Source organism: Salvelinus fontinalis, chromosome 35 (genome assembly GCF_029448725.1).
Source record: "Salvelinus fontinalis isolate EN_2023a chromosome 35, ASM2944872v1, whole genome shotgun sequence".
NCBI lineage: Eukaryota > Metazoa > Chordata > Actinopteri > Salmoniformes > Salmonidae > Salvelinus > Salvelinus fontinalis.
Genome location: NC_074699.1, coordinates 21,141,067 through 21,429,424, shown reverse-complemented (window position 1 = coordinate 21,429,424; position 288,358 = coordinate 21,141,067). Strand labels below are relative to the sequence as shown.

At 43.3% G+C, this 288,358-nt stretch overlaps 6 protein-coding genes, 1 non-coding gene and 1 pseudogene across 19 annotated transcripts; 3 read left to right on the top strand and 5 right to left on the bottom strand.

Moving 5' to 3' along the window:
• Positions 1–3,073: 3,073 nt before the first annotated feature.
• On the bottom strand, positions 3,074–39,004 carry LOC129834131 (early endosome antigen 1-like). The gene is given in 19 exon segments (XM_055898875.1): positions 3,074–3,723; positions 4,064–4,295; positions 4,416–5,027; positions 5,385–5,518; positions 7,921–7,927; positions 8,777–9,214; positions 9,313–9,419; positions 9,705–9,788; positions 9,900–10,005; positions 10,097–10,191; positions 10,314–10,442; positions 10,947–11,072; positions 14,867–15,019; positions 15,555–15,668; positions 15,800–15,892; positions 16,102–16,269; positions 17,244–17,330; positions 37,353–37,433; positions 38,489–39,004. Coding segments are annotated over 19 exon segments (2,976 nt in total). The 5' UTR covers positions 38,555–39,004; the 3' UTR covers positions 3,074–3,579.
• A 13,798-nt stretch (positions 39,005–52,802) lies between these two features.
• Positions 52,803–96,201, bottom strand: LOC129834540 (cingulin-like protein 1). Its single transcript, XM_055899634.1, has 19 exons — positions 96,049–96,201; positions 91,051–92,764; positions 90,824–90,918; positions 88,772–88,868; positions 88,112–88,210; positions 87,306–87,454; positions 86,194–86,332; positions 85,677–85,889; positions 74,650–74,856; positions 71,277–71,381; positions 70,344–70,496; positions 70,044–70,214; positions 68,394–68,555; positions 58,447–58,536; positions 56,064–56,147; positions 55,682–55,806; positions 55,239–55,347; positions 54,943–55,106; positions 52,803–54,546 (listed from the first exon to the last, which is right to left on the bottom strand). The coding sequence occupies exons 2-19, from the start codon at positions 92,713–92,715 to the stop codon at positions 54,405–54,407; spliced, it is 3,969 nt and encodes a 1,322-aa protein (XP_055755609.1). The 5' UTR covers positions 92,716–92,764; positions 96,049–96,201; the 3' UTR covers positions 52,803–54,404.
• A 2,627-nt stretch (positions 96,202–98,828) lies between these two features.
• Positions 98,829–197,392, bottom strand: LOC129834538 (transcription factor 12-like). Of its 6 annotated transcripts, none has more exons than XM_055899630.1 (21): positions 197,081–197,392; positions 196,295–196,383; positions 196,015–196,087; positions 171,220–171,302; positions 166,736–166,838; positions 139,774–139,838; positions 134,757–134,892; positions 134,178–134,230; positions 119,413–119,512; positions 118,541–118,680; positions 117,811–117,955; positions 117,619–117,689; positions 113,230–113,335; positions 108,025–108,101; positions 106,733–106,804; positions 106,004–106,189; positions 102,924–103,044; positions 102,610–102,763; positions 102,207–102,442; positions 101,933–102,089; positions 98,829–101,790 (listed from the first exon to the last, which is right to left on the bottom strand). In XM_055899630.1, exons 2-20 carry the CDS (start codon positions 196,364–196,366, stop codon positions 101,944–101,946), a joined length of 2,139 nt encoding a protein of 712 aa, XP_055755605.1. In that variant the 5' UTR covers positions 196,367–196,383; positions 197,081–197,392; the 3' UTR covers positions 98,829–101,790; positions 101,933–101,943. The 6 variants fall into 6 exon arrangements, with proteins under 6 accessions (XP_055755605.1, XP_055755602.1, XP_055755604.1 ...); XM_055899627.1 differs by having other exon boundaries at positions 102,610–102,775; positions 197,081–197,391; XM_055899629.1 differs by having other exon boundaries at positions 102,610–102,775; positions 197,095–197,391.
• Positions 112,916–113,000, bottom strand: LOC129834996 (small nucleolar RNA SNORD35). The gene has a single exon (XR_008756349.1). It is a non-coding gene; the product is annotated as a small nucleolar RNA SNORD35 (small nucleolar RNA).
• Positions 197,393–206,039: 8,647 nt separating the features above from the next.
• Positions 206,040–220,695, top strand: znf280d (zinc finger protein 280D). Of its 4 annotated transcripts, none has more exons than XM_055899624.1 (20): positions 206,040–206,322; positions 206,938–207,113; positions 207,320–207,534; positions 207,895–207,994; positions 208,145–208,354; positions 208,509–208,574; positions 208,671–208,780; positions 212,120–212,319; positions 213,654–213,811; positions 213,992–214,092; positions 214,287–214,433; positions 214,947–215,081; positions 215,279–215,505; positions 216,195–216,335; positions 217,213–217,275; positions 217,473–217,591; positions 217,692–217,725; positions 218,774–218,816; positions 218,908–218,954; positions 219,066–220,695. In XM_055899624.1, exons 2-20 carry the CDS (start codon positions 206,945–206,947, stop codon positions 219,706–219,708), a joined length of 2,928 nt encoding a protein of 975 aa, XP_055755599.1. In that variant the 5' UTR covers positions 206,040–206,322; positions 206,938–206,944; the 3' UTR covers positions 219,709–220,695. The 4 variants fall into 4 exon arrangements, with proteins under 4 accessions (XP_055755599.1, XP_055755600.1, XP_055755597.1 ...); XM_055899625.1 differs by having other exon boundaries at positions 206,040–206,377; positions 208,148–208,354; XM_055899622.1 differs by having other exon boundaries at positions 206,040–206,377.
• Positions 220,696–226,232: 5,537 nt separating this feature from the next.
• On the top strand, positions 226,233–230,194 carry LOC129834537 (meiosis-specific nuclear structural protein 1-like; annotated as a pseudogene).
• On the bottom strand, positions 230,080–234,779 carry tex9 (testis expressed 9). Its single transcript, XM_055899626.1, has 12 exons — positions 234,668–234,779; positions 234,221–234,345; positions 234,028–234,091; positions 233,849–233,922; positions 233,701–233,746; positions 233,438–233,508; positions 233,096–233,262; positions 232,765–232,847; positions 232,501–232,674; positions 230,846–230,980; positions 230,525–230,659; positions 230,080–230,425 (listed from the first exon to the last, which is right to left on the bottom strand). Exons 1-12 carry the CDS (start codon positions 234,689–234,691, stop codon positions 230,348–230,350), a joined length of 1,176 nt encoding a protein of 391 aa, XP_055755601.1. The 5' UTR covers positions 234,692–234,779; the 3' UTR covers positions 230,080–230,347.
• A 1,559-nt stretch (positions 234,780–236,338) lies between these two features.
• LOC129834534 (DNA-binding protein RFX7-like) lies at positions 236,339–280,759 on the top strand. 5 transcript variants are annotated; one of them, XM_055899617.1, is made up of 10 exons: positions 236,339–236,787; positions 251,632–251,665; positions 264,628–264,710; positions 265,682–265,720; positions 265,873–265,995; positions 266,797–266,913; positions 268,184–268,268; positions 268,505–268,712; positions 269,757–270,055; positions 273,218–280,759. In XM_055899617.1, the coding sequence occupies exons 1-10, from the start codon at positions 236,654–236,656 to the stop codon at positions 276,482–276,484; spliced, it is 4,389 nt and encodes a 1,462-aa protein (XP_055755592.1). In that variant the 5' UTR covers positions 236,339–236,653; the 3' UTR covers positions 276,485–280,759. The 5 variants fall into 5 exon arrangements, with proteins under 5 accessions (XP_055755592.1, XP_055755591.1, XP_055755594.1 ...); XM_055899616.1 differs by having other exon boundaries at positions 265,870–265,995; XM_055899619.1 differs by lacking the exon at positions 265,682–265,720.
• Positions 280,760–288,358: the final 7,599 nt, after the last annotated feature.

The following is a 288,358-nucleotide window of genomic DNA, read 5'->3' as shown; positions in this document are numbered from 1 at the left end:
TGCAGGAGAGGAAGGAAACCGCTCAGGGATGTCACCATGAGGCTAATGGTCAATTTAAAACAGTTATAGAGATATGAGAAAACTGAGGATGGTTCATCAACATTTTAGTTACTCCACAATACTAACCTAATTGACAAAGTGAAAAGAAAGAAGACTGTACAGAATACAAATATAAAAGAATAGAGCTACGCACAAGCAAAATCCTAGAGGAAAGCCTGGTTCAGTCTCCTTTCCAACAGACACTGGGAGACAAATTCACCTTTCAGCAGGACAATAACCTAAAATACAAGACCAAATAAACACTGAAATTGCTTACCATGACAACATTGAATGTTCCTGAATGGCCTAGTTACAGTTTTGACTTAAATCGGCTTGAAATTCTATGGCAAGATTTGAAAATGGCTGTCTAGCAATGATCAACAACCAACTTGACAGATGTTAAAGAATTTAAAAAAGAATAATTTGCAAATATAGTACAATCCAGGTGTGCAAAAGTCTTAAGAGACTTACCCAGAAAGACTGCCAAAGGTGATTATAACATATACTTAGTCAGGGGTGTGAATACTTATGTAATTTAGATATTTCTGTATTTAATTTTCAATCAATTTGCAAACATTTCTAAAAACAAGTTTTCACTTTGGCATTATGGAGTATTGTGCGGAGATGGGAGAGCGAAAAATCTATTTAATAAATTTTCAATTCTGGCTGTAACAACAAAATGTGGTCAAGGGGTATGAATACTTCATAGTCAAGGGGTATGAATACTTCATAGTCAAGGGGTATGAATACTTTCTGAAGGCACTGAATCACAATATGACAAAGAAAACATACACAACCAAGCCTTTCATTGTCTTCATACAAACCAGACATTAAAATCAACTTCAACTCATGGAAAAGTAAAGGATGGTGTTCATCTAAAAATAGCAGCATTTTGAAGGGGATGTTTACTTCATGCATGATGAGACCCAGTTCCAGACAGCTGTAGTGCATCTCTAATGCAGTGTTTTAATAGGAGTAACACTAGCCAGGGAATTCAGTGATCTTATCTGCATATGGTGTTGATGATGGGGCAGCTGCACACACTTTCAGGACTGTTGAGGCCACGTGCAATGTCTCTTCTGGAAGACATCAGCCATGACATAAACAACCGTTTCTTTACTGCCGTCTGTCTCACACAACTTTCTCACAAAAAAACCTGAGACAGAGGCTTGAGAAACCCACTGTTGTCTTGTTAAAGTTATGAGTAACCTGTTCTCATTGGACAGAGCAGACTAGACTAATGAATAGCAGTGGAATAGGGTAAAATAATACTGAATATCTGCACTTACATGTAAAACCATGAGGAAACGCAGCAGGATACCAGTTCAATAGCACCCACTCCCTGAAAAGTATATTCTGTGTTATCAAAACACTGCCATTTTCTGACCTGCTTTGACGTATGTCTTCCATGCATCAGGATTTATTATGAAAACAGATTTCTGGTGAATACCATTGGTTGAAAAAAGCTCTACATCATAAATAGAAAAATAGACTTTAATGTACAATTGATCAACAAAACACATATCAAAATACCAATGAATGAAACAAATAAACCTGGAACACATAATTCAATCTGGTCCCAGTAAGAGGAGGCAGAGCTGGTTGTAATTGGGAAGGGGAAGATAAACTCCCATTACAAAGCTGCTGACTGCTGCATTATTTCATATCCTTTTGTGCTCTGAGAAAGAAAAAAAAACATAAGAGGGGAGAGAATGGAAAAAAATTGTATGACCTCAGACTTTGTAAGATGGCAAACGTAGGATAATGCAATCATTTAGCTAAGAATCCAAATTGAGCTTAATGCCAGTCTATACATCACTGTTCACTGTACGGGCGAGCTGGCTGCTCTTTGAACAGGCAGTTTTAAAATCATATGCCATTTTCCCTTCCCAAGTCCAAATTATTCCAGCTCCCCAGAGATGTGTGATTTCGGACACACAGTTGGAGCAAATTACTTGCAGACTAGCTGAGCAGTTTATTAATCTGAGGTAAGAAGTGTGGGATTCACCAGAACTATAAGCAACCTCCCAAACGAACAACTTAAAGGCTCTGGCCATAGAACGAATGCTTGGTTCCAGCTCAGACATATCAATGTACTTGTGAGTGATAGCGCAGGCCAGAAACCATGGAGCAAAGCTGTAGGAAAAATGCAACCCCGTAATTGGTAACAGTCTCCACATTTATGTAAGCAAGGTAGACCTAATTAATACCAGTACGAGGAAGATCCTCTCCTGAGCTCGCTGACATATTTATTATTGGACGTCGGAACAGAGCTTTCTGGAGTCTATCAGACCTGTGTCTAAACACACAGCAGCCAGATGGTGTTTTTTCTATAGCCGCTCCCACCAATGGCTCAGCAGCAATTACCAGGGGTTATCAAGGGGCATCAACCATGGAGCTCAGACAGACCAACATGAATTCTCCCTCATTTCCCTCGAGCTCGCCTCAATCACTTCTCTCTTTCTCCTCATTAAAATTCCTGAATCGTACTAAAGTTAAAATGGGTCTGTATAAATATTAGGGAGAATTGGACTGGAGGTGATGGGAATGGATGTTTGGGAAGAGTTTTTAATGTTGTTGGCACTCCTTATCAGCATTAGTAAAAAAAGCTGAAAAATGGCATGTCAGTCTGCTGCCATCCCATCATACCCTGCCACTCCGTGAAGTAACATGAGCCAAATGCAAGCCAGATGTATTTCAGCCATTGGGCCCGATTCCATCAAGCTGCAATATTTCACTAGACCGTATATTAATCTTCTAAAGCGTGTCACAGATTTCTCCACTGATAACATCACAGGGTTTAAATGACGACTGAGTCATAGCTCTCATCAAACCGTGGCAGGGTTAAGAAAACATTCTGCTGGAAAATGTCAGCAGACTGCTCCGTCTTAGACCGCAATTAACCGCTTCCACCTTTATTTTCAGAGCACACAGAACTTAGGGGTATGATGATTTGTTCCCATTTCAAGAATATGATCAACCAAAATATGGTAAGAACAGATTTTTATTTTCAATAAGAAACTGTAGAAAAAGATCATACAAAAAATATTTTCTTTATATTTCTCACATGCATACGGTCAATACTTTGCAGTCTTTTGGAAATACAACCACCAAGTGAGTCAACAATACCAGACAATACTGTAGCAGCCTCATCACACAACTGATTTTTTACTCTCTGACAACATGGTGAGATAGCATACCTAATGCTCCCTGCAAGAGGCTAACACATCACCCAACGGGAGGCCTAAGGTTCTGTGGCAGCTCTTATAAACTGGACAGGATGCTGACTGGGTGACAACTCAGTGAATCACTGATGGTGAACCAAGACCCACACAATTCACCTCCCTGGATAGACAAGACAGGGACACCCACTGTGCCTTCACAACCACCCGATGCCCATGACCCTTTCCATCTCCTCAGGCAGGCCTCTCGTCTTTGAATTGCCAATCCACTTCCTTCCATAGGCCCTGATGCAGGGCACAGAGACTGTTGTCTCAGAGGTCAGGGGTCACCTGAGTTTCTTTGCTGCGGCCCCCCGGATTAGTCTTCCTCTGAGGAAAGCTGGGCTACGTCGTCATGAACCTCCCTGTAGGCGCCCAGCGGGCCCCCTTCCACAACATAGCTCCCAGTGATGAACCTCAGCCCATCAGACAGCTTCTGGGCTGCCAGCTTGGCCTGCAACTCCTGAGGGAAACACACAATACAGGAAAGATGCTGACATTGATAGGGTAATTAACCTGAAAAATGAGCAAGTGTTTAGCAGTAAGCATGAGGCTGCTATACTATACCATGAATGGAAGTAGCATAGGGAGTGTTCATCATCAGATGAGCAGTGTTTTTGTGGTGATAATGGAATAGGTAGGTAGACGTTGCCTCAACACCTATAACACATTTAATTCCCTCATGTAATCTGATTGTACATCTGATCAGGCGTAACTGTTACCTTGAGCAGTGAGCATTTTGGTGTTGTTGGACAGACTTTAATGTTCCTCTGTTGTGTCAGACAGACCCAGGGGCCACTCACCTGGTGTTTCCTGGTCTGCTCGAGTAGCAGGTCAGCTGACTGCTCCAGGGTCAGCAGCTGGGCAGGGCTGTAGTGGAGCAGTGGGAGCCTGGCCGCAGTGATGTCGTCAATGTGCTTCCTGTCTCACTCCCTCCTGGCCTCAACGGAGAGCACTGGTGATGGTAATAAGCCTCCAGGGGATTGGCTGGGTGACAGAGACCCTGACGGGGAGCCATCTGTGTTGTGGGCAAACCTGCAAACATTACAGGAAGAGTTAATATAAGAGTTAGTAGGTGAGAATACTAGTGCATCACCATAACTAAAGGCAGCATCACTGAACTATACAGTATTCTTATATACAACGTGGACTTACTGATTAGGCTTATACTTCTGTCTCCTCATAGCCGGATCCTTCTCAGTCCTCGCCAGGACTTCTATGTAGTGTGGTTTCTTCTGTGGCTGCCTTCCAAGGAAGGGGTTGCCAGTAGCAGATCTGTTGAATGTGTCTTTAGGGGATCCACTCGAGCCAGTTGAATGGTCAGACAGAGTGACCCTCTGCAAGGCCTCTGCTAGGTCGCTCTCTTTTGTCCTGTCAGAGTCTAGAGAGGCCCCTGCATCACCACCAGCCTGGGCCATCTCTATGGTTTCAGCAGCAGATACTTTGGACACACTGTCTTCTTGGCGCGTGTCAACTGTTTTGCTCTTCTGAACATTAGGTGACAGAGGTGAGACGTCCAATTCTTGGACATTTCCAGGAGCTGTGTCCCCAGCTTGTCTCCTATGTTGGGAAGTTTCTAGTTTATTCTGGCTACCATGTTGTCTTTGTGTCAAAGTCTGCTGGTATTTAGACTGCAGCTCTGTCCTGACAGATGACAGCATATCTTGCTTCATCTCCTCTTCTTCATTTTGGGCAAGAGCAAGGCATAATCTCTCTGCAAAGTCTGAGATCTTCTTCCCTTTGTCTGGAAGGGTCTGTATGAACCTCCTGTTGATAACAACATATCAAATGAGTCTGTCAACAAGAAATAACTAATAATTAACAACTACTTTCAGCTCAACTTTAAGAAAATGTAGTTGGCAGTGATAGTAAAACAAAGGAATGTCAGGTTCAGTGTAAAACGCATTTCCCTAGTTGAAGTAACATCAGCTAGCCTAGATTGAGGTGGATAGCATATACACACATGCACCAAAACTGTCACCACTGTCTAGCCAACAGCTGGAAGTTTCTAGAAGAATGTAATGTTGTTGTAGCAGCGAATTAATAATTTGAGTTAGCTTCTGTCAGATGAATGATATGAAGTGACTTACTTGTTAGATAATTTACATTGACGAAGTTACTTACTTGTTAGATAATAATGTATCTTGGCGTGACAGTAATTCATCAAGTTCTTCTTTGCTCTTGGTTTTGAGATCCCCCACTTGCCCCTGGCGTTCTGATGGAGCTGCCCACGATGACGAGAACATTGTTAACGTTAGCTAGGTCGTAGCTTACTAGTAAACTAGTAAAAAAAAACGCCCAAATAAATTGACCGAATAGCTCAAATTACCTTATAAAAACATGACTTTGTTAGTCCATTAGCGTTACACTTAACGGGATTATGTTGTGCAATAAAATATACTTCCATCTTCAGCTGTCTTAGATTGAACTTGCATTTTGGTAGCTACGTAGCCGGCGCGCTTTCATTGTAAACGGAAGTAGTACGGAAGTACGTTCTCTTCAATATTCTTCTTCTTTTACTTTAGGATTTGGTTGGCGGATCGCATCCAACTTTTAGGTGCATACACCGCCACCTACTGTACTGGTGTGTGAGGCCATTCACGGCCTACCTACATTTAGCCAGGTAGGAAAGTTGAGAACAAGTTCTCATTTACAACTGCGACCTGGCCAAGAATAAAGCAAAGCAGTTCGACACATACAACAACACAGAGTTACACATGGAATAAACAAAGCATACAGTCAACAATACAGCTGAAGAAAATGTATATACAGTGTGTGCAAATGAGGTAAGAAAAGGGAGGTAAGGCAATAAACAGGCCATGGTGGCGAAGTAATTACAATATACCAATTAGACTCTAGAGTGATTGATGTGCAAAAGATGAATGTGCAAGTAGAGATACAGGGGTGCAAAGCAGCAAGATAAATAAATACATGCAGTATGGGGTAGTTGGATGGGCTATGTACAGGTGCAGTGATGTGTGAGCTGCTCACAGTTGGTGCTTAAAGCTAGTGAGGGAGGTAAGAGTCTCCAGCTTCAGTGATTTTTGCAATTCGTTCCAGTCATTGGCAGCAGAGAACTGGAAGGAAAGGCGGCCAAAGGGGGAATTGGCTTTGGGGGTGAACAGTGAAATATACCTTCTGGGGCGCATGCTACGGGTGGGTGCTGCTATGGTGACCAGTGAGCTGAGATAAGGCGAGGCCTTACCTATCAGAGACTTGTAGATGACCTGGAGCCAGTGGGTTTGGCGACGAGTGTGAAGCGAGGGCCAGCCAACGAGAGCGTACAGGTCGCAGTGGTGGGTAGTATATGGGGCTTTGGTGACAAAACGGATGGCACTGTGATAGACTGCATCCAATTTGTTGAGTAGAGTGTTAGCGGCTATTTTGTAAATGACATCGCCGAAGTCAAGGATCGGAAGGATTGTCAGTTTTACGAGGGTATGTTTGGCAGCATGAGTGAAGGATGCTTTGTTGCAAAATAGGAAGCCGATTCTAGATGTAATTTTGGACTGGAGATGCTTAATGTGAGTCTGGAAGGAGAGTTTACAGTCTAACCAGACACCTAGGTATTTGTAGTTGTCCACATATTCTAAGTCAGAACCGTTCAGAGTAGTGATGCTGGGCGGGCGGGCAGGTATGGGCAGTGATCGGTTGAAGAGCATGCATTTGGTTTTACTTGCATTTAAGAGGAGTTGGAGGCCACGGACGGAGAGTTGTATGGCATTGAAGCTCGTCTGGAGGTTAGTTAACAGCGTCCAATGATCATACCATAGAAGTTTGTTACATTTTAGGAATCTATAGTAAGTTACTCCTCCACACAAGCCTTCGTTTGAGTGTTTGAATATTCTATTGGAGCTAGTAGTATGGCATAAACTACATGTTATTTACCTACATTCATGTATTTGCTTACCTTGCAGTAAAATACTTTGAAAGCTGCTTCATATCATATGGCATGTACATAGAGATGAAACGCAGATAATTGATCAGATGGCGCCACCCAGCGTTGAGAAGTAAAGATTACACTGATGCGACCAATGACTTTATAAAACTTGGATTGCTGATGCTTGGCACTCCCCAATAGGAGCATTCCTCCATTTATTTTACCAGGTAAATTGACTGAGAACACATTCACAGCAACAACCTGGGGAATAGTTACAGGGGGATGAATGAGCCAATTGTAAACTGGGGATGATTAGGTGACCAGATTGGGAATTTAGCCAGGGGTAACACCCCTACTCTTACAATAAGGGCCATGGGATCTTTAGTGACCACAGAGTCAGGACACCCATTTAACATCCCAGCCAAAAGATTGCACTCTACACAGGGAAATGTCCCCAATCATTGGGATATTTATAAAGGGTGCCTCCTACTGGCCCTCCAACACCACTTCCAGCAGCATCTGGTCTTTCATCATGAGACCAAGCAGGATCAACCCTGCTAAATTTCAGAAGCAAGCCAGCAGTGGGATGGAGGGTGGTATACAGCTGCTGCATAGGAATGCTTGGAATTCTAGGACAAAATGACATGTTTTTAAGAATTTAATTGTAGTGGGTAATCTAAAAATATGAGTAATCTAAAAATATATATACTTTAAGGAAATGTTTTATATTTTAACGTTTTATGTTTAGCTCACATAATATAATTTAAAAGTATGCATTACGGTGTCGCTAATAGAATAATTATGGCAAAAACAAATGTAGACATTAATAATTGCATTTCTATAGGTTACAAAACGATTATTTTAAATGGTGGGGGAGTGCCAAGATTGAGTCATGGTGGCTTCAACACAGTGCCCCCTATAGTCATCTAGTGTATATATAAACCATTGTATGCTACATATAACCTCATTGAATGCTTCACAAAATGAACAATCAGCCACTGGACAGTGAAAATTTTCATGAGTGATTATAAAAACACCACAATGGTACAATGGCACATTTTCAAAACATACACTGATTTCATTAGTATACACTGGATGTGTATCCTTCAAGAAAGGCACATCATGCTTATCATAACTTCTCATATACACAGTCCTGGCAGTGTAGACAAATTACTTATACCAGTGGCTCAGGGATGGCAATCAGTAGAAATACAGTTCTTCATTTTGTCAGATATAGTTAAATATTATCCAATAGATAAAAAACAACCGATTATCATCACCGTTGTGGAGTATCAGTGATTAAGCTGTTAATAAAGGCACAAAGTATATATATTTTACATATTTTGTACATAATTTGACTAATATTAAAATAATATTGCATCTCATTTATACAGTGCAAACTAAAAATGTCAGAAAAAGATACAGTATAAATATAAACCTTCATACATGATAGTCAATTCAGACTTCCATAAACCATACAAGAACATTCACTGTAAACAAAACCAAACATAATTCTTCAAAAGGATACTTTCAAGTATTATTTATAGAACAGTAGACTATTTACACAATATGCAACATTGTCCCTTATACAGTATACTGAATAGCCTTCATAAAAAGTATTTCTTCATGTGATTACTCAATGTTAATCTTTGCTGTTATCTCTATAAGTTTCATGAAAGGTGTGTTGATTTTGGATGGGCTTGATCTTGCTCGAGAACAGGATGGGGCTGAAATGTCCGCCTCTGGACTTGAGGCTTTATCTGTGATTGGAACTGAGGCAGACTCTTCTGTACTGGACTGATCAGGGCTTAGAGGGCCAGATGAAGACAGCGTTGGACTGGTTAGTGTTCCAAAGGATCTTGAGGAGTTGGTTGACAGATACCTACTGTACTCAGGAGGAGAGTACCTCAGTAAACTAGACTCCAGTCTGCTGGGTGGCGGCGGACCTGATCTGAATGTCCTAGACTGTCCTAGGTATTCTGTAGAAGAGGGATGGATTGGGGTTTGTCTGGGTTGGTAATGTGCTGCTGGAGGTTGGACATTAGTTTCAACCTCATACCCCTGTATTTCAGGTCTGTGGAAGTAAAATGAGAAAACAGAATGAGAAACTTAAAAGAGGAACCCAACTAGAGGAAATGAAGCCACATGTATAGTAGAACCAGTGGTTCATACCTGGGGAGGAGATCACAGCCCACTCCTATCTCTCTGGTTTGCACAACTTCCCTTGGCACACTCTGTACAGACATAAAATACTTCAGCTTGTCTTCTAACTCATTATTCTAGGAAGAAGAAAAGAGGAAGGAACAAAGTCAGATCCATGCAAATGAGGTGGATGTGATGTAATCCAAGTGGACCAGACAGAGACAGATGACGTCACAAAAGGTGCAACACTGAATTTAGAGGTAGAGTAATGTCAAAGCACAACACACAGATTGACAATCTGAAACGTAGGAGAACGCTGGACATGAATGCACCCATAAAGTTAAAGTTTTGAAAACCACACCATACATTCATAATGGTTCAAGAAGTGGACAGTACATAGTGTGGTGGCAGTCCAGTCTCACCTCACACTCCACAATAGCAATTCTGTCCAGAAGCTCTGAGATGAACATGTCCTTCTGTGCCAATTTAGCTCGTAATGATTCAACCTTTACATTTTCCAGATGAAAAAAAGAAACAAATGTTGCATATCAGTATAACATTTATATGTCAGTGTACTCATGTTTCCATTGAGAGAGAGAATTTTCTTAGTCATTCACCTCCTCTATCATGCCTTTGACCTTCCTCTGCTGACAGAACACCATGTCATTCAGGTGTTTGATTCTCTCACGGAGCTCCCCTGCCTCCTCTTCCAACTTTTGAGAACTGTAATAATGAATTATAGTGTTATCACTTCAGTATATAATTACAATGGGATGGAACATATAAAATGCCATTTTTGTTTTGGCATTTGTACCTCTTTGCTACAGTTGCATCTGTTTTGTATGTCACCTCCATCGAGCGTAGACGCTGTTCACATTCCTGCAGTTTTTTCTGAAGATGGCCCCTTTCCTGCAAAAAAGACTATTATAGTATTCTTGCCCAAAGGACTTGACATATTACACCTACAGTAAATACTATAGATATAAAGATAATGTTGCATGCATTATTGCATGCGTTATTCTGGGTCTTACCTGTCCCATACAGTCCAGCAGGCGCTCCACCTCACTGATCCTCTGGTCCCTTTCAGCAATCTTGGCCTCCACAATCTTAGCATTCTTCTCTGCCTCCTCTAATCGCCTAATATACTCGTCAATTTGGGTCTAGTTGAAATATATTGATGATAAACAAAATATATTAAAAGCTTTAAGGCAGAGAACATACAATTGAATCTAGGCTCATTATCATATCAACACTTGGAAGTTAGACTACTCTACATTTAACAGTACCATAGTGAGTTACTTCTACCACTAGAGGGAGACTCATACCACTTGTATGAGCAGAGTGAAACTGGAACCTTTTATAACCTTTTGTTTACATCACAGGAAGTTGGTGGCACTTCATTGGAGAGAACATGGTAATGGTGGGAGCCGAATCAATGGAATGGTATCAAACACATGGTTTCCCTTCCATTTGCTCCATTCCGGACATTATTATGAGCTGTTCTTCCCTCAGCAGCCTCCTGTGGTCTACATATACACTTTTCATTAACATGTAGGATGGTGAAAACATCACCAGCCTTGCTTTTCACATGATTAATCAATCACCGCCCTTTCTCTTCAGGCAGGGGCTTGGTGAAGTGATATCAGAAGGAGACTCAGCAGTACCTGTAGCTTCTCTATCTCCTCTCTGTGTTTCCTCTGCTCCTCCTGAAGTCTCTCCTCATACTGTCTCTGTAGCCTCGCTGTCACCTCCTGCACTGCATGGCTGTTGGCCTCCTGAGACGATTCCACCTGGACAACACAAGCACACATCAGTCAATTTCATACAACAATGTGACGATTCAAAGACTTGCTAAAGATAATGTAGAAATGTCTATTGATTCTGTATTTTTCTAGTGAGTCCGGCATGAATGTTAATAGTTAAAATCTGGAGGACTGGTTCTTTGAGCTTGAACTGTCTGTCAATAACCTGTTATTCATCATCACATAGAATTGAAGTTGAGTGTTCAGCGGTCAGAGGAGACAAACCAGGTCAGAGAAGGCAATCAGTCAAAGGATCAGGGGAGTCACATCGAATGTTGAATGAAATAACCAGAGCATGAAGTGTGTGAAATCAAGCAGAGCATTCTGAGACTGAAGTAGAGGGAAATGAATTGAACAGAGTAAGCCAGAGAGAGATATCAATCATATTGCAAGCAAAACATTTTAGCAGCCTCCCTCTTGACAATGGAGAGAACATTTTTATGTTTTAGAGTTAATTTCATGCAATTCTACGCATTTTGCAATTCTTCACATTTTGTCAGGATGGGGATTTTGTAATTTTACAACTAATTTCATGCAATTCTACTATTTTTTTCACAGAGTAGAGAGAAATATTTGCAGGTTTTAATGATACTTGAGTGAGACTGACTAATGAAATCAATGGGGCCCCCGGCCAGTAATTCAAACATGATTACAATATGCCATATGCCATTTGTTCTTAACTGACTTGCCTAGTTAAATAACATCTAGTACACGGTCGTCACGCGACTCTTGGCGGCAGTAAGAACGCCATCAGCATTCAACATAGCCTAGATATAGGTGTTTATTAATTCTAAACAAAATAACTTTTGGGAGTTTTCATACGCTTACAATTATGTTTTGATTCTTACTTGAACAGACGCTAAGATTATATTTGGTTTTGATCTTTGCAGAATAACTATTTTGGATGCAGCAGTTGTTAGCTGGAATGATATATGCTGTAGCAAAAGCTAGCCAAAGATATAGCCAAAAAGTGTTTTAAGTATAATGCAGTTGATATGCGATGATGACACAAACATTACATGAAGCAGTGCATTCATACGACCCTTACAATCCAATTATAATCCAAAAGTAGTGTGAAATGCACTCATTAGCAACATGTAAATATAGGCTTTTTTTGTTGGCTCCCTCTTGTTCTGCCACCAATTTGCACCCATCGTCCTCGTGCAGCAATGTTTGCCAACACAGAACAGGGTCTATAGCTCCGCATTGACATGATTGGTTGGCGGAAGGTCCTGTATAAACACAAACTCACTTCCATGACAACTTCCTTCACAACAGCGCTGTTCTGAGAAGCATGAAGTGTGAATGCACTGACTGCTGCAGATGCCTAATCACCCAAAATTCTGCATGTTCAATGCAGACGGCCATGCAACTTTGTCATGGATTTAACACATCCTCTGGACTTTACATCAAAAGAAAGAGAAGAACGATAACTTTAAAATTATGAATTTAATAGTTAGATGCGCTGAAATGAAAGCAACTTTTGAAAATTAACACTCGGATTATGGTGATATGTCTGATATCGCAAATTGATAAATCTGATATCGCAAATTGTTGATTTTTAATCCGAGGCTATTGACACACTTGTTGAATTATGCAACAGAACGTGACAACAACAGTCATTAATTAGGCAGTCTAGACAGCACAGGTAACTGCAGGTAGGCCTAGACAGAGCAAGTGTTTGGTGGTTGCAGCCCCGTTCCATCAATTTATGCAAGGGAATAATCAACAAGGGGCGATGTGTTCTATGGAAAATAATCAAAGAAGTGGAAGGTGTGTTCCACCACTCTAGGATATTCCAGAGTTGCATTATTTTCCAGAGAATGCATAGAGACCCAAATTGATTATCCCTTTTATACCATGGCTATTGCCGCTAGAAATGTGTTCAACATCAACTGTAGCTAGCACGTTTACTAGATAGCTACAGTAGTTGCCTTGGTAATCAAACAAAACAGAGTTGTTAGTTTAGCCACAGATATAACAATGAGATAAGTTATTCAAATCTTTGGTTTAGCTAACCAAACCATCACAACCAGCTCAAACATAGAACATGTAAGAATGAACTATAGCCATTGAATTTTACCACGCTGATATACCATGCTTTATAGGAAAATAATACACGATCTAGAATGCCGTTCAAGTCAATCAGAAACGATTATTCAACAATGCCACTTCTCAAGTGTTTTCAATTGTATTGTAGATAAACATGCTCCCTTTAAAAACGGATAATTAAAAATAGGTTTTGCCCTTGGTTCAGTCCAGAACTATCTGAAGTCATACACAACATAGATGCTGCCTGGGCCAAAGCTAGATTCACAGACTCGGGCACAGACTGCCAGTCTTTCAGGGGGATTGAGAAATCTGTGTGTAAAATGTATGGGCAGGTGGGACGCTCCCACCTGGCCAACATCCGGTGGAATTGCAGAGCGCCAAATTCAAAATACAGAAATAGTCAAATTAAACATTCATAAAAATACAAGTGTTATACATCGGCTTAAATATGAACTTCTTGTTAATCCAGCTGCTGTGTCAGATTTCAAAAAGGCTTCACGGTGAAAGTATACCATGCGATTATCTGAGGACAGCGCCCCGCTTACAAAAGCATACAAACATTTTCAAGCCAAGTAGAGGAGTCACGAAAGTCAGAAATAGCGATAAAATTAATTACATCCCTTTGATGATCTTCATATGGTTGCAGTCAAAAGAGTCCCTGTTACACAATAAATGTTAGTTTTGTTCGATAAAGTCCCTCTTTATGTCCCAAAAACTCAGTTTTGTTGGCGCGTTTTGTTCAGTAATCCACTGGCTCAAAGGCGGTCACGACATGCAGACGAATACATCCTAATAGTACCGGTAAAGTTCGTCGAAACATGTCAAACGATGTTTATAATTATTCCTCAGGTTGTCTATTGTCTAAATAATCGATCATATTTCAACCGAACAATAGCATATTCAATAAAAAGGAAAAACAAGAAATGGCGCACAAACCAGCTCTGGTAAGTGGCATTCTGCATGCCACTTACAATATGGCCTCATTCTTCCTCATTTTTCAGAATACAAGACTCAAACAATGTCTAAAGACTGTTGACATCTAGTGGAAGCCATAGGAACTGCAATCTGGGTCCTCACCATTTAGATACTGTATAGGAATTCAACAGAAAAGTACCCACATCAAAAATATCCCACTTCCTGGATGGATTTTACTCAGGTTTTTGCCTGCCATATCAGTTCTGTTATACTCACAGACATTATTTTAACAGTCATCAAAAAGAAAGGAGGACCAAGGCACTCTTCATATAATTGATAAAAATGCCTTTATTAGTATGGCATGTTCAATAGAAACAAAGTTTTAAAACTACAGTCAAACCAGGGACTGTAGTGACACCTCTTGCACTGAGATGCAGTGCCTTAGACCGCTGCGCCACTCGGGAGCCAAATAGTGTGTTCCCTGACTGGGAATCGAACAACGCCGCGGCGGTGAGAGCATCGAATCCTAACCACTAGACTAGACCATCCATCTAATTGATTTTTAAAAATTCAGAAAGTTTTGAGTATCTTCATCCATTGTCCAACTTTTGCATTTCTTGGAATTGTTTTTTTAACCTTTTAACAATTGTGATGACCGTTGCTACTTCATGGAACTCGTTCAGGGTGAGATTATAAATCCTGTGATCACTAATGAGTAGAGTAAACTGTGCCCCATAAACAAAAAGCAAATACTTACCAGGCCTGTGCCATCCACTGTGTGGTGCTGGTGTGCTGTGTTTACAGTAGTACTCTACCTTCAGTTTGAGTGTGCAGTTCTCAGCCTGGGCAAGTTCCAGCTGCCTCTCCCTCTCCTTCAGCCTCTCCTCGGCCTGCTGAAAGGAGCTTCTCAGACTCTTCATCTCATCCCGGGAGTCCACACGATTGTGACAGCTCTCTAGTAGAGATTTCTACAAAAGAAGCTAGTTCTTTAATTCCTCAAACCAACCCTGGACATTATTGCATGCAGCAATCATGAGCAGAAAGATTGACTCATACACTGAAACTAGGATTAACAGCTTAGAGCTACTTTATAAAACAAACATGTATAATGAACCAGACAGGATATCCTTCACTCTCCACAGATCAGTAGAAGAAAGAAGTATAGTGCTGCACATCTCTGTTTGAGAGGATTAAGGCTTTCCATGGGGGGGTTATGAACTGGTTCAATCAATGTTGTTTCCACATAATTTCAACCCCAAAATTCTATGTGATGACGTTGAATCAAAGTGGAAAACTGATTGGATTTGCAAAAAGCCATCAACTTAAGGTAATTTCATTCTTTTTTTTGCCAACTTTTAACTTAAATCCAATGACATTTTTGGTTGATTTCACATTGAATTCACAAATGTAAATCAAAACTAGACATTGAACTGACGTCTGTGCCCAGTGGGATGGCCGTGACGAGACAGAGACAGGCCTGTTTGACCATCGTTGATCCTGTACCTGGAGGTCAATGTTGTCAGATATAAGGGAGCTGTTCATCTGGTCGAAGCTGTCCATGGCTGCAGTCCGAACCATCACCTCTTTCTCCAGAGTCTTTCTCTGGGAGTTGGCAGTCTGGAGAGACACATAGCACACCCAATTCTCAGATTTTGTATCCCTTTTGTGTTTATAAGAAATTGAAAGAGAAAGGATTTCCAGCTGTTAGCTGTCTTATTAGTCATGTGTGCCTTCGTGTATTGTCTTACCCTGATGTCTTGTGATAGTTTCTGCATCGACTGTTGCATTCCTCCAACCTGGCCGTACATCCGCTCTCTGACCTTCTCCAGGGAATCTCTCACCTGTGCAGCACAGAGATAACACACGATTGAAGTAATCCATCCTTATTGCTTAATTAGCAAATCCATAATGTTGTCCATGTTACATAATCCTGGTGTTAGCTCTTGGATACCCTGCAGGCCTGTCAGGTGTACTGTACTGTAGGCCTCTGCACTGTTTACACTCCTAAACTTGGATCAGCCTCATCGTTATCTTCTCCATCTCCACTCACCTCCCTGATGTACCTCATCTCATCCCTCAGGTGATTGACAGACCACTCGCACGCCATCACTTCCTGCTGTCTGTCCGAGCCTGTCCTCTGCAACACACCGTACACCTTGGGCCCGTGCTGCCGCTGCAGCGACGTCTCTAGCTCCCCATTGGTCGCTGCTCTGAGCTGCTGAGGGAGACAGGATCAACCCGGTCAGGTTTCTATCTAGGCACATTTTCTACCAGCCTGTAGATGTGTGTGTGTATGTGTCCGCCTCTATGTGAGTGTTTGTGCGTTTGCATACTTGCGCATGCCCAGGTATTTCGAGCATTGCTGCTGAGCACTTGAATCTGGAGGTTGGGAAGCAGGGATGGAAATAGGGTGCAGTGAGGGTGTCATGTTTCTGCAACCCAGTACATGAGCTCCCGCTGTCTCCCTACTATTGTTCCTCTCCAACAGGGATCTCAAGGAGCACAGGTGCACACTGACACAGGTCCTTTGTAGCTCAGCAGTATCAGGAAGTGGCTCTAGTACCTTTATGTTATCTTACAGTAACATACAGTATGAGAGGAATCCACTGAGTGACACAGATACAGAATCTTATCAAAGTCTCACAATTAATAAGTCTTACTGTGTGAAGAAGCAATATGTTTCCATTGTTATGATCAGACAGGCAGCCAGCCTGCATTTAAGTCTGTTATCTACCCTACATTATTCAACGATAGAGGAGCCAAAACAATGGCCTGTCCTACTATGCCACAGACTCCAGTATAAACCATAGAAGGTGAATCTGTTTGCCTTTGACGATAAATCCAGGACACTCAAATTAGTATGATAGACCAGGTTGTGCACACAGGTCCATGTGACCTCTGTTTCAACCAGAGGCAGAGGGTTGTACCCAATACTACATATCGACATAATCAATGCTTGGAATGATCTGAGGATAGGTTATATCAAGGATAGTACAAAAGGTTCTAAATGTTCTTGTTTATATACAGTGCATAGCTTGCATATTTGTGTTTCACACGCCAATAGCAGAGTTGACCACAAATTCAGGAAGTTACTTCTCATTTTCTCACCATAACATTCTGTAATTTTCCCTTTCAAAAGCCTCTATGTGGAAAACCATGGTAGCTTTTTATGTTGTGTTTGTGGTAGTTTACCTGTACAGGTGACTCACTGCCAGCTGGCCTCTCTCTCTGGATGAGTCTGTTCTTCTTCCATGTTCCATTGACAACCTTCTCCTCTTGCTGAGAAGACAAACAGAAACAAATGAACTGTGTGCTCACAATATCTGGAGATATTTCACAACCCTGTAACCTGATTATTACTGAATGCTTGGAATTCCTGTTTTTTTAAAGCCACATATTTAGTTTGCAAATTATGTGCTTCAATGTACACAACGCATTCCCCTCTTTCAGATAATGATATGGGCCAAGGGTACAGTTTAAATGCATGGATCATGTACCTGTTCTCATCAAACTGTTGATGACAGATTACCATCTTTGTTGAACATAGTCTACTGTAGTTTTGATCACTGGGAATAGTCATTATACTCTTTTCTAGACCACATCTTAGTCATAACCCATACATTTCTTAAAATACGGGTTTGGACTACTGCAATGCTTTGTGGGGAAAGAGCTAGGAGAAGCCTAGTTTCTGAACCTGTGAAAAAAGGGGCCTAGCCCTAAGAAGAAGCACTTCATGACAGACTTCATGTAATGACTTTCGTTGGTGGAAGGAGAGGAGGACCAATGCACAGCGTGGTACGTATCCATATTTATTTGAATACTTTTTCAAATTTGAACAAAACAATAAACAGACGAAAACCAACGAAGCTACAGTCCCGAACTCGTGAACACAGACAAACCAGGAACACACGAACAGGAACAATCACCCACAAAACCCAACACAAAACAGGCTACCTAAATATGGTTCCCAATCAGAGACAATGACTAACACCTGCCTCTGATTGAGAACCATATCAGGCCAAACACAGAAATAGAAAAACATAGATAAACAAACATAGACTGCCCACCCCAACTCACGCCCTGACCATACTAAATAAAGACAAAAACAAAGGAAATAAAGGTCAGAACGTGACAGTACCCCCCCCCCCCCCTCCCTCCCCAAGGTGCGGACTCCGGCCGCAAAACCTGAACCTATAGGGGAGGGTCTGGGTGGGCATCTGTCCGCGGTGGCGGCTCTGGCGCAGGACGTGGACCCCACTCCACCATAGTCTTTGTCCGCTTTAGTGTCCTCCTAGGAACGGCGACCCTCGCCGCCGACCTAGGATTGGCAACCCTACTAAATGACCCCACTGGACTGAGGGGCGCCTCTGGACTGAGGGGCAGCTCCGGACTGAGGGGCAGCTCCGGACTGAGGGGCAGCCCCGGACTGAGGGGCAGCTCCGGACTGAGGGGCAGCTCCGAACTGAGGGGAAACTCCGGACTGAGGGGCAACTCCGGACTGATGGGTAGCTCCTGACTGGCGGCGGCTCTGGCAGCTCTTGACTGGTGGGCGGCTCTGGCAGCTCCTGACTGGCGGGCGGCTCTGGCAGCTCCTGACTGGCGGGCGGCTCTGGCAGCTCCTGACTGGCGGGTGGCTCTGGCAGCTCCTGACTGGCGTGCGGCTCTGGCAGCTCCTGACTGGCGGGCGGCTCTGGCAGCTCCTGACTGGCGGGCGGCTCTGGCAGCTCCTGACTGGCGGGCGGCTCTGGCAGCTCCTGACTGGCGGGCGGCTCTGGCAGCTCCTGACTGGCGGGCGGCTCTGGCAGCTCCTGACTGACGGGCGGCTCTAGCGGCTCAGGACAGGTGGGCAGCTCAGACGGCGCTGGACAGACGGCAGCTCAGACGGCGCTGGGCATACGGGCAGCTCAGATGGCGCTGGGCAGACTGGCAGCTCAGATGGCGCTGGGCAGACGGGCAGCTCAGATGGCGCTGGGCAGACGGGCAGCTCAGATGGCGCTGGGCAGACGGGCAGCTCAGATGGCGCTGGGCAGACGGGCAGCTCAGGCGGCGCTGGGCAGACGGGAGACCCTAGCGGCGCTGGACAGATGGAAGACTCAGGTGGCGCTGGACAGACGGGAGCACCTGTAGTGAGGAGACAGAGAGACAGCCTGTTGCGGGGAGTTGCCACCGGAGGGCTGGTGCGTGGAGGTGGCACCGGATAGACCGGACCATGGAGGCACACTGTAGGTCCTGAGCACCGAACCTGCCCAACCCTACCTGGCTGAATGCTCCCCGTAGCCAAGCCAGTGCGGCAAGGTGGAATAGGCCGCACTGGGCTGTGCTGGCGAACCGGGGACACCATGCGTAGGGCCGGTGCCATGTACCCCGGCCCGAGGAGATGCACTGGAGACCAGATGCGTTGAGCCGGCTTCATGGCACCTGGCTCGATGCCCACTCTAGCCCGGCCGATACGAGGTGCTGCTACGTCCCACACCCGAGCCGCCGCCATGAATGAGGCTCACCCGGACCCTCCCCTTTAGATTAGGTTTTTGCGGCCGGAGTCCGCACCTTTGTGGGGGGGTACTGTCACGCCCTGACCTGAGTATTCTTTGTTTTCTTTAAATATTTTGGTTAGGTCAGGGTGTGACGAGGGTGGTTTGCGTGTTTTTGTCTCGTCTAGGGTGTTTGTACTGTCTAGGTTTTTTTTGTAGATTTATGGGGTTGTGTTCATTCTAGGTGTTTATGTAAGTCTATGGTTGCCTAGATTGGTTCTCAATTAGAGGCAGGTGTTTATCGTTGTCTCTGATTGGGAACCATATTTAGGCAGCCATGTTCTTTGGGTATTTTGTGGGTGATTGTTTCCTGTGTCAGTGTTTGTGCTACACGGGACTGTTTCGGTTTGTTCACGTTTATTGTTTTTGTATTTGTGTTCATGTTCAGTTTTTCCCTATTAAAACATGGACACCTACTACGCTGCATATTGGTCCGATCCTTGCTACACCTCTTCAGAGGAAGAAGAGGAAGACAGCCGTTACACTTCAACAACACAGGGGATGGTCATTTATATACAGTACCAATCAAAAGTTTGGACAAGCCTACTCTTTCAAAGCTTTTTCTTTATTTTACTTTCTTCTACGTTGTAAAATAATAGTGAAGACACCAAACTATGAAATAATACATATGGAATCATGTAGTAACCAAAAAAGTGTTTTAATAAATATAATATATTTGAGATTTGAGATTTTTCAAAGTAGCCACCCTTTGCCTTGATGACAGCTTTGCACACTCTTGGCATTTTCTCAACCAGCTTCATGAGGATTGCTTTTCCAACAGTCTTGAAGGAGTTGCCACATATACTGAGCACTTGTTGGCTGCTTTTCCTTCACTCTGTGGCCCAACTCATCCCAAACCATCTCAATTGGATTGAGGTTGGGTAATTGTGGAGGCCAGGTCATCTGATGCAGCACTCCTTCACTCTCCTTCTTGGTCAAATACCCCTTACACAGCCTGGAGGTATGTTTTGGGCCATTGTCCTCTTGAAAAACAAATGATAGTCCAACTAAGCTCAAACCAGATGGGATGGTGTATCACTGCAGAATGCTGTGGTAGCCATGCTGGTTAAGTGTGCCTTGAATTCTAAATAAATCACAGACAGTGTTACCAACAAAGCACCCCCACACCATCACACCTCCTCCTCCATGCTTCATGGTGGGAACCACACATGCGAAGATCATCCAACCACCTACTCTGCGTCTCACAAAGAAACAGTGGTTGGAACCAAAAATTTCAAATTTGGACTCAGACCAAAGAACAGATTTACACCGGTCTAATGTCCATTGCTCATGTTTCTTGGCCCAAGGAAGTCACTTCTTCTTGTTGGTGTCCTTTAGTAGTGGTTTCTATGCAGCAATTTGACCATGAAGGCCTGATTCACACAGTCTCACCTGAACAGTTGATGTTGAGATGTGTCTGTTACTTAAACTCTGTGAAGCATTTATTTGGGCTGCAATCTGAGGTTCAGTTAACTCTAATGAACTTATCCTCTGCAGCAGAGGTAACTCTGGGTCTTCCATTCCTTTGGCAGTCCTCATGAGAGCCAGTTTCATCATAGCGCTTGATTGTTTTTGCGACTGCACTTAAAGAAACCTTCAAAGTTCTTGAAATGTTCCGGATTGACTGACCTTCATGTCTTAAAGTAATGATGAACTTTCGTTTCTCTTTGCTTATTTGATCTGTTTTTGCCATAATATGGACTTGGTCTTTTTTTCAAATAGGGCTATCTTCTGTATACCACCCCTACCTTGTCACAACACAACTTATTGGCTCAAACGCATTAAGAAGGAAAGAAATTCCACAAATGACCTTTTAAGAAGGCACACCCGTTATTTGAAATGCAGGTGACTACCTCATGAAGCTGGTTGAGAGAATGTTAAGAGTGTGCAAAGCTGTCACCAAGGCAAAGGGTGGCTACTTGGAAGAATCTCAAATCTCAAATATATTTTGATATGTTTAACACTTTTTTGGTTACTACATGATTCCATATGTGTTATTTCATAGTTTGGATGTCTTCACTGTTATTCTACAATGTAGAAAATAGTACAAATAAAGAAAAACCCTGGAATAAGTAGGTGTGTCCAAACTTTTTACTGGTACTGTATATTTTGGACAACAACTAAAAAGCTCTTGTTTCTTAGAAGAGAAAAGAGAAGCTTCCCTACTAAACAAATATTAGCTCAGAGGAATTTCAGCCAAGACCTCTGCTCTGCAGCCCATCCAGCCAGAGAGAGAAGGCGTCCTTCGCCCATCCAGCAGAGATAAGAGATGGGGAATAATGACGCCACTGTTGTTTCATGGCCTCCTGAGCTGGACGTTGCTTCACATTTCCACACCAGATAATCCACAGAGAGAGAGCAGGCTGTCATTATGAGGGGCTCCAAATAGGCAATGTGAATTCCAACAGATGGGAGAGAAGAATGGCCGTCATTGTGCTTTATGGCCGGTACTGTACACACCCTCTGAAAGAACTTCATATGTCAGCCTCTATTGCGTTTGAAATATTACAATATAGGTGTTTCAGCATGTTTGCGGAGGGGGTGTTTATTCCAGTTTTGTTCCAGTTTTTTCCTGGATTCTTTGAAGCTGAATTGTAACAGAAACTGATTTTTCTTCTATCCAGTCAGATAAGGGGCTGTGAAAACAGTTTTAATGTCCTGCCAAAGGAATGTGACCCTCACTGAACTGACAGTGTTATTTATTCATGGAAAAACCAGATGAGAGAGGCCTAGTCTGAAGAACTCAAAATCAAAAGCAATGGGCAGAATTCTACACTCTTCGGCTGTCCCCATAGGAATAACCCTTTTTGGTTCCAGGTAGAACTCTTGGGTTCCATGTCGAACCCTCTGTGGAAAGGGTTTTACATGGAACCCAAAAGGGTTCTACCTGGAACCAAAAGGTTTCTACCTGGAACCAAAAAGGGTTCTTTAAAGGGTTCTCCTATTGAGACAGGAGGGGTGTTAAGAATATTCCAGTTTAGGTCACCTAACAGTACAAACTCTGAAGATAAATGGGGGGCAATTCATTCACATATGGTGTCCAGGGCACAGCTGGGGGCTGAGGGGGGTCTATAACAAGTGGCAACAGTGAGAGACTTATTTCTGGAAGGGTGGATTTTTAAAAGTAGAAGCTCAAACTGTTTGGGCACAGACCTGGATACCATGACAGGACTCTGCAGGCTATCTCTGCAGTAGATTGCAACTCCACCCCCTTTGGCAGTTCTATCTTGGCAGAAAATGTTGTAGTTGGTGTCACGGTTTTCTTCCATAGGTGAAGGAGAGGACCTAAATGCAGCGCGGCTAGTGTTCAACATGTTTAATAGATGAATAAACGGTAACACTACTACAAGTAACAAAATAACAAATGTGAAAACCGAGACAGCCCTATCTGGTGCAGACAAAACACAGAGACAGGAAACAATCACCCACAAAATCCCAACACAAAACAAGCCTCCTATATATGATTCTCAATCAGGGACAACGATTGATAGCTGCCTCTGATTGAGAACCATATTAGGCTGGACACAGAAACAGACAAACTAGACACACAACATAGAATTCCCACCCAGCTCACGTCCTGACCAACACTAAACAAGCAAAACACATAAGAACTCTGGTCAAGACGTTACAGTACCCCCCTCCTGAGGTGCGGACTCCGAACGCACCCCTAAAACTCAAGAGGAGGGTCTGGGTGGGCATCTGTCCGCGGTGGCGGCTCCGGCGTAGGACGAGGACACCACTCCACCATTGTCTTTGTCTCCCTCCTTAGCGTCCTTTGAGTGGCGACCCTCGCCCCCGACCCTGGTCTAGGAACCTTCACAAAGGTCCCCCCTAGATAGAGGAGACAGCTCAGGACAGAGAGGTAGCTCAGGACAGAGAGGTAGCTCAGGACAGAGGGGCAGCTCCGGACTAGTGGCAGCTCCGGACTGAGTGGCAGCTCCGGACTGAGTGGCAGCTCCGGACTGAGTGGCAGCTCCGGACTGAGTGGCAGCTCATGACTGAAGGGCAGCTCATGACTGAAGGGCAGCTCATGACTGAAGGGCAGCTCATGACTGAAGGGCAGCTCATGACTGAGTGGCAGCTCATGACTGAGGTTTTGTTTTGTGACACACTTCTATTCGGAGCTCTGTTTTTCGTAAGCTAAAGCTTCCCGAGTATGATTTCCTGTTGAATCTGCAGAATCTGCAGACGTGTTGCTGTGCGTTTTGTTGCTGTGCGTTTTGCTGCCAACTTTACTTTACTTTGCTAGCTGACAACTTTACGTTTTTTGTTTTGTTTTTGTTTTTAATTACCGTTTATATTTTTTGTTTTTCCATCGCAACTTTTTTCCCTCATTCAACTTTTTTACTCCGGACGCTTTATCTGGACATGGTTCGTCAACACCTTCAACAGTAGTAACATTAACATGATGTCTTCTAATTGCAGTCGCTGTACTCATAATATACAGGAGAACGATCGCCTTACGGCGAGAATAGCTGTGCTACAAGCCCAGCTTCAGACGCAATCGTTAGGCAAGGGTAATTTCAGTGTAGGAAAGGAAGAAACAGCGTCTGTGCCACCAGTAAGTACAGATAGTAACGTTAGTATAAATCCCCCCGCACAGGCCCCGCAGCCGGACAACTTTCTCATGGCTTCTGGAGGGAAATGCTGTTGGAATGCTCAACCGGTGTTGCTCATTCAGCCGACAGAAACTTTCAACCGGTTTTCCCCATTATGTAGCGAGTCGGAGTCTGAGTCTGAGTCTTCTCTTGTCTCTACTCCTCCCGTTACGGGGTCTGAGACGCCGAAGGCTCCCACCATTAGATCTGACAAATTGAAAACCCTAGTCATTGGCGACTCCATTACCCGCAGTATTAGACTTAAAACGAATCACCCAGCGATCATACACTGTTTACCAGGGGGCAGGGCTACCGACGTTAAGGCTAATCTAAAGATGGTGCTGGCTAAAGCTAAATCTGGCGAGTGTAGAGAGTATAGAGATATTGTTATCCACGTCGGCACAAACGATGTTAGGATGAAACAGTCAGAGGTCACCAAGTGCAACATAGCTTCAGCGTGTAAATCAGCTAGAAAGATGTGTCGGCATCGAGTAATTGTCTCTGGCCCCCTCCCAGTTAGGGGGAGTGACGAGCTCTACAGCAGAGTCTCAGCACTCAATCGCTGGTTGAAAACTGTTTTCTGCCCCTCCCAAAAGATAGAATTTGTAGATAATTGGCCCTCTTTCTGGGACTCACCCACAAACAGGACCAAGCCTGACCTGCTGAGGAGTGACGGACTCCATCCTAGCTGGATGGGTGCTCTCATCTTATCTACCAACATAGATAGGGCTCTAACTCCTTTAGCCCCACAATGAAATAGGGTGCAGGCCAGGCAGCAGGCTGTTAGCCAACCTGCCAGCTTAGTGGAGTCTGCCAATAGCACAGTCAGTGTAGTCAGCTCAGCCATACCCATTGAGACTGTGTCTGTGCCTCGACCTAGGTTGGGCAAAACTAAACATGGCGGTGTTCGCCTTAGCAATCTTATTAGGATAAAGACCTCCTCCATTCCTGCCATTATTGAAAGAGATCGTGATACCTCACATCTCAAAATAGGGTTACTTAATGTTAGATCCCTCACTTCAAAGGCAGTCATAGTCAATGAACTAATCACTGATCATAATCTTGATGTGATTGGCCTGACTGAAACATGGCTTAAGCCTGATGAATTTACTGTGTTAAATGAGGCCTCACCTCCTGGTTACACTAGTGACCATATCCCCCGTGCATCCCGCAAAGGCGGAGGTGTTGCTAACATTTACGATAGCAAATTTCAATTTTCAAAAAAAAAAATGGAAAAATGGCGTTTTCGTCTTTTGAGCTTCTAGTCATGAAATCTATGCAACCTACTCAATCACTTTTTATAGCTACTATTTACAGGCCTCCTGGGCCATATACAGCGTTCCTCTCTGAGTTTCCTGAATTCCTATCAGACCTTGTAGTCATAGCAGATCATATTCTAATTTTTGGTGATTTTAATATTCACATGGAGAAGTCCACAGACCCACTCCAAAAGTCTTTCGGAGCCATCATCGACTCAGTGGGTTTTGTCCAACATGTCTCTGGACCTACTCACTGCCACAGTCATACTCTGGACCTAGTTTTGTCCCATTGAATAAATGTTGTAGATCTTAATGTTTTTCCACATAATCCTGGACTATCGGACCACCATTTTATTACGTTTGCAATCGCAACAAATAATCTGCTCAGACCCCAACCAAGGAGCATCAAAAGTCGTGCTATAAATTCTCAGACAACACAAAAATTCCTTGATGCCCTTCCAGACTCCTTCTGCCTACCCAAGGACGTCAGAGGACAAAAATCAGTTAACCACTTAACTGAGGAACTCAATTTAACCTTGCGCAATACCCTAGATGCAGTTGCACCCCTAAAAACGAAAAACATTTTATCATAAGAAACTAGCTCCCTGGTATACAGAAAATACCCGAGCTTTGAAGCAAGCTTCCAGGAAATTGGAACGGAAATGGCGCCACACCAAACTGGAAGTCTTCCGACTAGCTTGGAAAGACAGTACCGTGCAGTACCGAAGAGCCCTCACTGCTGCTCGATCATCCTACTTTTCCAACTTAATCGAGGAAAATAAGAACAATCCAAAATTTCTTTTTGATACTGTTGCAAAGCTAACTAAAAAGCAGCATTCCCCAAGAGAGGATGGCTTTCACTTCAGCAGTAATAAATTCATGAACTTCTTTGAGGAAAAGATCATGACCATTAGAAAGCAAATTACGGTCTCCTCTTTGAATCTGCGTATTCCTCCAGGGCTTAGCTGTCCTGGATCTGCACAGCTCTGCGAGGGCCTGGGATCGGGAGAGACACTTAAGTGTTTTAGTACTATATCTCTTGACACAATAATGAAAATAATCATGGCCTCTAAACCTTCAAGCTGCATACTGGATCCTATTCCTACTAAACTGCTGAAGGAACTGCTTCCTGTGCTTGGCCCTCCTATGTTGAACATAATAAACAGCTCTCTATCCACCGGATGTGTACCAAACTCACTAAAAGTGGCAGTGATAAAGCCTCTCTTGAAAAAGCCAAACCTTGACCCGGAAAATATAAAAAACTATCGGCCTATATCGAATCTTCCATTCCTCTCAAAAAATTTTGAAAAAGCTGTTGCGCAGCAACTCACTGCCTTTCTGAAGACAAACAATGTATACGAAATGCTTCAGTCTGGTTTTAGACCCCATCATAGCACTAAGACTGCACTTGTGAAGGTTGTAAATGACCTTTTAATGGCGTCAGACCGTGGCTCTGCATCTGTCCTCGTGCTACTAGACCTTAGTGCTGCCTTTGACACCATCGATCACCACATTCTTTTGGAGAGACTGGAAACCCAAATTGGTCTACACGGACAAGTTCTGGCCTGGTTTAGATCTTACCTGTCGGAAAGATATCAGTTTGTCTCTGTGAATGGTCTGTCCTCTGACAAATCAACTGTACATTTCGGTGTTCCTCAAGGTTCCGTTTTAGGACCACTATTGTTTTCACTATATATTTTACCTCTTGGGGATGTTATTCGAAAACATAATGTTAACTTTTCATAATGTTAACTTTCTGCGGATGCGGATGACACACAGCTGTACATTTCAATGAAACATGGTGAAGCCCCAAAATTGCCCTCGCTAGAAGCCTGTGTTTCAGACATAAGGAAGTGGGTGGCTGAAAACTTTCTACTTTTAAACTCGGACAAAACAGAGATGCTTGTTCTAGGTCCCAAGAAACAAAGAGATCTTCTGTTAAATCTGACAATTCATCTTGATGGTTGTAAAGTCGTCTCAAATAAAACTGTGAAGGACCTCGGCGTTACTCTTGACCCTGATCTCTCTTTTGACGAACATATCAAGACTGTTTCAAGGACAGCTTTTTTCCATCTACGTAACATTGCAAAAATCAGAAATTTTCTGTCCAAAAATGATGCAGAAAAATTAATCCATGCATTTGTTACTTCTAGGTTAGACTACTGCAATGCTCTACTTTCCGGCTACCCTGATAAAGCACTAAATAAACTTCAGTTAGTGCTAAATACGGCTGCTAGAATCCTGACTAGAACCAAGAAATTTGATCATATTACTCCAGTGCTAGCTTCCCTACACTGGCTTCCTGTTAAGGCAAGGGCTGATTTCAAGGTTTTACTGTTAACCTATAAAGCGTTACATGGGCTTGCTCCTAACTATCTTTCCGAGTTGGTCCTGCCGTACATACCAATACGTACGCTACGGTCACAAGACGCAGGCCTCCTAATTGTCCCTAGAATTTCTAAGCAAACAGCGGGAGGCAGGGCTTTCTCCTATAGATCTCCATTTTTATGGAACAGTCTGCCTACCCATGTGAGAGACGCAGACTCGGTCTCAACCTTTAAGTCTTTACTGAAGACTTATCTCTTCAGTAGGTCATATGATTGAGTGTAGTCTGACCCAGGAGTGTGAAGGTGAACGGAAAGGCTCTGGAGAAACGAACCGCCCTTGCTGTCTCTGCCAGGCCGGTTCCCCTCTCTCCACTGGGATTCTCTGCCTCTAACCCTGTTACAGGGGCTGAGTCACTGGCTTGCTGGTGCTCTTTCATGCCGTCCCTAGGAGGGGTGTGTCACTTGAGTGGGTTGAGTTACTGATGTGATCTTCCTGTCTGGGTTGGCGCCCCCCCTTGGTTTGTGCTGTGGTGGAGACCTTTGTGGGCTATACTCGGCCTTGTCTCAGGATTGTAAGTTGGTGGTTGAGGATATCCCTCTAGTGGTGCGGGGGCTGTGCTTTGGCAAAGTGGGTGGGGTTATATCCTTCCTGTTTGGCCCTGTCCGGGGGTTTCTTCGGATGGGGCCACCGTGTCTCCTGACCGCTCCTGTCTCAGCCTCCAGTATTTATGCTGCAGTAGTTTATGTGTCGGGGGGCTAGGGTCAGTTGGTTATACCTGGAGTACTTCTCCTGATTTATCCAGTGTCCTGTGTGAATTTAAGTATGCTCTCTCTAATTCTCTCGTTCTCTCTTTCTCTCTGAGAACCTGAGCCCTAGGACCATACGTCAGGACTACCGGGCATGCTGACACCTTGCTGTCCCCAGTCCGCCTGGCCTTGCTGCTATTCCAGTTTCAACTGTTCTGCCTGCGGTTACGAAACCCCTACCTGTTCCAGACCTGCTGTTTTCAACTCTTAATGATCGGCTATGAAAAGCCAACTGAGATTTATTCCTGATTATTATTTGACCATGCTTGTCATTTATGAACATTTTGAAAATCTTGGCTCTCTAATTTTCTCCTTCTCTCTTTCTTTCTCTCGGAGGACCTGAGCCCTAGGACCATACGTCGGGACTACCGGCCGTGGTGACTCCTTGCTGTCCCCAGTCCGCCTGGCCTTGCTGCTATTCCAGTTTCAGCTGTTCTGCCTGCGGTTATGGAACCGCCACCTGTCCCAGACCTGTTGTTTTTCAACTCTTAATGATCAGCTATGAAAAGCCAAATGAAAATTATTCATGATTATTATTTGACCATGCTTGTCACTTATGAACATTTTTGAACATCTTGGCATAGTTCTGTTGTAATCTCCACCCGGCACAGCCAGAAGAGGACTGGCCACCCCTCATAGCCTGGTTCCTCTCTAGGTTTCTTCCTAGGTTTTGGCCTTTCTAGGGAGTTTTTCCTAGACACCGTGCTTCTACACCTGCATTACTAGCTGTTTGGGGTTTTAGGCTGGGTTTCTGTACAGCACTTCGAGATATTAGCTGATGTACGAAGGGCTATATAAAATAAAATTGATTGATTGATGACTGAGTGGCAGCTCATGACTGAAGGGCAGCTCATGACTGAAGGGCAGCTCATGACTGAAGGGAAGCTCATGACTGGAAGGCAGCTCATGACTGGAGGGCAGCTCATGACTGGAAGACAGATCATGACTGGAGGGCAGCTCATGACTGGAGGGCAGCTCATGACTGGAGGGCAGCTCATGACTGAAGGGCAGCTCATGACTGAAGGGCAGCTCATGACTGGAAGGCAGCTCATGACTGGAGGGCAGCTCATGACTGGAGGGCAGCTCATGACTGGAGGGCAGCTCATGACTGGAAGGCAGCTCATGACTGGAAGGCAGCTCATGACTGGCGGGCAGCTCATGACTGGCGGGCAGCTCATGACTGGAAGGCAGCTCATGACTGGAAGGCAGCTCATGACTGGAGGGCAGCTCATGACTGGAAGGCAGCTCATGACTGGAAGGCAGCTCATGACTGGAGGGCAGCTCATGACTGGCTGGCGGCTCTGGCAGCTCCTGACTGACGGACGGCTCTAGCGGCTCCTGACTGACGGACGGCTCTAACGGCTCGGGACAGACGGGCGGCTCTAATGGCTCGGGACAGACGGATGGCTCAGACGGCGCTGGGCAGACGGATGGCTCAGACGGCACTGGGCAGACGGATGGCTCAGACGGCACTGGGCAGACGGATGGTTCAGACGGCACTGGGCAGACGAATAGCTCAGACAGCGCTGGGCAGGCAGCTCAAACGGCGCTGGGCAGACGAGCCGTGCAGGCGCGTTGAGCAGACGGCCGACTCTGACCTGCTGAGGCGCACAGTAGGCCTGGTGCGTGGTACCGGAACTGGAGGTACTGGGTTGGAGACACGCACGATAGGGAGAGTGCGTGGAGAAGGAACAGTGCGTACAGGGCTCTGGAGACGCACAGGAGGCTTGGTGCGTGGTGCCGGAACTGGAGGTACTGGGCTGGAGACACGCACCACAGGGAGAGTGCGTGGAGGAGGAACAGGGCTCTGGAGACGCACTGGAAGCCTGGTGCGTGGTGTAGGCACTGTTGGTACTGAGCTGGGGCGGGAAGGTGGCGCCGGATATACCGGACCGTGCAGGCGTACTGGCTCCCTTGAGCACCAAGCCTGCCCAACCTTACCTGGTTGAATGCTCCCCGTAGCCCGTCCAGTGCGGGGAGGTGGAATAACCCGCACTGGGCCGTGTTGGCGAACCGGGGACACCATTCGTAAGGCTGGTGCCATGTACACCGGCCCGAGGAGACGTACTGGAGGCCAGATATGTTGAGCCGGCTTCATGGCACTTGGCTCAATGCTCACTCTAGCTCGGCTAGTGCGGGGAGGTGGAATAACCCACACCGGGCTAAGCACACGTACAGGAGACTCCGTGCGCTCTTCCGCACAACACGGTGTCTGCCCGTACTCTCGCTCTCCACGGTAAGCCCGGGAAGTTGGCGCAGGTCTCCTACCTGACTTCGCCACACTCCCCTTTAGCCCCCCCCCCCCCCCACTCTCGGGTGAGTCTCTCGGGCTTCCAGCCGCTCTGCCTTGCTAGCGCCTCATAATGCCGCCTCTCCGCTTTTGCTGCCTCCAGCTCCGCTTTGGGGCGGCGACACTCCTCTGGCTCTGCCCAGGGTCCTTTTCCGTCCAGAATTTCCTCCCATGTCCATTCCTCCTGGTACCGCTGCTGCTGTCGCTGCTGCCCGTTTCCACGCTGCTTGGTCCGAGTTTGGTGGGTGATTCTGTCACGGTTTTCTTCCATAAGTGAAGGAGAGGACCTAAATGCAGCGCGGCTAGTGTTCAACATGTTTAATAGACAAATAAACGGTGACACTACTACAAGTAACAAAATAACAAATGTGAAAACCGAGACAGCCCTATCTGGTGCAGACAAAACACAGAGACAGGAAACAATCACCCACAAAATCCCAACACAAAACAAGCCTCCTATATATGATTCTCAATCAGGGACAACGATTGACAGCTGCCTCTGATTGAGAACCATATTAGGCTGGACACAGAAACAGACAAACTAGACACACAACATAGAATTCCCACCCAGCTCACGTCCTGACCAACACTAAACAAGCAAAACACATAAGAACTCTGGTCAGGACGTTACAGTTGGGATGGAAATGTCAGAATTTTTGGTGGCCTTCCTAAGCCAGGATTCAGACACGGCTAGGACATCAGGGTTGCCGGAGTGTGCTAAAGCAGTGAATAAAACAAACTTAGGGAGGAGGCTTCTGATGTTAAAACTTCTTAGGGATAGCCCCCTTTTTTTACATTTTCACCTAAAATGACATACCCAAATCTAACTGCCTGTAGCTCAGGCCCTAAAGCAAGGATATGCATATTCTTGGTACCATTTGAAAGGAAACACTTTGAAGTTTGTGGAAATGTGAATTGAATGTAGGAGAATATAACACAATAGATCTGGTAGATGAAAATAAAAAGAAAAAAACAACATTTTTTTTGTTTTTTTCTACCGCTATCTTTGAAATGCTACAGAAAGGTCCCACATCTAGCCACCACTCTGGTTGTAATTCCTCGGGTGTCCACAAGATGGCAGCAGTGTATGTGCAAAGTTGTAGAGGGATAACTTGAAGTATGAGCAAATTACATGATATTTAGTGTGAAGTCACCCAGGTACATTTGGGCAAATCGTGAAGGAGACATTTACATTCACATTACATTTTACTGCAAGAATATCGTCAAATCTGTATACTTGGAGTTAGCTTTTCCAGTATTAGTAGCCATATTATAAGTTCAACATTTGCAAAACACCCAGTGTTCATAACTTCATAACTCTCCATATTCTTATAATTTTTGTCCAAAATGAAAAGGCTGCTGTCGCACAAGGTTAGCAGCTACATTTTGCGGCATATACGGGGCTCATTGGCCAGCTCATTGGCTATCTAGCAAGCTTTGTTTGACCCCGATTGGTGCTTATTTAACAAAGTTACAGTCGATCAAGTGAAGACCGCCCGCGTCATCGGTGTACCATGAAGGCGTCGCTCTCTGACCAAATTTGGTGTCCTATAGGATATACTACACCCCTAATGATATAGTGAAGTCTGGTTACGTTCTAGGATCCCTGAGGAATAAATACGAACGGGATTTGACTGGTTGAAACAATGTTAGGGTTAGATTTTCACAGATTCCTTTGTAAATTGAACGAGTGGAAATACAAAATCGATCGTGCATGCTATATGGACCTTTTTAGGATATGAAAAAGGATTATCTAACAAAAATAAACTTCATGTTATCTCTGGGACCCTTTGGATGATAAATCAGAGCAAGATTTCAGAATGTAAGTACACATTTCACCTTCAGAGGTGAATGTATCAAACCTATCGCGGTGAAAAACATGTTTTGTTGTTAGGAGCTCTCCTCAAACAATAGCATGGTATTTTTTTCTCAGTAATAGCTACTGTAAATTGGACAGTGCAGTTATATGAACAAGAATTTAAGCTCTCAGCCAATATAAGACACTTATATGTACCGACATTTGTTGTTTCTCTAAAATATTTGATCGTGACACAAGGCGCTGCATGATTTACAACTGTCCTCGTTGACGGGACGCCTATCCCTAAATAACATGCATGAAACCAAGGCTTTTACGGTTACAGAAGTCAACAAATGATAGTGCCTGGGGGAATAGAAGTCACCAGAGGAACAGAGTAGGATAAGGGTATGGCTAAAGGCTATAAGAACTGGTCGTCTAGTGCGTTGGGGACAGAGAATAAAAAGGAGCAGATTTCTGGACGTGACATTAGTTAATGTTGTAAATGACTACTGAAGCTGGAAACGGCTGATTTTTAATGGAATATCTGCATAGGCGTACAGAGGCCCATTATCAGCAACCATCACTCCTGTGTTCCAATGGCACGTTGTGTTAGCTAATCCAAGTTTATCATTTTAAAAGGCAAATTGATCATTAGAAAACCCTTTTGCAATTATGTTAGCACAGCTGAAAACTGTTGTGCTAATTAAGCAATTAAACTGTCCTTTAGACCAGTTGAGGATCTGGAGCATCAGCATTTGTGGGTTCAATTACAGGCTCAAAATGGCCAGTCTCAATGTCAACAGTGAAGAGGCGACTCCGGGATGCTGGCCTTCTAGACAGAGTTCCTCTGTCCAGTGTTCTTTTGCACGTTTTTAATCTTTTCTTTTTATTGGCCAGTCTGAGATATGGCTTTTTCTTTGCAACTCTGCCTAGAAGGCCAGCATCCCGGAGTTGCCTCTTCACTGTTGACGTTGAGACTGGTGTTTTGCGGGTACTAGTTAATGAAGCTGCCAGTTGAGGACTTGTGAGGCATCTGTTTCTCAAACTAGACACTATAATGTACTTGTCTTGTTGCTCAGTTGTGCACCGGGGCCTCCCACTCCTCTTTCCATTCTGGTTAGAGCCAGTTTGCGCTGTTCTGTGAAGGGGGTAGTATACAGCATTGTACCGGATCTTCAGTTTCTTGGCAATTTCACGGATGGAATATCCTTAATTTCTCAGAACAAGAATAGACTGACAAGTTTCAGAACAAAGTGCTTTGTTTCTGGCCATTTTGAGCCTGTAATCTAACCCACAAATGCTGATGCTCCAGATACTCAACTAGTCTAAAGAAGGACAGTTGAATTGCTTCTTCAGCTATGCTAACATAATTGCAAAAGGGTTTTCTGATCAATTTGCCTTTTAAAATTATAAACTTGGATTAGCTAACACAACGTGCCATTGGAACACAAGAGTGATGGTTGCTGATAATGGGCCTATGTACGACTATGTAGATATTCCATTAAATATCAGCCTTTTCCAGCTGCAATAGTCATTTACAACATTAACTATTGTCACGCCCTGGCCTTAGTATTCTTTGTTTCATTTATTATTTTAGTTAGGTCAGGGTGTGACATGGGGAAGGTATGTGTTTTTTGTATTGTCTAGGGTGGTTGTATGGTTTAGGGGGTTAAGTAGAGTAGATGGGTTAGTGTTCAGTGTTGGTGTCTAGGAAAGTCTATGGTTGCCTGAATTGGTTCTCAATCAGAGACAGCTGGTTATTGTTGTCTCTGATTGGGAGCCATATTTAAGGCAGCCATAGGCTTTAGCTGTTTGTGGGTAATTGTCTATGTTGAACGTTTGTTGCTTGTTTGTGCACTTCCGTTACTTAGCTTCACGGTTGTTTTGTTAGTTTGTGTATTAGTGTTCATTTTGTGTTTCTCTCTTCTCAATAAAATATGTATTTTCCACACGCTGCGCCTTGGTACACTGTCTATCCAGAAGACGATCGTGACAACTATGTCTACACTGTATTGCTGATCAATTTTATGTTATTTTAATGGACCAAAAATGTGAAGTTCTTTCAAAAACAAGGACATTTCTAAATGACCCCAAACTTTTGAACGGTAGTGTAGGTCGTAGTGACGTCATCTGCTTACTGCTTCATTCACTCAAAGTACTGTACTGATGAATACTGAATTGGCATTATTGACTGAACCCCTGACAACAAGGGAAGAGTTATGTCAATTTCAGCTGCTTTCAACATGGCTGCTAAGTCAATAGATAAAGCGAAGCTAGAGAGGGGGGGGGGGGGGGGGGCACTTTGAACATCCTTCTCTCCTCCTTTCCCACTGTGCGTCCTTACAGGCTAATCATCTGTTTATGTTCTATCTGTAAAGGCCTCTGAAGTTAATGGGCTGGGATAATTATTAATGTAATGTGCAATATGTCCTGGCCGCTCCGGAGCGCTACTCTCCTTAGCGCTGGTTGGCTCGTTAAGTCGGCCTAGCTTTAGCACAGACTGATACCACATTGCAGACTGGAGTGCACAGCTGGCCGTGGCAGAGTGGCACGGCCCCCATACGACTGGCACAGATGTGTTGTGTCATCAGCAGGGCCCTGAGTATTTCCAGAACACATAACTAGACCAGGAAAAACTCTGGGCCCTAATTAACTAGGGCCCAACGTTGTTCTCCTCTGTGCTGCTCTCTGTTCAACCCTGACCTAGCTGTCGTCTTTCATCAGTAGTAATGCTGTAAACATGCACAGCCTCTTGAAGGGAAACACCATCAGATTACACCATTAGTCACGCTGCTATCAGCTGAACTGTGATGGCAAAGGGGTGGGGCAGGTTACAGAAAACAGTGTACAGGGTACAAAGAACAGCATGGACCTATCTCTCTGCTTTCTGTCACTATCTCAGTCTCTGTGGAGGAGCGACCGAAACCATACTCCCCTAACCTCAATGTGATTCCAAACAGCACACTGAGTGCTGTCAAACACTTAGATTACAAACTAGCTGATGTAACTTTGCCAGACCACAGCTTCTCAACACAAACAGAGCAAAATGGCAAACCACCTCTGGCAAACAACATGTCTGCCTTTATTATGGCGTAGGCTACCCATGTGTACTAAGTAGGTACCGTGTAATTAAAAAGAGTTCCGTGATTGTTTAGTGATTGTTTATTGGCTAAACATTTGTATAGGACGACCAATACAATTTTACAGTAAGATGTCATCATGTGTCGTGTACATTATATATGAAATATGGCATCTGAAAACAGACAACAGCATGCGGTTCTGTGTAATTCTGTCGTCAGCTAGGCTTGTGCATGCTGAAGAGAGTTCTACTGTAGATGAAAAGGGACACGCACCTCCTAACTTTGTGCAGAGTACTGTGAAAATCAGACACAGCTGTGTATGTGTGTGTGGTGTACACACCCCTGTGTGAATCAATTGCATAACCAACAGCCCAGACAACATAGCAGCAGTAAATCTCAGTGGTTCCACCTTTCTCCATCTCTGTATTGTTTAGACAGTCCATGGAATGTTTCTTAAACTGGATTAAAGCTGGTTCCTAGTTCACAAACATTCCCACCTGACTTGTGTGTTTTTGAGGGATAGAGAGGGCTGTGAATAAGAAAGAGAGTGAGGCAGAGCGCACTGACTACAGGTTGAGGAAGCAATGGTTAAGGGAGGGGAGAGAGGGAAAAGATAAGATCCAGGATCCATAGGGTGGTGAAGATGAAGACGTGTGAGGCTGACTGGGTGTGTGAGGCTGACTGGCTGTGTGAGGCTGACTGGCTGTGTGAGGCTGACTGGGTGTGTGAGGCTGACTGGGTGTGTGAGGCTGACTGGCTGTGTGGCTGACTGGGTGTGTGAGGCTGACTGGGTGTGTGAGGCTGACTGGGTGTGTGGCTGACTGGGTGTGTGAGGCTGACTGGCTGTGTGGCTGACTGGGTGTGTGAGGCTGCCTGGGTGTGTGAGGCTGACTGGGTGTGTGAGGCTGACTGGGTGTGTGAGGCTGACTGGGTGTGTGAGGCTGACTGGGTGTGTGAGGCTGACTGGCTGTGTGGCTGACTGGGTGTGTGAGGCTGACTGGGTGTGTGAGGCTTACTGGGTGTGTGAGGCTGACTGGGTGTGTGAGGCTGACTGGCTGTGTGGCTGACTGGGTGTGTGAGGCTGACTGGGTGTGTGAGGCTGACTGGGTGTGTGAGGCTGACTGGTTGTGTGAGGCTGACTGGCTGTGTGGCTGACTGGGTGTGTGAGGCTGACTGGCTGTGTGGCTGACTGGGTGTGTGAGGCTGACTGGGTGTGTGAGGCTGACTGGCTGTGTGGCTGACTGGGTGTGTGAGGCTGACTGGGTGTGTGAGGCTGACTGGGTGTGTGAGGCTGACTGGTTGTGTGAGGCTGACTGGCTGTGTGGCTGACTGGGTGTGTGAGGCTGACTGGGTGTTTGAGGCTGACTGGGTGTGTGAGGCTGACTGGGTGTGTGAGGCTGACTGGGTGTGTGAGGCTGACTGGCTGTGTGGCTGACTGGGTGTGTGAGGCTGCCTGGGTGTGTGAGGCTGACTGGGTGTGTGAGGCTGACTGGCTTTGTGGCTGACTGGGTGTGTGAGGCTGACTGGGTGTGTGAGGCTGACTGGGTGTGTGGGGGTGACTGGGTGTGTGAGGGTGACTGGCTGTGTGGCTGACTGGGTTTTGAGACTCACTGTGTCTGAGGTTGGTTTCTTGATCTCATTCTGTCCATTGTCTCCTGTATGAAGAGTTAGTCTGAGTCGCTGGATCCTCCTCTGGGAGAATCAAAAACAGACAGAAACACACACGGACATAAAAAGAAAATGTCAATGTCACTCAGTTCAAGCTCATGCACCAGTAATCAATGTCATAGTTGGATGAAAACTAAAATGTGTTGGTTCCCCAGTGTCACTCTTTATGACATAAAAATGGATTGGTTCATATGTAATGTGATCTATCATGTGAGACACAACATTTGTGTTGTAATGAGCCTGACTGTTGTGTTACAATAAGCAGTGGAATGTTTCTGATGGGGTCCAAATACAACAGGTCACCATCACTATTTCTAATTATAGACTGTGACACCACAAACAAAAATTATGCAAATGTAACTGCAATGAGGTAACAGCATCAAAATGCCTTATACCACTTCAAGCTAGCACAGTCTTGTTTACAAGTACAACACATCCCTTTAGAACCAAGGTGCCCTAGGAGCTGATTAACATACTGTAAGTCATACATACTGTAAGTCAATGGGAACAATTAACTTTCTTAAAAGGTGTTAATTGCTAAAGCAATCTCTTGGTTGAGAGTGAAACATGACGCTGTAATCATCATAAGGATTAATCCAACTCCATGTTGGCTTTTATGTTACCTATAAATCCTTTGGTGTCACTTCATTAGCTGTGAGAATGGCTTTTATTGGCAGTTTAAAGACTCGGTCTGCTAGGCGCTCTTGGCGGATCAAATAAACATGACAGCCCTGCCTCCCAGATACTCGGTACTCATTACAAGCTCAAACAGATACACATATCCCTGAGTCACATGCAAAATTCCAACATACCGGCAACACTCAAAAAGTGAGAATGATTAGTTGTGATGTAGACATGCTACGAAAACTAGCCTTGAGCAGCCAGACGTGAGGAAAACAGATTGAGAGAGAGAAAAATGAACGGGGAGTGGGGGGAGTGGAGACAAAAGCTAACAAACTCCAGATAGTCTACAAACACACTGACTTACACAAACAAACCCGCCATGCTACTCATCTGACAGGCGAATGAGTGATGATGGGTTCTATCCTGCGACAGAGTGGCCCCCTGGGGCTCCTTACCTCACTGGGCTGCTCTGGATTGTCCTCGGTGGTGGTGACCGATCCTGGTGAGCTGTAGCGTAGCATGTCTCCCCTGGCCTCTGTCCAATCCCCTGCTCTCTCTTTTCCTCTCTCCCTCCCTCTCTTCCTCTCACTCTCTTTCCAGACTACTGTACAAACTCACACAGCCCCCAGCTCCAGCCACTGGGAGAGAGACTAGAGAGTGAATGAACAAGACGGGAGGGGAAAGAAAGTTCCAATCTGACAAGCTTCTCTCTTCAGTGTTATGTAGAATTCATTTTCCAGTTGATAAACAAGGCCTGGTATTCCTGTTGAGTGCCAGTCAGTCAGTTAGGGGCTAGACTACAGCCCTGCTCCACACAGTCCCTACTGCTCTACTACTGTATAGAACTATGACACTGTCCCAGCCAAGACTGTAGACAGCACCTGACTCCACCTGGCTGACTGCCTCTCTCTCTCTTTCCCCGAGCCTCCCATCAGACCTGTCGGGCCACATTTCACCCACTCTCTTGCTTTGCGCCTCCCACCTGGGTTGGGCTGTCACAGGGTGGGCCCTCACAATCATGGACAGGAAGAGCTCTATGGCACATTGGGGACGGGCCATCCATCAACAGAAGCCTCGTTTACACCTTGCCCCAACCTGTGGGTTTCGTGATCTGATCAATATGATCAAATCACTTTCTGATCAAGGTTTTTCGGGTCTACACATGGTTTTAAAATGTGGCTCTTATCCGTCCACTGTGTCCACATTGTGACCAGATTTCCTGGGGTCTCCCTGTATGCAAATCACTCACAGTACTGTCATATATTTAATTTCAGAATATGCCATTCTGTCCTTCTGAAGAAAAAAAATGGCGTTTCAAAATGTTGTTGAAGACCTGCCCTTAACAAATGAATAATTAATGATCTTTATGATGGTGTTTTTTTAATGGATTTTACCACTTGAATTGTGGTGTTTTAGTGGTTTTTCGTTTGTACTTATTGTATGCAGTTACATGAAATTGTTTTATTTGAAATACATTTTCTTTCATATTCTATTGTTACCTAAGACCTTCATAAACACAACCAACGATTATTTTTGCAATAGCATATACGAAATGTATTTATTAGACTGTTAGAATGTTCATGTCCAAAAGACTCATCACTTGCTCGAAGGGGGTCCCTCAAGGCCAGGCTTTTCTAGTGGTAAATGGTTTGACCATCCAGATCTGTTTACACTTGATTGATATCCAGATACAATGGGTCCCTCACTACCTCCAAAGGTGGCCAGAAAGATCAGATCGCAATCAGATCACAATGCGTCCTTTAATCGTCTATACCTATCTTTAAAAATGTGTGCACAATCAGAATGTGGACAAGATCAGGACAAAGGATGCATGTTAGCACCAGGTGTAAACTGGGCTAGAGTGACACATTATATCCTCTCATGGCAGGTCATTATTTTAGCCAGGCTAGGCAGGACTGCTTCTGGTACTGTAGCAGTATTGAGTGTGTGCAGTGTAGACATTGAATGGTTTGTGGGAAATCATGTGTGAGTTGAATTACAGTAAGGTTGTATGGACAGGTATATGTTTGCTTATATTCAGGTTTCGATAGTGTTTTAAGGCTTGGGGTGAAATGTGTTGATGATATGGTAGGCTGCTCATTTAAAATGTAATAGTTGATATTTGATCATTATAGGAGGGGGTTTTGACAAAGAGGGGTTGCTGATCCTTCCAGAGTTTGCATTGAATGTGAAAATATAGATAAATATACTACTGTACCTTCCTTGAGAAAAATGCATAAAGTAGTTGACACATTTCTCCATGTCAAAATGGGGGATGACATTCCTGGCATTAGTATGGTCACAACTCTATGTCCTCCCTCAGCAGAAACAGACACATAGAAACTAAACTAATGTTCAGGGTATTTTCTTTGGTCTCATAGTAAAACCAATTGCGTAACAGGCCATGTTGTCTATAGGCAATTAGTGGAGGCATAGAAAGTTCAACTGAAATATATCATATGTTTCGACAAAGATGCGCCAATATGTAAAGTAAGTACATTCTCTGAATAATATGAGTGTTATTTCCACGCTTTTAGGTTAACCATTAACCACCATGGTTTTGTTTACTTCTGAATCAGTCAGCCAGCCCCCTAGTATGGCCACCCTTTCATGCTATACCGATCACTTCTTAAAGTAACACGGTCATGTATCAAACTCAGATGCCATATTTCACTATCCCATGAGTACTATATGTTAGGTAAAGTGTGTTGATTGTGATCTTGTGTCTTGCTTCTGGGAGGCACTTGATTCAACAGTGTTACTCTTGTTTCCACCTGGCTGGTCTTTCAAGAATGACCAGATTCATACTGGAGCCGATCTGATAGTCGAGCTCAGACCTCAGAAAGCCTCCAGGGAGAAACATTTCAAGCCCAGAATATTTAATTCACTCATGACCTGGCATCCTCAGCATATCAAACTACATACAATGACAACCACACGGCCCTAAAGCTCCCAGACAACTCAGACACGGATGACAAGTTCATGTCCTTTCAATAACAAAGCAACATACAAAACATGTATTTATTCTACTGACTTGTTAATTCATTGTTTGATGTCGGAAGGCTGGCTGTAGGTTGCCTGTTCCTTTCTGATGCTTTCTGTTTGTTTTGTAAGAGAGAGGCTCAGTGAATTGGGATCTCCAATCAATCATTGGCTGCATTAGACCCTCAGACGACCGTCACTACACTTCTATGAGGATACTGACTGACGTGGTGAAGTGGCTGTTGTTGTTGTAACCAACAACAAAAGCTGTTGTCTGTCCTGCCTCACTACAGCCGTGGAATTTCATAGACTTTTGTTTTGGCAACTACCTCACGGAAGAGCCAATCTTCACCCACTGACAGACAGTCTTATATCACAGATTGTCTGTCCCAATTTTACAATGATTCTGTCTGTTGTTGGAGTTCTCTGGAGTGAGTGCACAGCAAACAGGTTGTTTGACATTCGTAATGTTATCTGATCCCACTGGGCACACACTGGTTGAATCAATGCTGTTTCCACCTCATTTCAATTAAATGATGTTGAACCAACTTGGAATATATGTTGAATTGATGTCTGAGCCCAGTGGGATGTTACTGTAAACCTTGAGGCATGATCTTGTGTTGGAAGCATTTTTATTTTTTTGAAGGGCTTAAAGTGTCCTTCATATTGTTGAAAATATGTCTGAAACAAACAGTCATTGTAGGGTTCAGAGTGACTCAGTGATGATGAGGTGTAAATTAAAAGGACTGAAGACGAGGAAGTTTTTACTATATTTCAGGTTCATCATATAGGGTAACACTGACTAACACAGCTAAAGAGAGATAGGGGAATCTGACTCCTGAAGAACTGAGGCATCTTTAAGATTTAGTCATCTTTGTAGTGAATGGTGGTTTTGGGGTGTGAATGGGGGCCAGTGGTGGTGGAAGGCAGCCACCCTCTCTCTCCCTCTGGGTCTATTAAGGCTCCTGACAGTCAGGCTGGGTGATTAAAGCCATCTGCCAGGGGCCACAGCCACGTATTGAGATTCATTAGCTACCTCATCATTAACGCTCTCAGCCATAGAGATCATACATCAATCAGCATGCCTGCCCATTAACACTGTCTACAATTCATCTTCCAGCCGTGTCAGCCTCTCAATATGTATTCTGTAAAATGTTCTTTCTCTCCCATCATGAAGAAGTAGTTGAGGTTTGTTATGAAACTTCATCAGAGGTGTCATGCCCATAGGGTCACTTGCCCCCTCAGATTTGACATCTTAAATAAATAAAAAAATGTTTTTGTTTTGTTGAATTAATTGTTAAACTTAAGAGGGGGCACACTGACTGGACCAGGCAGGGAGTACCCCACCCCCCCTAGTAAGTGGTTCCTTCCAAGGTGCACCACAGAGAAAAGATATGCAAGGCAGGATGCTAGATACTCTACCAGGATTTTCCAAACTCGGTCCTGCTTTTAGCTGCCGGTGATGGGCAGGACTCACAGGAGGTACAGTCAAAAGTTTGGACACACCTACTCATTCAAGGGTTTTTCTTTATTTTGACTATTTCCTACATTGTATAATAATAGTGAAGACATCAAAACTATGAAATAACACATATGGAATCATGTAGTGACCAAAAAAGTGTTTTTGTATATATATAGAGATTTTAGATTCTTCAAAGTAGCCACCCTTTGCCTTGATGACAGCTTTGCACACACTTGGCATTCTCTCAACCATCTTCCTGATGAATGCTTTTCCAACAGTCTTGAAGGAGTTCCCACATATGCTGAGCACTTGTTGGTTGCTTTTCCTTCACTCTGTGGCCCAACTCATCCCAAACCATCTCAATTGGGTTGAGGTCAGGTGATTGTGGAGGCCAGGTCATCTGATACAGCACTCCAGCACTCTCCTTGGTCAAATAGCCCATACACAGCCTGGAGGTGTGTTTTCGGTTATTGTCCTCTTGAAAAACAAATGATAGTCCCACAAAGTGCAAACCAGATGGGATGGCGTATCGCTGCAGAATGCTGTGGTAGCCATGCTGGTTAAGTGTGCCTTGAATTTTAAATCACAGACAGTGTCACCAGCAAAGCGCCATCACACCTTCTCCTCCATGCCTCAGAAATTGCAGCCCACATAAATGCTTCACAGAGTTCAAGTAACAGACACATCTCAACATCAACTGTTCAGAGGATACTGTGTGAATCAGGCCTTCATGGTTGTGTCGTGTCTTTGGCGTCATTAAACTGAAGACTTATTTTTATCAAATAAAATCTCTGTAATTATTATTACGTGATTAAACTAACTTAATCATGTAAATGTAATTAACTAGGAAGTCGGGGCACCAAGGAAAATATTCAGATTACAAAGTTATCATTTTCCTAATATAACTTTCAGATATTTTAATATCTGATCAATTAGTCTTCTAATTAATGAATTATTCTTTACCTCATGTTAGTCTCATTCCAAATGTCGTAAATTGTTGGATGAACCTGCACGAACCCAGTCTTCACTAGGAATCATCCATACATCAATTGTCTTAAATAATTTATTTACTAACTATATAATCACAGAAATGCATAAACAAACAGTAGATATAGTTACAAGGAAATGATAGCAGAGTTTCCCTAGTGGGATAAACCGGTATCGCGGCTTGGTGGACAAAAGGGAAGTGGGGGTCGACTGAGAAAGGCGGGAATTACGCAAATAAGTCACTACGCACTTGGTAATTATATTCATTGAAATGCTAATCCTTTGCACATGAACGCTCACTCATTCGGGAATAACTGCAATCAACATATATTTACGGTCAGTGTGTCATCGTGATCTCTGTTGGAATCGTCCGTCTTTCTGTTGGAGAGTTCGTCTGATCATCTCTCGTGGTTAGAATGGATACTTCAGAGTCCCATTTCAGAAATGTTCTTCTAGAATAGATGTTTTGGCGGTTGTCGGTCTTCGCGTTCAATGGTACAGAATTCCTAGCTGCAGACTAGTAATTAGTATCAAAGATTTGTTCTTATTCTGTCGGTATTGATAAGAATTCAGCAATCTACTCAAACCTTAGCCCTCTCGGTTATTGAGGTAAGCTGGTCTGAAGATAAATTCCCAAGGTGGGGGTTATATTCGGAAGAGCAGAAAAAGGCTGTCCCACGACGCCAGATCAATGTCTGTGCTCATGGGGCGGGCCAATGACTTAGTTAACTTTAAAGGGAATTGGGTTCCCTTTCATTAAACAGTTTAAAATCATATTACATAAGTTCACAAATAGTTTCATCTTTACTCATTCATTTTATACAACAATTAGATGCAAGCCACATAACTGAGACTCTTGTATAAACAGAGTTATGGTAATGTGGCTGTATTGTCTCTCATGAGTTTCACAAACATTAAACGAAATGGCCCGGTCGTAGCTGGATTCTTCCCTGACCGTGTATACCTTCTCCAAAACATGTACATTGTTCAGTTCTCAAGTTCTATCCTGGAGAAGAGGTTCCTTTCTCCTGTGAAACCTTCTCTCTCTATATATACTGTCTGGCCATGAGGAAGTCAGTCTCCTACAGGAATTTACAACCTGAGATAACAGCAGCCTGGGTATAGGCGAGAGAGAGAGAGGGGGAAGGCACGCTATACCCAAAGAGGGCCACGTCATGACAGTTGAATTGCTGCAAAGAAACCACTGCTAAAGGACACCAATAATAAGAAGAGACTTGCTTGGGCCAAGAAACACGAGCAATGGACATTAGACCGGTGGAAATCTGTCCTTTGGTCTGATGAGTCCAAATTTGCGATTTTTGCATTCCAGGTGAAGCTGGTTGAGAGAATGCCAAGAGTATGCAAGGTAGATTCCAAGAACACAGGATGAGATGTTACTATCCTTTGTGCAAGCACTTCCAAGAGTTCATGAACAGTGAGACTGGTGAAATTTGGGGAGCGCATCGTCAGTAGTGTACTTTTGGTTCCTAGGGTGTTTCGGCCTTTCACACTATACACCCTCCCCAAAGGCGGCCAGCGACAGGGTGATCAATCCTACGCTTGCGTCCCATTCCCAATTAGTCATAGGAGTTGCGTTGTTGTTGATAGCCAACATCCCATGGGACTATGCATGGCAGTGGCGTCTTCCTCCCTGAGTCAAGCATTGTTGACCGCATACCTCCTGGCCCTCTCACTTCGGGGCCCAGCTGGGGTCTTTCCTCTTCATCCAGAGCCATTGACTGCTGCCTTCTGCCGCCTCTGATACAGCTTTGATTGCCGAACGCTGGCTCTGGCCCTTAATTCCCAGGTCTCTAAGCAGTCTGGTTGTAGATGTCGCCACAAAACCTCTGCAGCCCACCTCCACTGGTCGGACTTCTGTGTTCCAGCCATGATGCCGTGCTTCGGCAGCTAGATTGGCATAGCGCAGATGTTTCCGCTCATAAGCCTCATCTACTGAGTCCTCCCAGGGTACTGTGAGCTCAATGATGAAGACCTTCTTGAGCGAATGGGACCAGAGCACCATGTCAGGTCTTAGGGTGGTGGTTGCGATCTCCGGAGGAAACACAAGTTGCCGGCCAATGTCAGCTAGCATTTTCCAGTCGCGGGCCAAGCGCAGCTGGTCTCGCTCTAATGGTGTAGAGCCGCTCTTCGGTGGTTTAGCCCCTTCGCGGACAAAGGTCGTCCGTAAGGGGTGTGATGCTGCTGGGGGTGGTAGGGAGTTGGTGGCAGCTCGCTTGTCCTCCAGGGCGGACGCAAGGTTTTTAAGGACTTGGTTGTGACGCCAAGTGTAGCGTCCTTGGGTGAGGCTTGTTTTACACCCTGTGAGAATGTGCCTGAGGTTGGCTGGCATGGAACAGAGGGCACAGTCCGGATCTTCACCATACCATTGGTGAAGATTAACTGGTGTTGGAAGGACGTCATATGTTGCTCTGATGGAAAAGCTCAACCGCCTCGCTTCCATGGCCCACAGATCCTTCCAGCTGATCTTCCTCTTCTCCACACTGTCCCATCGAGTCCACTGTCCCTGTTTGGCAAGAGAGACTGCCTTGGCCCACCTTGCAGCCTCCTCCTGATGGCGTACTTCCTGCACTACCATCTTCCGCCGCTCTGGTGCAGTGGCCTTACTCCAAGCAGCACGGCTAGTTAGCCCAAGGCCTCCTCTCCCTTGCTGAACATGACCCACAATGTCAGCATGTCTGAGGGCTGCTGTTGCCTCCTGGACTGCTTTTCCTGGCCTCCATTTGCGCCCAGTTGCCAAGGTCGGCGCGTTGTTGCTCACCACTGGGTCTCGAGATTCATTCAGTGTCATCTGGAGCCTGGTTTTTGCACACTTGAATTCCTCTGTTAGACTGGTGAGGGGCAGCTTGAGGACACCATCTCCATAGAGGCCTATGGTGGTAAGGCATCGTGGAACTCCGAGCCACTTCTTTAAGTAGCCTGTGACTCCTCTTTCCATCTTCTCCACTGTTGAGATTGGAACCTCATACACTGCTAGGGGCCACAACACCCGGGGTAGGAGACCAAACTGCAGACACCAGGCCTTTAACTTTCCAGGTAGCTGGGTGTTGTCGATGGACTGTAGGCTACTACTGATGTCTTTGCGCAGCTGTTGCACCTGGTCTTTGTCCTTCAGGCTTGCATCATACCACCTTCCAAGGCTTTTTACCGGCTGCTCAGACACTGTTGGGATTTGGTCATCTCCGATGAAGAATTTCAGGTCAGAGAGTACTCCCTTCACAATCGAGATGCTGCGTGACTTGGATGGTTTAATCTTCATACGGGCCCAGCTGATGTTCTCCTCGAGTTTTCTGAGCAGTCTCCTGGTGCATGGGACAGTGGTGGTCAATGTTGTAATGTCGTCCATGTAGGCTCTGAGTGGAGGGAGGCGGAAACCAGAGTCGACTCGCTGTCCACCAGCAACCCATTTTGAGGATCTGATGATAACCTCCATTGCCATTATGAATGCCAACGGAGAAATGGTACATCCCGCCATTATACCTACATTCAGGCACTGCCATGAGGTGGTGAACTCTGAGGTGGTGAAGCAGAACTGCAGATCCTTGAAGTACGACTTCACCAGCGTTGTGATGGTGTCCGGTATGTGGAAAAATCTGAAGGCAGACCACAGGAGTTCATGGGGCACAGAGCCAAATGCATTGGCGAGGTCGAGGAAGACTACGTGGAGGTCCCTTTTCTCCACCTTGGCCATTTGGATCTGGTGCCAGATCATGCTGGAGTGTTCCAAGCAGCCAGAGAACCCTGATATTCCTGCCTTCTGTACAGATGTATCGACGTACGCATTCCTTTGCAGGTACTCGGACATCCTCTGGGCAATGACCCTAAAGAAGATTTTACCCTCGACATTCAGTAAGGAGATTGGGCGGAATTGGCTGATGTTCACTGCATCCTTCTCCTTAGGGATCAGGACCCCGCCTGCCCTACGCCACACTTTGGGTATTATCTTCTTCTGCCAAGCTGTTCTCATAAGCCTCCAGAGGACCCTCAGGACGTCTGGTGCGTTCTTATACACTTTGTACGGGACTCCATTTGGCCCCGGGGCTGATGCTGTTCTTGCCCGTCGAACTGTGTTTTCCACCTCTTTCCATGTCGGAGGGCTGGTCTCAATATGATGTTCCGGGGGTTCAATGGGTGGGATATCTGATGGGATGGCCAGATGTTCATGTCGCTTTGAGTCAAAGTTTGTTGTTATCAGGTGCTCCTCTAGGTCTTTCTTTGTTGTTTTTAGAGCTCCACTTTTTTCCTTCGTGAAGAGACTTTTAAGGAACTTGAAGGGATCTTTATAGAATCGAGTTCTAGTTTGTTCTTTCTTCCTTCTGCGTTTCCGTAGGTTCTCTGCTCTACGGAGGGATGCCAACCGGGTTTTAATGTCAGCCTGAAGTGCCTCTATGCCCTCCTTTTCCACTTCCGAGGCCTTCTTCCACTGTTTCTTAAGCTGTCTCCTTTCTTGAACGAGGCGCTTGATTTCTTGTTGCCTCCTGGAAACTGGTGGGGTTGGAACCTTTCTCCCGCCTTTTGCCTCTTGCACTCCAAAGCTTTCTGCCCCGTACTCATAGATGATGTCCCCCATCCTCTCCAACTTCTTCTCCACTGTGCCTCGAAGTTTCTCGAGGGTCAAGGTAAGGTCAGTATTCACTGCTTCCCACAACTTCTTGTCACTGGCGCCAGGCCACTTCACATACGGTCTGTGCCCTGGTAGTCTCCTCTCGACTGCAGGTCTGGGAGGCTGGGTGAGTTCCACTCCTGTTGTTGGTTCCACCTCAGTTGTTACTTCGGTGCTTGAGTTTACGTCCTCCATGACAGTGGTACTGATGCACTGCAAACTATGGTTTGCGTCCAGTTGCTGTGCTTCATTCGACTGATTTGATCGCTTTCGCAGAAAGTGATCAATGCGAGGCCTCTGTCTCTCTTTACCCAGACACCCCTTCTTCCCCTGGTGGATCCTCAACCCATGGTGTGATGTAACTTTCCTCCAACCACAGACACATACCTGCATCTGTTTGTGGCCTGCTGTTGCAGCGGAACTTGTGACAGTTGCTGTGGTGATCTCTTGTGCTGTGCTCTCATTACTCGTAGTCGTTTCCGGTCCAGTCGTTACCATGTTGTCAGCCGATGAGTCATCTTCCGCCCCCGCTCTCGCAGACTCTAGGGGTATTCTCGTATGTTGACTTTCTGTAGCTAAAAGCGGGTGTTTCCAACATACTGCGAAGTATGGGAAACTACAGAAATGGGAAGCTACCCCATGACTGTCCCAGTGGGGTCTATTCCCTCCTGTCAGCCGTCTCTCCGTGCCGCCACAAGGACTTTCCCCTGTTGTCAGCTGATCTTTCTCAGCAGTCACTGGACTAGTCCAGATATTCAGATTCCAAGAACACAGGATGAGATGTTACTATCCTTTGTGCAAGCACTTCCAAGAGTTCATGAACAGTGAGATTGGTGAAATTTGGGGAGCGCATCGTCAGTAGTGTACTTTTGGTTCCTAGGGTGTTTCGGCCTTTCACACCATACACCCTCCCCAAAGGCGGCCAGCGACATGGTGATCAATCCTACGCTTGCGTCCCATTCCCAATTAGTCATAGGAGTTGCGTTGTTGTTGATAGCCAACATCCCATGGGACTATGCATGGCAGGGGCGTCTTCCTCCCTGAGTCAAGCATTGTTGACCGCATACCTCCTGGCCCTCTCACTTCGGGGCCCAGCTGGGGTCTTTCCTCTTCATCCAGAGCCATTGACTGCTGCCTTCTGCCGCCTCTGATACAGCTTTGATTGCCGAACGCTGGCTCTGGCCCTTAATTCCCAGGTCTCTAAGCAGTCTGGTTGTAGATGTCGCCACAAAACCTCTGCAGCCCACCTCCACTGGTCGGACTTCTGTGTTCCAGCCATGATGCCGTGCTTCGGCAGCTAGATTGGCATAGCGCAGATGTTTCCGCTCATAAGCCTCATCTACTGAGTCCTCCCAGGGTACTGTGAGCTCAATGATGAAGACCTTCTTGAGCGAATGGGACCAGAGCACCATGTCAGGTCTTAGGGTGGTGGTTGCGATCTCCGGAGGAAACACAAGTTGCCGGCCAATGTCAGCTAGCATTTTCCAGTCGCGGGCCAAGCGCAGCTGGTCTCGCTCTAATGGTGTAGAGCCGCTCTTCGGTGGTTTAGCCCCTTCGCGGACAAAGGTCGTCCGTAAGGGGTGTGATGCTGCTGGGGGTGGTAGGGAGTTGGTGGCAGCTCGCTTGTCCTCCAGGGCGGACGCAAGGTTTTTAAGGACTTGGTTGTGACGCCAAGTGTAGCGTCCTTGGGTGAGGCTTGTTTTACACCCTGTGAGAATGTGCCTGAGGTTGGCTGGCATGGAACAGAGGGCACAGTCCGGATCTTCACCATACCATTGGTGAAGATTAACTGGTGTTGGAAGGACGTCATATGTTGCTCTGATGGAAAAGCTCAACCGCCTCGCTTCCATGGCCCACAGATCCTTCCAGCTGATCTTCCTCTTCTCCACACTGTCCCATCGAGTCCACTGTCCCTGTTTGGCAAGAGAGACTGCCTTGGCCCACCTTGCAGCCTCCTCCTGATGGCGTACTTCCTGCACTACCATCTTCCGCCGCTCTGGTGCAGTGGCCTTACTCCAAGCAGCACGGCTAGTTAGCCCAAGGCCTCCTCTCCCTTGCTGAACATGACCCACAATGTCAGCATGTCTGAGGGCTGCTGTTGCCTCCTGGACTGCTTTTCCTGGCCTCCATTTGCGCCCAGTTGCCAAGGTCGGCGCGTTGTTGCTCACCACTGGGTCTCGAGATTCATTCAGTGTCATCTGGAGCCTGGTTTTTGCACACTTGAATTCCTCTGTTAGACTGGTGAGGGGCAGCTTGAGGACACCATCTCCATAGAGGCCTATGGTGGTAAGGCATCGTGGAACTCCGAGCCACTTCTTTAAGTAGCCTGTGACTCCTCTTTCCATCTTCTCCACTGTTGAGATTGGAACCTCATACACTGCTAGGGGCCACAACACCCGGGGTAGGAGACCAAACTGCAGACACCAGGCCTTTAACTTTCCAGGTAGCTGGGTGTTGTCGATGGACTGTAGGCTACTACTGATGTCTTTGCGCAGCTGTTGCACCTGGTCTTTGTCCTTCAGGCTTGCATCATACCACCTTCCAAGGCTTTTTACCGGCTGCTCAGACACTGTTGGGATTTGGTCATCTCCGATGAAGAATTTCAGGTCAGAGAGTACTCCCTTCACAATCGAGATGCTGCGTGACTTGGATGGTTTAATCTTCATACGGGCCCAGCTGATGTTCTCCTCGAGTTTTCTGAGCAGTCTCCTGGTGCATGGGACAGTGGTGGTCAATGTTGTAATGTCGTCCATGTAGGCTCTGAGTGGAGGGAGGCGGAAACCAAAAGCTATTATCAAGGAAAAGGGTGGCTACTTTGAAGAATCTCAAATATAAAATATATTTTGATTTGTTTAACACTTTTTTGGTCACTACATGATTCCATATGTGTTATTTCGTAGTTTTGACGTCTTCACTGTTATTCTACTATGTAGAGAATAGTAAAACTAAAGAAAAACCCTGGAATGAGTAGGTGTGTCCAAACTTTTGACTGGTACTGTATGTCTGTAAATGAGTTTGAAGCCTATTGATTATTTTGGGATGAATAAATAAACACAATTTTTTTGTTTGTTTCTCTAATACTAGCCACCTGGCAATTTTATAAAGTTGGCTTTAGCTAGCCAGTTAGATAGGTTCCTAATCTCCCATCCTCATAACTTCTTACCAAGCCATTTCAGGCTATCAGTCAAGTTAGAGTAGCTTGTCTAACTATCCTAGCTGGCATGCCTGCTGGCAAGGTTGCTTGACTTTAGAAGACACAAAAATGTATTTAATTATTGGGTTATGATACTACATCCCAGTGGCAGTTGTACTAAACTCCTAAGGCATAAAAGTTCTTAAAGAATCAATGTGGATTATTGGTTAAAATGTCAAGATTGCAGGGAAACACTGTTTCAGATGTTTGAAAAATGCAACATTTCCTGAAATTTGGACCTCCCTCCCTCCATCCTCATGTATTTCTTGCCCCTTCTAAAATAATGGATGGATGACGCCCCTGTTCATCATCACCATCCCATCTCACCAATAGGCAAGCATGCATTTTACCAGCTTAGAGAAGAATATCAAGAGGACTTGTGAACACAATTTACAGCAGACAAAATAAAGCCAACATTCCGGATGTCTTTGAAATTCTTTCTCGTACCTTCTAACGTGTGCCTTTAGCATTTCTACAGCTAGAGGGGAGCAGAGTACCATGTACAGTTTTGAGAAAGTTCTAAATAGTTGGCCGGACTACTTATTTTCATTGTTCAATGTTATCTGAAAGAACAAGATATTCTTCAATCTCAACTAAAACATTCTAAAAGTTATACAATTGAGACCTGAGGTTTAAAAAAAAATAGTGTCTGAGGCCATGGTCCACTACTTCTAACTTTACAGAAAATCACTACAGCCACCAACCATGACAGCTTAATATTTTGCAATTGTAAAGTTACTACCTCATGACCGTTTCCCGCTCCCCGCTCCCCACTCCCATCTTTCACCAGTTACTGCATGAGTTCACCCAAGCACAGAACAAGAATTTCAAGAATGGTCATTCTTTAAAGCCCTCACAAAAGCCCCACCCCGAGCAGTGCACTCCCAGTGTGTGTGTATGCTGCTTGGGCTGACAGAGGGGCCAGAGATGATCCCCACGCATTTAAAAGGTTGATTTGTTTGTTCTCCACAGAATGGTGACAAATTCAGGTCACGACCTGGGAACAATGACCTGCCAGTCTTGCTGAGAGGATAAGAAAGCCTTGTCTCAACTCCCTTTCTTCCTCTGTAGTCAACTGTAAAATACCTTTAAAAATAATGTAGTCATATCTCCTAATGCAGCCTGGATTGCACCTTCCCACATATGGTGTCATCTCTTTAACACAAGGGATCAATCATGTCCTTTCCCCCTGAGACCTCGGAGGACCTGCCCTGCGGTGCTTTGGTGTCAGGTGCTGGACACAGGATCAATAGGCTTCAGCAGGAAAATACTGGCCCACTGAGCTCCATATTAAATATGGGGGGCTGATATTGACACAGCTGCCTTGGCCAGACAATAAAATAATAAGTAGGATGAATGAGGTCACACTGAGAGGATCATAAAGCATTCACACACCACTGAGGTCAATCCTTTCAACTTCCTCATACAACTAAACACTCTACAAAGTTGCTTATTTTGTGTACCTAAATAGATTAGAAGAGACAGATGTGATCAGCAGTATAATTTACAGAGACAATAAACATGTGAGATTAACTACGGGTAAATTTATTTCCTTTTAGCAGGGTTTTTAAGCAAAGTACAGGTGTACACACAGAGAGGTAGCGGCAGTATTTCATCTCAACCCCCCCACTCCAAAACGACTGGAGGAGGCACACAGCCAAAGGCCTCTTCTTCATTCCATATGGCAACAGCCTTGGACGCCTTCAGAAATAATCCAACGGACAGTGCAAATCATCACAGTGTAGCAAAACATATCGATTGTCAATACAGCTCATCTGTATAAACTCCCGTATCATATAAACTTGCATAACAGAGGACAGTCCCCTCCAACAGATAATAGATAGGCACAACAGATGCTTATAACAGGTACTGACTGTATGGTCATATAGCATAATAATATGCTCCCACAGGTGCACATAGCAAATACAAAAGGTAGTCAACAAAAAAAGAAATGTTAATTTTACATTAGATTGACTCATATGTCCAATATTAACACTGTTTAGTTCTTGGAGGATATACCATAAACATAAATAGCTTCTTCTCACATTGTAACATGTTTCTGGTAAAAGTCATATTTCTATGAAATACAGAGATGAATCACTTTTAAACAAAAGTAAGGAATGTGTTTGTTACTATAATGCAAAAAATGGACTATTGACGATTTAAACAATAATCTCAGGAGTAACAGAGCAGTCCCGGTAGTTAGTAGAAAAGCCCAACTAAAAATACACAGTAGAACCTTGATTTGAGAACGGTGATCTAACCCGTCTTTATAAAAGTTCTCCTGTATCTTATTTTAATAAAGGCAGGGCTGGATACTGCAATAAGTCAGGAGTCATAAACCTGAAAACAGAAGTGATAAAACAGAGATGTATTCTATAGACCACGCTAACATTATGGATGGATTACTATTCCTTATTCAGGTTTAAAAAAAGATACAAAAAAGCATCTGTATAAAGAAGAATCCCTCTTACAAATTTCCCTAAAAACATATTGCCCTTCATTCAGTCATTTCTTTATATATTCAACAGTAAATAAATAGCTAATATTTCACTCAAATCAATTTAAGGCCTTACACTCTGCCTGACTTCATTACAAAATTGAATTGATATTCTAATGCACAATACAAAAATGAATGTTTCAAATTACATTTGTTGCTATCAGACTTGATAAGCGGCTTAACATATTTGATTAAAGATATAAAATCTAGTGTGGGATTAATACATTGATGCATTTCAATAAGGTATAAGAGGTTACAGAATGCTGTCCTTTAGATTGCATTACAAGGTGAATAATTTGATTCCCTTTACATCTCTTTGCTGGATCATTCATAAGATGTAAGAAGACACATGCAATGATTAACTACGAACTTAGAAATTGTGCTGATAATTAAACTATTGCTAAATTATAATCAATAATTTACAAGACATTGCAATTAATCAATAACTATTATCTAACCATTCCCTGTCAATCTATGTACTGTAAAAGGAAAAGCAAACACACATCACTATGCTATTTGACCAGTTTTCCAAAAGCACATAGTGACCTGAAAGTGGTCTCTCTGAATAGGAGTCAGTCCACTTGGTCCTTCTGTAGTTTTAATAACATTCTCTTCATTGTGTTGCTTCACAAAGAGAATGTTGATAGGATGTTGTCTTGGCTAGAGGAGCGTTTATAGCCAGATGACGAGCGGAAGTAGGTCTCTCCGTCCGTGCTGATGTCATCCTCATCATCATCGTCGTCCAGAGGAGCAGAGTTGGTCTTACGCCTTCAGGGAGGGGAAACTAGTGTTATTCTGGGTGGAGGGCTGGGTAAGGTAGTTTACACAGTATGAAAGTGTTACAGTTTGAGAGAAAGTGGGCTAAAGCCTCCACACATTGCATTTTAATATGTTCGTGTTAGACTACATTGCTCAGGAAGGTGTGAGTAATACCGTAGGACAGTGGTAGGGAATGTGTTCAGATCAATTATAGTGGGTTCACATAATGTGTGTGCAACTGTGAAACTTTATAAACATGTGCTTTACACTGTGGAATCTCTTGGTGCATGCTGTTAGCTTCAGCTGGCTAGAGCTGCATTACAATTAACTAGGTGAACAAATACCAAAGCAGAATGAGCATGTTCTTAGCGTCTTCTGTTAGCCGTGTATATTTAGCCTTTTTACCTCATCTCGCTGCGCAGGGATTTGAGCTGGCTCTGGAGCTGCTCGTTGGCCTCCTGCTGTTCATCCAAGTCTCTCTGCAGCTTCTTCTTGCCGTGTTCCAGCCGGTCAATCTCCTCCTCCGCCTCGTCCATCTGCCTCTTCAGGGCTTTCAGGCGCAGGTTCAGCTGCAAGAGGAACACCGAGGGTTAAAACAGCTTTGTGTGTGTGTTAGTTAAACACAGCTGTGTGTGTGTGTGTGTGTGTGTGTGTGTGTGTGTGTGTGTGTATATATATATATGTGTATGTTGCATCCTGACCTGGTCCTTCTGATCCTGCAGTGAGTGGTGCTCTTCATCAACTTGCATCATCATCTCCTTCACCTTCCTCTCCAGCCTCCGGTTCACCAGCTGCAGGTTGGCACGGTCCCTAGAAAACACAGCATCATGCGTAAGACTACCTATCTGCTACGTGTCACATACTGTAGCAGTACATAAACACTCTGGAAACCACAAGGTAATTGGCCATATGCCACATACTGCATGCATCTACACATAGTATGCAGTATGACCTAAAGAATGTAAAACTAAACTAACCAACCTAAAGAACCAAGGTTAAGTGCAATGTGACTTAATTAGAGCCAGACAGCTTCTGTAATGAGTCTGTAGGCAGCACTGGTCCCTATAGCAGGACCTCTCTTCTCCCTCCAACCCCTACCCCAATCCCACCTCTCCCTAGGAACCCATCCCAACCCCAACCGTACCGCTCCTCTCCCTCCAGCCTCTCCTCCAGCTCCTGGATCCGGCTGTCCAGCTGGCTCACCAGGCCCTCCTTGTTAGACTTCTGGGAGCCCTCCAGATGGGCTATTCTACTCTTCAGGTCCTTGTTCTGTTAGAAACAGTGTGAGAAACAACTTTGATACACAGTCTTAGTTCTACTTTATTTAGCTAATGTTTTGGTCAACAAGACCATTTTCAGAGCAGGAGTATAGAGATGGAGACAGAGAAGGACAGATAGAAGACAGAGATGGATTAGATGAGTGCATGTTTTGGTATGAGCCTAATGGACTTTTCACTGATAGACTGCTGTTGTTTCCCCCCAGACAGGAAGAGAAGAAGGAGTGGGAAGAACAGGGCAGTGTGTACCTGTCTCTCCAGAGTCATCTTGTCACACTCCAGGTCCTGTCTGCCAGCCCTCTCCTGCAGAAGTTCACTCCTCATCTGCTCCACCTGTCAATCAGAGCGGAGAGAACCTTCATCTCAATGGTTACACAACCTGAGAACACAATTATTATGAGAGGCTGCTCATGTGTCGGTAGGAAGAACCCTTCCTGTATGTGTAGGTGTGCAGTTGTTGTAGTGTCTTACTCAAGGTGGAAGGAGCCTTCCTGTAGCTAATTGGTGGTTTGGATATTCTTATTTCGGTTGCATTCCCCTGAACTGATCTCACGTCAGCTCTCAGTAATCTACATTCAGATAGACTCAGAGTAATAAATCAGTCATATTTAGATGAACCTATCATAGCTAGTGCTGGGAATGCACTTAAGCCCCACAATTCCTCGGGGAGTTGAACTTCTCTCCAAAAGCCAGACAGAAAAATGTAAATGTTAGCTTTTAAGCTTGACTATTTCTGTGAAAGATTAGAAACCGAGAATAATAAACAACCTTTGACTACTGGTTGGTTTGCTTTAATTAGTTAGGATTACAAACTCAAACTGTCAAACTACTTCATTGTCTCAGAGATAAAGAGAGAATGAGAGAGAGTGAGAGAGAGAGAGCGGGAGAGACAGACAGACTAGTTCAAGGGAATACAGATGTGGATGGAAAAAAGACAACTAAATCGACAATTGTTTTTGCGAGGGGAGCTTAGTATGGGTGATATTTTATGCCAATTAGTGTGTGAAGGTGGGCTGCTCTGATGAACGATGGGCCACATAACTGGTGTGCCCGGTGCAGTGCTTGAGGGAGCTGATTCAGCAGACTGGAACAGACAGCAGAAACTAATCTGCTTTGTGAGAGACGGCGGGAGGAGAGAGGAGAGATTACTCTCATTTAGACAGGAGAAGAGCACCTGGTGCCAGGAGAGGCTCAGGTGTTCTTCCTGCCGCCCCCGCCCCCCCACTCACTTCCAGCCATCATGACCATGCAGACCCCACTCTCTCCGTCCCCCTCTCCCCCCGACCACCACCACCACATCCTCCTATCCTAACCTCATCCACTTCACTATGACTGTACACCACTCCACTGTTGCCTTGGCAACTCACCTTGGCCCAGTGTTGCGGTAATGCCACTTTGTCTAGTGCTACTCTTTTCTCTGTGCCAGGAGTTTCTTGCCTTTAAGGAAATGTAAGTACTTGTTCACTTCTTTTAGGCCTCTCATACTTTTGTTCAGGTCTTTACGTTTTCATCCATTTCAATGTTGGAGGACTGTGCAGACTTAGCCCTTTAATCTTACCATTGCGGGACAATGAACCTGACCGTAAAATAACTAGTCCTATCTTTGTTAGACACGAAGAATGCATCATGATTGAATTGGCAGTATGTAAATCAATGAGAGCACAGTGAATTGCAGAGGTATTGCAACAGGGTAGATCCTTGGAGGTAAATGCACTTAGCACGTGTTGAATAATACAGAACACATCCTAGAAGAAAAAGCTTGTCCTGTACATTAATTGTATCTGGAATAACGTCCCTTCCTCATGAAAAAGCACCGAACCAACAGTCTCCTGATTTGAGTTAGCAACCCTTTCTGACAACAACTCTTTCTTCAGGAAGCATGTACTCTTATCTCAATCTGAGTTTATAATGGCTACATCAGCAGGTTTATCAGAGGGGAAGGAAAGCTGCAGTGTTGAGGTCTGACTCCCTCAGGATGTGAGAACTATGATCAGTCACAAGAAATGGATTTGTAACTGAGACGCAGTCACAGCTAAGTGAACTCCATTGCCGTAAACTTGATACATTTGGCAGTGTGCATATTTTGGCTGAGGTGGTGCATTAAAAGGGGTATTTTGTGACTGATGCATGAAAATTGGATTGGCGCTTTTACACCGAGCAGGCAGCCTGCCAAACTGAACGATTATGCAAGATCCTCTTACATGGCAATAACCCCTCTGCTCTCTCCAGAACACAAATTAACTGGGATAGTGGGATTTTTGGGTGGCTGTTCCATACAGGGGGGCCCACACACACACGCAATGAAGAATGGCTCGGTGTGTAGGTCTGTGTGTGTGTGTGGGTATTTGAGCTGTCAATGGCGGGAGGGGATGGCAGACAAGCACAAAGAACTGATAAGCTTAGATGTCACATTATGCCAAGCTGCTCTGGAATGACTGTACTTGAAATGCTTTCTGTCTTTTGCAGATGATAATGAACTTAATGGAGTTTAGGAGTGTGACTCCCGGTCACAATAGAGTCAGAGACAAATTGGTGAATGACCTTGGTGAACCATGGTTAATGAATGTTAGAATGCCCCACTGACTAGAGGTTAGTTAGAGTAGTCAGTCAGGGATAGTGGTAAGGGACTCACCTGTTCTCTGCCTCGGTCTATCCTGACAATCAGCAGGTCTCCACTTTGCTTTTCCTCATCCAGATCCAGCTCCAGCTGATTGATCCTGTCCTGCAGTACACAGCATCAACATTGACATGGTAATAACAATGACATTATTATTTGACCTTGCTATAAACATGGGGTTGCTTTTCTGAATGGCGGCTTTAGATTTCCTTCTGCAGTGTTTGCCATCACACCACCGTCAACAGCAGAGGCCTGCAGTACACATGACTTGTGTCTATAACAAACTCAAGAAAGAACCCAGCTAGCACATTTGGTTCCTTGGAAAATGTGGGATTGTATGTTTTTGATTTCACATTGGCTATGGGAAGCTATACATGCTATCTATAGCTGACCGGTAAAACTGAAAGTTTTTTTAAAAACGTTCTGAGAACAGAAGTAAAAATGTTGCCTTTTCTGGGAACGTGCATTTTTTGGTTGCAGGGAGGTTCTGAGAATGTTTTACTCTGGTTCCTTGAATGTTTTCCTAGGAGGTTTTATTAACGGTCTGAGAACAGAATTTATAGGTTATTTGGAGGTTTTTAAATAATCTCATAAATTTTTTCGCTGAATCATTTAATAAGACTTGTAATAACACTGACATCTTACTCTTTAGCACAGATAGGACACATAGAAATGAATTTCCTTAGACATTAATCTTGCAAACACATTTCTTTTTTATTGTGACACGGCATCAGTGAGATTCGAACCTATAAATTGTTGCATCCCCAGTTAAAGGAAGGAGGTTCTTTTTAGTTATTGCAAAGAGAAACTCGACAGTATAAAGCATTAACATCATGGAAAAGGGTTTATTTCCAACATGACAACGGATACAACATAGCCAGTTCAATGAGGGCCTGCCAATTAAGCTATGCGCATCCAATCAGATACATACTTCTAATATCACGCCCTGAACACGAGCATACCATTTTAACCAGAAGCAGCATAAATCATTTACATCCAGTGATTTATAAAGTTCTCAATGAATATGTACAGTTTTCATATATAAATAGGACATATGGAATGTCATTAACACAAACACAAGGCAGGTAAAGGTAGAGCACATCTTCCGATAATTCTTATTTAGATATTGTTCAATAATTATTTACTTAATCAACATTAAGACTCACTCCTCTTTACATACATTTTTTTTCAATTGAAAAATCTGCACATCTCTCAAACCCTACAGATCCTCCCTTGTAACTTCAACTAGTTGAGAACCTTACTCTCTTATTTGAACTTTAACTATGTTTATTTTAACAACTCCTGAGTACATGACCAATGTACTGCGTTTTTAACATTTCAGGATTCTTCAAAACAAGTTGTTACACATTTCTTTGTTAAAAATAAAAAATAAATGATTCCCAGAAGTCCTTTTACAAGTCCAGCTTCTGTGGTGGGCGTTTTTTACGGACAGGACGGGGTCTCAGAACAACATTCTGAGGCTGTGGTATAGGCATCTCAACTGTTTCAGCAGCTGTACTCTGAGGCATATTGATCACATTGTCCATCTCATTGTCCATATCAATGTCATCAACATCATAGTTCCAAGATCCTCCTACATAAAGAGAACCATCTCCCTCTGCAAGAGCATCACCTTGTCTTCTTGGATTGATGTTCAACATCTGATTAATGTCTTTTCACACAGTTACCCTCAACATTACCCATGTATGTAGCAAGAACCAGAACCTCAGTTATCACGCCATTCAACCATATTTCTCCTCTCCTGTAATTATTTACCAAGACCTCTTGAACAACAGAGAAGGATCTGACCTTTTGTGGTTTGTCACTGACCCCTCAGTCTGTTCACTCGGCGAGAACTGTGGTTTAACCAGGGACAGTCGTGTACGAACCTGTCTCTTTAAGAATAGCTCTGCTGGTGTTTTGCGTGTACTAGTATGTGGTGTGTTGCGGTAGCCATATAGGAAGTTAGCGACACAATGCTGTAACGTCATACCACCTACTGCTCTGTTCTTAGCTAGCGACTTCTTAAGATTTTGCAGTAGCCTTTCAGCTAACCCATTTGAAGCTGGGTGATATGCAGGTGGTGTGGTATGCTTAATACCGCTCAATTTTAGGTACGTTTTCATTTCACAGGAAGTGAATTGTGGGCCATTATCTGTGACTACTTCCTAGGGCACACCATAGGAAGCAAACAGATTTCTGAGTACCTCAACAGTTTTAGCTGAAGTAGTACACTGCATGTGTACAATTTCTGGCCATCTAGTGTAAACATCCATAACAATCAAAAACAATTGCTTGTGGTCTTCTGCAAAGTCTAAGTGAATTCTCTCCCATTGACCTGATGCCCATTGCCATGAACTAGCAATTTTGCAGGCATGCTACACTTCTGCTTGCATATGTCACAGAGACTTACTTCAGTTTCAATATTTTCATCAAGAGTAGGCCACCAGAGAAGACTTCTAGCTAAGGACTTCATCTTAACTACACCCCAATCACTCATGTAGTTCTGCCAATAGTCTGCTTTGCAGGCTTTGTGGAATCACCACCCTGAAACCCCAAAGAATACAATCATCCTCAATGGTAAGTGTAACAGTATAACTTTAAACCGTCCCCTCGCCACGACCTCGGGCGCGAACCAGGGACCTTCTGCACACATCAACAACGGTCGCCCACGAAGCATCGTTACCCATCGCTCCACAAAGGCCACGGCCCTTGCAGAGCAAGGGGCAACACTACATCTAGGTTTCAGAGCAAGTGACCTAACTGATTGAAACGCTACTAGCGCGTACCCGCTAACTAGCTAGCCATTTCACATCCGTTACATAAGTTCAAACTTTCTTTTGACATAAGGTTTAAAGACTTCGTCTGGTCATGGTTTGGCCAACCTGACATTACATACTGCTTAACCATTTTCACTCTATACACTGGATTTGGTGTTGGACCCCTACAATCACCCAGTGGGAGTCTGGACAACGCATCTGCATTGCCATGCTGTCATGTTTCTAAAATCAAAGACCATCGCTGCATTCTAGCTGCTGCAAGTGTTGAGACACCTGTCTTAGGACCAAGAATCATAAGAAGAGGCTTATGGTCTGTCAGCATGGTACATTTCCTACCATACAGATACTCATGAAATTTCATAACTCCAAACACCAGTCCTAGTGCTACTTTCTCTATTTGAGAATAGTTCCTTTCTGTTTGGTAAGCATCCTAGAGGCAATTGCTATAGGTTTCTCAGAACCATCCTTCATTTAGTGAGAAATCACTGCACCTACACCTACCGCTGAAGCATTACAGGCTAGTATGAGCAGTAGCTCCGGGTTGTAGTGAACTAACACCTGGCTATTAAGTAAACTCAGCAAAAAAAGAAACATCCTCACTGTCAACTGCGTTTATTTTCAGCAAACTTAACATGTGTGAATATTTGTATGAACATAACAAGACTCAACAACTGAGGCATAAACTGAACAAGTTCCACAGACATGTAACTAACATAAATTGAATAATGTGTCCCTGAACAATGGGGGGGTCAAAATCAAAAGTAACAGTCAGTATCTGGTGTGGCCGCATTAAGTACTGCAGTGCATCTCCTCATGGACTGCACCAGATATGCCAGTTCTTGCTGTGAGATGTTACCCCACTCTTCCACAAAGGCACATACAAGTTCTCTGACATTTCTGGGGGGAATGGCCCTAGCCCTCACCCTCCGATCCAACAGGTCCCAGACGTGCTCAAAGGGATTGAGATCCGGGCTCTTCGCTGGCCATGGCAGAAGACTGAATTCCTGACTTGCAGGAAATCACGCACAGAACGAGCAGTATGGCTGGTGGCATTGTCATGCTGGAGGGTCATGTCAGGATGAGCCTGCAGGAAGGGTACCACACGAGGGAGGAGGATATCTTCCCTGTAATGCACAGCGTTGAGATTGCCTGCAATGACAAGCTCAGTCCGATGATGCTGTGACACACCGCCCCAGACCATGACAGACCCTCCACCTCCAAATCGATCCCACTCCAGAGTACAGGCCTTGGTGTAACGCTCGTTCCTTCGATGATAAACGCGAATCCAACCATCACCCCTGGTGAGACAAAACCGCGACTCGTCAGTGAAGAGCACTTTTTGACAGTCCTGTCTGGTCCAGTGACGGTGGGTTTGTGCCCATAGGCGACGTTGTTGCCGGTGATGTCTGGTGAGGACCTGCCTTACAACAGGCCTACAGACCCTCAGTCCAGCCTCTCTCAGCCTATTGCAAACAGTCTGAGCACTGATGGAGGGATTGTGCATTCCTGGTGTAACTCGGGCAGTTGTTGTTGCCATCCTGTACCTGTCCCACAGGTGTGATGTTCGGATGTACCGATCCTGTGCAGGTGTTGTTACACGTGGTTTGCCACTGCGAGGACAATCAGCTGTCCGTCCTGTCTCCCATTAGCACTGTCTTAGGCGTGTCACAGTACAGACATTGCAATTTATTGCCCTGGCCACATCTGCAGTCCTCATGCCTCCTTGCAGCATGCCTAAGGCACATTCACGCAGATGAGCAGGGACCCTGGGCATCTTTCTTTTGGTGTTTTTAGAAAAGCCTCTTCAGTGTCCAAAGTTTTCATAACTGTGACTTTAATTGCCTACTGTCTGTAAGCTGTTAGTGTCTTAACGACCGTTCCACAGGTGCATGTTCATTAATTGTTTATGGTTCATTGAACATGCATGGGAAACAGTGTTTAAACCCTTTACAATGAAGATCTGTGACGTTTTTGGGATTTTTACGAGTTATCTTTGAAAGACAGGGTCCTGAGTTTAGATGTCTCTTAGCTTCCTCAAAAGTACTTTGGCTTTTCTGTGACCATTCCCATTTTACACCTTTCTGCAGTAGAGGGGTCACAGCCTTAACTATGGTAGACAGAGTTTGAATTCATTTTCCATAATAGTTAAGTAACAAAAGAAAATACCTGAGCTCAGTGGTGTTTGTAGGAATGAGAGCCTTCTCAATAGCTTCAGTTTTCTGTTTCATGGGGTGCATCCCCCCTACATCTATCACATGACCTAGATAGGCTACGCTTTCTGGAAGAAATAACATCTCTCTTTTAACATTCAGACTGCAGACTTGCAGTCTTTTTAGCACTTCCTCAAGATTTCTCATGTGCTCTTCTGTGTCACACCCTGTGATAAGTATATCATCAAGATAGCAGACTACCCGATCTTTACCTTGTAGGATCTGATCCGTTATTTTCTGAAAAATAGCTGGAGCACAGGCAACACCATTGGGAAGCCTGTTGACCCTAAACAACCCCTTACGTGTATTAATGGTGAGATAGTGCTTAGAGCTCTCCTCTAGTTGTACTGGCTGGTATGCCTGTCACAAACCCAGCTTTGTGAACTTCTCACCCTGTCAGCTTGGTGAACGAGTTCTGCGTTTTTGGTAACGGATACTGATCTTCTTCCAGCCACGGATTGATAGTTACCTGTATCGTCTGTTTTCGGTATACACACACAATTGGAGCAGCCCATTCACTGTAGTTAACTGGAGTAAGGACCCTTTCTGACTCCAACTTGACAAGCTGTTTTTCAACAGCTTCTCTAAGTGCAGAGATTTTCCCCTCTTAGAACTAGTGACTCTTTACTGTACATTTTTAAACACACAGTTTGCAGGTGTTATGTTCCCCAGTTTCTGTGTTGTTGTGTGTTTGTACAGTTGAAGTCGGAAGTTTACATACACTTAGGTTGGAGTAATTAAAACTCGTTTTTCAACAACTCCACAAATGTCTTGTTAACAAACTATAGTTTTGGCAAGTCGGTTAGGACATCTACTTGTGCATGACACAAGTAATTTTTCCAATAATTGTTTACATAATTCACTGTTTCACAATTCCAGTGGGTCAGAAGTTTACATACACTAAGTTGACTGTGCCTTTAAACAGCTTGGAAAATTCGATAAAATTATGTCATGGCTTTAGAAGCTTCTGATAGGCTAATTGACATAATTTGAGTCAATTGGAGGTGTACCTGTGGATGTATTTCAAGGCCTACCTTCAAACTCAGTGCATCTTTGCTTGACATCATGGGAAAATGATCAAAAGAAATCAGCCAAGACCTCCACAAGTCTGGTTCATCCTTGGGAGCAATTTCCAAACTCCTGAAGGTACCACGTTCATCTGTACAAACAATAGTACGCAAGTATAAACACCATGGGACCACACAGCCGTCATACTCAGGAAGGAGACGCGTTCGGTCTCCTAGAGATTAACGTACTTTGGTGCGAAAAGTGCAAATCAATCCCAGAACAGCAGCAAAGAACCTTGTGAAGATGCTGGAGGAAACAGGTTCAAAAGGATCTATATCCACAGTAAAACGAGTCCTATATCGATATAACCTGAAAGGCCGCTCAGCAAGGAAGAAGCCACTGCTCCAAAACCGCCATAAAAAAGCCAGACTACAGTTTGCAACTGCACATGGGAACAAAGATCATACATTTTGGAGAAATGTCCTCTGGTCTGATGAAACAAAAATAGAACTGTTTGGCCATAATGACCATCGTTATGTAAGGAGTAAAAAGAGGGAGGCTTGCAAGCCGAAGAACACCCTCCCAACCGCGAAGCACGGGGGTGGCAGCATCATGTTGTGGGGGTGCTTTGCTGCAGGAGGGACTGGTGCACTTCACAAAATAGATGGCTTCATGAGAAAGGAAAATTATGTGGATATATTGAAGCAACATCTCAAGACATGAGTCAGGAAGTTAGAGCTTAGTCGCAAATGGGTCTTCCAAATGGACAATGACCCCAAGCATACTTCCAAAGTTGTGGCAAAATGGCTTAAGGACAACAAAGTCAAGCTATTGGAGTGGCCATCACAAAGCCCTGACCTCAATCCTTTAGAACATTTGTGGGCAAAACTGAAAAAGCGTGTGCGAGCACGTTCGCCTAGAAACCTGACTCAGTTACACCAGCTCTGTCAGGAGGAATGGGCCAAAATTCACCCAACTTATTGTGGGAAGCTTGTGGAAGGCTACCTGAAACGTTTGACAAAAGGTAAACAATTTAAAGGCAATGCTACCAAATACTAACTGAGGGTATGTAAACTTCTGACCCACTGGGAATGTGATGAAAGAAATAAAAGCTGAAATAAATAATTCTCTCTACTATTATTCTGACATTTCACATTCTTAAATAAAGTGGTGATCCTAACTGACCTAAAACAGGGAATTTTTACTAGGATTAAATGTCAGGAATGGTGAAAAACTGTGTTTAAATGTATTTGGCTAAGGTGTATGTAAACTTCCGACTTCAACTGTATGTGTGTGTATTTCAGGATGGCTTCCTGGATTCCAAAGCAGCTGATTGGTCGGCCCATCACTAATTGGAGCTTTGACCCCGCCCTCTCGTCAGGGGATACAGCTGACTGCAATTATTGACTCCTTCTGCAGCTTTAAAAGCCAGTGTTTCTTTGTTAGCAGAGAGAGCTTCTTTGTATGTCCTGTGTTGGTCTAGTAAATTTGTTGAAAATGGTTTTGTAGCTGTTCCTGTAGAGGTATGTGTATACCGTAGTACCTAGTGTTTTTGGTTTATTTAAATTGTCCACTAAGTTTGAATTATTCTGTTTCATTTGTTCCCAGGGGGGGAAGGGGAAGGCACCTTGGGAGTTTTTAGGCAAGGGGCCTGCGGGCATACATATACCTGTAGTATTTACTCTGTCTCTGCACACTAGGTAAGACCTGGGCGGACCACCCGCTGTATTTTGGTTATCGCGCCAGGTGATGTAAAGAATGGGTAGGCAGGTAAGGTAGGAGAGGGGGAGCTTTAACTTTTCTTTGCTTTGGTTCCGTCCAGCCCCTTTTCCCCACTTTACCGTGTGAGGGAAGAATAAATTCTCTGTAAACGTAATATTCTCTGCCTCAGTCATCCTTACCCGCACCTACAATCACATACCTTTTTTTTCACTCCATGGAGAGTTGAGTTGTAGCCGGGTGTTGCGTTCCCTCAAAGGCTTATGTAACAGCAGGGCTCAATTTCACCTTTTTGAACCTGCGGTTATACAACCTCTCTATCACAGAAACTGCTGCACCTGTATCAACTTCCATTTTGAGTCTCACATCTACCCTTACATACACAGTACGGTTTAGTAATGTCTTTACCTGTATTTAATACAAACAGTTCAATTCCTTTTACTTTACCCAACTCAGTCAGTGGCTAAAACAGCCGATGTCCCTTTATCAGATGTCTGGCTCTCATGTGAGATGTAATGCTCATCACTCTGGCGCTGGAGTGTGACGTAATGCTCATCTCTGTTGCAATGACGTTCTTGCCTCTCTCTCGCTGGTGTTCGTTGCCCTGGTGCTGATCATCGTTGCACCTCTCATCTTCCTGCAGTTGAAGTAAGGAGGCCTCTCCCTCCGTAGCCTCCAGGTGCTTGTTCCATTTCGTTTGCTTCGTCATTTTTTTCCTCACTTGACACTCCCGACATGCCCTGGCTATGTGTCCTTTCTTCTTGCACTCCCGACACTCAAATCTTGTAGCGGCACTCATCTGGCTTGTGCCCTTTTCCCGCGCAATGGTAACATGGTTTACCTGTTGTCTCTTTTCTTGGCAACGCTTTTCTTCTTGCCTGCATTTGCTTAAAGTATTTTGTGAACTGCTGTGCACTTTCTTTGTTAATTCAAAAGTATTGTCATGTATTGACTCAAGAAACTGAACAAATTTACATGTGGCTAATGCTTTTCTTAAACTAGCCAAGTACTCACTAATAGACTCTCCCTCGAGTTGAGTCCTTGACTGAAACTTTCATCTTTCAGTAATAAAATTTGTACGTAGTGACTTTTCAACAGCGCGACCAACTATCAAAATTTTTTCACTTGGTTTCTGTGGAGCACATGTACATTAACAAATTGTGTGACTCTGCCAACAATAAGAAAAATGGCTTTTGACTTATCCTCGTACTTGAGTCCATTAACTTCAAAATACTGTTTGAAATTGTCCTCAGTGAAAATCCTCAGCCTTGCCGTCGGCACTAGCTTTTCTACAGACTGTCTCGACGGAGCTTGCACTTTCTTACTCGCTCTGTTCCCCTTCAGACAAACTCTGGTATCTTGTCGCCAATCTGTTGCAACCCCGGTTAAAGGAAGCAGATTATTTTTTGTTATTGCGAAGAGAAACTTGACAGTATAAAACATTAACATCATGAAGATGGTATTTTTCTAATGTGACAAGGGATACAACATAGCTGGTTCCAAGCTGAGTCCATCTGCACCCGCTCAAAGGAAGCACACTTGAATACCCTGGCCAACAACCAATGAGGGCCTGCCAATTAAGCTAAGCGCATCCAATCAGATCCATATTTCCAATATCACACACTGAACACGTGCACACCATTTTAACCAGATGTGCATAATAACATGCTGCTTATCTCTCAAACTACAATCTTCTGTTCTCTATCCATGGAATTAGTCCACTCAGCAAGTACTGAAATTCCCACAGAATTTGTCTCTTAACGTTCTTTGAACAATTTCAGAACATGCCCAATGTCAAACCAGTTGGAGAATGTTCCTAGAACATTACAAACATTTTTATTAAATGTAACCATGTTTGAACTTTTAGGAAACTTTCTGTTAAAGTAATGAAATACCAAGAAAATGTTATTTTGTCAAATTCCTTAAATGTGCCAAGAATGTTCTAGAACCAAGTAACTATCCTGCACTATTCCCAGAAAGTTGTGGGAAGGTTGTATGCAAAATAACCATAGGACAACGCTGCTCTCACCAAGCTCTAAGAAACATATGTTTCTCAGAACGTTATGTGCTAGCTGGGAACTGTTCCTTCCTCAGGACTGGAGTACAAACAAACAGACAAAATGGAAGGACTAGCATACACTGACTGTAGACAATTAATACAGCACAAAAAGTCTCCATGAACACATGTGTAAAGTGTATAATTTAGAGACAATATGAAATTAATAATTAAGATATTCCTCCATACCTCCATGAGTTTGACCTGTCGGAATTTGTCATCCTTGGAGTGGGCTTTGGTCTCTGCCTCCACCTCCAGGTCATAGACTTTCTGCTCCAGGGCCTTCTCCTTGAGCACCGAATCATCCCTCTCCCTCTTACACTGCCTCAGGTCTTCCTCCACATGGCTCAGCTGCAGGACACACACCACACATACTTTTTAAACAGAATGGGAATGAACAACAGGTTTTGTGATTGCCTCCTACTCATTTACCAGTACGGCACAACGAACAAATAAACCACACATGTGTCATACTGTTACAGTAACATCCATACCTGTCATGCATGCTTTAGCAATGCAATTTCAGCAGTGGCCACAAGATGCCATCTGTTCCTTTAACAATAGTGACTTAAGAGAAACTTTCAAAAACACTAGCCTGGTGAGTGAAGAAGATGAAAGAAGAAAATACATTTGTCTTTAGCAGGTCTCAATGTGCATGCTTATAAGATGGATGTTGGGGATTAGGACAGACTGGAGATCTGAAGCAGATGAAACAGTGACCTCATCACCAGGGTTTAGAGTGTGTCAGTTGGGAGGAGAGGAGGATGTGGGGTCAGTCATTCCAGCTCTCACAACAATGACACTACATCCCCATCTTCCTGTAGACCAACTGGACAAAGATACATCAACATATCCCATCTGTGCATATACATTACACTGGGTAGACTACATTACACTGGGTAGACTACAACACAAAGATGAACCCTTAGCAGCAAGGCCTCTCTCTTCTGTGAAACGGACACATTTCCATGGAAAAAGTGAGCATGTTATGGCTCACAATTCCAATGGTGTTTGGACTGAGTCTGGCCACCTGTCTTTAACCTACTGTAGGAAATAGGTTTTCTTTAATGACATTCTGCAGGGGTTAGTAACTCAGACACACAATGAGGGAGGACATTATTAGATCAAATAAACAATGCTTATCCCATATTCAACAAAAACATTCCAAACATTCCAAAGTGTTTAGTAGATCAAACCATACCCAGTGGCCCTGGGTTATAACAACATTATGTGGTGCAAACCACAGCTACTAAGGAGTTATAGCTAGATTGTGAAAATGAACCATAGTACTGGAAAAACATTAGCTGGAGAATTCCTAAATTGAGGCAAAATGCCATGAAAAACTTTACAGAGGCTCACTCCAAATTCCATAAGCCTACCTAGCTACAACTCCCTTAATGTATGAGAACAATGGATGTAATGTAAGATAGTCACAGCTAATACTTTGATATATTGTTCAATTAAAAGAGGTTCATAAATTCATCCTAGTGTCTGAAGTTCTAGATTGCTAAAACATTCTGATCCTTCACCAATATTAAAACAATGACTCAGATTTATTTTACCACCCTCCACAGCTCCAACTCTTCATACTAAACCACAGATATCTATGAAAATATAAATTATCTAACCTCTTTAACCTTGTAATACCACCAGGCCACCAGGCATCTACAGCTGTGAGCTTCTGGTCCAGTTCAGGGCAAAGGGGAAGTATAAGAGGGGAGAGGACACACATTCCAAAGCCATGACCTCACTGTACAAACCCTGAGTGGGGGTTTACAACACACTGAGTCAGGACAATGGCTCATCCTCCATTGTCATGGGGACCACTGGCCAACCCACCTCCTCCTGCAGGGACTTAGCAGCCAGACAGGACTTGTCCAGCTCCACACCCCGTTCCCTCAGCTGTCTCTGAAGCTCAGCCAGCTCCCGACGGTTCTTCTCCTTGTACACGTCTATCTGCTCCTGCAGCTCCTGGGTGGACGACTGAGAGGCCTCCACGATCTCACTCATCTACAGGGAGAAGGTAGAGTTAGCCTTGCTAACAAACAGACATGCATGCACACACTGACACATGCATGTGGTGTGATATTTAATTGACTAAAACAAGGATGTCCGAAGGCTTTTAGTTGGTCCACTCACCTCCCTCTGTAGTTTCTCCACTGTGCGGTCCAGCAGACTCCTCTCGTCCTCTATCTCATTCTTAGTGTTCTTGAACTGTTCTTTCTGACTCCTCTCCTCCTTCAGCCTCTCCTCCAGCTCTCTGTGGTCATGGTTCAGCTTGGTCAAGTTCCTCTGGAACAGAAAGAGTTTAGAAAAATAGGTCAGAATGGTAAGGAGGACCAGCACTTATGCTTTATTATTCTCACCAGTAAATTCTCCCGAGCTTGTGGTCAAAGCCTGGTCAATCTTACCTGTACATCCTCTAACCGGGTGGTCAAAGCCTGGTCAATCTTACCTGTACATCCTCTAACTATGTGGTCAAAGCCTGGTCAATCTTACCTGTACATCCTCTAACCGTGTGGTCAAAGCCTGGTCAATCTTACCTGTGCATCCTCTAACCGTGTGGTCAAAGCCTGGTCAATCTTACCTGTACATCCTCTAACCGTGTGGTCAAAGCCTGGTCAATCTTACCTGTGCATCCTCTAACCGTGTGGTCAAAGCCTGGTCAATCTTACCTGTACATCCTCTAACCGGGTGGTCAAAGCCTGGTCAATCTTACCTGTACATCCTCTAACCGTGTGGTCAAAAGCCTGGTCAATCTTACCTGTACATCCTTTAACCGGGTGGTCAAAGCCTGGTCAATCTTACCTGTACATCCTCTAACCGTGTGGTCAAAGCCTGGTCAATCTTACCTGTACATCCTCTAACCGTGTGGTCAAAGCCTGGTCAATCTTACCTGTACATCCTCTAACTGGGTGGTCAAAGCCTGGTCAATCTTACCTGTACATCCTCTAACCGGGTGGTCAAAGCCTGGTCAATCTTACCGGTACATCCTCTAACCTTGTGGTCAGAGCCTGGTCAATCTTACCGGTACATCCTCTAACCTTGTGGTCAGAGCCTGGTCAATCTTACCTGTACATCCTCTAACCTTGTGGTCAGAGCACGGTTGGCACGTGACATCTCCTCCTCCTGCTCCTTGATTTCTTCTAAAGACTCTTCCAGCTGCCTCTTCTCTATCTGTGAGTTTACACATACACATTAACATACACCAGCATAAGACAATAGGTAACAGATCTGATCTTCAATGTGAAAAGTTTTATTACTGTCAATCTGATTGACACTCCTGTGCAGTTTACAGTGGCTCTCCTTTATATAACTAGCAGCTCATGTTACACCCGAGGATCTGTCTTTTTCAGCCATCTATTTCCTGTGTTTGAGGGACGCAAAATCCACTTGTAACTTTAATCTTGCTGAATTGATTGCTTTCATTTTACTCCTGCGACTGTTTCATACTTTGCTTGTGCCTGTATTTTTTATTCGTTAACATTACGACTGCGGAAATGATTGTAATGACCTGTCAAACACACCCCGGTAACGGCTGAAATGGGGTCAATGGAATACAATGTCTTTCAGTTGAATTTATAATAACGCTAAAGCTTCGTCAGGGATTTAACGCAATGCCTCGACAATTACATCACAAGAAAGAGAAGAAAGAATTGAATACAGTTGAAATGTTTACAAATTACATGCGCTGAAATGATTATTGTGATATTATGTCTGATCTCATAAACAATGTAAAGTATCTTTAGATATGTTTAATTTAGAGCAAAGTGTGTTGATTTTTAATCCAAGGATATCCTGCTATTGACACACTTGTTTAATTAATGAGGCAGTCTAGACAGCGCATGTGAGTGCGGGTAGGGTAGACAGAGAAAGTATTTGGTAGTTGCAGCCCTGTTATGCAAGAGAACTTGACAACAGTAATTAATGAGGCAGTCTAGACAGCGCATGTGAGTGCGGGTAGGGTAGACAGAGAAAGTATTTGGTAGTTGCAGCCCTGTTATGTTAATGTTTCCATATATGCAAATACACCCTGTGTATTTATGCAAATGAGGCACATAAAATATATATATACAGTTGAAGTGGGAAGTTTACATACACCTTAGCCAAATATATTTGAACTCTGTTTTTCACAATTCCTGACATTTAATCCTAGTAAAAATTCCCTGTTTTAGGTCAGTTAGGATCACCACTTTTTTTTAAGAATGTGAAATGTCAGAATAATTTATTTCAGCTTTTATTTATTTCATCTCATTCCCAGTGGGTCAGAAGTTACATACACTCAATTAGTATTTGGTAGCATTGCCTTTAAATTATTTACCTTTTGTCAAATGTTTCGGGTAGCCTTCCACAAGCTTCCCACAATAAGTTGGGTGAATTGTGGCCCATTCCTCCTGACAGAGCTGGTGTAACTGAGTCAGGTTTCTAGGCCTCCTTGCTCGCACACGCTTTTTCAGTGCTGACCACAAATTTTCTATAGGATTGAGGTCAGGGCTTTGTGATGGCCACTCCAATAGCTTGACTTTGTTGTCCTTAAGCCATTTTGCCACAACATTGGAAGTATGCTTGGGGTCATTGTCTATTTGGAAGACCCATTCGCGACCAAACTTTAACATCCTGACTGATGTCTTGAGATGCTTCTTCAATATATCCACATAATTTTCCTTTCTCATGAAGCCATCTATTTTGTGAAGTGCACCAGTCCCTCCTGCAGCAAAGCATCCCCACAACATGACGCTGCCACCTCCGTGCTTCACGGTTGGGATGGTGTCCTTCGGCTTGCCTCCCCCTTTTTCCTCCAAACATAACGATGGTCATTATGGCCAAACAGTTCTATTTTTGTTTCATCAGACCAGAGGACATTTCTCCAAAAAGTACGATCTTTGTCCCCATGTGCAGTTGCAAACTGTAGTCTGGCTTTTTTATGGCGGTTTTGGAGCAGTGGCTTCTTCTTTGCTGAGCGGCCTTTCAGGTTATGTCGATATAGGACTCGTTTTACTGTGGATATAGATACTTTTGCACCTGTTTCCTCCAGCATCTTCACAAGGTCCTTTGCTGCTGTTCTGGGATTGATTTGCACTTTTCGCACCAAAGTACGTTCATCTCTAGGAGACAGAACGCGTCTCCTTCCTGAGCGGTATGACGGCAGCGTGGTCCCATGGTGTTCATACTTGTGTAATATTGTTTGTACAGATGAGCGTGGTACCTTCAGGCATTTGAAAATTGCTCCCAAGGATGAACCAGAATTGCAGAGGTCTACAAAAAAATTCTGAGGTCTTGGCTGATTTCTTTTGATTTTCCCATGATGTCAAGCAAAGAGGCACTGAGTTTGAAGGTAGGCCTTGAAATACATCCACAGGTACACCTCCAATTGACTCAAATGATGCCAATTAGCCTATCAGACGCTTCTAAAGCCATGAAATAATTTTCTGAAAATTTCCAAGCTGTTTAAAGGCACAGTCAACTTAGTGCATGTAAACTTCTGACCCACTGGAATTGTGATACAGTGAATTATAAGTGAAATAATCTGTCTGTAAACAATTGTTGGAAAGATTACTTGTGTCATGCACAAAGTAGATGTCCTTACCGACTTGCCAAAACGATAGTTTTTTAACAAGAAATTTGTGGAGTGGTTGAAAAATGAGTTTTAATGACTAAAACCTAAATGTATGTAAACTTCCGACTTCAAGGGCCTCCCGGGTGGCGCAGTGGTCTAGGGCACTGCATGGCAGCGCTAGCTGCGCCACCAGAGTCTCTGGGTTCGCGCCCAGGCTCTGTCGCAGCCGGCCTAGGGAGGGTTTGGCCGGTAGGGATATCCTTGTCTCATCACGCTCCAGCAACTCCTGTGGCGGGCCGGGCGCAGTGCGCGCTAACCAAGGGGGCCAGGTGCACGGTGTTTCCTCCGACACATTGGTGCGGCTGGCTTCCGGGTTGGAGGCGCACTGTGTTAAGAAGCAGTGCAGCTTGGTTGGGTTGTGCTTCGGAGGACGCATGGCTTTCGACCTTCGTCTCTCTCGAGCCCGTACGGGAGTTGTAGCGATGAGACAAGATAGTAATTACTAGCGATTGGATACCACGAAAATTGGGGGGAAAAGGGGGTAAAAATGTAAATAAAAATAAATAAATAAAAGAAAATAAACTTCCGACTTCAACTGTATATATCTACAAAAACTGATACAATAAGATAATGTATATATGGGTGGATTTACGTTTTTCTTTATTTATTTGACAATAAATTGAATACCTGAATTCCCACCAAAATCCCTTTGTCCATGCCAGTAAATGTTTTATGCACTATAATTCATGTGATGGATTATACATATTCTAAAAGTTTGGAGTATCTTCATCCACTGTCCAACAGTTGCATTTATGCAAATTGTTTAAAAAACATTTAAACAATTTCTATGACCGTTGCTACAGTACATTAGGTTTCTCTGTTCTTCACCTCAAGCCGGCTGACTCTGTCCCCCAGCTTGCTCTCCTGTAGCTTGGCATCATCAATGATGCGGTTGAGTTTGGCCACTTCGTTCTCCAGCTCCTGTGCCCGCTTTCTCAGCTTCTCGGCCTCTTGGCTAAGACGTCCCGCCTGGCCCTCCACTGCCCCCTTGGCTGCCTCCACTTCAGCCTTCTCCTTGCCCACTGCAGCACTGCTCTGGAGAACAAACAGAAGGGTCAGTACAAAGTAAATACAGCGTAGAAAGATGCAACGTTGTACAGAAAAGGACACAATACTGGCTTGACAACTGGTTAAAAACAAAAGTCTACGGTCTTATTTACAAGGCAACTCAAATTCCTTCACAACTCCTCCTCAAAGAGACTCCCAAAACAACTCCTTCATGACAAGCTCAAGGGGATTTAAGAGGTGGATGCATGACAATAACTCTAAGCCTCCATTCACCTCCCATTGAACTGCCTCTACTGCTGTAGCTTGGCCCACACAAAGACAGCATGTCACCTGCAAAAGGCTGGGGAGATTGAGGTGAATGGTCCAGTCCAGTAAATCTGTCCACTTCATTCTGAGTCCCCTGAGCATGACCAACAACAATGTCTCAATAGCTTTACCTGCCAGAGTTGTACAGTTGTGGGGCTGCTGCTTAAGCCTTATGGCTCTCGCTTGTTCACCGCTTGTCACTAAACATGATCAAATTCCATAATTAGATGACCCACTGTTGGTGGCAGCCTGTCTTTGTATGAACTTGGCTGCTGTGGCAGGGTAGTGTGAAAGGAGGTCCCTGTGTGCTTTGCCTCTGCCCAGTTTTATCAATGGAGAGCCTGCCCTGGCTAGCCTGTCCTAAGGGACAGCAGTCAATGCACTCGGGGAAACCTGAATTCTGTCTTCATGTAACCTCTTAGCTGACAACAACACACAGCACTATCTAGCCCCGCATTAAGTTTTGCATAGAAAAACAGATAGCAGGTTTTGCTGTGATGATGCTGTCAGAGAGGGATTTACTTTATATCCTGAATGTGACAGTTTAAGAAGATATTGTAGCAGCCAGGCTCCCGACATATTTGTTCAAAAGCAAGAATATCTGGAAATGAGGCTATGCTTGACAGAATGCCAGACAACAGGTTTGACAGTTTCTTGTTCTGTTTACTACAGTGAGGAATACCCGTGCTGCACGCCTCCACAGAAACAACCAGGAACTTACGTTCATATGGGGTTGACTACTGATACAAAGGCTATGAGTTTTCCCTAACCAGGAGAAACTAAAAGCCCTAGATCAAAGTTATACCCAAGGCCTAGAGTTTTTCCTGGTTGGATCACATGGCTCCTGGCCATTCTCATTACAGTACTAGGCCTATATTTAATTGACTAAATATGATTATGTAAACACAGGTTATATTTAAGCAATAAGGCACGAGGGAGTGTGGTATATGGCCGATATAACATGGCTAAGGGCTGTTCTTATGCACAAGGCAATGCAGAGTGCCTGGATACAGCCCCTAGCTGTGGTTTATTGGTCATATTTTTTTATTTTTTTTTATTTTACCTTTATTGAACTAGGCAAGTCAGTTAACAAATTCTTATTTTTATATATATATATATATATATATATATATATATATATATATATATATATATATATATATATATATATATATATATATATATATATATATATATATATATATATATATATATATATATATATATATATATATATATATATATATATATATCACAAACCCCTGAGGTTCCTTATTGCTATTGTAACATTGTGCGCTGAGAGTCGGGAAGCAAGTTCAGGGACTGAATAATTTAATAAATAAATGAAAATATAATACAAAACAAGAAACACGAACAACTCACAGACATGAAACAGAAACAATAACGCCTGGGGAAGGAACCAAAGGGAGTGACATATATAGGGAAGGTAATCAGGGAGGTGATGGGGTCTGGTTACCAACGTAATTAGAACAGTAAAAACACATGTTTTGTCATACCCGTGGTTTACGATCTGATATACCACGGCTTTCAGCCAATCAGCATTCAGGGCTCAAACCACCCAATTTATAATGTAGGCTATCAGTTTTCTCCCCATTCATGTTATACAGTATGCAGGCAGGGAGGGACTGTTCATTATGAGGAGGAATGTCTGCTCCCAGGGGGATTAGAGGCAAACGGTGCAGATTAACACACTGTGGTTCAATTCCCCTTAGCCTCGCCTGGACAAGCAGACAGGCACCTCTCACTGGACAAGTCCAAGAAAAGCCTATGCATACACACACTGCACACACCTGACGCACGTCCCTGTCACATACTCCGCTCACACCTGACGCACGCACACAGACACATCTGTTTCACACACACACACACAAAGACACACAAACCCTGTGCTCCAGGTGAGCACCAATGCTGACTCACTCAGTGGAGAGTGAAAAACCATTCACTAACGAAACAGCATGATAAATAGCAGACAGCTAATGACATGAAACTACTTCAATTACAAGACCTGTGATTATCAGTCATAGGTTTAGTTAGATACAGATGTCTTACTAAATGGGTGTCCTAAAAGGAAGCTGACTGACTTAGCGCTTGGGAATGTGTTTAAATCCCCTCATCTGTCATTAGAAACACTGTACTATGGTCCCTTAGTGACTCATTATCTGTCCACAGAGCTGAAAGAGTCCAAAGTCCGACCACCTCGCCCCCTCACTCATCCCCTCACCACTGGGTGAGTTGGAGGACCCTCATTGGTCACTGAGGCTTGGTGTTCCAGTGTTTGAGCGGAGGGTGGGAGGCGAGGGGTTAAAGTCACCCAGTGGAGGGGGGAGCAGAGAAGACAGATCATTAACCACCCCACCTCCAGGGCCCACTGAGGCCTGTTGGGCCTGTTCCCCTCCCCGACACCCTTATCCCTGCATGGGTCAGCTGGGGCACAAGTACACAGACAGACTGACTGATATGCAGGTGTCACTGGAATTACCTACATCCCAGACCAGGATATTTTCACACAAAAAACGTGCTTAAAATGTGTAAATGAAGGCGGTGTTCTCTTTCAAAACATTGGGCATTTCCAAACATCTTTCACCTGTCTAGGACTGTACAGAATCTAAGGACAGCAGGGGGTAGAAGCGTGTGAAAAACCTCACTGTTTTACAGGTCACTTCGCCTACTTAGCTAGAATATGTGAAGATTGTGGTATCATCTCTGTATTCAAACTAATCAACTGGGCCTGTGGTCAGGTTGAGGGGGAGGGGAACATACAGAAAATGTAGACTCATTGAGTTTTCAGTTTTTTTCTCATACAAACATCCCCTCACCCCCTCTTTCACTGTCCCATTTCCCATCCTGGGTTCTTTGAGAGTCCAGTCTGGGCACTACCACCCAGAGGGCGTAGGGGAGAAAGAGCCACGGGTGGTGAAATTCACAGGGTGCCCTGGTGATCATTGTTCCTTGTGTTTGGCATTTTTTACTCACTCAGACTTTTACAAAGCCTCAAAATTAACAATTGGAGAGTTTAATTTCAAGGGCTCTCTTGTGTACTCTTAAACTGTGTGTCTATAGTCAGGCATTAACTACCATTGTGCGGCCAGTAAAAAGAGTGGCACTAACAATGCAGTGAAGTATGCATGGCCCAGTGTGTGAGCTCGGAGCTTTTACAGGGTGTTCTCAGGTTGCTGGGAACACACACAAACCCCTGCTGAATCTGCTTTGGAGCCCAGGGAACAAACAATGGAGTTTGCTGATATTCCTGCACCAATTACAGTCCACAAGAAACCTGCCAGGGTAATCCCACATCCAGCAGAGCCCCACTCTATTCACATGTATAGGCACACACATATCCCTTTTTAAAATGACAAGAGAGTTAATCCATTCTAAATCCACTGTCAAGAGTCAGTGTGCAGCAGGTAGGACGGAGTCAGGCGCAGGACACAGAACTGAGTAACAACGTACTTTACTCGGGAAATCACAAAAAAATACCATACAGGGAAAAATATTCCAGCTCGACACAACAGAGCTACTACTTAACAAAGAACAAACACGCAGAAAACCATGTGGGAACCAGAGGGTTAAATAGGGAATAAATTATAACGTAATGGAAACCAGGTGTGTACAATCAAGACAAAACAAATGGAAAAGGAAACGTAGATCGTGGCGGCTAGAAAGCCGGTGACGTCGACGGCCGAACGCCGCCCGAACAAGGAGAGGCACCAACTTCGGCGGAAGTCGTGACATCCACAACGCATCAAAAAAGTATAATCTGACTTTTAACTGAATCAAAATGTTAATCTTTCAACAAATCCTGAAAATAAAGATTGTGGTGTACTCATGCCCTTGTAAGTGAGTAGCATACCCTCTGATTGGTTGTCACAGACAAACTGGTGCCATCTATACTACAGAGATTAATGTAAAAGTCCTGACACACCCCTAAACACATTTTATGTGTTTACTATCACATGCATTCACAACAGTGAACACAACCTTTTATATGAGTGCACTGTTGTGGGCATGAAGCATTCACAAGGTTTTAGAAATAATACCTATTTCAGACAGTAACACTCACAGTGTAAGATTACAGTATATCAAAAATATGTAACTATAGTGGACCACAGTGTTCTGCTCCCTCTGCTCTACCATGGCCTTGGGAAAGGTACAAAGCAACACTTCTTTGATTGAGCTGACACATTGTCAAGTTGCTATAATGTCCCAGCAGCATCCCTGACAGAAAAGCTTTAGTTAGGAGCTGAAGGGCAGAGTGTTCCCCCTACCTAAGCCAGGACCTAGGTCAGGATGCAGAGAAACACAGGATATCTCTCTACCCCAGCTGCAACAACACACTGGTGGTGACATCGTTCAAACAGACACATACTGGCCACAACCACAAGTGAATAAAATCAATGCTCAACACCACAACCTTTATAATTGTTTACTTCAGTCTACCTTAGAGGGTACTGTGAGCCAACGTTGATGCGGCCTCAGTTTTATGGTCCTGTTTTCAAATGACTTCCATTCATGTGCTCTCCCTGAGGGAAAAGTAAATATGGGATAAGAGGGGAAGTCGAGAGGCAATCGGGACTAAATAGAAGCACAAAGATGACCAAGGTCCTTCCAGGAACGGGTCATATCCTGTGTGATATCAAGTTAACGGTATTCAACACCATGTATTCTGTCTTCAAGGAAAATGAATAGCATCACAGGTCACTCAAGCTTTTCTCCGGCAATGAATAAGCCTTAGTTTGTTTCACCAGCAAGAAGGTATGCATTACAATAGAGATGCTCTCCAACAAAAGGTACATAGACTAGTGTCTGCCTAGTAAAGACAGGTTTGTGATGGCTTGGGAGAAAAGCTTGCAGTGGAAATTAAAACTTGCTGCTTGAGGAGCACTGGCATCTCTCCAGTCACCATAAGATGCCAGCAATCAAATCTTGTCTTGTCCTTCGGGACATGGAAACAGAAACCTTTTTAAATGGAGTCTCTATTGCCGGGCCAAATGATAGGATTTCAGGGGGGTTTGGCTTTAATAGAGAATTAAATAGGCCAGTGCAGTGAGAAGGCAGTCACAGTAGAGCTTTGAGGGACACTGGCCCTTTGTGTCAAAAAAATGGAACCAGAGAATTAACATTTACTGTCACAAAACGCCAAGCCTCCCCAGAATGTGGCATTATTACTGTTTAGCACTTCGCCAGAAGGCCAGTGGCTTCAAAAGAAGGGAGTGGGATGACACAATGTCAAAATTCCACACACAGTACTCTATTCTGATTTTAAATGGTTGATATGAGGCCAACCCGGAGTGATTATAATATCAAAAGACCCTTCAGAAAGTCATTATATTGGGACAAAACACTGACATTGAGCATAGTACTTCTTTTAACTCTTGGACGAAAGCCAGACCTTGGGGAATCATGCTGCCTGGTCGGGCTGGAGGAAAATCACAGGCAAATGACTGGGCTTTGAATGTCAGAGCGGAGGTCAGATCCTGCTGGAGGGAGAGTGACCAGTGCCACTTGCAACCTGAGCAGACTACGCCACAGGAGAGTAAGTCCATGCTAAATACTTTGCCTGTACTTGCCAGTACTCCCTACTCTGTTGGATGTTGAAAAGCAATGTACCAACACAAAACAACCTATTGAGTGGAGAAACCACATATTTCCTAAGTCTTGGTGTGAGCGAGTTAGCTTTCTACCTCTGGTCTTAAAGCTGCGGTACATCACAGTCTTGAGCACACTGACCCTCTACTCCACACTCCTGGGGGTATTAGTTGGAATCCCCAAAGCCTTGCATGCATTTTGGCAAAGTAGGCTCCCTCCCCACCAGCTCAGCTCTGCAAGGCAGTGACGCAGCAGAGGAACAATAGGCCCATGAATTCAGGCTACAGCCTCCTTTCACACAGGCACGACCCTCACATGACAGAGGAACCACTTCTCTCACTACAAACACAAACAACCAGCTCTGTGCAAGGAGATGCAACCGAAATGGGTGTGCATCCAATGAGCCAGTGAAAAACTATTTATGGGCAGAACATTACAGGTAGCAGGATATCACAGTTCATCTAAACAATTCTGAGAAGCCGTCCTAACTCCCAAGTCTTTTTGAAGGCAAATTCTTCAAACAGGGAAGAACATGAGAGCAAACAGATGGACACAAAAAGTGCTGAACTTTGGCTGTGACACCCATTCCTCTCTTTTGCTGGTAGATTTCAAGAGAAATCCCTTCCCTCTATCAATCCCTATATTTCTCCCTCCCTTGATCCCTCCCTCCCTTCCCAGTAAATCCTCACCTTCCAGCAGTGCCGGGAAGGGAACACAGCAGATCGCTATCATCAACTGAGGAAACACACTGCCTCCTGTGGGACTCTTTACCTTCAAACAGCCCTGAGGAGGTGCTTACCAGGCCATATGGCTTCAATGATTACACACAAAAAGAAGTCAGTCACAGAGAAAATAGAGACAGGCAGGAATCACTCAAGTGGAGGGGTAGAAGCTGGGGGATGGAGCTGCCAGTGTGTCAGGGGATGTATGAGATAGGGCTATAAGGGCTGAGGCTTGGGACTGTGGATAATTCATTTAGGAATGACTGTATGGGTAGGGTGGAGGGAGGTAGAGGATCAAGGCTGAGGGATGAGAGTGGGCTGGAGCTGGGAATGGGGTTTGAGCCTGGAAATGGGACTGTGGCTAGTACTAGAGGCTGGGGTTGGGACTACGGGTTGGGGCTGTCTGGGGTCTGGGGTTGTGGCCCTCAGAGAGCGTTGAGAAACAGGAATGTCCCTGAGAGGGGGTATAACAGCAGCCATCTGAAGAGCCATGGTCACGTCCCACCCCTCCCGACCCCACCCACTGGTCAGAGCTGGAGCACTGTAACAGAATCTGCAGGAGGGAAGGGGTCTGCTGGGTGCACATTCTCTAACCAGCCAGAAACATTTTCTGACACACCCTTCTCGCTGCTCACTGTACCTTATCAGTTCACATTTTTCACATTCCCTCAAGTCTCACTGTTGTGAAAAACCTGACTTCCACAGAACTGATCTACAATAAGTAACTTACAGTAAGGCTACAGTCTGATTATAAATTCTCTATGAATACTGTTGTTTGACCTCTATAGGTTCTACCTCTATAGATTAACATCTAAAGAATGGACCATGCTTCAACTCAATAAAAATACAATTGAACCTAAAATGTAATGACACAAAACAAACATATACATATTTTCAGGAGATGTCCACTCCATAACACATCTGACCCACTTCATTCAGCATATCCCAACCATATCTCAAACCCCTGCTGCTATTATTGTGTGAAAAAAACTCATCATTCATCTGCTGAGGTCCACAATTACCCCTGCCCTTTCAATGGATGAACAGAGAGAGAGAGGAGGAACAATGAGGAAAAATGCACAACTCATGAACTACAGCTCATTAGATTAGTGACGGCTTGCCACTGCAATTAACGGGCAACGGGAACAATTTAGTGCCCCAGTTTCCAGCATTATTCTCTGCATGGGGCAGCCCTATCAATGCACATTTCATGGCCAAAGGAGAGAGGAGCAGCGTTTCGATGGGAGACAGGACAGATGAATGCCAGACCGTGCACACTTTATACTAAGCAATTCAGCAGGCTGTGCGGTCGCTCACTCACATGCAGAAATGTTTATTACTTTCAATCCTGCCAATGCCTGGTGGATAAAAGTACAGTAGACTGAAACTGCCATAAATAGTTTTTGTGTGTGACAACCTAACAATGGATTGGTATTTGAAGGGAAAGGCCCAAATTACTGAAGATAAACCCAAACTGATAGCAGCCAAACTGTCTGAATACTGAGTAACAATAAGGTCAGACATCTTGTCACTTGTTTATAAAGCACTGGTGGTGAATTCTTGATGACAAACTCTTCCCCTCAAGCAAGAACAACAAGGGGCTGGCTGCTGTGTCGACCCCCACCACAGCAGGAGGAAGCTGGGGACAAGGAGAGGACTTCCAGGCCCTGACACAAACAGGAAGCATGTGAGCCAGGCAACACCTAGTCAACACAATGCTCCTCTAGCCTTGTCAGTGTGGTTCTCTTATGCCTCTCTCCTCCATTAGCCCTATTTATGCTCTTACCTCACTGTTCTCTCTACCACTTCCTTACCCTGTCTTCTCTTTACTAGTCCATTTCCCTCTCCCCATCCCCTCTCCCAAGTCTTTAAAAGGCTTTGTTTGGTCATATTTTTCTTCCTGTTGAGCCACCCAGTAAAATCTGTTTACAGCAAAACCACACCTCAACATCATGAAATACATCCTAAAGCTTCTTAATGACACTATATGTCATCTAGGGTAAACAGAGTCCAATAAGTTCCCATGAAAAGTGATGACAAGTTAGTTTAACTGTCAGATAGCTGAGTCTTTTTTTTATCTTGGTTGGTTCAGCTGAACTACAGAGAAGGGAGTGTTTTGCCCAGCACAGTTTAACCGTTTTCAGACTTGTTTTTCAGCCTTCAGCTGGGGTTGTTATTACAGTGTGTGCGGTGAAATGCAGTTAGGCAAGTGCAAGAAGAGAGAGGAGCAGAGCAGTTCATGTATAGAACTATGACATTCTCTAACACTGGCACCATGCAGTCAATGATTCACTAACCCCTAGAGGACTTTCCAGACATTCATTCAAGTATGCATACTGTATGTAACATTTTAATCTCAATAAACACAAAGGCCTGATTTCCTTATAATAACACATAATGCGGGTTTCATTTCCTCAATAAATAAACAATGGAACACTAAAGTTATACAAATTCAATGGCCTTTGGATAGCATTCATTATTTACTTGTTCCAAACAAATGAAATATCTTAACAGCTGGTAGACAATGATGGGGGCGTAATCTTATTTTTCCAATTCCAATACACAGCAGTCATAACAAAAACAACTTAAAGCATTTTTTTGTTTGAGGTAAGACGGTCCTATTGTGTTAGTTACTAAAATTAAGCTTAATTTTGAGGCACAACTTTGAAGCTGGTCGAAATTTCCTGGTCATTTCACTTCAAAGCTATCGAGTATCTACTGATGCTGGCAACATATGGCAACAAAAACCTTCCCAAACAAACCTTCTAAACAAACACTTTACTACCCAAAGTACACATGATGCCATACTCAAGGCTTTGCCCAAATCTCCCATTAACATCAATACACCCAGAAAACAGGTGACGTCCTGGGGACATTTGGCGACGTGCCCATTAAATCCCGAAAGGGTTTCGACACAACGTTATCCCACTGACGTTCTAAGAACTTTCTAAAAACGTTGCGTGATGTACTCAAGGGAACGTTCTCTGGGGGACCTTTTCCGGGGATGTTTTTAGGATGTTCTTGGGATGTTATGTCATGGTCCTCTTGAGGTTTTGTCTAGTTCCTGGTTAGTAACGGGGCCTTCCCGTTTTCGGGCATTCTTGTGATATTGTGTCATGGTCCCATGAAGGTTCTTGGGACATTGTGTCATGGTCTCCTGGAGAGTTTTGTCACGTGTCCCACGTGTCCCAAACCATTATAAGTAAAGTAATGAAATGATATGGGGGTTTTAAGGTAAGTGGTACGCTGTTCAGCTAATATGGTACAAATCTTTAATGAATGAAAATATGATCACATTTGACACGATCACTTTTGAAAATGACCCCAAATGGAAATTGAACTCTAAATTTGGGTATGCTGATCTTTCTGCTGCGCCACAAAGTCTGTAGAATTTAAAAGTCCCTGACACCTTCATTACCTATAATACATCTCTGCACTTAGCGAAAGAGTGCCATCTACACTGCTCTTTTAGTTATCAGTTCCTCTGACTATTCTCTCATTGATTTAATTTACTTATTTCAGCAATTTGGGTTTTCATTATAGTTTGGGTTTTCATTATATTTGTCTAATATTGGTGGGGCATATTATTCTGTTTTAATGTTACTCCTGAATCACTATGTATTTTTAATGGAGCTGAGATTTACTTTGAAGTGCAAGGTGTAGGAATAGGCCTGCTACAGGTGAAATCAGTTACTGATACAAACATGGTGGCGTAGCAGGAAGATTGGAATTCCATGAACTAAGATGTTCCAGGTGAGGACATGTTAAGCAATAATCACTGATTGAATAAACCTACACAAAGTAATCATGCATGTTAAATATGTAACACTGTTTGTGGTGTGGGTATCCCTAGCATTGCCAAAAGACAAAGACCCCCCCCCCAAAAAAAAAAAAAAGACAAAGAGCTGTGACTAGAACAGTGGTCCACCTATCAGGGCCTTGATGGGCTTGGCAACAGGGGTGATGTATAATGAAAGTAGGGTGTATAATGAAAGTAGGGTATTTTTTTTTTGGTGGGGGAGAACGTTTCTTTGCAACCATCAGGTGGCGTCCCGGGACAAACCGGGAACTAGACAAAACCTCCATGGGACCATGACACAACGTCCAAAGAACGACCTAAAAACGTCCTCAGGGACGTCCCCGTATCAACCAGGAACTAGACAAAGCCTCCAAGGGACCATGACACAAGGTACCAAGAATGTCCTAGGTTACCTGTTTGGCCTTCTCCACAGACGTCTGCAGCTTGCGGATCTCCTTCTCATACTGCTCCCTCAGTTTATCCACCTCCTGGTCGTGTGTGGCAACCTCCTCCTTCAGTGCTCCCTTCAGGGCAGTCAACTCCCTCTCCCTCCTCCTCAGCACCTCCTCCTGCTCCTCCTTGGCCAGCAGCACCTCCTGTAAGTCCAGCTTCATTTGCATCAGCTCCTATATAGGAAGAGAGGAGGAAGTGGTGACAGTATCTCGCTAAAATCTCACCCTGAGATTAACTGCTACCTCAACAGGTGACGTGCACAGAAATCTCCAGCACTGCCATTATTGCCTGAGTAATTATGCTTCAGCAAATGTGCCAGAAAGAATAACATGTTTACACATTACCAACACTGGCACTACAATGGTATTGACATGGTGGTTATTATGGGACTGCAAAGCCCTTTCCATGCAGGCCGCTAAGCTCCTCTATGTCAACGCTCTCTCCTCTGAGAGTTGTGGGACCTGGCCTGTGTTTTACCTCCATCATGGCATCCTTCTCTCCGTCTGTCACCACCGTCTTGGCGCCATCCAGCTCGTCGTGCATCTCTGACAGCTGGTCCTGCAGGTCCCTGATCTCCGTCTGGTACTGCTCCCTCTCCATCTTCACCTGGAACAGCCTGCCAGACCGCACAGAGCAGCATACAGTCAGAACACACACACCATCACCTGAACACCTGCACCCTGCTTCACACAATGGAACGATACCACCTGCGCTCTGTCAGAAACGCCTGTTCTCCAGGCTAACAGGAGCTATGATGAGCACCTGGGCACTGATCTACCAATCACATCACAGTCACACCACCTGCCTACTTCAACACAGAGAGGGTTTGTTTAGTGACAGGGGGTCATGCACGCAGATGTAGAGTAAGTAGACTGAACACTACTTATTCGCCAGCTCAGTGTACTTATTCCCACATACTGACATGAACCTTTTTCAAAATAGAGAATCCATTCTTGAAAAATTGAATCAATTATACAATGAATGAGAGTAGTTGAGTGATTCTTTCTAAATAAGGCGGGCCCCTCTCTGTCTCTGTCTCTTATTTCTATGGAGTCCATGACATACAGTAGACGTCTCTATGTCATTAGATTACAGGGGAGTCTGGCTCCACAGGGCCTCCACTGTCAGCTGCCATCCGCCAGGACGGCCAGTCTCTATTGTGATTGTCCATGATCAGGATCAACAAATCCATCCCCAGGTTTAACAGACTAGTCCAACATCAACAGACATTTAACAACAGACATCTACTTTGTAGGGCTTTGGTGGGACTCTGCAGTGTACATTAACACAAAATGCCAGAGGGGAAGGAGAACTATAGGGGGCCAGTATTTTCAGACAAAGACAGAAACTCAATGGCCGAAAAGAGATTGCAAGCCCAAGGAACACATTATAATCATCCTGTGACTACAGAAAACAACCTACAACTTTCTCCTCCACAAAAAAAAGAGACATAGATAAACAACTTTCCCCCGATAAGAGTCTTAAATCTGAGGATTATCCCCATTGTGCTGGTTTCTTAAGCCGGGCTTTGTCGACCTGTCACTCCTTGCCTCACAGTGTATGCCCTGGTCTGGTGGTCAGTCACTTACTCCTCCAGTGTGGTGCGGAGCTCAGCCTCTGTTTTGGCCAGTTTGTCCCTCAGTCGGGAGCATTCCTCCTGGCTCCTTTCCAGCTCCGTCTGCAGGTCCTTCACCTCCGCTCCGGCTTTTTCATGTGCCTCAGTCAGACCCATCTGCTTCTTTAACACGCAAGGACACACGCACACACACACTTTAATAAAACACCATTCCTCTCACCACACCAAATAAATATGAAATGCATGACATTCATAGTATAGTATCTGAATTACAGTTTTGACAGTATCTAACCAACAAACTCAGTGGCTGTGATGTCTACTGGTCCGCTTAAGTTAGGTATTAGCACCAATAGGATTATTGTGTCTTAAGAGGCGGGAGCCAGGGATTCTCATGTCCTGCACAGACATCCAAGATAGCAGCTAGGTTCAACATGTCTGACATGGTGTCACGGCTGTCGAAAGAACTGGAGCAAAGCGCAGCGTGGTTAGCGTACATATTCCTTTTATTTAGAATGACGCCGACAAAACAATAAACAATACAAAAACGACCGTGAAGCTTAAGGGCAATAGTGCCAGAAACAAAGACAACTTCCCACACCGAAAGGAGGGAAAAGGGCTACCTAAATATGCTTCCCAATCAGAGACAACGATAGACAGCTGTCCCTGATTGAGAACCATACCTGGCCAAAACAAAGAAATACAAAAACATAGAAAATAGAACATAGAATGCCCACCCAAATCACACTCTGACCAAACCCAAAATAGAGACATAAAAATCTCTCTAAGGTCAGGGCGTGACACATGGCATCATAGTATTACCTTGGTTTGCTCCTCCAGCTGCTTTTTCAGTTCAACAACTTCCTTCTCCAGTGCTACCCTCTGTTCCTGGGCTTTGGCTTGGGTAGCCATGTCAGGAGACTGGGAGGGGGAACAGAGACAGGAGTTATATTTGAATCCATTTACCTTTTCAAAACCACTCACAATATATTTGCATGATAGCATTACTCTAAGATGTCTTATTTTCGTAAAATACAAAAACATGTGTTTTGCTTTGGGTCATGGCAGATCTCAGTGAACAAAAGGAAGGGTGGTGACTAGTTTCTCCCCATAACGCACAGGTTTATACATGGCGGTAAGTGGAGGCTGGGGGGAGGAGCTACTGGCTCATTGTATTGGCTGGAATGGAATATATGGAACGGAGTCAAACCTGTGGTTTCCATATGTATGATGTGTTTGATACTGTTCCATTTATTCCATTCCAGCCATTACAATGAGCGCGTCCTCCTATAGCTCCTCCCACCAGCCTCCACTGATGGAGGTGGTAACGACAGTGGCTGTTGTCAATGCTAGGTAAACACAGCCTGGTGCGTTGTATGCTGCTTACCAAGTGAAAGCTTCTGGCCTAAGGCTAAGATAAGAGGCTCACAGATTTAGCTGTTTGTTGAGTTAAATTACAACAACTCCACAACAATGCCTCACTTTGTTGTCGCTCCCCGCTGCCCGCGACTTTAATGTCTGGATCTTCTCAAACACCAGGTTGACCTTCCTCTTGGTGGTGTCCTCGTTATCAGTGCTCCTGCGGACACACACACACGTACACACACAGTCAGAACACAGGTGCACTCCCACACTCGGCTGATCTGAGGGTAAAGAGGGGTCTCTGTGTGTGGTAGGTGGATCAGATTAGGGTCTAATCCCAGACTGTTCTGGTTCCTGCTCTGCCGGGGGCCAACTGCTTTGATGTGTCACCTCGCGACCCGATCAACCTCATTATGGTCATCCATTAGGAGGCACATGCAGGGGAATCCCTGGCCCTGCTATAGAACCTGGCTGTATGCAGGGTGCACCCTCTCTCTTCCTAGATCGGCCACAACCCGGGGAAAGATTCTAAGGTTCCATTCCATTCCACTACATGACAGGGGAGTTCTAGCCCCCCTCCTTCATGTTTTATACCTTCAGCTGGTGAATGTTTGTCCTTTCTTTGATGACTCAGTGTCAGAACACCACTTCCATCTGTGTTCCTTTCCATTGACTTCTGACCCTTGACCTGTGACCTGACACACCCAAAGCAGTTTCCTGAACTCACTGGGCATCGAAAAAGCCTGGAGCACACATGGAATGTAGACACTGAGGAACTGAGGCACTTTAGAAGTTTAGGATTTAAAATGCAAAACTTCTAAAACCATGGACACACATGTACAGTCCAACCATGATACAATGCTCTGTGAGAGACACAAAACTTGACCTGGGATTGGATAGGAACTCTAAGATCCAACTTTACTGGTGCTGTGATTGAAATGTTATCCTATTGGATATATGCACAGGACTTTCAGACTTGGCTTCTTGATGAACACACTTGGTTTAAGCTTCGTAACCCCCCCCCCCCCCCAAAAGCCTCTTAACCTAGTCTAGCTATAAAACTTTCAGAGAGTGAAAACAAACTTTAGCTGGTGTACCTTGGTACTGAACAACAACGAAACTGTCTAGCACCTCATATTACTATTTAATAATATAAATCATCATGTATCGCCCTTACCAGTTCATCTATCTTAAACTATGAAGTACACCATAGAGATACTAATCTGATAGGGTATCTATGTGAGATGCTTCCCACTGATAACTCCTCCATTTCCCCCTACTGTAAGTGATGGGATTTACAGTGTCGGGTGAAAGGAGAACATCAAGAATCAGGTGATAAGCAGAGCAGGGTTGATCCCCTACATTCCTCAGTAGAGAGGGAGAGAGAGACAGGGAGAAATAGAACTGGGAAGAGGAACGAACACCACTAAGCAGCTGCATCGACCACAGCTTAGATATGGAGGTGGAGACTGAATGGAAGTATAAATTCCTTCACTTTTATCACAAACAGTCAGACTCAGATAAAAAATGTTTAAGTGCTCCCATGGGGCTTTTTTCTTCAAATGGTGCATTTCTTAAAAATGCACTATGTAGAAATTGTTCCTCTATTTCCTGTTTGCAAAATGTTTAATAGTTTGCTTAATTTCAGTTTATGTGGCAAAAGAAGCAAGTATACTGTATATAATCAATGTACTATCTATCTTGTTCATAACCAAAAATATTGTACTTTCAGATGTTTGAAGCTGGTGTACAAAACCGAAAGTAAAAAAGGCAAAAACAAAACTTAAGAATGGGAAGCATAGAAATAGCTCACATAGAACAGATCTACCACTGCTTAGACTTGCTTTTAATGAGAATGACAGCGCTATAACACATATTTCTATGTGAATTTCTATGTAAATTTGGGTTGCCCAAAAAGTTACATATTGCAGCTTTAAGAGTGTAACTTGGCACATGTTATGTTTAAACTGTGCAGTTTACTGCCCACTGCATAGTGAAAGTGATACTCATGGCATCATCATGTTGCCTACTAGTGTATTAATATATTACCAATTCATACAAAATATCTAACATGAATACCCTTTAGATTTAATGGACATTGCTGTAAAACTGGAAATTGTTGTGCAATAAAAAGCGAACCAGGAACATTACATCAGTGAAGTAAAAACTCACCCATCCTTGAGGTAATTAAACAAAATCTGTTTTGCCGTCTCTTCATGTGTTTGTTGTGAAAGCTCCTGCTGACCTTTCAAAAGATCAGGTGTCACCTGGATGCAAGAGGAAATAAGCAGAGAGCCATCAGAGTTCTGACAGATAATTTCACATGCAGTTATGTAGTAATAGAGAATGATTTGTTAAACAACTAACCTAACTGTAATCATAAATAATGTATTGTTTACCTGCACATCCAACTCTGCACTAGGCTTCTTGCCAAAGTTAGATGAAGGCTTGGATAGGGAGGTTGTAGCCACACTTGTTAAAATCTTTGTGCTTGGTGAAGATTGACCATCCTCAGCATCTGTACTGTCCAGGGGTAACGTAGAGGAGCGATTTAGCACCACCTTATACCCCTGGATGGAGCCTGCTGCTTTAGAGGTCATGCTCTGAGGGGAGCCTGGAGCACTGCTACCACAGGCCGAAGCTTTGGCACTTGGCTTCCCCTCCACCGCTGTCACCCAGGAGTCTTTACACCCAGACATCTTCTGCAGATACAGCTGTGAGGGGCGGAGGACGTGCTCCGTGGACCTCCCCTGGTTCTTGCTAAACTCATCCATGTATTCCGACTCTCCCCGGAGGCTAAAGGGAAGGGCACTGTCCACACTCCTAGAGCGCTTCCTGTCCTCCGGATTGATCCTGTTCCTGCGGCCCGCCCTGCCCCGTCGCTGGTGACCACCATCCTTACCGTCAAACTTGTCGATGAGCTCGTCCACACCGGGGATGGAGCCTGTGTCGATGTCTCGGCCCGTGCCGGGTTGGAAGGGAATGTAGCGTCGGTTCTGGTGGCGGTTGATGGTATCTGCGTACAGCGCCTCCAGCTGGTCGGTAGAGGAGGTAGAGGAGTGGCGGGAGCGGGACGAGGACTGCAGCACGGGGCCGCTGGAGTCAACTCTGCGCAGGGGGAGGATGTCTGGCTCATGGCGGCTGCGCTCCAGGCTAGAGTTGGCACTGTTAATGGAGCTGGCGGACTGGCAGGAAGCCTTGGTCTGCTCACTGGGAGGGCTGGACACAGCATAGGGCTGGGGTATGGGGACGCGTTGGGGCAGCTGGGACTGGGGTGGAGACTGAGACTGGGGAGGAGACTGGGGTTTGGATTGTGGCAGAGACTGGGGTTGGGGTTTGGACAGGTGCTGAGACTTGAGTTTGGACTGGGGCTGGGCCACCTGGATCTGAGGCTTAGACTGTGGCTGAGCCAGCTGGGCTTGAGGCTTGGATTGAGACTGGACTAGTTTGGTTTGAGGCTTAGAGGGGGCTGTCTGGGGCTGGGGCTTGGGCTGAGGCTGTGTTCTCTCCTGCAGGGCAGGACTCCTCCTATGACCCAGGCTGGATGACCTGGCATGGGCGACTACTGGGGAGGTGGATCTGGGAGAAGAGCCCTGGTAGGTGCTCCCAGTCTCCGCCAGGGACATCGGCCGGGAAGGCAGGCTGTGGTTACCGTCCAGGTTCAAGGTGTTGTTCTCTGGGTCATAAGGCTTGAGGATCTCTGGGTGCCTCTGGAAGTTCAGCAGGGTGGACGCTGGCTTCTTCCCCTGCTCTGTGACTCCATTGTGAGAGCCCCCAAACTGCATCTGTTTCTGGGACCTGTACTCAACAAAGGGGCTGTCAGAAACAGCCTCCCTGCTTCCTTTGAAGTCATACTCATGGTAGTTGTCAATAAAGGATCCCTGTGTGTCATTGTAGCCGTTACTATTAGGATCTGTATAGGAGTTGGACCCACGGTCCTGGTTGTTCAGCACAACATAGGGGTGTCCATCAATCCCCTGGACCCTAATGCTGAGGCCATAGGAGCCAGCTCCATTGTGAGGCCTGGAAGAGCGGGCCGGCTGGCTGACTCTGTACGACTCCATCAGGAATGCAGCAAGAGAACAAATCCCTCTCCCTGGATCAGGCCCACCTCTGCAAAAAATGGGCATAATCAGCAAATGTTTCACTGCTCCATGGCCTGCTAATGAGAGTTTAAAGCCTCACAATATTTGATTATGTCATCTGGTCTAATTTTCCCTTTTTCTGTACTTAATGGTCTCTGTGTCTAGAGAGTGGTTCCACAGAGAGCACCCTAACTGTTCAGCTCCACCACAGGTTGCCTAGCAGTTAAGAGCATTGGGCCAGTAACCGAAAGGTTGATGGTTTGAATCCTAAGCCGGCAAGGTGGAAAAATCTTCCATTCTGCCCTTGAGCAAGGCAGTTAACCCTCAAAAACAACAACAACTGCTCCCCGGGTGCCGATGATGCCGATTAAGGCAGCCCCCTGCACCTCTCTGATTCAGAGAGGTTGGGTTAAATGCGGTGCAATGCATTCAGTTATGCAACTGACTTGGTACTCCCTTTTCCTGCCAATGAAGGAGTGAGGCACTGCACTGCCCTAAAATAACATAAGAGAGCCCAGTCTTTATCAACACACTGAACTTGAAAAACAGTGAGTCAACAATTCCTACACTCTTTTGAAGGGCAAATATGACCAGGTACTGTATACAAAAACATAACAAGCAGGTTACTAACTAGCATCTTAATCCGCTGTAATAGGCTGTTACTAACAGGCATAAGTGAATAATTATATACATGGTGTGAATGAATATTTACTGCACATAAAGGTGTATTCAGGTCTAATGGCCTAACATTAAAAACTGGTATTACAGCATAGCGACAGACACCAACGATATGTCACACTACACCTGGAAATCCTATAACTATGCGTAGCCGTAGCCTAAATCAAATCAAATCAAATTTTGAGGTATGGGGACGGTATACAGTAACCTTCTTGAATGTCTTTGCTAGTGAATGTGTGTGTGTGTGTGTGTGTGTGTGTGTGTGTGTGTCTGTCTGTCTGTCTGTCTGTCTGTCTGTCTGTCTGTCTGTCTGTCTGTCTGTCTGTCTGTCTGTCTGTCTGTCTGTCTGTCTGTCTGTCTGTCTGTCTGTCAATCTATTGAACCAACCTCTGCCAATCCTTGTAAAATACACTGTGATTTGCAGTCCCTGTAGAGGGCCCTGGTTGGTGTAACAGTGTACCATGGGAGGAGCAGGGTAATAGACCTACAGCAGGGCCATTGTCATCAACCCCACTTAACACCACAGCATTAAGAGAGGCACTACACCACTGAAGACAGGAACCTGTGCTGATAGGTTCAACTGTTTCTACTATACTTGCCCAAAATATACACAAGTAACTGAATATTTAGACCACCTTGATACTATTGAGTATTCACATTATAACAGACAGATAAAGTAGAGATCAAGTTCTTTGACTCAAGTATCTGAGTGTCTTCTGAGTAAAGATATATGTTTGTGAATTATCAGACAGATTACAAGTAGTGTGTAGTCTGAAGCTGAGGTCAGAGCATAGGGCCATTTGACCCTAAGAAACAGGTCTGTATCAGCTAACAGGAAGGCCAGCAGAGACACACAGCATCACAGACATCAGTGGGCACCATGTGTTTGTATAGACAATGGGCTCTTATCAGAGACCTGTAGGCTCAGCTGATAATGTCCTATTCCACCCCCAAACAAACAAATGCGTAGATGAATGTCATGAATGGCCTGGTGTTACAATAGCAGGACAAATTGTGATAGGGATGGGAGGGCTATGATTAGGAAACAAAGGTGACAGCAGATAATGTCACTTTGCACAGATGCACAGACATGCCCGCAAGGCCTTTGAGGAAATCTCAAGAAATCACTCTTTCAAACTGAAAACGAGTGTTGTCTACTGCTCTACAGAACTGAACCAGCATGTTAATATCAGATGTGACAAGGAGAATAGAAGCAACGCAGCAGGCTCTTCCTGATTCTATTAATACTCAGAGGACAGAACCTCATACTTTCCAGCCATTGATTGGAAGGAAGAACAATGAGGCCAAGTTAGCCCCTTATCCAAAAGGAAAGGCACTGTGAAGGACAGAAAACAGCAGAAGACGACACAATAGCCTCTTTCACTCCAAGTATCACATGTATCCAACAACACAAGGGCTGTGAGGTGTGAGTGCAGCTCTTTTCCTCTCATTGTGTTACTCTCTGCAAGGGAGGAAACACTTGCTGAGCCAACTTCTCCCCCCTGCTCCACTGCGATCCATAACTAGAGCGCTACCCTCGCCACGGTCCCCATACACCTCAGACCAAAGGTCAGTGCTGAGAGTGGGTTAGGATGTCAAGGCCCTGTCTTTGATCTTTCCAGGGAAACATTGAGAACAGAAAAAAAGGAGAATAATCTACATGTGCAGTGCACTGACTGGTTCTCTACATCCTGGGGGTGTGTTGTTATCACAATACACCATTCAGGCCTGTAAAAGACAACTATAGGAGAGCACATTAGGACACTGCCTTGATTCCAGATTAAAAACTGAATACAAAAGAGTTACATTCATGGCAGATTTGATATTATTAATGTACTCATGACAGATTGAGTGTATTCATATTCCAGGGAGAGCTATTAAGTCTTAGAAATATTATGCAATTCATAATTCAAAATCCCTTAAACAGATTATTTATGGAAGAATATCAGTTACTTATAGCATGTTATGACATGTATATCCCATGCATTCATACCAAGTAAATAACAGAAAGTAATGGAATACCAGGAGAAAAGAGGCAGACATTTTATTCCAAGGAATTTGCTCTTGGGTAAATATAGCCATGCATGACTTTAATCATTTTTGCATACTGAATACATGAATGAATCTATTCATATTACAGAATGTGGTATATGATATTAAAGAATGTGTAACATGTTTGATTAAAAATCATTTTTGAATGCTGAATAGATTCATTTAGTTTACAACAATTCTTCAAATTCTAAATACATACTGAAAATAATTTATACAAATAAATTGTATACAAACTTATTCCTCTTTAATATCTATTGACTTAATAGAATTATTGTGTAAAAAATTGCTTTGCACTGATAATTTAATTGGAACAGGGCAAGATGAGCAAAATTTTCAAACGTTTATACTAATGCTTTAGTTTAGGGTATAACAGGTGGTTTAACTTCTTATTTACATTAACATGAAATAACACGATTTTTTAATGTAGTTTTCTCTATGATTATTATTTTAAACAAGTAAACAATTTATCTGCATTTGTGCTTAAAGCGGCAACTGCCCAGTCAGTAACCTAAAGTTCCCACGCTATGACGCATTCAATGACTACTGTAACAGAAAGTGCAAGAAGGGAAACTTGTCACTTACCAGCTGCGCTTTACGAAAAATAATCGCGTATTAGTTGTTGCCAAACGTTTAAGTGGCATACTCCACGGAATTGTTCAAAATCTATTTGTTGCAGGTCATGTTTACTGAGTCAGTTCAGTTTAGAGACGCCTGAAGCTCTGCAATACCCCGCCCCCTGCTAAGACCTCTGTAAATCCGCCCATGTCAAGCCCTACTGCCAACCACTAAACCTCAAAACACTGACCTAGGAACAGATTGACAATGCCAACCTGAACACTCTCAAATTTTTGTCAATCAACCTGTTTGACAAAGTATCCCTTTATCAGTTTCGAAGATACTCTGTTGTGAGCCACAGTTGCAACAGTTTAGTAGGCCGTCATTGTAAATAATAATTTGTTCTTAACTGACTTGCCTAGTTAAATAAAATTTAAAAAATAAAAATAGTTAGGCCCTGCTAAAGTCCATCATGCTGATTTCAGTATGAATAGCCCATATTGATGTTGATTGCAATTTGTGAATTAAAATGTAAATGTATACTTTATGGAACACGTCATATGGCAGGGTCCATCACGTACTATATCATTAACATTAATCATAAATGAAAATGTTGGTGAGCTATTTTACAAAATTCTTCAGGCCCAGTTATTGGATTTCCATTAGCCCAACTAGGGATTTGTGGTTATAATAAAGCTACCAAAGAAAATATAACTGAAAAGTCCGCAATTAATAGTTGAACTTGTTAAAAAAAAAAAAAGTTTTTATTATTATTATTTGTACGCAGATCATTTATGTTTACTGAAGCATATGGATTCACTGTACTGCGTGGACCACTCCCAATTTTCTCATCTATTTTTAAGACCAATAGCGTCATCTAGTGGATAATCACTTACCTCTATGCAATTTGCCTAGTGATTACTCTGGGTATAAGGCTGCTGTTATACACTGTTATACAGCACTTTTAAGGTATGAAGGCCGACCTACAAGAAACCTCCCAAATTAGCAGTGTTGACTTTGTGATTTTTGTGAACATTCCAGTGCTATAAAAGAACACATTACAGAGTTATTACAGTATAATAACAGATATTTGAATATTTCTATAACAATACTTCCTATAATTTTTTACACCTAGTTCCCAAGCATGATGATAACATTTTTTATAATTCTCATTCTTTAGTTGCTCTGAACCTTGAGAAAGAAAACCCCCCAACAATTGCCCTCAGTCCTTGTTGTAGCACAGAGTAGGCATTTCAATGGCTCACACAAGGACTTTAATAAACGTTAAAATCACAGTTCTTTTGTTTAGAGGATAGCAAAGGGCATCAGACACATTTTATTTGTTCCTTAGCTTCCCCCTCCCTTTGTTGTGGCCCACTGTGTTTTCATTTCTGTGTCTGTGAGAGGACTGAGAGAGTGGGCTGTAAATGTGTCTTTAATCTCAACTCTCTGGCGCTATGTTGTGTTACAGTGCTGCACAATAGGGGCTCTGTTCTTCTCTGAGGTGCTGCAGCTGGGACCTCCAAGCATGCTCAGTAGAGTGCGCTGTCTGACCCTGGCTGAGGGAAACTGGAGGCGTTCTAAAATGGCAATGGAACACAATGGCTATACAGTCAGGTCGTGGTCAAGTTTGACTCTTGTGATGGAGTGGCTGATGTTTTTATGTAACATGTTTTTTACGTAAGAGGGGAAATTGTCAATTGCGAAAGCAATCTGGGTTTAGAAAAGAAAATGTACTGAGCTAGAGATACTTAATAATAAAAGAGGAGTGATGACAGATCATTCTGTGGGAAGGAACAATCAACAAACACAGACCGACAGAAATACAGACAGACCTACAGACAGATAGGCTTGGGATCCACTGCGTGGCAGTAGGCCCTTTGGTTTGGCTCCAGAGACATGAGCCAAGACTCATCTGTCAGCAGGCCCACCATGGCTCACTCACAGGCAGCCAGAGCCACAGGAAGTCAGCCTTCAAACAAGGTGGTCCCACTCTTATATAAAACATGCCCATGACTCTAGGTGACCGCAAATAAACACCCCCAGACATGATAAAAGCAGGAAGGAATAAATACACCCACGCACACAGGCAGACACACACAATCACGAGCACACACACACACACACACACAACAGGGGAAGTGGGGATATACGTAACTTTTGATTCCAGATTAAATGCTGTGTTTTAAAAGATGACAGTCATAATTCACAGTGCATAACTTAAGCTATCCACAGACTTTACAGCAGTCAGCCTCTTCTCTTGTCTGTCACCTCTGTCAGTGCTCTGAACTTGGATCTGGCCTGTCAGGATACCGTGAGGAATTGTCTCACAATCTCACATACAAAAGGATAATGCTCTGCAGATGTGGTGGGTCACTGAGACAACTTCTGGGATTTAAATCTGTCTTATAATTGGACAAGGAGGGCTGACTGATGTCACAACACAAATATGTGCAGATGAGTTATTAGGTAGGAGTGGACAGCCAACACTATGCTTCTGCAAATGTCCATGCAAATATCCTCATGTTTGCATGTCTACCACTGACCTGCATGCCTGTTGACATTCTGTTTAAATGCAATGGGCACCTTTTAAGTTCTTATTTGTGAATGACAAATGTGGCGTTTTTATTTTATTTCATACTTGTAAACAACGCACACAGCAGCTGAATTTAACAAAATGTGTTGTCTATTATTTTGTGATGCCTTAATACTTAATACAAAAGTAATACCCTCTCAAAGTTATTTTGTAAGTGAGCATAAAATTAAATTCAAAAAGTTAACAGCCTTTTGAAAAATGAGACTAAATGTATGCTGCTATCACACTTTATTAAAAATAGAAACATATATTCCATACAGACTACAATGGTCCACTGATATTGTTTTAAAAATTAGTAACATACTATAAAACACACTCTTGCACAGAGTTCCTCATTTGGCCTAGATCCACTGTAGAAAAGTCTTATGAGGGGGAAAACCAGGGAAGGGTTGTTGCGTCAGTAGCTCACTTGAGTGAACACATCATGGTACTGTACTTGTATTGAGCTCAACCAAATGCACCACCAGCACGTCATTTCATAAAACAATCACACAATTCTAAATTGAATGGAAATAACTGAAAAATTAAAGGTGGAGAAACAGTGAAATAAAGATGACGTCCAAAGGAAATAAATCCACATACAATTGTGTTAAAAAAGATGGCACATTTATTGCTACATAAATGTTATTTACATATTGTGTTTTCTGTTACAGAGACAGATAGTTACATTTCTTGTTGCTGGTTTTTGATGTGCATCAACAATACCTAGAATTTTTGGACACAAGTACACATCTTTTATCCACCAACAATAGAGACTGAAGATGAAGATGGAGCGCACACCTTCATGAAATTTGAGCTTGTACAATACCTCAATGTACTAGACTACGAGCTACAATCCTACTATGTTTTCGGATGCTATTTGTACGTTTCGGATAATAATGGTTATTACTATCTAATATAGTAAAATAAAGTAAGAAACTTTTTACTCAAAACTTTCGATTAAAAAAATCTAGAAAGAGTAATATTTAGAATTCAAGAAATGTTCTTACAATATTATTGTATAAAAGACTAACTACAGTGAAAAATAAGCCAAATGTTTTTTAAATCTTATTTTTGTTCTTTTTTCATATATTATATGAGGAAAATCATCTGGGAATACAGAAAAGTCTAACATGGGAGCAAAGAGACAGACAGCAGAACATTAGAAAATTACGGGGGAAATGAGAGAGCAGGCAGTGACATACATTATAACCTCAATCAGAGTCTGCCAGCAACATGAATACAAGCTCATGAATATTGAAATGATGAACAAGGCCACATGCAGTCAGAGAAAACACAACAATATGTTTCCAAGTTTATCACAAAAAGAAAATGATTGTAAAATCAAAAATATTTTTTATAAACTCCTTGGGGTGGTTTTCAATGGCATCCTTCCTTCTATTACTTTATTTTCACAGAATAGGGTACTGTCTCTGGATGTGGCAGCCTTGTTTTAAAAGGTGGATAATAATGGAAGACAGTATACAAGGAAACAAATGGAATAAAAACCAGGAATTAAGACCAAAATACTTTTTTTTTTAAAGAAAGTAAAGCATGCACACAGATACAAAATGTAAGTGGTGACCATTGTTCTTCATCCTGAAACATAAAAAAAAACTGCTCAAAACTGCATTTGTTCATCATTGTACTATACCCTATCTGAAGGACCAACTGTTTCTGATGTTTAACAGCATGTGAACTCTTAAAGCTCCCCCTTCCCTTTCCTTCACCAGTAACTTCACTGCTTGGATCAAAACAAAGCCATTCTAAATAACTTAGAACTCCTCTCTGCTATTACACGCTTGACATCATATGTTTACTATGAAGCCTAGTAAATGATTTGTATACAATTACAAATAAACATATAACTTTTGATTACTTTGAATAATCTTTTTTTTAACTTTTTTTCTTTAGATATTTTTAACAGAAAAAAAATGACGTGAAAAGTTCATTCAGGCCAGGTGATATTGTGGTCGTCGTTTTGATTCTACTTTTTCACTAAGCAATCTTTGATAAAACAGCGCTAGGCGATTACAAAGAGCATGACCATGGCTGTTCAACTAACCAGAGACCATACTGTAATATAGAAAACAAACTGCAATATCAGAAATATGTCATTGTTTACATTTAACACTATATGGCAAAGGAATGAAAAGGCAGTGAAGTCCCTTTTCCTTTAGTTAAGACACTAAGAAATATGCAGGGAATGCTAAGGTTTGTAAATGGTTTGCTTTCTGTATTTGAACTGCTCACTACTGAGAATAAACACCTTATAAGTCTGTAGTTGACCTTTCAGGAAAACTAGAGTTTGCCATTCTTCTGTCACCTGTGACACAGAGTTTATAGTGTTCAGGCTAGTGTATGTATGGAACACTATTTAACTGGGCTCATACCCACCACTCATGTCTAGTCCTCTTCCTCTAATTATGTCAGTAACATGAAGACTGAGCTATACCAAACGGACACATGAGCAGGTCGTTTTGGTTGAAACATGCTGTTCATTGCGGCATGAATAAAATATAAATATAAATAATATATGTTATTTTTTATAAATGGGATGCTTAAGTCTTTTAGTACTCAATACCGCTAATTGATTTTTAGTTGGGCCCTAAAGATCACTTTAAATTTCTGAATAAATTAATTTGTATCTTTCTCAGGAGCCTGAGTATCTTAATCTTAGCTCAGGCTAGCCCGAGACTGGCTAGGGCTGGGCCATACTAGTGACACTGGCAAACTGTAGATCAACTGAAAAGCCACAGGCTTCTTAAAGCATATTCATAACTTTCCCTTTAGACATAGACTTTACAGCTCAGTAACATAATAAATACAAAAAAATAATACAAAAAACCCAACATAATTGCTATTACAATGCATTCGTCAATTCAGTTTAGGCACAAGGCAAACTTCCACATGGGAGGGTGGAGGAGATCGCGACAGTCTCTGATTGTTCAGATGCAACACGCTGCTTGCAGACAGTGATATGTGCTGAAGTTTTCTGGTGGGCAGAAATGTGTTGGATGTCATCACAGGGACCTGGACACTGGGCTTTTCTTCAATCTAAGGATTGCGTTAGTCTGGGGTTTAGCTTCAAGTGGTCTGTCACCTCCAATTTGTGTCACAAACTGAGTCCTGTCTGCCATTGGGAAGCAAGGGCACCATCTCTATCTTACAGAATTGATCTGGATCATTTTGATCTGAAGGGGCAAAAACAGGAATAACTCAGTCACAAAATCTGATGTTTCATAAAGTAAGTAATATAGTACATCATCACAGCTATTACTGACAGAGTGAGAGTGTGTGGATGGTGCTCCATGGAGATGTACCACTGTACTGTACCTGTGTGCTCCTCAGAGTCGGCCCATGGGGTTGGATGTGTCGGTGAGGCCGGGGTGGACCCCATGGTGGGCCTGCTGGTCCCCAGAGATCCCATGGCCAGACACCTTCTCCTCTTCCCTCCTCTTAAGGCAGGCTGCTTTGGGGTTCAGATTCCGCTCTGCGTGTATAGAAACAGATTTACTTGTGTTATTACTCTTCATAAGAGGTGTTATAACTCTTCATAAGTGGTGTTATAACTCTTGTGTGTTATATGTGAGAGTGTAGGAATGCTGACCTCTAACTTGTTGCTCCAGGCTCAGTATGACTGCCACGGCCTGGTGCAGGATGAGCAGCTTGGTCTGGGGCTTCTCGCTCTTCAGGTGCAGCTGAACCATGCGGCCCAGCTCCTTGAAAGCCTCGTTGATGTCTCGCACCCTCAGGCGTTCGCGGGCGTTGTTGGCCATCCTCCTCTCGCGCTCCCGCTCAGCCTTCTGCTCTGGGTTCAGGTTGTCATCATCCTCATTGATGCTGCTGCAGAGGGAGAGAGGCCCAGAGGCACAACAGTAAGACTGAGGCTGATTGTTTTTGGCTATTCACATGATTGGACTCCAGGGAAGTTAAGGGACATTCTAAGGGCACTCCATGTTTTAGACAGAAGGTCATAAAGATTAATGTTTGTGGTTGTTAGGTTTATTTACCTTGTCCGAGTGCCTCCCCTGGGAGTCTTGATGTCCCTCTTGTCGCTTTCGTCTCCGGAGCCGAGGTCGTCGGAGGAGTGGCCATCATGCATGTCGTCTCTGTCCTGGTTCTCTACCTTCAGCTCCAGGGCTGCAGCCACCTGACCAGCCAGACCTGCAGCCAGACCTGCAACACGCAGACATAAAGGTAGAGAGTCAGTTCAAATGGAATCTCCGATCATTTACAGCCAACAGACATTTCACATGTAGTTATTTTAGGTGTAGTGCAGAGATGGGATGGCCATGGGTGAAGTTGGGAGTGTGTCATGTCATACCTCGGAAGGTTTCCACTTGGTGGTTGAGTTCAGCGGTGGACATGCTGGACATGGAGCCCACGCTCGGCGGCCCTCCGTGACTGTTGATTAAACTGCCAGCCTCATCCCGGTGAGAACCACCCTGTCGGAGCACAGAGAGAGAGCGAGAGAGCGAGAGAGTGAGAGAGCGAGAGAGAGAAGGTCAGAGTCAGAGTCAGTGGGAAACAGTACACGTTCAGCTGTATGGAAGGGTTCTGGTCTGAATGAGCCAGGTACACTCAGGAAAGGAATGATTTCTATTCGACCAGAGAGAATGCTTTTATGACTCAGATATCTCACACTTGAAAAGCAGAGAGAGATAGAAAGAGAACTTTGTTGTTCAACTTCACTTTAGACTGACCTTCACAAATGGAATGCTGTTGCTGTCTGTTCAAAAAATTAAATAACAACCTTCCAGAGCCTGGCTCAGAGCTTTGAGGGAGATTTTGTAGTCTACAATCCGATGATGAAAACCTTGGTGGAAAACTGTCCATTGAAAACGCTTGTAAAAATGCTTGTTTGGCTTGGATTTCACAGCAGGCTTTTCTAAACACTTGTCATGACAAATTGAACACGATGCCTGGCCTTACTGGTGAGCTAAACAATCATATTTCCTCATATTAAAAGCAGGATCTACAGGTGGAGCTGCAATACAGGAGTCCATTTCTGAGAAATAATGATGGTTCCCAAGTCCCTCAGTTCTGACACTGGGGGGTGCTTTGGTGCTGTACTTCACCATAACAAAATGCATATTTCATATTCAGGAAAAGGGAAACACAAACACATTTGTATTGCTGTATAATCTCTTCATAATAACGAATGCAGTATGTAATGGTAAACCTATCCCCTTCTCTCTCTTCTTTCTTTTTTCATTTCTATAGCTTTTCTCTCTTGGGTTAGCCACAGTCATTATGTTCTGAGGGTTCTTCTTCCTCTTCTAGATATATCTATCTCTGATCTATTTGGAAGCAATATAAGGCAAAACCCACTCCAAAGACAACCCACTCGCAAAACCCATTTCCTTATTTTCCCCTCCATATTGGTTGTGAAACAGGGCCCTCCCACCATGCTGCATCACCATCGCTGTGCTCGCTGGGGTTTACCACATGTTCCCCGCTCAGCTATCTGGTTCTCTTCTGGGAACTAGGGGAGGAGGAGGAGAAACCAGTACGGGGGGGGGGGGGGGGGGGTATCTTCCCCTTTTCTTATGGAATGTGATCCCAAGTCACTTTTGGCATCCGTTAACCCTGCTGCCCCCAAACCCTCCCCCTCCTCCTCACTACGCTAATCTCTGCAGCGCTCTCAACAGGTGTCCAAACAAGTCTTTGTCTGGAGGAGGAGGTGGGGCGTGGGGGTGCTGGCGAGGGAAGAACGCTGCCATTTTCCTGGCTGGGCCTGATTACCATACAGCTGAGGACCTCTATTTGGGTGGAGACTGTGGCTTCAGGCGCGCACTTCCAACCATTCAGATTTGTTGAGTTGGTTAAAAAGAGGCGGTGAAAGAGTAAAAAGGCCTGTCCTGAGTAAACGGCTGTGGCTGTGCCATGCTGAGGTGGCTGAGCAGCAGTCTGAGGGGACCCTCTTTCTCTCTACCACAGAGGAGGCTCTGTGTTCATGCAAACACAGCCAGTCCTCTTTTAGTCTCACAGCCCACCAACACTATCAGTATAGTCCCTCAACACTCTGTAACGAGCACACCAAACTGAACTGTACCATGGGAGAACCACTAAAAAGCACTTTCAGTCACAGACCAGTAAATACTATCCTGAGAGTTCCAAGGACCACAACACCAATATCAAAATGGCCATGACTGAAAACACATGGTGCACTGGGACATTTTCTTCCTTCTACAGAGAGTAACAAACCAGAAATACTAGTCCCTGTATTTAAATGATTCTAGGCAAAAGGGACACAGGCTCCAAGCTTGCATGCTGCAAAGGCTGTGAAAGGCTGTAAACTTGTCTGTAAAATGGCACTGGTTTAAGGTTTGGCAGTACAGATACAGGAGCACCAACTCCAATAAATGAACAGTTAGGGAAGAAGTAGTACGGCAGAAACACAGAACACATCCAAACCTTGTCCACTTGAAAATTGGATATGATTATTACCATAGGCCAGGGATCAAATGCCTCCCAATGTTCTTGTGGGTTTTTTGGTCCGATTACCATGTGAGTAATTCAAGGACTAGTCTCACAGATGCTACTCCTCAGCAAGAATGTTTACTAATCAGCCAGTGGTAGGGGGACAGGTTCCTGTGAGGAGCTGGGACTGAGGCTGAGGTCTGGACAGTAAATGATGAGGTAAGGAAATGCTGAGCATGTTTCATTCCTCGGCATCCTCCCCTCCTCCATCACATCCCCTGAATGCCTCCATCCATTTTCTTAGAAAAGGGAGTTTAATCCAAGAGGATCTTAATCCAACCCTCCACCCACGTACGCCAGGACTGATTCAGAAAATTCAGGAAAAATATGGCCTAAATTATTTCCCATCACCTAGGGATTAGTGTAGAACTGTCTCCCTCTGTTGAAACTTCCACTACAGATGTGCTCAAATCCCTCTCCTCTCCGATATGAAATAGTTCAGATGGAGGATGGGCAAACACATTATGCTCTGCACCGAGACCTACATCCCCCGTTCCCCAGGAGCTGCCTCATAGGAGTGCAACTGACAAACACTTTCCAGACCAAAGCAGAACTTCACTCCGTTTTGCCTGGTTTTCTCATTCAACCCTGTATATGAGGTCTTTCTTAAGGAGAGTAAGCCTGCAGGCCAACCATTACACATATGGAAAGTATGTGAGTTTAAATTAAACTGTTCTCTGTGGAAAAAGGCAGAGTTTTTGCACATGGCTGTGGACTCATTCTGAACAGGTGGCCAAGTCTTGTTTATTAGCCTATTTGGAGAAACGCAATGCAAAAGCACATATGCCTACCCTCAGTCCAAAAAACAGACTTTCTTTTAAGTATTCAAACTCAATTCTTAAGTTGCAAAACACATGAAACATAATATCCTTAACATCTAAAACACTCAAGATCTTTTTCTTCTGCAAAGTTAATTCATACCATTGCTGCTGTCCGACTAGCAACCAATCCGGCGGCAGGGAAGTTTGCTCCGAGGGCTGCTATTGGCCCGTTCTGTCCCAGCAGGCTGTGTATGTCGCTGGGCAGACTGGTGGTGGAGCCCACGGCATGGTTCCGCAGGACGAGGATGGCATCATCCAGTCTGTCCAGGCGATCCTCCATCCGAGACTGGGAGGACCGAGAGAGAAGAGGGGAGGGGAGAGGGGGGCGAAGAACAGGAGAGAGAAGGACAGAGCAGCTTAATATAAGCACATTAGGACAAAAAATGGAGGACATTGTGATTTTATGGCGTGATCTTGGAGTGAAAAAACACCACAGGGATAATAAAAGCATAAAAGAAAGACACGCAAAAACAGATGAAGATAAGCCATTTCAACCTGAGGAGGGGCACAAGGGATGCATGTGTTCATAACAGACAAGCATCCTCATTTGTATCTATAGAAACTAAGAAACGGGCTGGCACACCACTCATTTGGAGCACCATGACTATTCATTTGGTATTAAAGCGTCTTATGCTCCTAAGCTGATTACTGCAAGCTGAAATGTCAATATATAAATAATAAACAACAATAAAAAGCATGGCAACAAAACATTTTAAACTCCAATTAAATGGAACGGAGGCCAAGCTGGTGAAAGAAAGAAAAACAACTAAGGATGTGAAAAGGTGTCAAACACTGATGGGTAAAGTCTCCATCTAAAGGACAGGAGTACCTCGCATACATCCTTTAAGAATGACATGGCATCCTGGAGATGCTCATGAAGCTGCTGATGGACTCGAGTTTTCTGCCAAAATCAGATAGAACAGGGAAGCATGTGAGCACAAATAAACATTAGCGTAAGAGCCAGAGATAGTGTAGACTGAGATAGAAGGACAGAGATAGTGTCGACTGGGATAGAAGTACAGAGATAGTGTCGACTGAGATAGAAGGACAGGGATAGTGTCGACTGAGATAGAAGGACAGGGATAGTGTCGACTGAGATAGAAGGACAGATATAGTGTCGACGGATAGAAGGACAGAGATAGTGTCAACTGAGATAGAAGGACAGAGATAGTGTCGACTGAGATAGAAGGACAGAGATAGTGTAGACTGAGATAGAAGGACAGGGATAGTGTGGACTGGTATAGAAGGGCAAATATAGTGTAAACTGAGATAGAAGAACAGAGATAGTATAGGCTGAGATAGAAGGGCAGAGATAGTATAGACTGAGATAGAAGGACAGAGATAGTGTAGACTAAGATAGAAGGGCAGAGATAATGTAGACTGAGATAGAAGGACCGAGATAGTGTAGACTGAGATAGAAGAGCAGAGATAGCATAGACTGAGATAGAAGGGCAGAGATAGTGTAGACTGAGATAGAAGGACGGAGAAAGAGGAGAGTCAGACAGAGACAGATATATGGTAACTAATCACTGTGTCAGGCAGCATCAAAACTGTGGTCCTGTGTAGATAATAACTCCTGACCCCTCGTCCTCTCCTCCCACCATGAGGTCCCATCCCTCCCACACATTCGCCGTTCACACTGATCATAGGTTTGGTCGCTTCACAAAAATCCCATTGTAGGTGGCATTGTAATATAGTGAGTAAATATTTATCCCCACAGCCGATGGTGTGAATGTGTGATGTGGGCGTCAGGCGGTGTGGGGTGAAAACTGATCCCAAGCCGTGTTTCTGGTCCGCAGACGGACAGGCAGCTAGCGCAGGAATCCTGGAGCAGTGGTGGTTCAGTCAACGCAACAGCTGCCAGGCTCTCCAGCCCCCATAACACCAGCCCCCCCAACCCCACCCTGGCCCACGGAGTAGGGGACAGATGGCAGGAGACACGCCCCAAGGGACGGGTATTGTTCAGCACCCCCAACCCCCCCTACCGACATTTGTCAGCCAAGAATCTTCATGTAATGCTATCCCTGCCCTCCGCGAGAGAACCCATCTACTGTGTGCGTGCCCATTAAAAAGTGCTCAGGGTGTGGGGGAAGGGAAGAGAAGGGAGGCAGGGAGACTTACCAGTGAGTGCAGGGAGTTCTCATAGTTGGGGGAGGAGGAGCTCTGCCCGGCTGCACCACGGGACCATTGGTTGGTACCTGTGAGAGACAGAGAGGGAGAACCACAGTTATCCACCTGACATGGCTGATTCAGACATCCCAACATGGCCAATGATAAGAGACCTGCATCCTGCTCCACTCTACAGGGGCTGACTGACACACAGCACATCCACATCCTGTCTGGTCTCTTGTTGTTATGCTGTGAGAGGTATTTTCATCATTGGGGTTCAGCTGCATAATTTCCTGGTGACTGGGCTGCATCCTGCATCATGAGCCAGGGCCGTGGGTGGACGGCCCCAACATACACCAGCACACTGGGACATGGCCTACATCTGCTCATTAATGAGCTAATAGCCCAGGGAACAAAGTGAACAGTGATAAGAGGCCCGGCTGGGACAGAGGCTGTCTTCCACTGACACTGACAGAGTGATTATTCCACGACAAAAGGACTCCCTTACTCTATCCAATGAGCCAGAAAGTTCCAGAAGGCTCTAGCAAGGCTGCACTCATGGGTGCTCCTCTTGTCCGTTGATCTAAGCCCGAAGTGATTAGCTGACAAGCTTCCAGGGGTCACGACACAAATATCATCTGACCAATCACATGCCAAGCTGAGGTATAGCGTAACAGTCCAACAGCTCCGTGGCTTGCCAAAACATGCAGGCCAAGAGAGACTCAGAGACTTGAGCTGAATTAACTTTCCATTCTGAGATTCTAGAGACAACCAAGAGACAGGGCAATAGTCCAAACAAATGGTGGAAACATCTAATTAAGGAATTCCATTCTATCCCAGACTGGGTGATCTCTAGAGCACATTTGAATTTTACATAAAGCAGAGGGGATCACAATGTGTGGGAATGGTTATAATCAGTACATGAAATGTGCAATGGCACATATGTCACGCCCTGACCTTAGAGAGCAATTTTATTTCTCTATTTGGTTAGGTCAGGGTGTGATGTAGGGTGGGCATTCAATGTTTTGTATTTCTGTGTGTTTGGCCGAGTGTGGTTCCCAATCAGAGACAGCTGTCTATCGTTGTCTCTGATTGGGAATCATACTTAGGCAGCCTGTTTTGCCACCTTAGTTGTGGGTAGTTGTCTTTGTTAGTGGCCTGTATAGCGCTAAGCTTCACGTTCGTTTTTGGTGTTTCTTGATTTGTTGGCGACATTCTTAATAAAGAATCATGTACGCTCACCACGCTGCACCTTGGTCCGGTCATTTCCCTGACGACGTTCGTGACAACATACAAAACAAATCAACTCAATTTGATTAGTGTGAAACTAAAATAATCTGCTAATCAAATTGAGGTCTGATGCAACAAAATATATTTTTCTTTGTCTCTTTATTTTAGCCAATGTTGTCTGAAATATTCCAACTAACAAACAACAGTGCACCAGGAGGTAATTCATTACACCAAGCCTGTTGTGTGCACATGAGAACAGTCCAAGTCTCCTTAATCGATTGTGACAATGAGGAAACCTCCCAGGTTATTTATACTGGGCTGTGTTAGTGAGCTAACCCCAGCTATGGGCCCTCACTATACCGCCTGGTCTCCATTACTGTGGCAGGAGGCCAACACCCAGCCCACGTACTGTAGCATACTCTACAGATGGATACATTGTTTAGCTTACCTCTCGTTCTCTCATTTAGGCTGTTTGTCAAAACCAACAGCAGGCCCCATTTTCTCCCTGTTCTCCTCTAAAATGGTATTTCAGTATTTGAGAGAGAAAGATAGGGAACCGGGAGATCGCTAGCTAATGTTGGTTTGTTTCTGACAAACACTAGGATTACATCTCCACTTGACCTGGGGGAACTGTTTAGGATTTTCCATTGATTCATCGTCAGCAGTGTAAACTAAGCATTAGTCCTCTTCTGAGAGAAAGTCTCTCCACACAAAGGTCCTGGAAAAGCCAGGCTTTAATTAAGAGGCTATTAAAAGTAACTTTGGAGCAGGGATTGAGGGAGCCTCTCTGCTCAACCTCAGTGTTTCCCTGGCACGAACCAAACAGGAAGTACTCATAACTAAGCCTCCCTGGGCCTCTGGTCCCCACGTGGAGGAGAGGAGGAGAAGGAGAGGGCTAATTGAACACACCAGCCAGAGTTGAGTTGAGCAGCACCAGGGAGTATATCTGTTCCTGCCTGGTTGGGTTATGAAAGTAGCTAATCCTAATGAACAGATGGAGCAATTTGTGGTTAATCTGAACATCATGTCAAATCATTCCCCAACTGACCTCTGTAATGCCCCCTATTCTAATTAACAAACTTCAAACAAATAAATGGATATTAGATCGCAAAACATGAAACAAGAAATACATTTTCAATCATCCCAGTTGCCCTTTTAAGCTACATTAACTTTAGTTTTTATGGAGGCGTTCTATTAAACTAATGGAAACAGATTTGGAAATGGATAAGTTATGACTTTTGGGAAGGGTTCTGGACAAAGGCAGATGTTTATTCATATGGAAAGTCATGTATGTGGAGTATTTGTTTTGCATTTGTAAATTGAACAGAAACTGTAGATTCACTGAGGATTATGTGTCACGGCTGTTGAAGGATGAGGACCAAGGTGCAGCGTGGTATTTTACTTTATTTAAAAATGACGCCGACAAAAAACAATAAACCATACAAAACAAACCGTGAAGCTAAAGGCAATAGTGCCAACAAACAAAGACAACTTCCCACAAAGAACGGTGGGGAAAAAAGCTACCTAAGTATGGTTCCCAATCAGAGACAACGATAGACAGCTGTCCCTGATTGAGAACCATACCCGGCCAAAACATAGAAATATAAAATCATAGAAACACAAAACATAGAATGCCCACCCCAACTCACGCCCTGACCAAACCAAAATAGAGACATAAAAAGGATCTCTAAGGTCAGGGCGTGACAGTACCCCCCCCCCCCCCCCCCAAAAGTGCGGAATCCGGCCGCAAAACCGAAACCTATGGGGGAGGGTCTGGGTGGGCATCTATCCGCGGCGGCGACTCAGGTGCGGGACGCAGACCCAGCTCCACCGCTGGCTCACCCCACTTTGGTGGCACCTCTGGTGCGGGGACCCTCGTCGCCGACCCCAGACTGGGGACCCTCGTAGCGGGCCCCGGACTGGGGACCCTCGCTGCGGGCCCCGGACTGGGCGCCCTCGCTGGAGGCTCCAGACTGGAGGCCGTCGCTGGAGGCTCCGGACCGGAGAACGTCGCTAGAGGCTCCGGGCTGGAGGCCATCTCTGGAGGCTCCGAGCTGGGCGCAGGCACAGGACTCACCAGGCTGGGGAGACACACAGGAGACCTGGCTCTGGGAGCAGGCACAGGACTCACCAGGCTGTGGAAACATACAGGAGGCCTCTTCCTTGGCAGAGGCTCCGGATATACTGGGCCGTGGAGGCGCACTGGCGGTCTCGAGCGCAGAGCTGGCACCACCCGTTCTGGCAGGATGCCCACTTCCACCCGGCAAATGCGGGACGCTGGCACCGAGCACACCGGGCTGTGAATGCTCGGCCGAGACACAGTGCGCATCACACCATAGCACGGGGCCTGACCAGTCACATGATCGCCACGGTAAGCACGGGGAGTTGGCTCAGGTCTCCAGCAAAACTCCCCGTGTAACCCCCCAAAAATTTTTTGGGGGGCAGCCTCTCGGGCTTCCTTGCCAGCCGTGTTCCCTCATAACGTTGCCGCTCCGCATTAGCTGCCTCCAGTTTCTCCCGTGGACGGCGATACTCCCCAGCCTGCCTCCAGGGTCCCCTACCATCCAGGATCCCCTCCCATGTCCAGGAGTACTCTAAACCACGCTGCTTGGTCCTTTGGTGGTGGGAAGTTCTGTCACGGCTGTAGTAAGAAGGATGAGGACCAAGGTGCAGCGTGGTGAGCGTACATTTTACTTTATTTAAAAATTACGCAGACAAAAAACAATAAACCACAAACCGTGAAGCTAAAGGCAATAGTGCAAACAAACAAAGACAACTTCCCACAAAGAACGGTGGGGGGAAAAGATACATTAGTATGGTTCCCAATCAGAAACAACGATAGACAGCTGTCCCTGATTGAGAACCATACCCGGCCAAAACATAGAAATAGAAAATCATAGAAACACAAAACATAGAATGCCCACCCCAACTCACGCCCTGACCAAACCAAAATAGAGACATAAAAATGATCTCTAAGGTCAGGGCGTGACATTATGATTGTAAAGAGAAACTCTGTTTCACATTGTAACAAAAGTTGGTGCCCTTGGTATCATGTTGTCTCATTATTTGTATAACAAAACAATCCACACCCAAATAACTGGTGCTCTCAATCTCCAGGTGACAGGAACTTCACTGATAAAATCTAAATGGTTGTTGGCATTCTACCTCCTCTGTCCTCCCAAGTATGGCATGCTGCCCTGAGTGTGAAGCCGATATAGTCCTTCTCATCAGCTGAGTCACTGTCGCTCCTCGGGCAGATAAATGAGGCCCTTTGCAGGCAGGTCGGTCCATGGGGGGAACAGCTGTCCACAGACCAGGGCAACAGCTGAGGACGAGGGGGGCATACGTCGAGACAGCTGTCGCCACTACATCACCACACACGGCACAACTGCCCACTAAAACAACACGCTGGGCTTTCCCTCTCTTTCTCTCTCTCGTTCTCCTCTGTCAGAGTGTCTCTCACAATTATTAAATGTACCCTGCACATTGCTCTGCTACTTAAGGACCCAGTTTCAGGGAAATTGATTATCTGAATTATCTGGTTGGTTATCTGGAAGAATGAATACAGTGACTGAGAGGAGAGGATGTCAAACTCTAAGATAGTCTCTTAGTCCCTTTCACCAACTGAAGAGAGCTGACTCCTTATCCCTATGTAGCTAGGATTTGTCTGGGGTAAACTGCATCAGCTGTCGCCATGAGGCAATGTCGTCAAAGTCACAGAGACTCTGAAGACCATCGTGAGATAAACATCAATTGAAGACCATTGTGCGATAAACATCACTTGAAGACCATTGTGAGATAAACATCACTTGCAGTTTTCACCTACAGCACCAAGACAGAGCCTTATGGAGGAAGCAGTGCGAATGCTCCATCTCTCCATGGCATTGGGACTAGTTTAGGCTGGTATAATGCTATAGTGCAGTAGATCAGAGTGCAGACTGATGTTCTACCTGCCCTTCCAGAGGGGGCGCCACTGTACCACTGTACCTGCTGAGGCAGCAGCACCTGCTGTGCAAGTCAGGGGCGACGGAGATCCTACAGGGGTGGAGGGGTTGGATGGAAAACTACTGCTGGTGTGGTCAGGTGAGTAAATCTGTGTAGAGAGAGGGGAGAGAGAGAAAGGGGAAAAGGGAGAGGAACGGAGGGAACGAGAGTAAGGGGGATGACAGAAGGAGGGAGAAAGAGAGAGATCTGTCAGTAAGGCAGAACATGCAGCTCTTTAAAATCACAACCTATCGTTTCCCCATACTTTTATAGCCTGTGTCACCATCCTTCCGCCGGCGCACGGCCGAAATTGGCTCATCAATTCTGGGGATTTTCCAACCGGGGAGCCCATAAAAATGTTCAGAGCATACATATGGGCCTTTAACGGTGAGCAGTGGCTTCAGTGAAAGCAAAAAAAAGGGTACCGCAAACCATATTCACTGCGACACTTGAAGGCTCTGACCAGCTCTGATTAGTGCTGTTTTATGTAGATCTCTCCACTAGCCACAACATAGATAATATCATACAAATACTGTATCTACAGTAATATGGCTGATACACTATTAGAGGAGAAAGTCAATGTCTTTACTTTGGGGGGAAACAGGAACAAAGCGGTTGAAATCCTTTAAAGCTAAAGTGGACTAAAATCTGCCCTAGATCCCATTAATATCTTTCTAACATGGTGCTATATAACTCCAGTATAAACCCAGGGTGGAGCCATAGACAGGGAGAGATACAAAGGCCAGCATTAATCCCCCAATAGTGATGGAGCAGAGGGGGTTATCCTGAATGAGCTGCATCACCGCACCTCTCCATACTAGACCACGCCCTGAACTGAGCCCCCGTGAAGGGAGACAACCACTAAAAGTGGAAGAGTAGTATACACTCAGATCGGACCAGTTGAGGTGTCTTGTATGGACTATAAAAAACTATGTCTTCTCAATGGCAGAAGACCTCTGTTACCATACCGTAGCATGTACAGACCTTCCACTGTGTTTGTGGGGAATGTTAAGCTTGGGTCAATGAGGTTTTAGGGCAACATGACAATCATGAGAGAGAGCGAGAACGAGAGAGAAAGAGAGAAAGGGAGGGAGAGAGAGATAGAGAGAGGGAAAGAGAGAGAGAGAGAAAGAGAGAGAGAGAAAGAAAGAAAGAAAGAAAGAAAGAAAGAGAGAAAGAGAGAGAGAGCGAGAGAGAAAGAGAGAGAAAAAAGAAAGCGAAAGAGAGAGAGCGAGAGAGAAAGAAAGAAAGAAAGAAAGAGCGAGAGAAAGAGAAAGAAAGAAAGCGAGAGAAAGAGAGAGAGGATGATGTGATTCTGAAGCACACAGATTACATCTCTAAAACTTTCACAGGGATTTAATTTGTTTAGAGAAATGCTGGATTAAAGCAGACAACACATCCCTGATTTGTTCCCTTTAAGAGGATAGTTTGTGCCATAATGGAAAGTGTCTCCCAGTAAACCAGGGTATTAGAGGTTTGATTCCCATTAATTAACAGTAGATCCAGAAGGATTTCCCTCCAAGTAAACATCCCATCCTACTCAAAGGAAACCGTTTAACTTCAGTAAACACAATGGAATGCCGTTATTAATAATCTTCTCTTTTAAGCTTGATCACCAAGCTTTTGTGTTTCAATCAACTTTTGAAAATCCAAATGGTTTGGCTATTGCATGTCACTCCGTGTACCAAAAGTGATGTTTTTCCCTGTGGGGATTTCATTTCTCATTTCTCAGTCAAAAGCATTTGTTACTGTTCAGTATCTTTACCCTGAGACACTCAATCCTGTTGAGAAGTAATGACCATCAACTGTGATCACAAGTGTATGTCTCAAATCAATGGGACTCAAAACGAATTAGCCAATATCTCTTCTCTTTCTAAAGCGGGCCGTTTATAGCCGTGACTCCTGACCCTGCAATATACAACGGGCCATTCTTCAGGTCCCGGGCTACTTCTGCTGTATTCAAACTGCAACACGACTCATTTTACCAACAACAAATGAGGCTCCGCCTCCACATCGGTCACGCTCCCCCGGGCAGCGGGGCCAATAAGCACGGCCCGTTTAAAAGGCCGGAGAACAAAAGGCCCACAAAGGGCGGCCCGCAGAGTTGAGCCACAGCAGTTAGGAACCCCCTTCGCTCCCCCTGGCCTCCCCACCCCTCGTCTCACCCCAGACCAACAGTGTCCATTTCACTGCAGCTTTGTCATGCTAATAGAATTGAGTCTACGAATACAAAAATACTTAATTTGTGATTATGATACACCCTCACGCACACTTTTCTCTTTCGGGTGCGCACCACTGAGCCATAGCACTTCCCAAATGTAAACCCATTACGCTTTTACACATCCTACTTCTCTCACTTTTTACTAGGACTAAAAGTTATGGTGGTTAGCTTTTTTTTCACCTCATTTCTCTGAGGTGAGATACACTATATGGACAAAATTATGTGGACTCCCCGACAACGGATTCGGCTATTTCAGCCACACACATTGCTGACAGGTGAATAAAATCAAGCACACAGCCATGCAATCTCAATAGACAAACATTGGCAGTAGAATGGCCCTACTGATGAGCTCAGTGACTTTCAACCTGGCAGCGTCATAGGATGCCACCTTTCCAACAAGTCAGTTTGTAAAATGTCTGCCCTGCAAGAACTGCCCCAGTCAACTGTAAGTGCTGTTATTGTGAAGTGGAAAAGTCTAGGAGCACCAACGGCTCAGCCGCGAAATTCTAGGTCACATCGAGTGCTGAAGCGCGAAGCACATAAAAATAGTTTGTCCTCGGTTGCAACACTCACTACCGAGTTCCAAATTGCCTCTGGAAGCAACGTCAGCACAAGAACTGTTCGTCAGGAGCTTCATGAAATGGGTTTCCATGGACAAGCAGCAGCACACAAACCTAAAATCACCATGTGCAATGACAAGTGTCGGCTGGAGTGGTGTAAAGCTTTCTACCATTGGACTCTGGAGCAGTGAGAACTCTGGAATGATGAATCCTGCTTCAACATCTGTCAGTCCAACAGACTAATCTGAGTTTGGCGGATGCTAGGAGAACGCTATCTGCCCCAATGCATAGTGACAACTGTAAAGTTTGGTGGAGGAGGAATAATGATCTGGGGCTGTTTGTCATGGTTCAGGTTAGGCCCCTTAGATCCAGTGAAGGGAAATCTTAATGCTACAGCAAACAATGACATTCTAAATGATTCTGTGTCTCCAACTTTGTGGCAACAGTTTGAGGAAGGACCTTTCCTGTTTCAATATGACAATACCCCTGTGCACAAAGCGAGGTCCATACAGAAATGGTTTGTCGAGATTGGTGTGGAAGAACTTGACTGGCCTTCACAGAGCCTTGACCTCAACCCCATCGAAACACCTTTGGGAAGAATTGGAACACCCAACCTCACTAATGCTCTTGTGGCAGAATGGAAGCAAGTCCCCGCAGCAATGTTCCAACATCTAGTGGAAAGCCTTCCCAGAAGAGTGAAGGCTGTTATAGCAGCAAAGGGGGACCAACTATATATTAATGCCCATGATTTTGGAATGAGATGTTCGATGAGCAGGTGTCCACATACTTTTGGTCATGTAGTGTATATTAGGCCGGGTTACAGATGAGTTCTGGGAGTTATTAAAATGAGAAATAATCAGTAAAAGGAGGGACAGAAGAGCTCTCTGTGAGGTTCTGTGAAACCAAGAGGGCTCTAACTGGACGGAGGACATTTTCATCCTCAGTAGCACAAAGGTTTATGAGTTACTGTGTGTCAAACGTGCAGGGAGACATGATCGAAAATGGAACAAATACCAAGGCTGGATTATTCAAACTGGCAATTTTTTTTTTTTTTTTTTTTTTTTTTTTTTTTTTTTTACAATTTCCTTTCTTGTATACTCAGAGATTAAGTCTACAATTATCCAGGCTTAGGCCCAGAAACAACTGCAAACACATTCCTCTGGGCTTATTTAATCAGCATTCACTATAGCACTTAATACCCATCGTGACCACCGAGGTCACTTCCTTTACAGACTGAAGAGGGCCATTAATATAATGCACCATCTCAATTTAACATAGAAATAAAAATATATATTTGATAGTAAAGTGAGTGGAGAAGGTACTGTAGTCAAGAACACAGGATTCACACCCAGAGAGGGGACCAACCTAGAAGGGATATCCACAGAGGATTCCTAACCATCCATGTAAGCCTAACGCCTCAATCAAACTGGCATTCAGAGGGAGAGAGTGCAATTTTAAGTGCTGCATGGATTTTGCCTCCATTTACAAGTAAACCAATAGGGCTTTACTCCCAACAAACAACCTCTGTGGATTTGTAACATGGTTTCTTTCTAAATCTCTTTTGAGGCTTTCTCATTTCCCCGGAGGAGAACAGGGGTGTGCTGTACTCACTGAAGCCAAGGCTTTGCCCAGGGCATCTCCAGTCTGCTGGCTTCCAGAGGCGTTCCCCCGATTTGGAGCAACTACAGAAACAAGGCGAGGACATTTATAACACAGAGCATAGATTAAAGAAGAGAACATCATTATAGGAATTTATCTCGCCTATTGATATTTAAGAGTAGATCAACCAAATATTCGCCGTACCCATGACCCCGTCGGTGGTGTTGACAGGCGGGGTGTGTGTTGGGTTAACGAATGGTGAAGTGCTGGCGTTGCTGCGGTGGAAGCTGGACATTGGAGGAAGACTGGCATGGATGTCTGTCGGCGACACAGAGTGTGGAGGGTAATTCTGAAAGAAAAAGAGGACAAAACACGTGTTCATCAGGACAAAGCAATATTGTGTGTGCATACACTTGTTCAGTGGTAAGAATAGCATTGTGCATGGTGAAAAATATCACTTGATAAAAGAGAGGTTATATGAATGTGGAGCCCAGACAGACAGAGGGCTTTGGTTGGGCAGCAGCTGCAGGCTCCCTGTGAGTCCCAGTGAGACACAGTGGGCAGGCAGAGCAGTTGAAACACTGATAGAGGGGGTCAGCCGTGTCTTACACAGATACTGCCCAGACAGCAACATCAGATAGAGAGATAGCCAGGCCACAGCTCACACCAACCACTCTCACTACGGGCTCAGCAGAGAGGAGGGGATGTGCTCTGATGGGGCAGAACAGGACATGGAGGCTGAATACGCATCAGTCACAGTGTTTCCCCTAGCTAGACTTTTTCTGGGCAATATTGCACACCACAAATATTCAATTGAAACCAATGCAAGCCAAATGTTTTATGAGCATGGGGCAATAGAGCTTAACGGGGAGGGGGTAGACTGTCTAAGAATAGGTAGGCGAAACATTGAGACATCACTAGCTGGGTTGCTTACCAGGCGGTCATGTGAGTGCATGTTGACGTAATTTCCTGACTGCGGCATGTGAGATGAAGATCCTCCCATCATTCCTCCATAACTAGGCTGGTTGATCCCATTGGAGGAATTCCACGGATCAGAAGAGTTGTGGGTCCCATCTAATGACAACAAACAAGAGTTGAGTTGAAATTGATCTGTTTTGAGTTTCATCCCTATTCTTTACAGTATAATGACTCATGTAACAAAAGGATCATCCAATTGAAGAGACATCCTGGATTTGATTCCAGAAGGGAGCAAAGACATTTTAATGGCTTTAGTTTAATAACCAAAGTCAAGTTTACATAAAATTCAATATGCCTGAACCGCCGTGAAGCAAACCACAACAGCAAACCACAACACACAGCTTGATTATGAGAGCCCAGAGAGACCTTTCCACAGAGGGCAGTCACCCTCCTCTCTGCTGAGTTGCTGGATCACACAAGGGGGTTGTTCACTCTCCCAGTCTGGTCTTAGGACTGAAACACAAGCCCTGTCGTGGACACAGCTGAGATAACACTAAGCCTCCCTTGGCTAACAGAAACCAACCCCATCCCTTCAAAGACCAGCGACTCTGAGACCAGGCTCAGTGAAATACTGTCTACCAGAAGAAAGAAATGGCTAAATCGAGCTGAACATTTGGAACTGTTCAGCAACATCAGAGAGAGTGACTACAGAGAGAGTGACTGAGTGTAATGTTAGGATGTTTGTCCAGAAATATTTTCTCATGGTTACACAGTCCATCAAGAGGCAGGAGAAGAAATGGATAAAGACAGCGCATCAGATTGCACAAACAGATAATACTGGTTCTTTAGACTCCATGACAGAGACTGTCTTAAGTCAGAATCACTTACCAAAGAAAGTGGTTGCAAACATACTGCTGGGGGGTTTGGGAGATGAGTAGGAGGGAGAATCTCTGTTGAAGTCTTCTGTGTTGGGAGACGGGGCATACACCTTCCAAAAGAAAACAGACATTATTAACATGAATAACAACAGCAGGTGCACAGGGCAGCCTAGCATTTTGTCCAAGTCGTTATCCTCTAAGACGTAGGTTGTGACTGTTCACTGTATGTGGCAGGAGCATAATGATGATGATTTGGTTGAGTTATTAGGATGATGTTGAAGAGGAACAATTCTAATGCCCCACCACCCTGCCTGGTGGGTTGATCACAATCTAAAGCCAGTGCATTAAGGACGGCTTCATTAACCATCATTAGATGCAAACGAGTACCTTCGCCTAAATTTGTCCCTATTCCTTACACGACTGTCCTTTGTAAAGTAGCGCTGTATGTTGAAGCCGGAATCATGTCTACTTTAATGAATGTAGTGAACAAACTGAGCCGTGCCAGTTTAAGAAGCCAGTGGTGTGGCAGCTGGGCTCATTTGGAAGGCTCGTGGAGGGAGGACTGGATTATCAGGGGGTGTTTGCATTTCAGATTGTCTCAGCTCTTAATGGAACTATAATGACACCAGCACACACACTTTCACCAGCACGCCAAAGAAACAGAAATCAAATCAGAAAATAAAATATGGGGCCTGTGCTTTTCTTCATTTTGCTACCTGGCTGTGAGCTGGCGAGGGATCGAGGGAGGGGATGAGCGGTGAGGCACAGAGGGCTGTTGTGCAGCTGTGGCTGTGCCAGGCTGGGTGGGAGGATCAAAGGGTCGTGAGGCCAAACATTAGTGATGTGGTCTCTGACTTCATCCACTCCAGATGGAGGGAGAGAGAGCTAGTGAACTCACCACGCCACAAAGAGGGCCGGTCCCTACCAGACCTGCCATCCACCTAGCACCCCCCACCCATCCTCTAGTCACCAGCAACATAAATTCCTTTTTAATGACCTAATGGCATACTCATCTGTTTGTGTGAACAGAGCCCTTCAAGAACTTCAAAGTTTGCTTCCTAATGCAACAAGATGTGTCAGTGGGCTTGGAGAGAATGTTTTGCTGTCCTACTGAAGAATAATAATCTTATTTATGAGACACAACCCCAACTTAATTCATCATCACTTTACTACATACGTCAAGAGAAAGACACACACATACACACTCACACATGTGAACGACATATCAGTCAGTCAGCTTAGCCAACACCCAGGGCCGTGGGGTCTTGCTGAGCAAGCAGTGTGTGTGAGCATGTGATTAGCTGTGTGTGTAACTCCAGCACCCTGTGTACATGTCGTTTTGCAGGGAGGGGAGGGGATCTCTTGGCTCCTCTGGCTCGCACATGTGACCTAGGGTGTGGGGACTCCCGTGGTGATTCCAGGTTAGCCTCACACAGGAGCCCTGGCTTTGTCCCAGTCTGAGCCTCAATGGGCAGCATATGGCGGTGGATGATGCTAATTGTCCTCTTTACACTGGGCTAGCCAGTCAAGGCATTAATAAAACACCCAAACACCGGGCGCCTCATTCCCCTAGCCTCTGGAGGAGAGGGCCCGCCTGGGTTTCCTTTTACTACCACATGAATTAAAGAGACATCACTCAGAGCCCGGGCTAGCAGGACCAGCACAGTTGTTGGAGTTTGGCTGTTTAGTTTCTGTATATTTTCCGCATCACGTTTAATTTAAGAATATCTGTAGCCATCATAATCCATAAGCAATCATTAATTCAGGGTTTGTTGTTCATACACTGAGCTTTCTCATGTTTGACTTAATATCAAAAAGCATCAGATTTCACTGTCAGATTGGAGAGAATGGGGACAGTAGGTTCTTGGCAGAGCTTTGTTCTGCAACTCTCTGAGACTCTCTGTGGCTGATCTGAGAGGGCTGATGAGTCCTTCCACACCTTTCCACACATCACCAGCCTGCAGCACCCGCCTTTGATCTCTACACCACACCAATCAAAACAGCATATGGAAAAAAACATTAAAACTGTCAACATATGGATACACCAAATGACGACGGCAAAAATAACCTCTTAAAAATAAATGATCACCGCAGTAAAAACTCACAAAAGAGAACAGCTGAGAGCAGTGGGCTGCTGGTGTCAACACAGTATCCTGTCTCTGCACGTCACTATGTGGAATCAAACCATGCCCGAGGGCCTTTCTTTTCAAGTCTAAATCTAACACACTTATAGAGGCTAAAAGGCACGCACGCAGCTCCAACACAATGGTCCCCTGCTACACAGCCCCAGAACCACCTTCCTGATGGGGCATGTTGAGCGCTGCAGCCTGGTACCAGTCAACCCTTTAACAGAGACATCTCAAGCCTCAAGCTGTTGATGCTTAAAAACTCCAACATTTAGGTCTCAAGAAACACAATTTTCAAAGACCACCTGCACTCTGATAAATTAGGTGATATCAGGTGTTATATACGTGGGAAGCTGTCAACATGAATTTTAAACTCTGAGGCAAAACCCGATGTTATCTTGTGCTGTAAACAGTTATTTCATATTTCCTGAGATGGGAAGAAAAACAGTCACTTACTGGATGCCTCCTTGGTACAGTCCTCAGTGCACTTGAGGGATATTAGACAGGAAAGGCCACACCTTAGAAAAACACACTCCACCCACCAAATCCTCCCAAATATCTGAATTCTCTAAAGCTTGGGTTACTCATTTTCTATGGAACTGGAGGAAACAACGGAAATAAAACACTTCATACGCCATAAAACACAGAAATCAAAGACTTTAAGGCTCTTGCCATAAAAACAATAATCACTCTCAAAACTCCAACAAGTAAATGTGAGTTTTGTTGATGCTCACAATAAACACTATTTATCTCTCCACCGATGAAGAGAAGATAAAGAGCTTGCTATTGGTTAGTTATTTATCGACTGCTTTGGATCATAAAGTTGACCCATGCTGCCCACACGTTCCCAATATTCTCCCTCCTGGCCTGTAAGACATTCCTGGTAATACGGAATATAAAAAGATCAAAGCGATCTGTGGTGCTGTAGGAACAAAGGGTATTGTCCTAATGGGGTATGAGGAGGGCTAAAACACAAGCCTGAACATGTTGACCTCATAAAAGTGAATCTCACAATGGTATAGAAATGTTCAACTTCCTGGTTTAAATCAGAGAATGAGGTCCAATGAGGCCTTGACTCTGAAAGGTGGAGTTGTCTTTCTTGATGAAGCTGAGTGGGTGTTTCAGTGTTTTTGCTCTCTGGAGAGAATCTGAGAAACAGGAAGAGACTTTTCTCTGCTCATCTCTTATTCAGCAGCAGTACCAGTGAGACTTTTACACCTGTGACACAATTACTGAAAGCATCTGAGGAAACTCAATTTAGCTCAGAGGCAGGTAAACCGAAACACAAACGCACGCAACCACACACACGCACACTACACACTCTCCCACATACACACATAAAATAAAGTTTTTGCAGGAACACAGAAATCAAAGAGTTTTTTACTGAGCAATCCAGGAATCACATTAGGCTCCCTGTAGAGTCCAGAATGCCGGTGTGATTAAAAACAGATGGAATAACAGCAACGCTGGTGCTCAGAGCTCAATCTACAAACAGGAAAGTCTAACCTCAACAGGCAGCCTCTTTTCCGTAATCATTCCCAGACTCCCACATGTTATTATTTCAACCCAGTCTCAGTGCTGAACCAACCAGCCAGTAAAAATAAATTCACAGCTAAAAAAAACTATATTTTCATCTGTCTACGAACAGAGGTGAGAGGAAAAAACATGTGTTTAACTTTTTTCAACCACACACATCCACATATTGAGTTCTGTTCCTACTTATATACAATCGATGTGCCTTGCTTATGTTCTGCTTTATCTCTAAAAGAGAATTCTGTGCTGAAATTAAGTTTAAGTTTTGACATACATGGTTAGCTAAAAAAAGGAAGTGAACCATCTAACAGATTCAGGCTATAACATGTCTAGAACATATTGAGAAAGAAATGAAGTCCTCTATTTGAACTGCAAAGAAAAACAAATGGTACTGTCACACAGCTGTAACTGAGGCAACAGAAAAATCAGTCCACAGAGGAGAGAGGGAAAATGAGAGAGAGAGAGAGAGAGAGACAGAGAGAGAAAGGGGCAGGGAGAGAGAGAGTAAAGCAGAGAGGAGTGATATACTCTAGAGCCGAGAAACATCTTATGCAGCCGGACAACCCAATATTCTGCAACTCCATACCCGAGGGCCAATTACAAACGTGGACACACACACACACACACACACACACACACACACACACACACACACACACACACACACACACACACACACACACACACACACACACACACACACACACACACACACACACACACACACACACACACACACACACACACACACACACACACACACACACACGCTCTCCCTCTCTTTCTCCCGCAGACAGAACTCACCGATTTCCCGTTGTAGTAATACATTAAGGAGTTGCTGCCCATTCCAGGGACAGGGTAGGCGCAATACATGATAGCTTCGGCTATTATACTGATGACTGGAGCAAGTGTACTGTTTCAGAGCACGGCAGCAGCAGCACACAAGCCTTCTCCCTAGACATACATCGAACCCGTTAAAAAGGGACTAATTCTTTCAGTCCTGGGCTGGCCCTTCACACATGGATCTACTCAGAGGAAACTTATGCAAAACAGGGCTGAACCATTCGCCGCAGTGTTAGGGGGTGGTTGAGAGAAGGGGAGGGGCTGAAATGGTTCTTCCCCTTAAGCCTAATAAGTGCTGAGGCAAAGAGGAAAGCAGATCGGGGGAGGGGAGGCGAACCGGAGGGAGGGGGGGATAAAGCGAGGAGGTGGGACAGAAAACAAATGCTTGAGTTGATTTAGAAAGAGGAGAAAAAAATGATAACTCCCAAAAATAAACATTTACATTTTCTGCAGGGGAGATTGAACTAAAACTATTTAGCTTTGGGCACGATATCATTAATTTATGTTATTCAAAAGCAAACAAATTACTGAGTAAATAACTGCAATAAACATGCTCTCCCACACAGGTTTTAATCCTGAGCGGACTAATCTGTTGTTTTTGTAATAACTGAATTAGTCCGCTAGCGGTGAGGTAACATGAAGGGATAGGGTTTCTACACAACTATCTGGACAGGAGCTGAACCTGTTCCCACACTCAACGTTATACCAATTAACAACCAATATGGGAAAATGGACTCTCAACAAGGAAAAGAAAAAAGGAAGGAAAAATAAGACCTCAAATTAAATTTGGATTCTATTTCTTAGGCAGAATACCCAGTCATAAAAACAGACAGGGAGAAGGAGAAAGAAACGTTTATAATGTTGTAGAACGTCTTAGTGAGAATGTTCATGTATACTGTGTGCTTCCATAACAATTACACTTTCCCTATAGTCAGAATGAACCCCCTTGTCACGACGGTGACTGTAAACAGAGAGAGTTGTTAAACACACGCCACAGCTGCAGAGGGGCCGGGCCTTGACGTCAGACAGGCAACAGAACTGTGATGCTCCATTTCCTAAACCCCCGGGGGCCTCACGCTCAGACGTACACCACAGGCCAGGGGGAAGCAGAGGGGTACAACCAAAACAGCCACAGCCACTTCATTTCGCTGTCTGCCTGTCACTCTCAGACCGCTCTGCTGTTCCATGTCAGCCTCCATTGAAGGAGGAGAAAGAGGAGAGGTGGAGAAAGGGAAGAGGAGGAAGAGCGAGGCGAGAGGAGGACTGACCCATGTGCCATACAGTGCCTTTAAAGCCCACTCCATCCAGCCTCCCTGGAGCCTTTCATGTCCGCCAGTAGAAGCTTCCTGGACTAAACACAGTCCTGTGCACTCATTGAGAGCATTATTGTTATAGAAAGATGAAAGACTCCTTTCCCAAAGAAAACGAGGCTTTATTATGTTTTTCCTTCAGTACTATTATTATGTATTCCTCTTTCTTCTCTGAGATTCTTTTAAACTCTTCCAAGGCACTGGGGTCTACATGCTGGTACCACTTTATATCTGGACCCGTTTCAAGTTGATGCTTTAAGGAAAATGTGTGTTCGAAGGGTCCAAAAACAGGTCCAGACACAGAAGGCCATGCTGAGAAAAAAACACATGAAAGCTCAAAGAGAATGAGTAAAGAGAGATGGACTCCACATTGATAAAAGCAGACGCATTACTACTACTCACAAACACAGCATACAACATGTAGCTGCAAACACAGTGACACTTTGGGATCATTTACATTTGTCTAACAGACAAACAGATATTAGCTGTATTAGCGAGAAGACGCCCACGTTGTCATACTTCATTTCCTGAGCTTCTGAACCATGTCAGATCTCATCCTAAACACCAATCGTTTTAAGACCACCACCCTCTATCACTTCATCAACATTGAACCTGGGCCCGGCCCCATCAGTCACCAAGAAACAGGACCAGTCTGCATCAGTGTACAAAGTGGGCCAAGTGTTACCTCACTGGCAGCCACCCAGCCATGCACCTGTCCACACAACTCCCCCCTCTAATCACATTTGAGCCACTGGCCATGCTTTTCCCCCTGGGATTTGTTAGGGTGTTAAAAAAGATCCACCGCAAATCCACACACTGAGGTCACCTCCATCTCACGCATGGATTTAGCCATGATGTCATAAGACGGGATGGGGGGATTGTTTCCTGTAAGAAGCTCTGGTTTTTATTTGGGGGGGCAGGGGTGCTGAGGGGGTTCTTAATCTGCCCAAAACCCCACAAGACGTTCATAACACAAAGCTTTGCCTTGACTTAATTACACATATATTACACGTTAACTCCAATGATTTACAACTGCATAAATCAGCACAGAACAGGCATTTTCTCATCTGTAGGCTGTTCCAGAGCAGGCATACCGTGCAGTGCTACTGGCTCTGCTTCAGTTTCAGATGTTAGAGTATCTCTAACTGCTGAATCTCTAACGACAGACACGTTTCCTCCTCTTTCAACTCCCCCCTGACCTTATTTCCCTAACGCTTTGCATGTGTGTATGAAGCAGAAAGGTGCTTTAGAGTTATTTATATAGCACTCATTCTGTGTGACTGAGTCAACATACAGTTCCTCTAGTGCTGCTTCTGCCAGACATACGTACATGTAGCTATGGTAATCCTGGCTGAGCCACTCCTGGCCTGGCTGACTGATTAACCTGACATAGGAGATACACACACACACGTACAGAGAGACAGGCCGACATACAGAGACACACACAGACACACAGAGAGACAGACACAGAGAGACAGGCAGACAGACACCCTCTAAAGTCTACCCTCCCCAGAGTTAACATGGATCTCCAGCCCACAGACATGCCTCATATGATCTTTTTCAGTACACCGCTACACTTCTGTGAGTTCATTCAACATAGGCTGGAACACAGACCCTCTCTCTCTCCCATCCAAATATGATCTGAACCAAATTCCCTACGAACCACAAAATAACACTCCACCCAACTCCCTTTCATCAACTCTGCCCTTTGTCATCCAAATCCTCCCGGACATACAAACCTCCGTCCCCCAAACAACTGCTCATAAAGTTATTTAGTGATAGGACACTGCTCTAGCTCCATAGCAACATCACATTGAATTCCTTCCTTGTCTCTTTGTTTGTTCTCAGTCATCAAAAACGACTCTGGAACCAATGAAAGGGTGTCACGACAACGGCAATGTGTACCACACAAACACAGAGATCCAATACGCATAAATAAAGCTGCTGGATGGATGGAGGCTATCTCTGAGCCGTGACATTAAGACTGAGCCTCTCTATCCAGTTCAGCCTAGTACAGTAGTCAGTGTTCTTGCCAGTGTCCTCTAGTCTTTCACTGGGCCAATGCACAACCAGGCACCCAAGAAGGACCAATCCAATCAAAGCGCCCTGACATGGCTCTGACTTACACACTATGAGGAAACCCTCCACTGCGTTAGGGGGGGTGGGGTAACTGACCTACAACTGGTTCTGCAGATACAGCCTATAACGTGAGTTTCACCTGTTGACGCTCTCTTAGACCAGAGGGTATACTACAAAGCAGGATCAATGAGTTAGCCAGCTAACTTTGATAAACAACTAGGAATAACTCTTGATTTTTTGGTTCATTAAGAAGGCTAAATTTAGATATGTGCTTTTGGTTGTTGAGTCAATTAGACCATACTCATTTCAAGCTTACCTAAAAAAAAAATACAAATAAAAAGACAAGTTAGCTGGCTAACTCATTGATCCTGCTTTGTAGTATACCCCACTGGCCACTCTGGTGTGGTTTAGAGTTAAACGACGTCCAACTAACACTCTGTTAACTTAATCACTAGTGATTGTTGACAGAGCACCGTGCTAAGCCAGGCAGGCAGCAGTCTAAAACCAAGGTCTGCATTAACGTGGTGCACTCACGCAGCCAGGCCCTACATTAATCATTTACTACAGGCCGAAATGCGAGTAATGACTTTAATGTGTGCATTCATTTCTGCTTCATGTTCTTTTAACTCTGTTTCTCTCCTTTAGATGAAAGCAGCCGGGACCTCTGGAGTTGTTGGCCTTCTCCTTTATCTCCGCCTCTCATGTCATTGGTAAATCTGAGCAACCCAAAGACGGATAAACACACCCAGGCAAGGCCCCGGGGAGGGAGGGGGTGAGGATCTCTGTTCAGGATCATCCCAGTCAAACGAGGGGCATCTATCTAATCAGCCATCTGATGAGCTCACCCCCATAGGGTCTTCAGACTGGGGTCAGAGCAGAGCAGCAGAGCCTGCCACACTGCCCCCTGGTGGTCTGACTCTGACCTGCTGACCTGATAGGACGGGCAGGGTGTTGAGATAATGGGCATCATGCCAACCCAGAGATGGATGGGAGCTGGTCTGTAGCCAGGAGGCAGAGGTAGACAGAAAGACAGTCCTGTTCTGTTTAGTACTATAAATATTCTAGAATTGATTTTAGAAAATGAAATGAACCATGTCAACCCACATTCCATGACCATAGAAAGTCTTGTCAGCTATGTCACAATGACCATACTCTTAAAATCCTTCTTGAATTAAAAAAGAGAGAAATTAAAATAAATGCTTAATCAAAAAAAATTGATACAAGAATGTTGAGGTGCAGTACATGACAAATGTTGTCTGGTAAGTCATCTGATGCTGTGAAATAGCCAGACAACAAGGAAATCCAGATCAATTGAGACGATACAACCATGCCTACATGAAAGGGCCACATCAAACAATGATTGTTTGGCTGTATTTGCAGAAGGCTTTGCTGACGCGTTTCATCCAAAGGCACGTCTACTCGCAGAGCTGCCCTCTGCCAGGTCCTGACCTGCCCTGGTTCAAAGAGAACCCAAAATGAGCTCTGCTTCCTGCACCATCCTGCTCCGCCTGCAGATGGCTGTCTAGTCAAAATACATGTAGCACATCGAGGAAAGGGAGCTGTAGTCTCTCTGAGTTCAGCTAAACACACACACACACAAAGGAGATAACCTCTGTGTGTCATTCACCCAAACACTGCGAGGCAAAATCCTGGGTCTTAGTCTCAGAGCCCGGAGCAGAGCAGACTTCCTCTCTTCTAGTCCCTGTTTCCCTGCTAAGTGAAAGTCTCTCAGAAACAAGGGTGTCTGAGTGATCTGTCAAAAGCAAATTACAATCTTTTTTGTCATTCACAGCCAGGGTTCTCGCTAGCAAAAGTCCCTGAAGGGAGTTGATTCTGTCCCCCACCTCCTCCCTCTCCCGCCACTTTCTTTCTTTCCCTCCTCCAGACTAGCGTCGCCACAGCCATGGAGGAAGTGTCACATCAAGCCGTTATGCCAGTGACAAGGGCGCGTAAAAAAAGCCTGGCTATTTACACACACACCAGCAATGGCCTCCCAGCTACACATGATTATCCTACAAGATACAGCTTTTCCCCACGAGCCACAGAGCTGCCGCCGCAGCGCGTCTCTCTCCTATGTCTCCCTGTCAGACGGACCCTTAACGCAGGTGCCCGTACAGCTGCCCGTCAGCAACCCTGCTCCTGTCCATCCATCCAGCATGCTGTCCATCCAATGATAACCCGTTATGTCCTCACTCAGAGCGATGCTCAGTTTACAAAGTGATACATCTAGCTATGACCACAGTCAGCCCACTGTATCATGAAGTAAGCCTTACAAGACTTAAGACTGATACAGTCAACCTCTGATCATCTGCAATGGCTAAGGTCCTTGTGTTTGTGTGCATTGTACTGGATTCATGATCTACATTTACTATAAGTATCAGAAGCAATAAATGATGTGTTTGAATTGGGACTAGTGGACTCCAGTGCACATATACACTACATCAGGGTTCCCCAATATACAAAATGCTTTGAAATGATTATGTTTTATGTTATATCTGCTTGGGCCAGTAGAGGACTGTCCACCCCTCAGAGCCTGGTTCCTCTCTAGGTTCCTTCCTAGGTTCTGGCCTTTCTAGGAAAAATGTTCCTAGCCACCGTGCTTCTACATCTGCATTGCTTGCTGTTTGGGGTTTTAGGCTGGATTTCTGTACAGCACTTTGTAACATCGGCTGATGTAAAAAGGGCTTTATAAATACATTTGATTGATTGATTGATTCTCTCGGTCAATTTGCAGTCCACATATTATTTGTAATTAAGTTCCGGCCCCCTGACCAAAGGCTGAATCTAGTTGATGATCCCTGTACTACATCATGTTCGTGCCACATTACTCATTTTATTTGTATTTTACTATGTACACAGTTTATCTATTGATCTACTGTTCAGAGGGAAATGGTGATTATCAGGCTGACAAAGTTGGTGACACACCTACATACAGTGGGGAGAACAAGTATTTGATACACTGCCGATTTTGCAGGTTTTCCTACTTACAAAGCATGTAGAGGTCTGTAATTTTTATCATAGGTACACTTCAACTGTGAGAGACGGAATCTAAAACAAAAATCCAGAAAATCACATTGTATGATTTTTAAGTAATTAATTTGCATTTTATTGCATGACATAAGTATTTGATACATCAGAAAAGCAGAACTTAACAAAGGTTTCTGTACCAAATATTAACAATTACAGAGATCATACGTTTCCTATAGTTCTTGACCAGGTTTGCACACACTGCAGCAAGGATTTTGGCCCACTCCTCCATACAGACCTTCTCCAGATCCTTCAGGTTTCGCTGGGCAATACGGACTTTCAGCTCCCTCCAAAGATTTTCTATTGGGTTCAGGTCTGGAGACTGGCTAGGCCACTCCAGGACCTTGAGATGCTTCTTACTTCTTAGTTGCCCTGGCTGTGTGTTTCGGGTCATTGTCATGCTGGAAGACCCAGCCACGACCCATCTTCAATGCTCTTACTGATGGAAGGAGGTTGTTGGCCAAGATCTCGCGATACATGGCCCCATCCATCCTCCCCTCAATACGGTGCAGTCGTCCTGTCCCCTTTGCAGAAAAGCATCCCCAAAGAATGATGTTTCCACCTCCATGCTTCACGGTTGGGATGGTGTTCTTGGGGTTGTACTCATCCTTCTTCTTCCTCCAAACAAGGCGAGTAGAGTTTAGACCAAAAAGCTCTATATTTGTCTCATCAGACCACATGACCTTCTCCCATTCCTCCTCTGGATCATCCAGGTGGTCATTGGCAAACTTCAGACGGGCCTGGACATGCGCTGGCTTGAGCAGGGGGACCTTGCGTGCGCTGCAGGATTTTAATCCATGACGGCGTAGTGTGTTACTAATGGTTTTCTTTGAGACTGTGGTCCCAGCTCTCTTCAGGTCATTGACCAGGTCCTGCCGTGTAGTTCTGGGCTGATCCCTCACCTTCCTCATGATCATTGATGCCCCACGAGGTGAGTTCTTGCATGGATCTTGAATTTTATCCCTGATGTCCTTACACAGCTCTCTGGTCTTGGCCATTGTGGAGAGGTTGGAGTCTGTTTGATTGAGTGTGTGTCTTTTATACAGGTAACGAGTTCAAACAGGTGCAGTTAATACAGGTAATGAGTGGAGAACAGGAGGGCTTCTTAGATTCAGTCTCTCACAGTTGAAGTGTACCTATGATAAAAATTACAGACCTTTACATGCTTTGTAAGTAGGAAAACCTGCAAAATCGGCAGTGTTTTAAATACTTGTTCTCCCCACTGTATGTAGGATCTTCCTTTGAGCCAGAATAATACAATAATAATCCTGCAACAACAGGAAATGTAAATTATTATGTGGTTAAAAATGTATGGAACTGTTTTGTAGGGGTTGACACATTTTTCGTTATGGCAATTCAAGTCTGACATTTCAAAGTGGAAATTACAAACTTTAGACTTTTTAAACATGACTTTAAACACTGCAAGTTTGCATTTCCTGCTGTGCAGGAAAATTCACAGTAACAAAAGAGTAATCAAATTAAGATCCTACATCTGTACAGTAGCTCCTGTCTCCTAAAAGGAGCAAGTACGTAAAATTAACTGCAAAAGTGGGTTAAGGAAAAAGTGTGTATATGAGATGAGATTGGGGTATAAACATGTGAATGTTTGCAATCAGCAGCTGGCTGGCTCTCCCAGATGGCCTCCACATCCTGGTATATACTGCAGGGGAACAACCTAAATGCACAGAGGATGTGCACCCATAAATATTATGATTGCAATATAAATCCTACATATACACACATCATATATACACACATCAGCCACTCATTAAAAACACACCGCTCTTCAAATCTAAACCCCCTCAACCATTTTTAGGTGAGGATGAAAAAATATATAAATAGTTTGAAATAAATAAATAAATAAAAGAGAATTCCCAGTAGGGGAAATAATGATATGAAGCATTGTGTTCATTTTGTTTATCAAGCAGCTCTTCAGGCCTCTGGTGAAGCCTGGTTGCTTACACAAGCAAAAGCCTTTCAGCAGCATATGCATCCAGCTGCATTTCTGCATTACAGGTACACTGCAGGCTCCTCACACGGCAAGGCACAGCACAGCTGCCCCCAGCAACCCTGCTCTGCTCCAGGTGCGCCTGTGCCCTCGACACTCCTAAACTCCACCACCGCACGCACGCACGCACGCACGCACGCACGCACGCACGCACGCACGCACGCACGCACACACACACACACACACACACACACACACACACACACACACACACACACACACACACACACACACACACACACACACACACACACACACACCTCCTACCAGCCAGTATATAACCTCTAAACACCTAAAGCCAGTTGCAAGACAAGCTATTGCAGCTCATATCTCCTCACCATCCCCTCCCACCAGGCCCATACAACACCTTCTAAAAGCCTCCAGACAAGCCCTCCATCACCGCCTACTCAACCTCCATCCCCACACACCACCCATACCACAGGCTCTCTCTCTTTATCTTTCCCTGCAACCAGAGGAAATAAGAGAAAAACAGCCCCCTTTTCCCTGTTAAAGTCTTGGCTCTGTCTTGGGATCAGAGAGCAACTCCTCCAAGATCCAGGACTCGTCTTCTCCACAGAGTGACAGAAGAAGAAGCTGCATTAGCTCCTCTGCTTATTCCATTCAGGATTGTACTGCTTTGATTCTACTGTTATGAGTCACATAGTGCACCTGCGCCCATGTGTTAAGTAGAGACAAATAAAAGCCCTGCGCCCATTTACACAACAAAGAGATGTACCCCGCAAGGCAACCAATCTTTCTCTGCCTCCCTCCCTGTCTCCTGGCACCCCCCCCCCCCCCCCCATATCCCCTTCACCTACTTCAGGAGGGGAGAGGCAGCACGCGTTTCCCACTCTGCTGCTTTCCTCCCTCTGTTCCTGACAAACTAGTATTCAAACACAAATTCAGAGACAAAACACATCTCTCTCTTTTATGTCCTGTGTCTTGTTCCATATCTGATTTCAGAGGAACAGCGGTGGAGCTCGCGATTATCACAACTCCCAAAAGCAAATCCAGTCTCTGAGCCACCCTCATCAAAGCCCCTTTCTTGTTCTCTGGGGATGAAGCCTTCAGCACAATAGTAAAGAGGGATCTCTGCTAAAACCAGTTGCTTTTTTTTTTTTTAAGCATCGGCCGGTACCAGTGGATGGGAAGTTAAGGCAAGGCTTAATCGCCCGCTTTGAGAATCCACCAGGTTTTTCACAATGAACATCTGACTTAGTGATTTATGCATATTAATGAGGCCCGGCCCAGGCGGAGGCAAGCTGAGCTCCACACTTCCTCTGCATTCTAATGTCTTCTGCTCCACCGGGATTATTACCCATGGAAATGTCTCTGATTCTGCACTATTAATCTCTGTCTGTCCTCCTGTTTGGCTACATAATGACTAATTAAACATCAAAAGAGCAGCGCCTGGGATCCGCTCTGACAGCTCTGCTCCCCGTGCCCTGCATAGCCCCGCGTCCCAGGAGAGGAGCTGAGGAGACCACGCTGTGACAGGACAGACCCCAAAATCAATCACACCAATGTACACACACATACACACACTCTCTAGTACACACACACACAAAAACAGCAAGGCAGGGCTATGGGCTCCCTTACACATCAACCAGGTACCGACGGTGCCACTGCAGAGGACGTCTTTGAAGAGTCAAGGAAAGCAAGTAAAACAGCTCTCTTTGTCAACAGCTCTCTTTGTCTGTGTGTGTGTGTTTGTATGTGTGTGCATGTGTGTGTGTGTGTGTGTCTGTTTGTGTCTGTTTGTGTGTGTGTGTGTGTTTGGTTAAGCTCACTGAGAGATCTATTTATATATGAGAGGCATGGCAGGCAGATGAAATGATCTTCCACTCACAGATGAAGGCAGACCAGGAGGGACCTTGCGAACTTTCTTTGTTTGTAGAGGATCTGTGGAAAGATAAAACAGGATTGAGGCAATAGAAAGGGCCTTTGTGGGATGTAAACAACACAACAGCTCATTCACACACTGGCATAAAGAAGGGAACGACGAGGATGCCTTCCCCGGCCTAACGTTCTTTTCTTGCACACAATCAAGTCAAATCGAAACCAAAACAATTTGTGCGTGTTGGTATAAAGAAGATTTCTATTGAAATCACCAGGATAATCATTATTAGCGTTAAACTAGGAGTTTAAATGGCTAAGCAAAAGTCATTAATCCATTGAAAACACAGGGACTCCTGCAGGCTTGTTCATGGAGTTAGTGAAAACAGATCAGTGGTCTCTTACAAATGTCACATCCAGTAAAACAAGTGTTCTGGCTTTGTCTTTGCTACATCGTTTGGTCAGCCTGAGGTTTAGAATTGTGTCAGCACATACTGCTCTAAACATGATACTAGACTATAATGCCATTGTCAGGGACTGGATAACTTGCCCTGCTCTGTATCTCTATAAGTATGGGTTAATTGGCACTGACCAATGGGAGTAGGGTCCGGTAGGGGGCGTCTTCTGGGGTTGGCCCCGGTAAAGGGAGGGTAGAAGGGAGGGACCGTTTTCCTCGATGTGGCCACAGGCCCAGGACTCACCAGACCAATGTCCGGCCGCAGATTGGCCTGGAGGAGACAACAGAGAAACAACAGATAAGTGGAGAACAGCAGATGTGAAAGTAGTGTGTGTGTATGTGTGTATGTGTGTGTGTGTGTGTGTGTGTGTGTGTGTGTGTGTGTGTGTGTGTGTGTGTGTGTGTGTGTGTGTGTGTGTGTGTGTGTGTGTGTGTGTGTGTGTGTGTGTGTGTGTGTGTGTGTGTGTGTGTGTGAGAGAGAGAGAGAGAGAGATGAGGGAGGGGGTACTCATTCAGTCAGGGGGTGATCTCATGCACTGTCAAATATTATCAGTGAGACACTTGGCCATGAATCAGCCATTCCCCTAATGATCTATTAAATAGCATGAATCAATCCATTGAACATCTTTATGGAGATGTGCTCCAGTGGGAATAAGGGGCCACTGTGTGTTATGCTTCCATAATTCACTAACAACCTGCCCTCAGACAAAATACATTTCTCTTTAACGGTAAAGACAGTAAATACCTATTTTCACAGCAGCAGATGAGACACCTCAATTAATGCATGTCCACTTAGTAGTAAAAGAGTTCTTATTCAAAATGGCATAGATATGTGTTAATGAATGCTTCATGTGGAGCTGACAAAAGGTATAATGTTCGTATGAAAACATTCAGATTTGTTTTTACTGTTCTATAATGCTGGTAAATGGTGCTGTGTTATGGAGCATCAGCATAAGAAATCTAATCACAAGATACACATTTCAGTTACTATTTTTTTACACACACAGTCATTTGTGTACTCCTGTGTGCTCCACTGTTAGCAGCTCCACTGAACTCCAAGGAGAAATCCATCCAATCAGTCTGACCTAGTGATTTCCCTCTCCTCCAGCCTGCAGTGGAACGGTATTGATCAGCAGCGATCACGGCCTGAGGGCATCTTCAGACACAACCAGGGACATGCCCTGACTTGCAGGAGCAGCTCTTTGAATGGAGGGGGCGCAGGGAGGTGCAGGGGGGTGAGAGGAGGGCAGCTCAAGGCTCATTAAACCATCAGTCTGATCGCAGGATCTGTGGGCTCCCCCAAAAACCACGCTGGCTTAACTGGACAAAATGTCCGTCCCAGAGACCTGGGATTCACCAGGCCACCAGCCTGCTGGACCTGTGTCTGATCTCAGGCACACGTATCCAATTAGTGGAGGAGAGCCGAGATGACACAGAGCTGTCCCAAAACCTGCCTCTGATCTGACAGGCCCAGATTAGTGGGCTGGAGTCCTGAGTCCTCAGCACCCTCCTCTCCTGTTTACTGTGTCATGTGACTGAGCTGAGGCATCCTCTGGAAGGTTCCAGCAGCCTTCAGGCTCCGCCAGTATCCACTCCAGTGAGCACTGTGCCCCCAGAAAACAGGACAATTAACGGCCTGGACCAATTCGTCTGATTTGCTGCCGACCGTAAGTGGAGAAGGAGGGAGAGTCGAGGTGAGTGAGGATACCTCAAAGGAGAGAGCTGCTCTGGAGACTGGAGCCCTCGTGTGCTTCCAGGAAACACTACAGTAGACTGAGAGGCCTGGGGATTGACACGGTAACCAATGAGGTTAAACTAACATAGGTCAGAGGGATGGCTTTGACCTTGGTCATTGGCCCCAAAAATGTTCATCATCATTATTATTATCTGGATTCCCTGGGTATTTCACCTACGATAAATACAAAATATTTCCCCAAAATCCTAAAATCAAAACCCCTCATAATAACATCAAAATGAGGTGGTATTCTAAAAATACTATTGATTCTGATTTTAACAGATTGGAATGAAGGCCATCAAGCCCTGTGAAAATCAAGTCTGCCACTGCTTTACAACAGTAGAAATGAGGGGAGAAGCGGGCTCTGCAAACTGACAACCTGTCACAGAGGCCACTGCATTGACATTGACATGGCACAACAGACCAGACCAGACTCACTTCTGCTGCCTTTGTTCAATGATATTGAATCCTCCCAGAAATATTAGCTGGCGTTTCTTTTATAGAAACTACTGCATGGAACAAAAACCATACAAGAGCCACAAGAGGTCAAATGAAATACCAATTACCATGTAATCTACAGTACACATAGTAAAGCAGAGGAAACTCCAGCGAGGCCAGGGTTTATTGGTTGGTGATTACATAGATCTTCAAATCATCAGAATTCTATTTAAAGATGACAGAAAATGTTGTTATGCTTTCATGAAACTAAACCCAGAATCTTTGATTTTCTGGAGAGAAAAAAAAGAGACAATTGAGACGAAGAAGAAAACAGACAAAGAATTGAGTGAAATTGAGTTTTACAGCCAAGGCTTGTTCTGTTCTGTAGTCAGTGTGTGACTGTCTAAGGAGAAGGAGAAAATGTCCTCCCCTAGTACTCCAATAACACACTTGCATCAAACGTTGCAGTCAATCATGTTGCTAAAGCCCAAAACCTGACACAAGGCTTTATTATGTCAAGAATTTCCTGAATCAGAGGCCTTTCTGCCCAAGCCTCTTCACATCTCAATGATCATCTTCCACTGTGAAATGTCACGCAGATTTGAGGAGATAATGGGAGTCGTCTGTCAACTGCATCCTGTCACTTTAATCAGGGTAATCGTCTCGCAGGAGGCACACAGGAGCTACCTGCTGAACACAGCACTGCTGCCGCCACGGCAACACAGCAAACCGCCAGCCCCTCTCTCTCCCTCTTTCTCACAACCCCTCTCCCCCCTTCCTCCCACTGTCTCCCCCGTTCTCCCCCCACACCCCAGCCCTGTTCATTACCTCATCCCACTGGGAACATAGGCCCAACTCAACATGGGCACACACAGAACAGTATGCCCGCACTCCCAGTGAGAGAGAGAGAGGGATGATATGCTGAAGGCCTTCAATTAAATCAGATTTCCTGCTATTATGATCAAGGCAGAATAACACCTTACCATACCACAAAGACAATGAGTGGATACATTGGGCTCTTTTTCATTTACTGGTGTGCAGATAACAACTGTCCAAAAAGATGAAGCCAGAAGGTTTAAAACACGGGTGTATTATGGTGAGACTGACATGTTCTGTGTAAAAAAGGAACAGTGGAATAAGGGGCCACAGCTGGCTACAACACTCTGAATATCTAACCCAATAAGACATGGGGAGTTCTTCATCACGTTCAAATGATGCAATAATCCGTTGCTGAGCGAGGCAATTTGCTTAGACTTGACAAGCCCACAACTGATGGTCTGTTTGGCAGATATCTGGCGCTATTACAGGAGTTTCCAAAAACCAACCTCTTGATAGATTGTTTGTGTGTTTCGAATTTCCATTCTTGGTCCTCCGAGAAGAAAATACAATGTTACCTTTTATTAGGTTAGTGTGGATGGATTATGAAATCTCCAGCATATGGAGGTTGTGAACATTCAGGCTGCTCATTAAAAGATAAACAATGTCTGATAATCTTTGCACCTGAGATGCTTTGCTCATGCGTGATTCGGCTGGGCAAGATTCAGCGGTGGAGCCATGCACAATATTAATAACGTCTTTTCCAGCCAGCATTCTTCCTACATTCTCTAAAGAATGAAATTACTTTTTTGGTCTTCCTGTTTTTTTTCTAGGACCAGACAAACTGAATCTCTGCCAGCCTCAGATCTCAGCAGCTGGAGGCCTGCATCAATTCCCCAGTTCCCACACAAAATGTCTGAACTGGCATTCCATCTCCAAAAGCTCTTTTATGAATGAGTAAACGAGCTTTCAACTCACATCAGCTATATTTTCACTCCGTCTGACTGGAAGCACAGACCTCTGTATGACCACATAGTTGTTAGTAGTAATGTGTACAGTGTGTACAGTGAGGGGATAGAGAGGTGAAGGGTACTACTCTGGCACATGATTAGCTTTGGGTTAAATGAATGGGTTAACAAGTGAGTCAATGAGGTCAGAGGCTCCCTTGATCTTTGGGTTAAGCCCAAAGAGGTGGGCTCTATCTTTTAAAGACATCTTTCAGATGTAGCCCTAAACCTAATCTTAAAGTCCAGACTCACAAACCCCTAATCCCAATATCATTGACCATAATGTGGAATATAAATGCTCAGTACTGGGAACAGTGGAGGGGAGGGTGGAGCAGACCCTGACGGAAGCCATTTTCTGTGGCTTCTCTTACTGGTCTCACAGCCAGGGCAGAGGGAAAATAAATACAGAGATACTCGAGATAGAGTGGGAAGAGACCGAAAAACAGTGAGTGAGAGCGAAAGAGGAGAACAGAGAGAAGCATGAACGAGGGAGAGAAAGAGGAGGAGAGAGAGAGAGAATATGAGAGCTCTCCTCATTGACGTCAGACCGAGAGAGAGAGAGAGAGAGAGAGAGAGAGAGAGAGAGAGAGAGAGAGAGAGAGAGAGAGAGAGAGAGAGCTGTGGCTTGTGCACACAATCAGGCCTTTGTGTTGAACATCTGTGTGGCTGTGAGAGGGGATCTGGGCTGAGCTTGGCTGTGCTCACTGACCCTGGCTTAATGGAGGTGCTGAAAGTGGTGTTTCTCTGTGGTTTTGGGCTGCCCCTGCTTGACCCTGCTAGACTACACAGGGCACGGAGAAACTCCTCAGCCCAGGCAGCTCCACTGTAATCACTCACTCATTATCTCTAAGCCTCCACACCTCAGAATATTCTCATGAGCTTTCTTGTTCGCTTTATAAACCATCTCCGGTGCAAACATTCCTTTTCACTCTAATTATACTACCAACAAAGGCATTTTATCTGATGAGCTGGACACGCCAATTAGTTTTAACAATGCATTGAGAATGCCCAAACAAAGAGAAGTTAATAAGCAGAGTTCACCACACTATATTTACATTATAGTCATTTAGCAGATGCGCTTATCCAGAGCGACTTACTGTAGTGAGTGCATACATTTTCTTACTTTTTAGCAGTAAATAGCGGATATCAAACTTACCTGGCAGCCAGACACGCCAGGCTCTCTCCCATAGGCTGGAAATTGAGCCCTCTCTGCTGATTTACCTGTGGAGACACAGAGAAAACTATTTTTATACAAAAACCATTGACACCACATTATGGTCTAGAAATCATGTTTCTTATTCATTGTGTCTTGAAATAACAAGGTAATATCCTAACTCACTTTCACACTTATACAGGTCACATATTAGGCCACACATTAGAACATAACCCACATATCATAATGCAGATCTGTACAAAATGTTATGTAGAATACGTATTCCTTAAGTTATAAGAGATCCTCCTAGACAGAGTTGCTCCATCAGTGTCTCACGTTTGGTGTGCAGCACTCCTCCTGAGAGAGACGCTTCCCGGCAGCCGTCAGGAAAACAAATAAAACACACAACGCACAACGCACATGAATCATGCTCCTCACAATATACTAAACTCAGCACTTTTACCCCGGCAGAAAAAACAAGAGGTTCCTACAAGGAAATGATAAACAACTTTAACAACATCGTACATTATTTTTGTCAGACTTTCAAACATTGCAAGCACCAGACGCAGCACTGGAACAACATTGGGTTTACTCTGGGGAAAAGGTAGATATTCTAGTGAGTTTAAAACTTGCATAGCCAGGTGATTCTGTTACGCTCTGACTGAACAGAACATCATACTGGCATGCCCAGGTGAACAGAGGCACATGTTGGAGGATTCACATCTCTGAGTATTGCTGCGGGGCACAGTCGTACTGCAACTGCACACTGTCTCCAGAGAGCTAGAGAGGAAGCTGCCGAAATCAGGTAAGGTGGTTTAACTGACAACGCTGCTTCCCTTTCAGTAGCAACACAACTCATTTGATATGATATAACATTTCTGGGTTAGCTCTCTCGCAAAGGAAGGAGCATTTAGTTGTGGGTTAACTACATACCCTGAGCCACCGCAGAGGGACAGAACATCTGTCTTGGCTGACTAAAAAGGTTATACCTGTTTTTTTCTGACATTTCCGGAGCTGCACCTCAGCGTGGTTTGGTCTCCATCAGTATCACTTAGTCGCCCTGTCTCTCCCCTGTGAGGAGATGCTCGTGCCCACAGTGAAATATTCATCCCCAGCATGTGTTTTGTCACACACTCTCTATCCCCCGTGAATAATTGATGGCTGAGTGTTAACCCCAGCAAAGCAGGAAGTCATGCTCAGGAAAACTCTCTCTCCAGGTCTGGACCTACCTACCTACCTACCTACCTACCTACCTACCTACCTACCTATCTACCTATCTACCTATCTACCTATCTACCTACCTACCTACCCTTCTACCTACCTACCTACCTACCTACCTACCTACCTACCTACCAGGGAGAGAGGTAGCTAGCTAGCGGCCAGGCAGCTCCCCTGAACCTCTGGAGCACGACCCGGCCAAACCAAGCGTTGTAACATGCCCAGGGACCTGGGCACAGTCAACAACGCTGCAAACCGAGGGGAAAACATCCCTGAGGAACCCAACGGTAAACAGGCATTTAACTGTTTAGCGTGCCGCCACGCATGATCACACAGCGCTAAGAGTGCAGCAATGGTAAACAAAGAGATGTTCCCATTCTCATATCACTGCACTTACCAGCACAACACTGTGTTTACCACAGCTACATGTGTAGATACAGAGGATAATAACAATACATCTATTTTGAGGTGTATATATATATATATATATATATATATATATATATATATATATATGAGGTGTATAAGATGTGTGCTACTACACTGTATAGAAATCACCAGCCTGTGTTTTATTTTTAGGGGGGAGGACATGACAAAATACTATAGTCTGTACATCAAAAGGAAAACCCCAAAACACATCTATGAATCTCTATTCAAATGCTAAATATTATATACAAAAATTTGAACTGTTGAACATTTTTGAAATATAATGACACAAAGTATATTTTGGGGGTGAGGTTGTACATTCTCATAGGCAACAAATGCTTTCAGTGGACAATGTCGAAACCTTTCAGTGGGTAATGTAGAAACCTTTTAGTGGATAATGTAGAAAGCTTTCAGTGGATAATGTAGAAACCTTTTAGTAGATAATGTAGAAACCTTTCAGTGGGTAATGTAGAAACCTTTTAGTGGATAATGTAGAAAGCTTTCAGTGGATAATGTAGAAACCTTTTAGTGGATAATGTAGAAACCTTTCAGCAATGTTCCAGTTTGAAAGAAAGAACAGTGTCAAAGAGAAGCTTCTGTAGAAGACCGGCGGATCCATAGGTACTCAACACACAAACACAAAGATTAGAAACCAATGGGGGCTCGCTCATAACATACAGTCATCTACATGATGAAAGCCTCCAAAAAGGAATATGGGGGAGAAAAAGTCTCTTAGAATGTCAAAAATCAACAATGTAAGACAGCCCAGCTATTGCAATTGCAATTTGTTTAAGTGTTACTGGCGAGTGTTTGTGCCAAGCAGGCTGCTGGCTGCGACGCTGATGTTTGAGGAACCGGTGCCAGCTAGCGCAGCTGTGAGGCCACTGCACCACCCCCGTCGCCCACCCACCCCAACCCTCACTCACCCTCCACACCCCTCTCTCTCTCATCCATGAGCCAAATGAGTCACTAGGAGGAGAAGGATGCAGGGGGCAGTGGCAAGGGAAGGGCCAAGTGGGAGCGTGGCTAGAGATGAACTTCAGGATCTGGTGTAGAGGTCACTGATTAACAAGGTTCTGGGCTCAGCTCACCTGCCTTGATGCCTGCCTGATGCGGATGCTCCTCTAACCCCGTTTTTATCTAATCACATCCTCCATCTCTCCTTAGCACTGCTAGAGGAGTGACAGGCTAGAGGGGCTCTGTGATCAATAACCTGCCTGGCCCAGCACTCCCCTCTGTCTCCCCCTGCCTGTGTCCCTGGAAGCCACCAGCAGGCACTTCCCCTCCGTAATAGGACACATCATACATTATAGAAACCCTCTGACTGGGATGATTAATGGAGCCAAATCATCACACTTAAGAGCAGAGCGCATGTGGAGTGTGATGTGTTGGTCGAGGACACAGTACAAGACCTGGGAGAGAGACTCTCACATGCCAGTGGCTGAGGGGAGGCAGAGAGTCAGGGCAGGATCACTGTGCTTTGATTGTAGAGGGCACTGCTGCTGCTACCGCCGAGACTGCTAACTCAGCCATTTAGAAACTTGGTTGAAGAAAACTTGGCTCAAGGAAAACCAAAGGAAGTTTTCTACAATACTTTAACACAAGACGTCTAACAGAAAAGTAAAAGGTAGAATGGATAGCGTTCCATCACAGAGCACCTACACTATTTATGGCCTGGCTGTCTTGCCATGAAAGTTAATCCAGCAAAACATCAGAATGAATAGATATTTACAGCTAATAGGTACTTTCAAGGGTATCACTCAACGTTTTTTAAACCACTAATCATGTGAAGTGATGGAGAAGTTGATCACAGGTCTGGTGGATGTGTATTCAAGATGCTGAAGCAGTGAAGAACAAGTGATGATAAATCAGGTGGAACAGATTGGCACTTAGGTTTTTCTTCTAGAGCTGAGCGAGCACCCAAATTAGCCCAACAAATACACCCTCATCACAACACAGCGCTCTCCTCTGTCTCTAGCAGACATAACTCAATCTGAGGAGAATAGGTCCCCGTAATAACCTATATTTACAGAGCCAGAACATGACTCGAGCCATTAAATCTTAATTCTCCTTTACAAAGCACTGAAGTCTCAAACAAGACCTCATCCATCAAAGCCCACTAACGTTGTGAGCGAAAAGAGCAACGAAAACCATGAGAACAAGAGACCAATTTCACCAGAGGAGTCGCAGGCCTGACACTTTCCAGGGCATTAGCCATGCTGTTTATTATCTCCCCAAGCAGGCCTGTCCTATCACAGCCAGCCTGGCATTCACAACAGCAGCGCTAATATCATTATTACAATATTTGTTCTGAGCAGGTGCAGTCGGTCTACAGAAAGCAATATTCTGTTTCCTTTTTTGATTCTTGTCTGTGACAGTTTGTATTTTGTATTTTTTTTAATACATTTTTGTACTTCCTTAAGACTACAGTGTGTGTTGATGGATGGGATGCTAAGTAAATTCATCATTCTGCTAGCGAGGAAGAAGCCCGGGCTGTCCAGGTGTCCATCAAGAACAGTGTTGACACCGGCGCAGACGCAATCCCCCAGACACATGATGCAAAAACAACAAGAATAAACCGGCTTAATTACAGGCATCACAGCAGATGATCTAAATATAAATGAAGTCCACTGGGACAGACACCTTGGATAATACTGTGGCTCCTAGCCAAATCAATAGCACTGATGACACCGGCTCAATACGAAAATCAATTTGAACGGAAAAAGGCTTCATTTAATTCTGGCATATGACTAACACTGTCTGAATGTATACGTATCACAATATACATGTGGCATTTTGAATGGCCATTGATTATGCTTAAAATTGCTTAAAATTTAAAACAGTTTTGACATTGAATGCAATGCAATAGATGTGTTGCGAATAATTATGTTGAACAGTTACCATCAATACCAAAAATAGAACAGATATGTCTATGCTAGTGTGCAGCAGTGGAGACATTGATTTGCCCTCCAACCTACAATTCAACCTTACTGAACTGAATGACTTGCTTAGACAGGGTATAATGAGTGAGTGAGGTATAAACAGCATCTGCAACATGAAATATTGAAATGAAATTGGGATGCAGCTCAGAGACCTCAGAATGAAGGTGTTGTGCGGAGTCATTCACAGTATGGCTCCCTATTGATTGGAGCATGGAGGTGCTGTGCAGTGCGCCTTGTTTTGATACTCTGGGAGGTAGTGATCTAAGCATCTCTAGGGATCAATTCAAAACCCCAGCCACAAAAACAGCCAATTAGTGAGCTCTGCTCTGCTCCCTCCGCTATACAGCATCTCAGATGCATTCCTACCGAGGGCCTCGGTACGAACGGACCAAATAAAACAAACACACAACACTGAATCAAATCAAAGTTTATAGGTTGTGTACACAGATTGGCAAATGTTATCGCAGGTGCAGCGAAATGCTTATGTTTCTAGCTCCAACAGTGCAGTAATACCTCGCAACAAAACACACATAATCAAAAAGTAAATATCAGAACGAGCTATATCAGAACATAAATATAAATATATATACACTGAGTGTACAAAACATTAGGAACACCTTCCTAATATTGAGTTGCAGACCCCCTTTTGCCCTCAGAACAGCCTCAATTCATTGGGGCATGGACTCTACAAGCTGTCAAAAGCATTCCACAGGAATGCTGGCTTGTGTTGACCATAATGCTTCCCACAGTTGTGTCAAGTTGGCTGGATGTACTTTGGGTGGTAGACCATTCTTGATACACGCGGGAAACTGTGTAGCTTGAAAAACCTAGCAGCGTTGCAGTTCTAGACATACTCAAACAGGTGTGCCTGGCACCGACTACCATACCCTGTTCAAGGCACTTAAATATTTTGTCTCGCCCATTCAGCCTCTGAATGGCACACAAACACAATCCATGTCTCAATTGTCTCAAGGCTTAAAAATCCTTCTTTACCTTGTCTCCTCCCCTTCATCTACACTGAATTGAAGATGGATTTAACAAATTACATCAATAAGGGACCATACCTTTCACCTGGAATCACCTGGTCAGTCTATGTCATTGAAAGAGCAGGTTGTACACTCAGTGTATATACACTACATGACCAAAAGTATGTGGACACCTGCTCGTCGAACATCTCATTCCAAAATCATGGGCATTAATATATAGTTGGTGGCCCCCTTTGCTGCTATAACAGCCTTCACTCTTCTGGGAAGGCTTTCCACTAGATGTTGGAACATTCGCCACTAATGCCACAAGAGCATTAGTGAGGTCGGTTACTGATGTTGAGGCTATTAGTTCTGGCTCAGAGTTGGCGTTCCAATTCATTCCAAAGGTGTTTGATGGGGTTGAGGTCAGAGCTCTGTGCAGGCCGGTCAAGTTCGTCCACACCAATCTCGACAAACCATTTCTGAATGGACCTCGCTTTGTGCACAGGGGCATTGTCATGCTGAAACGGGAAAGGTCCTTCCCCAAACTATTGCCACAAAGTTGGAAGAACAGAATCGTCTAGAATGTCATTGTTTACTGTAGATTTCCCTTCACTGGAACTAAGGAGCCTGAACCATGAAAAACAGCCCCAGACCATTATTCCTCCACCACCAAACTTTACAGTTGGCACTATGCATCTGGCAGGTAGAGTTATCCTGGCATCCAGTAAACCCATTCGTCCGTAGGACTGCCAGATACTAAAGCGTGATTCATCACTCCAGAGAATGTGTTTCCACTGCTCCAGATTCCAACGGCGGGGAGGTTTACACCATTCCAGCAGACGCTTAGCATTGTGCATGGTAATCTTAGGCTTGTGTGTGGCTGCTCTGCAATGGAAAACCATTTCATGAAGCTCCCCATGAACAGTTATTGTACTGATGTTGCTTCCAAAGGCAGTTTGGAACTCGGTAGTGAGTGTTGCAACCGAGGACAGACGAGTTCTACTCACTACACGCTTCAGCACTCAGCAGTCCCATTCTGTGAGCTTGTGTGACCTACCACTTTAGCCGTTGTTGCTCCTAGACATTTCCACCTCAAAATAACAGCACTTACAGTTGACTGGGGCAGCTCTAGCAGGGAAGAAATCCTGTGACGGTGTCACGTTGAAAGTCACTGAGCATATATAGTGTATATATATAAATGGTGCGTATAGACAGTATGGACAGAATATGAATAGAAAAGGTGTGTACAGCAGTAGTTATATAGGATGAATACAGTATATACTGTATTCATCTAGAATACAGTATATACTAGAATACAGTATATACATATAAAGTGGGTAAAACAGTGTGTAAACATGAGGAAATAGAGGGTAATGCTAAAGCCAAATGAACAGATCATACATCTGTTCCCCCCTCTTTCTTTCCAGTGTGTGCTGTGCCTGTGAAGTAGCCCCACCCATGCTCCTGTCCCTGTGTTAGGAGTGCTAGCCAAGAACCTCATCGCAATCCATTATCGCTGTCAAGTTAATGTTCCATGTTGAGCCATATGGCAGGGCTAACACACGCAATAAAGGAAATTTCTTCAACTTGTTACAATCAGCACTTTCAACTGTCCAAAAAACAAACATAAACAGCTTTATTGTGTTTGCTGCATTTTCTGTTGATATTCATGACAAAAACAGGAAAGCCGACAGGAAAAGAGATACAGGGGGTCTCAGGGACCTACAGTGGGAAAGTAAAACATAGGAAATTGATTTTAGACCAAGTACTACAGAGCAGCTCCATTTCCACCCTGATATCTACACTAACCCTGTAGTGGAAAGTTCTGGTCTCTTTGGAAACCTTGACATAAAGCACTGCATTGGGCATGCTCAGTAGCTCCCAAACACAATCCACTGGCAGGCGTGACATTACAGCCGTGAACAAAGCAGCACACCCACTCACTGGTTTCCCTGGCTTTTAAAATGGAGCCTTTTGTTTCCTTCGCTCAAGTGTTTGTGTACATCCATCCTGTTGCAGGCTTTTAATGTTTCCGCCAGGTTGTGTTTGACAGTAAATAAAAGCTGTGCTGTGAGCTGGGGTTGTGGAGAGTTCAGCAGGGTGGTAAGGGTAGTACATCAGCACCTCCTCCCTCTCTGATGTAGCAGTCAGTGCCCACAGCCCAGCCAGCCCAGTCCACATACCAGCAAGGCAGAGGCCCACACTGGGCGCACAATAAAGCTCTGGGGAAACAACTCTCTCTTCCCACCCTGAGCTCAGCATCAATTTCTGTTAATTACAGCCTTGTCAGCAGCAGCATTATTCAAACAGCCAGCGCAAATGTTAATGAGTTCTTTTGCATATTTATTTTTTCCTTTGTTGAAATGTCATTGATTATTACGTTCTACGATGATGAATGCCTTCGCTGATGCGCTCTGATATGTAATTAGTCATTAGGTGGAATGAATAGATCAATTAAAAGAGAGGGGCCGGGATTAAGAATAATCAGAATCAAACGAGGAGGAATCTAAGTAGAGAAAAATGAAACAGACTTGTTAAGGTGAGTCATGCTCGACAAAATGAAAAGGCTCTCTTTTAATAGCAAAGACAAGCTTCCTCCATCTCTCTCAAGTTCAGGATGGGAGGAGCATGAGATTTAAATATTCAGCTGGATCAAAGACGACCTTCATTATAACACACAGCTTTCAGCCTTGAAGTATGCCATTCAAAATGAAGTACTACTGCCCCTCTGACTACCTAGAGACAGAAGGGATTTGATTCCCCTGGTGGTCTGTCTCTGTGTATAAGAGGTGGATTTCCTGATTGTATTTATCCCAAATACCCCCAACCCCCACCACACAGGATAATCAGACGAGAAGCTTGGTCTATTTGATTTTTCCGCGTTGGTAAAAAGAAAAAAGGGGAGGGGGGAAATGTTTTAGTTTGGCCTTTCCCGTTTTCGGAGCCTCACTATCCTCCAGCCAGTGCTTGCTATTCACAGGATGGAAAAAACATGCATTACTGCAGACCAGATGGGAACATTCCACATGACCAAACCAATCAATCACCTTGGTGGGACGCAGGTGCAACACAGCCGTGCTGCAATACACCATTTCACAGTCTATCGGGCACAAACACATGGCCACCAATCAATGGCACCCCGAGGACCCGCGAGAAGGGGGGCGCCTCCCCAGCCCTACTGGTTCATGGCTGATGACTTCATAATCACGCATCCATTCTCTCAGCGCAGGAGGGCCATGAGCTACCTAACAACCTCTCCCACCACGTGGTTCACACTGACGCTGTGATGGAGACCACCACAGTAGGGTCAAAAACACACACGTAGTCACACCCCTATCAGACATGCACATGTGAGACGGCCATGTTCGGGCAACAGGAGCATCGAGGGAAAAGCAAGAATACATTTAACAAGCCATGGAAAAGGAGGGGAAAGAATTCTTGCCTGTCCCTGGATGGATATTAGAGTACAGTCAGTGTGCCACATCAAAGTGTGTGTGTGGACGGCTGTTATTAGATGCCAGGCAACTGTTAAACAATGAGACATCAGAGGATCAGAGATGAAGGACCAGGAAGGATAACACAGGTCAGGAAGTTTGATCCGGCTCTTAGTCACGAAGCACTTTGGGCATATTCCCTTTCACAGAAATCCCAGAGACCCAAATGTCCAACAGAACAACCCAAACACTAAACAGCCATATACAGAGGGTGGCCAAATGGGACCAGTCCTTTGATAATAATTTCAGAGCTGTGTGTATTTATTATGTATGTGTGTGTGTGTGTGTGTGTGTGTGTGTGTGTGTGTGTGTGTGTGTGTGTGTGTGTGTGTGTGTGTGTGTGTGTGTGTGTGTGTGTGTGTGTGTGTGTGTGTGTGTGTGTGTGTGTGTGTGTGTGTGTGTGTGTGTGTGTGTGTGTGTGTAAAGTGCGTTGTAGGCGTTTAAGAGGTCTCAGTTAAATTCTCTGAGTTGACTAAGCATTTAATTCCCCACCTTCATCTCCCCTGGCAGCAGCAGGGGGCTCCAACAGGGGCTGAGAGAGGTGGATAGAAGGACAGGGGGAGGAGGGGAATAGAAGGAGAGTGGGAGGAGGTGGTTAGAAGGAGAGGGGGAGGAGGGGAATAGAAGGAGAGTGGGAGGAGGTGGTTAGAAGGAGAGGGGGAGGAGGTGGTTAGAAGGAGAGGGAGAGGAGGGGGATAGAAGGAGAGGGGGAGGAGATGGATAGAAGGAGAGGGAGAGGAGGGGGTTAGAAGGAGAGTTGGAGGAGGGGGATAGAAGGAGAGTGGGAGGAGGGGGATAGAAGGAGAGGGGAAGGAGTGGGATAGAAGGAGAGGTGGGAGGAGATAGAAGGATAGGGGGGAGGGGATAGAAGGAGAGGGACAGGAGGTGGATAGAAGGAGAGGGGAGGAGGGGATAGAAGGAGAGGGGAGGAGGGGATAGAAGGAGAGGGGAGGAGGGGATAGAAGGAGAGGGGGAGGAGGGGATAGAAGGAGAGGGGAGGAGGGGATATAAGGATAGGGGGGAGGGGATAGAAGGAGAGGGACAGGAGGGGGATAGAAGGAGAGGGGGAGGGGATAGAAGGAGAGGGGAGGAGGGGATAGAAGGAGAGGGACAGGAGGTGGATAGAAGGAGAGGGGAGGAGGGGATAGAAGGAGAGGGACAGGAGGTGGATAGAAGGAGAGGGACAGGAGGTGGATAGAAGGAGAGGGGAGGAGGGGATAGAAGGAGAGGGACAGGAGGTGGATAGAAGGAGAGGGACAGGAGGTGGATAGAAGGAGAGGGGAGGAGGGGATAGAAGGAGAGGGGAGGAGTGGGATAGAAGGAGAGGTGGGAGGAGATAGAAGGATAGGGGGAGGGGATAGAAGGAGAGGGACAGAAGGTGGATAGAAGGAAAGGGGAGGAGGGGATAGAAGGAGAGGGGAGGAGGGGATAGAAGGAGAGGGACAGGAGGTGGATAGAAGGAGAGGGGAGGAGGGGATAGAAGGAGAGGGACAGGAGGTGGATAGAAGGAGAGGGACAGGAGGTGGATAGAAGGAGAGGGGAGGAGGGGATAGAAGGAGAGGGACAGGAGGTGGATAGAAGGAGAGGGACAGGAGGTGGATAGAAGGAGAGGGGAGGAGGGGATAGAAGGAGAGGGGAGGAGTGGGATAGAAGGAGAGGTGGGAGGAGATAGAAGGATAGGGGGAGGGGATAGAAGGAGAGGGACAGAAGGTGGATAGAAGGAAAGGGGAGGAGGGGATAGAAGGAGAGGGACAGGAGGGGGATAGAAGGAGAGGGACAGGGGATAGAAGGAGCGGGACAGGAGGGGGATAGAAGGAGAGGGGTAGGAGTGGGATAGAAGGAAAGGGGGAGGAGTGGGATAGAAGGAGAGGTGGGAGGAGATAGAAGGAGAGGGACAGGAGGTGGATAGAAGGAGAGGGACAGGAGAGGGATAGAAGGAGAGGGGGAGGAGGGGAAAGAAGGAGAGGGACAGGGGGGGGATAGAAGGAGAGGGACAGGGGATAGAAGGAGAGGGACAGGAGGTGGATAGAAGGAGGGGGACAGGGGATAGAAGGAGAGGGGGAGGGGATAGAAGGAGGGGGGAGGAGGGGAAAGAAGGAGAGGGGGAGGAGGGGGATAGAAGGAGAGGGACAGGAGGGGGATAGAAGGAAAGGGACAGGGGATAGAAGGAGAGGGACAGGAGGGGGATAGAAGGAGAGGGACAGGGGATAGAAGGAGAGGGGAGGAGGGGATAGAAGGAGAGGGGGAGGAGGGGATAGAAGGAGAGGGGAGGGAGGGGGATAGAAGGAGAGGGGGGGAGGGGGATAGAAGGAGAGGGGGGAGGAGATAGAAGGATAGGGGGGAGGGGATAGAAGGCGAGGGGGAGGAGGGGATAGAAGGAGAGGGGGAGGAGGGGGATAGAAGGAGAGGGGGAGGGGATAGAAGGAGAGGGACAGGAGGTGGATAGAAGGAGAGGGGAGGAGGGGAGGCTGAGCTTGGGCAGGGGAAAGAAGGGACATTCTGACAGACATTCAGCCAGCTCTCTGTGAGGGCTCTAATTGAATCACAGGTCAGGTGTGGCAGAGTTTACGCTATTTCATGCTTTTTAGTGTTTTAGCATGCACTTAGTGTTTGCTCCAGTTCCCCTGTTTCTGTGGCTAAATGAAACCTACAGAGAGAACAGATAGATGCAAGGTTAGAGCTCATGTAGGTGGATGATCACTTATATAGAAGACAACCTATCATGTACAGTTAATGAAACATAACAAAGGTGAGTACACAATGACAAAGAGAATGGAACCAGATCTGTTCACAGGTAAATATAAATGTTACAGCTGAAACACAGGATTAATATCTCATTAAGCCACAGCGCCCCGAGCTAGGACGGGAAGCAATGAGTAAAATAATATATGTGTAATGAAAGATTTAATATGGATGAACAGGGACGAAGTGTGTGGGGGGGGGGGGGGGGGTTGGTGTGTGCTCAGTGGAAGTGTATGTGTGCGTGTGTGTGTGTGTGTGTGTATGTGTGTATGTGTGTGTGTGTGTGTGTGTGTGTGTGTGTGTGTGTGTGTGTGTGTGTGTGTGTGTGTGTGTGTGTGTGTGTGTGTGTGTGTGTGTGTGTGTGTGTGTGTGTGTGTGCTCTTTGCCAAACCCTGCAGGTTGGATTATATTACACAGGCAGGGTAATGACACTGTGGATTCCCTACGTATCCTGGGAGGAGAGGGGATTGTGCTGCCCTGCTCCTGGGACGAGCACGTCTGAAAACTAACACGATTACATTGATTCAATTGCTACATTCATTTCTCTGCATGAATCGGATCCATGGGGGAGGATATTTTTAGGGGAGGCTGCCACCTGAGGTCCCTGGGCCAGGTGTGTGTGGAGTGTGTGGTATGTGTGTGGACTGGAGTGTGTGAGGGCCGGAGTAGTGCACCTGCATGGCTCTGTAGGAGTACAGGGCACAGACACACAACTGGCCCCAGCACTCTAAACATGACTTGTATTTCATAAAGTCCTATGAATTGAATTGGGTTGACTCATCCCAACAAGGCCTTAAACACAGATGTTTATGAATGGTGTGTGGTCACACTGTCAGTCTGGGTTATGGGACAAGGCCAATTATTCCTGCTAGACTCCTTGAAGAAACAACTGTAGCGCAGCCAGCGCATCCATCTGCAAACTCAGAAGGACAGTGACAACAATACAGTGCCGTGAAAAAGTATTTGCCCCCTTTCTGATTTTCTCAATTTTTTTATACTGAATGTTATCAGATCTTCAACCAAAACCTAATATAGGACCTGGACGACTTGCTTTAATAGGAGGAACCATGAATTCTGGTCTATATTAGAGAATTCTACAGGAGAATGTCAGGCCATCCATCTGTGAGCTGAAACTGAAGCGCAGCTGGGTCATGCAGCAAGACAATGATCCAAAACACAAAATCAAGTCTACAGTATATGAAAATGGCTAAAAAGCAACACATTTCAAGTTAGTCCCAATTGAGATGTTGTGGCAGGACTTGAAATGAGCAGTTCATGCTTGAAAGCGCACAAACGTTGCTGAGTTACAGCAGTTCTGCATGGAAGAGGGGGCCAAAATTCCTCCACAGCGACGTGAGAGACTGATCAACAACTACAGGAAGCGTTTGGTTGGAGTCATTGCAGCTAAAGTTGGCGCAACCAGTTATTGACTGTAAGGGGCCATTCATTTTTCACACAGGGGCATTGGGTGTTGCATTACTTTGTTTATGAAAGAAATGAAATAAGTATGTAATTGCTGTATTATTTGTTCACTCAGGTTCCCTTTATCTAATATTAGGTTTTGGTTGAAGATCTGATAATATTCAGTATCAAAAATATGCAAAAGTTGAGAACTGTCACGTTCCTGACCTTGTTTTCCTTTTGTATAGTTGTGTTTAGTGGGTCAGGACGTGAACTGGGTGGGCAGTCTGTGTTGTTTGTTCTATGTTAAGTGTCAGTGTTAATTGACCTTGTATGGCTCTCAATCAGAGGCAGGTGGTTTACGTTTTCCTCTGATTGAGAACCATATATAGGTAGGTTGTTTCACATTGTTTGTTGTGGGTGGTTGTCTTCCGTGTCTGTATGTCTACCACACGGGACTGTTTCGTTTGTCGTTTCGTATATGTAGTCTGTTCCTGTTCGTGCGTTCTTCGTAGTTTGTAAGTTCTCAAGTCAGGTCTGTCTACATCGTTTATTTGTTTTGTAGTCTGTTAAAGTGTTTCGTGTTTCGTCTTACTTTAATAAACTTCAGTATGTCATATAACAACGCTGCGCTTTGGTCCAATCCCTACTCCTCCTCTTCGGACGAAGAGGAGGAGAACAACCGTTACAAGAACATTAGAAAGCTGCAAATACTTTTTTATAGCACTGTATCTCATGTAGAAATATAGCATCTCATCACACTGTATCTCATGTAGAAATATAGCATCTCATCACACTGTATCTCATGTAGAAATATAGCATCTCATCACACTTTAAAGGGCCAATCCGGAGTTCAAACAATGGCCACATCACCACTTGTTATGGTTCAAGCTGAGGCTTGAAAAATATAACCACTCTCACATTCATAGACAGAGCTATGGAGGCAAGGACTGACTAGCCATGAGATCAAAATGATAGTTTTAACCATGTTTTAAAGCAATACAGTTTTTGTTTACATTAACTTTGTTTGCAAACATTGGAGTAAATATTTTGGATATAATGTATGTAGCACCTCCGGATTGGCCCTTTAATGAGGATCACCTCAGTAAAAAGTTCTCAATGCTGGTCTCCCTGAATAGCGAGTCATCCCAAGCTGTACCTAAAAAAGCCATTGTTGATGGTTTGTGTAAAACTGCCTAGCCTTGCCCTTTCTCTGAATCAAAGGACATGTGAAACCTCAGACTACCTCAACTCACGCAACACAGAGTCACAGAGAGCTCAGTGCAGTACTTCAGCATTACAACTCTGCTACTGACCTGGCTGGACATGGAGCATGGCAAGACTCTCCCTCAGGGAACAAGATAGAGCACAATGCCAGAGACCAGCGGACGGACGGACACATTCCTACAGATATATGGAGGTACAGTAGCCAAGAGTGTGTCTGTGATGGAGATTCAGTGCAGTAGTAGAGACAGGAGACTTGAGCTGTTCCACTGGCAGCATTCCTTCCTAATGAATCATTGCCCTTCAACTTTGTGTTTTCATTTAACAATCACTAACATTTTTATTGGCATCAGCTGCCTGCTAGCGTAAGGGGAGAGTAAATCTACAGAAGAGAGAAAGAGAGAATATGAGGGATAAAGAGGGGTGTGGGGGGGGGGGGAGCAAACAAAGGGGGCTAAGGGAGGGAGAAGGGAGGGTAAAGGAAGTGGTCGAGAAGAGAGAGAGAGAGAGAGAGAGAGAGAGAGAGAGAGAGAGAGAGAGAGAAAAAGAGAGAGACAGAGAGAGAGAGAAAATGCCTAGTCTCTGCTAAAAGTATGGATGCTTTCCAATAGTGATTGTAGGCAGATTCTTTAGATGTGTGTATAAAGGGATTGGGCTAAATGCTGGCAGCTCATGATTCAGTCGTCAACCCCTAGTAAGACACTGCCTCCACTATTCTGAAAATCCTTCCTTGCTGTAGATTCGGTATCTCACATTTGAGCAACGCACCGAGCTACGCTTTTTGATGTGTCATTTAGCATTACAGAGATTTCTATGGGAATAGGCTTGCCTGACTTTAGGTGGGCTTTACAGGAGTGGGTTGGCTTTGTCACCAAGGGAAACAGCAGACACAAGGTAGAGGAGTCGTGGAAAAGACAGGATGTGAATTACTGAACAATCAAACGCCCATATATTTAATGAAACGGGAATGAAAAGAAGAGCTGGTTTTACTGAACGCTTATAATCCACAGTCAAACCAACACCAGAAATATTTCACGATGATGTACAGTATGCTGTGCTGTCAGAATCAGGAGGTGAGGTGACTATCATGTACAATATGATACAATATTACATGCAGTGGAAGAGGATGATATTTCCAGATGTTCCTGTACTGATTGGCTGGACCTGTAATTACTGTCATCACCCCTCCGCTGCTGTAGCTGCCCCTCAGCGACCTGTTACATCACCTCACCTCTCCCCTGGCCCTCCTTCTTGGACAGGTACTCCCCTCTGCAGCTGGGCTGGGCAACACCACACTGGGGCCAGGGCCACAGCATTGGGGCCAGGGCCTGAGGAGGGCAGAACAGGGACCGGGTGGGGGTGAGTGGGGTGGGGAGGGGAGGGGCGGTGGGGGGGGGCGGGATGGAGGAGAGGGATTTGTGCCCTTTCAGCTCGTCTTCAGCTCTTCACGCTCCACTGAGCACAGTAACAGATAAGCGCACCCTGCAGCTCTGCATAATGACCGGCTACATCCACTAGACTACAGCGCACCACACCTCCTCTCCCCTCCCTCTTTCTTTATCCTCCTCTGCTGGCCTGACACATAGAATAACACCAGACACACTCAAAGATGCCCAGAAAAACAATACAAAAACAAATTTATTCACCTATTGTTTAGTACCCAGTAAACAAATCACAAGTAGCAATACATATGTTTGAAATGGTTGCAGAAAAGGCCTTGTGCCTTCACACAAGAGTGGATTCAATACAAACCAGTCTTCTCTCATCATGTGGACCCAGTGGAGTAGACAAAGGGATAATATAATCTATTCCATCTCTAGTTCAGTTGAGCTAACAGTGAGTATGGTTAAAGGACCAACCACCACAATCACTCACAGTCCTTAATGATCTACTGTGATTCACACCTGTGAGTACAGCTCACCATCTGTGTGTGTGTGTGTGTGTGTGTGTGTGTGTGTGTGTGTGTGTGTGTGTGTGTGTGTGTGTGTGTGTGTGTGTGTGTGTGTGTGTGTGTGTGTGTGTGTGTGTGTGTGCGTCTCCACACTCCAAAGGCATACCAGTGTCCCCTCCTCCTCTACCGCGGAGGCTGCAGAGGGTGGGCAAATTTGAGCGTAACCAGGAGAAAGAGAAGAGAGAGAGACAGAGAGAGAGGGGGACGCAATCAGAGAGAAGGGGGGTGCAAGCAGGAGCGAGTGAGTGACAGACGGAGGAGAGGAGAAGGAGCAGCCTAGGCAGCACCTGTGACCCACAATGCAGACGTACCCGGGTGAACACCTGAGCAGCACCTGGCCGCAATCACAGCCTGTGTCGGGGGAGGGGCCCTCGCGGGACAGAATGCGAGCACACCGACACCTGCACCAGTTAAACACGCTCGGGATGCTAGCGCCATGTGAGATTTGGTTCTCCATGATAAGCCTTAAGGAACAATTAAAAACAAAAAGGAGAAAAAGACACTACCGAGGCACTGAGAAAGATTGATTTTTCCCCCCGCTGCACAAAAGGCAGGGAGAATACATCTTGGAGCTGTCATGGCCCCTCTTGTGCACAAAACCCTAGGCAACAAAATGCTCTGAACACTTTGCATTGTCACTAAACGACTGCATCACTTCATTTCCTGGAAACCCATTACGTTTCATCAAAAGGAGAGGAAAAACAGATGAGAACAATTCTTCTGTGCACGGAGAATTCATTTAGCAGAAAGCTGAGGGAGAGGGGAGAGAGAGGAGGAGAGAGAGGAGGAGAGAGAGGAGGAGAGAGAGGAGGAGAGAGGAGGAGAGAGAGGAGGAGAGAGAGGAGGAGAGAGAGGAGGAGAGAGAGGAGGAGAGAGAGGAGGAGAGAGAGGAGGAGAGAGAGGAGGAGAGAGAGGAGGAGAGAGAGGAGGAGAGAGAGGAGGAGAGAGAGGAGGAGAGAGAGGAGGAGAGAGAGGAGGAGAGAGAGGAGGAGAGAGAGGAGGAGAGAGAGGAGGAGAGAGAGGAGGAGAGAGAGGAGGGCTAACTGCAGAACACTCTGCAGGCTGGCAATGAGGATGCACATCTCAGAAACTAGTGCTGCATGGGCTCCACAATTATTTTCCTGGTGACAGCAAGCATTACAGCTTTAATTACCCAGATAAGGCAAGCAGCACATACTATTCTTGGACACTGTTCAATTTAAACTGTGTGATATTCATCTGTTCCAAGGATACTGAGAAATGCTGCTTTTAAAAAAAGGTGTACTTTCATCCACATTGAAATTGTTGTATGAAAATCATTGATGCACTTGGATACATGGTCACAGGGGTCTTGGACACACTAACAGGGGTTGGCTGGCCTTCAAGGACAGATTGTGATTTAAACTCAGTTTTCACTGCTCTCCTCTCGTCCATCTATCAACAGCGAAAGCATGTCAGTCTGTGGACTTTTCCTGAGCCTATACACAGACTTTAAGACTGATCCAAGGCCTGGCTGCTTTTTATGTTGTGTAGCTATGGAGAAGGCCTCACATTTTCAATAAAGGAGACTGTGGAACCTAGTCTCCAAATATTCTGGCCTGAAAACTAAAAAGCACTTTCCTCCAGGGAATTATATGAAAAAAATAAAAAATGAATTGACATAGGAGACAACACTTTCTATGAAAATAAAAATCTGTTACAGATCAATTTCATCTGTTACAAATTAATTAGGGTTAGGAGTCCAAGGTATTTGGTGATGGTCCCAGTGGTATCAGATGGAAACCCAGTAACCACTGTCTCTAGAGGAACAGGCAGAGAGAGGAGCTGGGCCCATATCAACAAAGCATCTCAAAGTAGGAATTACGATCTAGGATCTGTTTATATAATCTTATTCATTATGATCTAAAAGGCTAAACTGATCCTAGATCAGCACTCCTACTTCGAGATGCTTTATGGATACGGGCCCTGGGCTCTGGGCTTGTGGGAGCACAGACCACAGAGTAGGGTGGAGACTGTCTGTCCCCATCTAGGGGCCTCCAGTCTATCTCTGGGGCCCATGCCACAGCCTCCCCTGCTCCATTAACTCCATTAACTGCCACTTAATAGATTTCATTTGATTTCATTTCATTTGGAAATATGAGCAGTGGTTAAGCAGGTTAGTTAGGGGACTTTTCACAGTAATCCCTAGGATGATGTTCAACAACTGGAAGGCAACACAACACACAGCTCTGAGATCATCATGGGTGACTCAGGCGAAATACAGTCCCATGCCATTTCAGACATGACGTAACGTGGAAATACCATTAGCCCACCAAATCAAGTCTAACGACAGAAGGCCTGGGAGTGTGTGGTGAGTTAGTCATATTAATCAGATTTGTTTTCATAGTACTACACACACACAGAGCGTATGAGGTGCGGTGGAGGAACGTGAGGGTGTATCGTAGCAGCTCAGCAGAGTTATTAATACAGACAGTCACATGGCTGAACACACACACACATACAGTACTAGTCAAACGTTTGGACACACCTACTCATTCAAGGGTTTTTCTTTATTTTTACTATTTTCTACATTGTGGAATAATAGTGAAGACATCAAAACTATGAAATAACTCACAATAAATCATGTAGTAACCAAAAAAGTGTTAAACACATCAAAATATATTTTATATTTGAAATTCTTCTTTGCTTTGGTGACAGCTTTCCACACTCTTGGTATTCTCTCAACCAGCTTAATGAGGTAGTCACCTAGAATGTATTTCAATTAACAGGTATGCCTTCTTAAAAGTTAATTTGCGGAATTTATTTCCTTCTGAATGCATTTGAGCCAATCAGCTGTGTTGTGACAAGGTAGGGGTGGTATACAGAAGATAGCCCTATCTGGCATAAGACCAAGTCCATATTATGGCAAGAACAGCTCAAATTAACAAAGAGAAATTACAGTCCATCATTACTTTAAGACATGAAGGTCAGTCAATCCGGAAAATGTCAAGAAATTGAATGTTTCTTCAAGTGCAGTCGTAAAAGTCATCAAGCGCTATGATTAAATTGGCTCTCATGAGGACCACCACAGGAAAGAAAGACCCTGAGTTACCTCTGCTGCAGAGGATAAGGTCATTAGAGTTAACTGTACCTCAGATTGCAGCCCAAATAAATGCTTCACAGGGTTCAAGTAACAGATACATTTCAACATCAACTTTTCAGAAGAGACTGTGTGAATCAGGCCTTCATGGTTGAATTGCTGCAAAGAAACCACTACTAAAGGACACCAATAAGAAGAAGAGACTTGATTGGGCCAAGAAACACCAGCAATGGACATTAGACTGGCGGAAATCTTTCCTTTGGTCTGATGAGTCCAAATGTGAGATTTTTGGTTCCAACCGCCGTGTCTTTGTGAGACGCAGAGTAGGTGAACGGATTATCTCCCCATGTGTGGTTCCCACCGTGAAGCATGGAGGAGGTGTGATGGTGTGGAGGTGCTTTGCTGGTGACCCTGTCTGTGATTTATTTAGAATTCAAGGCACACTTACCCAGCATGGCTACCACAGCATTCTGCAGCGATACACCATCCCATCTGGTTTGCGCTTAGTGGGACTATCATTTCTTTATCAACAGGACAAAGACCCAAAACACACCTCCAGGCTGTGTATGGGCTATTTGACCAAGAAGGAGAGTGATGGAGTGCTGCATCAGATAACCTGGCCTCCACAATCACCTGACCTCAACCCAATTGAGATGGTTTTGGATGAGTTGGACCGCAGAGTGAAGGAAAAGCAGCCAACAAGTGCTCAGCATATGTGGGAACTCCTTCAAGACTGTTAGAAAAGCATTCCTCATGAAGCTGGTTGAGAGAATGCCAAGAGTATGCAAAGCTGTCATCTTTTTTCATTACTACATGATTCCATATGTGTTATTTCCTAGTTTTGATGTCTTCACTATTATTCTACAATGCAGAATAATAAAGAAAATACCTTGAATGAGTAGGTGTGTCCAAACCTTTGACTGGTACTGTATACATACGTACTCTACATACATACTCTATACACACACACTAACTCTCATACTCAAACTCATTAAATCACTTTCAACACACTCAGCAAACAATGGTCACCAAACCTACTTCAACTGTCAAGAGGAAGGTTGCAACAGATTTTTTGCTGCAAAAAAAGAGAAAAGTGATAAAAAGACAGCAACGATGTTTCATGTTTCTGGGTGTCCTTGTAGGACATTTCCCCTTCTTTCTCTTCTTCTTTGACGCACAGCCATCAACGTGACTCACGGAATAAATCCTGTCTTGCGAAATGAAGCAGTGATTACCAAGTGCCATCTGAGAGCCAGGCTGAAAGTCAATAGCTCTTCCTAGCCTCTGTCTTTAATGGTACATATAGGCCTTGTGTAACGTCCTGACCAGAGTTCTTATGTGTTTTGCTTGTTTAGTGTTGGTCAGGACGTGAGCTGGGTGGGAATTCTATGTTGTGTGTCTAGTTTGTCTGTTTCTGTGTCCAGCCTAATATGGTTCTCAATCAGAGGCAGCTGTCAATCGTTGTCCCTGATTGAGAATCATATATAGGTGGCTTGTTTTGTGTTGGGGATTGTGGGTGGTTGTTTCCTGTCTCTGTGTTTGTGTTCTGCACCAGATAGGACTGTCTCGGTTTTCACGTTTGTTGTTTTGTATTGGTGTAAGTGTTCACAGTTCGTCATATTAAACATGCTGAACACTAACTGCGCTGCATTTTGGTCCTCTCCTTCATCCCAGGAAGAAAGCCGTTACACCTTGTCTATGCCCAACTGAAGAAAAAGACCAAACACCGCCAAAAAGATTTTGAATAGAATTCACCCAAAGTGAATGAAGAAGCTCAAAGCCAAGACTTGAAGTGAGAAATCAGTGGAGGACTTATTTAAACTGGCACCTGAAGCAGCGTACAGTAACCCTCAACACCTTTCCTCCTCACCTAGGTGGGCGAATAGGCTCTGTGCTTCTACTCAACAGAAAAGGCTTAACAAAAATCACACTGCTACTAGTCTATTTATCTTATCTGTACCAATAGTTCAAATTGCATCAGATTGTTAAACGTTTCCTCTCAGTTCTACAGTAAGAGAAGAAACTCAGCAGGAAATAAGATCCTAGTCTGGTACTCATATAGTCATCCCAATGAACCAACATAGGGCTCTCAGGAAATACAACTCAATGAGTCCTGTCATGCTCTCACTGTAGGAGCAGATACAAGTATAGCTATCGTTCACCATATGTCTGGCTACTCTGAAAAATGAAACATTACAGGGCCAGCAGAATTCAGAATGCCGTTTATTGAAGATATAGAACCACTCATATGTACTGCATGTACATTAAGAACACCTTCCTAATATTGAGTTGCACCACTTCCTTTTACCCTCAGAACAGCCACAATTCGTCGGGGCATGGACTCTACAAAGTGTCGAAAGCGTTCCATAGGGATGCTGGCCTGTCACGGCCGTTGTAAGACAAGGACCAAGGTGCAGCGTGGTGAACGTACATTTTCTTTTTTAATTAGAAATGACACCGACAAAACAATAAACAATACAAAACCAACCGTGACGCTTAATGCCATGTGCCACAAACAAAGTCAACTTCTCACAAAGACAGGTGGGAAAAAGGGTTTTCTAAGTATGCTTCTCAATCAGAGACAACGAGACAGCTGTCCCTGATTGAGAACCCTACCCGGCCAAAACATAGAAATACAAATAATAGAACATAGAATACCCACCCAAAATCACACCCTGACCAAATCAAATAGAGAATAAAAAAGATCTCTTAAGGTCAAGGCGTGACACTAGGGCAGAGTCTGGGTAGTTCCATATTTTGTCAATTTCCCAATGATGGAGACCACTGTGCTCTTCGAAACTTTCAACACTCTAGAAATTGTTTTATACCCTTCCCTTGATACACTGAGTGTACAAAACATTAGGAATACCTGCCCTTTCCATGGCATAGACTGACCAGGTGAATCCAGCTGAAAGCTATGATCCCTTATTGATGTCACTTTGTAACGACAGTCTATTTCTGAATCTCGGGCTTCCAACCGCGTCGCCGCGCTGCCTCCTCATACCAGCGCCTCTCTGCCTTCGCTGCCTCCAACTCTGCCTTGGGACGGCGATATTCCCCTGGCTGAGCCCAGGGTCGCTTGCCGTCCAGAATATCCTCCCAAGTCCATGAGTCCTGTGTCTTTTTCCGCTGCTGCTGCTGTCCTTTCCCACTCTGCTTGGTCCTTTGGTGGTGGGTGTTTCTGTAACGACAGTCTATTTCGTCCTCCTCATTGGACGAGGAGAGGCGAGAAGGATCGGAGGACCAATGTGCAGAGTGGTAAGTTTCCATGATATTTAATACACACGAAAACAATACACAATACAAAACAACAAACGAACATACCGTAACAGTCCCGTGTGGCGAAACACTGACACAGGAACAAACACCCACAAACCAAACGTGAAACCCCGGCTGCCTAAGTATGATTCTCAATCAGGGACAACGATTGACAGCTGCCTCTGATTGAGAATCATACCAGGCCGAACACAAAATCCCAACATAGAAAAACACACATAGACAACCCACCCCAACTCACGCCCTGACCATACTAAATAAATACAAAACAAGGGAAATAAGGTCAGGAATGTGACACACTTGTTAATTCCACTTCAATCAGTGTAGATGAAGAGGAGGAGACAGGTTACAAAATGATTTTTTAAGCCTAGAGGCAATCTTTCTAAATCATGTCCAAACAACTAAATTACTTTCTGCCGGATCTTTCTTCTGATTTAGTTTTATAATAAAGCAGAAAGATTTTCCCATCCCAATAATACCATTTAATCTGCTTAATTGTGAGACTATATTTCAAGTGATACATACTATATGACCCAAAGCCAAAACAAGTGTGTTTTGCCTTGCCAACTGTTACTGTTTGTGTCTTGAATATCAACAAAAGACTAAACCAATTTCTCTTTGTGATCATAATCTGTTTGACCAGTAAATACTACACCCGCTGAAGAGGCAGGATTCCCTATCTGCATGCATATTTCTATTTAATCTAAAGCTGGATTAGTGCTTATTAAATATTGCCTCAAACAACTACTCACAGTCAGCGTTATGCAACATTCTCCACTCCTCCCACAGAGAAACACTTTCAGGCAGCCAGGACACATCCTCAGCCAGGAGAGAGACAGGGCAAGGAGGGCTGGACATAGGCCATAATCATCTTTTACCTTAGAGCTTCTAGAACTTGTTCTAGGATTCCTTACATGGAATATAGAGTGAACAGAAGAATATGGGTGAAAAGGGAGCAGAGATATAAGTATTTAATAAATCTAGAACCTCAGTGGGAGTTGTAAATACTAAGAATATTGCATTTGTAACACTGGATGGGATTGAAGAAGTCGTTCCATTATAATACTCGCTCCATCCTTTCCCACATTGTTTGCTGCTTACCATTATTTACTGTTTAATGGATTTTGTCAAGGAGCAGCATTTGCATTCTTACAAACATGGAAACACAATGAGCAGCATGTCCGTGTTGCTCACCACCTCGTCATCTACACAGTCAGTGATTGAGTCAGAGGGATCTACATGGCCTTCTGAGCGAGACAGTGAGCTGATACTGCACTACTGTATGCATGGATAGTGTAGCGTGCTGAGGAGGATGTGTCGTCGTGCAGTAAGAGGATTGGAGAGTGGGGGTGGAGGGGGGGCAGACCACCTGACCCGCTCTGACACAGGCACTGCGTTAGCCCCAAGAGAGGTTGCTGGTGCCATCACTGGGAGCTCACACGACACCCTGCCCTTCTCCTCATCCTAATCCACATTCCTCACCCTCCAACCCAAAGGCTTTACTCGTGAGGGACAGACAATAAGGCCATCACATGAGGCAAGAGGGGGTAATTCTAATCATCATCTACTCATGTAGATTCATATCTGATTCCTGAAAGACATTGGGTACTCCTGTTCCCATTTTTTTTTATTTTACCTTTATTTAACTAGGCAAGTCAGTTAAGAACAAATTCTTATTTTCAATGACGGCCTAGGAACAGTGGGTTAACTGCCTGTTCAGGGGCAGAACGACAGATTTGTACCTTGTCAGCTCGGGGATTTGAACTTGCAACCTTTCGGTTACTAGTCCAACGCTCTAACCACTAGGCTACCCTGCCGCCCCCATACATGTAGCTACATATGAAAAGCTTCATTGAATGTATATTTACAACACAGTTTACTATTCATTTGTTATTCTACTATTCCCAAGCTGTACAAACACAAAGCCCCAATGAACCAAAGATGACCTCTAGAATGAGCCTCCATTATTCAAGTCATGCAGCATATTCTGCTGGTAACTGTCATTAAAATATAATGTCAAATAAACAGTCATTTCCAGCCATCTGTTGGGCACTAACAACTGTAACATGTTCATTATCATACACAATAGCTGACCTCAAATAACCCCAAGCTGCTTTCAACATGTCATACTTCTCTTTGGTTGAATGATGTAGTCAGGTCTGAGCCAACCGTCTCCTCTGTTCCATTTAAAACCATGAAATAAAATACAAAGACAAAAACATGCACACACACACACACACAATACAATCAGGACAATGGCTTGCTGGCTTTTCTTCGACTAAGTACGTCTTAGGAGGTAAGATTTCTTATCTAAACTAAAGCTGATTTAGATGTTGCTCAAAAACATTTCGTATGAGGTTTCCTGGTCATTGTGAGTCAGGTCTGTCGAAGCCAATGACTGCATGGGTCTGAACACACACACAAAGCAGTGTGTAAGGAAGGGCATTGTCCCTTTCCACCTGCAGAGCTATCAGTAAAGCACGGCACACTTAAATAATATAAACACTCAAATCAGAACAATATCCATTCGTATACAATGCCAAATACAATACCAAAAATACAGCTCAGTAAATGTGTCAGTGAGTCATTGAACCTATGCTTCCAATCTTACAAAACATGTTCTCTTCTTTTAAATGTCTTGAGTAACCACATACACTGAGGTATCTAAACAAAGGGTCTACATCATCCAAATGTTTGTCGAAGGAAACTGCAGACAATTGAGATTTGGATTAAGATCATCCATTTAGATGACCATGGCTCGGTTTTAAAACTCCAATGATGAGATCAAACAAACATGGGTCACGTAGTACTGTACAACCAGAGGGTTCCCTTGAAAATTCCGCGTGTATAGTTGTAATGCATAATTGTATAATGTCCCTGCATGCTTGTTCCACCTCTTTCATTTGTGAGGAATAACCTTTCAGGCTTGATTTAATAATGTCGCTCCAAACTAGGTAATTCCATGTAAATCCCAGATATTACTGCTGAAATTCAATTTTATTGAAGATCAGACTCATCTTCCAATCCCAGCCTCTGATAAGCACAGGCTATTTAGGCCCACAATCAGATTGTCTAATGCCCTGACACATCATTGCAGCAGATCATTTCTATATTCTGCCACTTATAAGCATAATTACAGCCAGAGCCGAAGAACAGAGAGGAGACCACCCTCCCAAACGCATCCTGTGATCAATCGCCACAAAGATAACATTTCATTTTCAGTCGTCTCCTGCACCAGCACCCATCCGTAAACTATTCACCTTGCATGGCAACCAGTCTCCAGGGCAATCTTACAATGAGCTGGGGATTCAGTTGCCCATAAAACTGTCATGTGCTAACACATCACAATGACTCCAGGAGAAAGGCCAGTGTAATATATAGCTTTTAATTGTTAGAATGTATCTATCACATCAGGGGGAATAAATAACCTTTAGAAATTCTAACCCACCACTTAGGTTTGATAAATCTATAATATGGTGTTATGATGGGGATTTTTTTAACCAGTGATCATCATTCTTATCTGTTCATACTCAACAGTGATTATATACTGGGACCAGCACAGTAAATTCAATCTCGTAAATCTCCAAAAGCCTCCCAATCTGAATGGAGTCACTACTGGCTTCAAAATAAAGGCTTTTATTTGGAAGGGAATTATCATACTGCTGCTGCTAGCAGACAAATGGAGGTGGTGGTGAAACATCAGAGCAGCACAATTAGGCTACGCATGATTTAACAAACCCAAACGCTAAGTCTGCATAAACCATCACAGATCACCTGCCATTCAAGCATCTATTAGAAATCCTAAATGATATCCCACAACGGTGATGGTGGGCTGTTTTTGTATGAAATGGTCTCTGGCACATCTGTTTGGTTAACCCCCCTTCCTTAGACACCACCTCCCCTGCCACTGGAAGTTGCCGGTGGCTTTTCTGATAGCTAGAAGACAGTCTTTTGTGATGGAAAACTGTACTGATGGCGTGACTTCCACCCTGGGGGAGGGTCAACTTCTGAAGACGGTCACCACAGGATGAGGAGAGAGAGGGTGAAGTTAGGCGAGAGAGGAGAGGAGAGGAGAGGAGAGGAGAGGAGAGGAGAGGAGGTGGAAAAACACTGCTTGACCTAGCGCGGCTGTGAGGTCTGCCACTTCCAGATGCGTGACATGCCTTGTCCACACAGGGCTAAAGGGAGTTTAAAAAAATAAATAAAATGGATCGCTGAGACCTGTGGGCATGTGTGGGGTGAGGCGTTGAGAAGCACCTACTTACCCATTATGCTGGAGTTCATAAAAGGTGTCTGGGACAATCCTTCATGGGACACTAATCGACTGTCACTCATATGATCACCATAATGAGGGCTGTCTGCCAGACCCTGGGGGGGAGAGATCAGAGTATTAAACACATTATTAGGTTGCTTGGCTAATTGAGTGCTATGACAGTACACTAATTACTGAGGAAGGAGAGTACAATTGGTCAACTGTCCCTTGAAACTGTACAGTTTTCTCCTTTCCGTCATTAAAAATGACTTTTTTAATCTCTGACTGATTGTAAAAGCAGTAATACAGAACCCTGATGAGCCTGTCAACGCATATGCCACGTTTCAGGATTAGAAAATACAAGGTTAATGATGCACATGTAATTATGTGGATCTGAAGAGGCAATGGGCTTTTTGAGAGAAGACACGTTGACATGTTAATTGTACACACTTTACATGGATCAGAACATGCATGATGCACAAACAAGCACATTCACATATGGATGAAAAACGATTAGGAAAAACCCTTAGTCCAAATGGATACATAACAGCATCATTCACTTGTGTCAATTCTAAGGCATAGTTGCAGAGATTCATCTTCCAATGTCCTACAAGAGGCTGTCGTGAACCAGTCCAAGAGATCCTAGCAAACCTCTCATAAAATGCGATACCCATTTCCAAGATCAGTTTTAAAATGTTTCCCCCATAACCCTTTTAGGTGGTGTATTTGTTTAGCCAAAGACAGCAAGTCTCAAAACGTTGCCAAGCAACACTAACACTAAACACAACACATGCGGCTTTGTATTTTTAAGGATTTCTTTGGTCTATGAATGAAAACAAATCTTACTCACTTACGATAATTAAAAACCTCTATATACTGTGACAATATTGATTTTAATTTAAAACATTTAATAACAGGGTATTATATCCTATGACGGGGAAAACTGCCTCCCTCCATCCGACCAAGGTACCTGCAGCTTAAAAAATTGCCTTTTTCTCCTGTGGCCTTTCATGACAGTTATCAGCTTCAGGAGCTTAGGTCTAAATATCGGTCACAGTATGGTCTTTGAAAACTCAGGGTCCCCTGCAATAAAAGATACTCTGTAGCAGTGCTAATCCCAGGCCCTGTGAAAATCCTCCTGCGCTCCAGTCAAATGCGTCCTTCCAAACTACATTAACTCCCACCGGAGGGACCGAGCAGCACTGGACAAGAATTTCTATAGAGCTTTTTTCCCCCAACTCGTACCCTCTGCATTCAACATACAGTAAAAAAGTAAATCTTATTATCCATCTTTTTTTGTGAGCGGACGGTGATGGAGTAATTTCAAAGGCAATGGAGTGTTGTGCTGTGTCGAGGGAATCCACAGAGATTCCCCATTGTGTTCCTGCCAGGCCGCGCTCCCCGTTAATCACGCCATGAACGGACTCACTAATAACACCACCTCTGTGAGAGGCTCGGAAACACACACACACACACACACACACACACACACACACACACACACACACACACACACACACACACACACACACACACACACACACACACACACACACACACACACACACACACACACACACACACACACACACACACACACACACACACAGGCAGGCAGGCAGGCAACAACCCATACAAACCTCTCCTGCACTACAAATCAAATTCCCCAGGTGTGTTTCAACTGACATTTCACCAAATAAAACAAAGAGTAATAAGTAATGAACGACTGAATCTGGACATCTCAGTCCTCTATTTCCTCCTGGTCTTTTCTTCCCTGGTAGAGACAGCTGCCACAGAGCTTGCCACAGAGCTGGAAAAGGCCAGCGAGGAGGGGCAGGTAGGGAGGACCAGAGAGAAGAAAGGCAGAGGGGATAATGGTCAGGGTGAGATCACACTACCCAGCCCACCCTGTGTCTGCTCCTCTGGGACCATTAGATCATCAATCACAGAACCCTCATCATTTACAAACACCGCTCGGCTACGTCGGCCCAGACACTAACACATGCTGTCACTGCGACCAACGGGGCCAGTTACCGCCGGCTACATAACTGTCAAATCACTACTTAAGCATGCAGGCCACAGCTCCTGCCTTGCCCCTATCCCTCGCCACAGCGTTTAAAAAGTCATCTCCTAGATGGTGTGTGCTGTCCCAGGTGAATGTGTGGCTGCACCGCGGTGACTTGGGGAGGCATGATACGGGTGTGATGGACGTGTACGGGGTGAGTGTCGCGGCAGGGCTGGGGCGTGCGGTGGCGTTGGGCACAACCCTGGCTGTCAGACGGCCGGCCTGCAGCCACAACTGCCCATGATACGTTGGCTGGCTGGAAGCCAAGGTCAGCATGGAGGGCTGGAGTCTGTTCACAGTCCACTAATCATACACTGTTAGCTTGAAGCACCCAAGCAGGCCCCGCTCGGACAGACACACTACACTGAACTCCTTGAATAACAGAAACGCGCTTTTCCGAAAAGCGTTTATTTTGGGAAACCTTCCTTAGTATGAGTTGCTGAACACAATTTATGAAACATTACAATGAGAATGATGGAAATACGATTTTTGAGACAAAAGCTGAACCGTAGATAAGTGCTTGTCTACTGTTTAATGGATTTAAAGGGTTCTGTTCCTAGACTCCTCCCTGTCTTCCGACAGGGCATCAGCTCTATGGCTAGAAACACACTGCTTAACCTAATACTCCCTTTATTTACAAATCAAATCTCAGATGAAGATCTAAACCACATCTCAAAATCAGAGGACACTCTTCCTCTTATTTGGGAATAAGTGCCATTGTGCTATAAATACCACTGGATAACAACCAAGTAGTACTAAGTAGTATCTGTGCATGTGTGCTGCTGCAGGCTATTTATCTGTGCACTCAGCACATTGCTAGTAAACATTGTAACTGCATTTTAGGTACACTGCTTTAACGTGAATATGACGCAGGAGTGTGGGGCAGCAGAGGCACAAAGACATAGCACACCGTGGTCTGGATGGACAGACAGAGTGATGAATGGACAGACGTACTGGTGCAGGCAGAGATCAAATGTGCCTGGGGATTAAAGAGATTGGCTCCATTCTCTTTGGTCAAAGTCATCCGGATGAATCTTTGACAGGCTGGACACCAGGCAGTGTAAAGTAGGTATGTTGTGTCCATACTCACTCTCAATTATGTCTACAAAATATCCCAAATAGTATGCGCTGCCAATAACAAAATAAATGGTTTGGTATAAGGTGTAAGTTAAGAGGACCCTGCAATTTGCTGTGCAGAGATACTAGAAGAAATACCATCCCCTATTATGAGAATGGTTATTTCAGAGCAAGTCTTCTTCTCTGGCCTACACAAGTAATCACATTGATAAAACATCTGTAAAACCTAGACAAACAACCCCATCTCTCTGGCTCTCTGATATATGTGTGTGCATCCGTGCGTAGAGTATGGAGGCACAAACAGCTGTCTGCTTACTGATGCCCGCCCCTTGCAATGTCAGAAACGTTGATTTATATGCACCTAAAGCAAAGATATCTCAAACGTCTCCATCTTATAATTCCGATCAGGCAGCCGATGGAACCATAGCCTGTAGAGGTTCATTCGGGAAGGGCATTGGAAAATAAACAAGGTAATGCGGGCCGAGCAGACCTGACATTTAACTGATTTCTGATGGAAAGTGACAGGAGATTGACGTTAAATGAAATTCATACAGGGCACCCAGAACCACCATGGTGTAGGAGACAAACAACAAATACAGAGACACAGAATATATATTCACACTTTGAGCAGAAATGCCATACGAACCAGTTCATGTCATGCATCATTCTATTTTTTATCTTTTTGCATGATGCATGATGACTTCAATGCAACTGATCATGTATCTGAAATAACATTTGAATTACTGCCAAAATATTTCATAAGAGTCTGGAAATCCTAATGGAAATAATGAATTAATCACTCGTTGCTGGTACTGAAATCATTTCTAAGGAATATTCATGACCTAATATAAACATTAGTCACAGTTATAATTTCAATCAACCAAAACAAACAATATTTCCATTGATGTCCACTACCATAAATATAGTTTGCACCTTAAATCCTAATATAGGCACAGATGGTAAATGGTGAAGTAATTTCCCCCAATTCAGAAATTCCACAATGTAGCCATAATGTTCCAAAGCTCACAACATTAATCAGCTTCCCCTGACAAATGCTTAATATTTCAGCTTAGCGCAAATAATCCAACGCAAATGACAACATATTTAAACCCATCACTTAAGAGGATATTGGTGCCATGCAATGTGGTCATACTGGAAAATGAAATTATGCCAATTACAGGTCACACAATATGACTGGTGCGCTCTCCCTCCCTGCCTCTGCAGTGAGCTGTGAATGTAATGTAACACGTTGATGTAATGAGTGTTAAATGATGTGGTGCAGAAAGACCAGGCAGAGGGAGACAGAGGGGTGAGGTGAGGGAGTGCACGGGGAGTGAGTGGGCCAGGGTTCTTACCCTGGAGGACTCGTAGGAAGGACTGGACGACTGGCCACCTGGGGCCCAAGAGGATGCTGCCTGGCCTGGCCTCTCATCCATACCTGTCAGAAGAAGAGATGCACAACTCCATCAGCAGCGTGTCCTCAGACTCCTCACCAACATACACACACACACATAAACAGACTCTCTCTAATCTCACACTCACACACAAGAACACACACATAGACATTTAACAGTTAGACAGAGCTGGAGTGACAGGTTACACATATAAACAAACACATAAAGAGAGGGGCCATACAGCACAGGAAAGGAACCAGTGTACCCCTAGAGGAACTGAATTAGACATACACACTATTCAAAATGTGATATAACAAATTAATTGCAAAGTTGCATTGCTATCCAAAAGTGATTTTTTTCATTTCTTTATGATCTCTCTTGAATCAAAAAGCGAAGGCTGCAGTTAATCAAACAGGGCAGAGATATTTCACACGTCTAATGTCTCATAGCAATGGCCTCTCAGTTCTCCAGGGGCCTGGTTTAACAAAAGACATAACAGTACATCTACAGTCATGTCTGTCCCTGGGCGAGCGAGCATGCTGCCAGTCTCTTGGCAGGAGGACAGACGACAGAGCAAGAGTAGAAGAAAGTGACTAATCTGTTATACCTCTATTCAAAGGCTGTGCTGCTTTACGAGTGTCAGGCACATTTTCACGGCGTCATTTATTTTGGTTTACATAAATCACGGACGAAAAAATGTGCACCCCTTAGCATGTGTGCATGCTCAAAATGTGCTTCAGAGCACTAGAGCTGGATGATTTGGCAGTGATGTATAGTCCAGCCCTATCAAAACAGCTGAGCACTGAAACTTCATAAAACTCATTTTAAAAAACACCATGTTTCCAAAGACAGCAAAATAAAATAATAGATAAACAAATAAATCAATAAAGTTGACACAATTGCATGAATTCAACATCTGCTATGTGATGAACAAATATAATATCTGACCTTCGAAATTACATTTATGGAGCCTGCTCAGTAAAGAGATACGATTCTGAGATTCTTCACGCTGTTTGAGCCAATATTGTTTTGTAGGTAACAGCATTCCACTCCCGGCCCCATGTATGCTACATAATTGTAGGAGGGGGAGTAACCTCAACATTTTGCAAGTTATTGATTGTTCCCTTTGTCATTTCACCCTGCTTCAGAAAACTGCAATACCATTCATTTGATTCCGCCCTAAAATATAACAGATCAGATTTAAAGGAACTGTATATACAATGAATCAAACCGTTAAACCATAACACAGACTCTCAGAGGGCCTGTAATCCACTTTAATTTGCTGAAAATTTCAAAATGTTAGTGTCAAAAAACCAAAAGTCTTCGGTTGCCTGAACCGTGCCACTTGACCGCATGGCTGGGCACACACTAAACACCAGCTATCTGCATTTGCATGAGGAGAACAAACAGGCCCTTTAGCGAGGGGAGAAGTAGACTTTTCCACCGTGAAAAAGAACTAGGCCTACATCACACAATCACGATGTGTGGGCTAGACCCCGTGCCAAAGACAATGTAGAGGCCGGCCAATGTGAGGCTGGCAGAACTGCACAGAGTGCAGCAGTCAATTCAACTCAACTCAACTCATGGCACCTTCATTTGCATACTCTAGCAATACACAGTAATACACTTTTCAAAAGTGAAATAACATGTTAACACTACACATAATAATATAACATTCCAAAAGGGGAAACGCTGTACTCCACACTAGCTATAGCACTTGGCTCTGACTGTAGTGCAACCCTGCTTGGCTCTTTAGGGCACTAGTTGTCACCAGCTCCAGTCTCTAGTCGCTGTCCTGACTGCCAGCTCCTGCCTGGTGCTCCAGGGTCCTCTCTCTACAGATATAGCTACACCAGCCAGGAACAACACAATATCACTATGCTTCACACTGATTGAGACAAACATAGAGCGGTAGAGTTGTCTTCAAATGAGGAGATAATGCTAAAATAGTCATCTACGGAATAGCAACTTGACACGTTTTGTTAAGCATTCTCTTCAAGAGGTTAACAAACGAATATAAATGTGTGAATGTGCTGGTTATATTATGAATGTAAACACCAGTGGTATTTGTGCAGATGTCGTTTTTGATTCTTCTGTGCTATGCCGTTTCTTCAGGAGTATACATCGTTTTTGTTCTCTAGAGAAACATAAATATAGCTGCTATTGATAGGTGAAATGTTAGGGAAAAGGATATGGATTTTGTATCTACAGCACAGGGAAGTCCTTCTCTGAGGAATAATTAGGCTTTTATCTTATATTTCTAATGTGGAATGCATGACTAATATCTCTGGAAGAAATATCTAAATGCACATCTGTGATGTCAATTCTAAGCTAACAGACAACAAGGTTTGAAAGAAAGTGGCCCAGGGACTCGGATCGGTTCCATTTGGCTTGGAAGGAAGGAACCGTCTCTCTGTGGTTTCTACTGTTATGAGTCAGCCACTCCATTTAACCACCCACCAAATCACTGACAACCAACGTCATGAGACACTGCTACAGTAGCTGAGGTCACACACACACCAACAGTTAAGCAGATAAAATACAGAGGCATACTATTACTGTAGCCTGACAAATGTATTATAAGATCAATTCCACCTGTCTGTAATATCATCCAGGTCTCATCTGCTCTTAATACAGTCCATATTCACCTACCATTCATCACTTTCATCACGTTTGATGTGTAACAGGTTTTATGGAACATGGCGCCCATGTCCTGCTGCTGGGGCTTCAGAGGTTCAGAGGTATGGCACGCAGACCTGTCAGCCCCATCTGTGGCAGCTCTGCTCTGCTCTGGAACAAACTCCATCATATATCCACTCCGCAAACCAGCACACTGGTCACACACTTAACATGGAATCATACTGCACTGCATTGACAGCGACATTGTCAACTGTGCATATATGTGTGGCAAAGACCCTCTTGTAATTATTTCACAACCCTAGTTCTCAATTATAGAATTGAACAGGAAATAGACAAAGACATTATGCAGATATGAATGCTTCAGTTTGACTAAAGTGGGATTTTGCTCTCTGGCGTGCCCCCACTGCATAAACCTATGCCAAAGAATGTTCATTTACATGCAGTGTATGTCGAGTAGAGGATTTAAATATGGATTTAACTTGGCACGGGCACTGCTCTGTGTGCAAATCTTTGTCTATCCTGTTTTCAAGTCTGGCAGTCATTAGATATCCCCCTTTAACTTTTCTTCTGTTTAGTATTTAGGAAGAAATCAAAGCAATTCTTTGTTCATTGATTAAAATAACATTTGAAGGGGACTCTGGATATAGGAGACTAACTCCTAGGAGAGGTCTAGGTTGGCATACTTTTATGAAGCCCTTAGCAATAAAACTAAATAAAAATAACTGATCAGTCAGTCAGTCACAGTCCTTGTGATGTGCATTTCAAAATGCAGCCTGACACACAACCTGGTACTCATTTGCCTGTAGTCTCTATAGTTTCTGTAATTGTTGTAGTCTCTATAGTCTATGTAGTCTTTGTAGTCTATGAAGTCTTTGTAGTCTCTATAGTCTTTGTAGTTGTTGTAGTCTCTGTAGTCATTGTAGTCTCTGTGGTCTCTGTAGTCATTGTTGTCTCTATAGTTGTTGTAGTCATTGTAGTCTCTGTGGTCTCCATAGTCATTGTAGTCTCTATAGTTTTGTAGTCATTGTAGTCTCTATAGTTGTTGTAGTCTCTAGTCTCTATAGTGTCTGTGGTCTCTGTAGTCATTGTTGTCTCTATAATTGTTGTAGTCATTGTAGTCTCTATAGTTGTTGTAGTCTCCAGAGTCTCTATAGTCTCTGTGGTCTCTAGAGTCATTGTTGTCTCTATAGTTGTTGTAGTCATTGTAGTCTCTATAGTTGTTGTAGTCTCTATAGTTGTTGTAGTCTCTAGAGTCTCTATAGTCTCTGTGGTCTCTGTAGTCATTGTTGTCTCTATAGTTGTTGTAGTCATTGTAGTCTCCATAGTCTCTGTGGTCTCCGTAGTCATTGTAGTCTCTATAGTTGTTGTAGTCTCTATAGTCTCTCTGGTCTCCGTAGTCATTGTAGTCTCTATAGTTGTTGTAGTCTCTATAGTCTCTCTGGTCTCCGTAGTCATTGTAGTCTCTATAGTTGTTGTAGTCTCTAGAGTCTCTATAGTCTCTGTGGTCTCTGTAGTCATTGTAGTGTCTATAGTTGTTGTAGTCTCTATAGTCTCTGTGGTCTCTGTAGTCGTTGTAGTCTCTGCGAGCCGATGCAGCCGAGGAACAAAGTCAGATCCAGAACCTTCTTTTCTTTTCAGAATAGTCTAATAAAAACATCCTGTACCAGCTTTTAACATCAACAAAACAAGTTAAACTTGTTTTTCTCGGCATTTCTAGGGTCTATAATCTTTTCGGTTTATAAAAATAAAGACGTTTTCTGCTATTATCCTGTCAGAGGTTACCGTTTCTTCAGAGGAAATAAATCTCCGAAAAATAAGGACAGGAAATGTCTTGCTGATCTACATGTATGCCTAGACCGAGCTGAACTACATATGTGTGATCAATTCCTCAATGCATACCAACACCTCTGTCTGCACTATTTAAAGAAATCAGTGGCAAATATATTCACGGTTACACAGGAGCTCGGAAGAGAAGCTTAGGAGCACCGTTAAAATCACACTCTTTCTCACAACATCCTAGGCACTGAATTATTTTTTTTAAGTGAGATTGTCACAACAGTAAAAATGTAAAAATGGTAGCTAACATTCCTACATTTCAACTGCTACCTTATGACATAACTGCTACATAACTGTATGGAAACCCAACATCTTGAAGAACAAAATGTATACATCATTGAAATTCCAACATTGTTTATTTACAGATTTATGGATAGAGACCGAATACAGACAAACAACTCATTGTAACTCTGCTTGAACTAGTAAGAACATTTAATCAAAATAAGCCACACTAAACATTGGAACTGTGTCAAAGTGCAAAATACAAATAAAATCTACAGCATAATTTAAATGAGGTAGCCTGAACAGCAAATGTTTAGTATTATGAATAACCTCACATGAAACCACATATTCCACAGTCACTGAGCAGTGCTGTTATGTTCTGAGTGATCTGATCTAGTGAACAGAGGTGTTCAGTGTGGGGAACCGGAGCTTACATCACTGCCAACTGACTGTCAGGAACAAACACGTAATATCCTTCACGTCTCAAATCAAACACGTGAACACAACCTTGAATTGGAGGGCAAATATTAATCTTGGCAATGTCTGCTCTCCTCTGCAGTTTAATTGTTGAGCAGGTGTCCACATCCCCTCAGACATACAGTCAAAAGCGCACCGCACCGATTGTTCAAACGGACCCTGTTTTCTGGCAAACACCACTGAAAAAAGAAATGCATTTGTTATTTCACACAACTGTGAACGACCACTGCTAAAAACAACAAGCACACCAGACGCGACATCACAAAGTGATGTCCAGGTCATTTGGCAGAACTGAAAACACAGTTTTTCTTTGCCAAATTGCTAGGATACCAAACATTCAGACCAAGTGGGCATCGCTTGTGGAATCACTGCGGGCTGCAATCGATACGGACCTACAGGGAAGCAACCTCGTAAATGATGGCAAACAGTTGTGGCTGCCGAGGCATTACCATGTCTTTACCAGTTGTGCTCTGCCTCCTCAGAGAGGAAACACGTCCTCCAGACATAGTCTAGGAGTGAAACATCAATACAGAAAACGTAAACAAGCTAGCCTCATTCTTCACCTTACATGACTGAATCTACAGTGGGGTTAAAATAATAAACTAAACATTCTCAGAATCTTAAATAATGATCACTAAGCTCAACTGATATTTGTCAAAAAGCAATGAAGACATCAGGTATAGTGCTAGGTTTTTGATTCATTGTTAAAATAAGTAAACAACACAGTGATTATTTCACATACGGTAGTAACCATCATAAAAATCCGACAAAAAAAGTTTACCGTTTAATATGTTCACCTCCTCACAATTAATATTTATAATAGACTACCACTACTACAACTACCTAGGCTCTGAAGAGCTCACCAGCCTGTTAATTGAATTAAGTCCAATTTGTGCAATGTACAATGTGACTTCCCCATACACATGTAGCAATGAGAGGTTTGTCAGAGCTAGTGCAGTAGTGTCTTCATTAGACAGACTCTCTCTCTGCACTGAGATCCAGTCATCCACAAAGCGCTGTCACAGACAGAGGCCTTGACAAGCAAATGACAAGACGCTTCCCCTTCGGGATCCCCTCCAACTCCGAGCAAACAGTCGTGAGGCAGGCAGCAGGCAGATTAATAAGACATGCTGTAGCGATAGATAGATATACATTTGAATTCGTCACGGTATCGTTAATGAAATGCATCAAACAAGAGTGCCTGCAACTGAACAACCAAGTCTGCCACCGTGCACAGCTTGAGCTGATTTGACTGTATGCAAAGAAGGGAGCTATTTTCGGTTGTTCACTTCCAATCTAACAGCTACTCTCTCGTGTCACATGGAGACCGGCTCGGCTCGCTGCGAGGGACAACCCCTCACTGGGGCTGTGTATGTGTCGGAGTACCCTAAAATGTTAAAAATATATATATACTTTTTTTCACTGTGTGCAGAGATATATATTTTTTTAAATAAAAAAGCATTTCAATGGGATATCGACTAGGTTTGGGCAGTATCCACATTTTCATACCATTTCTGTCCCATACCGGGGTATACAGTATTATCGAATGTACACAGGGATCTTGATCTAGGATGGGATTGAATGTCCAAGATACTTGATCTTGACATCTAGCCACTTAGTTGTTTTTTTTTAACAGTATTTTTATTGGAATTTCACAATTTTCACCCATATTAAAGAGATACAACAACAGAGACCAGGCAAAAAAAAAAAAAAAAAAAAACAGCACCCGCCTACACATACCTGCGCATACATATATATATACACATATACATACACACACATACGCACACCATCCTCCTCCCCCCGCTTCTCCCACCCTATCCCCATCATTGCGTCTCTCAATACACACATTTTAAACAAACTTACAAACAAAAATTAAACAAAAAAAGCTCGGTTTAAACTAAGAAGTTAGGTTCCACACATGGAACATACAGTGTAATTCTGAATACATAGATCACCACCATTCTAAGAGAATCCTTGCAGCATAATATATTATACTAGCCACTTAGTTAGCAAGTTAGCAAACCAAATGCATAGGTGGAGCCCTGAGCTGGATTTAAAATATTTGACATGTTATATTTCTTATAGTTAAATTTAACTTATAATTAGTAATAAGCAGTGGGGTAGCACACACTTCGTCAGCCCCCGTGACCCCCCCCCACAAAAAAAGTATATATATATTTTTAACAGTATTGAAAATCATACCGCCGGTATTTCCAAATACCTCAGTATACGGTATATCACCCAAGCCTAATATCGACATTGACAAATGTCATCAAATTAAACCATAATTACTATCAGTTTCATAATTTTTTTTACACTTAGTGATTTTAATTTGTAGAAATATCTCTAGGTAGGCAGAGGTATGGAGCCGGCGAGGTTCTGCAGTATTTGCCCAATGTCCCCCTGATGAGCACACACAACCCACAACCAATGGCCTCTTCAAATTCATGTCATTAAAAGGCACGAAGGAGAAACCACTATCTCCCTCTGTTCAAGCTGCAGAGGTGTATATGTTTGTTTTGCTATCTCTGTTTCTCTGGCACACTTCGGAGGGGCCTTGAAGGGTCCTGGCAGTGCGGTTCTGCTGCATTTGTCTGGGTATGCCCAGTTCAGACGCATTAATCCAAACTCTCATTCCGTGCAATTTCCACACTTCCTTCCTGTGCTGCTGCCTGCGCCCCTCGCCATATGTTCACAGTGGCTTACGGAGGAAAGGTGCTTTTTCCTCTAGAGGAGCTGGAGCACGCAGGCTAAAGAGATGAGGAATTTATCTCTGCTATAACATAAACTGCCAGAGTGCAGTAGTTATGCAGAATGAATTAGTTTCTTATTTAACATAAATCAATTTCCCTTAGGTTTCTAGTTAATAACGTGTATCTAAAATGTTTACGAACACCAAATCCACTCATATTTCATTCAAAAGGCCTTGAACAGTTTGAGAAACAGTTTAACTAGGCACGGTGGCAGACTAAATGAGCTACAGTTGAAGTCGGAAGCTTACATACACCTTAGCCAAATACATTTAAACTCAGTTTTTCACAATTAATGGCATTTAATCCTAGTAAAAATTCCCTGTCGTAGGTCAGTTAAGATCACCACTTTATTTTAAGAATGTGAAATGTCAGAATAATAGTAGAGAGAATGATTTATTTCAGCTTTTATTTCTTTCATCACATTCCCAGTGGGTCAAACGTTTACATACACTCAATTAGTATTTGGTAGTATTGCTTTAAATTGTTTAACTTGGGTCAAACGTTTCGGGTAGCCTTCCACAAGCTTCCCACAATAAGTTGGGTGAATTTTGGCCCATTCCTCCTGACAGAGCTGGTGTAACTGAGTCAGGTTTGTAGGCCTCCTTGCTCGCACACGCTTTTTCAGTTCTGCCCACAAATTTTCTATGTGATTGAGGTCAGGGCTTTGTGATGGCCACTCCAATAGCTTGACTTTGTTGTCCTTAAGCCATTTTGCCACAACTTTGGGAGTATGCTTGGGGTCATTGTCCATTTGAAAGACCCATTTGCAACCAAGCTTTAACTTCCTGACTGATGTCTTGAGATTTTGTTTCAATATATCTGCATAATTTTCCTTTCTCATGATGCCATCTATTTTGTGAAGTGCACCAGTCCCTCCTGCAGCAAAGCACCTCCACAACATGATGCTGCCACCCCCGTGCTTCACAGTTGGAATGGTGTTCTTCGGCTTGCAAGACTCCCCCTTTTGCCTCCAAACATAACAATGGTCATTATGGCCAAACAGTTCTATTTTTGTTTCATCAGACCAGAGGACATTTCTCCAAAAAGTATGATCTTTGTCCCCATGTGCAGTTGCAAACTGTAGTCTGGCTTTTTTCATGGCGGTTTTGGAGCATTGGCTTCTTCCTTGCTGAGCGGCCTTTCATGTTATGTTGATATAGGACTAGTTTTACTGTGGATATAGATACTTTTGTACCTGTTTCCTCCAGCATCTTCACAAGGTCCTTTGCTGTTGTTCTGGGATTGATTTGCACTTTTCGCACCAAAGTACGTTGTTTGTACAGATGAATGTGGTACCTTCAGGCATTTGGAAATTGTTCCCAAGGATGAACCAGACTTGTGGAGGTCCACAATTATTTTCTGAGGTCTTGGCTGATTTCTTTTGATTTTCCCATGATGTCAAGCAAATAGGGACTGAGTTTGAAGGTAGGCCTTGAAATACATCCACAGGTACACCTCCAATTGACTCAAATTATGTAAATTAGCCTATCAGAAGCTTCTAAAGCCATGGCATCATTTTCTGGAATTTTCCAAGCTGTTTAAAGGCACAGTCAACTTAGTATATGTAAACTTATATGTAAACAGACAGAAATAATCTGTCTGTTAACAATTGTTGGAAAAATGACTTGCATCATGCACAAAGTAGGTGTCCTAACCGGCTTGCCAAAACTATAGTTTGTTAACAAGAAATTTGTGGAGTGATTAAAAAACAAGTTTTAATGACTCCAACCTAAGTGTATGCAAACTTCCAACTTCAACTGTAAGTGATCTAATACTGCTATGCAATAATATTTCAAGTAATGTTACATCAACAACAAAAAAGACTCATAATTGCAGACTCAATTTACCCTAGAACCTGTACTGTAAAAACCCTCAACTTGCAATCCACTCAGCAGAAAGGTTAACTACAGAGAAGTGCTCTCGTGTGGTCGTACAAGCAGACAAGTCATATCTCTTTATTCATTCACTGTGCGTGGATCTTTTTAGGGTGAAACAAACACTGGAGCACAAAAGGATTAGCCTATCACACCAGCGGGTTCCTGCAATCAGCAGCGCATTTATTACATCAGGAGGACTTAGTTTTATTGAGCTGCTCATTAGTAGGTTTAATCAGAGTCGTGTCATGACTGTTCTAACAGCACTATCAGATCCCTCATCAGAGGGCTGAGTGCTATCTCACACACACACACACACACACACACACACACACACACACACACACACACACACACACACACACACACACACACACACACACACACACACACACACACACACACACACACACACACACACACACACACACACACACATACATATACATATACATATACATATATATATAGCTTCTGATACAGAGTCCCTTCTCATTCCTGTGCTCCTGGCCATAAATTAGCCAACATGGCAGAAGAAGGCCCATCGAGGCCCACTCCTCTGCCTCCAACTGCTGTGCTGAATATAACACAGGCCCTGGTAGGCAGTGGACTGCACCGGAGCCAAACGTTCCCTCATTCTCCCCTGTCCCTGACACCAATGGCAGGGCTGTCAGCACAGCAAGCTACTCTCACGCTACTCATAGGAGGGGAACAGCAGGCTTTCCTGACTCATCTGGGCTTGTGTGATCTTCTCTTTCTCGTGACGTGATTTCTAGTGATGGAGATGAACATGTGGGAGTGAGCGAGCCCTTCTTTGGTATCAAAAGTGAATTAACATGATGGGACGATATTAATGATGTAATAAAGTGAGTGACAGCCAATCAGAGTGCATGACCAGTGCCCCTCTGCTGTCCCATCTGTTTCACAGTCAGAGAGGATCCTGGGACAGGGCCAAAAGGAGGCTGGAAAAACGACAAGCTCTCTCAATTTATTAACTCACTTTTCATCACCCTTTTTGATCAATGTTGATTAGCACAAATAATCAAAAAGCTCTTTATAAGTAATCTGGACCTAACTGTCAAATAATGAGTGATTCATATTTCAGTCTTCTAGCGCAGTAATAATTATTAGATTTGCAGGAAGGGAACATATTCCCAGCTGAGAGACAAGGAGAAAAATGGTAGGAAAGCACACAGCGCAATGTCATCAGTAATTCCTTCAAATCTAGTTTTTTTAAATTAATCTGCAATAAAAATACAATTTTAATGTATTGCCATTTATGATGTAAAGGATGTAACACATGTGCCTGCTTCCTCTCCCTCATTCAATAATGTAACAAAGCCAAAGAGAAAATGATTTCCCTTCATTACAATAATTACCATGGTAACAAACAAAATGAGGTTGCACGAATTGAAAGTTGAGAGCTTTACAAAAGATTTAGCTCGAGTCCATCGTCTTTAATTTATTACTGTAAATCCTTCAAAAGACAAATTAAAACCAGGAACAAATCAGTGGTACGCAGTAATCCTCAAGTATTTTAAAAGAGGAGAGATTGAACTTCAGTTTGATTGGTATTTTGCACAGCACAGCAAAAAAAAACATTTCAGACCTCAGACCTAAAAATAACATGCCACATTCACTGTAAATGCAGTTGCAACTAAATCTATACATAGGAGAGGCTGGCCCAGCCACTGCTGAGGGATTAGGCCTACACAACAACGACTTGGACTCATCAGCATTTTCTATATCTGAAATGGAAATCCTAACAAATGTATCAAGCCTCAGGTCATGGTCAGCCCCAAACACTCAATTATCCTCACAAACTAGCCACAACACCTGAGAAAATGTTGTGCGTGTGTGTTTGCGAGAGAGAGAGAGAGCTAGAGAGCATTTATGAGTGTGGGAAAGAGTGAAAGAAACAGAGATGCCCCATTGTGCAACAATCCACTCTGTGATCTTTAAAACCACTAGAACAAAACATGACCCTATGATGGAAACCTATCTGATAAGGACAATTATTTGGTATGCTTTTTGGCAAGGCAGTGGTGTACATAGTCTGATTCCTGCATTTAAATCCCCCTCCCCTCAACACCCACACAGAGTGACCAAACAGACAATTTCCTTATCATACCTTCCATCTTCAAACACAAATAGGACATAGCCAGTGAAGAAACCCAAACAGCTAGGTTGGCAGAGAGGGAGCTGTAATAAAAACAGTGATAGTAGAGGGGTAGTCACGTACTGCACGTAACCACTGCACTCTGGATGGCACATAACATAACATCCCAGGTCGGAGCTCCCATGCAGTCCGTTGGACACAAACAGTTAGGTCCATTCCTGGCACTACGTATATCAATACAGGTGCAAGACTTGAGCTGCTACTGGAAAATAGAACACATCTGAATCTACAAATACAAAGCCGTGTGTTCATAATCACACAATTTACAATATCACCTTTTCCATTCAATAATGGCTGTCTCTTTAAAAACAGCACAGAGCACATGCTCCCTCCTAGCTTGCATCCCCTCTCCTTCTGAGATCCTGAGTAGATATGGTTAAACTGGTAAAGGGCCAGTCCCCAACTCAGCATCCCAGCAGCTCCCCAGAGTACCCTCAGTAATGCTCTGTCCAGGGCTCTCTGACTTCCACAGGGGCCTGGTAGATCAAACAGGGGATCATTACTCATTTCTTCCCACTAACCCCTGCTCTGTTATTCCCAATCGAAGCCCTGCACGCTCCCAGGCGCATCACTGACACCACATGGCAGGCCCGGCTGCATGCGATGGCCACGGGCTCTCAGATCATTAGACGAGGACAACCCACCCCTCCTCCTCCCGCTGCTGCGCCCCAGATACGTCCTCAGAGGGTAGGGCCAGTCATTAGTGGTCAGGATAGAGGTAGCTAAAGCTAATGCTCTCTCTCTCTCTCTGTGTGGCATGTTGACCAATGCAACTCTGTATCTCTGAGGAGTGCTTTCGACCTGACACCAACATGCTCCCTTAAGTCCAGAGTACTCAGCATCTATGTACTGTATTTGGGAGTTTAGTTTTAAAACTAACAGACATCCTGTGCTTCAGCAGCAGGTGTTCTTGAAGCATACACTACCGTTCAAAAGTTTGGGGTCACTTAGAAATGTCCTTGTTTTTGAAAGTAAAGCAAATTTTTTGTCCATTAAAATAACATTAAATTGATCAGAAATACAGTGTAGACATTATTCATGTTGTAAATGACTATTGTAGCTGGAAACGGTTGATTTTTAATGGAAAATCCCGACTCCGGAATGCTGGCCTTCTAGGCAGAGTTGCAAAGAAAAAGCCATATCTCAGACTGCCCAATAAAAATAAAATATTAAGATGGGCAAAAGAACACAGACACTGGACAGAGGAACTCTGCCTAGAAGGCCAGCATCCCGGAGTCGCCTCTTCACTGTTGACGTTGAGACTGGTGTTTTGCGCGTACTGTTTAATGAAGCGGCCAGTTGAGGACTTGAGAGGCTTCTGTTTCTCAAACTAGACACTCTAATGTACTTGTCCTCTTGCTCAGTTGTGCACCGGGGCCTCCCACTCCTCTTTCTATTCTGGTTAGAGCCAGTTTGCACTGTTTTGTGAAGAGAGTAGTACACAGCGTTGGACGAAATCTTTAGTTTCTTGACAATTTCTCACATGGAATAGCCTTCATTTCTCAGAACATGAATAGACTGACAAGTTTCAGAAGAAAGTTCTTTGTTTCTAGCCATTTTGAGCCTGTAATTGAACCCACAAATGCTGATGCTCCAGATACTCAACTAGTCTAAATGTAAGGCCTGGGTGTCAGAGTGTGGAGTCAACACGCAGGAAACAGCAGGTGCTAAATCCAAAATGTTCTTTAATGAACACGGACCATCTAGTCCACCCTATTAACACACTGGGTGTACACTATAACCAACCCCAGACACGGGGTAAAAGAACTCAGTCCAGAAACATGTAGCACACCACTACTTACACGCAAACAATCCCGCACAAAGAAACGTGAATGCCGGCTGATTAAATAAGCCCAACTAATTACCCCTCATACAAAACAGGTGCGCCCAATAAACACATAGGGAGGGGGAGAAAAGGATCAGTGGCAGCTAATAGGCCGGTGAGGACGACCGCCGAACGCCACCCGAACGGGAAGGAGAGCCTGCCTCGGTCGAAGTCGTGACAGTACCCCCCCTCTGACGCGCGACACCGGCCTCGAGGTCGACCCGGAGGACGAGGCGCAGGGCGATCCGGATGGAGGCGATGGAAATCCCTCAGCATAGACGGATCCAAAATGTCCCCCACCGGTACCCAGCACCTCTCCTCCGGACCGTACCCCTCCCAGTCCACGAGGTACTGCAGGCCCCTCACCCGGCGTCTCGAGTCCAGAATGGCCCGTATCTTGTACGCCGGGGTCCCCTCAATGTCCAGAGGGGGAGGAGGGACCTCCGGTACCTCACCGTCCTGCAGGAGACCAGCTACCACTGGCCTGAGGAGAGACACATGAAACGAGGGGTTAATACCATAATAGGAAGGGAGTTGTAATCGATAACACACCTCGTTTATTCTCCTCAGGACTTTGAAGGGCCCTACACACTGCGGACCCAGCTTCCGGCAGGGCAAGCGGAGGGGCAGGTTTCGGGTCGAGAGCCAGACCCTGTCCCCCGGTACAAACACGGGGGCCTCACTGCGGTGGCGGTCAGCACTCCTCTTCTGCCGTCCACTAGCTTGTTGAAGTGATTCCTGGACGGCTCTCCATGTCTCCTTGGAGCGCTGCACCCATTCCTCCACCGCAGGAGCCTCGGTCTGGCTCGGATGCCATGGTGCCAGGACCGGCTGGTACCCCAATACACACTGAAAGGGGGACACGTTAGTAGAGGAGTGGCGTAGTGAGTTCTGGGCCATTTCGGCCCAGGGAATGTATCTCGCCCACTCCCCTGGCCGGTCCTGGCAATACGACCGCAGAAACCTACCCACCTCCTGGTTCACTCTCTCCACCTGCCCATTACTCTCAGGGTGATAACCGGAGGTAAGGCTGACCGAGACCCCCAAACGCTCCATAAACGCCCTCCATACTCGGGACGTGAATTGGGGGCCCCGATCAGAAACTATGTCCTCCGGCACCCCGTAGTGCCGGAAGACGTGGGTAAATAATGCCTCCGCAGTCTGTAGGGCTGTAGGAATACCGGGCAACGGGAGGAGACGACAGGACTTCGAGAACCGATCCACAATCACCAGTACCGTAGTGTTCCCCTGAGACGGGGGAAGATCGGTCAGAAAATCTACGGACAGGTGCGACCAAGGCCGTTGTGGAACGGGGAGGGGTTGTAACTTCCCTCTAGGAAGGTGCCTAGGAGCCTTACTCTGGGCGCATACCGAACAGGAGGAAACATAAACCCTAACGTCTCTCGCCAAGGTAGGCCACCAATACCTCCCCCGAAGGCTCCCCACTGTCCTCTTCACCCCAGGGTGACCCGAGGAGGGTAGAACGTGAGCCCACCGAATCAATTTGTCCCGAACACCAAGCGGCACGTATTTCCGCCCCACCGGACACTGAGGAGGAGCGGGTTCCACCCGTAACGCCCGCTCGATGTCCGAGTCCACTTCCCACACCACTGGTGCTATCAGCCTAGAAGCGGGAAGGATGGGAGTGGGTTCGGTGGGCCGATCGTCCGAGTCGTATAAACGGGACAGTGCATCCGCCTTTACGTTCTGGGAGCCCGGTCTATACGTTAAGGTAAACTGGAATCGGGTAAAGAACATGGCCCCCCTTGCTTGACGTGGATTCAGTCTCCTAGCTGCCCGAATATACTCCAGATTCTGGTGGTCGGTCCAGATGAGAAAAGGGTGCTTAGCCCCCTCAGTGTCTCCACACCTTCAGGGCACTGACCACTGCTAACAACTCCCGGTCCCCCACATCATAGTTACGCTCCGCTGGGCTGAGTTTCTTCGAGAAGAAAGCACAGGGGTGGAGTTTTGGTTGCGTACCAGAGCGCTGTGATAGCACGGCACCTACCCCAGCCTCGGACGCGTCCACCTCCACTATGAATGCTAGAGAGGGATCCGGATGTGCCAACACGGGCGCATCCGTGAACAGCGCCTTCAACCTGTTGAAAGCTCCGTCCGCTTTTGCTGACCACTGCAAACGCACCGGACCCCCCTTCAGCAGTGAGGTAATAGGAGCTGCCACCTGGCCAAAACCCCGGATAAACCTCCGGTAGTAATTGGCAAAACCCAAAAACCGCTGCACCTCCTTTACCGTGGTCGGAGTCGGCCAATTACGCACGGCCTTAATGCGGTCACTCCCTACCACCACGCCCGAGGTGGAAATGCGATAACCCAGAAAAGAGACGGCTCGTTTGGAGAACACACACTTCTCAGCCTTGACATATAGGTCATGCTCCAGCAGTCTACTAAGCACCTTGCGTACCAGAGACACATGCGCGGCGTAAGTGGCTGAGTAGATCAGAATGTCATCGATATAAACAACCACTCCCTGCCCGTGCAGGTCCCTGAGAATATCGTCTACAAAGGATTGGAAAACGGCTGGAGCATTCTTTAACCCATACGGCATGACGCAGTACTCATAATGGCCCGATGTGGTACTAAATGCAGTTTTCCACTCGTCTCCTTTCCGAATACTCACCAGACTATACGCGCTCCTGAGATCCAATTTTGTGAAGAACTGCGCTCCGTGAAATGATTCCATTGCCGTAGCAATGAGAGGTAGTGGGTAACTAAACCCCACAGTGATGGCATTTAGACCTCTATAATCAATACACGGACGCAAACCTCCCTCCCTTTTCTTCACAAAAAAGAAACTCGAGGAGGCGGGTGAGATGGAGGACCGAATGTACCCCTGTCCCAGAGACTCAGTGACATATGTCTCCATAGCCACCGTCTCCTCTTGGGACAATGGGTACACGTGACTCTTGGGAAGCGCAGCGTCTACCTGGAGATCTATCGCACAATCCCTTCCCGGTCGATAAGGTGGTAATTTAGTCGCTTTCCTTTTACTGAAAGCGATTGCCAAATCGGCATACTCGGGGGGAATGTACACCGTGGAACCCTGGTCTGGACTTTCCACCGACGTGGCACCGATGGAAACTCCCAAACACCTTCCAGAACACTCCTTTGACCACCCCTGGAGAACCCCCTGTTTCCACAAAATTTTAGGATTGTGCCGGGCCAGCCAGGGAATCCCTAGTACCACCGGAAATGCAGGCGAATCAATAATATAAAAGCTGATACGCTCCTTATGATTCCCCTGCGTCACCATGTCCAGGGGAACCGTGGTCTCCCTGACCACCCCTGACCCTAATGGCCGGCTATCTAGGGAGTGCACGGGAAAGGGAGAATCTATCGGCACAAGCGGAACCCTTAACCTAAGAGCGAGTCCGCGATCCATAAAGTTCCCAGCTGCGCCTGAATCGACTAGCGCCCTATGCTGGGAAGAGGGGAAAAATGTAAGAAAAAAAATCAAGACAAACATGTGACTAACAGGGGGTTCTGGGTGAGTTTGGTGCTGACTCACCTGGGGTGATCGAGAAGTGTTCCGCCTGCCATCTCGACTCCCAGACGGACCCCCCCCAGCACCGATCGGCCGTGTGTCCTCTCCGACCACAGCTGGTGCAGGGAGAGCCTCCTCCGGTACCCCTCTGCCCAGCCCCTCCCACCTCCATCGGAATAGGAGCGGAGGGACTGGGTGGTGGAACGTACAGGACCCTCTCAGAACGCCCGCGGGCAGCCAGCAGATTGTCCAGACGGATGGACATGTCAATCAGCTCATCCAGAGAAAGAGCGGTGTCCCGACATGCTAGCTCCCTGCGGACGTCCCCCCGGAGACTACACCGGTACCGATCAATAAGGGCCCTGTCGTTCCACCCAGATCCTGCAGCCAGGGTCCGGAACTCCAGCGCGTAATCCTGGGCGCTCCTCTTCTCCTGCCTAAGGTGGAACAGTCGTTCTCCCGCCGCTCGGCCCTCTGGAGGATGGTCGAATACGGCCCGAAAACGGCGGGTGAATTCTGGGTAATGCTCCTTCGCCGAGTCTGGACCATTCCAGACCGCGTTGGCCCACTCCAGAGCACGACCCGTGAGGCAGGAGACGAGGACACGCACCCTCTCCGCTCCCGAGGGAGTGGGTCTTACGGCGGCAAGGTACAGTTCCAGTTGGAGTAGGAACCCCTGGCACCCCACCGCCGATCCATCATAATCCCTCGGGAGTGTCAGACGGAGAGCGCTGGAGCCGAGGAATGAAGAGTCCTGGGCTGGAGGAGCCGAAGGTGGAGAGAGGAAACCACTCCTCTCCCATCGATCCATTCGCTCCATCATCGCATCCATCGCTGTTCCAATACGGTGGAGAACAGTGGTATGCTGGAGCACCCGTTCCTCTATCGATGGGAGAGGGTTGGCTGCTGCTCCTGCTGACTCCATTTCTTTGGGTGCGGGATTCTGTAAGGCCTGGGTGTCAGAGTGTGGAGTCAACACGCAGGAAACAGCAGGTGCAAAATCCAAAATGTTCTTTAATGAACACGGACCATCTAGTCCACCCTATTAACACACTGGGTGTACACTATAACCAACCCCAGACACGGGGTGAAAGAACTCAGTTCAGAAACATGTAGCACACCACTACTTACACGCAAACAATCCCGCACAAAGAAACGTGAATGCCGGCTGATTAAATAAGCCCAACTAATTACCCCTCATACAAAACAGGTGCGCCCAATAAACACATAGGGAGGGGGAGAAAAGGATCAGTGGCAGCTAATAGGCCGGTGAGGACGACCGCCGAACGCCACCCGAACGGGAAGGAGAGCCTGCCTCGGTCGAAGTCGTGACACTAAAGAAGGACAGTTTTATTGCTTGTTTAATCAGCACAACAGTTTTCAGCTGTGCTAACATAATTGCAAAAGGGTTTTGTAATGATCAATTTGCCTTTTAAAATGATAAACTTGGATTAGCTAACACAACGTGCCATAGAAACACAGGAGTGATGGTTGCTGATAATGGGTCTCTGTACGCCTATGTAGATATTCCAAAAGAATCTGCCGTTTACAGCTACAATAGTCATTTACAACATTAACAATGTTTACACTGTATTTCTGATAAATTTGATGTTATTTTAATGTACAAAAAAATTGCTTTTCTTTCAAAAACAAGGACATTTCTAAGTGACCCCAAACTTTTGAACAGTAGTGTACATACAGTACATACATACAGATACAACTCACTACCTCCGTCCAACACCTAACACTGTGTGCATTCAGATTATATCAGCCAGAGGTCAAGCACAGATAAGCAGGAATAGAAATGTATCTCTGCCTGGTTTTAAATCCAGCTGCCTCAAGTCACAATAAGGGTTGTTTGGTCCCCACCAACTAAGTGCCTTCACAACTTAATACAACATCAAATACATGGTAATAAACTGCTCATTTGAAAAATGAATTGGAATCCACATCAAAGGAGCCAAGTCAGATGTACAACACCAACTTTCTTATATCAAAATAATGACAGTCTAGGAGAAGCCTGATAGTAATCTACCGCATATTGGGTGACTGAAGACATTATTTTAATGCTTTTCCTCTTGGCAAACCTGCAAAAACAGATGCAAAAGCTGTGCCAAGTCACCTGCCTTCAATGGACTTTCATCGCTACGGCAACAGCACAGTTCTCCATAACCAAGTCAGGAGGTGACCTGTGATAGATAAATGAGAGATGTCCAAACTCTCCCTGAATCTTCCCTCCAATGGCGGGCAGGAGGCCCAGTCTGCCAGGGGTGGGTACCCATTTGAAGGCATCACAAATGCAGTGTGGCCCAATGGTTCACAGAGCAGCCAGCAGGTTATCTAAAAATAAACAGGCGTCTCTGAAAGAAAATGATTCCTTCAGCAATACACTCAAAGGCTTAAAACATGAAATGAGGTTTGTCAAACTAAAGCCTGATAAGACCTGATCAAATTTTTATAAATGAAATAAAATATTTTCTTTTTTTTATATAGTCTATCATTTTTTCATGCACTTTTGTAAAACAGGGGTTCTGAGACTACAAACTAAAATGAGATGATCTTATGTGGATTTAAATAAACACACTCAAAACAATGAGAGCCTATGAGAAATGAAATCAGTCAAAAGGAGAACTGGAGTGGGAAGCATCTCAAGGGACAACAGCTTCATGAGCAAAATAAAATAAAAGATTCAGCTCAGTCCTTCTTTAAGAACCTCAGTTGAAAGCTACTGTTGTGGTTACATATATTGAATCTGTTTGGAATAATCCATTTTAGAGGAAAAATGCATGGTTAAATTGAAGACCGACTTAGCAGTTGCTTTAAACAAAAAAATACAACATTTCAAATCCTTTGAAAATGCTTTGAAGATAAGCTGCGTTCAAGATGAGTTTTGTCACCTTTTATATCTTCACACATTGTGCCATGTACAGTGTAGAGGTTTTTGTGTGTGTTAAATTATCTTAAAATGCAAGCTGGGTACTTCTGCAAGTTCTAAGTCTTCTGACTGAACAAAAAAAACCTTCCTTAATAATTCTGAATGAGAATAAGTCATATTCTTCAACACTGTATTAATAATTAATCAGCAGATAATAATATTTTCTAATCCATGGGGATAAAAGCTGAAGAAAGAGCTTTAAACTGAGAGAAAGTTTGCTGAAGTGGAAGGAAAATGCAGTGTAAGTCTATCACAAGCATATCATTTAAATTATATTCACAAAACGTATTGTAAATATAATGTAACAGTTCTGACATCCTTGTAACATCCTTGTACAACTTGGCTTCATCTATTCTGTAAACAAGTGAATAATAACATGTGGCACATTCTTCGAATTGACTGCAGGCCAACCAGGAATACGTAGGACCATTCTAAACAAGATGGGGTAAATAAGCATAATTACAGGAAGGCAAAATTGCAGGAGAAATGTATCATAAATTCTGTTCAGGTTGCCAACCCGCAGTAGGAGCAGAAATATTTGCCTCATACTGTCCCTCCAGGAGCAATAACAACCCAAACATAATTATGGCTTTTCTGATTCTTGGCTGACTTCTACAGCAAGTCTAAAGTAGGTGGGACAGAGAGAGCAAACCATGATCTGAAAATATTCCTAATATAGCTCTCCAAATATAAAAGTGCCACAGTGAGCTCTGAAGCAAGCTAACTGAGCAGCTTGGACATAGATGTTAACGTGAGTATTGCATCATGCGGAACATTACATTTGAGGTATCAGTGGTTTCTAGTTTACTACTTACTTTAGGTCAAGGAATATATCAAGCTTGGAAAGCTTGGAACAGACAGTTGTGTGACTCTGACACACATTAAAAAAAACTCAAGGAGAGAGTAAGATCAAAACAGATCCCACAATGTCTATTGATGGAAATAGAACAAAAATACCATTCACATAAGCCTCTACAAAACATGTCTCAATTCTTGTGACTTTTCTTACTGACTAAATAAATACCACCAGGCATTTTAGCCATGACGATGGGCTTTGATGGGAAAAACAGTCTATTAACAGTCTCTATTTCTTTTCTACTCTAAACAAAAAGCACCATGCCGATGCTGGTCTATTTTGGAAGCCACAGAGTGCATGCCCAACACATCAGGCTTAAATGTGTCTGGTCACATGATGTCCATGAATGCCATGCTATATTAAATTCTAAAGCACACCGCAGAGTTTACTGAGTTCAATTCTCCCACTTCTCACATTAGGAATTCAGAAAATGAGTTCCTTTGTAACACTTGAATTGAAGCAACATTCTATTTTATATTTCATTATGGTGGGGCAAAATGGAAGGTATGATCACTGAAACCGAATTTCACTCAAAAATGAAGTAGGCCTATTCAGCAACACTTTAAATAGCATTAGCTACATAGCGCGCTATTAAAGGATGGTTGGGAATATATTTGACATAACGTAAACAGACTCAAATTGATATATATTGATAATGCTCTGTATAGTTGTTAATAGTTATGAATGCACAGTGAATGCTTTACCCAAACTGATTGATGAAAGTGCAAGTATATACAGCGCCGGCAGGTAGCCTAGTGGTTTGAGCCAGTAACCGAAAGGTTGCTGGATCGAATCCCTGAGCTGACATGGTAAAAATCTGTCATTCTGCCCCTGAGCAAGGCAGTTAACCCACTGTTCCCTGGGCGCCAAAGATGTGGATGTCGATTAAGGCAGCCCCCCCGCATCTCTCTGATTCAGAGGGGTTGTGTTAAATGCGGAAGACACATTTCAGTTGAAGGCATTCCGTTGTGCAACTGTCTAGGTATAGCACTTTGTGACATCGGCTGATGTAAAAAGGGCTTTATAAATACATTTGATTGATTGATTGACTAGGTATCCCCCTTTCCTTTCAGAAAGTATTCAGACCCCTTGAATTTTTCCACATTTTGTTACGTTACAGACTTATTCTAACATGGATTAAATACATAACAATCCTCAGCAATCTACACACAATACCCCATAATGACAAAGCGAAAACAGGTTTTTACAAATGTTTACAAATGTATTAAAATAAAAAAACAGAAATACCTTATTTACATAAGTATTCAGACCCTTTGCTATGAGACACAAAATTGAGGTCAGGTACATCCTGTTTCCATTGATCATCCTTGAGAGGTTTCTACAACTTGTATGGAGTCCACCTGGTGTAAATTTTATTGATTGGACATGATTTGGAAAGGCACACACCCGTCTATATAAGGTCCCACAGTTGACATTGCATGTCAGAGCAAAAACCAAGCCACAAGGTCGAAGAAATGGTCCGTAGAGCTCCGAGACAGGATTGTGTCGAGGCACAGATCTGGGGAAGGGTACCACAAAATGTCTGCAGCATTGAAGGTCCTCAAGAACACAGTGGCCTCCATCATTCTTAAATGGAAGTAGTTTGGAACCACCAAGACTCTTCCTAGAGCTGGCCTCCCAGCAAAACATCGAAATCGGGGGAGAAGGGCCTTGGTCAGGGAGGTGACCAAGAACCTGATGGTCACTCTGACAGAGCTCTGGAGTTCCTCTGTGGATATGGGAGAACCTTCCAGAAGGACAACTATCTCTGCAGCACTCCACCAATCAGGCCTTTATGGTAGAGTGGCAAGACGGAAGCCACTCCTCAGTAAAAGGCACATGACAGCCCGCTTGGAGTTTGCCAAAAGGCAGCTAAAGACTCTCAGACCACGAGAAACAAGATTCCCTGGTCTGATGAAACCAAGATGGAACTCTGAATGCCTGAATGCCAAGCGTCATGGCTGGAGGAAATCTGGCACCATACCTACAGTGAACCATGGTAATGGCAGCATCATGCTGTGGGGATGTTTTTCAGCAGCAGGGACTGGGAGACTAGTCACGATCGAGGCAAAGATGAACGGAGCAAAGTACTGAGAGATTCTTAATGAAAACCTGATCCAGAGCGTTCAGGACCTCAGACATTTGCTTACATTTCTAAAAACCTGTTTTTGCTTTGTCATTATGGGGTATTCTGTATAGATTGATGAGGGGGAAAAACTATTTAATACATTTTAGAATAAGGCTGTAAACTAACAAAATGTGGAAAAAGTCAACGGGTCTGAATACTTTCCGAAGGCACTGTACTTAAAGCATCAATTCAGCACCGACTTGACCTGGATCCCAAGCTATTTACTTCTGTGGAGACAGCATCCAGAATGGGAAATGAGGATGCAAAGTACTCTGAAAAACATCCTAACACTTCCCAGCCTTTTCACAAAAGCTCCCTTTTGGCCCCATTGTCTTGCTGTTCAGTCCATTGTCTTGCTGTTGTTTCCAATAAAAGTGTGTCCTTTAGAACTAACGACAAGGCAAAGCTTTGTTGCTTTACGTAAAACAAGTATTGAGGAGATATAATGCTTGATTGTGCTATGGATTAATGTGTTGGAACCTTTACAGCGAAGAAATTATCCACATAAAAGCAGGGAATTTAAGCAACACTTATTAAAACATCTACGCCAATGAAGCAAGATGCATCAGTCTAAACAGCCCACTTCTTCATGAGAAATGCTCCCGGCTAAAAGTACATTACATCAGATCACATTCTCTAGTCATTGAGCCTGTGAGATAGATGTGTGAAGGCCATATGAATGGCCAGGCCTTTAGGGACCTGGGGCTGAGGAACTCACTGCCTTTTTCAAACAGCTCAGCACTGGGGGACGGACACAGTGAAACACCACTTGATGAACAGGAAGTAAGCGTACTGTACTTACTACACAACTGATAGACATTGGATATCTTAGGTACAGCTTTTATATGTTGCACAAATCTAGGGAGCAATATATCACAAACACAATCAATGCCCCACTGTCAATATGAGCTAAATTTATTTTGTGTCATAATCAATAGAAAATGGATATGCGAACAAGCCACAGAGATCTTTCTGCACACAAAAAGAAGGGTTATAAAGTAGTGATAATTACAATTATATTACACTGTCAGAGCTGTTAGGTCGATAATCATTATTTCACATATGTAAAATAAGGCTAAACCATTCCTTATTTTCACATCTTTACAGCAGTCAGTCTACGATAATTCCAGGTGAAGGTGGCATGTTTCACACACCAGATGTGCAGAGTGCACACACACACACACACACACACACACACACACACACACACACACACACACACACACACACACACACACACACACACACACACACACACACACAGACACACAGACACACACACACACACCGCTGAGGCGGGAAATTAATAGTAATACTATGTTGAATATGAAACCTTGCTCCTTTGGCTTTTCACAAAATGAATAACACAAATATCCAAAATGCAGTGGGAGACATCAGGAACACTCATATGAACAGATTTCAAACAGCAGTGGTTAGACAAGACACAGCAGGGGGAGAGACAGGACCAGGGCTATAACAGAACAGAGGACATATTAAAATAGGTTTCTGGGATAAAATCCTACCTGGTGCACTGAACTGGCTGCTTCCAAGGGTGGTTGGCCTGTTTTTCCCACTATTTACAGGTGGAGAAAACATCTACCAGAAGAAAAGAAATGGTCTGAAAAATGTGACTGAGACAAATTCATATTTAGCCTTTGATAATCATGCATCTGTTACAAGCTGTTCAGACTTCCTGTGTTTCATAATCAATTTCTTCACTGGAGAGACATTGACTGATACAGAATAAAGTGGGCTAAATAACAAACAAATCAAACATTATAAAAAGATAGATAACTGTCCTACCGCGCTAAAATCCAACAAGTCGCTCAATTCCTTGTCTGTTCCGATAGCGGCAATCCGCTGTTGAGGATTCATCCTGCCAATCTTTAGACCTAAAGAAGAAAGTTTGTTTGCTTAGGTCCAATTTTGTTTTAAATTGTCCTAATTCCTTGATTTAAAATAAATTGATCCATTCAATAACGAACTTCAGTAAAGTGCAATCTCATTCTAGACTCCGACTGAAGTTGACAAGGAATATTCCCAGAACACGTCGGTTCCGAAAATAAATCTGCACAGTGACCCTTGATATTGCTGTGCGAGTTAATTGATCAAATGTAGGCTACTGCAACAACCGATGAAAGTAATTGTAATTGACCCCTTGTCATCCACGTTTCCACGCTCCCTTTTAGAAAATGTTATTGCACATTATGACATCTGAACAGAATGAAAAGGAAAAGGTAGCCAATACGTGGTAAGGAAATTCCATCTACGTGACACACTGAGACCTGCAGCATCGTTTTTCAAATGTTTATCTGACTCCCCAAACGCTACATTTTTATCAATCTTCCGCGACAGACTAAGTTACAAAATAACTAACCTACTGTAGATTTTCAAATCAAGGACTAATGATACGCTATACAATATGTTGCTTTGCAATAGTCAGTGATGAGCCACGAATTCGATGTGTCATTAAATAGAAAGTGAATTAACATGTTAAACAAAAAGGAAGATCCACCAATATGCTGTAGGCTACAAATTCAGGCTGAGTAAAACGCCCTTTCAAGTAAAAGTAGTAAAGCAAATGCCAACCCTTTACTCCATACCAGCTCCAGTCTCTTGTATCCCAACTTCTTTCACCCAGTCCCGAAACCTTTTTTGACAAACTCACTACAATATTTTACCTTTTCCCCTTTAAAATTCCAACTAGGGCGATCGGGTGTGGTAGTATGGAGCCTCGTTCTCTTGTAACGCGTCTCAAATACTGTAAAATAGTGATTTAGGTTGTAATAGTTAGCAAAATATCTCTATATGTCACTTGCGAGTTAACCTTAGGCAGACAGACATTTTTGCTTCGCAAAAACCTCAGCACTACAATGACATTCGGTGTTGTATCCTTCCGCTGAAAACAGTGAAACGATATCCCGGCCTAGCCTTAGCCTAAGACAGACACCACGCGGAGTGGTAGGAGATGACAGTAGTTGAGAGGACCCATCATATTACATTTAGTCTATCTTAATCAATCATTAGGCAAAATTATGTGAGACTAGTACAAAGAGATTGAAGCTAGATTTTGTAAGTTGTGTCAATCAGAGCATTGGTGTAATGAAAGGTATTGGTGGAGGAGTCTGGGGATATTTGAGACCCCTGAATTCGCTACACTGGTGTCAGAAGTGGGATAACAAATAAATGAGTAGCCAATGAATGCATATGGACTAAGACATGAATGCATATGGACCGAGAGAGTGGGAAAGAGAGAGGTCACTTTAAGGTGGTTGCAACTAATTGGACATATAGCAAAATTCTGGGAAATGGGAAATGTTGACGCAGAGTAGGCCTAGTTTCTTTATAAATACGTTAGAGTATCACAGTTATAACCTGTTTGTCCCTATGTATGTTAGCCTTATTAATTGAGTCCGTCTAAAAGACAGAGAGCATTGTGTGCTGCAGTGTCATGTCTATCACGGTTTGAGCACACTCAAAAAGCAAGCAAACCGCAAACTATTTTTATGAACAGCACAATACATCGGGACTACTTTTTTCTCTGTTCCGCTAAGGCAAGAGGAAAAAAGGAAAGAAAGTGGTGTGAAAACTGTAGACTACATGTATCGACATTATATATAATTATTCAAAAACAGCTTGATCGGATTATTAATTGGTCAAATGTTAATAGTGGTAATATCCTAGCAATTCGTCTGCATGCTTCTTCAGCCATTGGTGTCAATGGGCTCAGAAAACAATAGAGTTGGGCCAGGGCCAAAACTCTAATGCAGGGGTTCTCAAAGTGCGGTCCGAGGTACTTCAGAGGGTCTGCGGCCAGATAAATCATGTATAAAAAATGAATACATAATAGTATTTTTTTTTTTTTACATACGTTTTTTAACATAAATATTACTAACAACAACAGATTCAACTAATTTTGGCCAAGGGATCCATGTAATAAGTTTAGTATGTAATACAATGAAATGTAATATTACACATCTACAATTTATGTACTTAACCCTGGGCAACATGGGCCTAGGAGGCTCACAGGAATGTTGGTATCCACAGTACTTCACCAATTATAAATGTTTCAACTCAACACTTCTTGCATTTTTTATATAAATGGCCTGTAATTTAAACTTTAAAACTACAACATTTTCTCTCTGCCTCATAGAACAATGTGTTAGAATTGCAGGATATTAGAAGATGCAACAACAAACAATATCTCTGCCCCTTGACAAAATGTGTAGAATTACAGGAAATTAGCTTGAAAACTGCTAAATATTCTCTCTGAGTCTAAGAGGCAGGCCTTTAAAATATTACTTCCCAGAGCCCAAGACTTGATTCATCCAGCCACTGTCGAAGTCATAGTAAACTCCATGTATGCTATTTTTTCTCATTTGAGTTGTGTTCTGATTATGGGGGGGGGTCACTGATGAATTTTCTATTACAAAAAGGTTCCTCGGCCCCAAAAAGTTTGAGAACCCCACTTCTAATGAAGAAAAGTTCGGTGTGCGATCAAAATGATAAATTGAAGATCATCCGTTGAACAAATAATCTGTCCCTACCAGACTATTATGTTTTGTTTCCACAGTAAGAAAAGTCAAGAGAAGAGACATGACACTTATGGATAATAGAAAATACTGCTGAATATTGAAAATATCAAATCTCTGTAGCCAGTGATCATCAGTAGCATATGCATACTGGATGTAGATACTTAGAGGAGTTCAAATGCTTTGGTATTATACAGTTAAAAACATTTATCCAATTAGTACATTTTGTGAATCTTTCTCAGCTTAATTTTTTTCTTGGTAGAATAGTAGTATTTGCCTGGCTGCAGTCTGATAGGCCTACATCACCAGGTATATCTATATAGTTATACACTGCTCAAAAAAATAAAGGGAACACTTAAACAACACAATGTAACTCCAAGTTAATCACACTTCTGTGAAATCAAACTGTCCACTTAGGAAGCAACACTGATTGACAATAAATTTCACATGCTGTTGTGCAAATGGAATAGACAAAAGGTGGAAATTATAGGCAATTAACAAGACACCCCCAAAAAAGGAGTGATTCTGCAGGTGGTGACCACAGACCACTTCTCAGTTCTTATGCTTCCTGGCTGATGTTTTGGTCACTTTTGAATGCTGGCGGTGGTCTCACTCTAGTGGTAGCATGAGACGGAGTCTACAACCCACACAAGTGGCTCAGGTAGTGCAGTTCATCCAGGATGGCACATCAATGCGAGCTGTGGCAAAAAGGTTTGCTGTGTCTGTCAGCGTAGTGTCCAGAGCATGGAGGCGCTACCAGGAGACAGGCCAGTACATCAGGAGACGTGGAGGAGGCCGTAGGAGGGCAACAACCCAGCAGCAGGACCGCTACCTCCGCCTTTGTGCAAGGAGGTGCACTGCCAGGGCCCTGCAAAATGACCTCCAGCAGGGCACAAATGTGCATGTGTCTGCTCAACCGGTCAGAAACAGACTCCATGAGGGTGGTATGAGGGCCCGACGTCCACAGGTGGGGGTTGTGCTTACAGCCCAACACCGTGCAGGACGTTTGGCATTTGCCAGAGAACACCAAGATTGGCAAATTCGCCACTGGCGCCCTGTGCTCTTCACAGATTAAAGCAGGTTCACACTGACCACATGAGCACATGTGACAGAGTCTGGAGACGCCGTGGAGAACGTTCTGCTGCCTGCAACATCCTCCAGCATGACCGGTTTGGCGATGGGTCAGTCATGGTGTGGGGTGGCATTTCTTTGTTGGGCCGCACAGCCCTCCATGTGCTCGTCAGAGGTAGCCTGACTGCCATTAGGTACCGAGATGAGATCCTCAGACCCCTTGTGAGACCATATGCTGACACATGCACATTTGTGGCCTGCTGGAGGTCATTTTGCAGGGCTCTGGCAGTGCACCTCCTTGCACAAAGGTGGAGGTAGCGGTCCTGCTGCTGGGTTGTTGCCCTCCTACGGCCTCCTCCACGTCTCCTGATGTACTGGCCTGTCTCCTGGTAGCGCCTCCATGCTCTGGACACTACGCTGACAGACACAGCAAATCTTTTTGCCACAGCTCGCATTGATGTGCCATCCTGGATGAACTGCACTACCTGAGCCACTTGTGTGGGTTGTAGACTCCGTCTCATGCTACCACTAGAGTGAGAGCACCGCCAGCATTCAAAAGTGACCAAAACATCAGCCAGGAAGCATAGGAACTGAGAAGTGGTCTGTGGTCACCACCTGCAGAATCACTCCTTTTTTGGGGGTGTCTTGCTAATTGCCTATAATTTCCACCTTTTGTCTATTCCATTTGCACAACAGCATGTGAAATTTATTGTCAATCAGTGTTGCTTCCTAAGTGAACAGTTTGATTTCACAGAAGTGTGATTGACTTGGAGTTACATTGTGTTGTTTAAGTGTTCCCTTTATTTTTTTGAGCAGTGTATATATTATCTATATAATCACAGTGAAATCAAGTTGGGAAAATGCATAAAAAAATGTGCAGTTCGGTAAGACACTGCATCTAGGTTTAAAAATACCCCCAAACAAGGCTAACACTACTTGTTTGGATGTGGCCCACCTTGAGTAGAATACTGTAGGTCAAGCTTTAGCCTTGGTATTATGCTGTCCATTGTCCACTCAATGTGCCTCTACTGTATATCCACTCATTACTTTTCTGAAATCCAGACTGACACCTGTTGGACAAACTAACCATAGTCTACTATGCTACTCATCACCAATGTGTAAAATTTATAATTGAATGTAGCTCTCATTAATGACGTTTGTAGACCTATTTAAAGGGCCTACATGGCAACTGGCAATATGTGGGAAGATTTTATAAAAATAACAGGAAACCCAAAGTTTATAACAGGCTAAAATGGATAACGTCAGAGTGTTGATGTTGCTAATCCATACCTTGTCATAGATCATATTCAGACCTTAAGATTTTTCACTTACCAGTGCATCAATGCAAACTTGCATGGAGTGCATCAATTGTTCTATGTTAATTCAATTATAAATATGGGACCCAATCATGCTTGCCTCAGAACCAGAGAAACCTGGATTGGAGCCCCAGCTGGGTTACCCCCGGATGTGCTACACTAGTGGGCGGCAGGCCTAATGAAAATAACCATGCATCACATTACCAGATATTCTTTGGTATTATGCAGAGAACACCCATTAACCCATTAAATGAGTGCTCTGACATTCGATTGGACATTAGTTTGGACATATTTTGCAACTGTTCATACAATATACCACTTTGGCACTTTGGAACTGCTTTGATATTTGAACATGCAGATTTAATGTAGCCTAGCCCATTCAAACCACAGTTGGCCCATTTATATGGAAACAGTCAGTCACAAAATGTGAAATAAGTCAAGCGGTATGAATACTTTCTGAAGGCACTGTAAAGCATTCATACCGCTTGACTTATTCCACATTTTGTTGTGTTACAGCCTGAATTCAAAATGGATTAAATATATTTTTTTCTCTCACCCATAATGACAAAGTGAAATCTCCACAGAGGAATAGAGCTCTGTCAGAGTGATCATTGGGTTCTTGGTCACCTCCCTGACCAATACCCTTCTCACCTGATTGCTCAGTTTGGCTGGGCAACCAGCTCTAGGAAGAGTCTTGGTGGTTCCAAACGACTTCCATTTAAGAATGATGGAGGCGACTGTGTTCTTTGGGACCTTCAATGCTGCATAAATGTTTTGGTACACTTCCCCAGATCTGTGCCTCGAACACAATCCTGTCTCGGGGCTCTACGGACAATTCTTTCGACCTCATGGCTTGGTTTTTGCTCTGACATGCACTGTCAACTGTGTGACCTTATATAGACAGGTGTGTTCCTTTCCAAATCAGGTCCAATCAATTGAGTTTACCACATGTAGACTCCAATCAAGTTGTAGAAACATCTCAAGGATTATCAATGGAAACAGGATGCACTTGAGCTCAATTATGAGTCTCATGGCAAAGGGTCTGAATACTGTGGAAATAAGGTATTTCTGTTTTTCATATTTAGTAAATTTGCTCAAATTTGAACCTGAACCTGTTTTCGCCTTCATTATTATGGGGTATTGTGTGTAGATTGCTGAGGAATTTGTTTTATTTAATCAATCTTTGAATAGGGCTGTAACGTAACAAAATGTGGAAAACGTCAAGGGGTCTGAATACTGAATACTCACCATTGCAGTAGGTAGCAGAATACACATATAAGTGTTGCAAACGCCATTATACCGAAGAAGAAGTGCATGTCAGAAAGCAAGTGAATGTTTTGTGTCTGGAATGTATGGTCGATGAAATGGTGGAGCATTTGTCGCTATTTTGTTGTAAGTATATTGAAGAATGGGAAAGATTGAAGCTTAGGGGCAAAGAGGTTGGATGGCTTTGGAAGGGATTTGGCGGTTGGGGGAGGGTCTATTAGAAGTTAGTAGGGCTCTTTTTTATTTTCTCAGAAGTACTGAGTTCGGTAGGAGGATTTAGAAATGTTGTAAACCGTGATTGACCACAAACTCCAGCCCAATAGGTGGGGCGGCATTCACCTTTAATGTTTGTTTGTGGACCGCCATTATATCATAGAAGAAGAAGAAGTGCATGTCAGAGCAGAAACTATACATGAAGTCCAAGAAACTGTCCGTAGATCTCCGAGATAGGATTGTGATGAGACATATATCTGGGGAAGGGTATAAAACAATTTATAGAGTGCTGGGCTTCATGGGAAAGTTGACAGACACTCCTGAGAAAAAGGCACATGACAGCACGCCTGGAGTTTGCAAAAAGGCACATGAAAGACTGTATTAAACTATTTGGCCTGAATGCAAAGCGCTGTTTGGAGAAAACAGGCGCAGCTCATCACCCGTCTTAACACCATCCCTACCATGAAGCATGGTGGTGGTAGGATCATGCTATGGGGATGCTTGTCATTGGCAGGGACTGGGAGACTGGTAAGGATAGAGAGAACAATGAATGGAGACAAATACAGGCAAATCCTTGATGGAACCTACTTCAGAGTGCAAACGACCTTAGACTGGGGGCGAAGATTTACGTTCCAGCAGAACATTGACCCCAAGCATACAGCCAAAGCAATGCTGGAATGGCTTTAGCAGAAGAATGTGAAAGTCCTTGAGTGGCCCAGCCAAACTTGAATCCCATTGAAAATCTGTGGAAGACTTGAAGATTGCTGTTCACCACCGCTCCCCATCTAACTTAACAAAGCTGGCAAAATCTGCAGGGAAGAATGGGAGAAAATCCCCAAATCCAGATGTGTAAAGTTGATACAGACACCCAAGATAAAGCAAAGTTGAAATGCAGCAAAAGGTGCTTCTACAAAGTATTGACTCAGGTGTACGAATACTTATGTAAATTAGATTTATGTATTTAATTTTCAATACATTTGCTAGCATTTCAACAACAAAAAAAATCACTTTGTCATTATGGGGTATTGTGTACAGATGGGTGAGAAAATATATTTTGAATATAGGTTGTAACACAACAAAATGTGTTATAAGTCTAGGGGTATGAGTACTTTCTGAAGGCACTGTGTATATAAAAATATAAACACAACATGCAACAATTTCAAAGATTTTACTGAGTTACAGTTCATAGAGGGAAATCAGTCAATTTAAATAAATTCATTAGGCCCTAATTTATGGATTTCACAAGACTGGGCAGGGGAGCAGCCATGGGTGGGCCCCACTGGGGAGCCAAGCCCAGCCAATAAAAACGAGCCCAGCCCCACAAAATGGCTTTATTACAGACAGAAATGCCTGTGATGACAGAAGAACGCTATCTGCCCCAATGCATAGTGACAACTGTAAAGTTTGGTGGAGGAGGAATAATGATCTGGGGCTGTTTGTCATGGTTCAGGTTAGGCCCCTTAGTTGCAGTGAAGGGAAATCTTAATGCTACAGCAAACAATGACATTCTAAACGATTCTGTGTTTCCAACTTTGTGGCAACAGTTTGTGGAAGGCCCTTTCCTGTTTCAATATGACAATGCCCCTGTGCACAAAGCGAGGTCAATACAGAAATGGTTTGTCGAGATTGTGTGTGGAAGAACTTGATTGGCCTGCACAGACCCCTAACCTCAACCCCATCGAACACCTTTGGAATGAATTGGAATGACAACTGCGAGCCAAGCTTGATCACCCAACATCAATGACCGACCTCACTAATGCTCTTGTGGCTGAATGGAAGCAAGTCCCCGCAGCAATGTTACAACATCTAGTGGAAAGAAGAAGAGTGGAGGTTTTATAGCAGCAAAAGGGGGACCAACTCCATAACAATGCCCATGATTTTGGAATGAGATGTTCGACAAGCAGGTGTCCACATACTTTTGGTCATGTAGTATACCGTATACTGTATATGCAATATATACAGTACCAATCAAAAGTTTGGACACACCTACTCATTCAAGGGTTTTTCTTTATTTTTACTATTTTCTACATTGTAGAATAATACTGAAGACATCGAAACTATGAAATAACACATATGGAATCATGTAGTAACCAAAAATGTGTTAAACAAATCAAAATATATTTTATATTTGAGATTCTTCAAAGTAGCCACCTTTTGCCTTGATGGCAGCTTTGCTCACGCTTGGCATTCTCTCAACCAGCTTCATGAGGTAGTCACTTGGAATGCATTTCAATTAACAGATGTGCACAAATTAACAAAAGTTAATTTGTGGAATTTCTTTCCTTCTTAATGCGTTTGAGCCAATCAGTTGTGTTGTGACAAGGTAGGGGTGGTATACAGAAGATAGCCCTATTGATAAGAAATAAACAATTTCAAATACAATTTAATTTAAACTTCCTCTATCGGTTGTCTGTGCGGTTGGTCATTTTGTGTGTTGTAATTTGAGAGAAAACATCCACAGAAAAGTATTATTAAACAAACCTTTCCAAACGCTGGTACTCCCATTGACATTTCTATTACCTGGCACATGCGCAAAAATATACATGTAAACACCTGCAAGACTTCAGTTAGTACGCATGCATTGTGTGCATGTTCTTCCGTCTTGTGCGTATGCTTCAGGTGATGAGAAAGAAAACCGCGATAGCTAACACGGAGACACAAGTTTTAAAGCCGGTTTAATAGTACTTTCCTGAGGATATTTTGTCATACATTTCTACCCACAAAAGGACAAAATCAGTGGACAACAGGTAGAGTAAATTAAAATGGAATTTCATTCAATATTTGTGACAAGACAGGGGACGTATAGGTTGTATGTGACTATATTGTCAAAGGGACAGCATAAGAACGTTGTGACTAAGTGCTACAGTGCTTTCACAGGGTTTGTTAGGTAGTTGCCGACGAGTTCACAACTGACCAAAAACAAATTGTGGAATAGTGGTGAGGTTTTAATGGGTGTAGGGTTAGTTGGTAGGCGGAAACACATGGCTAGATAAGATAAATAGATGGCCTCACACTCCAGTACAATAGGTGGCGGTGTATGCACCCTTCAGTTGGTTGTGATCCTCCAATGCACATTTCAAGAAGAAGAATTAAGCTGATCTGCTTAAAACGTGGACAGATTTTGGGCGGTGTTTGTTTGCGAACCGCCATTATAACATAGAAGGAGATTTTGGGCGGAGTAAACCCTTTCGCTTCGCTTCTTCCTCTTTTTTGTCACTAGGTACCACTTCCACAAAGTCATAAACCATGCCTATTTCTATAATTTATCTTCTTAAAATGTGATGTTAAACCAAACCACACTGCCAACTCTAACTAATTGTTGTTTTCATGGATTTTAAAGATATAGCTAATTTTGAGGCAGTGGTAACCTTCCTCTCAGCAAACCCCACATTTCCCATCAGCCACCACAACATTCACAGGCGCTCCATAGAAGGTATTTCTCATTTTGTACTAAGGACTAACCACTCAGTTAAACGTTAGATTAAAAGGTAAGTGGGCTCTGACCTTGACCACTAGTATACTTAGAATGTTGGTATTGTTGAATAGCATTGCAACATCTCTTAGTACTACTGCATCAGAGAAAATGAAGTTGGAACAAAGAGATCGATGTTGTGTTGTCGCGCCAGACGCCATGATTGGTTGCCCACACTAGCTATTAATGGCTGACTAGCAGAGTTAGCTAGCTACTGTAGTGAGCTAAAATAGATGGCAACTGGACGTTTTGGTAGATAACGTGAGTATCGCTACTTAACTATGTGGTGTTCTGCATTGTATTTCCAGCTTTTTGATGTAGCTAGCTATGGGTTTTCGACGGGATATAAGCAAGAGGTCCATTAACTAAATAGTCGCGCGGGCGCACGGCTATGAGGAATCAACGTTTCCAGTTTCCTAGCTTTTCCTACTAGCTAGTTAGCCAGGTACGCAAACCATGTTAGCTAACGTTAGCTCGCAGCTAGCTGAAGAAAACATAGCTAACTTCGTTTGACTAACTAGCTAGTTAACAGTTTGTTTCTAGCTAACATTAATGTAACTCTCATACATTTTTCAGCTTCACAATGTCCGAGCTTTTTATGGAATGTGAGGAAGAGGAGCTGGAGCCGTGGCAGAGACAGACACCAGAAGATAATTTGTTGGGCGACGGTAAACATGATGATGATGACGACGATGAACCTATATTTGTTGGGGAGCTTAGTACTTCAAAGGGCACCATTAACACCAGGCCAAGTATGTTTTCTTCTCTTGGTATGGTTCAGTTAATGTTAGGTCTCCGACACTGTTGTCTGTTTTCTCTAGTTTGCATACACAATATCCTTCCATTGGATGATTTTCCCTTAGTTGCTCTACAAAGTTGGTAAATGTGATTATCAATATAGATTGTGTTGCTTTGAAAAGGAACCACTCTTGTTAATGTATCTGACCTGTCTTTGAAGCGAACAACCAAAGAAATGTGAAGACCACCCCAGTTCAAAGTGGCGGAGTTGGGAGACCAAGAGCCTCTAGGATGACAATGACACACAACTCCCCCCAAGCTCATATCACTCGGGGTCCAGTTCCACAGAACGTCATAATTCCAGGGAAAGGGTTGAACAATGCACCTCGACCCTTAACAGCAGTACCACCACAGCCCATCATTATCAACAACCAGGTATATTGTGTTTTGCTTTAGGTATATCCCTTATTTCACTTTGATATACATTGCAAAAAAACACACATTACATTTGAGCCATTGAGCAGAGACTCTTATCCAGAGCAACTTACAATTACTGCATTAATCTTAAAATAGCTAGGTGAGACAACCACAGATCAGTTGTAGTAAGTACATGCTCCCTCAATAAAGTAGTTATCAGCAAAGTCAGTGCTAGTAGGAAAATGCTGATTTTTTCCATGATTGTGGTGCTGGGACAGAAGAGCTTTGACTGGGCACCTGTTTAGTTATAGAGATGTAACTTGGTTGTAATGGTGTTGGTGCAATGTTTTAATAAAAACGGTTTGCCTTTTTTCTTAGGGTTACATTATGACCACACCACAGTTACCGGCCAACTCAGCTTTCCTCGCTTCCCTTGGGAAACAGTATCCCCCTGGGACATCTTTCACTGTGGTTCCAGGTAAAAATCCTAACTTGTTAGCAGGCAAGCAACAAAACATAGCACACTTTTATATTTCAGAGTGGACTAATAATTGGAAATGAATTTAGTGAATCTATGCCCTCAAGTAAACTTTTTGCTGTGTTTCATATTTGTAATGTGTTTTTTCAGCAGGCCAGCAGCACATTCTGCAGCAGGTGACTCCGGGGAAGCCTTTACCTGGGGTTATCCACAGGCCTCAAGTGCACATGATCCACAACAACGTAGTGACCTTGTCCAATGTGCAGGGCCCCGCTGCATTGTCTTCCCAGCCCAACCGCTCAAATTCTACCAACCTCCAGATTGTGTCCCCAGTTATTCAAGCCAAAGGCAACAGCTGGGGTAAGCCAAAATATCTTACTTGTTTGACCCAGAGATATTCCTGGCCAGGTCACGTGGTCAGGAAAACTCCTGACCCTCTGTGTGACCTCATGATCTGAAGATAGCATGTGACTTGTGATAATAAGTATGAATCTTTTTTTCTCCCCTTAAACAGACTATGGCAAACGAGGTTTACCTCAAGACCAAAACAGCACAGCTAAAAAAGCTAAGCAGGACATAGGTAGGGGTTTCCTTACATCAGTTGCATGTTCTGTTATTAGCTAGATTCATTAGCACTTACTTTTTTATTTTTACAACTGAAATTTTGTTTTTGCAGGGTCTCCCCACGCCCAGGAGATATTAGAGAATGGGGCACGTTTTTGTAAAAAATGTCCAAAGTGTAAATTTGATTTCTACCAACAAGTTGTCATGAAAGATCACATGGTGGTGAGTTCAGTCATTCTAAAATACATGCCTTTAGCTATGACACATGGTTTTACATAAATATTCTATAACGCAACTATTCAGGGCTTGACATTAGCTTTTTAGCTGCTTGTACTTCGGACAAGGAGGACAGATTTTTTTTGCTGTCCCAAAAAAAGGCTTAACACCATTTTTACATCATTGTATGATGCAAGGAACTACTATTCAAAATAAATATATATATATATTATTATTTTTACCATAAAAAATATACATTTTGCTGGGCTACAGTCTGCCTATTCGTGTCTTTGCATATTAATTTGTGTCTCAAAATACACCACTGCCCATTTTCAATTGGCCTAGTGTCTTCCGGGTTAGGGAGGGTCTGGCCGGCAGGGTAGCGACTCCTGTGGCGGGCCGGGCGCAGTGCACGCTGACCAGGTCGCTAGGTGTACGGTGTTTCCTCCGACACATTGGTGCGGCTGGCTTCCGGGTTGGATGTGCGCTGTGTTGAAAAGCGGTTGTGTTTTGGGGGACGCATGGCTCTCGACCTTCACCGCTCCCGAGTCCGTACGGGAGTTGTAGCGATGCGACAAGACAGTAACTACTAACAATTCCATACAACGAAATTGGAAGGGGGGGGGGGGGGGGGACAGTAACTACTAACAATTGCATACAACGAAATTGGAAGGGGGGGGGTTAAAAAAATAAATAAACAATGTTAGTTTTATTTCTTCATATTATAAGTTCATGGCTGTAGGCTACGTGCAAATGTTCCAACATGCGATTAGTGAGAACACCTTTTTCAAAAGCGCTCCACATGTGCGAGCGGTTTCATATGACAGATGAAAATATCTGTTAGAAATTAAGAAATGAGATCTAAAGATGTATAAACTGGCATGATTTACTCATGACTAGTATTATGCCTTTGGCTGTTGGAAAATAATATTGATTTGAAAACTAATAGAACATGAGAAATTCTGGTTTCAACATTTCTGTGGTCATATTTTGCCTAGGCTAGACTACTTTGGAACAAGGTAAGACATGCTTAATTGTTTAAAACCTGGACATTAAACGTCCAGGTTTTAAACAATTAAGTTTATTATGAAATGGTTTCAAAATGTTGGCCCCCTCCGCTCAGATTCAAGGTGAGTGATGTGCAGTGCGCAACATGCACTGTCTTTCACTCTCCGGTCTTGTGACCATTTGATCTGAACGAAGTGCCTTGAGTATGTCGACAGAATCAAGCCTTGAGACATTAATGTTAATTATCCTTCATTATATTTGTCAAACATGACTGCCGTTTAGCCTGTATTTAATGTAATTAAAATTCTCATTAACGTTTGCCTACATTTTCTGCCGCCTCCCTCATGTCAGTAATCGGTCTGGTCATGAGGCTATCCAATATGCATACAGTGGGGCAAAAAAGTATTTAGTCAGCCACCAATTGTGCATGTTCTCCGACTTAAAAAGATGAGAGGCCTGTAATTTTCTTCATAGGTACACTTCAACTATGACAGACAATGAGGGGGAAAAATCCAGAAAATCACATTGTAGGATTTTTAATGAATTTATTTGCAAATTATGGTGGAAAATAAGTATTTTGTCACCTACAAACAAGCAAGATTTCTGCCTCTCACAGACCTGTAACTTCTTCTTTAAGAGGCTCCTCTGTCCTCCACTCGTTACCTGTATTAATGGCACCTGTTTGAACTTGTTATCAGTATAAAAGACACCTGTCCACAACCTCAAACAGTCACAATCCAAACTCCACTATGGCCAAGACCAAAGAGCTGTCAAAGGACACCAGAAACAAAATTGTAGACCTGCACCAGGCTGGGAAGACTGAATCTGCAATAGGTAAGCAGCTTGGTTTGAAGAAATCAACTGTGGGAGCAATTATTAGGAAATGGAAGACATACAAGACCACTGATAATCTCCCTCGATCTGGGGCTCCACGCAAGATCTCACCCCGTGGGGTCAAAATTATCACAAGAACGGTGAGCAAAAATCCCAGAACCACACGGGGGGACCTAGTGAATGACCTGCAGAGAGCTGGGACCAAAGTAACAAAGCCTACCATCAGTAACACGTTACGGCGCCAGGGACTCAAATCCTGCAGTGTCAGACGTGTCCCCCTGCTTAAGCCAGTACATGTCCAGGCCCGTCTGAAGTTTGCTAGAGAGCATTTGGTTGATCCAGAAGAAGATTAGGAGAATGTCAGATGAAACCAAAATATGACTTTTTGGTAACTCAACTCGTCGTGTTTGGAGGACAAAGAATGCTGAGTTGCATCCAAAGAACACCATACCTACTGTGAAGCATGGGGGTGGAAACATCATGCTTTGGGGCTGTTTTTTTGCAAAGGGACCAGGACGACTGATCCGTGTAAAGGAAAGAATGAATGGGGCCATGTATCGTGAGATTTTGAGTGAAAAACTCCTTCCATCAGCAAGGGCATTGAAGATGAAACGTGGCTGGGTCTTTCAGCATGACAATGATCCCAAACACACCGCCCGGGCAACGAAGGAGTGGCTTCGTAAGAAGCATTTCAAGGTCCTGGAGTGGCCTAGCCAGTCTCCAGATCTCAACCCCATAAAAAATCTTTGGAGGGAGTTGAAAGTCCGTGTTGCCCAGCAACAGCCCCAAAACATCACTGCTCTAGAGGAGATCTGCATGGAGGAATGGGCCAAAATACCAACAACAGTGTGTGAAAACCTTGTGAAGACTTACAGAAAACGTTTGACCTCTGTCATTGCCAACAAAGGATATATAACAAAGTATTGAGAAACTTTTGTTATTGACCAAATACTTATTTTCCACCATAATTTGCAAATAAATTCAATAAAAATCCTACAATGTGATTTTCTGGATTTTTTTTTCTAATTTTGTCTGTCATATTTGAAGTGTACCTATGATGAAAATTACAGGCCTCATCTTTTTAAGTTGGGGAACTTGCACAATTGGTGGCTGACAATACTTTTTTGCCCCACTGTATCAATTACACTTTGACGTGAAGACCTTTTATTTATATTAATTTATTTATATGTATATATATATATATATATATATATTTTTGAAAATTATTTCAGTGTTTGCTTCTCACATCTAATTCTGATCGGTGTAATTATTTGATTTATGATAGATTTGTTGTCAAAATGGACAAGTAAAAAAATTGTTCTTGTCCCAAATATATATTTTTTTACTTGTCCCGAACAAGAGGACAAGCGTTAATGTCGAGCCTTGCTATTAGTGCATGAACCAGAGCCTTTTTTAAGGCATTAAAAAAAACAAAAACTACCATATCAACTCTGCAGATTGTAATTTGTCAGCCTATTTTAATTTAAATTACTTTAATTCCAGAAATGTTGTCCTCACCTGTTGGAGTGTGTCTTCCCCTCAACCCCGAAGTCTACTTACCTTTTTGCAAGCAAGCGCATCATGCTTGTCACAGACTTCTACTATGGTAGATTTGAGGGAGACAAACTAAAATTGCAGCAGCAGAAGACCCCATTTACCTATAAGTGCCAGAGCTGTTTGAAAGTACTCAAGAACAATGTCAGGTAACTACAGGAGACTTTGCTTGTTATGCAGCTCTGCTTTTGTTTTCAATAAGCCACTGTATTCCTGAATAATACGATTATGGCGAAAAAAGTGTCTACTGCACAAAATGTGTTTTGTATAAACAAGGTCATTTTCTAATCGAAGGAACTTTTATATCCTATTTGTCCAGTGGTATAATGAAAATAATACATTTGGCATTTCACGTGTTTACATTACACAATTACTGTCACCAATAAGCAGATTGGTGGACATATCTTCTATATTTATATGAACTGCTAAATGTTATTGGTAATGGATGGATACATCAACCAGCCTTTCGTCAATACTTCACCCCAAATGTCTACTGTACTGTTTTGGTGCATGGAAATGGTGTTCATGAACAAGTGTTAAATGAGCCCTCTGCCCATGGAGAGTGATTAACTTCGATGTGAAGAGAGGAGATCCAATGTGTTTCAGCCATCATCACAGTTTTCACCCTCAGATGGATGACATTATCAACTCATATTCCCACTTGGGGCCAGAGATGAATAATGGCTGCTAGTTTGGATAGTGTAAGAACTGCTCCTTTGATTAAATAACTTTGCTTCAGAACGTTGCAAGAAAAGCCTCTGTAAGCTCCTTTTAATGGGCAGACGCATTTGTACTGAACCCAGTCTGGCAGCAGAGGTCATAGTTGGTCTGCATAAAAATCCCTATTAGGGGAGCTGAGGTAACAGACTGTGCTGGCTGAAAAATGGGCCTTGCCTGCCTTGTCAGTGCAGCGGTTATATGTAGAGGTCGTGCAGCCGTGGAACACCACATCATTAAGCCAAACAAAAAGCTGTGCGTAATTGGCGGTATTATAATGGAAATTATGCATGCTTAGGAAGGAGGGGTTGCTAATTTCTTTTTTTAAACAATGGGGATCCGAAGCGCAGGTTTGGTGTTGCACATAGGCCACGATCTGTTGAAGTGTTGTTGAATGCGGCTTCACTGTAATTTGGCTCAGTACATTACGTTTTTCTTTTTCCAAATTGTTGAAGTAGGTTAGTTATTTATGCATGTATGTATGCAGATTTTTTATTATTTAAAGAAACGTCTTACTACAAAGCTAATGAACTTTTTTACAATATATTCACAAACATTTTAATGAAATTTGCTCTGAGCGACTGGATAGTAGTTACAGATTTTTCTTTTTTAATAGCTTGTTTAAAAATAACATTACAGTTTACAATGCAAAAAACTTAAAGATAAATGGCAAAGCTCACACCTATCTTTGTTTCTTTGGCATTTGTGGTTTCTGACGCTACATTGCTATTGCTGTCTTATCTTGCACTTTGCGGGACTCTTGTAGGTTCATGAACCACATGAAGCACCATCTGGAGCTAGAGAAGCAGAACAGTGAGAGCTGGGAAAGCCACACTACCTGTCAACACTGCTACCGGCAGTACTCAACCCCATTCCAGCTGCAGTGCCACGTCGAGAGTGCCCACAGCATGGTTGAATCTTCAAGTAGGCATACCAGTCAATAGCAACCAACATGAAACTTCAGTGAAACCATACATTTCACCTTAACATATTGAACACCATCTCAAGCAATCATACATTGTACATAACTTAATTTATTTAACTATAATCAACCTGTCCTTAACAAGTTGGGCCCATTTTTAGTAATTTGTTCTTGTTTTGTAGCCAATTGCAAGATATGTGAATTAGCCTTTGAGTCTGAGCAAGTGCTCCTGGAACACATGAAGGACAATCACAAGCCTGGAGAGATGCCATATGTCTGCCAGGTAAATTTTGTTTATCAATCATGTTTTTATATTGGTCTGTTCACAAAGAAAAGTTATTCACAGTTGATAGTAGAGATGCCCTGGCACTACAATCAGGAATTGAAACATGTAATTCAAATTATTGGAGGGATTTGACTTGCAGTCTTCCTGAACCTTTTATGATTCAAACTAATACTTTAATTGTCTCCTTCCAGGTGTGCAACTACAGGTCTTCATTCTTTACCGATGTGGACACACACTTCCGTACGGTGCATGAAAACACAAAGGATCTCCTTTGTCCTTTCTGCCTTAAAGTTCTTAAAAGTGGTCATGTCTACATGCAGCACTATATGAAGCATCAGGTAAGAAGTTTAGTTATATTGGGTACTTTTCTATTAAATATTTGCAACAATCCATGATCAATAAATATGTTGATTGGGTCATTTTTGATTGATGGGGCTCATGTTCTGACTGACCTGGCACACATTGTAATTTCCTGTCAGTTTCCTGATGGTTCAGCCTCTTAATAAAGCAGTGAATGCTGCAAATAGTTTTTCTCAGAGTTTGACTTTTAAAGCTGGCTGAATAAAAAAATTGAACACTTGTGAGTTACCCTATTGGCTTTCATTCTGAGGTTGGATTGATTTGGTTGTCTGCTGAACACCTTGCTGTAATACATAACTGTCTTACAGCAATGTCTGCTTCCTTTCACCTGCCTAACGGGCTCTCTGGCAAAAAACAAACAAATCAACCCCACAAATCACTGTATGTAGCCATAGAACAAAGAAATAGCTGAACCTATTATCTATCTATATGCAGTCTTGTGTTATCTTGACTCGTGCTTTTCTATTGTACTTGTTTTGTCAATTCGCCAGAAAAAAGGAATTAATCGTTGCGGGAAATGCAGGCTGAATTTCCTCACCTACAAGGAGCGAGTGGATCACAAGACTCAGCACCATAAGACTTTCCAAAAACCCAAAGCTCTGGAGGGCCTTCCTCCTGGAACCAAGGTTTAACTCTTCTTATTTAGTCTAGGAAAACATGTCAAAAGCTCTGTACCAAGTATCTACAATATAGATAAAGTCAATGGCAACCGCAATAAATCCTCATTTGAAAGCAAGTTCTATTACAAACGTTTAAATAATGGCATGAATTCAGATAATCTTAATTTGATCTTTAAAAAATAAATGTATATTACATTTTTCAGGTGACTATCCGGGCCTCTCTGACAGGGCCATCGCCCAGTTCCGCCCGTGCTGCTGACAAATCCAGTGTCAGTGTCATACCAGAGGTCCCAGGCATGAAGGCAGCCAATGTAAAAGCTCAGAGCCGTACATCTACCACACAGGGCAGCAGTGGGGGGAAAGGCAAGGGCGCAGTGAGCAAAAAGCTCCTCAAGCAGCAGAAGAACAACCATGTGTTGCAGAGTCTCAGGTCGGTAGATCACTCAGTCAACTTGTTTTTTTCCTCATGATGCAAATGACATATTTTCTGTTATAGAAACTAAACTATGGTCAGGGACGATTTCTTTTCATGGTTGGTTATGAACAGGGCTCTACATTCAAACGTTTCATTGGTAGCACTGGTGTTCTCAACTTCAAGTTAGGAGCTAATGAGGTTACATGACTGAACATCAGGAAATAAATGCCTGCGAGTGGTTTTGGAACAGCTTGTGAAATGGTTCATGAATGTATAACCAATTCACAATAGAACATAGTGCAGGTAATATGGGTTGTATCTATTTACCAGTTTGTGCTAGAAACAATGTGTTTTCGGTGTAGTGATCAGTGTAACCATGACAGTAACGAATATGTGCTTGCTTTTATGTCTAGTTCACTCAAACAACGGTAAGGCGAAGCCTAATCATTACAACAATTATTATCTGGGAGATTGTATTTATAGTCGCAGGGTGCTCCCAAAATAAAATGTCAGGTCGCACAGCAAAATATTTAGGGGCATATGTGACCAAAATGTTCGCACTTCAGAGCCCTGGTTATCAATATATTACACCAATCAAGTAACTTGTATGTTTAATAATGCACCTCAGAATGTTTTACTGAAGGTAATAGTACTTCAGATATAAATGAAATAATGATGCCCTAATTAGTTCTCTACTTTTTTAGTACTGGAGAAAAACGACACACCTGCATTGAATGCTACTCGGAGATTCATGACTTCTATAGTCACTATCCCATGGTTGCCATTTGTGGTGCATGCAAGTATCGGACGAGTTGCAAAACTTCATTTGGAAACCACATGATAAGGTAAAAGCTCCTTGAGCATCAGATTCATAACGCATATATATACTGAGTGTACAAAACTGTAGGAACACCCCTACAAGGTGTCAAACGTTCCACAGGGATGCTGACCCATGTTGACTCCAATGCTTCCCACAGTTGTCAAGTTGGCTGAATGTTCTTTGGGTGGTGGACCATTCTTGATACACATGGGAAATTGTGCGTGGAAAAACCCAGCAGTGTGCAGTTCTTGACAAACTGGTTCGCCCTACTACCATACACTGTTCAAAGGCACTTAAATATTTTTTTGCCCAGTCACCCTCTGAATGGGGCACACACACAATCTGTCTCAATTGCCTCAAAGCTTAAAAATCCTTCTTAAACCTGTCTCCTCCCCTTAATCTACACTGATTTGAAGTGGATTTAACAAGTGACATCAATAAAGGATCATAGCATTTACCTGGTCAGTCTGTCATGGAAAGAGTAGGTGTTCTTAATGTTTTGTGAACAGTGTCTATGTCCATTTTTCCATTTTAGTCATTTAGCAGACGCTCTTATCCAGAGCGACTTACAGAAAGAAGCAAGTAGGGTTAAGTGCCTTGCTCGAGCACATCGACAGATTTTTCACCTAGTCGGCTCAGGGAGGATGTTTTTTATTGTTTATATTATAAACTATAAAAATAAAGTCAGTCTGAATCACCCTGAGGAAGGAACAGTGATGCCAAAACGTTGGTAAATACCCATTAAATTGCTGGGAGTTTATACATGGAGTGTGCGACTTTATTTGGATAGTTTATAGTTTATTCGCCGTTAGTCAGCACCTTCACACAAACAATTTTTTCTGGGTGTGCCAGCTCATGTTTTTTTAATCCATATTAAATATATACAAATATATTTTTGTCAGGTTCCATAGTGCCATCTCAAAAGAGAGATTCCGGAAAATGAGGAAAATCCCAGTTGTCCTAAGGTACGTGTCCCTAACTAAAAAAATCTGGTCTCAAATCAATTATTTTATGTTGCCATTGTTCTGCACTTTAGTTTTTGGTAATGACTTATTTATGTAGTGTTGCATTTTCACCAAATATTACCAAAATTAAGTACCGTGCTAGGTTATTCTATTCCATTAGGTTCATTATGAATCACATTTTACTTGCTGTCTTGCAGGAATTTAACCCTTGTCTGTCTGAACTGTGACTTCCTGGCTGATGCGCATGGAACTGACCTCATGAGCAAGCATTTGATTGACAGACCACACCACGTCTGTAAGGTCATACTAGAGAAAGGTATAAGGTTTATCACATTCTTCACAACCAGATGCTTAGGCGTCGCATTTTGTTCATATAATAAAACCTGTCTGCATGTCACGTTTTTCTTGTCTTGTAGGAGAAGGTGGTGCTGTAGATGACGGCATTAGAGGGTGAGTAGCTACTCTTCCAATGCAGCAGGTAACGAGAACATCCTAAAATAAAAGTAACACCCCTCAGTGTTGTAATGACAATCTCAGAATTTGATCAAGTACTTGTGAGACTTCCAACTCCCTGACCTATGAGTTTGGAAGCATCCATTATTTTGAGAAATCTTTACCATATACTTTTTACATTAAGCTAATTGGGATGCATATTAAGTGGATTTTTTTTTAAAGACCTTCGCAAATGCAAGTGGGAGCTTTGGCCTTAATTAATACCAGAGAACATTGCTTAATTAATGTGTGCCTAAAGTTGGGTCATTTTGTCATTGGGAAGCTGCTGAAATGAAAGGTCATTGTTGAATCTCTTTTGCAAGAATATCCTTGTCTTGTTTTATTTCTTTGAGAAGCCAAACGCACTAACCATCCACATGAGATCAAGTTCAAATGTAATAATTTCATAAATATGTTGTTCCTCCTGAGATTTTAATATGTACAATTCATTTACATTTACATTTTAGTCATTTAGCAGACGCTCTTATCCAGAGCGACTTACAGTAGAGTGCATACATTTTATTACATTTACATACTGAGACAAGGATATCCCTACCGGCCAAACCCTCCCTAACCCGGACGACGCTATGCCAATTGTGCGTCGCCCCACGGACCTCCCGGTTGCGGCCGGCTGCGACAGAGCCTGGGCGTGAACCCAGAGACTCTGGTGGCGCAGCTAGCCACTGCGATGCAGTGCCCTAGACCACTGCCCCACCCGGGAGGCCAATTCAATGTTAATTGATATTTATGCTAAATGCCTGTTCGTTTGAAGAATGATTTGTCTGGACAAGGGCATTGGTCCTTTTGCTTCATGATTGATATAACTTTCTTTTTTTTAAATAACTATTTGGATACTAATTCTGTGCTGATAAGCTCGTCTTAATTATCCTCTGAAAATTAATTTGAAGTTTTCATTACCATATTCTAACGCTATCTCCAAAGTAGTTTTATTAAAAGGGCTCTACGTTTAATGGATTTGTTGTGATTCTCTTTTGTTCTGTTTCAGAAATAAGCAAGGGATCTCTGCTCTGATGTCCCCTGATATCCAGGTACTACTCTAGCTGGATTGTACCTGAGAAACACACATGTTTGATTTTGAACTGTTTCCTCAACCTAGCACCTCTTTTTATTTTTACATAGAATGCTGAAACTGCCACAGTGAGTGGTGCTTTTGACCAATTCCACAGGTAATTTAAGGATGGTCCACACAAAATAGAACCTAGAAATATTTTTCCCATCTTGGATGGAGTCGATTATATTGATTTGGTACGCCCCCCCCCCCCCCCTTTTTTTAACAGCGTTCCCAGATTGGTGGAGACCTCCGATGGCTTGTGTATCACCCCAGCTGCTGAAAGAAGGGATGGGCCAGAGGTAATGCATGTTCAGACCCAAGAGTCAGGAAGAGGTGCTGTAATTCTACTAGACAAAGACGATGCAGCAGTTAACCAGCTAGGAGAGGCAGAAGTGCAAGGGCTTCCACATATCTCTACAGTGGATCAGAGCCAGGGAGTCACACAAGCTACAGAGCTAGAAACACCCATGGAAAGTTCAGTTGAGGAAGAACAGTCTTTGCAGTCAGGGCCCATGGAAAGTGAAACACCAATGGAAAGCTCAGTTGAGGGGGAGATGAGGGAGGAGCGGGCTTTGCAGTCAGCGACCAGGTCCCCCACTAGTTCTGTGGCCTGTGAGTTAGATGGGGAGACGGTGCGTTTGCATGAGTCATTAAGCAAACCGGAATCTGTGAGCTTTGACGACAGTAAGGTCAGCGCATCCCTGGAGACCATCCCCTTAAAGGTTGTAGACCAAGAGGTGAAAGATATCGTGGAAGCAAAGGACATCTCATCCTCTCAAAGTCCAGCTGACATCCCGCATCAGAGGGCAGACGACAAAGACATTCCCTCCAGTCCTGAAACACTGAAGGGATCGGCATCCTCGGAGTAGTGAGAAGTGGACCGGATGTATTTTTAAGAATACTGCATACCATTGAAATGTATTTCTCTTCCCCATTTTCTTAAACTTGACTGTCCTTGACCAGATGGAGATGAGCTGAGACGTGCTATGTGTTTATTCGATTTGGCATTTGGAAAAACATGTATCATTTTTTTCTAACATTAGTGCAAGATTTGACTTCCGTCTGTCAAACTTACAATTTGGTTGTAAGCTTTCAATGAAAGTGAAAATGGTACACTGAATAATTTGACTTTCTGTAGTGTCGAAAAATACAACATCTGAATGTTTATGCTTTCCTTGATCTGAACCTGTACTCAAGTGTGAAAAATCCTTGAAATATCTTAACTATCCTTCCACTGGTAGATATAGGCCCTTTGTTTATTTTGAATACCTCCTCCACTTCCATTGACATTTCATAGGTGCTTTTGTGTATTTTTAATATACTATAATCCATCACTTTCGCTTTGATCATCTGTATGTCTGTAGTTTGAGAGCAGTCCAATGGACTTGAATCATTGAGGGAGTTTGATTCAAAGGAACTGTGGTGCACTGGTCTATGGCCCGTCACGTGAACAGGCAAAGGCAGTGGGGGGGTGCCCTTCTCAAATCGAACAGTAGTCTGCGCCGCTCGGTCATGTTGTCAACAGGGCAGCATGGTGTATCGTAAAGAAACACTTTGCCATAACTTGTTTGAAAATTCAAGCATTTTTTTCATTGGGAAGGAAGATGGTGTTTTGATCAAAAGCAATCACTTTTTCATTTGAAACCAGTATCCTACTCAATACTCCATGTGCTTAACCTACGTCAGAGATGACTTTGCCATCAGCCAGAGCGGGACACTGGCTCGAAAAAGAATGCAATGACTTTTCACCCAGTGCATACTCCTCCCACTGTGGGCAACCAGGTAATCTAATCCCCTCAGTGTTTCCATTGCAGTCGTGCTAACATGTAAATAAACTTTGGTAATACAGTATGAAATCTGCTATTGAGACTTGATTAAGAACGGACTGTCCATGCTCATTATGGTTGAGAGAGGTGATCAACTGTAGGCTCATCACTGCCCAGCTTACATGAAAAGTAATGAAATGCATTACCCAGTTACCTCACAAATTGTTGTTAGAAATTAGCATCTTGATAGGTTTAACACTGACAGGAGTGTTGACTTGGCACTGAAATGTCTTCACCTTTGCTATGAATGTGATTATTGTGCCAGCTTGTTTGGTACATTTTCAGCTGATGGGGAGGTTGAGGATGCAAAAAGCTTGAGGGAGAAGGGTGACATGAGTTGTGTAAACAAGCTATAGATGGATTTAATTTTTTTGACAGGTGACAGCAAAGGTGTCGCTCTTGGCCAGCATGTGCAGATAATACATACAGAATTATCCCAAGCAGTGAAGCTAGACTGTTTTCTTGCATCCTTAAAATAGACAAGAATGGGGAAGTAATAATGTCTAATTATTCTGTTTATTATATCCTGTGTGTAACATCAATTCACCAGAATTGCCTGATAGTTTGTCTTGTGATCAATGGATTGTACTGTACCAGTATTGGAGGACATGACAGTGCAGAAAGGGTATACCACTACAGTAGTAGTAAACTAAAATCTAGATTTATCTGTTTCCTTTGTGGGATCCTCCAGACTGTATGTCACTGTTCAATCTTTATTTACTTTCTTGAGGGAAATTTAACAAAAACAAAACAATGAGAGCAGAGACTAAATTCTTTTAGATATTATTTCAGCATCTCCTTTACTGGCGGGGCACAGTAGGCCCAAAAACAATACTCCGTTGTCACCTCAGGCTAAGTCGTTTTGAAGATTTATGGATGAGGTCTCAGAGGGAGGCACACTTCTGTCAAATTTCAGGGCACCTCGAGGAGCAATGCCACCTTGTGAAGTGAGACCACCTCACGTATGCACAGCCCCCACCCCCAGTCATTTCTATCTGTATTTGTTTGCAAGTGTTCCAAATGTCAGCTAATGATGTTCAATGGGAACAAGATTTATAGAATGGCTGACAGTATATGACAGTTTCAACCAAGGAGCAAGAGACTTTGAAAAGTGAAACTCAAAGATTGTCTCCCTTTTGACTGCTATGCATATGCAAATCATGTAAAAACCTTAAGTCAATTCTGGATGTTGATGCCAGTACCATTGCATTTTTTCATTGTTCCCCTCTAATCAGGGACTGATTTAGACCTGGGAGCAATTAATTATCAGAACAGAAAACCAGCAGGCTCCGGACCTCAGAGTAAGAGTTGAATAACCTTTCTGTAAAGGCAAGATAAAAAGAAAATTACAGGCTTCTGAGTTTGTTTTATGGTTCCTGCATCGTTGTGAAAAGGATAAAAAAAATAAAAAAGGCCTTTGGATCACCTGAAATCAAGTGATATCATGACCCCATAATTTTTCAGGCTTCAAGGACATATACCTTCAGAAAGTATACCCCTTGATGTATTCCTCATTTGTTTTATTTTACAGCCTGATTTCAAAATGGATTAAAACAATATTCTCACTCATCTACACACAATACCCCATAATGACAGTGAAAACATTTTTTGAATTTTTTGTAAATGTATTAAATGAAATACAGATATCTAATTCACACCCCTGAGTCAATACTTTGTAGAAGCACATTTGGCAGTGATTACAGCTGTCTTTCCGGGTAAGTCTCTTAAGAGCTTTCCTCACCTGGATTGTGCAACATTTGCCCATTTTATTTTCTAAATTCTTCAAGCTCTGTCAAATTGGTTGTTGATCATTGCTAGACAACCAATTTCAGGTCTTGCCATAGATTTTCAAGGAGATTTATGTCAAAACTGTTAACTCAGCCACTCAGGAACATTCACTCCAGTGTAAATCTGGCTTTGTGTTTAATATTATTGTCCTGCTGAAAGGTGAATTAATCTTCCAGTGTCTGGTGGAAAGCAGACTGAAGCAGGTTTTCCTCTAGAATTTTGTCCGTGCTTAGCTCCATTCCTTTTCTATCTTGAAAAACTCCCCAGTCCTTAACAATTACAAGCATACCCATATCATGATACAGCCACCACTGTTCTTGAAAATATGTAGAGTGGTACTCAGTAAAGTGTTGTATTGGATTTGCCCGAAACATAACACTTTGCATTGAGAAGGAAAGTTAATTGCTTTGCCACATTTTTTGTTCTATTACTTTAGTGCCTTGTCAATTAGGTTAGTATTGTGGAGTATTACAATGTTGCTGAACCATCCTCAGTTTTCTCGGGGCTTGCTGATAATTGGATGTGTGGGCTACAGAGATATGGTAGTGATTTAAAAAAAATCATGTTTAAACATTATTATGGCAAACCGAGTGAGTCCATGCAATTTGTGACTTGTTAAGCATATTTTTACTCCTGAACTTGTTTCGTCTTGCCATAACAAAGGATTTTAATACTTATTGACTCAAGACATTTCAGTTTTTAATTTTTCATTAATTTGTAAACATTTCGAAAAACAATTCAACTTTTATGTGTGTAGGCCAGTGACAAAAAAAACGAAATGTAATCTATATTAAATTTAGGCTGTACAACAAAATTTGGAGTAATTCAAGGAGTGTGAATACTTTAAGGGATTGTAATATAATACTTTGACAGCTTTCCTGACAATACCTCTGTCCCCAGCATCGATCAAATTATAACTTTTTTTTATATACCAGTCATCTGAAATCAAGTAATATCATGCCCACCCTTAAGGACCTGCCAATTGGACAAATTATTCTAGAAAAGTATTCAAAGTTAATTAGACCGGGGTAATCCTATTATTGTCCTTTTTTAATTAAACTACAAAATACATAGATATCCATTGTACAAACTATAATGTATTTAGATAGTTTGGAGGGGGTGTCATAGCATGGGAGAGAATTGTGACTTGTGTGTGGATGGGTAGGTGGGTGATATGTTGTCTGATGTTTGTGATTAACTATTGTGTCAATAATTTAACTGATTCTGCACAGTACCTGTAACGTTAGGGAAGACAGGAGGACCAAGCAGACTTTTTAACCAATTACATTCAAGTTTATTGTTAGGCACAAAAGGCACGATGTTACCAAGACGACTGGAAGCAAAACAAATGGAGCAAAGTGATTAATACATTTTTGCCTGGTGAAACATACAAATCAACGAGAAGCTTGCAACAGCTCCACGCAATGATGGTAAATAACTTGGTTGTCGATTATGTTTTCCATGAAAATGATCTAGCTATTCGATGGTTAACGACGTTAGCTAACTTTAGTTAATTTACCTAGCTAGCTCTGAGGTTCCCAAACTTCAAACTTGTTTGCGTCGGGGACCAATTTTGTGATAGCCTCCTCAGAATATCAGAACACAACTCTTACTTTACAGTGCGATTAAAAAAACAAACAGGATACAATCAGTTTTACTATAACTGCAGTGCACAAGTCTCGGTCACTGGGAAATAACATTTAAGACTCTTTTGGCATCAGATAAAATGTTGCCATTTTAGAGTAAATTTCCTGCAATTCTACACATTTTGCCTTGAGGCAGAGATAATATTTCAGTTGTAAAGCTTAAATTACAGTGCATTATGTTCAAAACAACATTTGAGGAATGCAAGAAGAATCCAGTTGAACAAATTGATCATTGATGGAGCACTGGATACTATATACCTGTGCCTCCCAGGCACACGTGCATCTGGAACCTCTTAAGGATCTGACCTTTTTCAATTTTCGCCAAAAATGACATACCCAAATCTAACTGCCTGTAGCTCAGGACCTGAAGCAAGGATATGCATATTATTGATACCATTTGAAAAGTTAACACTTTGAAGTTTGTGGAAATGTGAAATGAATGTAGGAGAATACAACACATTCGATCTGGTAAAAGATAATACAAACAAAAAACATGTGCTGGTGGAATTTAGAATTTGGCCACTAGATGGCAGCAGTGTGTGTGCAAAGTTTCACATTGATCCAGTGTAGCATTGCAATACTGCACAGTATTTTGTATCAAGTCTGCCCAAATGTGCCGAATTGGTCAATTGATACATTTCAAGTACATAACTATAGAGAACATACAACATTTAAGTTTACACACTCCCAGAAATGTCATACATGATGGATTATTAGCTTATACAATAACTTTCACACATCTAGATGGCCGGCGGGGTGGGTGTAGAGCCAGAGACAGCAGGGGTTCAAACTTCAAACAGTAGAACCCAGTTCCTACATTTGAATATAAAAATGTATTTTATTATCAAAACCATGATACATTTGATCTCTGAGACCTTCAGGATGACAAATCAGACCAAGACTGAATGTAAGTACATTATTTACCTTTCAGATGTGAATGTATCAAACCATTTGCCGTGATAAGTTGTTGTGCACTCCTCAAATAGCATGGTATTTGTTCACTGTAATGGCTACTGTAAATTGGACAATGCAGTTAGATTAACAAGAATTTAAGCTTTCTGCCCATATAAGACATGTTTATGTCCTGGAAAGTTTTCTGTAACTTACAACGTCATGCTAATCACATTAGCGCACGTTAGCTCAACCGTCCCAGTATAGGGACAACGATCCCGTAGAGGATTTATTAAGAACATCAATAGATGTATAATATTCATAAATATTATATTATATTGCACCCTCAACTTACACAGATCCCTTGTCTAAAATTGGTTGATTCTGTGGGTGCTAGTAATATTTATTAAAATGACCCCACTTTGAAAACCCCTGACCTAGCTGTTAGTGCTAAGTAAGCCAGGCTTTCCCGGGGTAGAAGGGACATCTGAGACTTGAACCAAAACACTTGTTGGTTGTGCTTTTTGTGAATACATATTTTTCTCTGACATTAGCGTCTGGAGGCTGATATTGCTCGTAAGATGAAGAGCGAGCATGAGCCTCTGTGGAGCAGGAGAAGCAAGACCATAAGCGCTACGAGGAGGTGGTGCAGTACCAGCAGGAGCTGGAACAGCAGCTGGAGGAGAAAGAGCACAAGAGACAGGAGGCTTATGAGGAGTTCCTCAAGGAGAAACTCATGGTTGACGAAATCATCAGGCAGATCTATGAGGATCAAATTTGAGTGGAGTGGCAGTCTGTTTTCACAATTTGTCTTGAGTTTCCTGCTTGATCAAGTGATCAGTATATAATTAAATCAAATTACCTTATTTGCAGGGAGAGGCAGTTAAGACAGGAGAAGATAACAGCCACTCAAAGGTACATAGGAGTTCAAGAGCCAGCAGACTGAGTGGAGACTGATGGAGCGGGAGAAGATGGAGGCTAAGAGCAGACGCATCCTGGAATTTGCCGGTTACCAGCAGCTAAGGAGAAGAGCAGAATGGAGAAAGTCAGAACGAGGGCAGGCAAAAGAACACCTTCACCAGATGGTAAGAGGGAGAAAAGTCACTTAATTTGCAAAACACTTGGCTATGTTCATATTTAAGAATATGTTCTAGTCTTTTTTTGTGTACAAAGTGAGAAATTATTACAACAATAATGATGGCTGTTGAGGAATGTCTTCTAGCTCACTGAGAAGATTGAAATGGAGAGGCAGCAGCGTGACGAGATTGAGCGTGTTCGTGAAGAGCTTTGTCAGAAGGAGCAAGCCGAGGCTGCAAGGCAGAAACAAATCGTAAGCAAGCATATTCACATTTTATCATTTCCTAAATTTCCAAAGCCTTTAGAGCAGGGGTGTCAAAGTCAAATGGACGGAGGGCCAAATAAAAAATTTAGCTACAAGCCGAGGGCCGGACTGTTCGAATGTTCATTGAAAATTTTTTAAATGACGCATATAGTCTAGTGAACCTAATTGAACCTACTGAAAACCTAACAAATATATTCCAATATGATCAGATAAATAAAGCAATATTTTCTTATGGCTCTGTCAGTAATCTTTAATTTTCAACAGACACAAAAGACAAATTTCCTTTATATAAAAATCCCCATAACATGAACATTAAATGAAAGAAACCGGTATTCAAGGCACCATCAGTAGCCTATATTTTCTATTTTAGCAAAAGTGGGCTAAATTTACTTCAAAGAAAAAAACAATAATAGCAATTTTCTATCATCCACTCAACTGAAATATTTTTAAAATATAATTGGATTGAAATACAATAAAATAAAGTGCAAAAATCTATTAATCAAAAACAACACTTTGTTTAAGGAGAAGTAACATGCAGTGAAAACAAATATTAAACTTTAACTTTTAAACTTGAACTGAGTAAAAACTCTAAATATGTGATTGCACAGTAATGTTCACTTGTTTGAGGTTGAGGGTGATACTTGGTGGTGTCCCATCTTTTCCACAAGTTCATCAATGTTCGGGGTAAGGCTCTGAGCTGAGGAAATCCTCAGAATTGAGTGGAGGTGTTCAGCAGTAAGTCGACTTCTGTGTGATGTTTTGTTCAGGTTCATTAAAGAAAACAGTTGTTCACACAGGTATGTGCTGCCAAACATAGACAACGTTTGAGCAGCCTGGATGCGCAGCTGGGGCATTGTGTCGGGGAGGAAACGGGCGAACTCCGCAGCACCCACTGCCGCATATTTTGCCCTCAGTGCATCATTGCATTGGAGGTCAATCAACTCCATTTGGAGGTTTGGTGGTGAGCTTTCCACGTCAACAGCAAATGGGTTACCGAGCAGTTCCAACCTGCTTTTTTGTGCTTCAAAGTCAGCAAATCGGCGTCGAAAGTCAGCGGCAAGCATACCTATTTTATCAGCCAACTGTGCGCTCGGGAACGCACTGGTAGAGAGCTTCTCTTTCATGGTCTGGCAGCTGGGAAAGTGGCTCAAATTTTCTTTCCGCATCTGCGTCTCCCACAGAGTCAGTTTGGTTTTAAATGCCTTCACTGTACTGTACATATCAGAGATGACATGATCCCGACCCTGCAGCTGCAAGTTCATTGCATTCAGATGACTCGTAATGTCACACAGAAAAGCCATTTCACACAGAAACATTTCGTCTCGGAGTTGTGTTGTGTCTTTCCCTTTGCTGTCCAAGAACAGACAAATCTCCTCACGAAGCTTGAAACATCTTTGAAGCACCTTTCCCTGGCTTAGCCATCGCACCTCTGTGTGATAAGGCAAATCACCATGCTCCGTTTCTAACTCCGTCAGAAATGCCTTGAACTGGCGGTGATTCAAACCTTTGGCTCTGATAAAGTTAACTGTGCGCGTGATGATGCTCATTACATGCTCCATTTTCAAGGCTTTACCGCACAACGCTTCCTGGTGTATGATACAATGATAAGCTGTCAGCTCACCTGTCGCGTTTTCCTCTTGCATCTTTTCCCGTATCTTCGCCACCAGTCCGCTCCTGTGTCCACACATCGCAGGTGCTCCGTCGGTTGTCAAACCCACGAGTTTTTCCCAAGGCAGCTCCATCTCATTTACACATCTTGACACCTCTTCATACAAATCATGCCCCGTAGTTGTGCCATGCATAGGACGTAAAGCCAAAAACTCCTCTGTCACGCTTAGGCTGGAGTCCACTCCGCGGATGAAAATTGACAACTGGGCAATGTCAGAAATGTCGGTGCTCTCATCCACAGCCAAGGAATATGCAATGAAATCTTTTCCCTTTTTCACAAGCTGCTCTTTTAGATTGATGGACAACTGGTCTACTCTCTCGGCAATGGTGTTTCTGCTCAGACTCACATTTAAAAAGAGTTGCCTTTTTTCTGGGCAAACTTCGTCACAAACTTTAATCATGCAGTTTTTGATGAAATCCCCCTCCGTAAATGGCCGGGCTGATTTAGCGATCTCTTCTGCCAAAATAAAACTGGCCTTGACAGCAGCCTGGCCTTGTGATTTGGCTTTTTTGAACAGAGCCTGTCGAGATTTGAGGCCTCGTTTTAATTCCTCTGCCTTTTGTAGCCTTTGTTCCATGTCCATATTCTTGTTTTTGTCCGCGTGTTTCGTTTCATAATGTCGTCTCAGATTATACTCTTTCAGTACCGCCACACTTTCTCCACACAGAAGACACACAGGTTTTCCAGCTACCTCCGTGAACATATACTCCGACTCCCACCTTGTTTGAAACCCCCGGTTCTCAGTGTCCACCTTCCGTTTTGCCATTTTTGATGGGTATCTGAAAGTTAATTTTACTGTGATGCTGACGACTGCTGTGCCAATAAATATTGAAATGAAGCAGCCTACTGCTCGGTGCGTCATCGTTGCATTGTGGGAAATGTAGTATTGGTGCGTGTAAAAGATCTGCGGGCTGCCGGCTTGCTGCGGTCTGCGGGCCGGTTCTAATAATAAATCAAGATCATCCCAGGGGCCGTAAAAAACCTTCTCGCGGGCCGGATGTGGCCCGCGGGCCTTGACTCTGACATATGTGCTTTAGAGGATTCAAACCTTTTTAAACAGGTTAACAGGAAGATATGGAGAAGAGAATCAGACAGAGGCTGGAGTTGCAGCAGACCTGCCAAGAGCAAATAGCCTTCAAGGAAATGCGGAGGCAGGCTGAGAAGGTGGAGGAGGCCTTCAGGCAGATGATGATGGCCAAGTTTGCTGAGGATGACCGCATAGAGCAGATGAATGTGCAGAAGCTTCGCATGAAGCAGCTTGAGCACAAGAGGGCTGTTGGAGAAACTGCTGGAGGACAGGAGCCAGCAGTACCTGGCTGACAAGGTACAGTATATTGCTCTAATCATGAACAGACTTGTGCACTCTTTATCAACATCAAAGTGGTGTTATTGTAACTGAAGCTTTTCTGTTTAACACTGTTTTGTCTGCCTCAGAGGTAGGTACCTTAAGGAACATTTGTTGAATGTAAAGTTTGATCTCTCTTCCCAAGGAACGTGAGGCTGAAGAAAGAGCAATGGAACAGAAGAGGGAGACATTGCGTCGACAGATCATTGAGGAGGAAAGGTAGACTTCTCAAACTCCATGCCACAAAACTAATGGGCTATCTACCTAAGGTAAAGGAGAGGAGGTTGTCTTAGTTTTTAGTTCTACTGCAAGTGTTTTCTTTAAACTCTGGTCATTGGCTGTCCAAAATCTTAAAAAAAAATTTTTTTTAATGCAATGTTGCTCCAGCAAGATTCCACTTTTGAAACTGACTGTTATTCTCAAATGTTAAGGGCATATTCTGGGAAGATGACCTTGAACACTTTGATGAGGACTTCAGAAGCAATTTCCAAAAGCGCCAGGCTGACATCTTTGATGAATAGGGCTGGGGAGATGATGAATAACCACTTTCTATACTACACCACTAGATGGCATTATTGGGTAGATGCTGTCTGGTGTATCAAATGGTGGATTTCTTATGGCGATGGTGTACTCAAATGTATTAAGTTGCAATGACTAATTTGTATCCCACTAGCTGCATATCACAACACCATAAATCCTATCATGGAGGTGCAGCAATTTTCAGTTGAAGTCATTTGGTAATTTAAAAAAAACACAACTTCCTTTATTAGGTAATGATGCAACTACCGGTACAGTTTAAATTGATTTAACACATTATTGTAATAAAATGTTAAACTTTTAAAATCCAACTGCATTACAAATATATTCTGTATAAATGAACAATGCATACATACACATAACTTCCACACAATGTCAAAGGCCACATAATTAATGTTGTAGCTAACCATAAGAATACATTCAAGGCAAGCACGATTGTATTACATACATTTTTCAGTATTGCTTTATGATTTCCCCCAGTCAAGAGCTTTCATGAATTCCTCTTCTGTAAATGACAACATCTTGGCAGCTTCAAAATGCATCTGCTCAAGCAAGAGGAAAAATATGTCAGTTTGATAAGGAGAAATATCAATAATGATACTGCCTTGTATTAATTACTTGCATTTAATATGAAGACTTACTTTTTGCCTTTTCAGTATATCAATCAATTTGAGCTGTTTTTTAAAACCCACTATCAGTTCAGCTTTTTGCTTTTCCAGCTTCTTGTTTTCAGCTTTAAATGTTTCTATTTTTTTATGCTCCTGGTCTGCTGTGTCCTTTTGGAAAGGATAGACATAAAACAAGTCTATTTAACCTGGGTTATGCAACAAGTGACAGAAGCCAAATTTGAATACCAAACTCTGAACTATACTAATAGCATGGTACTATCTATCAATACAATTTACAGTGTAAATTATGATTGATGTGATCACTAAATGCACTGGTGGTGTGGTTTAATATACCTTGCTCATCTGCTTGATCTTGGTCAGTTGTGTCTTGGACCTCTCAACTTCCTCCAAGGCTCTGTTCAGTCTTACCTCTATGGCACTGTGATTGGTTGCTGCCTGTTTTTGTGCTCTCTTCAAACCCTCGATTTCCTTTGTTAAACACACAGAGGGGGACAAGCTAATTCAGTAAAAGCATTTTATGTAATGTTTTTATAGCGCACCAACACACATTTTCAAAAGCACTGTAGTGATAATGGTAATATTTGGTTAGATATCTACAAAAACGGACTGTCATCACAGTTACTTATTAACTTTATATTTCAGAAATGAAATGCACAAAGAGGGACTTGGGGATATTGTAGTTGGCTCAGAACAGGACAGCACGGCTGGTCCTTAAAAGTACACGGAAAGCAATCATTAATGACATGCATGTCAATCTCTCATGGCTCAAAGTGGAAGAGAGATTGACTTCATCATTAGTTGTTTTTGTAAGAGGTTTTGACAACCTCAATGTACCAAGCTGTCCGTTTAAAATACTAGCACACAGCTCAGACACTCATGCCACCAGAGGTCTCTTCAATGTCCCCAAGTCCAGAACAGACTATGGGAGGTGCACTGTACTACATAGAGCCATGACTACATGGAACTCAATTCCACATCAGATAACTGATGCAAACAGTAGAATCAGATTTAAAAAGCTTGTCAAAATACACCTTATGGAGCAACGGGGACTGTGAAGAGACACACAAAGGTACAGACACATGCAACGCACACATTGTGATATTGTTGTATGGTGGTATTGAACATTTTGTGTTGTGGATATGTGGTGGTCTAGGGATGTTATATGATGTACTGTTTTATCTTTAGCACATTCAGTACAAACATAGTTCACTGTTTTATCTTTTGTTTTATATGTAATGTAGGTGCTTTGGTGTGTTTGGACCCCAGGAATAGTAGCTTCTGCCTTGGCAACAGCTAATGTGGATTCATAATAAATACAACACAAAAATACCAGGTGAATCCAGGTGAAATGGTCCACTAGCCAATGTATATCCAGCCACCTTGACACAGCTGTGGGAAGCATTGGAATCAACATGGGCCAGCATCCCTGTGGAACGCTTTCGACACCTTGTAGAGTCCATGCCCTGACGAGTTGAGGCGATTCTGATGGCAAAAGGGGGTGCAACTCAATATTAGGAAGGTGTTCCTAATGTTTTGTACATTCAGTGTATGTCTCTGTTGTGATCCCTCCCAGTGGGAAATATTATACAACCATGTTTTACTCCACCCCTAGTCAAGGCGAGGGAAATGTCGCTGTGGGATTTCTCTGAATTCCAAAGTTATCTGTCAAATGAGCGCCGCACTATCGCCAGCTGCAGGAGAGGTTCACCTTACAGGCTGATCATGTTAATGAGACCATGCCAGGCATTCCCCTGCTGAGGGGTTGATTTCATCCTTCATTAACAACCTTGTCTAAGCTGTATAACGTCCCCCTCCCCATTCAGCAATAAGACATTAACAGCTATCTCAACTGCTGTCTACACACGTCTAGGTTTCTCTCAGTCACTGTTCATGGACTTTCATGGTTACAATATGTGCTGTTTAATATTACCAAAATTACTAACTAGAAAGAGAATCAATGTAATAACTGTTTTATCCTTGACACCCACCTTCTGTAGAGCAGTTACTTGTTGCTGGAGCCCATCACCTTTTCTGTTTGACTCCTCCGCTAAAGCTCTGTGTTTCTCTATCTGGGTTTGCTGAATGTTTGTGGTCTTCTGTAGTCTAGCTCGATCCTCCTCCACCTCCTTTATGTTGGTGCTTAAACTACTGTTTGCATCATCCTAGAACAAATAAATGTTTTATACTTGTTTCAATGTTACATTTTACTCAAAAATATAGCTAATTTCCATCTCTCATATTTCTATCATTACCTTTTTGTTGCACTCATATGATAGCCGGTTAAATTCTTCTTGCATTACACAAAGTTTTGCTTTGAGAAAACGGATTTGAGCATCTAAAACACAGCACACACAAAAAATATTATACTATAGTTACATAAAGAATTATATAATTTTTAGGATATCCGAGATTATATCATTTTAAGGATATGCGAGAAGCTCAAACTAAGAAGGCTGAAACAATTGATATTCTGGAACTCTGATAAATAACTTTGTTATGTTTTTGCAAAGATCCATTCTTGTGCTCTAGATGTGAATGTGTGAGAAAGACACAGAAAGTGTAATAAATGAAATCAGAATTCACCTGATCCCATCTCATCCCCAACACTGGGCATGATATCTTCCATAAGATTGTCATGAGTATCTCCATCATCCAGCTTCCCCTCAATGTTACGTATTGTTTTAGCCAAGGAAAAATCCACAAAATCTTCAAGAACCGCAACATTCTCAATTGCAGCTGCCTTTGTTGTTCTGAAATAAAATAACAAATAAACAAAATACAACTCAAACAAAAAATTGAAAAAGTCAAACATAAGGAACTGATATCCACAATGCTGGACACTCATTAAGCCATAACCTTTCACAATCTTCCAATGTTTCCAATAGATATTTGTGTGAACGTTTGTGATAAGGATAACATTCTTACTGTGCTTTTCTCTGGTTTCCAGGTCTGTTTTGTGAATTGGATTTTGATGTGACCCTTTTCTTTGGCATTACCTGAGCAATGGAAATATGATTTATATTTCTGACCTTCTCATTCAATGGGTTTTGAAAAGGAGGTGAGGGGAGAGGACGGAGGAATCAAGGAAATGAAATTGAGATTCCTCCCCAGTTTTACTAACTGATTGCATTACCTTTGCGTCTCTGAGATGTTACATTTTACCTATCAAACTGAATTGAATACTGCACCTTAGTAGTGGGCTTCATAACTGAAGATTCCAGCATGTTCACATTCCTAAAGACAAATACATTTGTATTATAGGCTGTTCTCATATATTCTTATCCAGTCTACTACACTGAAATGCTATACGTTTAAAGCAATGCAATATTTTATTACTTGAAATCCTCCTCCTCAATGTCAACATCAAGGTGGAAAGAGATTGGCTTTGACAAGACTTCATTTTGGTCACTCTGAAAAAAAAGAATGTTTAAATAAAACAAATATGTCTAAAAATGAATGGTTTATGTTGTTTTGAAGAGTGTCAATTGGTCAGGTAGCTAGCTTAAACCACTTACCATAACCTGTTCTGCTTGCCTTACTAGTTCGGCTGTTTTTGCCTCCAGCTCTGCATTTATACGTCTGGAATGGGAGAAATATTATTTATTTTATTGCTATAGCCATCTGGTTACAGCATCTCATATGATACAGTCTACATTGACTCAAAAGGTGTTTGGCAATGGGTACAGATGTTTGGGCAAGGAACCTTACTTGTATTCCTCCTCTTTAGCAAGTAGGTCTATCGTGGATGGTTTCTTTGAGGGGACAGAGGCTGGACGTCTCACAGATTTTCCTCCTTGAGACCTTTCTGCCTTGGATGACATGGATCTTTTGGTCTAAATAAACAAATGTAGTAAGTTAGGTAGCTAATTACAAATATAGTAGTTGTTGGTTATTTTAGTCAACAGGCATATAACATTTCAAAGGAACAACGCTTTCGTTGAAAGTCAGGCTGCGTATACTATAGTTTTAGCTAGCATACTAACTATCTAGCTAGCAGTTAGCTAATTTAGATCTTAAACAGCGATATAGCTAGGACACATAAAGGTGGCTATAGCTAGTTAGTTATTCTTGTATTTAACTTGTGAATGGGTATGTTAACGTTTTTTTAGCAGTATAATACTGTAGCTAGTTGTTTGAAACAATACATTGACTCACGTCATGGATTCTTCTTTCAGACATTTTGTTGTGCTGAATCTGGCGGGTGGCGTTGCGGTTGCATAGCAACAAGTCGTTGCTAAATGTTTTTTTCTGCTGTGCAACCAAAGGCGGAGGAACACGCACTTTTGCTGTGTCGCTGTTTTCCACAATTTTGACTTTGAGACATTTAGCAAAAATATGATGTTAGGGCCCATTGTGGACTAATGAACACATTCATTTGAGTTGTTTGCTAAACATAAAATGTGAAAAGCTGAAATGTGCAAATGTGTAGGGGGACAGTCTTTACTAAGGCTAACATATTCGCTACATGTCTACACATGGAGCATAATGCCATTGACATATTCATGTGTTTACCATTGATTGTAAATAATTGCATTTAAATGAAATAGAAATGTCTAACTGTTATCTTACAAACTCATTGGATTATTGAAGACCACGTCCATAGTACTGCTCATTCATACATTTTTATAAAGCATTTTTACTGTGGGCATTTAAGCCAAATGTTGCCATTAGGGACACAGTACTTGGCTGCTCACCACCGCTGTGTAAAAAAAAAAAAAAAAAAGTTTTAAAAAAGCACGTAATTCTTCACTAGTGTACGCGGCGGCGCTTGACAGCAGCAGGAGCAGCAGCATCACATTACCGTTCTCCTAGCAGTTGGATATTATGCTGGCAGAACGATCGCGCATTCTTTTCTTCAAAATAAGAGTTCCCCTGCAAAGACATGCTAAACTGTGAATATAGATTTTTTTTTTAACGTATTTTGTATTTATACCAGCATTTATTTTGAACGTTTGTACAAGTACTGGTATGTTGAAAGCTATTCTTTTGGCTATATTTAAAGAAATGGTGACACCTTACTTCACCCACTCCTTTCACTGCAACTCAAAACACGGTGGGATACTTATTGGCTTGTAGAGAGATCTTTTATACCTGTCTCAGCTGAAGTGGGGTTGGAAATACTCAGTAGGGTGTAATTTTGGAGGGGGACTGTGTCGCACGGCCTGCTGCAGGCTTTTCACTCCACTCCTACATAGCCCCCAATGCAATATACTGTAATAGACTGTTCATGGGATACATATTGGCTTGTAGAGAGAGAGAACAAGGACAGGAAAAAAACGTTTGTGGAAAAAAATATATATAATCAAGGCTTCATTGTTCCCTAATACTAATAGTAAAGGCCCAGTGCACTACTTTTTGTGATTTTAAAATTGTAATTAAATAGTATTCCAATTTTTCAGTGGGTGCTGCAGCACCCCTACTTCCTGTGTATGTACAACACAGTCCCACTCCAAAACTAACCATATTTGGTTAATAGAGACCCTACTGAGTATTTCCCATCCCACTTTAGCTGAGACAGATAGAAAAGTTTTTTCTCTACAAGCCAATATGTTTCCTATGTACAATCTATTACAGTATATTGCTATGGAGGAGACGGCGTGAAAAGCCAGCAGAGTAGGCCGTGCGACACAGTCCCCCTCCAAAACGACACATATTTGGTTAGTAGAGACAACAAAAATGTTTTCAGAGTAAACATATTTTGAACGAGTTATCCACATTGCAAAGTTTTGAAATGCGGGCTTTTATTTAGAAGGTTTCCTCATTAACATACAAATTGATGTCACTGTTCGTGCTGCTAGCAGAATACTAGTTAGCATCACAAACACTTCCACCACTAGTGTTTGCAAACGCACGGGTCGTCCCAAAAGGCTGCGACAGAATCCTGGTGAAAGCGTGCATTTTGTATTCCTCTGTACTTTTTTTTTTTTTTTTTTTTAATACATGTCTGTGCATGGTGTTCGAAATTAACTGTCCAACCATGTTTTCCCGGCACAGTTTCTACCTTCGAACTGAGGCCACGTATATCGCAAATGAGAACGGATGGGTCCGTAATGTACAGTAGGAAAATAACTGCTTTCTCGAGGTCCAGGTTGAGGCCTGCATGTTAAAGATCCCCTTCCTCCCATCCTGAATCTCATCGTGATGACTGAGGATCAACAACAACATGATCAGCACCCGAAGCTGGGCTCTGGAATAAGCACCTTACCATCCCTAGTTCCTGGACTGCAAGGGACTGAGGCCAGTGCGTTGCAGCTCAAAATAAAGAATTCCATCTGGTAAGAGGACCATTAGCTAGCATTGTGCTACTTTGAGTGCTAGCCAGATAGCTAGCTTAGTTAACAAACATTAGTTGAGCCAGCTCCATATGTTTTGCCATTATAGTGTGGCTACATCTAGCTGGCTAGTCCAGATATTTAATTAGCCAGCTCATTACTAACTTGCAGCTACTGAGTGTGTTGCCTCCTTCGCCCATTTTCATAAACGTAAACATATCAACCTTTGTGATTGGCGTTGACAATTTTTACTTTTTCGTGATTTTCCTGGTACCAAGAGCTAATATTGTTTACTATAAATTGTCGGACACATCTTCCTGACATTAGCAATAAGTTATCGCTGCCTTTTTCGTTGTGGTGGACAGGTTTCGACTAAAACGGTCAAAATGGGTGATTATTAACAACCCGGGTGCTGCAAGAAACCTCGCGGTTGGTAACTAACATTAGCGAGCTGGGCCACTAAGGTATATATGGGCTGGACTTGTGCAAGGTTTCCGTATCCTCATTAGTGCACGCACTCTAGCCAATTTGCGTAATTTCGGGAAAACAATATATGTAACTAGTACGCTTGCCCGCGTTATAACGAAGTTCGTTTATGGGAGAAAGTGCAGGCGTGCACAACTGGCTAACTGGGTTGAAAACCACAATCATTATTTTTTTTGCATGTCTGGACATGTATTTTAAATCCATGGCGGTATAAATTACAATGGTAATAATAGCACAGCCTGCCCTGCACCTTAGCATATCTTCAGCAATAATAATGACCTGCATGTTGTATCATTACAAACCTGCAAAATATTATACGCCTACATTCAACATTAATCTCTTCACATATCTGTAGGTAAAAATTGTTGCACTCATTCCTCAGTCAGTTTCCAGAATTATATGCTCAATTTGCACACTGAATAATATGCTGATTTTACTTTTATGCACGTTTCACCTGTTGTCTTATACTTTGGTTTCATATAGAAACTCCCTACATGGATTATGAAGTATCATCAGGAACCATAATATGTTAATAGATGTGGTTTGCTTTTTGCATTTGAACTGTTGTTGACTGATGTTTCAGATAAACATACTTAAATGTTAATTGTCTAACTTTATATCACCGTATTATGTGGTACATAATCATTCAGAAACGACTTGTGATTTGTCTTGGTTGCAATATTGTGTAAATAGTTTTAGATTATATATAGTGGCATGTCAGGAACTGAAGCACACAGACTGTCTGTCTGTCAAATTACAACATTGGGAAAGTCATGACTGGCACTTTATTTTAAAACTTTTCTAATATAATGGGCATAATATGAAAAATATAGAACCACTTCAAATCAAATTTTATTTGTCACATGCAGATATACACAGCCTGTGCCATTAAACCCCTACAACTCATCCAGAACGCCGCAGCCCGTCTGGTGTTCAACTTTCCCAAGTTCTCTCACGTCACCCCGCTCCTCCGCTCTCTCCACTGGCTTCCAGTTGAAGCTCGCATCCGCTACAAGACCATGGTGCTTGCCTACGGAGCTGTGAGGGGAACGGCACCTCCGTACCTTCAGGCTCTGATCAGGCCCTACACCCAAACAAGGGCACTGCGTTCATCCACCTCTGGCCTGCTCGCCTCCCTACCTCTGAGGAAGTACAGTTGCCGCTCAGGCCAGTCAAAACTGTTCGCTGCTCTGGCACCCCAATGGTGGAACAAACTCCCTCACGACGCCAGGTCAGCGGAGTCAATCACCACCTTCCGGAGACACCTGAAACCCCACCTCTTTAAGGAATACCTAGGATAGGATAAAGTAATCCTTCTAACCCCCCCCCCCTTAAAAGAGTTAGATGCACTATTGTAAAGTGGTTGTTCCACTGGATATCATAAGGTGAATGCACCAATTTGTAAGTCGCTCTGGATAAGAGCGTCTGCTAAATGACTTAAATGTAAATGTAAAATATTAATGCGAGGGTAGCGAAATGCTTGTGCTTCTAGTTCCGACAATGCAGTAATAACCAACGAGTAATCTAACCTAACAATTCCACAACTACTACCTTATACATACAAGTGTAAAGGGATAAAGAATATGTACATAAAGATATATGAATGAGTGATGGTACGGAACGGCATAGGCAAGATGCAGTAGATGGTATCGAGTACAGTATATACATATGAGATGAGTAATGTAGGGTATGTAAACATTATATTAAGTGGCATTGTTTAAAGTGGCTAGTGATACATTTTTACATAAATTTCCATCAATTCCCATTATTAAAGTGGCTGGAGTTGAGTCAGTAGGTTGGCAGCAGCCACTAAATGTTAGTGGTGGCTGTTTAACAGTCTGATGGCCTTGAGATAGAAGCTGTTTTTCAGTCTCACGGTCCCTGCTTTGATGCACCTGTACTGACCTCGCCTTCTGGATGATAGCGGGGTGAACAGGCAGTGGCTCGGGTGGTTGTTGTCCTTGATGATCTTTATGGCCTTCCTGTGACATCGGGTGGTGTAGGTGTCCTGGAGGGCAGGTAGTTTGCCTCCGGTGATGCGTTGTGCAGACCTCACTACCCTCTGGAGAGCCTTACGGTTGTGGGCGGAGCAGTTGTCGTACCAGGTGGTGGTACAGCCCGACAGGATGCTCTCGATTGTGCATCTGTAGAAGTTTGTGAGTGCTTTTGGTGACAAGCCGAATTTCTTCAGCCTCCTGAGGTTGAAGAGGCGCTGCTGCCCCTTCTTCACCACGCTGTCTATGTGGGTGGAACATTTCAGTTTGTCCGTGATGTGTACACCGAGGAACTTAACTTACTACCCTCTCCACTACTGTCCCGTCGATGTGGATAGGGGGGGTGCTCCCTCTGCTGTTTCCTGAAGTCAGCAATCATCTCCTTTGTTTTGTTGAGGTAAAATGTAACCATAGCCTAGTCATAAATTGCAAAATGCAACCATTAACATAGGCTTATGTTAATCATCGGAAAATACGCTACAGTATATTTCTTGATTTTCTGCACAGTAATCTGCTGTAAAGCCAGTGTCCCCCAGTGCTACCCCTGAACCAGTGGGAAGGAATGTGACTCCGGATGACATGGATCCATACGTGGGATGTCAATACATTGACTTGATGTTTTATGGTCAACATCAGAAATTGCTATGGAATAGGCCAAATACATTTAAAACATGGAAATAATTGTTTAGCTTTTTCCTGTTTTATTACAGGGGAAGTGTTGGAACTCCCTTTATGAGATGACAAACTAATGTAGTAGTATTTTGAAATACCATGGAAGATTTTGTAATGGCCATTTCCATGTTATAGGACCCATGAGCACGTGAAGTTCATAGGAGCACATCAAATGAAGGTTGAGTCTATATATTTTTAATTAAGGCCTATAGCTTTTTAAAAACAATTTTCCATCCTAAATTTAGGAATAAGCAAAGCCTTTGATTTCAGGTCAAACAATGGTGTCTTAGAAAACATGTTTTTTATTTTAAAAATTACCTTTATTTAACTAGGCAAGTCAGTTAAGAACAAATTCTTATTGACAATGATGGCCTACCCAGGCCAAACCCTCCCCTAACCCGGACGTCTTCCAGAAGTCTTAAAAGCTATTAGAATAACATTAAAACACAATATTGTTGAAGTTAAGACCCTTGCCAACTAATATCAACTTTTTGTATTTAATTTTGCTCAATTTATTTGCCTTCTGTAAGTTTAAGAAATATTGCCTAGTGACTTGTCATTCTTTTACAAAAAACCACACGTATTTAAAATGTCATTATGTTACAAAATCTGTAACAGAATGGCTGAAATCAATAACAGAACGACTGCAATTGAATTGGATAAAATGGGAAACGATAGTAGTCACAAACCACAGTTGGTTCACCTGCTACTGTCCTTCCTTCCACTGACATACTGTTATGTTCAGCTCATAATTGTGAAAAGTCTAGACAACCCCTCTCTCTTTCACTCTCTCTTTCCAGTTAATGTCATCTCTCCTGGCTCTTACTGACACCTACCTAATAAGCCCCCTCTGTTTCCATTTACTGTAACCAGCGTCCTCAACCACTGAGCACCGGATGTGCATGAACGTTGAAAAGTAGTTGAATTTTAGACATGTTTCACAAGTTTAGACAGCACATTGCAGTACAGTAAAGAAAAGTCGAGTCTATATCAATACAAAACAGCACTGTACAGAGATTAAAGCACACTAGAGTACAGTATAATGTACTGAACGCTACTTTACTGTGCTCTACTATGATGTCCAAACTTGAGAGACTTATATGATTGGTTCAGATTTGGTCTGGTCCGTACCAACCAAATGTGGTCTTGTTTGGGGGGAGCGTATTGGCTATTATTCTAATGTGTAAAATAATACCCAAACATGCAAATGAGGATATTGCATTTTTATACCTTTTTGTGTACCTGTTCAAGATACATCGCAATGAATACATCACATATCCATAATTATTAGGGATGTGCATCTTTCCCTCTCAAGACTAGTCTATGTATCTAGATCCTTTTGTATATATAGTGTATGTGGACACCCCTTCAAATTAGTGGATTCGGCTATTTCAGCCACACCCGTTGCTGACAGGTGTATAAAATCGAGCACACAGCCATGCAATCTCCATAGATAAACATTGGCAGTAGAATGACCTCACTGAAGAGCTCAGTGGCCTTCAACGTGGCACCGTCATAGGATGCCACCTTTCCAACAAGTCAGTTTGTCAAATTTCTGCCCTGCTAAAGCTGCCCCGGTCAACTGTGAATTACTGTTATTGTGTAGTGGAAATGTTTTGAAGCAGCAACGGCTCAGCCACCAAGTGGTAGGCCACACAAGCTCACAGAACAGGTTCAGAATAGGCCCCTTAGTTCCAGTGAAGGGAAATCTTAACGCTACTGCATACAATGACTTTCTAGACAATTCCGTGCTTCCAACTTTGTGGCAGCAGTTGGGGAAGGCCCTTTCCTCTTTCAGCATGGCAATTCCCCTGTGCACAAGGCAAAGTCTACAGTCGTGGCCAAAAGTTTTGAATTACACAAATATTAATTTTCACACAGTTTGCTGCTTCAGTGTCTTTAGATATTTTAGTCAGATGTTACTATGGAATACTGAAGTATAATTACAAGCATTTCATAAGTGTCAAATACTTTTATTGACAATTACATGAAGTTTATGCAAAGAGTCAATATTTGCAGTGTTGACCCTTCTTTTTCAAGACCTCTGCAATCCGCCCTAGCATGCTGTCAATTAACTTCTGGGCCACATCCTGACTGATGGCAGCCCATTCTTGCATAATCAATGCTTGGAGTTTGTCAGAATTTGTGGGGTTTTGTTTGTCTACCCCCACCTCTTGAGGATTGACCACAAGTTCTCAATGGGATTAAGTTCTGGGGAGTTTCCTGGCCATGGACCCAAAATATTGATGTTTTGTTCTCCGAGCCACTTAGTTATCACTTTTGCCTTATGCCAAGGTGCTCCATCATGCTTGAAAAGGCATTGTTCATCACCAAACTGTTCCTGGGGGGTTGGGAGAAGGTGCTCTCGGAGGATGTGTTGGTACCATTCTTTATTCATGGCTGTGTTCTTAGGCAAAATTGTGAGTGAGCCCACTCCCTTGGCTGAGAAGCAACCCCACACATGAATGGTCTCAGGATGCTTTACTGTTTGCATGACACAGGACTGATGGTAGAGCTCACCTTGTCTTCTCCGGACAAGCTTTTTTCCAGATGCCCCAAACAATCGGAAAGGGGATTCATCAGAGAAAATGACTTTACCCCAGTCCTCAGCAGTCCAATCCCTGTACCTTTTGCAGAATATCAGTCTGTCCCTGATGTTTTTCCTGGAGAGAAGTGGCTTCTTTGCTGCCCTTCTTGACACCAGGCCATCCTCCAAAAGTCTTCGCCTCACTGTGCGTACAGATGCACTCACACCTGCCTGCTGCCATTCCTGAGCAAGCTCTGTACTGGTGGTGCCCCAATCCTGCAGTTGAATCAACTTTAGGAGACGGTCTTGGCTCTTGCTGGACTTTCTTGGGAGCTCGGAAGCCTTCTTCACAACAATTGAACCGCTCTCCTTGAAGTTTCTTGATGATCCGATAAATGGTTGATTTCGGTGCAATCTTACTGGCAGCAATATCCTTGCCTGTGAAGCCCTTTTTGTGCAAAGCAATGATGACGGCACGTGTTTCCTTGCAGGTAACCATGGTTGACAGAGGAAGAACAATGATTCCAAGCCCCACCCTCTTGAAGCTTCCAGTCTGTTATTCGAACTCAATCAGCATGACAGAGTGATCTCCAGCCTTGTACTCGTTATCACTGACACCTTTGTTAACCTCTTGGCGCACGGATCCCTTTACCTTCAACGGGATCATTTTTGTAAACAACCGCTGAATTGCAGAGCGCCAAATTAAAAAATAATTACCAAAAAATATTTATTTTCATGAAATCACAAGTGAAATATACCAAAACACAGCTTAGCTTGTTGTTAATCAACCTATCATGTCAGATTTTGAAAATATGCTTTACAGCGAAAGCAATCCAAGCGTTTGAGTTTATCGATCACTAGACAGAACATTACGAACAGCTAGCAGCAATGTAGATTGGTCACGAAAGCCAGAAAAGCAATAAAATTAATCGCTTACCTTTAATCTTCAGATGTTTGCACTCACGAGACTCCCAGTTACACAATAAATGTTCCTTTTGTTCAATAAAGATTATTTTTATATAAAAAAATACTCCCTTTGTTTGGCGCGTTATGTTCAGTATTCCACAGCCTTAGGCATGTCATCAAGGGTTGACAAAAATTCCAAATAGTATCCGTAAAGTTCGTAGAACAGTTGAAGTGTACCTATGATAAAAATTACAGACCTCTACATGCTTTGTAAGTAGGAAAACCTGCAAAATCGGCAGTGTATCAAATACTTGTTCTCCCCACTGTGTGTGTGTGTAATATATATATATATATATATATATATATATATAATTTATTTTTCAGTTTTTATATTTTGTCTTTTTAATTTATTTAATATTTTTTAATTTGTTTATTTAAAGTGCAGTATGTGCCATGTAAAAAAGCGATCGTTTAATACATCACTGGGGCTAAGCTGCCTGCCATCCAGGACCTCTACACAAGGCGGTGTCAGAGGAAGGCCCTAGAAATTGTCAAAGACCCCCAGCCACCCCAATCATAGACTGTTCTCTCTACTACTGCATGGCAAGTGGTACCGGAGTGTCAAGTCTAGGACAAAAGGCTTCTCAACAGTTTTTACCCCCAAGCCATAAGACTCTTAAACTGGTCACCTATCTCGCGTTGGTCAGAGCAAAAGAAATGTGCGAACCATTAATTTGTAACATTTTAAATCAGTTTTTTGACTGATGCATGCTACATTTGGATCAATTTGGGGTTCGAGGACTGATGCACTCATCTTAAACATTTGAATATACATATTTGTGAATCGTTACATCCCTTATAATTATGCATTTCTGTTTTGTACAGATCAGGGACCCATGATGTCATTCTGTTATCAGGTGTTAATCCACTTCACTTACTGTAGTTCAATAACCAAAGAGGTTTTTTTTTTTTTTGCTCAGTGGCATCATAGTTGACACCCCATTCTTTCTACAGACTTTTTTGAATCGTAATTCAGAGCAGATTTTTAAGAGTTTTTGGAGAACTTGGTCACAGTTTTCAACTATCATTATGTTAACTTCACATCTGCGCTGTTCTTCGAGTAAATGTGTTTTTGTAACATTGTTAGTGGAAATTGTTGAACATCCTTGTGCATAGAGTTGTATGGTTTGTTTAACTTTGCAATCAATGGTTTTTTTTTGGCATGCATATTAAGGTGAAAAATCTGTCTCAGCATCATTCTGTTACCATGGAATTGCCATAATGTCAATCTACAGGTTAGAGTCCTGAATGGTGCACATTACACATGACTGGGTGAGTACAGCCTGAGTGATAGATGATACCTATGATCTACATTTGGAGAGCTGGCACAAAAGTAAACACTGCCTCCCATTGAAAAGATCTGTCCTTGGCTTGGTTCTGGTGGTGCTGGCCTGCCCTTTGGAAAGTTATGATGAGAGCTTTGCATGTCTCTCGAGTCAGTGGGAGACTGAGGATTGATTTGGCAGTTTTTATACTGAACAAAAATATAAACGCAACATGTAAAGTGGTGGTCATGTCTCCCGAGTGGCACGGTGGTCTAAGGCATTGATGTGCTACTAGAGATTCTGGGTTCGAATCCAAACTCTGTCGCAGCCGGCCGCGACCGGGAGACCCATGGGGCAGCGCACAATTAGCCGAGCGTCGTCCGGGATAGGGGAGGGTTTCGCCGCCAGGGATGTCTTTGTCCCATCGTGCACTAGCGACTCCTGTGGCGGGCCGGGCGCTGCACATGCTGACACGGTTGCCAGGTGTACGGCGTTTCCTCCGACACATTGGTGCGGCTGGCTACCGGGTTAACCTCACTAGGGTATGTGGGACGCTAGCGTGGGACGCCACCTCGTCAACAGCCAGTGAAACTGCAGGGCGCCAAATTCAAAACAATAGAAATCCCATAATTAAAATTCATCAAACATGCAAGTATTTTACACCATTCTAAAGATACACTTGTTGTAAATCCAGCCACAGTGTCCGATTTCAAAAAGGCTTCACGACGAAAGCACACCAAACGATTATGTTAGGTCAGAGCCAAGTCACAGAGAAACACAGACATTTTTCCAGCCAAAAAGAGGAGTCACAAAAAGCAGAAATAGATAAAATTAATCACTAACCTTTGATCTTCATCAGATGACACTCATAGGACTTCATGTTACACAATACATGTATGTTTTGTACGGTAAAGTTCATATTTATATCAAAAAATCTCAGTTTACATTGGCGCGTTATGTTCAGTAGTTCCAAAAGATCCGGTGATTTTGCAGAGAGCCACGTCAATTTACAGAAATACTCATAATAAACATTGCTAAAAGATACAACTGTTATGCATGGAATTTAAGATCCACTTCTCCTTAATGCAACCGCTGTGTCAGATTTCAAAAAAACTTTACAGAAAAAGCACACCATGCAATAATCTGAGTACAGAGCTCAGACACAAAACCAAGCCATACAGATATCCGCCATGTTGTGGAGTCAACAGAAGCCAGAAATAGCATTATAAATATTCACTTACCTTTGATGATCTTCATCAGAATGCACTCCCAGGAATCCCAGTTCCACAATAAATGTTTTATTTATTCGATAGTCCATCATTTATGTCCTTTTTGTTTGCGAGTTTTTTTTTTTTGTGGGGGGGTGGATCAGCTTAATATTGCGGAAAGAATGTTGCTCCTAATGTAATTGTCTGCATCATTTCCAATCCCCCATATTTTTGGGGGTAAATATATATATCCATTCACGTATGCATACATATACACATATATACATACACATACCTACATAGACATACATACTTTTTTTAAAGAGTATACCTTTATTATTATTACCCGCAAACCCTACCACCGATCCCCCAATTGGAGTAAACTGATAAACATTTCTGTTTTTACCTTCAATTTATACATCTTATACACATTTTACAGACACAGTCTACTTTATAATAGTTCTCTCTTGTTTGTTCTTAGTCCTTCCTCTATTTCTGTTGTCCATCCAGTTTGATTTCCACTTGTAACTGCTATTTCACAATAGCTCCGCACCTATACACATTTCACAGATCCCGTATGCCCTACATTGTTTATCTTGTTATTAGTCCCACCCTTCAGCTCCACTCAACCTTTCCCATCTATCTTCCAACATCATCCATTTCGGATTTTTATTTGCCATATATTTTTCAACTGTGCTGTGATGCTTCACAAAAGATTTGAATCTTCCTATTCTCATAGCTTCCACGGATTGTAAATTAAAAATAAACATTTTTGCTAAAATAATTATTATACTATTGATTGATTGACTATGGCTTTTCAAATCCCCCAGTATTGCTATCTGTAGCGTTAGTTCTACGCAAATGTTGCAATTCTTCAACCATTCCTGGACCTGTGACCAAAAACGAGCTACATGCGGACAATACCAAAATAAATGGTCTAATGACTCTGGCTCCTCACAGCAGAATCTACAGAGCTGGGAAGATTGTATCCCCCATATATATAACATTCTATTAGTTGCAAGAATTTTGTACAATAATTTAAATTGAAAAATTCGAAGTTTTGAATCCGGCGTTGTTTTGCGTATCAATTCATAAACCATGTGCCATGGAATGGGTACATCGAAAATCTCTTCCCAACTATTTTGCAATTTATATGGCACAGCTGTAAGTTTTTTGGTCCTTAAATGAAATTGGTATATGTTTTTATTTATCACACTTTTCTTTAACCATTTATGTTCTTTAATATAAGGCCGACATACAAGTTCCTTACTTTTATCCCCTTCCACCTGCCTCTTCCATTTTTGTGGTAATGCTGCAATTAATTGGTTGTAATTTTGGGTAGAGCAGACATTTCCATATGTCTGTGTTAGCTGCATGTGTGACATTACTCCACCAGTCCTATTTATGATATCATTCACAAAAATTATACATTTTTTAAACATTTCTTCGATAAATACATTTTTTTTATCAATTACTATATTTGAATTTAACCACAAGATTTGTTGTACTATTTGTTCCGTCCTTTCAGGTGGATTAAACTGAAATTGCAACCAACTTTCTAAGGCTTGTTTAAAAAATAAAGATATTTTGGAGATTATTTCCTTTTCAAGCAACCGAAAGTGAGCAGGTGTAATCTGAATAAAGGGAAAAAGGCCCTTCTTGAACATAGGATGAGACATTCGTACCAATCTACTAGAGAACCAGTTTGGATTTAAGTATAACTTTTGTATGACTGATGCCTTTAGTGAGAGGTCTAATGCTTTAATTTTTAATAATTTCTGCCCTCCGAATTCATATTCGTTATATAAATAGGCCCTTTTAATTTTATCTGGCTTGCCGTTCCAAATAAAATTGAATATTTTTTGTTCATATAATTTAAAAAGCAGGTCACTAGGTGTAGGCAAAACCATAAGCAAATAGGTAAACTGTGATATGATTAAAGAGTTAATCAGGGTGATTTTCCCACAAATAGACAGGTATTTTCCTTTCCATGGTAGCAAGATCTTATCTATTTTTGCTAACTTTCTATAAAAATTTATTGGAGTGAGATCATTTCTTTCTTTTGGGATTTGTATACCGAGTATGTCCACATCACCGTCAGACCATTTAATTGGTAAACTACATGGCAATGTAAAATGTGTATTTTTTAGTGATCCAATACGTAATATGGTACATTTATCATAATTTGGTTTTAATCCAGAGAGGATAGCAAATGTATCTAGATCCTCTAAGAGGCCGTGGAGAGATTCTAGTTGTGGTTTTAAAAGAACATGAATCATCAGCGTACAATGACACCTTAGTTTTTAGGCCCTGGATTTCTAATCCCTTAATATTAATGTTTGATCTAATTTTAACAGCTAACATTTCGATGGCAATAATAAATAAATATGCCGATAGTGGACAACCTTGTTTTACTCCTCTAGATAGTTTAAAACTTTCTGAGATGTAGCCATTATTTACTATTTTACACCTAGGGTTACTATAGAAAATTTCCCCAAAATTGAAATATTCTAGGCATTTATATATAAACTCCAGTCGTACTTTATCAAAGGCCTTTTCAAAATCAGCTATGAAAACCAGGCCTGGTGTCCCCGATATTTCATAGTGTTCTATTGTTTCCAGTACTTGCCTTATATTATCTCCAATGTATCGTCCATGTAAAAAACATGTCTGATTAGGATGAATAATATCTGACAACTTTTTTTATTCTATGCGCCAAGCATTTTGCTAGGATTTTTGCATCACAACACTGAAGTGTAAGAGGTCTCCAATTTTTTTAAATGGACTGGATCTTTATATATACCACTTGGGTCATGTTTCAGTAATAATGATATCACACCTTCTTGTTGCGTGTCTGATAATCTATCATTTATATAGGAGTGGTTAAAACAAGCTAATAATGGTCCTTTGAGTATATCAAAAAAATGTTTGTATACTTCCACTGGTATGCCATCCAGTCCTGGAGTTTTCCCATCCTTAAAGGCCAGTTGTAGTAGTGGGCTGTATCTGCTCCACACTCAATTTGGTGGCTGTTCTGATGGTATGTCAGGCTTCAGTTTAAAAGATTCACCATCACTACTCTAGTGGAAGAGTATGAGATCAGAGAGGCTCGCCGTTGGAGGGTCTCCCCACATTGATAATTCAGAATAGAACAACTTTGGTGCTTCAGCCTTCCCCAGTGTCAGGCTATACTGTCTGCGGTCGCTGAGGTTTAGAGGTGAATGTCAGGCAATCTAATTTCTTCCTGAAGCGGCCATATTGAGGGAGCGTGGCAGACAGTGAGCAGCCAGGGCTCTGACTGTTTACGTTCAATAGGGAGGAGTGCAGGAGGTGCCAGATGGGGGGGGGTGGGGGAGTCTGCTCTGCTGCCTTTGGAAATCAGGCTGCTTTTCAGGAAAAAAACATACACACAGTCCCTATTAATGTAACATTTTAGTGTTTATTATTTCATAAGATGTGAATTATTTGAACATGTCAGGTCATATTACCAGTCATCTTTTTCGAATGTTGATTTCTGTTTTGACTTAGGCTCTTATCTCTCTCAATGTTTCAGAATGATTTATTAAAAGGCTGAAATAAGACCTGTTGTGTGGTAGATGTAGGCACATTAGTTGATGATCATTCAAGGGTTTCTGAACTGGGTAGCTAAGGGTAATTCAATACATGCAGCAGTTAGCTGCTTAGTGCAAAAAGGTTTTTGTGAGACAAAATCCTGCAAATATATACAATCAATCATGTAAATCTCAAGCTGTGGCGGTTGGTGCATGCCACTAAATAAACTAATAGAATTAAATCAGACATGTTGAAGTTTACCTCAGTGACCTGGTGCAGCTTGGATATAGATGAATGTGGCCAACAGGCAGTGTGAGGGGGTTCATCACTAAGAGCTGAACTCCTCTACTGCCAGCCCAGGGTTCAACAGGATGTGTTTAGAAACCAAACTTCCTCAGTCTCAACGTACGTACAGTCTCAACGTAGGTACATTGCATGGCAATGGGTCCATGTTTCACATGAAAATCACCAAACTCAGAATTTAGGGACAGGGAGGGATGGCTTTTCTAGAGGAATACAAACACAGACTCCACTCTGACCCACAGGAATGTTATTTTTATGATTTTTATTTTTCTTAGGTCAGAGGAATCTGTGCCATTTTTAATACTGCAGGTTGATTTACCCCTAAACCCACTTTGTAATGCCAGTCATCAACATTATTGTGTACCCTGCTAAGTGAGGTTCTTGTCCAGACTAAGTGATTCTAGACAGAGCTTGTTAGGTCATGCTCAGTCAGGGGCTCTGTGTGACCAGAACTGGGGCATAATTGCTGCAGAACATTTTAAAACTGGAGTGATGTGCAGTAAGGAGCCGGCAGGGAGAATCTAAATCCTGCCTTTCCCCTCCCAGCTCCCCACAGCAACAATGACTTAACGAGGCGCTCTCTCGGTACCTGCCTGGCCTTACCTAGACTAGAAACAGCTTAATGAGAGGAACCTGGCAGACCTGCTTATTATCAACACTGAGAAATCCTGGCCTCACCTAGTAACAGTCCGTTAAAGCTTTACTTTCTCTGTCACAGCTAATAACAGTCTCCTGATTCTGATCTACCCGGAGTAACCTAGTAACAGCCCCTCATTCTGACCTGGCCCCATATCACACAGCAACAACCTGACATCTGACCCTGACTTTTACTTTTACTTAACAAATAAGTAAGTCCTAGGTTCTGCCCCTTCATTGTAATAGATGATCAAATAGAAGTAGCCTGCCTCAGGATGACCAGTTCATGCATTGATTCTTAGTTGTATGAGAGGACATTGCATGAGAGCCAAGTTACCATCTCCTACTATGTTATCCAGGTAAACTGACCTGAAAGTGGGCTGTGCCACACAGAGGGATTTACCATGTGGTTCAATTGGAGAAGTGTCATGGACCACACACCTCTTGAGCTGCAGAATGTGTAGGCACACTGAGAGTGAGAGAAAGTGTTTTCAATTCTGCATCTCTCAATTAACATTTTGAGTTGTGTTGTGGTTCACACCAATGTCTAGGCCTTGCCTCACGTAACATTTTTGAAGGCTATGGAGAGGAAATTGGGTCAATTCAGGCTATGGGAGTAGATGTGTGTTGTTTTTGAGTGGGCGGACTCAGCAAGGGGCCACAAGAATCTCTGACTGTAAAAGCATTAGCAGCCTCCGCTCACTTCACTGTGGGGAACTGTAACAGGTTGTCTGTGAACGATTGTAACCAACAGTCAGTGAGTCCGTTTTCTCTCTTTGATTTTAACTGTCTGTCTGAGAGAGCTTGTCTGTCTCTTATAGGTCCTTTGACTAATATGCTGTGGGATAATTGAATGATTGGTTGACTTTCCTTTCTGTGTTTCTAGCAGTATGATATTGCCTTGAGGTCAAGTCAGGTTTTACAGTACTTTTTATATGGATTAGGCCTAGATACCGGTTTGTACTGGATTGAAGTCCCCTCAATGACTGTCACAGACTTTCCGAGGGAGGTGTTATTAATAGGCATTGAGTGCTATAGGACATTTATGTAGTGTCTGTCTCCATTTTTACATATGACAACGTGTTCCTAGGATATATTGGTTACGACCAGGGAGAAGCTGGTGGGAGGGTTGTCTCATGCCTTACGTTACAATGATTTATTAATAAATCCGGTGTATGCATGGTGCTCACGTTACACTTGTGTCATACTAATTTGTCTTATGTTTCTCTTTTTTTCAGTAAATCTGTACAGTCAAAGGTGGACAGTATTTTGGTGAGTCTTCCTTGTCATAAAGCCTTTAACCACAATGTATGCTCTGTTCATAATTGTTACACTTTCCCCCCAATGTTTAAGGTAGGTTTTTGACTTGAGTAAGGTAAGGTCAATTTTAGGTTTCTGAAATGTAATCTCTGTGCTTATCTCACCTCTTTGCCAGTGTCGTGAGACTATGTTAGAGGATGAAGAGAAGCAGCATTGCCATCTACTGTCTGTAGTATTTTAACAGGTGGTCCCATGTTTGACTTATTTATACCACACTTGATGTCAGAGCTGAAAGTAGCCCTTTTATGAAACAGCCATTGCTGACCATAAAATACTGCTCAGTCCTGTTGAATGATCTCACTGAAACTCCACTAACCCATTTAAGCTTACCTAATGAGTCTTATAGTTATACTATACAGTAAAGGTCGACTGATTAATCGGAATGGCCGATTAATTAGGGCTGATTTCAAGTTTTCATAGCAATCGGAAATCTGTATTTTTGGACATCGATTTGGCCGATTTAATTTTTTTATATATATATATATATATATATATATATATATATATATATATATATATATATATATATATATATATATATTTTACACCTTTAACTAGGCAAGTCAGTTAAGAACACATTCTTATTTTCAATGACGGCCTAGGAACGGTGGGTAAACTGCCTTGTTCAGGGGCAGAACGACAGATATTTACCTTGTCAGCTTGGGGATTCAATCTTGCAACCTTACGGTTAACGTGTCCAACGCTCTAACCACCTGCTTTACATTGCACTCCACGTGGAGCCTGCCTGTTACACAAATGCAGTAAGAATCCAATGTAAGTTGCTAGCTAGCATTAAACTTATCTTATAAAAAACAATCAATCATAATCACTAGTTAACTACACATGGTTGATGATATTACTAGTTTATCTAGCGTGTCCTGCGTTGCATATAATCTATGCGGTGCGCATTCGCGAAAAGGACTGTCGTTGCTCCGTGTACCTAAGCATAAACATCAATGCCTTTCTTAAAATCAATACACAAGTATATATTTTTAAACCTGCATATTTAGTTAATATTGCCTGCTAACATTCATTTATTTTAACTAGGGAAAATGTGTCACTTCTCTTGCAACAGAGTCAGGGTATATGCAGCAGTTTGGGCCGCCTGGCTCGTTGCGAACTGTGTGAAGACTATTTCTTCCTAACAAAGACAGCCAACTGCGCCAAACGGGGGATGATTTAACAAAAGCGCATTTGCGAAAAAAGCACAATCGTTGCACGACTGTACCTAACTATAAACATCAATGCCTTTCTTAAAATCAATACACAGAAGTATATATTTTTAAACCTGCATATTTAGCTAAAAGAAATCCAGGTTAGCAGGCAATATTAATCAGGTGAAATTGTGTCACTTCTCTTGCGTTCATTGCACGCAGAGTCAGGGTATATGCAACAGTTTGGGCCGCCTGGCTCGTTGCGAACTAATTTGCCAGAATTTTATGTAATTATTACATAACATTGAAGGTTGTGCAATGTAACAGGAATATTTAGACTTATGGATGCCACCCGTTAGATAAATTACGGAACGGTTCCGTATTTCACTGAAAGAATAAACGTTTAGTTTTCGAGATGGTAGTTTCCGGATTGGACCATATTAATGACCTAAGGCTTGTATTTCTGCGTGTTATTATGTTATAATTAAGTCTATGATTTGATAGAGCAGTCTGACTGAGCGGTGGTAGGCAGCAGCAGGCTCGTAAGCATTCATTCAAACAGCACTTTCGTGCGTTTTGCCAGCAGCTCGTCGCAATGCCTCAAGCATTGCGCTGTTTATGACTTCAAGCCTATCAACTCCCGAGATTAGACTGGTGTAACCGATGTGAAATGGCTAGCTAGTTAGCGGGGTGCGCGCTAATAGCGTTTCAAACGTCACTCGCTCTGAGACTTGGAGTAGTTGTTCCCCTTGCTCTGCATGGGTAACGCTGCTTCGAGAGCGGCTGTTGTCGATGTGTTCCTGGTTCGAGCCCAGGTAGGAGCGAGGAGAGGGACGGAAGCTATACTGTTACACTAGCAATAATAAAGTGCCTATAAGAACATCCAATAATCAAAGGTATATGAAATACAAATGGTATAGAGAGAATTAGTCCTATAATTCCTATAATAACTACAACCTAAAACTTCTTACCTGGGAATATTGAAGACTCATGTTAAAAGGAACCACCAGCTTTCATATGTTCTCATGTTCTGAGCAAGGAACTTAAACGTTAGCTTTTTTTACATGGCACATATTGCACTTTTACTTTCTTCAACACTTTTGTTTTTGCATTATTTAAACCAAATTGAACATGTTTCATTATTTATTGAGGCTAAATTGATTTTATTGATGTATTATATTAAGTTAAAATAAGTGTTCATTCAGTATTGTTGTAATTGTCATTATTACAAATAAAAATGTTAAACCGGCCGATTAATCGGTATCGGCTTTTGTTGGTCCTCCAATAATCTGTATCGGCGTTGAAAAATCATAATCGGTCGACCTCTACTACACAGTATTTGGCTCGTAATGGTCTCCAGAAGATGGGATGAAACGATTTACCTCTGTGCTTGGTGTTGTAACCAAAACAGTGGTCATGTCCCTTTGTCATCACCTCATATTTTTAGACCTTTGTGTTTTTTTTCTTATAGGTTCTGGCCTTCAACTGAAATTCAGTCAACCCCGGTGTGATTGAACATACACTATCATCTAAAGCCCAACTTGACATAATTGAACATAACTCATCTGCAGCACATGGCTTACCTGAAAGTTCAAGATGTTTACGTGTGTTCACGTGAGGATTTGGCCCTATGTACTGTAATTGAGCAAGTATAGAAATATTTGGCCTGTCAATAGTGATGGGTGCTATATAACACTGAGGTATGATCCAGTGCATTGCCACCAGGAGAGGCAGGAGACTGAGCAGAGGTCAAGGCTACACTCTAGTTACTCTGGGAAACCTGTGTTTACTCAATACTGCAGGCTGGGCTTCAGCTTGTCAGAGGTATCTTACCAAGAGGTAGGTTGAGGATAGACGGCAATACCTGTCAAAGCAATCAAATCACCCACCACCGCTGCCACATTGTAGCCTGCGTTTTGCACTCAGGCTACACATATAAGGAGGTCAACGGGTGTTTGTCCTCATTGACCTGCCTTGCCTCTCCTCCTCAGTGAAAGAGGACCCCAGTGGTTAACGTCCTGTTTCGTGTAGTGCCAAATCCAGAATCCCTGGAGCCCTAAAGTTTCACACAAATCTCCATGTTTGTGGCGGGTGCCAGAGTTAGCAATACACGCATTACGGTGCTAAATGTTGCAATCTCAAACAATACCTTGCATCAGCTGCGCTCATTAAAGGTTAATGCCTTCAGTTGTATTCCACAAGGGTCTTGTGTTTTTCAATTCCGACAGACTTTGTTTTCTTTGCCTCTTAAGGATTTCTAGAGGACATGGGAAAGCACTAGTCTCTAATATTAACCGCTCTCAATCAATAATGAAACTTGTGTTGATACACTGTGGTTGTTTCCTGCCTCAGACTGTGTTTTATGGAGTTGTGAGAATGGTCTCTGGGGAGAGGTGGCCGTTTTTAGTCTTTCAGTGGAGTAATCCATCTCTGTGTGTTGAATCACTAATGCCCAGCCCACGCTCCACTAGTAATGTCTTTAGTAATATTACTAGTCTTCCACCATCAGGGTCTGCATGATGCATATCTTTCTGGTGTCTGGCCTCATATCAAACTGGTTCTGTTCAGATGTCCTCAGTTATAGCTGCCCTTTGTGTGAATATTCATTTGCTGTAGAGCTTTGGGTTTAGTTGGAAGACTCCGAGGTTAGTGGTTCTTAGAGAGAGAGAACACAAAGTAGATCATGTACAGTAGCAGGCCAATGTAACCAGAGGCTTAACCTGTTAATTACCAATTATATCTCCATGTGTGTTATCGTTTCCTCTAATAGCTTTCAGTTTCTCTGAGCCTCAACACAACCAATCTGGGTTCCTCTCACGTCTACTTCATTCTCCTAGATGGTATCAGGCTCGGTATCATGCTAATAAAGTTGTCGGGCTGACGCCATAGCTCAGCTTTGCCGACACATAGCGTAGCTAGTTGTGTAACTGCCATTTATGAACTTGTCTTTCATCCAACAAAAAGCTATAGTGTTGTTGTTGGTGTGAGAATACAACCAGGCTATAACTGTTCTGTTGATGTTGTTGGTACCGAGGGGACTGATATATTATTATGGATGGTGGTGGATGGGTATTTAACCTTGGCCGTGTGAAGGTGCAGGGGAGTGTATACTGTCTGCTGACACTGACTCATTTAGGATTGTCATCCAAGTGTGGACCCTTGCCCCTCTGAAGGGTGCTGTAGTTTGTAGGGTCTTCAGGCCAGTCAAAGTCCAAATTAATTTCAGAGATGTAAGGTCTATAAGTGGCTGAAGTTGAATGACTACAGAAGCAAGGCTGGGCGACTATATGGAATTCATTTGAATGCATGTTTTAACGCAATGTTTTCAGTTTTTATGAGCATTTGTCTTTTTTGGTCTCGTCTCCTTCGATCCTTCTACGCTGTGTGCACTGTGCACCTTCCCACTCACACACAGACACCAAGCCCCTCCCCCTGCCTCTCACAACAACAAAGCCGAATGATCATTTCAACCTCTCTGACAACAAGTAGTTTCAACTTTCTATTTGCATTTGAGGTTTGGTCCAACAATTGGTCGATTCTCCTTCTAACGATAACCTTTTCTGTCTCAACTCCCAAAATTTAGAACAGAGCAGACCCTGCTAAAATGAGAGTATCAATGAACAGAATTGTGGAAAATGAATGCTCAGTTTTTGTTGTGCGTGGCATTGCGGTACCACCTACTGCTAGCAGCATTTTAGTACTGTTATGTGCTAGCTGTCTAGTCTGGGTTTTAAAAATTTCACTCACTATCACTTGTGTGATGGGATAAAACTTTCATACTTCACCAGCATGTAATGAAGGTAAACCATGGCCAACAGTGAGGAATCTTGTACACCCAAGCAGTGATGACTACTGGTATCCATATACAAAGGTGGGTAGGTTACTTTCTAAGTGTAATCCATTAGTTACTAGTTTTTGGGCGCCCAAAAATACCAATTTCTGATTGTTATGAAAACTTGAAATCGGCCCCGATTTAATCGGCCATTCCGATTAATCGGTCGACCTCTAATCTCAACCCCATAAAAAATCTTTGGAGGGAGTTGAAAGTCCGTGTTGCCCAGCAACAGCCCCAAAACATCACTGCTCTAGAGGAGATCTGCATGGAGGAATGGGCCAAAATACCAGCAACAGTGTGTGAAAACCTTGTGAAGACTTACAGAAAACGTTTGACCTCTGTCATTGCCAACAAAGGGTATATAACAAAGTATTGAGAAACTTTTGTTATTGACCAAATACTTATTTTCCACCATAATTTGCAAATAAATTCATAAAAAATCCTACAATGTGATTTTCTCATTTTCTCATTTCTCATTTTCTCATTTTGTCTGTCATAGTTGAAGTGTACCTATGATGAAAATTACAGGCCTCATCTTTTTAAGTGGGAGAACTTGCACAATTGGTGGCTGACTAAATACTTTTTTGCCCCACTGTATTAGCCAGCCCTACTCTGTTTCTGATTTTGTCGTCACGGGGAACTGATTGGGCTCATTGATTGGAGTGAAAAATAAATGCTGCGCTCATGGAATGGCGTGCTTTGAGCACTACTGAAGATGGTGGTCCCGTGGTCCCGTGTGGCTCAGTTGGTAGAGCATGGCGCTTGCAACGCCAGGGTTGTGGGTTCATTCCCCACGGGGGGACCAGGATGAATATGTATGAACTTTCCAATTTGTAAGTCGCTCTGGATAAGAGCGTCTGCTAAATGACTTAAATGTAAATGTAAATGTAAGATAAAAAAGCCCCACTTGTATTCTATAGGCTTGGATCCGCACTGTGTAGCTGTTGCAAGAGCACATTTTTCACTCTGTCCACTGGTAAAAAAAAAAAAAAAAGATTGATAGTCAGCTTAAACTTCTTGTATTCAACCGTTATTGTGTTCAAATACACCTTTTAGATTTGTGAACAGCCATCCACAACAACCACAATCCGTAAGAAACAAATAGCTAAATGAGAGAGCTGCAGTGTGATTCGCATCAATACGCTATGTAGATATCAATAATAAGGGATATCCGTATCGCCGTAGACTAAACCACTGCTGTCATCCTTACCTCCAAGTGTTTATTCAAGTTGGATAATCTTTGGATGCCGACAGCAGTCGCACCATCAGAAGACAGCTTGGACTGTAACCCCAAAAAGTCTATTCCTGCTCTTTTCCCGTGATCCATCAAACACATTTGGTGTGTCATCATAGTGGTCTCTGGCTTGTAGTCAGACTCGCTCAGGTGGAAGAAACTTGAACCTTTTTTCAATGCTGATTTGAATGTCATATAGAAAACAGGTGTCAAGTTCTTTCCCACATGTTCTTTCTGAATTTTTAAAAGTAATCATCTAGTTTTTCAAAAGTATCTAATCTGATTACAATATTTTTTGCTGGTAACGGATTACAGTTACTGTTTTTTTGTCATCCGTGACTCCCCAACCCTGTCCATATAAATATAGTTGAGAATTTGTATTGTACTTTGATTGTAGTCTATGGTTTGTAGAGTATTTGAAAAACATTGACTTGTCCTTACTTCCACTTTGGAAGTGTGCTGTGTGAAGTAGTGGGGCTTGTCTGGCAGCAGCAGGGTGTGATGTCCTGTGCTTCGCCAGTGAAGGACCAATAGTAGTCATGGCTCCTTTGTCTGACAGAGGGTGTGTAACGTAGCCCAGTGTGTCTGTCTACTCTCTTCCACTCCATGAGACTCCTTCTAAAATGGAGCCAGTTGGCTCCACGACGTCTGTCTGTGAGCCATTTTTATTTACCCCCCCCCTATTGCTAACGCTGCTCAGTGGCTGATAACTTTAGCCATTGGTGAGCTCCCGTTCCCCTAGCAACAAAGAGGCGAATAGAAAAGACAGAGGGGCGTATACTTCTATTCTTAGAAACCAATAGAACGGGGGTGGGGAGCTGTGTGTGTGTACGTACGCAGTGTGTGTACGCTGTGGCTATGTTTGACGGGGGCTGCTGACCACACCGCTAGCAGAGGCCAGTCCAGGAGAAAGGGTTAACGACAGGGGATTTCAGTTTATCTCAGTCTGCCGGCACTGCGCACAAACACACCCCCCCCCCCCCCCCCCCCCCAGAACTGACTATGGCTGTCTGGCTCTGTGCACTCATGCCGTTAAGACACACTTGTCAGCATTTCTGTGTTTGTCCCCTCCCTGCTATGGCACCCAGAGCTTCTCTTTATGGTCATGTGTTGGGGTGTTTAGCTCTTTTCCATAATGTTGGTGTCAGAGATGCTGCTCTGGACATTTGGGCCGTTTTGACTGTCCACTGCAGTCTGCACCACAATGTAAAGCACTGGTCCGGTGGTCTGATGTTCCCTAGCGTTGGTGTCCTACAGCAGACACCATGAAAACAAAAGCTTGTTTACGTGAGCTTAACTGCCCGCTCCGCTCTGCTAGCCCCCGGATTAGGTATTCCTCGGATTATTGCTACCTCCGATGACTTCCTCTATGGGGGGGGTTGGTTGGGTCATTGAAATGCCATGGGACTGTCTGTATCCCTTCTGCTTTTAGATGTTGTTGTCGTGATCCATCAATCGGTATTGAAATAGTGCATTGCACTCACAGCTTCATATTAAATAAACATTAATTTAAGTCTTTGCCTCTAAATTGTTTTTGTAAAAAAGATAACAATTAGGTGCTAGAAAAAACAATCGTACTACATGTTGGTTACTGTTTTCAAACAGTGAATATTGTGTAGTAGACAGAGGCACCATGGCCCCTTCAGCTCATCAAGAATCCAGAATGTGATGTGTGAGCCTGCTCCTCCCCCTGCAGGGCCCTCCCTCTCCGTGTTGGAGAGTTGTGCCTGGGGCCAAAGTCTCTCATCTGCCGCCTTCTACTCCAGCAGAATTTAAATCCCCCCTGCCCCGCCCTATCGTCTTCCTTATTCCCTTTGAAACAGCGTGGAGGACTGTTTCCGTTTGTAGCTCTGGGCCCAGCCATCCTCCAAACACTGAACTGGGTTGGGTTCAACTGGCACCCACCATCCATTGTAGTATTGTGGTAGATAAAGGGTGAGATAGAGATTGTGCTTTGTTTATTTTTCGCGTCTGTCTATTAGCCAATGTGTTTCACAGCTGAGCTTAGCAATGTGTATTTATTATGGATCCAAAGCTTTTTACTATTGTTCTTTGTCATTTATCTTTGTTTCATAGTGTAGTTTCTTCTTTTTATTCAGTTTAGTCACATGATATCTCAATTTGCAATACGTTTGCCAAACGGTTGTGCAGCCAGACTTATTTGCCATTCCTTTTGCCTCCTCCCTCTCAACCATACAATTTTTCAATTCCCCATCAATCCACGTTGATTTAACTGTGTGTGTGCCAGCACGTTTCAAAGCTTGTGTTTATGTGTGATTAAGAGGGAGGTGAAAGCGAGAAACCGACAGTGAATAAGAGTTCAAGCGTGATCCAGTGCTTGCTTGCTTGTTTGTTTACTGTTGTAAGTTGTACTTATCTGTGGCATATGTGGCCACTTGCTGTTGTATTTCTGTTGGTGCACTGCCCAGGCGGGGAGTGGAGGTGGTCACTGAGCAGTGGAGTTCAGATCATGGCGTAACACAGCCCTTAAGCCCCTCTGTCACGACATCTGTGAGACCCAGTGCTGCACGTGCCCCACCCCAAAACCCTGCATACACAAATACTAAATTTAGGCTACCTCTCTCCTCTGTTTTGGTGGGGAATTTTTGGCATGCCTTCCAAAGTCTCTCAGTGAAATTGCTTCCAAATACTTAAACCATCATCTCAGTTAATGTTTGTTAATGTTTTGTAAAACATATCATAGACTTGGGTAGCTGGGCTACAGCCCTAAGGCATCTGTCTGTGTGACACCCTAATCATCTGCATTCACATGGAAAAGTCTGCCTCAGCATTATTTGACTGACTACAAATAACGGTCTAAAAAGATATAGAAAGTAATGAACTTTAAAATGCATTTTGTTCCACCCCCAAAGACTGTCTGTTTGTTAGGTTAGCAGGTATCAGTGTTTGTTAAAGTTATAACACTGTCCCATGGTAGCTGCAACAACCCCCTCTGGATATTGCAGGGCTCCATCAGCTCATATTTATCCTCATGTTCCTTCAAGGTCTTCTGTTAGGGGGTTTTCCCACATAGTCCTCTTTTAAAAGAACAGATATCATGTCTCATGTTGTCTTCTCACACTTCAAACCCCACAATCTCTTAGCCTGTAGATCACATTTCAAACATATAATCTGAACATAACTCCACACACATTTTGGTATTTCTGTGCATCCTCGACAAGCGCTAAAATCAATATCCCAAAAAGGAAAACCAATATCCAAAAACGGCATGTTTTTTCTGCGAACCTGCACATCATCTACGCTCTTTTGTGGCGCTAATGTAAGGGTTTATGGCAGGGTGTTGTGTTGCAGTAGTCTAGTGTGTGGTGCGGGGATTTTAGTGTTGGCGTTGCCCTAAAAAATGGAACCGGACTGTCGGATTTCTAGAGAACAGAACTCAGACAACCTTTCGAGATGGTCTCATGTCGCTTCAGGGACTCTTTTGAGGGGCCTGCGTTCCTTTGGAGTGTTCACACTGCACCAAAAATGTTAAGTGAACTGCGCCAGTTGTTGTTGTTGCTAAAAGGGACTAAGTGTGAGAACATCCTTAGGAGCTCTCAATGCACACACACACACACACACACACACACACACACACACACACACACACTAACCCTCTCCCCTCGATGGAAAAATTTGTTTGATCTCATTAAGAGATTTCCTCATGGCTTTTGTCATTGTGGCAGGGATGAGGGACCCCCTGTGTTGATCTTTAACACCCTGTGGTATTTACTGCACACACATGTTTTAGAAACATTCAGAATCCAAGAGGTTGAAGGTTTTTGTGTAATTTGGTTTATCCTGACACTTGTCCACATTGATCTTAGCTCGAGCACTGTTTATCAGGATGCATCCAGGATCCTTCTGAACGAGACCTCACCAAGATCGGTGGTTCTCTCTGCCGCAACTTCCACCCCTTTCCTTCTCTTCACGGATTTTGTAATCTCCTTTACATCCCTAATCTCATTTGCAGGATCATCCGTGTTTTTGTTTTCCTGTGGGGGGGGGGGGGTTTGTTCCTGAACATTGTTGTCTTTTAGGGTGTTTTTACACTTTTTGAGCAATAGTTCGAATCAGTTTGATTATTTGTTACAATGTATTTTTTTCATTTGGTCCGGTTGGTTTCACATTGTCAAATGAACTAAAACTCATAAACAAAAATACGTGTCCATGCACAAAATGTGTTTATTGGACAAAAAATGTGGTGTTCTATGCGTTCCCAGGTGTGGATAGTGTTCAAACTAGTCCAACCAAACTAAAGAGGGTTGTTTGAAATGGTTGTTTTAGGTTTCACTGGAACTGAATAGTCTTTGTCTTAGATTTCATAACTTTTTTATTAAAAATGTTACGCTGATGGTGCCTCAAGGCCGACATAGTACAACTAAACACTTAGCTTTCTGTGTTACTACAGCAGAAACAATGAGAGCACCAGACTTCACTCAGTGGAGAATAGACTAAGAATGGATCATTTAAACAGGAAACGTTTCTGTATTATTCATGCTCTTCAAACTGGAGTAGAAGGCAACCTGTCAGCCTTTGTGGAATGTATCTTGGTGGATTATTGTAGTAGTGAGAATGAAAAGAAGCATTTCCTTTCTCATGAACTGGACTGCCAGTCTGAGAGAGACATCAGTAGAGCGTGTTAAATCAGTGGAGTGATAAAGACACTACCATGAACACTACTACTACTCACAGGGATGACCGAACGTAAGTCCTTTTTTGCACTTGAATAATTTTTTTTGCCTGTTTGTTAGCCATGCACTGATATGACATTTTTGGCCGATATCCGATATTTTCCTTGCCCAAAAAACGATACCGATATTTGAAATTTTTGCTGCCTTTCAAGCATTCTAGTACAGTTAACACACACACACACGCAGCGGTTTAAGGCACTGTATCTCAGTGCAAAAGGCATGACTACAGTCCCTGGTTCGAATCCAGGCTGTAGCACATCCGGCTGTGATTGTGAGTCTCATAGGGTGGTGCACAATTGGCCCAGCGTTGTCCGGGCCGTCATTGTAAATAATAATTTGTTCTTAACTGGCTTGCCTAGCTAAATAAAGGTTACACACACCACACTGACCAAAAAGTTATTTTGTTGGCATTTACGTGTATTCCCATTACCAGTAAAACATAATCAAAACCTATTTCTTTCACTTACTTGCTGTGCTCTTTCATTGTTCATTTGTTAAGTTGTTTCATTCTCAACCAGGATTTCTATTGAACACCGTTTGGGTCTTTGCATGTCAAGTAACACTATTTGACCAGAATATGACTGCACGTCGCATAATAATTTAACACGCTCACAATTTTTTGGGGACGTAGTTATTACACATTGATTACACTATCACTCGTATTTCATATGTCGCAACGATTCATCCAAATGTATGCTATGATGCAGGTAAAGGTGTCTCGCACACCTACAGTGCTGGTCATTTAAAAAAAGCTAGCTAGCTCATGGATGCAAACAATGTTCTTCCCCAAAAACATAGCAAAACGACGTCTGTTTCAGTAACTAGGTGTCATTTAAAATGAACCTAATTTGTACTACAGTTCTTATTTGATTAATAGTGGTTGGACCCATCATGTGAAGCTAGCCACAATAAGGATTAGCCACAATAGTGGACTTTGCGGTTAGCCTTCAAAGTAAAAGTATGGCAAAATTCTACTATTTGTATACATTTCCATCACTGTCAATGACACTTATTTTGAAGGCAAACTGCAAATTCCACTATTGTGCCTAATCCTTATTGTGGCTAGCTTCACAACACGTAACCCGGTCCATTAGTGCCTCAAAAGCCAGATAAGCAGCCAGCTAGCTTCATAACGTTAAATTTCAATAGGCGAAAAAAAAGTGGCAACCTAGCTAATACTTACAAGGATTCCTAAATCATTGCTAAGAATAATGAACATGACTGCAGTTTCTACTGGTCATTGTTTTCACGCTGGTTGTATTGGTGCTAGCTAGGTACCAAGCTAAAGCTCGATACCCCAGAAGTTGCGGTCGAACAAATGATGCTTTATTACCAATGCGGTATTGCATACACATCGTTCATGGCCGGCGTTTGCTTGTTTGCAGACTTTTTTTGTACAGCTTTGACACTGCTACCTTATCTTTTTTGACACGCAAAGATCCAAAGGGCATTCCATAGTATGTATGTATGCCGTGAAGCTAATAGCATCGACACTATTACTGTGTAACTCCGGTAGGGCAACATCTGAAAAATAGCGCACTTGGTAGTGTACTGGTGCTCGACCAGTTGGCAAAAGCCAACATCACCCACGACAGAGAACGGTTGATTGTCAAGGACAATAATTTCCATGATCTTGGCTTGAATGGGTTTTGTCTTTGAGTTGTCTCGCTGAAATGTTCGTACTCTTTCAAAAGACTGCTGGACTTGCTGACTGCTCGATCCACACAGCAGACATTGTGGGCTAGGTTAGGAATGCTGTGTGGCACGTGTAGCGCCAAATTTAACGTGGAGCGTCATTACGTCATGTACCTACGTTATATAGGTATGCACGGTAGCTTTGACATCGTTTTTTAACATTAGCGTTAAACTAGACACCTGGCCGATACCGATGTTGGCATTTTTAGCTATTATTGGCCGATTCCGATATGTTCACCGATATATCGTGCATCCCTACTGTTTGTTATTAAATCCCTCTTCCCTGTGCTCCGCTTTTACAGCAAGATGTGGAGACGTTTACAGACATCGAGAAACTCTACCTCTACCTTAAGTTGCCTTCTGGTCCCAGCAACAGTGAAAAAAGGTAATTGATCATTCTTTCATTTGATCGAACATTGTTTGTTTTGTGTCATGTCTGCATGCAGTTCCACGCCATTTGCACATGACTTAGCCTAATGTTGTTCATCTACCCCGTTATCCATTAGCCTAGTAGCATAATATAGATGTTCTGCACCCTATCCTATCCCCACATGCTACAATGGTTGTCAACATTAGCTTGGACTGTGGTTACGTCAAACTCTGCTCGTTATGCCATACTCTCTCCCTTAGAGAGCAAATAGGCTTTGGCTGTAAAAAAATAAAAAATATATTTTTTTAAACCATTGCATTGATTGATTTGATATTGAATTCCCACTTAGGACTACCAGTAAGGGGGGTGGGAGGGTGTGTGTGTGTTCAAACATTCTCTCTTCAATAGCAAATAAGCTTGGGTATTTTTGTTTTAATTGTTGCGTTAGTTGATTTGATAATGATTTCCCACATATGACTATCACCTGTGTGTGTGTGTGTGTTCTGATTGAAAGTCCTTACTTAATAACTTATTAATAACATCTTTCCTCAACCCTTCATGTTTTACCTTTTTGCAAAATATGTGTAGATTTAAGCCTTGTCTTCTCTCTAATGTATATTTGATCTGTAACACACACACGCACACATACACACGAAAGCTTAATTCCAAATGACCCAAGCCCCTACTCCCGAGGAATGTGTGTAGATCTGAGCCGATTGGATATGTATTAGGCCTAAGGAATACTGTAATAGCTTTACTTCTGATAGGCTAAGATGAATTTCCCTACATTGTTTGAACTTATCCAATCCTCTCATCTACAGAAGTGTCCAGGGGCAGTGGCTTGAAGTTAGTTTAGCATCAGGTGACAAACACACTGCTCATTGATGTTGTCAATATCATGCCTTGATTGAAAAGCAATGATCAATTCCTACTTGTTCTCCACATCTAATCCTCAACTCCCCAACACTCCACACGATGCCCATCAGGACTGAGAGAGGGTCTGCCAGTCCTGGAGAACTGTCATGGTACATAAACCTCTCTCACTTACAACACAGAGACATGGCGGTGATGTGTGTTGGTTGAGTTTGAAAAATGGGGTGGGAAAGGTAGATTTGACAGTAAATGTTTTTTGTGATTGTATTGTAAATAACCTATTTTCTCCTGCTTTCTCTAGCAGTGATCAGAGCTCCATGTCATCAAGCCGCACTCAGCAGATGCACGCGTTCAACTGGATTCGCAGTCACCTAGAGGAACACCCAGAAACCTCTCTGCCCAAACAGGAGGTCTATGACGAGTACAAGTGGGTATCTGACTGTGAGAAAGGGGACATAGGGAAGTGTGAAGCCAATGGGGCTTTGCCCAGCTCAGGTCATTTTCAAAGCAATAGCACTGTTAAATACAAATAAAAAAAACTGTCATCCTGTTTTGATGTTCTGGAAAGGGACACCGCACCAATTTAGAAACATATTGATAGCACTGTGTACAGGTATTGTAGGGAGTTTGGAATACCTGATAGCTTAAATTCCATACCAGGTGGAAATGGATGGATTTACTTTTGAATTTGATTTCCATGAGCACTTGACTTCTAAGAGGTTTCACAAGAACAAGGTACACATTTGTATGGCCGTTTTATTTTATGACATGAGATACATGTTATGAAAGTACATTACATTTGGCATTTGGCTGTTACTAAATAAATAAGCCTTTAACATACACTGCCAGCTATGAAGGATCTACATACTGCCAGCCAACGCACCAATATAAATAGATGCAGAAAGCATGGGAAAAGATGTGCACCATGTGTTGGTAACACTAGAACGGAAAGTCTGAAATGCTATGTGACTGTTACGTAACACTCAGTTTGACGTACTCATTCACTGCAAATGAAAGTACTAATAATGTTTCAGATTTCTTTGGAAAAGGCTTCACCCAGATGTCACTGTTTTGATGTGACTGTTTGATATTATTATTTGATATTTAACATAGTTTATTTGGTTTTACTGAGATTTCCAATACCTTGTTTATCTGAACTTTACTTCCCCTGTCCAACAAATGTTTACTGTCTGTTTGTCTGTGTCTGTCTGCCTCTTGTTTGTTTCAGGAGCTATTGTGACAATCTCTGCTACCACCCACTGAGTGCAGCGGACTTTGGAAAGATCATGAAAAATGTATTTCCAAACATGAAGGCACGTCGACTTGGTATGAGAGGCAAATCAAAATATCCTTCACTGGAATGGTTTGTAGTGAACAATCTGGCCTCTCTGGACTCTGGTCGAGGAACATCTGTTGTCTTAGATCATGGAGCCTCTAAATATAGAACTGAAATTAAATCAAATAAAGCGGCCTCTGCCTGGAGAGCAGTATAGTAGGACAGAGACACTTAGGGGAATCACTGTGTTCTTGACCTTCAGGAAACAATTTGTGAAATGTCTTTTCAATGTCTTTTCCATGAGATCACGACTCTTGACTTAGCAAAGCTACAGTCTCCAATGAGATTAGCGTCCGTTAAATTAGTAAAGTGACAAGTGACTTCGTTCTTATTTTGTTGAGGTGGAGTTCGAAAAAAGAATAACATAAAATACTTGCGTTTGAATGCAATTTTTATTTTCAAGCTGAGCCTTTCTGAAATAGAGCTTGTTTTTATATGACGGTTGCAATAGCAACTGAAACTCAATATGAGCGCCCAAGTCAAATCAGACCAAGTCAGAACATCTTGAGCTGTGTCTTGCGTAGTATTCTATATCTCCCTTTTTTTAAATGAACTATTTTCTGTTTACAAAGTTAATACACACTCTACAAAGGTACAAGTTAATTCAAGATCACACTCTTGGACCTATTTGTCTGTATTTTATTATTTGTTTTGTGTGAGAGAAAATGAGTCATTCATAACTGTGCTTAAACTCTGAGTAGCTCTTTGCCTGGTTGTGTGGGACACCTAAGTGTATGGAAGTGTTCAGCAGGGAGCACCTGCTGTCACACTCTCACACACCAGCATCTGATAAAAGGCTAGCTCTCACCACAAATCACATCGCCTTATTTTGGCAGTGGAATTGGTCACATCTTGAAAGGTTGGAGGGGGAAGAGAAGGTTCAGTGGGAGTGTGACAGGCCTGAGGGGCTGAGGGATTAGTAGTGGAGTGACTAGCAACTGATGCTGGTTGGGACATAGGTCGCAGTTGTAAATGAGAACTTGTTCTCAACTGGGCCAACCTGGTTAAATAAAGGTGAAATAAAAAATAAAAATACCCGTCTCAGCTTCAGGTGAGAATGCTCTTCCTCAGATCTGTCTGTGAGTGACAACTGACCTGCCCTGAGGCACTTTTCTTACCCTATCCTGTGGAGCAATCCCAGTCTCTTATGGCTAGAATGGTCCCTGAAGCACTAATGCCCGGCTCTTTACAGACAAACAACCAACACATTTTAGCACCTCCATAAATTAATTCTTAAATGTTTGACCGTTCAGTGTTTTTTACCTTAACCCCTGCTCACGTACTGCTATAGTGGACTGAGGAAGAAAGCCTTTGTCCACATGCCATCTTTACCCAACCTGGAGTTACATAAAACAGGGGACGGGGTAAGTTGTCTGTCTGCCTTCCTCTCTCAAGGTCTTTACCTTACTTATTTTCTTGAAAATCTATTTAAATAAGAAATGTTTGCCTAACTGTAGTCCAACCATAACATAACTTTCATTAATTGAATGTGTTAAGAAAAGGACTACATTTTGAGGCTTCATATTGAACTAAAAGTAATACAGGGATATGTACGACTATAATTCCTAACGCCTGTATATGTGCCTATGTTGTGCTTCAGTGTGAGGTGCTGGAGGCCTCAGGTCAGCTGTGCAGTGCGGAGGAGGAGGTGCGCTCTGCGGCCTGTGGCCTGGTGTGTGAGTGGGCCCAGAAGGTGCTGAGCCGCCAGTTTGATGCTGTGGAGGACCTGGCTCGCTTCCTCCTCAACAGCCACTACATCGGCACCAAATCTGTGACAGCCCTTACTGTCATGACTGGTACACCAACAGGTGACAATACAGTGCATCCGCAAAGTATTCAGACCGCTTGAATTTTTCCATATTTTGTTACGTTACAGCCTTATTTTAAAATGACAAAGGAAAAACAGGTGTTTAGGAATTTTTGCAAATGTATTAAAAATTTAAAAAACTGATTACATTTACATAAGTATTCAAACCCTTTACTTAGTACTTTGTTGAATCACCTTTTGGCAGCAATTACAGCCTTGAGTCTTCTTGGGTATGACGCTACAAGCTTGACACACCTTTATTTGGGGAGTTCCTCCCATTCTTCTCTGCAGATCCTCTCAAGCTCTGTCAGGTTGAATGGGGAGCGTCGCTGCACAGCTATTTTCAGGTATCTCCAGAGATACCTTTGATCGGGTTCAAGTCCGGGCTCTGGCTGGGCCACACAATGACTTTCAGAGACTTGTCCCAAAGCCACTCCTGCATTGTCTTGGCTGTGTGCTTAGGGCCGTTGTCCTGTTGGAAGGTGAACCTTCGGCCCAGTCTGAGGTCCTGAGCGCTCTGGAGCAGGTTTTCATCAAGGAGCTCTCTGTACTTTGTGCCGTTCATCTTTCCCTCAATGCTAAATACTTATGTAAATAAGGTATTTCTGTTTTTTATTTTTAATACAAAAATGTGTATAAACCTGTTTTTGCTTAAGTTAAGGGCTCTGAATGTGCACTGTATGTGTTAATAGTCAAACTTCACTTGTCCTTTCACTGCCTCATGTATGATGAACAGTGAAATGTTTCCATCTAGTGGCAGATACTTCTCATTGACCTGCTACAGTGCATTTACATACCACCTCCTGTGAGTCCCTAAAAGCCATCCCACTAGGCACAGACGTCAATTCAACGTCTTTTCCACATTGGTTCAACGTCATTTCATTGAAATTATGTGGAAACAACATTGATTCAACCAGTTTATGCCCAGTGGGATAGTTACGCTTTCTTCAAAATAGAAGCTGCTCTGCCTAGGAGGACCATGACAATTTGTTAACCCAAAATATGTGTTCACCTGTTTCTGTCTTCCTCTGTCTCCTCCCTTTAGGAGTTAAAATGCCACTGCCATCCTCAGCATTCGCACCAACAGCTGAAGCCCACTCCTTCCAGTCCCAAGTGAAGACCCTGCCCTCTCCCTCCATCGATGCCAAGCAGCAGCTCCAGCGGAAGATCCAGAAGAAGCAGCAGGAGCAGATGCTGCACTCCCCCCTCCCCGGAGAGGCTCAGGCCAGGCGGGCTGACGGGGGCACGCCTGGGGTCGGCTCCATTACCTGTAGAAGCCCAGCCCTGCTCTCCCCACATCCCACCATTGGCATTATGGTAGCTGCAGTCCCCAGCCCCATCACGGTAAGCCAAGCTTGTATTCTACTTCTGTGTTTGTCTAAGCTTACTCTATATATCCCACTGTCTTTGCAGTGTTCCTGTTACGAATCTATACAAGCGATAACTTTGTGTTGCTTATATCACATGTGCAACAGAAGCTATTCATAACTGGAGTTATGAAAGTGTTGCATAATTTTACAGTTGAAGTCGGAAGTTAACATACACTTAGGTTGGAGTCATTAAAACTTGTTTTTCAACCACTCCACAAATGTATTGTTAACCTCTCTGGGATATGTGGGACGGTAGCGTCCCACCTGGCCAACATCCAGTGAAAATGCAGAGCGCCAAATTCAAATAAATTACTATAAAATTTTAACTTTCATGAAATCACACATTTAATATACCAAATTAAAGCTACACTTGTTGTGAATCCAGCCAACGTGTCAGATTTCAAAAATGTTTTACGGCGAAAGCAAACATTGCTATTATCTGAGGATAGCACCACAGCTAACAATCACAGACCATCATATTTCAACCCTCCCGGCGCGACACAAAACTAGAGAAATAAAGATATAATTCATGCCTTACCTTTGACGAGCTTCTTCTGTTGGCGCGCCAATATGTCCCATAAACATCACAAATGGTCCTTTTGTACGATTAATTCTGTCTATATATATCCAAAATGTCCATTTATTTGGTGCGTTTGATCCAGAAAAACACCGGTTCCAACTCGCTCAACATGACTACAAAATTTACCTGTAAGCTTTGTCCAAACATTTCAAACTACTTTTGTAATATTTCTTTAGGTATTTTTTTTAACGTAAATAATCGATACAATTGAAGACAATGTGTAGCATGCTTTCTGGTCACGCGCCTCTAACAAACAGTACACTTCACTGGAGCCTCATTCTGAACATGGCTACTTCTTCATTTCTCAAAGGAAAAACCTCAACCAATTTCTAAAGACTGTTTACATCCAGTGGAAGCGATAGGAACTGCAGGAAGGTCCCTTAAATCTGGATTCCCAATGAATCCCATTGAAAAGAGAGTGACCAAAAAAAAAACTAAATCTGGTTTGTCCTCTGGGTTTTGCCTGCCAAATAAGTTCTGTTATAGTCACAGACATGATTCAAAATGTTTTAGAAACTTCAGAGTGTTTTCTATCCAATACTACTAATAATATGCATATATTAGCATCTGGGACTGAGTAGGAGGCAGTTTACTCTGGGCATGCTTTTCATCCAATCATGAAAATGCTGCCCCCTATCCATAAGAAGTTTTAAACGGCTTGGAAAATTGTCGTTGCTCCAACATGTACCTAAGCATAAACATCAATTCCTTTCTTAAAATCAATACACAAGTATATATTTTTAAACCTGCATATTTAGCTAAAATAAATCCAGGTTAGCAGGCAATATTAACCAGGTGAAATTGTGTCACTTCTCTTGCGTTCATTGCACGCAGAGTCAGGGTATATGCGATAATAATAAACGTCTTGTTTTCGAAATGATAGTTTCCGGATTCGACCATATATGACCAAAGGCTTGTATTCCTGTGTGTTACTATGTTATAATTAAGTCTATGATTTGATATTTGATAGAGGAGTCTGACTGAGCGATGGTAGGCAGCAGCAGGCTCGTAAGCATTCATTCAAACAGCACCTTCGTGCGTTTTCCAGCAGCTCGTCGCTGTGCTTCAAGAATCGCGCTGTTTTTGACTTCAAGCCTATCAACTCCCGAGATTAGGCTGGTGTAACCGATTTGAAATGGCTAGCTAGTTAGCGGAGTGCGCGCTAATAGCGTTTCAAAAGTCACTCGCTCTGAGACTTTGAGTAGTTGTTCCCCTTGCTCTGTATTATATTAAGTTAAAATAAGTGTTCGTTCATTATTGTTGTAATTGTCATTATTACAAATACATTTTATAAAATCGGCAGATTAATCGGTATCGGCTTTTTTTGGTCCTCCAATAATCGGTATCGGTATCGCTGTTGAAAAATCATAATCGGTCGACCTCTAGTATAAACACCATGGGACCACGCAGCCGTCATACCGGTCAGGAAGGAGACGTGTTCTGTCACCTAGAGATGAACGTACTTTGGTGCGAAAAGTCCAAATCAGTCCCAGAACAACAACAAAGGACCTTGTGAAGATGCTGGAGGAAACTGGTACAAAAGTATCTATATCCACAGTAAAACGAGTCCTATATCGACATAACCTGAAAGGCCGCTCAGCAAGGAAGAAGCCACTGCTCCAAAACCGCCATAAAAAAGCCAGACTACAGTTTGCAACTGCACATGGGGACAAAGATCGTACTTTTTGGAGAAATGTCCTCTGGTCTGATGAAACAAAAAAATAGAACTGTTTGGCCATAATGACCATCGTTATGTTTGGAGGAAAAAGGAGGATGCTTGCAACCCGAAGAACACCATCCCAACCGTGAAGCACGGGGGTGGCAGCATCATGTTGTGGGGGTGCTTTGATGCAGGAGGGACTGGTGCACTTCACAAAATAGATGGCTTCATGAGAAAGGAAAAATATGTGGATATATTGAAGCAACATCTCAAGACATCAGTCATCAAGTTAAAGCTTGGTCGTAAATGGGTCTTCCAAATGGACAATGACCCCAAGCATACTTCCGAAGTTGTGGCAAAATGGCTTAAGGACAATGAAGTCAAGGTATTGGAGTGGCCATCACAAAGCCCTAACCTCAATCTTATAGAACATTTGTGGGTAGAACTGAAAAAGCATGTGTGAGCAAGGAGGCCTACAAACCTGACTCAGCTACCCCAGCTCTGTCAGGAAGAATGGGCCAAAATTCACCCAATTTATTGTGGGAAGCTTGTGGAATGCTACCCAAAATGTTTGACCCAAGTTAAACAATTTATAGGCAATGCTACCAAATACTAATTGAGTGTATGTAAACTTCTCACCCACTGGGAATGTGATGAAAGAAATAAAAGCTGAAATAAACAAATCTCTCTACTATTATTCTGACATTTCACATTCTTAAAATAAAGTGATGATTCGAACGGACAAAAAACAGGGAATTTTTACTCAGATTAAATGTCAGGAATTTTGAAAAACTGAGTATAAATGTATTTGGTTAAGGTGTATGTAAACTTCCGACTTCAACTGTACATCTTATTAATACTTTTTTGTGTCATGTTTTGCTATGCTGTATATATAGGTACAAAGGAGCAGGCAGCTGATGTCCCCCAGTCCTGTGGGAACATCGGAGGGCAAGATTCTGCCTGTCAACTTCCAAGTGGTGACCCAGTCAATGCAGCCTGTCAAGTGTCCCAAGACCCCTCAGAATATCCCAGCCAGCCCTGTGGGGGACCGCTCTTCTCGCCACCGCTATGCCCAGATCCTGCCTAAACCCTCAGCCACCAGCGCCATCACCCTGCGCTCGCCCCCCACCCTGCTCATCACCAACAGCCCCATCAAGACCGTGATGCAGCCCACACCCCACATCAGCTCTGTCAACGTGGTCAAGATGACCACCATATCCCTGGCTCCCAACTGCAGCACTACAACCACCCTAACCAACACCACCTTAAGGCCTGCCTCTGCTGGCATGGGCAGCACTGTAGCCCTGGAGGAGAGCAGACCCAGCCCACGGGCCAGGAGTGGCTCTGCAGCCCCCATCCTGTCCCCCTTAGCCAGGTCAGGCCGGGCCACCACCACCCCTACCATCGACATCAAGATGATGGAGGGTGAAGCCATAAGTGAGGGCAGTCCGGCCCTTGGTGCTAGCAGGCTTACTATGACTCAGGAAGCTGCAGGGGGACAGAGGGCTGGAGGAGCTATACCAAGAGCTGCCAGTGTGCCCATGCCTCACACTAAAGGCTCCCTGGGACCGGAGGCAATGACTGCAACCAATTGCAATGGCAAGTCCTCTTTGCGCAACAACACTGTGGCAGCTACAGCTGGTAGCAATAATAACACCAATAACGAAAGTACTTCGTATTTGACAGTCTCCAATCAGAATACCAGCACCACTCTGTCACCCAATGGCGGCACTGTTGCCACATCACTCATCACCTCCAAGAGCCCCAGGAAGCGCCCAGGCGTCGGCCCAGAGTCTTATCCCACGCCTGTCAAAAGGGTCTTCATCTCCCAGCAGCCTCTTGGGGGCTCCGATGGTTACAGACATGGGATTGGTGCAGGAGTGAAGAAACTCCCCAGGGTAGGAACCCCAGTCAGACCTGAAAGTGCACCAGCCATCGGAAAAGTTACTTTGAAACTGAACTCTACTGTCCCAACTCGAATTCTGTCACTCTCTGATTCCCCCATCGGAACCAGAGGCTTCCAGACTGTTGTCAAGCCACAGAACTCTGTGCAGAGAAGAGACACTCCGACCACCATGGACACTAGCAGCATCGGCAACGTTAGTGCCCCGGCTGGTCATGCACGAATTCAGCACCAGCAGCACATGACGGGTAACATGCAAGGCATGCCCAACAGCTCTGCTCTACTGGAGCAGTCTGCTGTGAGTGACCTAAGGAACACTATGTGGGTTGGGGGCCAGCTGGAGGGAGGTAAGCAACAGCAGCAGCAGGCCTACGCCCAGCAGATCACAGACCACAAGCAGGCATCCACACCGGTCATGGAGCCCCTGGCCATGTTGGGCCAGGCCCCAGCCTCAAGCCAGCTCTCCATGCAGACAGACATGGACTACTTCCATTTCAATGATGACGATATGACCCAGGACAGCATTGTGGAGGAGCTGGTGCAGATGGAGGAGCAGATGAAGCTCAACAGCAGTCTGCAGGCCTTCGGAGCTGACGTGACGCTGCAAGGCCATCAGTCTGTAATACAGGGAAACATGATGTCCTCCAACCAGACAGTGACCCCTTACTACCAATCAGTACACAACAGCACCACCCCTGTCCACACCCCCACCCCAACTCCCACCCCCACATCCACCTCTGAGATGATGGGAGGAGGCCAGGGCCTGACTAGGGAGAGCCCCTGCTCCCGCATGGCCCCCACCACCCCGGTGGACAGTGCCCTGGGGAGCAGCCGACACACCCCCATCGGCACTCCACACTCCAACTGCAGCGGCAGCGTGCCCCCCAGCCCTGTGGAGTGCAGGAATCCCTTTGCCTTCACTCCCATTAACTCCAGCATTACAGGCTACCACGACGGCAGCATTGTCTCCAGCAGCCCCGTCAAGCCCATGCAGAGGCCCATGGCTACTCACCCAGACAAGGCCAAACTGGAGTGGATGAACAATGGTTATAACAACAGCGGGGGGAACTCCATCAACGGCATCAGTATCCTCCCCAGCTATCAGGACCTGGTCGACGACCACTTCCGAAAGCCCCATGCCTTCGCCATCCCTGGCCAGTCCTATCAGTCTCAGACGAGGCACCACGACGGACACTACGGCCGCCTGACACCCATCTCTCCGGTGCAGCAGCAGGCAGCCAGTATGGCCAACCTGAACAAGCAGGAGGGCTTTGCTGTGCCCGCCCCTCTGGACAACAAGACCATCAGCACATCCTCAGCAGGCGGGACCTTCCGCTGTCGTAGTGTGAGCCCTGCCGTGCGCCAGCGAAACCTGAGTGGCAACCAGGGCCTGCAGAACATCCCCCGAACAGTGGTGTCCCCCTTCACCTCCCCCGTGACCCCCGAGATGATCAACATCTTCGCCAACAGCCATGGGGACGCCAGCAACATGGCACAGAGGAGCCAGTCTGTGCCTGTCAACGTGATGATGCAGACGGAGGTGCTGCCCATGCAGAGCCAGACCAACAGCAAAAAGATCACCAACGTGCTCCTGAGCAAGATGGATGGGGACAGTGACGACGCGGTGCGGGGCCTGGGTATCAACAACCTGCCGTCCAATTACACAGCCCGCTTGAACCTCACCCACATCTTAGAGACCACTCCCAGCTTCCCCAGCAGTGCCAACCATCAGACTCTGATGCCTTCCAAAACTCAGAATGCGTACGAGTTTCAGAAGGCCGGTTACCTCATGAAGAACTCTAGGAACGAACAGATGATTCTCTCAGCAGGTGACAGCCAAGCACAATCAGCTACTGGAGAACAGCAGCATCAGCAGAGCCAGCCTATGCTGCTGGCCCAGAACCTTCAGCAGCAACAACAACAGCTGCAGCTAGATTTCAGCACCACCGTTAAAGACCTCTTAGCAGACGGCTGCCTTACTCCTGGCAATAGGCTCGTGGGACAGGTGTCAGAACTTAACGCTGTGGGGTCTGATTTTCGACTGACCTCTGATCTTTCCAATAGCATCAATGACCTGAACAATTTGGACACAAACCTTCTGTTTGACCCCAATCAGCAGCAGGGACAATATGAAGACTCTACACTGGAGGAACTGAAGAATGATCCGCTGTTCCAGCAAATTTGCAGCGAGACTGCGAATTCCAATGGATTTGATTGGCTGGAAAGTAAAGACCAGCCCACAGTCGGGTTAATGGGTTAATATGGGCTCTGCTTTTATTTCATGAAGGTGAAATGGTTTGTTTATACCTATTGTTTTGTTAAAATCTTCTTTGTAATTATTCACATTGACATTGTATAGCACACTGCAACACTCTGGATACAATGACTTTTGTCCAGTCTGTGCCAGGCTGAACAGAAATGATCACTCTTATAAATATGCTGGTTTTCTCTCACAGCTCATCGCTGGTGCTGACTCATCCATTTCTCCCTCTTCAGACATCATAAAGTCATTCAAGAGCATTTAAATCAAGACCGTAGAATAACAATAACATTATTTTTACATTTTCAGAAGGACAGGATATAAAAAGTTAAAGATTACCAAACATCTATCTGTAGACTATCATTTTGGATAATGATTTTGTTCAGGAGCTGTTGACTAAAACAAGAGGTTTGGCAAATAATTGGCAACTGTTCCTCCCTCTGTAAATAGTTTTACTTCCATTGAGGTAGATCTGAAGATAGAGTCTATCAGACAAATCATTTGGAATTGCTTTAGAAGCATACTGTTGTGCAAGAACATTAAATGGGGTGTATGCTCACCTAATATGCCCCTGTACCTCTCAATGAAGAGTTGAGATGCCTTGAGGGCATTTGCAGTAGCATGCACTGGTACCAATGTTTCTCATTGCCGTGTCAAGTCTTCTTAAGGATTGCAGGTGCAAGACATACCAAAATCAATCAATGGCTAAAAAAAAAATCCCCCATAATCTGTAAATAAATATGTATCGTTGGTCTACTTAAAGAACCATGTTTTATGTATTTCCACACTGAGGTTGGAATAATACTGTGAAAATGATAATGCCCTTTTAGTGTAGGAGCTGTTTGAAAAGACTGCCTGAAATTTCAGCCTGTTTAGGTGAGATGGAGTTTTGGCCTGCATGGTGACATCACCTGGCAGTATTTGTATTTAATAGACCAATAAGAATGAGTTCCAAACCTTCTGCCAATAACAGCTAGTTTTTAGGTTTCCCCTCCCTACTCAATCCTAGCAAAATTCTTGCTTGAGAATTTGTTTGTTGCTAAGAAGCTGTTTTTGTTACTTTTTGACCATTGTTTTCAATTAAATCACAGTAAGGTACTTAATTTTTACCCAGAAACAAATTATTTGATATTGAGATAAAAACAGCTGCGTTCGACCTTTAACATACATTGTTTGCAATGATCTTGAGGCAAACTAGTTCTATTCTGTCAGAATTTGGATTTTTACAAGTAGGAAAACGGCAGCTGTTTGAAAAAGAATCTATTTGACTACAGAATATTATTCAAACTATAGATTTAAAGGTCAAGATATGCTGTCTGTATACTAAACTTATCAGAAGATGTCTGACTGTCCGTTTTGCTGAAATGTTATGCAAACTTTACAAATAAGATATTGACCACTCAAATTCCAGTGTGCATGGTACAAAAAATGTAGGCTATTAAATCGAGATTTGAATTTGGTTGATGTACTATGTCTTTTCACCTTTTCAAATTTCCCCTCATGTCCCAGTAGTTAATGAACTTTGAGTACAGTGAAACTGAGAGCAGGCAGTTGAAAAACAACAGATGTTATCTGCTAATATTGTCATTTTTTAGGCTTGCTTCACACACATTTTGCCCTGAATGCTGACATTCTTACTGTAGTTGAGCTCCCCTGTCCTTAGTGTCGAAAGGATTGCTTTGTTTGGAATCGTATATGTTTATAAGACTTAAAACAATGATAGAGACCTGTAATGGGGATAGCTTGCACTTTAGTGACTGCAGAACTAAAGGAAATGGGCTTTAAGATGGAGCTCAAAGGACAGTTAAATCTTGTATTTAAACAGTATAATGCAGAAGATGCCCCTTTTCACCTGCTTTTTCAGTTTTTTTAAGACTTGTGTAGGGCACTGGTGGGGATTGTTTTATTTACGTTCTTTGTGACTATTTGGCGGTTATAATTTTAATTAACAGAAATATATTGATTTAAGGAAGTGGAGGAATATATGAATAGGAATATAACCTTATAACACCCCTATACCAAAGTGTATTGACTGGAGATGACCCTGCCCTGTTTCAGTCGTGTATCTATTTTGGGGGAAATTACTATTCTGGTTCTGATTTATTTTAACACTATGCATTTTTTACTTATCAAAGCGGCTGCTACTGTCAAAGTAGGCTACTGCAGGTTTATGTAAATGTATGTCGTTTTTCCCTTTTTTTAAATTTGTTTCATGTTACATACATTCAGCAAAAAATGTGATGGATATGAAGTAATTTAGATTATGAAATGTCATAGTTTCCCTTCTACTGTAAATGTAAGAAGTTTCAAGGATTTTGAAAAAAATATTATGCCATTAGATATTCAGTCCTTCCTATAAAAAGGCACAAAAGTGCATATTTTACCATCATACATTGAAAGCTATTCCCCTTACATTAGTCTAGATCCAGTAGAAAATACAGTATTATGGAATACTGTAATACAGAATGACATAAACATTTGTATAAATTGTAATTTTCTTCCCCTTGAATAAAGTTCATTAATGCACTGCATTTTATTCTAACAGTGAAGGGACGTGTTTCACCTGGAGACAAAAAAAGGCATTTAGTGCTAAAGTACGGGTCATCTATTACAGGTTTAAATAGCTTATAGTGAAGAACAGTGTGTGAATAAGGCATGCAACTCATAAAGGGAATAGCTAATTGGCCAGATCCTGTGGTTTTATGAGCGTTTAATCTTCTGAGCCTTATATCCATACCAAAGAGTAACTGATTAGTGTGAGGGAAAAAAGCATTAAATAGGATTTTTTTTAGAAGAACCCACAAATAACCCAGTCATTTGCCTATTTGCCTGACATCAGTCAAATACCTTTATATATGGCCATTTGGAATTGTCCTTCTTTCAGGTGGGATGGTTGAAAATAATTTGAGGAAATTGTGAAACTGGCAACTGATCTGTAGCACTGGAAAACATGCTGAAAACCACACTACTGTTCTGGTTTATAAAAACCAATGTAGCAGGACAATATTGGGGTTAATTCAGTTGACTGTTGTAAGTGTTCCTCTCATTTTGAACCCCACAGTTTGTACATATGAAAGCTCTGACACTGTATTGTTATAACTTAAGCTGGTTCTGTGCACCTGCACCCTCTGAAATGCTATATTGGTGATTTTGGATCAGGAGCCAGCTAAACTGTGCTTGTGTGTTTGGCCGCTGGCGCCCTTTCTTGTACAGATAATGCTGTGTTTGTTTTTTTCTTAACTTGGTGTTTTTTGTTTGCTTCCTGAGATTTATATTGGTTGGCTTTTTACAGAAGACGTCTGCTTCGAGTGAGAAAATCGCATGGGTATTTAAAAAAAAGTATTAGCTATGCAACCTGGTAATATATATCTTTCTCTGACAGATTTTGTGCCCAGAACATTGCAATGGACATCCGAATGTCATGGTTAAAATTTCAACAAGCTTTGAAGGTTCATGTTATTGCACTAAACATTTAATGAACCAAGGCATTGGCACCTCTTTTAGGACAAATGCATTAATTGAAGCACCCCAAATATTTTTTTTAAAGAGCTTAACTAAGTGAAAAAATTATTGAAATGTTAATCAAAAAATATGAGAACGATAATTGTCTTGTGTAGCAATGTACATTAATCTCAATGAGATACATTTTTTTTTTACTTCATTCTCATGAGAATATGAAACTCAATTTAAAGAAACAATTTTAACAGAAATATTCTCAAATAAATCATTCACCATGTTAAATGATATGTGTGCATGTTTGTAGAATTCTATTGTACAGAGTATTTGTAACCACTTTGCTGTAATTCAGGATTGGTCCTGTCAATCTGAACAGAAAGGTATAGCGACTCACAAGTTACTTACATTGTTTGACATTTACTAATTCAGATTAATATTTGTTCTGTATGTTCAGATTTTGAATCCGTTCTGTTTATTTAGGTGTTTTTACTTTTTTTTTATGTAACTCTGAAGTTTTTTTTTCTTTCTCCAGAAACCATTGAAAATAAGCACTGATGTTTGTACTTAAATGAAGACAAACCCTGTCTGTTTAAGTGCACAGGGGCAGCTGAGTCCTGTACTTTTCACAGACCTGGTATAAGGTCCATTTAATCCTTGTTGTTGTTGTCTAGTGTACAGCATACCGTAGAGTAATTTGATAAAGTTGCTTTAGCATTTTAGCAAAGTTTCTTCTCTTTTTTTAATTGAAAGTGCTCACTGATGTTGAGATTTTTTTAAAGGGTTTTTAAAACCAATAAACTTTTTTTTAAAGTATTTGAATATCTTGGTTTCAATTGTTGTTTTTCCACTCTACATCCATTTATATTACGTTCACTTAGCTAGAATCTTCTGGTTTGGTCCCACAAAGGTTTCATCCCCAGAGCTGACTGAAGTGATGATTCAAATAAATATGTATTTACTTTACTGTTAATCCCACTTTTGGTATTCAGTGTCCTTTTCCTCACCGTAGCTTAAGTTATTCAATATGAAGCTAAAAAGATATGGCATGCCAAACACTACATTCCATAGATCCTATATCTATTCTAGTTGATTAAGTCGCATGAGTGTGGAAGACCATGGTTTGAACTGATCTTCTCATCCTGTTCCATAGGGGTTATAGAAAATGTTACAGTACCACAAAATGAATGAAACTGCACTTGTGGGAAGTGTATTCACAATTTCAAATTATGTTATTTGTAAGTTTTAGGATTTTGGATGTGAATGTGGTAATGATGTTCCAGAGAGTGACTAATCTGTATACAGTCTGATGCAGCTCATGATAGGGAAACAATGCACATTTGGCATCATTCGCACCATCTGTCTGAGATTTCAAGCCTGCTGATAAGAGCTGGCTAGTAGAAGAGCAGGAAAAAATGTCTGCTTCTAGTCTTTGTAAATTGCTTATCGCCCCAATGCTAATTCATATACACTGAGGGTACAGAACATGGCAGACTGACCAGGTGAATCCAGGTGAGAGCTATGATCCCTTATTGATGTCACTTGTTAAATCCACTTCAATCAGTGTAGATGAAGGGGAGGAGACATGTTAAAGAAGGATTTTTAAGCCTTGAGACAACTGAGACATGGTTTGTGTGCTATTCAGAGGGTGAATGGGCAAGACAAAGGATTTAAGTGCCTTTGAACAGGGTATGGTAGTTGGTGCCAGGCGCACCAGTTTGAGTGTCAAGAACTGCAATGCTGTTGTTTTTTTTTCATGCTCAACAGTTTCCCATGTGTATCAAGAATGCTCCTTCACCCACAGGACATCCAGCCAACTTGATACAACTGTGGAAAGCATTGGAGTCAACATGGGCCAGCATCCCTGTAGAACGCTTTCGACACCTTGTAGAGTCCATGCCCCGACAAATTGAGGCTGTCCTGAGGGCAAAAGGGGATGGAACTCAATATTAGGAAGGTGTTCCTAATATTTTGTACACTCAGTTAGTTCTATTGTAAAAATGGTGAGAGGAAAGATTACCATTTGGCTTAAAGAGCATGTCTGCAAAAACATAATCCAAATTAAAATGTTCTGCTGGTGAGAATGTTCCATTATGTAAGGAACAGACTACTGTGCAACAGCAAACTGTGTAATTGGTCTGGTAAATACAATGTCCCACTCCATTGTCTGTTTTTGGAGTTGTTAACTAGCTGATACTGAACTGAGAATCATCTAAAATTCCCAATTATGTGGTAGTTCAGTGATTTTGTAAATGTGTGGTAATTGAGGGGGAACAGCTGAATCGAGGCTTGAACCCAGGGCAAGTGAACTAGCCCAAGATCTTTTGGTAGAGGACATATCCTCCCATTTATTATACAGTGCACTTATCGTACTCCTTTCTAAACAGAAACTGGCTAAAGTTGAGAGCTAATGTTACATTTTACAATGCTGTCGCCTTGATTTTATCAAGATGATCATTGTAGAACACTTGCTGAATTAAAAAAGTATAGTCCAAGTCCAATATTTTTTACTGATTTTAATTTCTTGACTTTTTGTACAGGTTCCAGCGAGGGACGGCATGAACAAAAATACTTCTAAGCAAGGTCAGTTGGATCAGGTATCTTTGAATGTGAACAACATCCTATCGTCCATCTCATGGGATGTGGATTAGCCTGTGTCATTCAGCCGATTTCTTAAATTATGATAACGAAGTAATGCTTGTCTCAAGGTAACCCATTCAAAGATGCTAACTACCTTTAGCTCCTATTGACTATAGTATCTTCTGGCCGGGGGAGTTTTGTTAAAAGCCCAGACGCGTGCGGTACGGTTTTGTTAACATATCAGCGAGAAATTATACTTTTTTTAATGGGTAAATTACTACACACCTTTATAGGGTTAGGGTTCCCACACGGCCGTATTTGCATGTTACAGCGCTTGTTTCCGAAAACATTTAATTTGATTTGTCACATGCGCCGAATACAACAGGTGAAGACTACAGTGAAACGCTTACTTACGTGTCCTTTCCCAACAATGAAAGTTAAAAAGTAAGAAAAATGTGTTAAATAAAATATAGTAACACAATAGAATGACAATAACGAGGTTATATACAAGGAATACCGGTGCCGTGGTATGAGGTAGTTGAGGTAATATGTAGAGTAGAAGTCAAAAGTTTGGACACACCTACTCATTCAAGGGTTTTTCTTTATTTTTACTACTTTCTACATTGTAGAAATAATAGTGAAGACATCAAAACTATGAAATAACACACATGTAATGTAGTTACAAAAAAAGTGTTAAACAAATCAAAATATATTTTAGATTCTTCAAAGTAGCCACCCTTTGCCTTGATGACAGCTTTGCACACTCTTGGCATTCTCTCAACAACAAAAAAATCTCAAAAAGCTGATGCAGCACTCGATCACTCTCCTTGGTCAAATTGCTCTTACACACCCTGGAGGTGTGTTGGGTCATTGTCCTGTTGAAAAACAAATGATAGTCCCACTTAGCGCTAACCAGATGGGATGGCGTATCGCTGCAGAATGCTGTGGTAGCCATGCTGGTTAAGTGTGCCTTGAATTCTAAATAAATCACAGACAGTGTCACCAACAAAGCACCATCACACCTCCTCCATACTTCACGGTGGGAACCACACATGCGCAGATCATCCGTTCACCTACTCTGCGTCTCATAAAGAGACACCGCCTAGAACCAAAAATCTCAAATTTGGAGTCATCAGACCAAAGAACAGATTTCCACTGGGCTAATGTCCATTGCTCGTGTTTCTTGGTCCAAGCAAGTCTCTTCTTATTATTGGTGTCCTTTGGTAGTGGTTTCTTTGCAGCAATTTGACCATGAAGGCCTGATTCACATAGTCTCCTCTGAACAGTTGATGTTGAGATGTGTCTGTTACTTGAAGTCTGTGCAGCATTTATTTGGGCATTGATTTTTGAAGCTGGTAACTCTAATGACATTATCCTCTGCAGGTAACTGGGTCTTCCTTTCCTGTGGCGGTCCTCATGAGAGCCAGTTTATCATAGCGCTTGATGGTTTTTGCGACTGCACTTGAAGTAACTTTCAAAGTTCTTGAAATAGAAAAAAAAGGAAAGAAAGAAATTCCACAAATTAACTTTCAACTAGGCACACCTGTTAATTGAAATGCATTCCAGGTGACTACCTCATGAAGCTGGTTGAGAGAATGTCAAGAGTGTGCAAAGCTGTCATCAAGGCAATGGGTGGCTACTTTGAAGAACTTCAAATATTAAATACATTTAGATTTGTTTTACACTTTTTTGGTTACATGATTCCATGTGTTATTTCATAGTTTTGATGTCTTCACTATTATTCTACAATGTAGAAAATAGTAAAAATAAAGAAAACCCTTGAATGAGTAGGTGTGTCCAAACTTTTGACTGGTATTGTACATGTAGGTAGGGGTAAAAGTGACTAGGCAATCAGGATAGATAATAACAGAGTAGCAGAAGTGTATGTGTCTGTGGTGTCAAAAATATGCATATGTGTTGTGTGTGTGAGCGATTTGTAGTTTTTGTGTGTTGGAGTGTCCGTGTAGTATGTGTCAGTGTGTGGGTAGAGTTCATTGTGTTTGCATAGAGGAAGTGCAAGAGCGTAAGTGCAACAACAAAAAAGGGCGGGATGCAAATAGTCCGAGTAGTCATTTGAGTAACTGTTCAGCAGTCTTATGGCTGGGAGTAGAAGCTGTTCAGGAACCTTTTGTTCCCAGACCCGGTGCTGCGGTTTGGCTTGCCATGCGGTAGCAGATGGAACAGTCTACTACACTTGGGTGGCTGTAGTCTTTGACCATTTTTAGGGCCTTCCTCTGACACCGCTTGGTGTAGAGGTCCTAGATGGCAGGGAGCTCAGCCCCAGGGATGTACTGGGTCGAGCGCACTACCTTCTGTAGCGCCTTGTGGTTGGATGCCAAGCAGTTGTCATACCAAGCTGTGATGCAGCCAGTCAAGATGCTCTCAATGGTGCAGCTTTAGAACCTTTTTAGGATCTGAGAGCCCATGCCAAATCTTTTCAGCCTTCTGAGGGGGAAAAGGTGTTGTGCCCTCTTCACGACTGTGCAGTGGTCGAAAAAGTACCCAATTGTCATTTAAAAAAATACTACTTAAGTATAAGTTTTTTTTAATCAAAAGTAAATGTAATTGCTAAAATATACTAAGTATCAAAAGTAAAAGTATAAATCATTTCAAATATCTTATTAAGCAAAACAGACTGCACCATTTTTTTACATTTACAGATAGCCAGGAGCACACCAACACTCAGACATCATTTACAAATGAAGCATGTATGTTTAGTCCGACAGATCAGAGGCAGCAGGGATGACCAGGGATGTTCTCTTGATAAGTGCATGCATTGGACCATTTTCTGTTCCTGCTAAGCATTCAAATGTAACAAGTGGATGTCAGGGAAAATATATGGAGTAAATTTAGGAATGTAGTGAAGTAAAAGTTGTCCAAAAAATAAATAGTAAAGTACAGATACCTCCAAAATGACTTAAGTAGTACTTCAAATAATTTTTTACTCAAGTTCTTTACACCACTGCAACTGTGTTTGGACCATGATAGGTCACACCCCTGAAAGGCCCCCGTGTCGAGGGTCAGTGTGGCGGATGTGCTGTTGCCTACCCTCACCACCTGGGGACGGCCCAACAGGATGTCCAGGATCCAGTTGCAGAGGTTGGTGCTCAGTCCCAGGGTCCTTAGCTTAGTGATGAGCCTGGAGGGTACTATGGTGTTCAACGCTGAGCTGTAGTCAATAAACAGCATTCTCATGTAGGTATTCCTTTTGTCCAGGTGGGAAAGGGCAGTGTGGAGTGCAATAGAGATTGCGTCATCTGTGGATCTGTTGGGGTGGTATGCAAATGTGCAGTGGATGTCTGGGATGATGGTGTTGATGTGAGCCATGACCAGCCTTTCAAAACATTTCATGGCTACAGATGTGAGTGCTATGAGGCAATAGTCATTTAGACTGGTTACCTTGGCATTCTTGGGCACAGGGACTATGGTGGTCTGCTTGAAGGTATTACAGACTGGGTCAGGGAGAGGTTGCCAGCTGTTCAGCGCATTCTCTCAGTACGAGTCCTGGTAATCCGTCTGGCCTTGTGAATTTTAACCTGTTTAAAGGTCTTACTCACATTGGCTACGGCGAGTGTGATCACACAGTCATCCAGAACAGCTGGTGCTCTCATGCATGGTTCAGTCTAGCCCTTGATCATGACTCTCAGTTCCATTACATAGTCATTGGACGAAGGCGTCTTCTGTAGAGGGGAGTTTTGTTAAGAGCTGCGGTGCTCGGTCTGAACATAAACACGATCTCTTGCGGTACGGTTTTGGAAGCATAAGGACCTCATCTTTCATATCAGAGAAATTATAAAAAAATGAAAAAAAGTTCAATTGAAACACTTTCATAGTGTTAGTGTTCCCACACTGCCATATTTCCATGTTACAGTGCTTGTTTACGGAAAACAGACGAAAGTGCTAATTAGCTACAGTATCTGCATCTCCGAACACCTGTGTGTAAATGGAAGACAGTCGCCACAAACGTGTTGTCACTGAAAAATACTGTCGGCTGCAACAGTGTTAAAACAGTGTACAGAGAAGTAGCAGAGGGATTTATGTTTCTACAACTGTACCACAATTGAGAATCAATACACGTTTAGATGGAGTATTTGGCTGTTTTGGATTCCAGAGACAATGCGCCCTTTAAACAGAACAGGTCCTTGGACTAAGCAGTAACGTTAGGCTCATTTAGTCCAATATTGGGCTTGGTTCAGTGTTGCTTGCCTCGAAGCGAGCATAAAAGGCATTTAGTTCATCTGATAGGCTCGTGTCAATGCTCATCTCGTGACTGGGTTTCACTTTGTAATCCGTGATAGTTTGCAAGCCCTGCCACATCTGACGAGCATCAGAGCTGGTGTGGTAGGATGCGATCTTAGTCCTGTATTGACGGGTTGCCTGTTTGGTGGTTCATTGGAGGGTGTAGCAGGATTCTTAAAAGTGTCCGGAATAGTGTCCTGCTCCTTGAAAGCAGCAGCTTTAGCTCAGTGCAGATGTTGCCTGGATTCCATGGCTTCTGGTTGGGATATGTACGTACGGTCATTGTGGGGACGACGTTGTTGGTGCACTTAATGAAGCTAGGGACTGATGTGGTAAAGTTCTCAATGCCATCGGATGAATCCCGGAACATATTCCAGTCTGTGCTAGAAAAACAGCCCTGTAGTTTAGGACCACTTCCGTATTGAGTGCATCACTGGTACTTACTGTTTTTTGTTGTTGTTGTTTTGCTTGTAAGCAGGAATTAGGAGGATAGAGTTATGGTCAGATTTGCCAAATGGATGGCGAGGGAGAGCTTTGTATGGAGTAAAGGTGATCTAGAGTTGTTTTCGCCTTTAGTTGCACAGGTGACATGCTGGTAGAAATTAGGTCAAATGGATTTTAGTTTTCCTGCATTAAAATCACCGGCCACTAGGAGCACCGCCTCTGGGTGAGCATTTTCTTGTTGGCTTATGGCCCATACAGCTCATTGATTGCAGTCTTAGCGCCAGCCTGAGTTTGTGGTGGTAAATAGACAGCTACAAAAAATATAGAAAAATCTCTTTGTAAATAGTATGGTCTACAGCTTATCATGAGGTATTCTTGGCGAGCAGAACATTGAGACTTCCTTAATTTTAGAGATCACGCACTAGAAAAACCAGCTCCAGTTACATTGTCCTTGTTCAGTCATGACTCAGAGAAACAGGACATTACAGTCCTTCAGTTCACGTTGATAGGGTAGTCTCAAATGGAGCTCGTCCAGTTTATTCTCCAGTGATTGCATGTTCGACAGTAGAATGAAGTGTAGAGGCGGTTTATCCACTCGCTGAAGTAGTCTCATCGTATTCCGCAATCCGGCCTCTATAATGCCGCCTCTTCCTTTTTCGAGTGTCAGGGATTTGGGCCTGGTCCGGATGAGCATTATGTCCTTCGCTGTCAACTCTTTGAAGTAGAAATCTTCATCCAAATCGAGGTTAGTGATTGCTGTTCTGATGTCCGAATGCTTTTTTCGGTCATAGGAAACGATGGCGGAAACATTATGTGTAAAAAAAAATAAGATCAGCTCAAAAAAGCCCAATTGGTCAGGAGCACTGTAAAGCGTCTGCTCTTCCCTCCAGCGCCATTCTAAAAAGGCGGAAGACAGAGGGGCATACTTATGTTACTTAGCTATCTGTGTCTCAGAACACCTGTATGTAAACAGGAGATGGACGCAACAAAGGTGTTGTCACAAAAAATACTCTTGGCTGTAACTGTTAACAGTGTACAGTAAGTGTTTATTTTGGATTTGTGAAATTATTTGGATGTGATATTAAAGAGAGCTTTATGTTTATAGAACTGTACCGCAATTGACAATCAACTCACGTTTAGATGGAGTATTTGGCTGTT

Bases quoted from the DNA above. Each gene is read 5' to 3' on its own strand.
- LOC129834538 (XM_055899627.1), bottom strand. From the start codon at position 196,366: ATGAATCCTCAACAGCGGATTGCCGCTATCGGAACAGACAAGGAATTG. The intron at 166,839-171,219 runs GTAAGAACCCTG...TCTCCCCCCCAG, and splicing joins CTTCCTACGAGTCCTCCAGG to GGTCTGGCAGACAGCCCTCA. The intron at 102,090-102,206 runs GTCAGCATTCCT...CTATACACGCAG, and splicing joins CCTGGAGCAACAAGTTAGAG to AGCGGAATCTGAACCCCAAA.
- LOC129834540 (XM_055899634.1), bottom strand. From the start codon at position 92,715: ATGGAGTCGTACAGAGTCAGCCAGCCGGCCCGCTCTTCCAGGCCTCAC. The intron at 86,333-87,305 runs GTAAGTGACTGA...GCGGTCTGGCAG, and splicing joins CTCCGCACCACACTGGAGGA to GCTGTTCCAGGTGAAGATGG. The intron at 85,890-86,193 runs GTAAAACACAGG...CTTCCTATATAG, and splicing joins AGAAGGATGCCATGATGGAG to GAGCTGATGCAAATGAAGCT.
- znf280d (XM_055899624.1), top strand. From the start codon at position 206,945: ATGTCCGAGCTTTTTATGGAATGTGAGGAAGAGGAGCTGGAGCCGTGG. The intron at 207,995-208,144 runs GTAAAAATCCTA...GTGTTTTTTCAG, and splicing joins ATCTTTCACTGTGGTTCCAG to CAGGCCAGCAGCACATTCTG. The intron at 214,093-214,286 runs GTAAATTTTGTT...GTCTCCTTCCAG, and splicing joins AGATGCCATATGTCTGCCAG to GTGTGCAACTACAGGTCTTC.
- tex9 (XM_055899626.1), bottom strand. From the start codon at position 234,691: ATGTCTGAAAGAAGAATCCATGAC. The intron at 234,092-234,220 runs GTAAGGTTCCTT...CTCCCATTCCAG, and splicing joins GCTAAAGAGGAGGAATACAA to ACGTATAAATGCAGAGCTGG. The intron at 230,981-232,500 runs GTGGGTGTCAAG...TGTTTAACAAAG, and splicing joins AAGTAACTGCTCTACAGAAG to GAAATCGAGGGTTTGAAGAG.
- LOC129834534 (XM_055899616.1), top strand. From the start codon at position 236,654: ATGACTGAGGATCAACAACAACATGATCAGCACCCGAAGCTGGGCTCT. The intron at 265,996-266,796 runs GTGGGTATCTGA...TGTTTGTTTCAG, and splicing joins GAGGTCTATGACGAGTACAA to GAGCTATTGTGACAATCTCT. The intron at 270,056-273,217 runs GTAAGCCAAGCT...CTGTATATATAG, and splicing joins CAGTCCCCAGCCCCATCACG to GTACAAAGGAGCAGGCAGCT.